At 44.3% G+C, this 288,358-nt stretch overlaps 2 protein-coding genes and 5 long non-coding RNA genes across 13 annotated transcripts; 4 read left to right on the top strand and 3 right to left on the bottom strand.

Annotated features, from left to right (window-relative positions):
• Positions 1-3,121: 3,121 nt before the first annotated feature.
• Positions 3,122-43,504, bottom strand: LOC123608032. Its single transcript, XR_006717049.1, has 2 exons — positions 43,348-43,504; positions 3,122-5,098 (listed from the first exon to the last, which is right to left on the bottom strand). It is a non-coding gene; the product is annotated as an uncharacterized LOC123608032 (long non-coding RNA).
• On the top strand, positions 33,658-36,134 carry LOC123608031. The gene is made up of 4 exons (XR_006717048.1): positions 33,658-33,723; positions 33,857-33,996; positions 35,203-35,375; positions 35,906-36,134. It is a non-coding gene; the product is annotated as an uncharacterized LOC123608031 (long non-coding RNA).
• On the top strand, positions 39,809-104,093 carry LOC123608030 (androgen dependent TFPI regulating protein). Its single transcript, XM_045497397.1, has 7 exons — positions 39,809-39,933; positions 40,589-40,842; positions 50,868-51,002; positions 52,412-52,513; positions 82,087-82,202; positions 94,940-95,091; positions 104,042-104,093. The coding sequence occupies exons 2-7, from the start codon at positions 40,690-40,692 to the stop codon at positions 104,074-104,076; spliced, it is 693 nt and encodes a 230-aa protein (XP_045353353.1). The 5' UTR covers positions 39,809-39,933; positions 40,589-40,689; the 3' UTR covers positions 104,077-104,093.
• A 19,853-nt stretch (positions 104,094-123,946) lies between these two features.
• LOC123608033 lies at positions 123,947-133,287 on the top strand. 7 transcript variants are annotated; one of them, XR_006717054.1, is made up of 6 exons: positions 123,947-124,035; positions 124,125-124,360; positions 125,001-125,147; positions 129,027-129,071; positions 129,161-129,289; positions 133,081-133,287. It is a non-coding gene; the product is annotated as an uncharacterized LOC123608033 (long non-coding RNA). The 7 variants fall into 7 exon arrangements; XR_006717055.1 differs by having other exon boundaries at positions 123,980-124,035; positions 124,109-124,360; XR_006717050.1 differs by lacking the exon at positions 123,947-124,035 and having other exon boundaries at positions 124,042-124,360.
• Positions 129,698-131,698, bottom strand: LOC123608034. Its single transcript, XR_006717057.1, has 2 exons — positions 131,618-131,698; positions 129,698-130,258 (listed from the first exon to the last, which is right to left on the bottom strand). It is a non-coding gene; the product is annotated as an uncharacterized LOC123608034 (long non-coding RNA).
• Positions 133,288-205,386: 72,099 nt separating the features above from the next.
• LOC123609692 lies at positions 205,387-206,736 on the top strand. Its single transcript, XR_006717905.1, has 3 exons — positions 205,387-205,508; positions 206,289-206,433; positions 206,624-206,736. It is a non-coding gene; the product is annotated as an uncharacterized LOC123609692 (long non-coding RNA).
• Positions 206,737-232,926: 26,190 nt separating this feature from the next.
• Positions 232,927-264,399, bottom strand: TMEM170B (transmembrane protein 170B). The gene is made up of 3 exons (XM_045497399.1): positions 263,761-264,399; positions 245,651-245,821; positions 232,927-234,926 (listed from the first exon to the last, which is right to left on the bottom strand). The coding sequence occupies exons 1-3, from the start codon at positions 264,077-264,079 to the stop codon at positions 234,796-234,798; spliced, it is 621 nt and encodes a 206-aa protein (XP_045353355.1). The 5' UTR covers positions 264,080-264,399; the 3' UTR covers positions 232,927-234,795.
• Between the last annotated feature and the right edge of the window lie 23,959 nt (positions 264,400-288,358).

The raw sequence follows: 288,358 nt of genomic DNA on the forward strand, positions 1-288,358 counted from the left end.
TTATCAAAGTTACTCCTTAGACTGCTGCTTAGTTTCTATCCCAGAACGTCCAGCAAAACCTTTTGCCCTCAATCTATGTTTCAAAGGCACCCTTCCACCCCTGAATGCACACTTGTGCTTTTATCAAGATGTGACCCAACAATCATGAACTCAGAGCACACTTTTCGCAAGATGGGTATTGATGAATCAAAAGCTGATGATTTTTTTCATAAAGGAAAATTCTGAAGGGGAACATCCGATGGATTTTTTCCAACCCTGTGACCTAAGAGTTTTGGAATATGATGTGTTTATTTTCAAAAGAAGTAAACCGAGTCACGAGATGAAGAGTGATTTTGTCTTTACATTTCCTTGTGAATGATGCGAAAGTCAGAAATCTGAGGTTCTGATCCTGCCTTGTGGCTGCGCTATTTCTGCAGGCTGAGCACATCAATACAGGAGACCCATGTATTGTGTGTGCCCAAGAGTAAATGACTCTACCTTTGAAACTGCATATTGATTCTTCACTAGTGTGTCTATAATAGACATACCATTTCATTTGAATGAAGCGATGTTCTTTCAGTATTGCAGAAGAAAATAAAATAATAGCCACAGGACAGATTTGCTTGCCTCCTGGTATATTAGTTACCGTTTTTAATTTACTAGTAACCATGTTAGTCCCTGCTTTTGTCATTCCCCCCAATAATATTTATGTGTTTAGGATTTAAAGTTGAGGACGGGTAGTTGGGAGAGGATCACAGATCAGGGGGAAAACTGAGTTTCTCTTTTTTTCCCCAGGGTGAAGGGAGCCAGGAATGCATAAGTACCTAACATCTTTTGTAATTGTTCTTTTTCTTCTGGGATTGAAGGTCAACTGCCCCTGTCCATGTTGCACTGATACCAGCATCTTCTACGGTTTCTAAAGACGAAACAAAAACCTTATAGAACCTCACTTACCTTCACTTAGAGCATTCAGTCATTCGGAGGTTTAATTATTCCAAGCAAAGGAGTTGAGCAATTCAGAGGAATTACAACAGTATTCTCAGGTCTCCAAAAGGCCATTTCTATTTTAGAGCCTCAAGGTTAAAGACTCACAGTCCCTGGAAGATCCCTAAGATGTGTCACCTACTGTTTTGTTCAATACAGAAATGGGAAAAACACAGCTTGGAGAAAGCAGTCAGACTTTTCTCGTGCAGTCCTCTGCAACAAGGGGGAAATGGCTGCTCTCAATTGTGGTGTGAGATGTAATACGATGTTTTTTAACAGACCTAGTATGAAACTACCACATGTATATATCAATTTTATTTCACACAATAAATTACTATTTTTTAAGTGTGGCCTTTGGTCAGGAACACTAGTGAATTCTGGTTCCCATCCTTATTTAGTTTGGCCTCACTTCCTGGAATCCTATGGACGGAATTAAACTTAGACTTCCCGTACAGATGAAAATCTGTAAAATCTTTGGTCTAGTTTACAAAGACCTCAGAAAGACAGATTATGCAAGTTTTGTTCCAGAAAATTCTTTTCCTGTTTTTTTTTCTTCTCTTCATGAATCTTACTCCCTTAAAAATCTTTGTTCTTCTGTTTAAATCTTTGTTCTTCTGTTTGTGCTCCCTTAAAAATGTTTGTTCTTCTGTTTAAAAAAAAATATATATATACCTGTGTACCATGATTAAGGATCTTTCTACCAACTGTCCAGGATAATCATTCTTGTCTTCTAATTCATTCAAAGCTCTTTTATCCCAGGGCACCTGGGTGGCTCAGTCAATTAAGTAGCCAACCCTTGATTTCAGCTCAGGTCATCATCTCATGGGTTCTGGAGTCTGAGCCCCGCATGGGCTCTGTGCTGACACTGTGGAGCCTGCTTCGGATCCTCTGTCTCCCTCTCTCTGCCTCTCCCCTGCTCTCATGTGTGCACTCTCTCTCCCTCTCTCTCAAAAATAAACACTAAAAAAATTTTAAAGAAAAAAGATCTTTTATCTCAGACTTAAATAACCTGAAAGGTTGTATTTTTTTTTTTTTTAATTTTTCATGTTATGAAGTATTTGGGTGTCTGTCTTGGGCAAGGCCAGCATGAGTGCTCTGGAGAAGGTCTGCAGCTGACCTAGATCTGGAGTGTCCCAGGGCAGTAGCACATGGCCCCAAACCATGCAGGATGCTCCTTCTGCGTGGATCTTTCAGTCTGGTGCACTTTTCTGTTTGCTTCATCATCACGTTGCTAGCAAAGTAGAGAAAGAATGGATGGGATGAGGGTTGCCTCTGCCTCGTTTTTGGTCCTTCTTTTATTTATTTCTCTTTTTTAGAAGCGAGAAAATTTTCCTAGAAATCCTTCCTAGCTTTCCCCTAACCAAGATTTGGTTATAAGATCACTGTTAAAACGATCGCTAATAAAAGGATGGGATTATTATCTTTGGCTTATTATTATCTTTGGCTTTATTATCATCTAACCATTTCGGATGGGGAAGATATTGGGAAGCCAACCAGAAAAGTGATGCAGGCACGTACCCAAGCCATATAGTACAAGATAGAGAGTGTTGAACCATAAAAGAAACATAACTAAAGTGTCTTGGGTGTGAAACCTGGAGAAACTTATTTCCAGCTGAGGATTTAGAATGAATCGACTTCTGCATTGAAGACCGGAGTCAGGCACAGAAAGATGAAAAGCAACACTTTCATTTGCCAGTCAAGAAATCGCAAGTGGGAAGGAAGGGGACGAGTATAGAGTTATGAGTTACATTTGGCCGAGATAGAGGTCTCTGAAGGTGTACCGATTAGCTTTTGCTTTGGTAAGACCCCCCACTTCTCAGAGGTTTGTTGCCCCAATTAGTTTTGTACCACTCCTAGATCTGCTGGTTGTCTGCAGCTCTGTTTGGTCCTAAACCACATGTCTTTTTAGTCCAGGGAACCAGGCTAAAGGAGCACTCTTTTTCTGGGATACACCCCTCGTGGCACAGAGCGAAACCCACACCGATGATGAAGTTTCTAGGGGCCCAGTGGTCTGGGGAATGTTGAAGTATTCCTTTGGGATGAAAGCATAGTCACATCATCTTGCCTGTCCTACCACTACGAAAGAGGCGCAGAGGATGGTGGGATTCATTAGATTCTGGAGGCAGCGAGAGTCAGTTAAGTATACACTCTTCTACTTAATCTACCAAGTAATCGTTAAGTCAGAGAGTTTTGCGAGGGGTTGAGAGGGCAACGGGTCCAGGCTACTATATAAGTACTTTACAGTGTATGTGCTTTGACCTAGCAGACCAAAGGAGCAGAGGCTCTGGGAGCAGTTGTAGTGACACCAAGTTGGCAGAGGGACATGAAATTGGAAAGACAGATTGGGACTCAATCACGGAGAACCTTAAGTGTCATACCGAGGAAAAAAGCAACGGGGAGTCATTTAAGGTTTTGGGTAGAGGAGTGGCATCGTCAGGGATTTACTCTGAAGCTCATTCAAGTTCTCTGTAGGTAGGAAGGTCACACAGGTGGACCCAACAGAGTCACGACACTCACCCCTTAACTGTGTTCCATTATTCCTAGCCCTGAAATATGTCCTTTCATTTAATCTTGCCGCCTAAATCCTTGTGATCCGTTACAGGTAGTCCTTCATACATTATCCTTGTGAGGGAGATTTTATCATCCCTATTTTTGACATAAGAAAACTGAGACTCAAAGAGGTTAAGGAATTTGCTCAACTCCCCCCAGCTAAGAAGGTGTAGGAGCTGGTACCTAGGTGGGTTTTCCCTCTCTCAGCATCCAAACACCCACTCTGTTAGACTGCCTCTCCCCACGAACAGAGATGAAAATCCAAGAGCCCCACAGCCAGAGGAGGCCCAGGTGGCATGCCAGTCTGAGGGGATGACGTCACCTCTTTGCATTTATTCATTCCTCCATTCAACACATCACGAGGGGCTAGAAGTCAGGCAATGCCGAGGAGAATTGAAGGGCACTATTTTAGCATGCCTTGAACTGCAGATCTTTAAATGTTGTGTTTAACTTGGGTCCCGGTGAATTCAACCCAATTATAATCACCGATATAGTTGTCATCCTCTCCATTAGTCTAAACTCCAACAAGGTAGAACTATGGGTGTTTTGTAGCCCCGGTGTCTAGCACATAGTAAGTGCTCAGTAAAGACTTGACGAGTAAATGCTGGAGTGACTGAGGGATGGCTGAATGAATAAGAACCACACGGAATTTACTTCGACGGTGGTAGGCTTTCTCTCAATGATGGGACTGGTCTTTCAAGCCTGGAGCATGCACTCTCCCTCACACGTCCTCCAGACTAAGAGCTAATAGTCTGAGAACTCTTGTCCAACCTCAGTCTGACTTCCTGCTAATCCCTCGCCACGAGGGAAAGTGTCTAAAACAAACACTCTGTACATCATGGTATTCTCCCAGTGACAAACCTCCAAAGATCCTCCATTTGGCTCCAACGTTCAGCATGGCATCGAAATTGCCACCCAGAGTCTGTCTTCAGCCTGTCCTTCCAGCTTTCTTTCCATCTCTTACCGTAAGCTCCTCCATCCAATGCCCTAGATCCTATGCTCCGTCCAGGCGAGACTGTTCGCAGTTCGGTAAATACTCTGGTTCCTCCTCCACTTCTCCACTGGGACTCCAACGAGCCCTTCAAGATACAGCAGCTCAAAAGTTGTCTCGACTGTCCCGTCTCCTTCAGGGTTACTCCCATTTGTCACTGAGATCAACGACACTTGCTTTAGAACACTGCTGTGGCTCCTCCCATAGCGCATCCTGGTTATGAATTTCGGCGTCTCGCTCTCCCCAGACTGAGAGAGGGCTCAGCAGTGAGTCTTGTATTTATCTTTGCATGGGTGGCTCCTAAAGACGGGGCCAGCAGGTCATAGGTGCTCAGGGAGTCATGGTGGATGAACGAGCCTACCAGTGAGTGGTGGACAGGCTTCCATTGGGCCATGACACTTTGATCCGGGCTCCTCTTCTGGCTGCAGATACTTCCATGTCCTGTGTGTGCCACTACAAGTGAAGGAGGAACTTTCCACCACATGTCAGCGCTACACAGGTCGTGTCTGTTCGGTCACAAAAGCGTCCTCTGCTGGAAGCAGTATTCTGGGGGTGGTGTGTCCGTGATCACGGAAGGTCCCGCGAGATCTTTCTCTGGAAGAGAGGAAGAAGTTTATGTATATATGTATGTATGTATGTATTTAATTTTGAGAGAGAGAGAGAGCGAGTGAGGGAGGGGCAGAGAGAGACACACACAGAATCCAAAGCAGGCTCCAGACTCTGAGCTGTCAGCAGAGAGCCGGAAGCGGGGCTCGAACCCACGAACCATGAGACCATGACCTGAGGTGAAGTCAGACGATTAACCAACTGAGCCACCCGGGCACCCACCCAGGCGCCCCAGAGACCTAGCGGTTTACACGTGAGGTGCTGACCTTTGGATCAGCCAGACCCACTTTCTTTTTTTAAAATTTTTTAAAATGTTTTTATTTATTTTTCAAGGAGAGAGAGACAGAGCAGGGGCAGGGGAGGAGCAGAGAGAGAGGGAGACACAGAATCTGAAGCAGGCTCCAGGCTTCGAGCGGTCAGCACAGAGCCCGAGGCGGGGCTCGAACTCACGAGTTGTGAGATCATGACCGGAGCCAAAGTCAGACGCTCAATCGACTGAGCCACCCAGGAGCCCCCGGCCAGACCCACTTTAAACCTGGCTTTGCTGCTCTAGTTTGCCTTGTAGTACAGGCTAATTTATGACAAGAGAAAACACACAGTTAGTTGATGGTTTTGTCAAACTGTTGGCTTGCGTGCTATTCATCAAGGCACGTTCTCAAAAGGGGGTAGATGTAAGGTTGCCTTTTTTTTTTTTTTTTTTTTTAAGTCCAGTAATGTTGAGGATAGGACCAGACATGCTCCCTTTCAGCTGAGAAATATCCCCCTCTCCTTTGTGGCCGAGTATGAGAATGACAGCCAACTTTCATCTTCCCTGACAAGATAACTCAGACATTTTCCTCAGGGAAAGGCGATTGATCATTTGGTTCTGCTCAAGGATAACATGGAGTGTATGAAAGCACTCACAGGGCTCCATTCTTTATAGCCGCCTCCTTTGAACACATACGAGGACACACAGAATGTTCTTCATTAGACAAGGAGCCCACTTGTGATTTTTATTTCTGAAGGCTCTTAAGTACTGGGAGGTATGACAGGAGGCCATTCCTGCTTTATAATGCAGACCAAAAGAGCTCTCTCCTGGCCCCCAAACATGCCCCTCACCTAACTACTCCGGTCGACGTTCATTTCTCTACTCTCTGAACTCTTAAAAGCTCTTTCTGCCTGAAGTCCATTGCGGAACGTTTATTATAGATTATATTGGGTCATGTGTTCTCCTCTTATGTTTCATATTGTTTCAGGGAGATGTAAAACTTCTGAAGGACAGAGGACCCACCATACGCTTCTTCAGTAACCCTCAGAGTACCTCCCCCAATGCTGAGTACGTAAATTGTGCTCAGCAAGTAATGCGATTGATAAACTCCCAAGCATAGAGTGTGACGCAGATAGGTGAGAGACGATGAATTGTATGATGTCACCTTCTCTTTGGGGAACTTCATAAGTAGCCATCGCTAACTCATAACCGAACATTATTTTTTTCTGGAACCTGGATAACAGTGCTCCACGACCGATGACGCATATAGTTCCCTGTCAACATGAAGTTGCTCCTGCCAACGTGGGGATGGTTTCTAGCAATAGAATTGAGGCAACATCACAGTATCGAACCCAATCAGGATATACCTGCCTGAAGAATTCTGTGGGACATTCTGTTGTCAGACCTTAAACATGATAACTGAGAACTGCAGAAGCCCATGGGAAGGCATCCCAAGAGTAAAGCGATTGGATGAATTATTTTAGGAAAAACAGTTGACATACTAGAATTTTTTTTATGCGGACGACAGAGAGGCTTACAAACTTACAAGCATTAAAACTTACAAAATCACGGGGGCGCCTGGGTGGCGCAGTCGGTTAAGCGTCCGACTTCAGCCAGGTCACGATCTCGCGGTCCGTGAGTTCGAGCCCCGCGTCGGGCTCTGGGCTGATGGCTCAGAGCCTGGAGCCTGTTTCCGATTCTGTGTCTCCCTCTCTTTCTGCCCCTCCCCCGTTCATGCTCTGTCTCTCTCCGTCCCAAAAATAAATAAACGTTGAAAAAAAAAAAAAAAAACTTACAAAATCACGAAGATGAAAATAGAGTGACCAGAGCATTAACTACCAAACCCTATAATTCTACCACCTAAAGACACTTGGCAAACAACAGGCTTGGAGAATCCCTCATTTAGTGATCATATATAACTAAAGATATAAAGAGATCTTAGAAGGATTGGAATCAATTCATGGTGAACAGAGCCACAACATATTATTAAGGAAATCAGGAACACTTGGGGTTCTATAAATGACCGTGCCTTCCTACAAAAAATGTACTTGATGGCCTTTTCAGACACGTAATACTGAAGAGATGAGCATATTGGCTTTCCCTGTATGTCTCAAATCGTTATTTCCAGTCTGAAATTATTTTTCGTTTCCCTGGATTCCCACAGAATTTTACCTGTACCAACAATGCAATCTGTATACTTTCTGCCTCCTTTTGCAACTGCGTGCAGATTATTTATCCTGCTAGATTCAGAGGTTCTTAATAATGGAAATAATGATAAGGATGATGATGAGGAGGATAAGAGCTAACATTTATTATACTCTTCCTGTGTGCCACCCTTTAGTGGGTAACGTTGATTCCGATTCATTGAGCCACACCGCATATTTATCTTTGTATGTCCATTAAGCCTAATAGCACTTGGAATAACATTATCCGTGAAATCAACAAATGGTAAGCAAGTTCAGCCGTTCATTTCCCCCTTGAGTAAACTGGGAACGTGGACACATTTGATCGAGATCTAAGTACATGGTTTTTCTCTCTGTTTATCACTTTTCAGAAGCCTCTTCTATTAGGCAAGAAGAGTCATGTCTTGTGATGACATATTTCCCTCCCAGTCCCTAGTGTGGTGGTAACTACCTAATACGTTCTCAGAAAATCCCCCTTGACTTACATATTCCACAGCACCAATTATGAAAAGCAATGATGATATGCATAGCAATGATAATAGCTTGGGGATATTGCCATAGGTCATATACAGGTAACAGTCTACCGTTTCAAATTTGCAACGAATCACCATTCAGTGTCCCATAAAAATCACGAGGTGTTGGATCTATACAAACATTGACAGGGCCTTGTGTGTTTATAACTAATTTGTCTACATTTTTGAAAGTGGGTGGGCTCTAAAATGCCTGGGCTTGAAACCTTTGAATACCATGAAGATAGTAAAAGAGAAACTACGAGTGTCATTTCCAAGCTCTAAAAGGTTTAAAAATAAGTTACAAACATCCTCGAGAAACTCCCACTCTTGGGGAAATTATTAACTTGTGAGTAATGCGAAGACATTCTCAACAGATTCCCAGTTACGTATCCCATCGTCTTCATTGTTTACTCTTGAATTACAGGGAGACTGTCTCATACTTCTTATGGACTCCCAAATGCACGGAATGGCCCAACAAAAATAATTCCTCTTCCTACTCCCCTCTCTGGCATTTTCCAAGGGCTACAGTCTCCTGGGGGAACTTACCCTGGGCCAGTGGAGGTTGAGAGGAGAAGGGCCAGGGGATGTGAAAGCGGATAGCTATGGCAGCCTCGAGCTCCCTCACTACGCTGAAAAGTTCTGCAGTGGGTAGAATTTACCCCCAAAGAGGAAGTTCGATGCTATAGAGTTTTCTCTTTTCTGATTAGGGGAGTCTTAGCTGCTGGCACTCAGACTTTGCCTGTTTCTTTTTGGTGGTGGGCAGGAAGTCAAAATGGCTGAATTCCCAAGCTTTCTGGATCTATGTGAAAGTTCTCAGCCTCTGCCCAAGCCTCTTTTTTTTTTTTTTTTTGCTGCCAAGTGGTGTGATAAAACTTGTGAGAACAGGTTTTCCATGCGAGGTAGCTGATGCATCTGTATCTACTTTTGGCAGTAAAACCAAGAAAGAAAGGACTTGGAGAAACCTTAAAGAACATCATAAGGGGCTTAATATGAATGCGCTTTGGGAGTTTAATGATTATTCCCAAGGGATGTGATTTTTGTCTGACCTTTATTCAAGCAGCTTCTCCCTGTCATAATACTCATGCTTAGCTATAACCCAGCGAAACTAGCTGGGACCTAGGCAAGTCACTTTTATTTGGATGAATTATAAGACTTTTCCTGTTCAACATGATCAGCATGTGGCCTAAGAGATTTTTTTCAACGAGGAAGCTGCACTGTAATAGGGCCTTTGACCTGTTATAAGTGTCAGAGGTCTCAAAGGCTTATCACTTGTGATCCTAGGATAGAATTGCTCTATCTGTCCAATAAATCCAGTGATTCGAATTTCTCAGTGAAAGCAACATTTTTTTTTGTTTTCCACCCTTTCTCTTTAATAAGAAATAGAATCAAAAGGAACGTATGTGGCCATGGCTTTTCATCAGAAACAAAGAGGGAACGCTGTTGCGTTCTCCCGGGGCTGAGGTGTCTCTCCACTGGCCTCCGATGGTGTCACCGCGATCAGTTTTAACTTTTGTTTACCTCTCCACTCAGACCCAAGGAAGCAGCCATGGGGACCGAGTTCTCAGCTCTTACCACAAAAACCCAGCAGCTGTTTCATACACGCTTGATGGAGATTCCAAGCCTCAAGGTCACCAATGTAGATTTATAAAATGCTTTCCTGGTTATCTCATTGAACTCTGAAGATGAAATGTTGGGGCAGATGTTATCACCTGTCATTTTAGAGATGAGGAATCAAGATTTTAGTGAGATTAAGTCGCTTGCGTAAAGTCGGGTAGAAGGTGGATTGAACCCATGTCTTTTGACTCACTGACAATGGATTAAATTCACTGCATCCTTGCTATATTCAAAGCGTGCTCCGTGGACAAACAGCCTCAGCATCAAGTCGGGTGGGAGTTTGCTAGAAATGGAGAATCTTAGGCACTCCCCAGACCTACCGAACCTGCATGTGACCCAGATCTCAAGTCAATTGTATGTGCATTGAAATATGGGAAGTACTATTCTACAACCTAACTATTGCCGGCCGAAGGGAAGTTCAGCTGAGGCCCCAAATGCAGAGCGACCTAAGGAGACGGATGTTTCCCCAGGAGGAAACTTATCGCAAGCTCACTCTGATTTTGCATTATTTATTTGTGGTTAATCCTAAAAGTTAAATCCCGCTAGCTTTGCCAAGTCCAGTGAAACAGAATCTTAGCCTTTATGGGGCAGATGGATCTTCGCTCAATACTCTCTTGGAGGGGGAAAGGCACTGTTTTCATGTGAATCTTTTTGAAGGTCCCCAAATGGAAACATGTTTATTGCTCTGGTTAATGTTAGGGTCCTAGGTAATATGGCTTTTTTAAAAATATTTTTTTTAATTTTTAATTTATTTATTTTGAAAGAGAGACAGAGAGAGTGAGCAGGGGAGGGGCAGAGAGAGAGGGAGAGAGACAATCCCAAGCAGGTCAAAGCCCGATGCGAGGCTCGAACTCATGAACCTCGAGACTATGGAGCCGAAACCAAGAGTTGGGCACTTAACTGACTGAGCCACACTCAGGTGCCCCATTATGGCTCTTCTGAAAGCCCATGTAGTTTGAATATTTTTGGAGATATTCACAGATAAGCAATATTGATATTTGCTTGAACAAAAGATAACTGGTAGTGGGAGGGGAGGAGAAGGAGTTGGGAAGGAGAGGCTTATAAAGGTCTCCACCAAGCTGCCTCTGACTTCATTCCCCTACCTGAAAAGCATCTTTTACCAAAGAAGGCTAAATAAGCCACTCAGGGTCTGTGTTTAAGACGTCCTTATCTAATCTCATGGTTCATGGGTTCAAGCCCTGCATCAGGCTCTGTGCTGACAGCTCAGAGCCTGGAGCCTGCTCTGGATTCTGTGTCTCCCTCTCTCTTTGCCCCTCCCCTGCTCATGCTCTGTCTCTCTTTCAAAAATGAATAAACATTAAAAAATGTTTTAAAGAGATGTCCTTATCTAAATAAAAATATTTCTGGATTCTTTTCACCTTCTATTCTTACGAATTGCCCATAAGAGTGGTCAGGAAACCAAACAGCACGATTTCAGATATTGTGAAAGTCCAGTTCTCCAAAAGGGATCCAATACCCTTGCCACTATCTGCTCTCCTGCACCAGAAATTTCATCAATCAGTGAATCAGGGTGTTTGCTCAAGGAGCTCTCATTCATATTCTAGAAATCTCAGAGTGGTTGATTAAGGAGCCATAGGTCCTGGGGCAACTGGGTGCCTCAGTCATTTAAGCATCTGACTTCAGCTCAGGTCCTGATCTAGCAGTTTTGGAGTTCAAGCCCCACATTGTGCTGTCTGCTGTCAGCACAGAGCCCACTTGGGATCTCTGAACCCCCCTTTCTCTACCCCTCCCCCACTCACTCTCTCTCTCTCTCTGTTTCTTAAAACTAAATAAACATTAAAGAAAGAAAGAGAGAAAGAAAGAAAGAGAAAGAAAGAGAAGAAAGGAAGAAAGAGAAAGAAAGAAAGAAAGAAAGAAAGAAAGAAAGAAAGAAGAAAGAAAGAAGAAAGAAAAAGAAAGGAAGAAAGAAAGAAAGAAAGGGAAAGAAAGAAAAAGAGCCACAGGTCCTACTGCACAAATGTGATGATTTTGGGAAAAGATTTCAGGCCCCAAGCTTAACGTGTTTATTTGGGGGCATTGGGACTCAGAAATCCAGACTCTGTGACAAAATGACTCCTCGTTTTTCTTTCCATCTTGAGTGTCCTGGGTCCAAGCGAAAGCTGCCTTAGTGGACAGATGTGATTCTTTCCTTTCTGTGCAGGCTGCCACATCTGGGATGCATGGCATGATTCAGGCTGCTTGTATAACTCTGTATTGTTAGAGGACAAATGTGTGACAATTTTTAGCATGATCTTTCTCAGGCTGTGGCTTTTTCATTTGATCAACTGTATACGAGCTTGAGCCCCTTGTATATTATTTCATCTTTTTCTGTTCTAGGACAAATATAGTAGCTCTAACCACAATGTGTCTAGACTCTAGTTAACCCTGGCCTCTAAGAATCCAAATCCAATGTGCCCTACCCTATAATTCAAAACTCACTTCACCCCTCAAATTCTCCATAAACCTCTAGGTATTCTGAATCTTCTATGTTAATCTAAATATTAACTCTCTTGTGCCTTTTGATTTCTAGTTCTGTTTCTGGGATCGGTGACCTCGGCATCTATACAGTGATGATAATTTTGCTCTGTCAAATCTCTACTCCAAACAGCACGTCTGTATTGGAAAATTGACCTTCAATTCAACATAAAAACCATTTATCGAAGTGAAGAGTTTATTATGTAATCAATGAGGAACATTTCGTTGTTTTTCAACGAGAAACCGATATGATTTAATCTGTATTTTGGAAAACTCGCTCGTGAAGCAATGTGAAAAGGAAAGGTTTCAACCTCAGAATGAATGACACTTCTCTCCCTACCCAAACTGTGAGATTTACTAGAAATTGCCATGTAAGTAGTAAATATAAAGCTTTAGATACATGCAATGTATAAGACTGGTTTCTTTTTTAAACATCAGTTCACACACACACACACACACACACACACACACAAGCTAGGCAAAAAAATGAGGTCTTACAGGACCTATTTTGGCTATCCATGGCTGAGTGGCAAATTACCCCAGTAATTTGTGGATTACAAAGGTAAGGTCTTTCCTTATTCTCGCAATTTGGGCAGTTCTCCTTTGCATGATGTTGCGGGGGTGCTGGGACAGCTGGAAGGTTCACAATGGCCTCAGCCCCATGGCGGGTAGTTGGTGCTGGTGGCTGTCTGGAACCCAGCTGGGAGCTTCAGTTCTTCTCCGTATGAGCCAGTCCACATGTCTGCTTGGGCTTCCTCCTAGAATGGTGGTTGGATTCCAAGAAGCAGCCTCCCAAAAAGTAAAGACAAAGTTAAGGCTTTGCCTTGGAGGTACACAGCATAATTCTGCAACATTATATTGGTCAAAAGAGGTCACTGGGCTGGCTCAGATGCAAGAGGGGTAGAGAGGAAATAGGCTGTACCTGTTTATGGCAGAATGGCCAGATCCTAGTGCAAAAGACCTATAGAATGAAAGACATTGTTGTAGATACCTTTGAAAATGGAGTGCACGTGTAATGAGCACCGGGTATGGTATGGAAGTGTTGAATCACTGTATTATACACCTGGAACTCATGTTACATTGTGCGTTAACTAAATCAAACTTAAAATTTTTTCAAAAAAGAAAAGAAAATGGAGTCCGCCACGAGGCCATTTAAAAGTCCTCCTGCATGGCATTTGAACTGTTCAAAGTGGCAGGAAAAATATTATGACACTTTAAGAAAATAAAGGGTAGGATGCCTGAGCTTTTGATAGACCTCCTGCTCTAGAGGTATATTCTTATTCACTGGGTTCAATACATTCCTAACCAGTGTACAGGGTAGAGAAGGACCAGAGTTCGTTTTCACCACTTGAACGAACATATTAGTTAGCACTAACTAATGGAGCATCCCAACTGTATTAACTGATTGCAGTACATTTTATGTGTTCCCTGTTGCTAGCACTATACTAGGCATGGGGAGCTGCACAGGGCGAAATAGCCAGTCCTTGCCCTCCAGCACTTGCCCCCACGTCTTGCATACTTAGATGCACGCTTGAAATGAGAACTAATTCCATCAGAACGGAGCAGCCAAAAGTCTACCTAGCCATACGCTTCCGAGAGTCCCGGGAAGTTTGGTTAAACTTATCAAGAGTTTAATGGAAACAAAACTAAGGAATCATTTCTTGACTTGCTACAACGCTTTAAGAAGAAATGGTTGGTGGAATCTGGCCTAGGGTAAGATGCAGACCACTCTTCTAGGGGAACAAGTCATAGTAGCAAGTCAAATTAAAGTCATATTAAAACTGGAGGCTCTCTGGGGAGTGCGGGAGGTTTGGAAGAAGGCAAAATCTGATGCATGTTATCCAGGCACGTGGCTCCCAGTTGCCTGACCCCTTGTGGTCGCAGCTTAGTGTAGGATCGGAAGCTTTGTTAGATGACCTTAGCCTGGACAGAAAGTCTCTTGCTGCAGTGAACTCTGGCAAGAGAGGAACTGGGCACTCCGTAAAATAATCTGGTTGTGTTATTGGAGTAAGAGACCATAACGTGATTTGTCTGTTGGCATGATACAAAGCTTATTCGTTTCGTATGATGAACACAAAGATGGGTCCCAACTTGCCCAGAATTTGTATGATGAATACAAAGTTGGGTCCTGACTTGCTCAGAAGTAGCAGATACGTAGTAGGCATTCAGCAACTGTTGAGTGGATAATTGCATGACTCGAACAGACAGATCAATTGAATTTCCAAGTCTCCCCATCTGCCCTCAGCTCCCACCACCATACACACATGCCTGCCATTTGAGTTGCCTTCAAGGACCCAAGAGACTCTAAGCCCCTCCAGATTCTGAGGCATTTCAGACCAAAAGTTTAGTACATATTTCCTAACTCAAAACCACACAGACTGCATTCATTCAGTCCTACTACTTGGGAACAGTTGCTTTCCATAGCAAGACACTCAGCAGTTGTAAGTAAGAAACAGGGCTCAAGTGGAAAATATTTGTATAGGGAACAAAAGCAAATGGTGTTGTGTTTGCCAACGACATCTTGGAAAACCAGTGGGTAGTGAGAGAGAGAAAACAAAGAAGCCTGATATTATAATATGCCTTTCTTTCAAGCACACACATACACAAAACCAAAATAAGGCAAGCCCCTGTAAGGGGGAATATTTCTGGCAGAAATAATTACTCTATACTTATTGCTGTTGGAGTTGTGGCCCAACAGGGGAATAAGAAGTGCAAGGCAATGGAGTAGAGCAGCAAGGGGGGACCAACGGGCATTGAGCAATTTATAAAGGGCTCAGTTTGTTCCACCTGGAGAAAGGAGTGTGTATTTTAAAATATCACATTTAATTAACACTTGAAGAGAGGAACCTAATGGCTCACACAGTGATTCTAGGCAGCTTTTGTATGAAACAGATGAAGGGGAAAAAACCCGATTAGGCACTGGCCTTAAGCACAGTTTCCTTGGATTTCCTTTTTCCTCTTTACCATATAATAACATGGCTGAAAATTAGTTCTGACGGCTAATCAGGGTGAGTGGCTCTTTCTTTTCCTGGAGTGGTTAACAAGGACTGTGCATTGTGCCAACACACCGTACTACTGAATGGATGTGGGAAGGAAAGACCTGATTAGTTCTTTCATTGTAGGCAGCTCTGTGCCTCCCTTCAGTTGAATCAGAGGGCTCCTGTGGTTACCAGGGTCTGCTATGTGTCTGAGGGCAGTCTGGGAATGTCGGAATTCACTTCTACTAATATGGTGGTTCTTCCTTTTCCCTACTGGTCCTTGTGTGCCCCCCATCTGCCTCCGATGTCTCCCACTCCTAATTACTTCTGTTTCTGATGGTGTATTGGAAATCTGTACTATAAAGATGGAGTGTGGTACTATATTTAAGCTATTGAATGATAAAGCAGGAATTAACTAAAGACAGAAGAACAAAATCAAATCCTGGTTGGCTCAGAATAGGACAAGTATTCACGTGTAAAGGTCAGATGTGAAGCAAGGTCATCCCAGGTGTGTAGGCAGGTGCTTCCCTCGCTAAGGGGGCGTCTTTTACTGGGTTGAAGGGAGTTTGCCTTACCAAGAGTTTTGTTTTTCCAGCTTGGGATGCTAAAAGGGCTGCAAAGAAATGGAACGGAGGTAAGGAGCCTTACGATACTCAGAGGAAAGCTGTGCAAAGGAGTGCAATGATTTGCCCCACCAATTAAAAATAATAACAGTAGCAAAGGTGGCCAAAGTGCTGGAATCTGGACCAAAAAGAAGCCCGTGGGATTCCATGACACCTGCCCTGGAGTTGATCTCATTTGAAATCCTGAAGGGTATCCTTAAACTATAGTTTCTGACATGTCCCCTTCCTAGGGAAGGAGCCAAGGGAATGGGTTCTGCGTTTAATGGGAAACATAACAAGCCAAGGACTGAACCGTGGCATCTTCGACTAAGCTCAGAGTAGCCACGTCCATAGCAGTGAGCTGGGGTGCTTGGTTATGCCCAAGTGTGGTCCGGGCTGGACTCCTGAAATTTCTCCCTTTTAGATCATCCTTTGAGGGAGGAGTGGGTACTCATATTTTCCAGCCCAGTTTTCTTTGGCCTTCTGGAAGGAAGGGCCCCTGAAATAAGAGTGAGCTTTTTAAAAATTTGTATTTATTTATTTTTATTTCTTCAGCACAAATGTCCTGGCATTTCAGGGCTCTGTTTTGCGGTGTCCACGCAAGACGTTCAAAGGAGAAAGAGGACCCAAGCCTTCAAAATTGCTTACAAAATGCACAGACTGTATTTTGCCTGGATAGACACTTGTCCTGTCCTTTTTCATAACAGAAAACTTACATTTGAATTATTTAAAAATGTACAGTTCAGTGGCATCTAGCGCATTCATAACGTGCAACCATCACCACCATCTAGTTCCGGAACTTTGCATCACCCTAAAAGGAACTTGTACCCATTATCAGTCACTTCCCATTCCCACCTCCCCCACCCCTGGAAACCACTACTCTGCTTTTTGTCTCTATGGATATTTCACGTCTTCTGGATATTTCACGTAAGTGGAATCGTACAATATGTGGCCTTTTGTGTCTGGCTCCTTTCACTTCATATAGTGTTTTCGAGGTTCATCCGCATTGTAGCACAGATCAGTATTTCATCCCTTTCACGGGTGAATAATGTTCCATTGTATGGATATACCCTATTCAGTTTATCCGTCCATCAGTTGATAGACATTTAGATTATTTCCACCTTTTGCATCCTGTGAATAGTGTCGCTATAAACATTTGTGTGCAAGTTTTTGTTTGAACATTTCTTTCCAATTCCTTTGAGTACCTGTCTAACAGTGGAAATGCTAGGCCATATGGCAATTCTATGTTTTACTTATTGAAGGACAGCTAACCTGTTTTCCATAGAGGCTGAGCCATTTTGCGTTCCCACCAGCAATGTATAAAGGTTCTAATTTCTTCACATTTTCACCCACACTTGTTATTTTCTGTATTATTATTACCATCTTAGTGGATATGGAGCGATATCTTACTGTCGTTTTGATTTGCATTTTCTTTTTTTTTAATTTTTTTTTCAACGTTTATTTATTTTTGGGACAAAAAGCCCAGAGCCCGACGCGGGGCTCGAACTCCCGGACCGTGAGATCGTGACCTGGCTGAAGTCGGACGCTTAACCGACTGCGCCACCCAGGAGCCCCAGATTTGCATTTTCTAATGACTAAGCAATGTTGAGTGTCTTTTCATGTGCTTATTGACTGTTTGTCTATCTTCTTTGGAGAAATCACTCTTCAGGTTCTTTGCCTATTTTTAAATTGGGTTGCTTTTTTTGAGTTGTAAGAGTTCCTTGAATATTCTGAGTATTAGGCTCATAATCAAATATGAAATTTACAGGGGTGCCTGGGTGGCTCAGTCAGTTGAACGTCCAACTCTTGGTTTTGGCTCAGGTCATGATCCCAGGGTCGTGGGATCGAGCCCTGTGTTGGGTTCCATGCTTGGCATGGAGCCTGCCTAAGACACTCTCTTTCCTTCTACCTCTCTCCCCTGCTTACATGTTCTCCCTCTAAAAGAACATAAAAATAAAAATGCAATTTACAGATATTTTCTCCTGTTCTATCGGTTGTTGGTTTACTGTCCTGTTTTCAAAGAGAGGTATCAGGCAAAGCATTTGGATGCTTTTGAGAAAGGAGTACCAAACAGGACAGTAGCAGCCTTAAGAGTTCTGACCTAAAGGAAGCCTCCTTGCTGTCATTTTTCTCTCCCTCTCCTAGCCTCTAGTGGGTAGCTCTCATCCCAAAGTCTCCCGGAAATAATTACATCCACAACAAGTGTGTAAAGGTTCCATGTGCCAGGGGTGGTGCTGGATTGCACGTTCTCCCGTCTTGAGGGCTAGTCTGTAACATAAGAGTTGTTAATCCCATTTTACAGATGGGGAAAGTATGGTGCAGATATGTTTGTGAATGACTGAAGGTCTCCATGCTCCCAAGCATCAGAGTCAGGATCCCAACCCAGATCTGCCAGACCTCTTTCTACTTACCCACCAGTTTATTAAATTTGGTTCTGGGAAGCTCTGGGGCCTCTGGGGCCTACTTGGCTGTAGGAAGGAGGATCAGGTTTGGGTCCTGGGACCAGCTCCCACTCCTAAGAAAACAACTCTGTTTTCATATTTTTAAAAAAAAATAATTCGGGGCTCTGGTGTGTGACTTTAAAAAAAAAAAAAAAAAAAAGAGGCTTCCGGTGCTTTAGAAAGATGTTTGAAAACCACTGTGGACTCATCTCGCTTCATGGAAGAAGATCCCAGAGCCCTTAGAACTTCTTGTAATACAGAAGTTCAAAGAAAAGTCAGTTCTAAACAGGGAGCTGCTGTTCCGTGGGCACAAGGTTTCAGTTACACTGAGTGGGTAGGTTCCAGAGGTCTGCTGTATCACACGGTGCCTACAGTTAACGATATGGTACGGTGCCCTTAAAATTTGTTAAGAGGGTAGATCCCACGATAAGCGTTTTTACCACAAAAAAAACAAAACAAAAAACACAACAAAAACCAAAAACAACACCAAAAAAGCCCCAGAGACACAAAAACAAACACTTTGGGAGGCATCAGATACCCCTGTTCCCTTGAGTCTGTGTGTTCAAACTCATCAGATGGTACACGTTAAATACGTGCAGTTTATTGTATACCGATTATACTTCGATGAAGCTACGTTTTAAAAAGAAAAGCCGTTCCTCGCTTCATTGGTAGAAACCTGTCCTACTGTGTCTGCGCACCGCCACCCCCACGCGCTCACACGCGCTCTCTCCGTCACCCTTTTCCTGCACTTTCTACTCCGGGTGGGCGATGCCAGCTCCGGAGTGGGTTGCCTCTGAACTCCCACTCACCAAAAAAAAAAAAAAAAAAAAAAAAAAAGTAGCTTTTGCCAGTGACCGCACCCACGCAACTTCCTGGCAACCAAGACTTTCACCATTCATCTGCCAGGTATGCGGCCGGCTCACCTCTCACAGCATTCTCTCAGCCTCACAGCCTCACAGACACCCCAAACCAGAGACACCTTTCTTGCTTTACTTTTCAATCAGCACAATGAGTTATACCGCCCATCAGCAAGGGAGCCTTTAGCTTTCCATCGTCTCCAGTCACGGTGACCAGATTCAGGAAGAGAGCCACTGTGCCAAAAAAAAAAAACACAGATCTGAGGCCAGCTCTTAAGAGAAATAGCTTGCAGGTGACTGTCCTCCTCGTCTGGCAACAGTTAAGTGTGTGGCCTGGTGAAGGGGTCGTTTAGGTTGCCCGTTCCCACTTAACGTGTCCGATGGTCTAGACAGAGCTGGGCTCAGCTCGGCAGTGCTCTGGGCCGGGAAATCCCCCGTGCCCGGAAGTTAGGTTTGGTCTCCAGTTCTGCATTTCCCTTCTCGGGAGGCACCGGGAGCCCTGGGGGAGTTTCCCCACGTTGGAATCGACATCTGAGGGTCTTTGCCGTGTGCAGATGAACACGTGAGGAGAAGGTGCCCTGGAGTGGCTGGCCAGGGACGTGGGTTTGTGGCTTCTTAGAACTGCGTGCTTCTGGGGTGTCTGAACATTTATTCTGTGTGCCAGTAGCTTGTTGCCAGATAATTTGCTCAATCACGGTTCTGGTGTGCAATCACGTGAAGAGGTTTAATGCTGTTTAACCGCTTTGGTCAGAGACGAGGAAAGGGTGATGGGAAACCTTCCTGCGCGCTGAAGAAATTGAGACCCAAAAGTGGAACACCTTCGAATCCTGCACTTGGCGTTTTCCCCGACTTAAACGTAACACAGGACATCTTGTTTCCTTTTGCCCTCAAACACGACTCAGCTGAGTATTTATTACCCAACTCCTATAGGGTGAATGGTGCTCCCTGGCTCCCTTAGGCACTGACCACGATCGTTTGGGCCCGAACAACCTGCAAGCAGAAACTGGAGAGCAGGCAGGTGTCAACAGGCTGTATTTTCCAAAATGGCCCAAGGCCTTCCTCACCTCCAAACCCTCCTCCGTTGACTTACACAATCTAGCAAAACTTTTCTGAACTTTAAACCATCGAAGTCACTCACAGGTTAGCCAATCAATACGGTGCTGTTGCTACCAAAAGGCCCCTGGTAAAGTACACGTAGTGTCGTAGACCCAGCTACAGAGTGGCCCCTTTTGGGGAACAGCCAGACCGCACGGATCCAACGAGACACAGATAAGAGCAAGCCCAGGTTTGTCCTACCACTTGCTGCTCGGGTGTGCACACCCACGCTGGGCTGTGCCCGACTCACCTAGCCACACTGCAGGTGAACATACGGTGAATCATCCCTGAAACACCGCATGTCCTGAAGTTGGGAAAGTGTCCCCTTTCCTCCGTCCTCGTTCCTTTCAAAGCCTAGGAGTTCGCCTCTCATTTGTTCTCTTCTTTACAATCGGGAAAAGTTTTCCCTGTGTCCCAAGAAAGAATAAACGAAGAGCCTGGCCTGCCTCCCTTCCCAGTGTCCCAGATATGTATACAGTGTGGTGTTTAGTTTTTGGTGGTAAAACTTCCAGCTGGGAGTGAGTGAGCAATAGAAGGAAAAGGCATTGCTCCTCTCCTCCAACCCCCCACCCCAACACACACACGCGCGCACACACACACACACACACACTGCCAGCTGATGGGGAAATCACTGACCACTGTGTTGTGCCATTCAGGCAAGAGCAACAGCTATCTTTAGACTCTCTATTTACCAGAGAGGAAATTAGTTGATAGGCCTTTGGGAAAACAGAAAGCCTCCCTGAAGGCATATAAGAGAGGGGGGGATGAGGTGTGGTGGAGAGGCATGGTATCCTTGGAGGGAAAACAGTACGACGAGGTGCAGATATAAACCCTCTGTACTGGGGCGCCTGGGTGGCGCAGTCGGTTAAGCGTCCGACTTCAGCCAGGTCACGATCTCGCGGTCCGGGAGTTCGAGCCCCGCGTCAGGCTCTGGGCTGATGGCTCAGAGCCTGGAGCCTGTTTCCGATTCTGTGTCTCCCTCTCTCTCTGCCCCTCCCCCGTTCATGCTCTGTCTCTCTCTGTCCCAAAAATAAATAAACGTTGAAAAAAAAAAATTAAAAAAAATAAATAAATAAATAAACCCTCTGTACTGTGGCGTGGCCTTGCCGTTTAGGGGATCCTTTGCCTAAGGTTTTCCTGTTGAACTGAACTAGCAAATCCGAGGGATCCCGGGTCAGAAAACCCAGGGATTTGATTTAGAATGGTTCCCAGAATACTTTTCTCTCGGGACCTACAAGATTTCAATGGGCAAGAAATAATAGATTTATGCTCGAGGATATGTCTTATATGAAATAAAAAGCAAAACAAAACAAAAACAAACAAACAAACAAAAGCCCCCCCAAAAAACCCAAGAGAGTCTCCTTCCTCTGAAACGACATAGGCTGTGGGCAGCATTTCAAAGTAATCACAGGGCACAATTGAACACATTGGGTTAGGTACACAAAATATGGTTAGTACAAACTTGCTTTCTTTTAAACTCTATAGCTTGCCAAATTAATTCCTATAAGCAATGAAGACAGACATTGAATTGTCTGACTAATTATTGATTTGTCAAGGTGATGCCTCAAAACAAAGAAAATGGTGAAGGTTTAAACATTGCAGTAGGACTTTATGAAGAACCTGCATTTGAAACAACGTTTTATTTCTGTTTCAACAGTACCTATCATTCTTCTTATCAAATGAATAGATTTAGGATCCTCCTTTCTGAACAGTGCCCTGTTTTCATGCTGGGATACAGGCGGTTCTGGATGTGTTTAGGATTTGAGGAGCAGGCACAACTATTTAGAGTCTATCTGCTGGAGCCTAAGAGGTTTCTAGGAAGCAAATTAGGCATCCTTCTTCACCCTGCCAATTATATACCTGCGGCAAATAGCAGAATGTATAGTTAGAGGTCATATGATGCTTGCGGTGTTTTTGAGGCCCCAGTAACAATTTTACCTTGGGACCGAGATTTATACCTGACCTCAGTCTCACTGTTAACCATGAACCAGGACATCCAATTTAAACAATTGCTTTTTCAGGGAGGGGAAATGGCACGGTTGTTAATGAGGCAAGAATTCAAAAATAACTCTTTGGAGGTATTAGATTAAAAAGGTGTGATTTCTAAAGGATAATCTAAGGATAATAGTTTATTGAAAACAAACATACTCCAGACAAGAGAGAGAAAAAGGAAAACCAATTCTAAGTGTTTAGCTCCGTATATAAAAACCTGGTGTTAACGTCTATACGCATCTACACCCCCACTCACAACCACGCTCCTATCTCCCCATCCTCTGACCCAAGGTCATGCTCCCGAGAATGGTCACCCTGTAATAAAGCTGGGAGGTGGTTTTACCCAATTCTGTGGTTGCAATGGTGACCATCTATTCCCACTCTACCTTATTAGACGGCACAGATCTATAAATCCCTGCCACGGCAGAAAGTTCTGCTGAATGGTGCTGAGCTAGAGGATATTTCCTGCAATTACCTAGAACTGACATCTTTTAAAACAGTGCCCTAGCCCTCACCAGTTGGTTGAGCAAACATGTGATGTGCCTGCCATCTCGGTGAACGCACAGAGTGTGCTGGTTCAGCAAAGCCACAGCGAGCACTTTTGTTCCCAGAGTCCACATTTCCTGACGCATCAGGCTTCTGGAGCTATGCCCTCACTCTTCCTAGATCCCACGAATTTATAACCATTGTTGGTATTGAGTGGAAATGGGGACACGGCATAAGAAACGTCCCCCTCCCCCCCCCCCCCCCCCCGGGCCAGGGGAAAGGCAAGTTAGAAAAAGAAACAGAAACAAACTGCCTGTCGATCTGATGATTCATTGCTGAAAGATCGAGTTGTGAGCAAAGGGATTTATTTGTTTTATAAAATAGTGAGAACCTGCTATGGTCTCTCCTCTGGAGTCCTTCACAGTCTAGTGGGGGGAGTTTAATGTGTGCACTGATTCTTTTTTTTTTTTTTTTTTTAAAGTTTATTTTGAGAGAGAGAGAGAGAGAGCACATGAGCAGGGGAGGGGCAGAGAGAGAGAGAGAGAGAAAGAGAGAGAGAGAAAATCCCTTACAGGTAACATACAATGCAATATTGGTTTCAGGAGTGGAAAGTCAGTGATTCATTATTTACATACAGCACCCAGTGCTCATCACAAGTGTACCCATCCCCTATCTAGCCCATCCCTCACCCAACAAACTCCGTCAACCCTCAGTTTGTTCTCTATTGTGAAGAGTCTCTTGTGGTTTGTGTCCCTCTCTCCTCTTTCTCCCCTCTCCCATCTGTGTTGTTTCTTAAATTACACATATGAGTGAAACCATATGATTGACTTTTTTTTCTTTTTCTGATTGGCTTCTTTCTCTCAGCGTAATACATTCTAGCTCCACTCACGGCGCTGCAAATGGCAAGATTTCGTTCTTTTTGATGGCTGAGTATGAAACTGTATTTTTATATCTTTGGGTAAATACCTGGTAGTGTGATTGCTGGATTTCATGGGAATTCTATTTTTAGGTTTTAGGGTTTGTTTTTGTTTTGTTTTGTTTTGCTTTCAGGAACCTCCATACTGTTCTCTAGAGCAGCTGCACCAATTTGCATTTCCACCAACAGTGCAAGAGGGTTCCCCTTTCTCCACATCCTCACCAACGCCTATTGTTTCTTGTGTTGTTAACTTTAGCCATTCTGACAGATGTGAGGTGGTATCTCATTGTGGCTTTGATTTGTATTTCCCTGATGATGAGTGATGCTGAGCATCTTTTCATGTATCTGTTGGCCATCTGGATGTCTTCTTTGGAAAAGTGTCTATTCATGTCTTTTGCCCATTTCTCAACTGGATTATTCATTTTTGGGGTGTTGAGTTCGATAAGTTCTCAAGGTAAGATAAGATTTTGGATAATAACCATTTATCAGATACGTCATTTGCAAATATCTTCTCCCGTTGATAAGTGACAAACTCTCTCTTCTAAGTGCTTTACACGAAGAAGTACAAAATACTTTGGGAATATAGATGCTAGAAGGATCCCCAGGTGAAAATAGAACACACTATTTTTCAAAATTTCTGAGAAATTTAGCATATAAACCAATCAAAACTTTTATAAGTTATTTGGAAAGATAGAATAGTAGGGCAACTTAGATAATGTTTTTTTTTTTTTTTTCAAATAACCTTTTTTATTTTGGAATGATTTTACATTTATGGAATAGTTGCAAAGAAAGTGCATGGAGTCCCCAGATGACAGTAAGTCTCTGATTCAGATAGTAATGACTTCGAGTCCCAGTTCTGCAATTTGTTATTGTATCCTTAGACACATTATTTAAACACCCATATACTTGGATATGGCTTCTTGAATTTTGAAATGGCACAAAAATACTTGCTTTAGAGGTCCGTAGGAAAGAAAAATGATAGAATATGCATGAAGTGTTTTGTACGTGCTTGGGTCATTGATGTGCTTCATAAGCATTAGCACTTATAATTTATGTGGATGATATATTTGTTTTAAGAAATTAATGCAAATCATACATTACAATAATTGTAAATGGCCAATGTTTACCAATGAAAATTTCAGCTCTTCAAAGTATAAGTTCCATTTCCTTCCTTATCTTTCTTCTTTCTTTAGGCAGCTGATGGAGCTCTTAGCTCTAACCTCCATCTAGGCTCATTCCACACCAGGCCAAATGGACCCACCATGTTCTTGTCTCACATTGTCAACAAGCTCTTCCCACCTAAAGAAATGGAGGGAAGATGGCATGGGTACACCCATTTCTTAGTTCAGACTGCTAGAACAAAAATACTGGGTGGCTCAACCAACAGTTCTGGAGATGAAAGTTCAAGATGTGACTGGTGAGAACTCACTTCCTGGTTTGCAGAAGGCTGTATTTTCACTGTCTCCTCACACGACACAGAGCGGAGAGAGCTCCAATCCCATCACGAGCTCTTATAAGAGCTCCAATCCCATCACGAGATGTCCACCCTCATGACCTCATTACCTTTCAAAGGCTCCTGTCTCCAAATACCATTACCTGGGGCGTTGGGGTTTCAATATGCGAATGTTGACAGTCCATAACGCTCATCCAGGATAGGAGGTCGGAACATTCTGTTTTGGTCTGTTCAATGGAAGCTCACCGAGGATGGTCACAGGGCACCCTTTCAGGAACTCTGAGGATGGATACAGGACACTATTTTCTTTGGGGCTGGTGAATGATCAGCTTCCCAATGTCTCTCTGCTGAGCTGAGAAAAGGGGTATAAGGGCAGAGAAACCAGGGAGCCAAGCATCATCTTCCCTTTTCTTCCATGTCTGTGAACTTGGAGGTGCTGAGGGCTGTTTCTCTACCTCACAAACACAGAGAACTCCCAGGATTCTCTGCAGGCCTCTCTGTAGTCCATTAGGGTCATGTACATTTCCCTTCACCATTGACTAACAGTCACTCCTACCATCTGATTTCCTAGACAGTATTTGGGCTATGCTTTCAAAATCAGCTTTTTCAAGCTTCAAAATTTGGTAAACAGTCAGGCATATTTGAATTGTTTCCATATTTCTCTGTGCTACCAGAAGACTTTTCTGATTGTCACTTAGCACCCCCTTAATTAAATCAAAGACAGCAGCTCAGGGCTGAGTGTTTGCTTTTCCTCCTACCTTTCCTTGCCCACATGAACTTGCATGTGTATCTGTGTGTGTGTGTGTGTGTGTGTGTGTGTCTGTCTGTCTGTCTCTCTCAAGATAGAGGTAGTGATAATTTGTAAACATCAGATGTTAGGTCAATTTCAGTTGCTCTTTTCAATTCCTAACAAACTTAGCAGGGACATTGGGAAATTACTGGTCATTAAAATCTGAATGGAAAACCCCAGGTCAAGGGTAACAACTTTTCTTCAGTTTAAAAGCTAATGTGGCCCTGAAGACAACTCTGAAATACATTTGAAAATTGTTCCCATCAATGTGTTTTGGAAAGAACTCAGGCTGCTTGGAATAGACAGCCTGTTAATACCATGCCATTCAGCAAAGATACATAGCAGAAGTTGCTACTGCAAACACACTTCCGGTGCTTAGGTGCTTGTGCTTCAGATGCGCATTCGGATCAGATGGTGGCTGTGAGGACAGACATTGTCCAAGGACTTTCTATAAGACCTCACGCTTATTGAATACGTACCATCTTCTAGGCTCTCTCCTTCGCATTTCACACCTACTGTTTCATGCGACCTGAGTGGAAACACTGTGTCTTGTGCACCATTCTTATCTCCACTGTACAGCCGCAGAAACAGAGACACAGAAAGTTCCACGAGTTTGCTCACAGACACACAGGTGGGAAGAAGTGAGACCAGGACTTGAAGTAAGGCACACTGATTTTGGAGCTCCTGGCCATTGCACGAAGGTAGTTTGCCTTGCTTTGCTTTGGAGGCCATACTTCTTTAGAAGGAAACATTTAGCTGCAGGCTGGCAGCCTCACCGAAATGACAGAAAGCAATCCGAGAGTCTTTGAAATCACCCGGCAGCTTTCAGACATTTCCTCTGTCGCCTTCTTTCTGATAACGTCCCCACAATGACGTCACCGCTGGCAGGAGGTAACAGACCAAGAGCAGTGCCAGGACTGAGGGCTGGATTTTTCTACTCGGCCCTTGATCCCAGGGCTTCTAGACCTAGCATGTTCTCTCTGAGCTCCTGGGCCAACCGATGCTCACACTAATGCCACTGAAGAGCAAAAAAAAAAAAAAAAAAAAATATATATATATATATATATATATATATATACACACACACAAAAACTCTTTTTACGTTACTTCTGTGGTGGGGGAGGATGTCATTAGGCCTTCAGTGAAGTAATCATTGTTTCCAAAAACAGGGGGAAAAAGTCAGCTTCTTGCACCTCAAGTAAGTTCATTGGCAAGGAGGCTTCATGGTCTGAGGACAGCCTTGAAGACAAGTGGCTGCACCTCATGTATTTTCCATTAGGACTTCTCCAGATGCTTTTTGCAAGATTTCCTCTGACTCTTGGAAGGTGGACAGAGAAGGGGAGCAGGTAGAATACTGTGCACAAAAGTTTTTTTTAAATTTTTTTAATGTTTATTTATTTATTTATTTATTTATTTATTTTTTCCAACGTTTATTTATTTTGGGGACAGAGAGAGACACAGCATGAACGGGGGAGGGGCAGAGAGAGAGGGAGACACAGAATCGGAAACAGGCTCCAGGCTCTGAGCCATCAGCCCAGAGCCCGACGCGGGGCTTGAACTCACGGACCGCGAGATCGTGACCTGGCTGAAGTCGGACGCTTAACCGACTGTGCCACCCAGGCGCCCCAATGTTTATTTATTTTTGAAGGAGAGAGTGTCAGAGCATGAGGGGGGGGGAGGAGCAGAGAGAGGGAGACACAGAATCCAAAGCAGGTTCTAGGCTCCTAGCCGTCAGCACAGAGCCCGATGCGGGGCTCGAACCCACAAACCGCGAGATCATGACCTGAGCCAAAGTCGGATGCTCAACCGACTGAGCCACCCAGGTGCCCTGTGCACAAAAGTTTTGACCTCTTTGAAGACAAGTATAGAAAGGGTCGGTACCAAAGTAAAGAGTCCGACAATAAATTTCATATATTGAAAAACAAAACAAAACAAAACGAAACGAAAGTCAAGAGTCCGAAGGAGACATTTCCTCCAAGCAGCTGGGAACCAGCTGTACGTCTGTCTCCAGGAGCTGACAGTCTAAAAAACATTCTTATCCTGAGCAGGCCACGTTTCAGAGAAATCTACCTTTGTCAAAGGTAACAGGAAGAGGCTGATTTTCTTCTGTACTGGTGTGTGCTTTATTTTTGACACCACTAAAGGCTGGATTCACTTTAAGTAGCCCCAAATGCCATGAACGTTCTGGTGGAGAATGGTGCACCATAGCGGCCATGGAGAAACCTCTAGCGGCCATAGAGAAACCTCCACTAACCAGATAATGTGAAGCGTTTCCAGCTAAATAATTAACATGTAATAATTTAGACTTGCTTGGCAGGGAGAAAACGCCAAGGAGGCCAACAGATTTGACCTTAAGTTTCAGCCATTTGGTTAACATGAATTCTCCAAGGTTTCCTGTAATTTTCACATACTCTGAGGGTGGCATTTCTATGCAGAGGGCAGCCGAGTAAATGATTAGCCAAAACAATTCTTTTTGACCAAATGAGTCAAGTCTGCAATAAACAATCTGGCATTTTTTTTTTTTTTTAAGTTAAGGGGATTTTTAAAAGCACAGCAACATTTTCCTCACTTTTATGAAACACTGCCCCATGTTTCCAGGCAGAAAAGCAAAAACTTTCAAAAGGTCATGTAATGTCATTTCAGCAATGCAGAAATAAGAAGAAAACCAACTAACAAGCAAAAAGGATATAACTGATAACGATCTTTGGCAACAGGTCTTAAAGGAGAAGATATAAATATGCACACGTATACATGTAGTGCTAAGAGGATTTCACCTTGAAACTTCATAGCTCTAATTCCATAATAAAGACCACTTGTTTGTCTCCGGCTAGATTAGCCTTTGAGCTGGGTTATACAGGAAATCAAATCCTGTTTCATTGCAGGAAGCATTGTCAATCTCCTCCCTGAGTATAAGTTTCAACAAATAGAGTAAGAGGCAAATAAAGCCTTTTCTTCATACCAGGCTGGAGCGCTGGGTGCACACAAACGCAGACTGGGATCCTGAAGTTCTCCCATGAGGCTCTGGGGAAGAATATATCCTCCCCTCCCCACGGGATCACGGCCTGTCCCACACCGGGGGACACTGAATACTTTTGGCTTCTGCCAAGCAGTGCTCCTCAGCTGGGGATGTTATTCTTTCCAGGGGACTTTTGGAAATGTCTGGAGATATTTTTGGCTGTCATACTAGGAGCGAGCTGCAGTGGCACCAGATCAACAAAGCACATCAAAGTAGCATTACGAAGTCTCAAGAAATTAAGTTATCGTTGGAACCAGAACCTACAAAAGTCAAGCCGGGCCCTGAGTGCTAAAATAAAAGATTTAAATAAGACTCAGAGTCCCTTAAGATAATAATCAAAATGTCTAAGATTAAATGAAAATCACTGGCCACACCAAGAACCAGGAAAAGTACGACTTGAATGAAAAAAAGGCAATAAACTGACACCAACGGAGAAACAGATATTGGAGTTATCTGACAAAGATTTTAAGGAGTTATCATCAAAATGCCTTAAAGAACAATTATGAATTCTCCTGAAACAAATGAAAAATAAAAACCATTGACAAAGAAATAGAAGTTATTAAAAAGGACCAAGTTGACATTGTGGAACTGAAAAATACAATAACAGAAATAAAAAAGCAAACAAACACCTCACTGGGTGGGCTCAATAATAGGGTAGAGATAACAGAGGATCAAATCAATGAACTTGAGGACCAATTAATAGAATTTACTCAATACAAAAAACAGAAAGTGGACTGGAAAAATATAAACAGAGCCTCAGGGAACTGTGGGGATAATAACAAAATTTTCCAAAATTCATATTGCCGAAGTCCCAGAAGGAGAGTAGAAAACGAGTTGGAATGAACGAGTATTTAAAAAGAATAATGGGGGGCGCCTGGGTGGCGCAGTCGGTTAAGCGTCCGACTTCAGCCAGGTCACGATCTCGCGGTCCGTGAGTTCGAGCCCCGCGTCGGGCTCTGGGCTGATGGCTCAGAGCCTGGAGCCTGTTTCCGATTCTGTGTCTCCCTCTCTCTCTGCCCCTCCCCCGTTCATGCTCTGTCTCTCTCTGTCCCAAAAATAAATAAACGTTGAAAAAAAAATTTAAAAAATAAAAAGAATAATGGCTGAAAATTTCTCAAATTTGGTGAAGGACATAAATCTCCAGATTTGAGAAATTGAACATTTCTCCAAATCTGATGGGCCCAAAGAAATCCAGGCCACAACATATCATAATTAAATGCCTAAAAACTAAAGACAAGGTCATCAAAGCAACCAGAGAGAAACAACACATCAACGATAAGGAACACAAATTCAAATAAAAACACATTTCTCGGGGCGCCTGGGTGGCTCAGTTGGTTAAGCGGCCGACTTCAGCTCAGGTCATGATCTCACAGTTTGTGAGTTCGAGCCCCGCGTCGGGCTCTGTACTCACAGCTCAGAGCCTGGAGCCTGCTTCGGATTCTGTGTCTCCCTCTCTCTCTGCCCCATCCCCACTCACGCTCTGTCTCTCTCTGTCTTAAAAATAATTAAAACATTAAAAAAAAAATTCTCATCTGAAACCATGAAGGCCAGAGGAAGTTGTACATTTTTCTTTTCTTTTTTTATATAGATTTCTTTTTCTCCTTTTTTAAAATGTTTTTGAAATGTTTATTTAATTTTGAGAAAGAGAGAGAGAGAGTGCATGCGCGCACAACTGCGAGAGGGGCAGGGAGAGAGGGAGCCACAGAATCTGAAGCAGGCTCCAGGCTCTGAGTTGTCAGTGCAGAGCCTGACGTGGGGCTCGAACCCATAAACCATGAGATCATGACCTAAGCCAAAGTCGGTTGCTTAACCGACTGAGCGACCCAGGTGTCCCACACATTTTGCAAGGGAGAAAACAAAAAGTTGTCGATGGTAAATTCTACATCTTACAAAAGTCTTCAGGAATGAAAGGGGAATAAAGGCATTCTCAGATGAAGGAAAACTCAGATGAAGGAAAACTAAAGAATTTTGTTGCTAGTGGTCTTGCCTTCAGAAAACGGTGAAAGGAAATATAATTGACCCTTGAAAACACCAGTTTGAACTGCCCAGGTTCACTTCTACGTAGAGTTTTTTTTTAAGAGTTGACAGCAGAAGCCACAAAATGTTAACTTACAGCTGGGCACCCGAGTCTCCACAGGACCAGATCAAAGGCGACTGGGGCAGAGGCCCTGTCTGCTGGCCCCTGAGACACAGGGAGGCCGACCAAGGCTGTCAGAAGCCCCTGGGGGCCCCTGGACCAGAGCTGCAGGCTTCCCTGTGCCAACAGGGTGGTTGGGTGAAGTGCTCGGGGCTGGCAGGAGGGAGGCTAGGCTGAGCAGGGGAATAGCACAGAGGGCAGGGACCACAGTAGGTAGGGAGCCTGAGCCCCTGATGTCTCTGCCCCGTGTTCTCCATACACTAGCTTGTGGAAGCTGCTCAGGGCAAGCTTGGAGCTTCAGGCCCCACCTGGGCTGGGCATGGACCCTTCCCCATGTGGTGCCCTGGCTCTGAGGCCTCCTTGGGCACTCACAAATGGCCACAGTTACGGGCTGATGGTATACTTGTAGGCAGAAGTGGCAACCGTACTATTCCTCTACACTGCTCTTGCCAGCTTTGGGCCCAACCAACAGCTGATACGGCTGAGCTGGGGCCAACGGGAGAGGAACATCACCATGCTGGGGCCAGGCCCACCCTCACTGCTGTCTTTCGGTGGCCCAGCCTATCTATATGTGGACTGTTTTCAATAAGTATATGAACGATACTATAAAAGTATTTTCTCGTCCTTATGATTTTCTTAGTGACATTTTTCCCTCTGGCCTGCTTTATTGTAAGAGCACAATATATAACATATACATAATGCTTGTCAATTGGCAGTTATTGGTAAGGCTTCCAGTCAACAGTAGGTTATTAGCAGTTACGTTTCTAAAGAGTTGACAGCTGTATGCAGACGGCTGGGGATTGGCATTCCTCACCTCAGCATTGTTCAAGGGCCAATGGTAATTCAAACCGAAAGATGATGATAAAGGAGGGAAATTGGAAGCATTGGAAAGGATGAAAGGACAATGTAAAAAGCAAAAGTATGATACATACAGTAGACTAACTCTTGTCACGATCTCTGCAAATCATATTGAATGAGTACAACAAAAATTACAATACGATCTGATGTTCAAGACTATGATATTTAAAAGTGGGAGAAGTATAGGAACTAAAATGGAAGCAAGGAGTCCACACGTTATTTGAAATGGCAAAATGTTAATAATAATAGACTCTAATAAGTCACATGTGTATATTGCCATACCCAGAGCAACCATTAAGAAAACTGTCCAAATAGATACACTCAAAACCGCTATAATTCAATCAAGATAGAATACTAAAAACATACACAATACACTGGAAGGAAAGGAGGAACAGAGGTGCAAGAAATAGAGGAAACAAGTCATAACAAGTAATTAGATGGTAGACAACTACCTTAAATGTAAATGGTCTAAATATGCCAATTAAAAAGCAGAGATTGGCACAGTGAGTTTAAAATTAAAAAAAAAAAAGAAAACCACCCACAACCCATCTATGTTATTTACAAGAAATTCACTTTAGGGGCGCCTGGCTGGCTCTGTTGAAGGGGTGTGTGGCTCTTAATCTCAGGGTCATGAACTGGATGGAGCCCTGTGATGAGTGTAGAGATTATTTAAATACATAAAAACTTAAAAAAATTCACTTTAATTTCAACAAAATTGGTAGATGGTCAGTAAAACGATCAAAAAATATAACTACATAAACATTAACTTAAAAAAGAAGGAATGGCAATATTAATATCAGATAAGGTAGACCTTCTATGAGCAAAGAAACTTATTAGAAACAAAGAAAGACATTGCATAATGATAATTCCTAATCACCAGGAAGACATAGCAATCCTAAGGATGTATGTCCCAAACAAGACTATTAGATACCTAACGGCAAAATCTGATAGAGCTGAAAAGAGTAATACACAAATCCATAATTATTGTTAGGGATGTCAACACCCCCTTTCAGCAAATCATATAATTATTAGATAGAAAATCAGCAAATCAAAGTGCAGTTTATGTATACGACTATATATGACTCATATGTATTTCTATACAGACTGCCAAAACAAGATAACCAGAGCTTAACTGCTGATCCTCTTCTGGTGAATTTCCCAGGAAAGCAGAAATTCACACGAGAAATTTCAAAAGATTGAAATTAGAATGTGCCCAAAAGATTGAAACTAGAATGTGCCGAATGGTCAGTATTGAATATGTTTCTTAAGTATGCCAATTCATTTAGAAGGAAAAAATCTGTCTGCAGTATCTGAGTTCTCTTATGAAAAAACTTAAGTCTGATTAACATGGTGTTTGCAAAATACATGAAATCTGACATGGAGTCTGAAAAAGGCATTTCTTTCTTTTTCTTTCTTCCTTCCTTCCTTCCTTCCTTCCTTCCTTCCTTCCTTCCTTCTTTCCTTCCTTCCTTCCTTCTTTCCTTCCTTCCTTCCTTCCTTTCTTTTCTTCCCTCCTTCCTTCCTTTCTTTCTTTCCTTTTCTTTTTTTAAGATTTTATTTATTTATTTATTTATTTATTTATTTATTTATTTATAAGAGGTGGGGTAGGGGCAGAAAGAGAGGGAGAGAGGGAATCCTAAGCAGGTTCCATGCCCAGCACAGAGCCCAATGTGGGACTCAGTCTCACAACTGGGAGATCATGACCTGAGCCACCCAGGCACCCCTGAAAAAGGCATTTATGAGTAGATACTTTTTCTTTAATAACTTCATCAGTTAACTTTCTTTAATAACTTCATCACATAATCAAGTGACGCACAAATTCAAGCAAGAAAAATTCACCTGAAAATTCTAGAACTTGGGTACAGAACAAAGCAATTCAAAAGCCAGTGAGAGCTCCCTGGCTTGATTGGGAGACATGTATTCTAGTCACTGCTCCCCTATTAATAGCTCTGTGATTTGGGGTAAGTGCCTTCACCTCTCTGAGCTTTAATTTTCTCATCTAAAAGATGAAAGAGGTTGAATTAACTGACCTCAAAAGGTTCTTTCCTGCCCTGAACTTTGAAAACAATGTGTCAATTTCATGCTTGTAAACAGGAAGCTGCTTTGGCCTCTGGATTGAAAATGCCTCTTCAAAACTGCCAACAGAGAACTTCTCTCCTTTGAGTGAGTTCGAGAAGATCACCACAGAACACTGAATTCCACTGTGAAAACAAACCTGGAGGCCAAAGCGTAAGGTGGGCCTGAAGGAGGTGTCCCAGTGCAACAGGCAGAGTAGAGTGGTGGGCCAGGAAAGTTCTACTAGACCAAAAAAAAAAAAAAAAAGAAAAAAAAAAAAAAAAGGATAAGACTCTTCTGCTTTTCAGAGGTGACGTTGGTAACTGGAAACTCACACATGTTCTCACCCGAGAGACTTCAGAAGGGGTCTCCAATGAATGTTCTAGTTTTTAAAAAGCAGAGTAGGGGCGCCTGGGTGGCGCAGTCGGTTAAGCGTCCGACTTCAGCCAGGTCACGATCTCGCGGTCCGTGAGTTCGAGCCCCGCATCAGGCTCGGGGCTGATGGCTCAGAGCCTGGAGCCTGTTTCCGATTCTGTGTCTCCCTCTCTCTCTGCCCCTCCCCCGTTCATGCTCTGTCTCTCTCTGTCCCAAAAATAAATAAACGTTGAAAAAAAAAATTTTTAAAAAGCAGAGTAGTTGCAGTGACCTCTAAGAAAACAAATGTGCCTGGATGGGGTATAAATAACCCAATGAGTGAAATGCTTCATTCTAACTCAGCTCTTAGCTGCATGTATAGCAAATGGACAAAGGCTCGTAGGGGAGCAAAATGCACTGAAAACAAGAGCCTGCTCCCCCTGCACCTTGGCTCCAACTGCACATCACCCACATTTGTTACTTTATTTCCAGAATCACTCTCTTTTTACTGGGGAGAGTCCTTTAGAAGTCAATGAAGTGACACTGAGTCAGAGGCAGCAGGGTTCTAGGAAAACACAACCAACTCTAGGTGATGAGGGTAGTAATAGTCAGGAGAACCACGGGTTCAAGACCCCCTAGGTAGATATTAAGAATATCACAATACTAGAATTGATCCTTGCAAACAAATATTCGTTAGCATCTGGAATTTGCTTACAACCACGAATAGATCTGAGGTCCCGGAGGTGTCCCAGACACCCCTGGAGGAGCTCACAGTTTGGTTGGCCCCATCAGGTAGGGTTCCGGCAGGAAACGGTCGCCTTCTCAGATGGGAATTTAAGGATGGGACTATTTACTGAAGAGTGGGCGAAGTTAAGGGAGGTTGCAAGGTGTGTGGCGGCATATCAGCTTTCAAGGGAATGAGCCATCTCAAAATGGCCGGGTGCAAGTTAAGAGGCAAGTGGAATGCAGACAAGGTCTACTGACCTTGCAGCTTAACACGACTGGGATTCGCTAGGATTTTGTTTGTTCAGCACTTGCAGTTGGAGGGGCCTCTCTCTTGTGCCGAAACGAAACCATACTTCTCAACCTTTTCACCATGACCTCGAGAATGCTGAGCTCTGCCAGCCTGATTTCCTTCTCACCGCTGTGCTACCTGTAACCAACCTGCCAACGCTGAAGAGCTCTGGTTGGCTCCATGGAATGAGTAAGCATATATCTGTGTGGGCTTGGGGCTTCCCTCCAGTGTCTTCAGAGGCCACCCTTGGCCAGTTACTCCTTTGGCTCAGTAAATGTCCTGGTTTTCGGAAGCAAGACAATCACCACCCTAGGTACCCCAAGTCCCATTTCACCTTCAAGGTAACTAACATCCCATTGAGGCTGATGGCCAGCCAGCCCAAGGTCACACAGTAGACTCAAGCCCAGCTTGGGCCCCTGCTTTTCGTACCTCATCGTTTTATGACTGGCCTAGGAATGGGTTATAATCTCTCCCAGGCAAAGCCGTTATCCATGCTGGCGGCCAGAGCTACTGTGTTCAGTGAAATCGCTTTAATCTTTATCTTCTCCTACATAGCTTCTGGAGTTTTCCCATGATTCACTCAACGCATTTATCTTGAACTCAATCTTCTGTATATTTAGAATGACGGAAAATATGCAGGATAATTTAGGTTCCATTAGTAGGCTATGTGTGCCTCTGTTATAGTACTTATCACATCATGCTATAATTTTTTTGTTTAGATATCTGTCTCTGCCACTTGACTGTGAGTTCCTCCAGAGCCCAGGATATACCTTACTCATCTTAGTGTTCCAGCTCGTCCGCAGAACTAAGCAGCTGAACACTTTAGTGTATTTAGTATATTTCTTAAGTTTTTACTGTGTGTCCAGCACTATGCTGAGCTCTAAGAATCCCCAAACACCACCTCTGAACCCAGGGAGAGAACAGTTGATTAAAGAGATTCATTTCTAATTGCTATGGAGTAAATCTTTTGTTTCTCCAAAATTTTTGTGTTGAAATCTTAACCTTCAAAGTGACGGTATTAGGAGGTGAGACGTTAGAGAGGTGATTAGACCCTTAGGGTGGAGCGCTCATGAATGGGATTATTGCCCTTACATAGGAGTCCCCAGATGGATCCCTCACCCCTCCTCACATGTGGAGTTGTAGGAAGATGACCGTCTATGAACCTGGCAGCTCTCATCAGACACTACATCTGCTGGCGCCTTGACCTTGCACTTCCCAGACTCCAGAACTGAAGGAAATACATTTTTGTTGTTTATAAGCTACTCAGTCTACGTTTTTTTTTTGTTTTTTTTTTTGTTATAGCATCCTGAATGGACTAAGACGCTAATAATCATCATGCAATTTGCAGAGATGCACAGGGTATTAAAGAAAACTAGAGGGGAATATTTAATATGGCCTATTTTTTTTTTTAAGTATGAAATTTATTGTCACATTGGTTTCCATACAACACCCAGTGCTCATCCCAACAGGTGCCCTCCTCAATGCCCATCACCCACCCACCCTTCCCTCCCACCCCCGATCAACCCTCAGTTTGTTCTTAGTTTTTAAGAGTTTCTTTGGCTCCTTCCCTCTCTAACCTTTCTTTCTTTCTTTCTTTCTTTCTTTCTTTCTTTCTTTCTTTTTCCTTCCCTTCCCCCATGGTCTTCTGGTAAGTTTCTCAGGCTCCACATAAGAGTGAAAACATATGGTATCTGTCTTTCTCTGTATGACTTATTTCATTTAGCGTCACACTCTCCAGTTCCATCCAGGTTGCTACAAAAGGCCATAATATGGCCTGTTTGAGGAGATGTTCAGGGAAGGATTCCTAGAGAAGGAAAGTGCTGAGCTGCATTTTTTAGAAAATGGTATCCAGTCAAAGGCACTGGCACACGACATAGCCAGGTGTGGCTGGAGGAACATCAAATGTAGAACCAAAATGAGGCTGGAGAGAATACCAAGTTGGGGATAAGACTAGAATCAGGAAAAGCAGGTAGAAGACGGTTGTCGTGGTCCTGGAAAGAGATTGGAAAGACTTGAACCGGGGCAGTTAGAGACAGAATGGAAAGAAGAGGACCGACTTGTGCTTGATTTAGAGATGAAGTTGTCAGGATCTGGGGAAAGAGGGAGACAGAGGAGACCAGGAAGACTCCCAGATGGACCATGGGGCCATCCCCCCAAGACAGAGGATAAAGACAGAAAGTCAGGTTTGGGGCAAGACGGTGAGTTCATTTAAGATATCTTGAGTTTGAGGTGCATCTGACTCATTCAGGAAATATGCAACATGTACTCAAAGATCTATTTGAAGCTTTGTGAGGATGGGGAGAGGGCTGGGAGTACATATATAAAATTTGTGGTCATAAACTGGAAAGTAGTGGCAAACACCGTGATTTGTGGTGGGCGGTGTCACCAGGGTGGGTATGTAAGGAGATGGACAGAGGGCTGGAGCAGGTCCCTGGGAAACACCAACACATAAGGAAGAGCAAAGATAGAGGAGCTCACACAAAAGACTGGGTAGAATAGTCAGAGCATGTTGGAGGGGGAGGGCAGCCCTGGTCATGTGTGGCTTCCTAGGGCCAGCTTCCCGGACCTCAGACCACTCCAGGTCTTGTGCTATTATCCTCCACAGAAGTTACCGGAATTATAAATTAACACCCAATTGTATTATTCTTTAATGTCCACACCCCCTACTAGAATAAAGATTCCATGAGGCCAGGGATTGGATCTCTCAATATTTCTCTCTCTCTCTCTTTCCCCAAGGAATCCACAGTCCTTGGCAATTCGCAGTTGCTCAGTAAGCATTTGTGACATCAAAGACTGGTGTTCCAAACTCCCAGAGGGTAGAGAGTTTCAAAGAATGTTCTTTTTAGTAGTCAAGTTATCTGTTCAATTCAAAGTATAAAATATGCTTATTGTATATTTTTAGTACTTCCTATGAAAAAAAATGCATGTTTCTGTCAGTTTTTTATTAAATTAGGAAACAATTCTCTGTTGCTTCGCTGGGATATGATGTGAGGTCTCAAGATACTTGGAAAATGGAGAAAGGCAGGCTAACAGCAGATTTAGTATGTATTAGTTTATAATATTGGGTAAACAGTAACACTCATTATTCCCCAGAGCTCTACCTGTCCTCAGAGCAGGAGACAGATGGCCAAAGTGCTTCATGAAAATGTATCTGGTTATTCAACCACAGGTACAAATTGTGATGTGAACATGGTCACAGGTAGAATTTCATTTGCACAACATTTTTATAAGAAATATGCTGAATTAAAAAATTATATATTTTCTATACACAAATCCTCATAGATCATCTTATCCATTCATTAAAAAGCTGACGATTGGATTCTAATGTCAAACACTGAGCAACTTACAAATTTAAATAATCGTATCAATATTTATGAAAGGCTTCATGGATGGGCATTGAGGTTAATGCAGGAACGGAAAAAAATCCTGGTGTTAAAAGGTACCCCCAGGTTGGGTGTACGCATCCCAGACATTTGCGTGTTTCTCTTCCTCTCTTTTCTCACTTTTTCCCCAAATCCTTACACATCTGCAGATTTTTGCTTGATATTTTTGTGTAAGGGGATAAAATCCCTAAATCCATAAGGGCAGGTACCGTGAAAACACCCCAGGAGACATAGCCCAATAGCTTATATGTACGCCAAGTTTCAAAACGGACCTGTCCTTTCCTGAGAGAACTTTCCCATGGGAGAGATAGAGGAATAAGAGGGGTTAGCGGGGAGTGGAGAAACGTTTGCAAAGGAAGTCATAGGCTCTGCAGAGCAAACATTGTCGCTTTGTGGTCAGGCTCGCTGGTTAGAGTGCAAACTGTAGCTCTGTCTCTTGCTACTTTTCGAGCATCCTTTGAGCAGCCTGGCTTCCATTTCCTCATCTGAGAATGGAGTTCCTAATAGTGAGGTTCATCGTGGTACATACTTCATAGTGGCGTTTAGAGTGTTAACCGAGCTAAGGTGTGAAGCCCTCAGAACAAGGCCTGTCACGGTAAATATTGGCAAAGCATTAGCTGCTTTTGTAATTTGCCGTTATTTTATTCATTTAATGTTTTGAGGATGAGAGAAAGCATGAGCAGGTGAGGAGCAGAGAGAGAAGGGGACAGGGGATCTGCAGCAGGCTCCGTGCTGACAGCAGTGAGCCGGGCGGGGGGCTCCAACTCACGAACTGCGAGATCACGATCTGAGCCGAGGGTGGACGCTCAACCGACCGAGGCACCCAGGCGCCCCTGTCATTTGCAATTTTAACCCAGGCCATGGATGGAGTTGTGTCTAGAGTTTTATGTCACCATTTTTAACAGATCACCCTCTCCCTTGGCAACACTTACGAGGAAGACCCTCCATTGCTGGCTCGGGTTTGCGCTCCCCACCCTGGGCCACCATCTACCACGCTTCCTGATGTCTGGGGCCTGATGACTCTTAGGAGGTGGCTCTGTTTTTCTTTTGCAGCCCACGTGCAGCCTATGGTTCTTTCTCCCAGTACTCGCAAGCCCTGATTAAATCATGCAACGGCATCAACTCCAGACTTACGTACTGGCACTGGGAGCCCTTCCCTTGGGGATTTGCTCAGAACCCTCTGAGTCAGTTGCCCGGGGAAACAAGCTGGTGACGTCACAAGGTAGGACACTTCTGGCGCTCTCTCAGGGTCCTCCTGTTGAACCTGAGCAGGGCCCGGTTCTGCTGCCCGGCCCGAGCACATGCTCGTCCGCTCTAAGGCAATGCAGAGACCCTCACTGTCTCCCAGCAATGTCTGAACTCGGGTATGTTGGGGTCATGACTCCATATCTCTTCCTCACACTATGCTTCTTCCCTCTCAGGGCTCAGAAATACCCATGCAAATAAATATCTGGGGGAGCCCTGGCTAACCTTTGATTCTCTTGGGCTTAGATATAAAACTTAAAAAAAAAAAAAAAAAACCCTGGGAGCCGTTCCCCGGAGAGCAAAGTTTGTCGCAGGTTTCATAGGGCCCTGAAGACCTCGGGAACAAGATTACAACATCCTTTCCCATTCTCCTTACCTCCCTCTCCCTCGGTGGCATAAACACGCCCGTAATGTCTCCCTTCTGGTACATCGACCTGATCCTCATCTAGCAAGAAGGATTGTCCCAGCTTTCTTGTTCTGTCCGAATGAAAAGGAAAGAAAAGAGAATGTGGCCAGGACAGTATTTATTAGTTTATTGGCGTTTCACAATAAGGTCATTTAACCCCCACCCCAGCCAAACAGTGCAAAGGGCAGTTCTGGCCTTCCTCCCTGCCTAAGTATTTATGCAAATCTGAGGATTACTTATTATCTAAAGGAAAGTATCTCAAAGCCACGAATAATCCTGTCTCCCAAGTTTATCAGGGAGGGAGCCTATGAGAGAAGCAAAATTCAGCCTTGTTGGAACTCTCAATCCCTGAGGGGTGTATTTTACAGCTCTCTGGCCTGCCCCGGGACTCCAACTGTGACCCACAGGAGGAGAAGGACGCCAAGGAGAGCTCCCTGAGACATTCACGGCTCCGTGGTCAGAGCTAGCCATGAGGAGAACTTGCACAGGCATTTACCACTTCCTTGTTTGGAGCTGGTATCTTTTTCTCAATTACTACATCTCGCAGCAAGGAGGGGACCAGCGGAAATCCAAAATCTTTCTAAATGGTGGACAGTGGAAATACTTGACCTTCCTAAATCTGGTAAGTCAGTATGACCATACCAGGAAGCGATCTGTTTGTCTAGAATATCAGTGTTTTTGCACCTATCACCTCTGAATTTTATCGGATGCCAGATCCCATTCTTTGCCTTCCTTCTTCGTTGTCTGGAAATTTTGGCTTTTTCCTTGACAATTTGCTCTGAGAGACCCCATTCAGAAGGTACCTGTAGCTACGTGTTGAACTAGTTGCCCGGCGCTCTTTCGAAAAGGATCCTGTCGTGGAGCTCTTCTCAGAGAGCGCAAATGGAAAGACTAAATGAATGGCTTCACCAGGGGACTGACTACAAACACAGGCAGGATTTTGAACTTTGCTTGGGGAAATCTGTGAAGGAAGGCAGAGTGGCGGATGTTGTGTGGGCAGCATAATTTCCAATGGGGGGAACGATGCCATTTCCCAGCGCAGACTAACAGATTTATCTAAGAAAAGCAAACACGTTTTGCCATGTTCAGATCCCACTTCAATTTTTTATAGGCTCAGGCTCCATGTTAAAGGATAAATCACCCAACCAAATGGCAAATACACATTTTCAACCATTTACAAACCAATCCAATGACTTGATTCCTTCTCGTCTCTCTAGCCCAGCTGACCACATTCTGATGAATGAAGTGAAAATGAATGGGAGAAAAATCGACTAAAAACAATGTGTTGGAAATATGTAAAAATATTTTCAGACTTAAAAGCTAAAAATAGCACATCCTTTGCGGATGCTAATGGATGTTTGAGATTTTTAACTAAAATGTAGGGTGTGGTGAAAACCTCCGATTTCAGAGAGCGGGCAAAAATATTCCAATCCTTTGGAATCACGATCCTAAGCAGAGGTTATGCGTGGTCAGAACGCGTTACGCTGTAAGGGGAGGAAATTCAGAAGGTTCGAAGCAAAGACGCCTGGATGTTCTGCTTCCCCCTCTCTGGCCATTTGCTGGCTTTTGATTTTGGCCTGGAAGACCCAAGCCCCCGTAGCTCCAGTGTCCCTGGAAATTATCAAGATGACTGCTTGTTTGAGTCATAGGATTTTATGAAATAGACACACAAATGGAAAACAACAAAGAAATGCTTTTGTGAAGCTAGAATAATTCAGTAAAAACCTCTGCTCTGTGCATCCATTGGCTCTATCTTAGAAATGGTCAACTAAAAGACAAGGATGTCTGTAGTCGGGGTGGATAGTGGAATCTAACCCAAGTTCCAGTATGGAACCTCACACAAAGCACGGCTGAGAACAGACTTATCACCTACTCCCACCAACCAGCTCCCTGACTTCTTCGTTTTCACTCAGTTCCGTGCCCTAGAGCTGTCATATTTCCAAGTATGGAAAAAAGCCACTTATCTTGTCAAAGACACTATCATTTCCTAGTATTAATCCCCTTTCCGCTTCCCTGACTAATCAGCCACCAAATCCTATCTTTTTCCTGTTAGGCTCCTTCCTTCTTCTCCAATCTTAATATCCCTCTTATTACAGGCTCTTATTAATTTGTACCTGGGTGACGAGATTATCTCTTCATTGCCCTCTCATTAGCAATTCATCTATCTACCGCTCAGATTCCAGATTAATCTTCCTAAAGCACTGTTTTTGGTTTGGTTTTGTTATAAACATCATGAGCCTGCTTGAGAAACGTGGTCTGCTACTGAAGAAACCACAGTGGCTCCCTCCTACCTTATGGAACCAATTGCAAATTCCTGACGTGTGAGCTCACCTGCCTACCCAGCCTTCAGGCCCCCCTCTCCCCGGAAAAGCTGGTCTCTTCTCCAGGAAAGCCTGTGTCTTTTCCAGCATTGGTCCCTATGCTTCTTGCCGTCACTGTTCTGCCTGTATTTACATCGTCCTTGAATGAGAGGCCTACCTGCCCCTCCACCATTTTGCTGTTTTCATAGATCCCTGCTATCCCATGTTTTCCTTAAAATCTCTGCTGACCAACTCCAGCCCACATGTGTTTTTTTATTTCTGAGTTTTTTTTTAAACTCTTTTTAATGTTTGTTTTATCTATTTTGAGAGTGTGTGTGTGTGTGTGTGTGTGAGCAGGGGAGGGGCAGAGATAGAGGGAGAGAGAGAGAATCCCAAGCAGGCTCCGTGCCATCGGTGCAGAGCCCGATGTGGCGCTTGAACTCACGAACCATGAGGTTATGACCTGAGCCTAACTGAAGAGTCAGAAGCTTAACTGACTGAGCCACCCAGGCTCCCCTTTCCCTGAGTTTTTATGACATCTCTCAGCCCCTGCTTATTTAGGTATAGTATGATTTTCTTGTTTCCACCCACATGTGAGTCTTAACATTCCAATAAAATCATAAATCCTCTAAACCAGGAGCTTTCTCTCCCGACATTCTGGTTCTACACTGGATTTGCTACAATGGCTGGCGTGGAGTAACCCCCGTATAAAACCTGAGCGACTTGGAATGTTGACCGCACTTGACCTTCAGTGTTTTCTGCCTCCCTGTGCAATATTATCTCTTCTGACATCTTCTGGCCTTTGAAATGAGCAGAGAGGGGCTCACCTGCAGCTGTTTCCTTTCCGGGCTCTGTTAGGTGTCACTGAAAGTGTGGCTTGATGCAGAGTTTCTCAGTTGGCGACGATGGGTTGACTGTGGTTGGCTGTGTGTCAGCGGATCGATTTAAAGAATAGATTTCACATATGTTACCCAAGGTGAGATACTGGGCCTGAACATTGCTCTGCTTTTGAGGCCTCATGGGCTGATGAAGGGTTGCGTCTCTTAAGGATTAATTGGTGTTAACTAAGGATTAATTAGTGACTAGCTAATGGCTGTGTTTATAAAGTCACAGAAGTCTCGTAACCTGCTCTAACGCTCTTCAGTTTATTTTATGTAAGCCTGTCGAAGTCAGTACCCCAGCCTGCTCTCCAGGAAAATTGCACCCCCTCCCTTGAAACAGCCTCAATTTTTACTTGGCTGAGTGTCAGTTATGCCTCCTTTCAAGAGCACAATCCACTTTGGTGTGGGTCAACATTCTGAGCGTCCCATTTCCTCTTGAAGCATCCCAGGGCGTTCAGAGGGAAGACACACAGGCTTGGTGGCGGGGGTGGGGGGCTGGGGTGGGATGGGTGTCACTGAGAGTTGGGCACAGTGACCTATTCCTGCCTGGTGCTTAAGGAGAGTAAAGGAAGGGGAGGGCAGTTGGGAGGTTTTGCCTAATGAGGGAGTCCACCCTCCCCAGGGAAGGGGCAGCCGATTCTCTGTGGGGAGGTAGAGGCTGTGTAACCTGGTGGTTATAAGCATGAGCTCTAGGGTCATGAGTCTCTGGGATGGTACCTCAGCCTCCCCACCTCCAGGCTCCGTGACACTGGGCTAGGTATTTCTTTGTGTTTTGGGTTCCCAAAGCTGCCAAATAGAAATAAATGTAGTGCATCATCACAGAGTGACCATGAGGGACGCGTGGCCTGGAGTGCCAGAAGCACTCAGAATGCTGTATGCTCTGGATGATGAAAAGAGAAAGTAGGAGGGTAGGGATGAGCTTCTAGTCATCCCGTCTTTGAATAGAGGTCATGCGGAGGGAAAGGCGGTTTAGTGGGACATCGGTCCCCTCACAGCACCGTGGTTGGTGGCTCCCAGCTCTGGGCAAGGGTCGCCCACCTGCCTCACTGCTCCGGTATCTCCCTCTGTGGGTGACACGCTCCAGCTTCCCAGCCAAAGGATGGCCACCGCGGAGCCCCCGCTAGAGCTGTGCAGGTGCAGCCCTCGGGATCTGGAGCCGTCCTGGGAGTAGACTTTGCAGGCTCAAGCAGGGAGCGTATGATGAATGGGGAAACCCTTGAAGCTGGAGTGGAGACAAGGCAGTGCTATGGACATCCTCATGGTCCCCATGTTGGCTCTGGCTTCCAGCGCCGGGGACCTCCACAAATTTTGTGTCCCCGCCTCTGTAGTCCACTCCATTTCCATCCAGGGACTGTCTTTGACCTCAAGGAATATAAGCTAGGAGGTGGGGGACGGAAGGGACTTTTAGCTTCGATTTAGCTTGTTGACTTTGAACGGCTTGCTGGGTTTTCCTCTTTTTAAAAGTAAGGTTCCTTCTGAAGCCCTGTTGGAGGTGGTGCCACATAACTGGGATCTCCAGGGGAGATTCTGGGTGGGGCCCTCCCCACTTCACCAACCAAGACACGACCTTTCCCTCCATTTGTCATAAAGTTGCCCAAGCCTCAGGCAGCTCCGACCTCATTCTCTTCAAGCTGTCACCATGACAAGAGCAACCTCATCACAGAGGTCCTCAGGGACGGTAAAGCAGGGCCAGCGGAAGAGAGATCCTTGAGGAGCCTCCATGGGTCCAAACTCCAAAGCAGCTCCTGAACACTGGGAAGACAGGGACCCATTTATGTTCCGGCCCTGACTTCGATACTCGGGGCCAACCTTGGATTTCCATCATCAGGTCAATATATCAATCCGTGGAGCTCTGATGTGCAACAGAGTCAGAAATACGCTGAACTGTCCTTTCCCCAAAATGCTTAAGGCCCCCGTTGTTAGCGCTCAGGCGGCTGAAAGGAGGAGAACCGATGGCAGGAACCTGTCACCACCAGCACCCAAAACAGAATAGCTGTAGCTTACTGAGCAGCCATGACATTTTGGTGGGTTCTTTACACACTGTATAGATAGAGGACAGGTGGCCTGGGTGTGAGTGCTGGCTCTGTCGTTCACGGGCTGTGTGATCTTGTGTGGGTTACCTAACTTCCCTGAGCTTCAGTGTCCTCATAGGTAGTGGATACTGTGGTGTGGCCCCCAGGATCCCCCCCATCTCCCTAGCATCGAGGTACCTGTTCCCCAGTTCCCAGGAAGAGTGTTGGCTGGTGATGACTCACAGCTAGGGTCCTGTCGTAGGATTGCCCTTTAGCCAAAGGGAGCTGCCTAGACAAGACTTAGGACCCTCCCTGGAGTTGCTGCATCCAGTGACTGGCTGATTTGTGGTGCGAAGGCCGGGCTCTGGGACCACACCGAAGAGTCAGCTCGGATCCAGAGTTCCTTTGGGGACCAGACGATTTCATGCCAATGCATTGCTTTTCCTCTTTTCCTGCCGCTCAGACCTGCTGTCCCCCCTCTTCCCTCCCGCTCACAGTTGTTCCGGGGGGTACCCCTCAATGAACACTCTGCAGGCAGATCTAAGCATCTGATCCTTTCCCAGGGAACCTGACCTACATAACATAAAAGAGTAAATGTACAGGAAAGATGCCTCCTCCTGCTTCTCCTCTCTTCTTCATCCTAATAAAGACACATTAGCACAGGGCCTGCCCTGGCCTGTACTGTATCTAATACAGGTTGTGGCACCTACACTCTGTGAATGTTGGTGGCGTGAATAAATGACCAGAGCATGGGCCTAGCTGGGAAGAGTTAAACCCTGGTCTCTTGGGCCCCCCATCCCACCTGTAGGGTCATCTCCCCACCCCCATCCTGCTGTTTCTCGAAGCCAGTTATCATCAGCACACAACACAGGCTGAGCGTTCTTAGAATTCTTCTTCCAATCCCCCGCCAGTGTTCTTGGTTTCTTCTCTCGTTTTCCTCTACTTGTTGCCAGCTTATATTCTCCATTTCTCCTATGTTTTCTATCTCATCCTCTTATCTCAGTGTTTTACTGAAGCTAACTGCACCCGAATGATGCTTGAAACAGTATATTGCATATTCTGCAGCTAGATTTTAGCAAAGGTTTCTTCTACCTGCCCCCAAACACCGCTACTCTCATCACTGCAATTATAGAAAATACTCACCACAGACAGTCCCCATTTGCTGTTTTATTCTGGAATAGTCTCCCACTGTAAACCTTGCCTCACTTGGAAGGCAAGACCTAAGAAAGGTCCAGCCTGTCCAAGTCAGGCACAGAGCTGGGCCGGGCGGTGGATGACGACTCATCCAATGAGAGTTGTAATGCCTTGCTCAGAAAAACTTGTGGAATCTCCCTCTCTGGAGTTATTTCTTAAATAGAAGAAATTCTCATTTCCTGAGACAGTTGAAGACAGTTCTGGCTTAAAGGCAAAGAAATGAACTTAATGACTTAGAAAGGCTAAGTTTCCATAATTTCAAGATTTTTGTGAATCTTGCGAAGACACATGAATATAAAAACGAAATTTCCTTTAGCTATGGTTTCTTAAATTGCCCTCGTTATAAAAAACGTAATTCAGCCTTCCCAGGTGGTAAATTTGTTAGCTAGCAACAAAAAAAAAAAGTGGAAGCCAGCTAACAAACTTAGACCAGCAACATTTCAGAATAAAAGGCACAAAGACCAAAGAGACTTAGAGCAGACCTGGTCGAAAAGATAAATCACAGGGCAGTAGCTCTCAGGCAAATGCTGGTCAAGAAGATACCATTAGCTGTGCCTTCCTGGTGGCCAAAATAGTTGAGAAATGTAAATGACAGTGGGGTGCCTGGGTGGCTCAGTCGGCTGAGTGTCGGACTTGGGCTCAGGTCATGATCTCGTGGTACGTGAGCTCGAGCCCCGCGTCGGGCTCTGTGCTGACAGCTCGGAGCCTGGAGCCGGCTTCCGATTCTGTCTCCCTCTCTCTCTGCCCCTCCCTCGCTTGCTCTCTGTGCCTCTCAAAAATAGACTTTAAAAAACATTTAAAAAAAAGAAAAGAAATGTAAATGACAGTAATTTTGTTGTAAGATTCTTAACAGGGCCCGTTGTTGCTACCTTGTTTTAATGCTCCCGTGTTGGTCTGCTCCGGCCACCATAACAAAGTATGACGGGCGGGTGGCTTAGACAACAGAAATTTATTTTCTCACAGTTCCAGAGGCTAAAAGTCCAAGATGACCGTATCAGCAGTGTTGGTTTTTCCTGAGGCCCCTTCCTCAGCATGCTGACGTGCTCCCCGTGTCTCACTCGGTCATGCCTCACTCTGGCTGTTGTCTGTGTCCTAGAACTCCCCTTGTAAAGACACCAGTCTTATTGGATCAGGACTCACCCTTACCGACCTCATTTTAGCTCACTTACTTCTGTAAAGCCACTTTCAGAGGCACTGGGGGTTATAACTTCAATGTGAATTGGGGGGGGGGGCATCATTCAGTCCCTAATAACTACCATTGTCGCCCTTGACTGTTCTTGCTGTGCTTGTTTGATAACCATTTCACTGTATTGTCCTTAGGGACTGAGCAGACCCTTGTCCCATTGGGCGGCTGATCGAGACCTGTTCTTGTGGCCCTCCAAGGAGCCTACCCATTGAATGAGCTTATGGCGACTCCCTCTCCCTGCCCTCCAGCTCAGCTGTGTGGCTCCTCTCCGCCCTAGTTCTGGCTTACGTATTTCTCTTGGCAACATCTTAGTGCCTCCCTCCCGAGCTCCTTTGTGAGGGCTCCACAAATATTCCTTGTTGATACAGATGATGGCATGCCAATGCAAGATGAAGATCGGCGGGGACAAGGCTGCTCTACGCACCCAGCTGGCATCTTCACAGCGTGGCGTATATACGGGAGCTGGGGGGTAGAGGTGGAGAAGCGATTGGCCAGTTTGCGGCACGGAGAAAAGTTTTATTGATGAAGGAGAAGCCAGGGAGCCTCTGAGTAATGTGTTCTTTTCCCCAGTCCAATTTCGACATTTTTGACTGGGAAAAGCAAGAGAGAGTTAGGACCAGCTTGACTCATGGGGACTCTAGAAAGCTCTTGCTAAGGAAAGCGGTCACATGGACCTCACATGCTGGGCGGAGGCGGCCTCTCCCCGAAGAGAGAAACCCTGGCAGACTCTCCGAGCCCAGGACGTGATTAATTGCTATGTTGATAGAAGAGTGTGGGCCTCCTCGCCAGGGCCCGGGCCCCATGCCTGTCCTTCCTTACTAAAGCAGCTGCCTGCTGCGGCCTAAACAGCTGGAAGTGAAACCAGGGGTGAGGTGAGGGCTGCTGGAGGGGTGGGAGTGGGGAAGGGTGGAGGAGGCGACTTCCTCTAACATCCATGTACTCCAGATTCTACAGCCTGAGGGCTGAGTGTCAAAAGTAGATGACGAGTATTGGGGTGGCCGCGGGTGTATGACATTTAACGCTTGCTTCCCACCCCTCCCTGGAACCACCCTTCTGGCTCGAAGCTTCCTCCTCCCTTCTGGGGCTCCTGTATGTTCTGTCTTGTACCATCAGATCATTCTTTGCTACTTTGCTGACCCTCTTGGCCCTGTGCCCTTTAGACGAAGGCATTGCCCCAGCATTTGCTTTCCATCTCTCTCTCCCTCTCTGTCTCTTTGTCCGTTGCATCCCGCCTCTCTTGGGAAGGCCAGATCCAAATGTCCAAATGGAAGTTCCTCTAGGCAAGTGGTTCTCAACCTTATCTGTCCTAATTAGAACCACTTGGGAGATTTTTTAAAAATCCTGACGCCTAGGCCACATCCCCAGAAAATTAGAATCTCTGAGGGAAAGGGTGACAATCAGGCATCTGTTTTTCAAAGTCATTTTTCATTCTTCCACCTGGAGATAGCTTTCTTTCTTCTGACCTCTCACGGTGCTTTACCTGAACTGTTCTTAGAAACCTCTGTTTTTTAAAGTCTGAGTCTTGTATGGAAACCAATCTGACAACAAATTTCATATTAAAACAAATTAAATTAAATTAAAAAAAAAAATAAAGTCTGACTCAAGAACCAGACTCTGGGTTTCAAATCCCCCTGTATCCACCATGAGACTTTAGGCAAGTGTGTTCATGCCTCTATGCCTCAGTTTCCTCATCTGTAAAATGGGTCGGGAGAGAGCATAATAATAGGACTTCCCTCATAAGGCTGTTACAAGAAATTAAAAGCCGGGCACATAACATCAGTGAAAGTCGTCTATTAGCTTTGAGGAGTCAGTAGGATTTGTAAGTGATAAATTTATGTCTAACCCAGTGAGTGTCTCCAGAACTTCCTGGAGAGTTTGCTTGACGAGTTCCTGGACCTCGCTCCCAGAGATTCTGACTGCGTAGTCTGGGGTGGGGCTGAGGTCTGCATTTCTCATGAGTTTTGGGGTAACACCAGTGCTGCTGGTCTGCGGACCCAGCTATGCATATTGCTCGCCTAATTCACCTCTGTATCCTCTCCCACCTGCTTCTTCACGCGAAAGACTGGTAGGAGGCCAACTCTGCTAGAACTCTCCTCGAGTTCAGACCTCAGAGGCGATCCCTCCTGAGTACAATGCCCTGGGGTCCAGAACTTGCCTGACTCATACTCTCAGAGAGGAGTCCAGATGGCCCCTTTTGTACCAGCCCAGAACTTTTAAGGAGTAGGATGGGGTCTAACGCAAGCACAACTCAAAACCAACCCCGACTCTGTAGTGTGACCCATGAGGTCTTAAATCAGGATCCGTGGGTTTGTGCGAAATGGTAAGAATGGGCAAAGTTTGCCCTTGATTTGGTTTTACTTCTCTGAAGAAGGCCTTCCTTCTCTTATGTCTGGCCTCAGGGACCTCGTGGTATTTAGTGACACAGCAGAGCCCCTGGGTTGCTCTATCCCTGTGGATTTAAGTCACTGCCTTAGCCAGATTTTCTTTGTAAGGCCGTCGCGCACCCCCTTGCAATCCGAGAAGGACATCAACTTCTCCCTCAGATAAGCAAGATGCCGTTTTGTGCTTCTCCCTCATAAGAGCACAGAGCTGCTTTGTGGTGCTCTTGACCCTGATTCTGACTTCTTTAATGCGATTGTAGCGCTAGACATTTAAACATTCTTTGGTTCCTTCTGGAAGAGGCCAGAATATGCCCACCATTGCGTCTGGCTCTTTGCCCTCGTGTTGTTTATTTGGTTTTGCCCACCTCTGTGCAGCTCAGGTATCTATCTCATTACATTCTCCTTTTAAGCTGACTATTTTGTTTCCATTGTAGCTCAAGTCCATTACACTAAATACTGTACACATTATTATCCCCTAAACGACTTTACTCAATCAGTTTTAGCAAGCAAGGTCAGGGCCCACTGAGCTGGAAGACCAGCCCTTGAATTGGCTCTCAACCAAAACAGCCAACAGCCCCCCCCCACCCACCTCCTCAAATCAACATTGCTCCCAGAGGGACGGAGCTTTACGTCGGTGAAGAATGTATTAATTAAAGCAAATGAAAATGCCCTCATTTGTTGTAATGAATTTAGGTCTTGCAGGCCATTTTCTACGGGGTCGCCTGCGTGGAAGATGTGCTGAAAAGAATTAAAGGGGAAAGAGACCTTAAGTTCGTGACCGCCTTCAGAGACCTGCTTTTTACCACGCTGGCTTTTCCAATATCCACGGTAAGTGACGAAGGTGTGTTAGTAATATAATACCCAGGTAGATTCGCAGGAACAACACCCCCCCGCCCCCCCCCCCCCCCGGGCAGCAAGGCTGTTCAGGGCCCCTTATTGCAAACCAGAGCAACTGAGTTTGCATGAATGTCTTGCCTGAGGACTGTACCATGTTGCCCAGTGGCACCCAGAAATAGGGCTCATTACGGACTGGAGTTAACACTGCCTTCTTATCTTGGTGAACGTTCGATACAAGATCCTTGTTGATGTCTAATGGGGAAGTTTGAAGGATCTTTCTTCATCAAACGACAGCTAAGATAACCTTGGCTCCATGGGAGTACCGGGAATGCAGGGTGCTGGGGAGACAGATGACTCATTTTCCCTTTTATACATCTTGTTTCACTTGCTACAATGAGCATATGTTACTTCTGCAAGTGGAAACCATAAAAAAAAAAAAAAGGGTATGAGAACTTCAGAGTTGGTACGTGGAAAAGACAATTGGGGAGAGAGCGAGACAGTCTGTCCAAAATATCTCGTGTGGGGTGCACAGTGAGAGCCTCATTCATTTTGTTGAATGAATGGACCCTGGAAAGAAGTACAACATATGCCAGTGACAGTGAGCGTATCTGCTGATACGGTCCACGTTTCGATGACGTGGCTCCTGTTTCCATTCATCTGGCAGAATGGGAATGAACTGGGATCAAGCCCGTCGGCCGCCCAGCAGAATCTGGGCTTAGAAATGGCTGCCTCTTTCCACCTATCCTTGTCCTGAATCCTCTAGCATTGAGCCTTCAAACTTAGATGGGCAAGGAAAGTGTAAGACTCAAACCACCCCGTGTGGCTGCTCTCAGTATTTCTGATGAAAGCTTAGACAAGAGAGGTCATTGGTTAAAATAAAATGACTCGGGGCACCTGGGTGGCTCGGTCAGTTGGGTGTCTGACTTTGGCTCTGGTCATGATCTCACAGATCGTGAGTTTGAACCCCGGGCCGGGCTCTGTGCTGACAGCTCGGAGCCTGGAGCCTGCTTCGGATTCTGCGTCTCCCTCTCTCTCGGCCCCTCCCCGCTCACGCTCTGTCTCTCTCGGTCTCTCAAATATAAATAAACATTAAAAAAAAATTAAAAAAATAAATGAAAATAAAATAAAATGACTTAAGAGTCGGTGAATCCTGTTTATCTATATCCACCCTGTCTGCTACGATGACAAATAATTAATCCCCAACTCTCTGGAATCCCCAGAGTGGACCTAGCAATTCAACAGTGAGGGATCTTGTCTTCATTTTACATTTCTATAACGTGTCTGGAGGATATCTTTAAAACTGGTGTCTATTCTTATTTCGCCATGTTTCCTTGGTTAACTTAGAAAGCTCCGACTGACAAAAAAATTTAATGATGCTATTTTTGTGTTCTATTTTCCAGTTTGTATTTTTGTCTTTCTGGATCCTCTTCCTCTACGATCGAGAGCTCGTTTACCCGAAGGCCCTAGATGATATCTTTCCAGAATGGTTGAATCATGCAATGGTGAGTGAGGGGGAAATTCAGTGACTTTGGAAAGGCAACAGCCTCTGTACTAAGAACTCCACAGTGCCTTATTTATGTTTCCAAACTTCTCAGCCCCCAGCATCCTGTTCACTTCTCACTCTCCATCCCATCACTATTTATTTCAAGAGCACAGTAAGGATACAAAATGAACAAACATGGCTGCTGTAATTGGACCCACCGCGAGCGGAGGGGATGTCGAGGCAACGCTTTTTGCCAAGTTACTTCTGAAGTCATTGAAAAGACACCCAGCCATAAAGACAGGCAACCTCTTGGCGGCTGCAGTCCTGAAAGAGAGGTGACTTCAGCAAATGGCATGTAATGAAAACCTGATCTAGGAAAGAAGTCAAGCAACCTTTAAAAAAAAATCCACCCCAGCATCCAAGGAGCAGCTCACACAGCTTAGCTTTTTAGCTAATACTTGATAGGGCTATGCATGGCAACTGGAATTGTCATTAACACATTTCTGTGGATATGTTCCCATTTCGTTTTTTATTCGCGTGTTTATTTTTGAGGGGCTGGATAGTAAACAGAACCTGTTCTGAGATATTCAGGTCACTGGTATCTGAACGCCAGTGACAGTGAGCTGGACAAGTGGTCCTGGCACACGGCTGTTTAGGTCTCGGATGAAAGGGGAGGTCTGAGTCATTGGCATTGCATGCATGCGCTAATCATTCAAAGTCCTAGCTCAGCTCTCCATATTTACGAAGGAGGCAACATCACACGAAAGCTCTCCAAGCTCACAAACTTTCTTCTGCTCCTAATCCTTACATTGTCTTAAAGCTCAGATGATTACCAATTTGGAAAAGCAACTCATTCCATTAACTCTGCCCCTCTGTGTGCCCTACCCCTGGAAAAATATAGTCTTTCACCTTTGCTATGTACTCAGTGAGATACTGATGATTAATTGACAAAGATACGCAAGTTCTGATCTAACTTAGAGTTCGGGACAAAAACTATACATTAAATGAGTCCCACCTCTCGGGGATCCCTCCACCACCTTCTTTTGGTGAGACCACTCCTCACCTTCCCAATTTCCCATTAACATTAATCTCAGATACCCATGTAGGGAATATTTCTGCTTTTTAATGGCACGATACACTGTGCTAAGCTTGTTCCTCAAATATGAGTTCAGTTAATTCACACGACCTTCTTTAGATGACAACTGTAATCCTGATTTTTTGCACACACACACACAAAAAAAAAGAAGCTCAGAGAGGTTAAGTGATTTGCGTGGGGCTACCAAGCTCAAAAATGGGACAGCTGGATTTAAACCCAAGGCTAATTCACTGTTGCTTTTTAGTACTGTAAGTGCAAAATTTGTGGCTCGATCGGGTTTCATAATTCACCAGGCAATCAAAAAGATGTCACTCAGCTTGATTAACATAGCAAAGTGAGAATTCTCACTTAAAAGAAAAAAAAAAGTCCAGAATCCCCATCTGTATGCTCATAAGCCAAAATATGACTTAAGAAAATGAAGTGACTGGGGACAAGTGACTGAGCTAGATGTTATTAAAATATAAAGGCAGAGTCTAGGAAATATCTCTTATTTGGAGCCAAACACATATGTCAAACACCTTTTTCCTGGCTTTGTGAGTTCATGTAGGAGTTTTCCTACAACCATGACAGGCTTCCCTACCTCTCGCAGGTTCCATTTTCCACATAGAAGTCAAGTTGGACTTCTTCCAAATAGTTGTAATGGTGATGCCTGGCATTTGTGACCTTGCTAAGCAGCCATATGGATTTTTGATAATTTTGGAAGCAGATAGTTGGATAATGTGCATCATATCCACAAACTAATTAACAAGGCAGATATTGTACAACAGAGGTCTTAAGATTTTTTGTGCTTTCACAATCTAGGGGTTTCTGTTGACCCTTCTATGTGGCCTCTGGTCAATTAAGTAACTTGAATCCCTTAGAGAGAAAGGACTAGAGTCAACAGAGGAGTGACACAGGTGACAAAGAGAGGAGAGGGGGAGGCAAGCTGTCTTGGGTCAGACACAGACTCTCCTGTGTTTCTGTTCGTTTAATTGGAGAAACTCCCAACAGAGCCTTGATGGAAAAATGTCGGCATCGCAGAACCAACAGTGGGTGTCCCTGATGTGGTCACCTTCAAAGTGTCATGCTTCCTTTTGTTCTGCTCCAAATCCAGTGTCTTCAAGACTGCATCTCATCCCTCTTTCCCAGATTGTGTCCCTTACTGTCTCTAGTTTCTGTCCTAATTATTAAATTCTCGTAGTCTATTGCCTTGAGGAATGCTCTCTACTAATTTGTTAAATACCAGTATGAATGAATATGAAAATGGCTATCACTGGGTCAACTTGTTGATTCTTTCTAAATTCTAACAGTGTCCTTCCGTGACAATCCAGAGGAGTGAATACCTGGAAACCACCACTGTGGCAGCCAGGGTGATAATGACCGGTTAGGCTAGACATTTGGTACCAGTCGTCTCCATATGGGGCCGGCCTTGTTCTGAAGGGAATCGCCCCCTTTTCTCTTCCACAAGATAAGGATTATTGTTGTCCATAGCCAGTCACAAGCTTTCCTTAAGGATTCTCTCATTTCACAACAGTCCTCATGTTTGTGATTCTAGCCTTAGCCCTGAAATATTTCCCCTGTTGCCATTTGTGATGTTGCCCTGGGCTTTATGAGTAGTATTTGTCATATTAAGAAATACCACTCTCTCCTTTGACACAGTGTGGTTATAAAAACTTCATGATTCATCAGGTCTTTGGAACCCTACCAGCGTGACCCTTCCAGCTCTTTGGAGGCGTATCATTGAAGAAGAGTCATTCAGAGTTGACTGTCATCTCTCATGGACATTTTCGTACGCTTGTTTTTTAGTCAAACCAAATAGTAACATGAGATATTTGCATTCACCATTGCCAGGCTGCCATTCGCTGGTGCCCTAGGAACTCAAGTAGATCAACCTGACTCACTGCTGAGTGGTTCTCCAGTCTTCATGAAAGAAAGGGAAGATCAGCAAAGTATTCCTCCAGGTTTCACCGGGGAAAACACTACCTCCCTGGGTCTTATCTAAATGACTACTAAAGATAGAACCAGAGCAGACAGATTTAAATAGCAGGAAGACAACTCAGTAACTGAGGAAACCATCAGATCCTAACCTGAAGAGAGCTAGGGAACTTATTTCTCTGGAAACCAACCTGCATTGTTCAGGTTGCCCCTAAGGAGAGTTGAAATAGATCAGAGAACCCCCCTCAGAGCCCCTCTACATTTGAAAAGAGTACCCAGTTATTGAGAACGCATGTGCAAACACTTTTATGAAATATCAAGGATGGCATCGATATGTGATGGTCATAGAAAGCTCTCAATCCATGGTCACAGAATTTTAGAATGGAAAAGCTTTCGTTCGTGTTAACAGAGGTTTCAAAATCATCTGCTCTTAAGAGACAGGCCTTACCTTGGCTCTTTAAATTGGATCAGGTGCCAGATATGGCTTCTTAGTTATTAAATGCCTTGCCATTTATTCATTTGAAAAAAGTAATTAAGTACCAACTATGTGTGTAGCATCACGATCAATGTTGGACAAGGGTTTTGATTTCAAGCACCCTTAAATCTGATTGAGGCTAGTATATACACACAGAGGTGAAATAATAAAATAACACTTAATACGAACGTAAGACATTGACATATGAGGCGTCATACAGAAGTCAGTCATGATTACCAAATGAATGACGTAGACAGGAGGGCTTCTGTGTCCCCTGTGTCCTGGCCTGGCTGTGACCGACACATGATTCATGTCTAGAAAACCAGTGGGCCCTCTCTGGGGATGTGCCAGGGAGTCAAAATGTCGTGACAGTGCAACTCTAAACCTTCCAGTTTCTTCCTCCCTCGTAGCATGCAAGACGCTGTCTCACACAAATTCAGACCCAATCTCAGATTTTTCTCTCCCACCCATAAACCTGGTGTGAAATAGTTGGGCTGCCAAGTAGGTGAGTTCTGATGAGTAAAGAAGGTCAGCTGTGGACCTATCAGTACCAAATAGCCACACTTTGTTGTCAAAAATTACCAACCCATCCTCCACACCTTCCTGATTCCTCATCCCAGCCCTGCCTCTGAGCAGAGGAGACCCACAGTCTAGATATCTATGGATAGCTCAGTGGTTTTCAGCCTTTAGGGAATAGACCTTTTTGTGAATTGGGAAGTCTCTGAGTCTATAAATTCCATTTATGGGACTCAGGTTAACCTTTCCTGGCATAACTGAGCATATGCCTGGAAAGAGGACCCCTAGATGATTTTGATGCTCAGTTCAACTCGAAAAGACAGAATCAAGAATTATGCATTAATTTTTTTCATTTAAATGTTTGAATGTTTGTTTATTTTTGAGAGAGAGACAGGGTATAAGCAGGGGAAGGGCCGAGAGAGGGAGGGAGACACAGAATCTGAAGCAGGCTCCAGGCTCTGAGCTGTCAGCACAGAGCCCGATGCGGGGCTCGAACTCACACACCACGAGATCATGACCTGAGCCAAAGTCTAATGCTTAACCAGCTGAGCCACCCAGGTTCCCCAAGGATTATTCATTTAAAAAAAAAAAGCCATTATGATATACTTAGATCTGTTTTCATCTTTATGGGGTGAAATGTGAGATATGTGTCCTAACTGCAAAAAGCTTAAACTATAGATATTACATATATATGTATACCATACACACATATATTCCCACTCAGCCTTTTAACTTACTAAATGCAGAGGCTGTGTTCTGTAGCATCTTTGGGAGGATATTTGTGACAGTAAAAAAATACAAAAACAACCCCCACCCCAGTATTATTAACCAGAACGTCCACATCTGAAAGGAAAGAAAGACCTGGTCAAGTTCCCATGGGATACTCCACCTCCCATCCACCTCTGCGTCCCCATGATGTAAGACATCAGCCAAAGTATGTCCTGCTGGTAGAGTGCCCCAGCCCATGTCACTCTTAGGGTGGTAAATGAGATCTGTTGGAGGATATTTGAATCACAGTCCAAAGTCACTGGAAGCCATGCAGCTCTCCTACAGTGAGATAGCTGGAAATAAACTCTCCTCAAAGATACCTTTGTAAACCGTACCTTGCTGGACACCATTTTTATCAAATGTTATCTCACTATAGGGAGCCTCCTTTATATTATATCTACATATTTTTATATAATATATAACCATATATATTTTTTTCCAGCTAACGTATATAATAATAAGCAAGACCTTTAACTTTAACATGAGGCAGTGCTAACAAGCATTTATAGAGTAGCTTGTATGTACCAGGCCCTCTTCTAGGCACTAAAGATGTAAAAACAAACCAAAGAAATCTGTCCTTGTGGAGAATATATATAATCTTAGTGGGGGAGAGAAGCAATAAATGAATAAATAGTGAATGATGTCAAGGAGCGAAAGTATTAAAATGAAAAGTAAAGCAGGGTGAGGGGACAGAGGAGTGTGTGTGTGTGTGTGTGTGTGTAAAACTAGTATGTTTATAGGGTGTAGGCCAATCAGAGTGGTCAGGGATGCCTCTGTGGTGAGCTGATATTTTCAGAGAAATTTGGATAAAGTGAGGAAGGCGGCCACAGGAAATTTTGGCAAAAGGGCTCAGGCAGACAGTAGAGCAACTACTTGGGGCTCGATCTCACAAACACGAGATCATGACCTGAGCTGAAATCGAGAGTCAGACGCTTAACTGACTGAGCCACCCAGATGCACCAAGAGAGATAAGGTTTTGAACCTAAGGCATGGGGAAAGGGTATGGATGGAGATCCTAGGGACAGTGCAAGGGTTGAGGAGGACATGTTCTGTTTGGACATGTCTGAGATGCCTGTTAGATGGCAAAATCGAGGTGCAGGACAGCAGGTTGCCATTTGAGCATTGGGGAGATTTTCGGACTGGTGCTATAAATTTGGTTGTCTACATCATGATGCTTCTTTTTAAAGTTAATTAAGATCACCTAAGGGGTAAGTGCAGCTCATGAAGATACTCCAGGACTAAGCCTTAGAACATTCCATTTCCTGTGCCTGGGAGGAAAAGCAGAGTTTTACAAAGGAGATCGTGAAGGGGCTGCCCATGAGTTAGGAGGAAACCCAATGCCTTTAGGTCTCCCAGAAGTCAAGGACACAAATGTTTCAACAAAGAGGAAGTATTGCATGTCAGAAGCTTCTGAGAGGTCAAGTATGATGATATTGTAAGATGACCTGAGTTAGAATCTTCCATTGGCTTTGGCAATACTAAACTCTCCAGTGACTTGCACAAGAGCAATTTGATGGAGTGATAAGGGGAGGTAGAGCCTTGGTAATGCTACATGCATTAGTTTCCTGTTGCTACTTAACAAAGTAATGGAAACTTGATGACTTAAGACAACATAAATCTGTCAGCTTAGAGTTCTGGAGGTCAGAAGATCAAAATGCGTCTTGCGGGGTGAGATCAGGACATCAGTGCAGCTGCATTCCTTCTGGAGACTCCACAGGAGAATCGGTTTCCTTGCCTTTTCCACCTATAATCTGCTTACATTCCTTGGTTCGTGGCCTCTTCCCCCTTCTTCAAATCTGTTGTAACATTACATTCTAAAATCTTCTCTGGTGATTTTCCATTCTAGACTAGGTTCACGTCAGAACGAAAATATGACTGCCCAAAAAGATCAGAAAGTGGTATTGGGACATGGTTCATCCTGGGACTTTAGGGAGGGTAGGGATACACTAGTTAAGTCCTTGAATGGATGGTGTGCCACTGAAGAGATCCTTTTCCAGAGCATTGTTCCAAAGCTCCTGAACCAAGAATGAAAATGTGGTCAATGGCCTCACCCTGATATTTCCTTGGATATTTTTTCCAGGTTTAATCACTACAGTGTTATTTATGGGTTGTCCTCTTGTTTAAAACCATTTCTAGCTATTACTTTATTCGCACTATTCCTTTCCTAATCTAAGGCGGGTTAGACTCTCCAACAGACATTCACCTGGGAAACAGGTTGAGTGAATGCTTAAGGCTCAGCAGTGAAATCAGAAGCTAAGCTGGGATTAGGGAGCAGAATTCACTGAGTCAGGACAATAAAGCCATCTTGCCCCTCAGGAAGTCTTAAGGTGAACAGCAGATTTTGATAATGAGCTGCCAAAGGAGTACCAATCCACTCACAGTTTTATATAACTACAACCAAGCGATCACAGCGCGTGCTTTTCTTTGATGTTCATTTACTTTTGAGAGAGACAGAGTGTGAGTGGGGGAGGGGCCAAGAGGGAGGGAGCCACAGAATCCAAAGCAGGTTCCAGGCTCTGAGCTGTCAGCACAGAGCCCCATGCAGGGCTTAAACTCACAAACTACGAGATCATGACCTGAGCTGAAGTCAGATGCTGAATCGACTGAGCCACCCAGGCGCCCCATGCTTTCTTCATCTCCTGAGAGCAGGGAGGGACCCGAGTGGTGAAAGTTTATCTTTATTTTTCTTTTTTTAAATCCCACTTTGGAGAACTTCCCAGGTGTGCTGAAGAGTGGCTCTCTTTTACGATTCCACGATCTAGTATTTCTTCGTATTTCTAAACAGAATACCCATTAGGAAATACATCCCAGTTTCAAAATGAAGGGCCAAGACTTTTATTTTATTTTTTTAATATCCAAACGATATACGTGTCTTCTAAGTAGTTACTAGGAATTTGAATAATTAAAATCATTTGGTGCCCTTGAGGCTGTGCTGCTGAGTCTGCCCTCCCATGTGATGTAATTAATCCCTACTTCCATGGCAACCGTGTGTAACACTACCAACAAGAAGAATGACTTTGTGTTGAAGAATAACCGGGATGGAGAAACTCATAACGGGAGGTCCTAAACCCCTCTGAAATACCAAGAGAAAGAAAGAAAAAAAACAAAACAAAAAAAAAGCTAAGTGGGTAGGAAAGAGCTACTGACATCCCGTGATCTCAGAACAGAAGTGAAAATGCCCAAGAGCAGCAGGGTGGGCGGGTGGGAGAGCCTTCTCCTCCGCCAGATTCCAATGAACGTCACCTGCCTGATTACAGAGGCAGCACAAAGTCCCCCCCATGCCTGTGGCTGCTTGGGAAACCCACTGGAAGCCACTCAGACAGTTGTGGAGCCCGGTCCTCTCCTGGAGCAGGGAGCCGCTGCGGGACTATCAACCAGCCCCCAGCCCCCAGCCCCCTTCCCTGGTCTCTGCATCCTCTCTGCCTGTAGAGCAGTCACCTGTGCCCCGCTGGAAATTTCGAGCTTGTCTGAGTCCACCACCTCGCTCTCACCTCCGGGTGCTCGCGTTACCGAGCAGGAGAACATTTCTGCAGGACGCTGTCTGCTCTCCTGGATGGTGTCTCCACTTACCCACACGCTGCACGCCCATGGCATGGATTCCTGGCTCAGAGACGCTTCTCTGTCTTGAGTGTTGAATTCTCCGCCCTGCCCTTCCTCTCCCTCTCACGATCTAACGGGCACATCCGTGTATACGGGCGCTTGCTTTGCCGGCTCGGTCCTGAATCTCGCCCACTCTGGCGCCCTAGCAGCGACCGTTCTTTCTTACGAGCTGCCCCGCCGTCTCACCTGCAGGTACTCATGAGATTCATCCATTTTCTCGAAGGTTTCACGGAAGTGAGCACATGGGGGCAAGAGAGAGCTCTTTCTCCAGGGAGGTCCTGCACGCTGAGCCGGGAGGCCTGGGGGGGTGGGGGGGGGGGCACTGGGCTCCGGGAGTAAAAGCTTTGCTCAAAGTGGGCATCCTGCTTTGATGCTCAGTGATTCTACACGCGCGCGGGCGTATACTTACAGCCCTTTGGTTTGTTTTAAACATTTTTTTTTTAACATTCATTTTTGGAGGGACAGAGTGAGACAGAGTATGAGCGACAGAGGGGCAGAAAGAGAGGGAGACACAGAATCCCAAGCAGGCTCCAGGCTGTGAGCCATCAGCACAGAGCCCCACGCGGGGCTCGAACTCACGAACTGTGAGATCATGACCTGAGCCGAAGTCGGACACTTAACCCACTGAGCCACCCAGGCGCCCCCCCTTGTTCGTTTTTATAGTAAAATCCTTGTCCTAGTCCCGTGCTTTTGAGGGAGGGATGATTAAGGAGCCTAAATAAGAGCAGAGCATTTTTTTTTTTTTAATTTATTTGTTAATCTTTATTTATTTTTGAGACAGAGACAGAGCACGAGCAGGGGAGGAGCAGAGAGAGAGGGAGACACAGACTCTGAAGCGGGTTCCAGGTTCTGAGCTGTCAGCATAGAGCCCGACGCGGGGCTCGGACCCACGAAAGCGAGTTCACGACCCGAGCCAAAGTCGGACGCTTAGGCGCCCCAAGAGCAGGACATTTTTGCGCCTTTGCTGGGCGTCCAGATCGTGTCTGCCGTGTGCTGTGTGTATGGGGCCGGATGACGTATGATACAGACGTAGCCCCCGTCTTCGTGGAGCGTATAGTCTAGAGAAGGGACAGATATTAAACAGTCTCCTAAAGTAATGGATAAGGACAAACTTTACGTATTCTGTGAGAAAGACCCACAGCTTGGAGGCTGCCATAAAGCAGCTTTGGGGGGACCATTTGCAGTCATGACCAGGAACGTCTACAATTACCAGAGCTGCTACATGGATCGTTTCGTACTCGATTTGCCTATGCCACGGTGTCCCAACACAGATCCTAGCGCTGGGAGGCTCTCCAAGTCCCTGAAAGGTCTCTGGTCCTGCAGTTATGAGCCACTGCTTACCTTCAAGGTCTCTTCCTCTGTGAGTACATCAGAATTAGAAATAAGGCGTTCTGGAGGGATAGCATTTAAAAAAAAAAAAATGCTTTCGGTCATTATTGTTATTGTCGTAATTTCTTTCTAAATAAAAAACAAGGAGCAGATGATGGACCTGATTCCAGGCCTTCCCCTCGGTGCTGTGGAAACAGCAGGGAGTAGTCTTAGACGGCCTTAAGGGGTAGCTAGTATTTACAAAAACAAACAAACAAACAAAACACACCCAAGCTGGAAATCCGCATTTTGAAAAATTGTGAAAACTACACAGTTAAAGGTACTAGCTCTTGGAGCACCTGGGTGGCTCAGTCAGTTGAGTGTCTGACTCGTGATTTCAGCTCAGGTCATGGTCCCAAGGTGGTGGGATTGAGCCCTGCATAGGGCTCCATGCTGAACGTGTAGCCTGCTTGGGATTCTCTCTCTCTCTCTCTCGGAAAAAAAAAAAAAAAAAGAAAGTTCTGGTTCTAACTATGATTCGTTGAATGTATTTTCCTTTTTTTTTTCTTTTAATCCTTTTTGAATGTTTATTTATCTTTGAGAGAGAGAGATAGCGCCCAAGCCGGGGATGGCCAGAGAGAGAGAGAGAGGGAGGCACAGAGTCCAAAGCAGGCTTCAGGCTCTGGGCTGTCAGCACAGAGCCCGATGCGGGATTCGAACCCACCAGCTGTGAGATCGTGACCTGAGCCGAAGTCGGACGCTTAACCGACTGAGCCATCCAGGCGCCTCTGAACGCACTTTCCTTTTAATCAGACTGTTTTTCTTACTTATCACAAATGCCTCTCTCACTTATCATGACGGAGAGTATCAGAAAACATAGCGGCTTCTTATTCCACTGATTTCCTACCCACGAAAGTCTGCCTTGATTAAACCTGGGAGTGAGGAGTGGACAGCTGGGCCGAGCCCTGTGACTCTGTAAAACACATACTTATATAAGGAGCTAAAGTTATCAACATTTGGGTAGAACTTAGACTTTTGAAAGCTTTCGTTCATGTTTCTGTGAAATTTGTCCACCTGTTCTCATTGTTAAAGTCTACCTTTCTGCCAATTGTCTAAGGCTTTTTTTAACTTATGGGCACCCTGCTTTTTGTATGATTGGAGAGAGAATGTCTTCTCTCACTTGTGGGGGTTTGCATATTTGTACCTGCCTTTCTTGTTGTGGATATACTTGTAGCCTTTAAGCGTTTACTGAAAACTAAAAATGCCCTGGATGCCATTACAAAGACCCTCCATTAACACAAAAATCTGCATCTCTCTGCTCAGAGAATCAGCCGTCAAATTATGAATGTTTAAAACCAGAATTAGGGGTGCCTGGGTGGCTCAGTGGGTTAAGCATCTGACTCAGGTCATGATCGAATAAGAACCCCCTATTGGATTCCAAGCAGTGGACCTGCCTGTGATTCTCTCTCCCCCTCTACCACTCTTTCATGCTTTCTCTCTCTCTCTCTCTCAAAAAAAAAAAAAAAAAAAAAAAAACCAACACAAAACAAAACAGGATGAAAGCCTGATGTTAGATAAGGGGCAAAAGGGTAGGGCCACTGCTTGAAAACGCTACTTTTTGCGATTGTCTTAGTTAGGACGTGTGACTCTCATAGACAATAATACAGCGATAGTTCTCTTTTTTACCCACTTCATGCTTGGCAATAAATATTCTTTTATTCATTTTTATTCAATATGCATTTGTAGCAATGATTGGCAGAGATACTAAAATACTTAACCTATCAAACAGTATTTAATAAAAGTCTTTTGTCTCCAATCAGCCCAGGGAGGTTAGTTTAAGGCTTATATGTGGGAACATTTTAATTAATATGCATACTTTTACTGACATATTTTAAAATACTTTGCTAACCTAATAATGTCAGAGTTAAAAGCACTGAAGTATCATGATGATCACAGAAACTGTAAGCCCGACACAAAAGGTGCTTAAGAAATATTTGTTGAATGATTTTTGACACCTGGAATATGAGTTGTATACCCAATGACAATGGGACTTAATGGTAGTTGGGTTTTTTTTTTGGGGGGGGGGGCGTTGACCCGTAGAGTACAGTAAGGTGCAGATAATCCAAGACGTTGTCAAGTGCAGGCCATCAGGAAATGGACCATCTGGTGAAGAATTTTCTATCTTCACATCTGTTAAGTTTCTTCTGGGGCTGAAAAGTTGAAAGGGGTAAATTATTAGGAAAAGGGGTGCTGGAGCTTGATCCTCAAAAATCAGGTTGGGGTGAAAGGATGCAAAATTTCTTCCCTCTGTGTCTAAGTTGCACAAATGATTGAACTCAGATGTTTCCTACAAGTTAACTTTTTATTTCCTGACACGAATGGCCTTTAAGTACCAGAAAATCCCAGTTTTGGCCCCATTTCTGCCATTGTCTTGCTGTGTGATCCTGGGAACGTTAGTAAACCTCTCTGGGTACTGGGTCCCTTAAGACAGGCGTGTTTACTATTCTTCCCAGGGATGTTATTAGGAGCAAAGAAAAGTATCTATGTGCAACGTGAGGCTATCAGTGATACATAATGACGCATACCAAATCGTTGTCAACTTAGAATCACCATGACTCCCTTCTCCAACCTTCTATGCGTAGCAAGGAGAAGCCTGGGACCACACACAGCTTCTAGAATCACTTTCTCCATATGGTTCCAGGCGAGAGTCAGCCAACGAGGGGCATCCTCATGAGATGTGCAAGAGAAGAAGCCATTATTCTCTAGTGGCAGTTGAGAACAGCTTTGTGGAAAAACAGACACAAGTTTAGCCACATCTGCTGCACAAGCATCTAGGAATCACACACTTTATACTACAGCAGCTAAATCAATGGTGGCAGCTCCCAGAGACTTATGAGGGTTGCCACGGCCTCTTGGTCAACTCCCTTAAATCCTCCCTTTGAGCAGAAGTTTCCCTGACTCTTACTGCCCTACCTTGTCCAACGGTTGCCTATCCCTCCAAGACCTTCCTCGTTGGAATCTCTCAACGGGCTTCTGTGTTCCTGCTGGGCTCCTGGAGGATACATGGCCATAAAATGCCTGCTTCCTTCTGAATCATGCCCACACCCTTCACATGAGAAAAGATCCATCCAAAGGAAACAAGGTCTCCAGTGACTTCTGTTTCTGGCTGCAGAGTGGGCATAAGTACCCTGAAACAAACATGACAAGACACCTAAGACATTTAATAAAGTTTTTTTTTTTAATTTTTTTTTTTAACATTTATTTATTTTTGAGACAGAGAGAGACAGAGCATGAATGGGGGGAGGGCCAGAGAGAGAGGGAGACACAGAATCCGAAGCAGGCTCCAGGCTCTGAGCTGTCAGCACAGAGCCCGATGCGGGGCTCGAACTCACGGACCGTGAAATCGTGACCTGAGCGAAGTCGGACGCTCAACCGACTGAGCCACCCAGGCGCCCCAGTATTTTTAAAAATATTTAAAAATGTTTGACTGACAAGAAAGTTATGGAAATTCCCCCAGATAACCAAAATAGGAGCTAACAAAGAGAGGGAGGTATAGGCAATATTTGAAGAGTGGATCACTGGTTATTTCCTAGAATTTTCGAAAAATTAACTCTCCGATTCCAGAAGAACCAAAAATTGTCACGCAGGACGAAGGGCAGACATGTAGCCACTTGTATGACCCCGTGGACACCTTAGACGTGAGGAAGATCCTAGAAACCGCCAGACTAACAAGATGGGTTTCCCAAATAGAAATCTGATAGCTGATTTCTCATTAGCAACAAAGACGCCAGGAGACAGTAAAGTAACCGCTTCAAGCATTGAAGAAAGAAACAAAAACAAAAACAAAAAAACCCCACCAACCTATTTACTCTATGCCAGTGTCTTCTGAAACAGGGGCAAGAGGAAGGCATTTTCAGACACGCAGAAACAGACTTTACCACCTGTAAAGGCTAACGGGGATACTTCAGGAAGCAGGAAAATGATGTCAGAAGGGAGGTCGGCGATCCCAAAAGCAAATGGCAAGCAATTTGTTCAACTTCCGGTGATTTAAAAAAAGAATGCATTAAAATGCTGGATGGAAATAGGATGCAAATTGGGAGAGGATGGTTGGAAGGAAGGCATTCTAAGGCTGCCTTGGATTGCAGGGGGGTGAGGGGGGTGGGGCGGAAGGGACGAGAGATAAGGACTTCTATTGGCCCCTACTGAGTTAAAGGAGCACGCTGTAATGTCTACAAGGGCGACATAAAAATGGAGCGTATGGCTTCTGCATCAGTAGAAGAAGAAAAACTGAAGAGGAAAAAAAAATACACTGATGAAAATTTGAATCCATAATCAGAGGCAGTTCCAGGGCATAGAGAAAAGAGCGAGCACAGGACTCCCGTGGGGTAGGTTCAAACCCATGAATGCAGGTGCGCTTTATGGGGGACAGGCCTTTGAGCACCATTGAGTTACCTCCCCACCCTCACCCCGCAAGCATTTCTACTGCTTTTAAAGGCACAAATCTCTAAATTATGCAACTAACCCCTAATCGAACGATGCCAGTTATTAATGTCGTCAGACACGGGGACAGGAGTGGCAATACGGGAAGATGAGAATACATTTGAGGGGGAAACGCAAAGTTTCTAAAGTACTCGGGTGAAAGGGACCGGCAGAAAAAGAGAGCGAGTGATGAAGCAATCCATTTGGTTCATCCGTTTATCAGGGACAAGAGCCCAGCTCCCTAAGGCTTATTCCACAGGCCGCCATTTAATAATATTAAATTGTGATTATAGATGCATTTGGTGGAGTGTCCTCCTTTCTAATCCTGGCAGGTGTCCCCGGAGGGGAGGTCCTTAGAGGTTTCTGGCATTAAGGAGAGGCTCTTGATCATAAAGTGATCCCTTCAGGTGACCAAATGGCCTGCCTTCCATGCCAGGCAGCATCACAATTAAGCAGAAGTAGTATGTGCTTCTTTATATTGTGGCTCGTGCTGTTTAGCTAGTGTATAAGTAAAGCTTTGGTGTTGACTTTTAATGTCCTCGGGATTTCTTGATTTACTTTCCGGTTCACATCAACGTGGGGGTTCTGCACAGCCTCCGGGACAGCCTGGGCCACCCCACCAGGGGAAGGGTGAAATGCAAGTCCTGTTTGCAATGTGGGCTGGGCCCCATGGAGAGATTTAACCAGAAACCAAACTCTTAGCTCCTCTCCAAGCCTCCACGAGCTGTGAATGCCCCAAGACGAAGACGTTGTCAACACGGGAGCTGCTTCTTCTCCCCCACACCCCCAGTTCCTTAATCCCTTCCATCCTTGTCAATCAGAGTGGTCCATCTTGTCCCTTTTGCTTAAGGCCCGGCCAGAAGCAAGATGGCAGCCTGCTGCTTGGTCCCTTTTCTGAGACCCATTCTCTGGCTTCCAATCAGCCTTTCAATCCGACCACTCTAAGAGAAGATGAGAGGAAGGACACCCTTCTCTTTACCACCCAAAGCAAAGACAGACCTCAAGTTAAAACTTCACTGTCCCGAGCCTATCCCTGATTCTCACCAGGGTTTGGGGGCGGGGGTGAGGGGTGAGGGCAGGGTAGGCTAATGAGGAGTTTCCTTCTGGGCAGACAAGCCACAATGGAAAAGAAGCAGGTGAGTCTCTCCAAACGGGACAGCGCCCAAGAGCTTACCAAGTAGCGTCTATGCTTGTTCTGCTCCTTCCTATTCTGGTCACCAACGATCTCCACGTTGCCAGACCGTGCAAGATCTACTTGTGGGTGTGTCGCAGAGGCCTGTGGGTCAGTGTGGCACTCACCGCCAAACCTGGCCCGGGCTCCTCTCTCTCAGAAAATGGAGCCGCCATCCTCCCAGTTGCTCAATGCAGAAGCCAGCGTTGACCTTGCCACCTCCCCGCCTTCCACCACACTCACCCCGAATCCATTCTACCTCCAAAATGCTCAGCAAATCTGTTCACCTTCTAGCTCTACCGCCAACACCCTGATCCAACACTGCACTTCTCATCCAAAATATCCATTACCTCCCAACTGGTCTTGCTTCCATTCTTAACCTTTTCCACACAACAGCAAAAGAGATTGAAACAGAATGTTCCCTTCTTGAGACTCTTCAGTGACTCTCTGTTGCACCGAGAATGACACCTAAATTCCTTTCTGTGGCCTACCAAGTCTGATGAACCTGGCCTCTGCTCGGAGCCCGAAATCCTCAGAACTCTTTCCTACACCAGGACCTTTGCACATGCTGTCCCCTTTGCCAGAAATGATCTCCTTCTACTCTTCCATGGCTCGCGCTTATCATTTGGGCCCCAGCTTAAAAATGACCTCTCCAAGATGGCCTTTCCTGTCTACCCTACTTAAACGTACGTCCCTGGCCCTAATGCATAGATTCCTGTTTGTGTACTTCATAACATATATCATGATTGGTATCTCTGTGGGTTTTTTTTACTTGCTTGTAGAAAATCTTGCTGATTCGACTATAAGATCTACAAAGGCAGGGCCCACATTGTTTACCATTTAATCCCAGCACCTCTCACAGCGCCTGGCATGAAGTAGGCACTTAATAAAGATTGTTTCGTGGAAGAATGAGTGAAATCTTCACCTCTTACTGTCTTAGCTTCTCTGTGCCCTTGACTGGCCCCAAAGTTCCCCCTTAGGGGCAGAGTGGGGTGTGCTCGGGCCAAGGGGGTGTTGGAGGCAGAGAGGAGGCCTTTAGCAGCCCCGCATTGAGAGTCTGTGGCTCACACTATATGCTTTGAAACTGTGAGGTGTTCTTGTGTTCAGAAAGGTGTAAGTGAGGAAAATTCTAGAGGGATTACTGATAGCTGGAAATATCTATGGGAGTTTTGGTTGTTATATCTGAAATATGACGTACTACTGATTGACTTTTGTTCAAAGAGATGCACAGAGACATAACAATTCCATACGTTTTATGAAAGGAAAGATACTGTTGTTTCCGATCAGGGCTGTGGCTTCAAGATGGACCATTCTCTGGCAGAAACACTTTCCGGCTCACGCTTTCTTCTGTTATCACCATTCTCGGATGTGAATTAGGTAACTGAGTATTCACGTAGCCCACGGGAGTTCAAAAAAGTTATTGAATCAGGGAAGAAAAATGGCAGAGGCTGAAACTAAGAACAGGAATAAAGACATGACCACATTGGAGGTAACCAGGTGAAAGAAAGGTGGTCAAAGGAAAAACAACGAGAATCCAAAGAGCCTCTTTCTATCTCTGTGAAAAATGTGTAAAAGGCCAATTCCCCAGCTTCTTTATTGCTGCCTTTCTTGGTTGATAATATATCCAACCAAGGGCTTCTATTGATGGGCAAAGAGGCTAGTAATGGGGTGCATTAGTATATGTAGGTGCCGAGTGAATCCATGAACGTAGAACTTCAATAGAAACAGAATAAATTCTTTGGTGGCCTGCCACAGAACCTAATGTTTGAACATCTCAATAGTAATCAAGAGTCTTCTTAAGTTGAGGGCAGAATTTAAAAAAAAAAAAAAAAAAAAAAAAAAGCTTTGGGCCACCTGGGTGGCTCCGTTGGTTAAGCATCCAATTCCTGATTTTGGCTCAGGTCATGATCTGACAGTTCATGAGATCAAGCCCCACATCCGACCTTGTGCTGGCAGAGTGCAAAGCCTGCTTGAGATTCTCTCTCCTCGCTCTCTGCCCCTCCCCCAGCTCACGCTTGTGCATGTGGCTTCTCTCTCTCTCTCTCTTTCTCAAAACAGATAAATAAACTTAAAAATTTTGTTTTGGAAAAGCCTCATAAAGGCAGACAAGAGTTCAGCATTTCACTTCCCTTCCTGGGAATAGATGTTACCAGTGAAAATTCAGATTTGCAGGCTAAACAAAAACAAAAAAACCTTTGTGGGCTTTTTTTTTTTTTTTCCTGAGTTTGGAAACCAAAAAGTGCATGATTATTTCAGAGGGTTATTCCAGAGAGCTCTCCTAGTAAGAGCTTGTGTGTTTTGGGTCTGCCTCTCCAAACACATCTAGGAACTCATAAAAGCCACATTTTAGTATTCAGTGGCACGAAGGAATTTTGTGACCTTTTGAGAAATTTTGTTTTGTTTTTCCTAAGAAAACCACGATAAGGAAGTGAGGCAAACTTCTTGGCAACGGGAAGACTGTCTCAGCGCCCCAGGTTTGCGTTTCCAGTGGCGCGGGGGGACTCTGGGCAAGCAAACTGTCACCAAGTTGTCCTGCATGTGAGTTCCCAGATCTTGCACTCAGAAAGGTGTTCTAATTTCCACCCACCCTTGGGATTTGTGGAACAGACATCCGTGGCAACCACGGACACATCCCCGTGCTATTTCCCCCGTGCCCAGGGGCTCCAAGGTCCAAGTCCAAGAACACCGTGAATAAAAGGTCGAAACCAAGGGGACAGGGAACCGAACAAAGAACATGGGAGTCAACCTGGAAGAAAGAACAAAACATTTGGGGAACGTAAGAAATAAGCTCCTGCGTTTCCTTCTTGTCTCTGAAACCAAGGGGGTTGGGACTCAAGCTTTAATACCTTCTCAGCGTTTGACACATTTGACCATATTTATCGAAGAATTCTCTCCCCTTTGTCTTACCTCCAGACTTTCTAACTGCTCTTTGTGGACTACCTCTGCAAGATGTTCTTCCAAATCAGGCATTCTCAACTGGGGTTGATTTTGCTCTCCAGGGGACACTTGGCAATATCTGGAGATGGTTTTCATGGGGACACCTGGGGGAGGGTGGGTGCTCCCGACATCTAGGAAGGAGGCGAGGGTGCTGCTAACCGTCCTACAACACACAGGCAACCCTCCTCAAAGACCTCTCAGTTCTACACCATGAGTAGTGCAAGTGTTCCATAGTGTTTATTCCTAGATTCTTTATTCTTTGCACTCATACACTCTTTGGGGGGTCATCTCATCTTCTGCTACTTAAAAAAGTTGTAGCTACACTCTAATGGCTCCCAAGTCTCTGTCTCTAGCTAGATGCCTCTTCTGAGCACAAAACTCGGATTTCAACCATTCTGTTGGACATCTTCAGTGTGATAACCTACAGACAGCCCTTTTGTTTTGCTTTTTAAAACATTCTTTATTTAAAAATGTTTTTTAATGTTTATTTACTTTTGAGAGAGACAGAGCACGAGCGGGGGAGGGGCAGAGAGCGAGGGAGACACAGAATCTGAAGGAGGCTCCAGGCTCTGTGCCGTCAGCACGGAGCGCAACGCGGGGTTCCAGCTCACAAACTGTGAGATCAAGACCTGAGTCCAACTTAGGCCACCCAGGGGCTTAGGCCACCCAGGTGCCCCCAGAATTTTTTTATTTTAAAGAGAGAGAGAGAACACGCGAGTGAGCGAGAGGGGCAGAGGGAGAGAGACTTTTCCAAGCAGGCTCTGTGCTCAGCACAAAGCCGGTTGTGAGGCTTGATCTCATGACCCTTGGGATCACGACCTGAGCCGAAATCAAGAGTCAGATGACCAACTGACTGAGCAATTAAAAAAAAAAAAAAAATTCTCGATGGAGTGCCTGGGTGGCTCATTTGGTGGAGCATCTGACTTCTGCTCAGGTCACGATCTCGCGGTTCGTGGGTTCGAGCCCCGCGTCGGGCTCTGTGCTGACAGCTCGGAGCCTGGAGCCTGCTTTGGATTCTGTGTCTCCCTCTCTCTCTGCCCTTGCCCCGTTCACACTCTGTCTCTCAAAAAATAAATACAGGTTAAAACAAATGTTTTTTTAATAATAAAAAAATAAAAGAATTCTCAGCAAGGAAAAAAAAATGTTTATCATTGAACAACTAGTGTGTGCTATATCATCTTTTAATAAAAGGGGATTAAAATGAGTTTTTGTTCTGAAAGAACAAAGCACCACTTAGTGACGCACTGTGAGGGGAGACACAGTTTGGGATGCTGCTGAGGAAGAGAAACCCTAGAGTCGCTTAGGTCAGACCGATTCGCCCCTAGCGAGCCTCGCAAAAGAGAAAGGGGGTCTTTGCGTTAAACAAGGACTTTCACCGTGAACTCCAGGCACTCCCGCCAGCGGTACCTCTTGTTGGCCAACACTTCCCGAAGAGTCTCCACTCCGTTATGCTTTAGAGCTCGCCAAGTCCCAGGTCGCACTGCAGGGCTCTAATAAATATGCACTGAAATTCATTAAAGTTTCTTTGAGTTTGAAGCCCCTGCCCCATATACTTTCCAGTTTCCCGGAGTGCTGAAACGGAACCGCTTCTCGTGAGATAGTTGATGGATATCGAATGAGGGTGTTTCCCAAGCAAACTTCTTCTTTTCTCCTGCCCCTGTGGCCCCCTCCCAGATGCCTTCCCTTCTGCGGGTCAGACCCCCGCCTCCCCTGCAGTGAACACACGTGTCCCTCTTCACCCCCGTGGAGGCTAACCCCAAACCAACCAACTACTCGCATTTGGGAACGCCACCAGAAAGCAGCAGCAAGCGCCCCTCTTCAAGAACAGCTGGCGTGTCGCTTCAGGAATACCCTGATGGGTCAGCAAAGGAGAGCCGGAGGCAGGAAGGCGAGAGAGTTTGGAAACCGGTCCCTCATGGGATCAGTCATGTGGGGAATTTGGAACTTTGCCCCGGAGCTTGTGCATGCAGGGTGCTTTCCTGAATCGCTGTTATCTCCCAGGGAAACCAGCTGCCCACACATCGTGTCCTTTACTGACATCACGATGTGCTATCTGAGGGGAAGCGACGGTGGCCCGAGACACCGTGGCTCTTAAAGCAAGAGCAGATTCTCATGCTTCTGCAACTTTCTCTTTCGTGAAAAGAACAGTCTCCTCTCTCCAACTTGGAGCAGCTTTCTAGAGAGCTGCCCATCTGTCTATGTCTTAAAAACAAGTCTCCATGTGTGCTATCTGGAGCCAGGCTCAGAAGCACGGAGGAAGGGTGGCTCACACTCCAATTCAGAGGAGGAGATGCAAAGAAGATACCGGACGAAAACTGGGGCGTTCCACCTGGCCCAATCCCAGAGCGGAGGGCCAAGGCCAGCAGACCCCAAGACGAACAAAGTACAGCGTCTGCTGGTTACATAGGTTTTGACTTCCTGCAGGGCTGCTGGCTCCTGGGTGCGGACGCCCCTTTGGCTGAGTCTCCAGCGTAGTCGTCGTGACGTTGACACCCTGAGCTTGTTCCCAGGCGTCCCATTTTCTCACAGGTTTCCCTGTGACCCACGACGTCCACTCTCAGGACCTGGGGTTCCATCTGTAGCCGTGGCAAAGGATAAAGGTGATCGCCCAAAGAGGGATTGATGTGGCCCTGCGACCGTGGGCACAGCCCGCTCTGCGGCCGCCCACGTCAGCTGCACCTGGCCTTCAGCTGCTGTCTTCTCCTTCCAGAACGCTGCATGGTCTTGCCAGGAGAGGTGGAGGACGGCCCCTCCCTCTTCTGCCCCGCTCCATCGTTCCACTGATCTGTGCACGAATGCCACAAACAGTCACGTGGCCGGAGAAGGGCCAGTAGTGGGTCGGGCGCTGGCGATGAAACGGGAATAGCCCTAAGCCTCGAGTCTTTTCTGTCCCTGGGAGGTTTGGCCAGTGTCACGTGAGCACAGTGATGTGACTCTGATGTGAAGGAGCACGGGAGGTCCAGCTGTGGCCGGGAAGGGAACGTACTGGAGGTTTCAGGATGCGGCAAAGGCTCCCCAGAGGCAGCGATATCTACGCCAAGCCCTGTAAGGTGAGAAGAAGGTGAAGGAGGCAATGGAGGGGAGGGACATGTGTGTGACGTGTCACTGTGGGCGGCAGAAGAGGGGCGAAGGCTGTACGTAGGGACAGCACGGCCTAGAGGTAAGGCAGGCGAGGCAGCCAGATCATCGGGAGCTCTGCAGGCTGCACGAAGGACTTAATTCTACTTTGCAACACACATGTTCAAATCGAGGAAATCGATCAGAAAGCACTTACGAAGCGGAGGAGGGAGGCGTCCTGAAAAAGTAGGTGAGATCTTTGCCCTCAAAGAGTTGATAATCTGATGACACCAGGGGAAGAAAATTGACCGTGGAAACACGAAAGTGACAGCGTAAGAAACAGAACGGGATGGAACTGAGCACCGCAGGGCGGAGGGCAGCCCCAACGAGCTGTGGGAAGGACAGGAGCGTGCACACCTCGTGCAAAGGCAGGATGTGACATGGGTGTGGCGTGGCCGGGGCGTGGGCCCCAGAAGTTGCAGAAAGGGCTGCGTGCTCAGCTCCGAGAGGCGGGCTGGCTTCCTCGGTGAGGCTTCTCCTTTGCAGTAAGGGGCTGTCGTTGTTACCACTGACTGAAATCCTCCGAGCGTTTAGATCTCTGTGTCACCAACTGGGGTAGAATACCTCCGCTCCAGCCTCTCAGCACAGAATAAAATACGGGCTGTTGTCCGACTCATAAGGGGAACAAAACCAACCAAAAACACCCCAGGGGGGGAAAGGGTATTTATGGGAGTCGATCTACTACTCTGATCATGAGAAGCCTAATTATACAATATTATCTCCTTATGGGCAGAGTCCCCGCCTAGAGATTCTGTTTTATTATTTTGTTTTCAGATCTTATCAGTTTATGGAACCTAGATCTCTGACCTGTTCTGCGTCGGGGACACCACCTACTAGTGGAAAATGTTAGTGGAACAATTTGCTTTCCCCTAAACACAGACAGACGAGAAAAGAGACTGTTCGTTCCATCTCTCTCTTTTTACTTCGGTTGTCTGGCAACCTATTGCTGAGTTTCAATCTCAGTAAGAGCAGCCCAGCAAAGCTCTGGTTGGTAGATCTGCATTTCAGTGTCTCCTGGGTCCTGATTTTCCTTCACGTCTCCTCATGGTAAGGCATGTGCTTCGGGTTGCAAGGCATCTCAAAGGTGTGTGGGGCTGGTCGGGAGAGAAGCATTCTAGAGCTCAGCAAATGGAGGGGGAAAAGAAAGGAAGTCTAGGGAAGGAAACAGAATGATGAGGAGATTGGTTTGAGTCAAAGGAGGGGGGAGCCTGTTGAGAAGCTGTGGAAAATCAGAGATGAGATGAGATCAGGAGTTTAAACAGTGGACCCGAGGCAGCTGGGAGCTGCAGAAGGCTTTTTGAGCAGAAGTAGCAACATGAAACTTGTTTTAGGAAGGTTAGTCTAATTGCAATGTTGAGTATGTACAAGAAAGGGTAAAGCTGGGGGCGGGGGTGATGCTGGGGAAGATAAAAGGATATAGACAGCCATGGGATGAATTGGAAAGGAAAAGTGAATCAAGTTTGGGTAGAAAACATGAAGAAGTGGGTCAGTGATTACAGCAGGTGTCTAGGGTGTTGTTATTGCCAGAGAGAATTAAACGAGAGGAAGGCATTTGGGTGCTTTGGAGAGGTACTGAGAGAGAGAACAGGAAAAGGCAAATATATCCCTAGATTGTAGAGTCCTAAGATCCCAGATCTTTCTTTTCGTCCTACTCTTAACTGGATAGAGTCTAAACAGGCACCTCTTCACCAGGCTGGATGCTGTCAAAGCCAAGTAGCTTCCTATCAGAAGATCTGCTGCTCTGAGCTGTTGGCCAAACTCCATATTAACCCAAGGGACAACAGTGTAGTAAGTGAGAAATCACTTAGAAACCCTCTTCAGAAGATTTACAAATGTATCACTTAACTCTCTGTTCAAGCCATGTATGAGTTCATAAATAACACCATGCTTTTTTTTTGCTCAGCCCAGTGGAGCATTTACTTCTCTTTCCAGGTCAGGAAAGACTATTCACATTGCTCCCAAGCTTTTGTTATGAAAATTTTCAAACCAAGTGCAGTTGAAAGAATTTTTGCAGTGATCCGCTGTAATACCTGCCAGTTGGATTCTACTATTTGTAGTTAACTGGATTTGCTTTACCCCAAATCTGTGCATCTGCCCATCCATCAACTCATCTTATTTTTGGTATATTTCAGAGTAAATTGCAAACATCACTACTCTTCCTTGGTAAATAAGACTACTGGTGTTTAACTTATGTGTCTGGAGTTTTGCCACGCTGGGCTGTGTCAGCCCACCCAGGAAGACCACGAAGATCAAAGGCAAACCCGTGGCTCTTTCTGTGGGTGGTTTATCTTCCCAATCCCCCTCCCCAGGCATTTGAACATTGGCTCTTTAATTATAGTGGTGCCTACCTTGTGCACTTGACTTTCTAGAAAGTGGGAAAGGGACTTTTTACAAATCCAATGGCAGTGTCTTCTATTCTCTGGTATTTGAGGCTGAAAAGACACCTACAGGCAGTGTAGGTGGAAAAGTTAAGAAAGAAAGAAAGAAAGAAAGAAAGAAAGAAAGAAAGACAAGTTTGGAAGGAAGAAAGAAAGAAAGAAAGAGAAAGAGGAAGGAAGGGAAGGGAAGGAAGGGAAGGAAGGAAGAAAGAAAGAAAAAGAAAGAAAGAAAGAAAGAAAGAAAGAAAGAAAGAAAGAAAGAAAGAAAGGAAGGAAAAGAAAGAGGAAGGAAGAAAGGAAAGGACAGGAAAGGAAAGGAAAGGAAAGGAAAGGAAAGGAAAGGAAAGGAAAGGAAAGATATAACCTATGTCTATGTTTCTGGATTTTCATGTATCTGATGGATTTAAAGCAAAATTGTAACTGTAACAACGTAGGGGCCAGAAAGAATACAGATGGTCTCTGCTTTTGGATACAAAATATTCCCAGGGAGACCTTCACCATTGTCCCAACCTGTGGGTGTCAGAGTCAGAAATTACAGTGGTGAGGAAGGAGGCAAAAGTTTTTCACTGGCAAATGAATGGTAGTTATTGAAATCAGAGATGGTCTTACAAGGATTTACAAAACAATTATTACTGTGTGTTTTTACCACATGGAGTTTGCGAGCTTAAGGAACATGACCCAGCAGTGTAATAACAAGCCTGAGTATAATAGCATTCTATTAAGGTTTGTTTTGCCTCCTTTTCCATGTCTGCTGTATTTACATTTAAGTTTTAATGGATGTTTTGGCCATGTGTTTGCCCCTGAGGAGATTTTGTAAAGGCTTTTGTGTTTTTTAATACAGAAGAAGTGTTATATTTAATGCATAGTAAGCAAAAAATACCCTGAATGTCCCCAGAAATGAGATCTTGCTGGTGCAATAAAACTTCATCTTTCTTTAAGTTTATTTATTTATTTTGATACAGAGCGTGTGGGGGAGGAGCAGAGAGAGAGGGAGAGAGACAAAATCTTAAGCAGGCACAGAGCCTGACATGGGGATCTGTCTCACGAACCTTGAGATCATGATCTGAGCTGAAATCGAGAGTTGGACACTTGGGGCGCCTGGGTGGCTCAGTCAGTTAGGCGTCTGACTTTGGCTCGGGTCATGATCTCAACGAGCTCCTGAGTTCGAGCCCCACGTTGGGCTTTGTGCTGACAGCTCAGAGCCTGGGGCCTGCTTCGGATTCTGTGTCTCCCTCTCTCTCTGCCCCTCCCCTGCTTGTGCTCTGTCTCTCTGTCTCTCAAAATTAAATAAGCTTTTTAAAAAAGTTAAAAAAAAATAAAAAGAATTGGACCCTTAACTGACTGAGCCACCCCGGCACCCCTAAAACTTCATTTAAAATTATCAATCCATTAGCACCATAAACAAACCAAAGACATTGTTTTAGAGACTTGGGGGAAAGGACCTCAGTTTAGAGTCAGTGTGAGGAACTGATTCTAAGATTTCAGCATTGCCTGAACGGAGGGAAGGAGGCGAACACTGAGAAGAACACAAAATGTGGAGGCTCCCTGAATCCTTTCACTGGAGAAAGTTAAGTGCTCTTGCCCCTCGAGGATCTTAGAGATAAGAGTGGGACCATCCTAGGCTTATGGATTTAGGGCTTGGAGCCTGCATGACTGTGATGGAAACCTGGGGGCTCCATGGGTTATCTCGGGGATTAAGGCTTGCTTCTTTCTCCAGAATCAGGCAAATGCATCTGATTGTACCCGTAGCCTCAAAAACAGGGAAGCTCTTGGGGCGCCAAGGTGGCTCAGTCGGTTGAGCGTTTGACTTCAGCTCAGGTCATGATCTCGCAGTCAGTGAGTTTGAGCCCCGCGTTGGGCTCTGTGCTGACGGCTCAGAGCCTGGAACCTGTGTCTCCCTCTCTCTCTTCCCCTCCCTCCACTCATGCTCTGTCTCTCTCTCTGTCAAAAATAAATAAACATTAAAAAAAATTTTTTTTTAAACCCAACAGGATAGCTCTTTATAACAGCTCCATAGCTCCCCGGGGGAAGCGAGTACAAGTAAATGCTCCTTATATTTCAGGTTGCCACTCGTGTAACCTTGTAAGAATGCTCTGTGGGCTGGTAAATTTAAGTTCTTATGGCCAAGGCTATTTTGCAACAAGGTATCTAAAATGCTTTACCAATAGGGGCGCCTGGGTGGCTCAGTCGCTTGAGGGTCTGACTCTTGATTACGTCTCAGGCCATGACCTCCTGGTTTTGTGAGTTGGAGCCCCGTGTAGGGCTCTGCGCTGACAGTGTGGAGCCTGCTTGGGGTTCTCTCTCTCTCCCTCTCTGCCCCTCCCCTGCTCATATTCTCTCTGTCTTTCTCTCTTTCTCTCATATAAACATTTGGGGCACCTGGGTGGCTCAGCCGGTTGGGCGTCCGACTTTGGCTCAGGTCATGATCTCACCGTCTGTGGGTTCGAGCCCTGCGTCCGGCTCTGTGCAGACCGCCCAGAGCCTGGAGCCTGCTTGGGATTCTGTGTCTCCCTCGCTCTCTGCCCCTCCCCCACGCATGCTCTGTCTCTCTCTCTCTCTCAAAATAAACATTCAAAAAATTTTTGAAAAGTAACCATTAACATTTTTTTAAAATAAAAATTGAAAGATAAAATGCTTTAATATCCTACTTCTTAAATCCCTGTCTCAGGCTTAGCATTACGTCTGCAAGAGATTCAGACCAAAGTGGGCGTTCCACTGAGGACAGGAGAAAAAGGCATAATTTGGTAGAGAAGGATGGGGAAGGAGCAACACTGTCCTTTTAACCAATGCATTTGGAACGAGATATTCAAGGAAAAGCTCTACCAAAATGATGGCTAGTTGACAAGGGAAGATCATTTCACTGCATCCTCTCCGTGAGCACGCACTATTGTTTCAGCCCATGATGTTTTTGTTTACTCTGGAAGGAAATATTTTACCCCCTCTGAGATAATTAATTTTTGTCAGTTTCACTGTTTATAAGGGAAACTGAGAAACTGTTAATTGAAATACAGAATGAGTCACTGTTTTCAGTAATTTTTGGCAGTGTTCTAATTTGTGTCAATCCCAGCCTAATTATTAGATTTTTTGGAAGCAGAAAGCATATTTGATTTTTCTCTTCCTGAGTTGTTTTTTCTTCCTCAGAGGAAAAAAAAAAGAATCATGCGCAGCCTGATAAAGGTTATACAATGTATACGAACGTGAGGTGAAACACCAGGACGTTTGAAACACCAGGAGGTTTATTGTATCACGCTTGTCTCCTCTCGGTAGTTCCATGTTTAGAAAGCTCTCAGACGACCTTCTTCCTCCTATCCCTCAGCTCCGGCCAAAAAATGCGATTCTTTTAAAGACCTTTTAGCTGGTATTAAGCCACAGTATATGGCCCGTCACTAATGACATCACCGAGGTAAACTTCCCAGAAGTCATCAGGGAGAAGTCATTTGGAAATCCAATTGAATGTCACTTGCAAAGGGCAGGCTTCTAGAAGAGGTGACCAGTCATGCATTCCTGAGTTATTTGTTGCAAGAGCATTAATCACTACGAACTCATTTGCTCCTAATGCGAACGCACTACATTATTCCCCGGGAATTCTGTTCCAAATGATCGTTAATGTAGAGAATGGAAGCTGCTGACGACAGACAGGGTTAATAAAATCTGTCAGATCAATGGCCAGTATAATGGGACTGTTAATGCTTCCTAATAGAAGCCGGATCTTCCTGGCTGCGGCAGAGGGAGGGCGGGTGGAGAGGCAGGTGGCCGTGCTGGGCAGACAAGCCCCATCTCTTGCCTCCCGAGGTGGCCTCTGGGTGAAAAGATCATTGACGGCAGTCACGGGGCGTTGCCAGGGCTCGGAGGTGGCCACGGCTGGGAGCGTAGGCAACCACCGTGGGCTGGGGAGGGAGCCACAGGGTGGCCACAGGGACCGCTGTGCTACCCTCTTCCAGCTGCTTGCACGCCTGCATCTGAACACCTGGCGCTGTGGGCAGCCCAGAACCTCCCTTCAGCCACACTGGGCCACCAAGGGGATGAAGGACAGCGGTCACAGTGATAATGGTGGCAATCCCAGCACTGGAAGTGCTCAGGGTCGGAGGACGAAGCCCTTTACACGCTCTACCCTTAATCCTCAGGGTGGTGTTCCCTGTGACATGTGGACTGGCTATCCTCCATCGTATAGCCGAGGAAGCTGAAGTTCAGGCTCAAGTCACGAGCCCACGGTCAGATCTGAAAGTTGGTGCCTGTAATCACGATGCTCTTTATTGGAGAGACACAGAAACTATAGCCGAAAATCAGACCAGAGAAAGATGCGGGGTATGCCAATTGGCCTGCGTGTCTTTCCACTTGTACATGCAACCCGTCAGTAAGTTCAGGACCATCCTGGGGCAAAGTCTATCAAAGCTGTAGCATGGGGACGCCGGGCGGGGGGGCTGGGGGGGCTCAGTCAGTTGAGCGTCCGACTCTTGATTTCAGCTCAGGTCATGATGGGTTGTGGGATGGAACCCTGAATGGGGCTGAGTGTGGAGCCTGCTGGAGATTCTCTCTCTCCTTCTGCCCGTCTTCCCCACTTGTGCTCTCTCTGTCCTCTCTCTCTCTATGATATTTAAAAAAAAAAAATTGTATATATAAAAGCTATAGCTTGTCTGCAACACTGTTCCTCTAAGCTTTGCCACTAACATGAGGGAACCCGGGGCCTGGAAGAGGCCTAATTACTTTGTACCAACCAACTGCAGCCTTGTCAGGGCCCCAGGAGGCCCTCTCTGCCCAGCAATGCCTTCTATTAAGATTTGTTCCTTCTCCTTCCACCCCTACCGCATAAAAACGTGCCACGTTTCTTGTCATCTGCGGGTCTGGATCTCCTGACCGTACCCTCCCTAGTTCAGGTAGAGTGAGAAGTAACTGTGGTCTTCTGGAGGTGCCTCTGAGCACGACACAGACATGACTGAGAGCAAAGGCCACCCAGAGCCGGCACCCAGGGCCCCAGCCACACAGCTGGGCCTGGGAGCATGGTGATATGGGCTCTGTGACATCTCTCAGCCCCGGCGACCATTGCCTTGGGGATCAGGAATGGGGATGAGTTGGGGTTTACGAGCGGAGCCTGAGGACACGAGAGGCTACCAAGAGCCGAGGCAATCGGGGACTGGGATGAGAGGGGAGTGATAGCTGTACGTGTGAAAATATATATACATAAAATACTCACACTACTAGATGTTCCCAGTAAGCAGTATTCTCCACCACCCCACCCCCAGATCTTACGAGTACACATCGTAAGTGCCAGGCTACGTGGAGCGGGATACAAATGCAGTGGAATTGGGTGAGAGAAATTAGCAAGAGGAAAATTCAGAGACAGCATCGTGGAAGATTGTCTTGGCTGTGAAGAACATGAATGATTAGAATATAGGGAGAGAAGGCATTCCACACGGAGAGTTGGGGCATGAACAGAAGTGTGAGGGTGGGAACTAGCATGCTGAGTGCAAAGGGGAAAGAAGGAAACAGCTTTGTTCTAGTGAAGGAGTGTGTGTGGGTGGGTGTGTAAGTGTGTGTGTGGGGGGTGGGGGGGTGGGAAGAGAAGAGCAGAGAGCAATAAGCAGGAGCAGAGAAGGTGCTAGAACATTACAAAGAGCCTTGGTGGCCAGACAATGGAGTTTGGACCAGCATGGCAGGCAGTAGGGAGCCATTGGAGGCTCTTGGGCATCTAAGGAGCATGATGCGAGCCAAGGTTGGGGAAGTTTCAGCTGGTAGTTGCATAAGAAGGTAGATTGGAAAAGAAGGAGAGAACTGGGGGCATGGCAGGCCACCGGGGCTGTCTGACGTGACGATTTATATCATTTCTCTCCTCCAGCACACATCCATACTGCCCTTCTCGCTGGTTGAAGTCATCCTCAGGCCACATTGCTACCCACTGAAGAAGAAAGGACTCACCTTGTTGGCTGTGGCCAGCCTCGCTTACATCAGCAGGTACGCATTGCAGAGAGGAAATCTCCTTAGACTTTTCTTTTAAGACTCTGGATACCCCAGAAGAAGCACTCTGTTCTATAGGAGTGCCTCCATCTTGGGTCAACAGGGATTTAACCATCATTACATCGTTAGGCAGGAAAGATTCTTACTGTTTGATGTGGATGCTCACGGGAACGTCACTTGTGCCAGAGTGCACAGGTGTGAGTGCACAGGGAGCAGTTGCACACTCCTCTCTCTGTCTCGTGAAGAAGTCATCATTGCACAGCTACGCATGTTACTCCCCCCAAGAAAATGTTGATCGTTGGTTCCGTTTGCAATTAAAAAGGCATTTGATGGCTCGGGCGTGCTCCTTTGGCCCGTTTCTGTTGCCTGTATTTTTAGGGGCTTATTTGCATCAACATCCGGCACCAGAGCTCCTACAGGGCGCTGGGGCAATTTCCCAGCGCCTTGCAGACCAGCCACGCCGGAGGCACGAGAGAGCTGGCCTAGACTTCATTATTCAACTACCTGCTGCCACCAATACTCAGGAACGCTGCCCAATGGGCTGTAATCAAGGGAAAAGGCTTGGCCTTCCACCCAATGACTAGAACCGCCCCCCTTCCCATGCTGTCGCCTTCTCATCTGCTACCGTATCTTGCTGTACAGACAGGGGCATGCCAAGCATAATCCCTGCAGATCAGAAGCTAGTCTTACTGTTCCTTCTCCAGTCTAGACTCATCTAAGCCGTTCGTGTCTGACAGTCTGGGTAATCCCCCAATCCCTCTTTATATATGGAGGTTCAATTAAGTATAGGGCTCTGCTGGAGGCAGAAGCCAGAATGAGAGCACATTCCATAGGACGCTGCTTGTTTCATTGGCTTCGCCGTCCTTTGCTTCAGAGCCCATAACCTTTGTGCCCAGAACTCAGATGATGGCTCCTCCCGTGCCTTTTGTTTCCTTCTGGAATGTGTGTCCCTCCTCCCCTGCTGCACCTCTCCTTCTCTGAGTGCCCCACATCTTTCTTGCTTTTTTTCTTTTGAAGAAAGAAAGTACTCGCTCAATAAATCTACCTTAGAACTCTACACTGGTCTGGTCTCCAGTCTGGGGCCTTTGCTTTTTTTTTTTTTTTTTTTTTTTTGAGAGAGAGAGAGAGAGAGAGCATGAGCAGGGGAGGAGTAGAGAAAGAGAGAAGGAATCCCAAGCAGGCTCCACATCTCTCCCAGATCCTGACACGGGGCTCAATTGTATGGCTGTCCCATCACGACCTGAGCTGAAATCAAGTCACAGGCTTAACCGACTGAGCCACCCAGGCACTCCTGGGGTCTTTGCACTTTAACAAAGGACACTTTTAGGGAGCAGGTGATGGTTGGACACCTACTGGCAGTTGATTCTGGAGCACAGTGTCGAGAAGGATTCTGAGATCCGACAAAAAGAGTTTTGTCATCCTTAGCAATATCTGTCCACAGTGTAAGAATGACAGGTGGGAAGCTACGTGCCAGGTACTTACCATATCTGGCTTAACCCTTAGGACTAAATCCCTAAAGATAGAACATCTGGATGCTGAGGTTGGGAAAGAGTATGTATATATCAAGATATTTTCTCGTATTATTATGTGTGGAGCCGAAGCAGGGTGGCACCCGGCCGATTATCCACACGAATTTCCATACTTTTGCCTTTGTGGGCGGACTTTCATCGGATTGAGTTCTCCTTGCTGAGTGTAACTTTTGGAGTTTATATATGCGATAGCATCTTCTGTCTGTTAACTTCTTCCACCTGACGACTTGGAAGGCGGTCACCCATTGTCACACCTGACTTTTGCCCTCTTATCTTCAGAGACCAAGAGGGTAGAAAAGCACCTAACGCCACTGGTATCTTGGGGAGTAATTGTGGCGGCCGCAAAGATGAGAAGCAGCAGTCAAGAGAGCTTAGCTTGTCGGTGGAGAAAAGAGTTGCAATGAGATGGGGGTCCGGTGCGAGAGTATCATGTGTCCATTCGATTATTCATCAGTGCCAGGCACTGTGTTAACCAACTGAAGACACAGTGGTGTGCAAGGCACCATGCTGCCTTCAGCGTCTGTCTGAGAGACAGGAAATTGCCCACAGGGACAACAGGGTGAGGGGACTATAATAGGAAGAAGCACAGGGTGCTGTGGGTGCCCAGGAAGGATGTTGAGAGCTGGCTTCGGCAGGGAATTGATGTCTCAGCTGAGACCCAAAGAATGAGAAGGAGTAAGTCAAGACAGACGTGGGAAAGATCTTCACGCAGAGGGAACAGCATCTGCAAAGGGCTGGAGTTGCTGAGGGTAGGGCTGAATTGGAAGACAGGAAAAGCCGCCGGCTCATGAATTCACATCATCATCGAATCTGGACCGTAGGAGGTAAGGGCTTGTCTGTGGGAAAGTTTTAAGCGGAGCAGTAAATGATTGATTGGAAAGATGACTCTGGAGGAAATTAAAGAAGAACAAGACGGGGAGACCAATTAGTGGCACTTGTGGTAGCTCGAAAGAATGGATGTTAGCCAACCGATGACAATATCGGTCAATCTGCAAACGGAATCAGAGAGGGCGAGTGATGGAAGTGACTGGGAGGTCATCTAGCACCGAAGGCCTGAAGCCTCACAGATTAAATGACATGCCCCAGGTCCTGTGGCTGGGGAAAGTTGAAGCTGGGACTTACACTCAGGGCTCCCGTTTCCAAATCCAGTTTGCTTTCCACCGTCTCCGCACGGCCAGGGGTTTGCTCAGCTCCCCGTGTGAGCAAAACATACTCTGCAAAGTGAGCTTGGGGGTGAGCATGAGCCAAAGCTTAACCTCATTTCCACAGTCGAAAAACTTCGGTGATGTCGTTGTTCCCAGCTCTGTGCTCGGACTGGATGTTACAGTGATACAATGGAACGAGGGGAGGGAGGGAGGTGACGGAGACCTGTCACCAGTAGGAACGTGACTGGGTGGGCCCGGGTGAGCGGAAGAGGTTTGCGATTTGGACCCCCTCATCACCGATGAAGCACCAAGGCGGCATTTGGCCCCGTTAGGCTCCACTTTGGCTGGGACAAAGAGAGGACACTTCCGCTGCTGCATTGACTACAGCTCCCCTACCTCTGCCCGCTCCCGGTGGTGGGAGCTCAGACTCGGCTGTCGGCCGCCTCCGCCCTTACGCAATGCCCTGGGGCCTGTGGGGCCCTCGCAGTGACAGATGGCCATCAACCAAGTTCCACAAAGTGTGGCTATCCACAGAGACGTTTTAGGGAAGTGGCTGGGGGCCAGCTGTTAGGCAGGCTGGTTTGGATGGTCCGATAGGGAAACGGCGTGGCAAGAATGAGGTAAAGAGTATGGGCCAGGGCCAGGGTGAGCGTGAGAAACAAACATGAGTCAGAAAAACGGCAGTAACGCTGAGCCGGGGAAGCATCGCACTGCCGAAACCGTGTCACGACGACCTAAAAATAGCCACTGGGACCGTGGGGACTGCCTCACACGTGGCCCTTGATTTTTGTCATTTTTCAGATTGCAGAATTGGAGGGCTGGCCCGTAAGTGGGAAAAGAAAGCTTTGCAAAGGAGCGATGACTGCAAACGTTTCATTTCCTTTGGCAAGCCTTATTCACCTAGAAATACGGTAGCTTGCTCCTCGCTCCCTTCTCTCTCACCCCTAAACTCCTCACCCAGCTCTCTCTGAGGTCATGGCGAGGAGCGGGAAAACAGACCTGTTCCTACCGCTGGCTCTGATCCGCTCTTTTAGTGAACAAATATTCCCCCTAACACGAGGCTGGTCCTGCTGGGAAGAGCCAAGTTATATAAGGCCCAGCCCCAGTCTCCGGGGGGTTTGTGCTTCATAAGTGGGGATGAGCCGCGCATCGTCAGAGCACAAGATGGGAGGTGAGGAAATACAGCAAATACAAGGAGCCACGGGGAAACACAGAGGAGGAAGCAGCTTTGCACGGGAAGCAAAACAGAATAAAATAACACCCAAACAAAAGGTGGGCGGAATATTCTTATCATTGAGTTTGATCCCAATGTCCTAGTCTTGATCCATGGTTACGTCATAGCTCCCGTGTCTGCCCGTGTCTGGGTGCTCCGGGCACTATTTTCCTGGCGGCAGGTGGCCCGGGTCTCCAAGATCCTCCTCCCTGAGCGTTCCAATAAGCCCATGAGTGTTCACACCTGCCCATGGTGGTCACCTCTGCCGACTGGTCATGCATACCTAGCCTCCTGGGCCCCCCATCTCCACCGGGCTCTGCATCCAAGTGAGGTTGCACTCCACCCCCCCATCTGCTGAGACCCACCCTGTCATCGCCCACAGGTCCCCTGTGTCCATAGGATAACACTACCGGCCGCTACGACAGCCCCAGCTGACCTGCAGTGGGTCGCCACCTTGCTCTCGGTAGACCAGAAATCTGCAGGTGCCGCAGGTGTCTCTGCTATCGCGTGAGGTCTTGCCAGGGATGAGCATCACACAGATATGCAGCTATGACCCAGCAACGGGGGAGGTGTCTGTAAAGTCGTCCTCCATAGCAGCTCCTGTGAGGCAAGAGAGATCATTTCTGTCTTCTATACTCGGCTCACTCAGGTGAGCTTCCCCATCAAAGGTGCCTGGGCCCTCAGGGACAACAGTCCTCTAAATCTGGGCATCCATTTCCATGCACACACATTTACACATACAGATACCTCAGCGCCGGAATACATTAAAAGCTGCCAGAGCGATGCACTAAGCTGAGTTCCAAGATCAGTGTCTACGTCCACTAAGGCATCAGGGTAAATCGCTGCCCGGAACCACTGTTCACTTTTTCCCGGGTTTAAATACAACGCTTGTCTGGGATTGTCTAGACGCACCGGAGTTTCACACCCTTGAATCTTGAGATCAGACTCCCAGTCCCATTTTTCCCAGTACCACAGAGGTACTCCTTTGCCCCCATGTAAATTAATATATGAAATAAATATAAAGATGCCAACACAAGGCCCCTAGTTGTCCACATTGGGAGCCCAGGCCAGCTGGGGAGCAATCTGGAGACAGGTAAAAGTGGAGGGCTGGGAGAGGGAAGGGTCGTCCACACTTGTCCCTCCTGTGCAAACCTTGGCTCTTGCTCGAACCAAATGCCTGTTTCAAAAATTAGAAGTAATACGATGCTGAAGAGTGATACTCCTGTACAAGCGGGAATGAGGGCACCCGAGACACATTGTGGAAGTAACAGAATAGGTTTGTGGCTTCATTGACATGCCATGGGCCAACGAGAAGCAAAAGTCAAGGACGGTTCTATGAGTTTTTGGCTGGTAGACCAGGGAAGATGGTGGTCGCACTAATACGTGTAGAAACGTTAGGCAAACAAAATGGCTTGGGGGTGTAAGTGAAAGACTCCATTTAAAACCCCCTATCTGTGTCCTATTCCAAAAGATTCTGGTTTAATTAGTTTAGGGTGCGTCCTGAGCATTGGGATTTTTAAAGCTCCCCATGGCAGTTCTCATCTTCAGCCAAGGCTGAGAACCACTTGCCTAGAGGAACTTCCATTTGGACATCCTTCCCAGGAGAGGTGGGACAGTGGAGATCCAGGGAGTAAACCCTCCTGGTAGAATGAGCTTCCTGGAAAAAGAGTGAGAGACTGAGAGTGGGGAGAGAGAGAAAGAGAGAGAGAGAGATGGAAAGTAAATGCTGGGGGGCAATGCCCTCCTCTAAGGGGCAGGAAGGACAATGGTAGATCCAATGAATGATCCAATGGTAGAAAATGGAGAAGGTACAAGAGTCCAACAGTCCCTGAAGGGAGGATGAGGCACCGGCCCAGAAGGGGGCAATATAGCAAGGGTGGGCAACAGTTTTCACTGTCTTGAACAGGTGGCCACCCCAAACAACTCTCATTATTGCTGATATTTTTCAACATCTAGGTAAATAATTTAGCCCTCTAGCTTCACCGTTTCTTTCTACTCCATTTAAATTTTCCTTTTCTTTTCTTTTCCTTTTCTTTTCTTTTCTTTTCCTTTTCTTTTCTCTTTTCCTTTCTTTTCTTTTCCTTTCCTTTCCTTTTCTTTTGTCTTTTCCTTTCCTTTCCTTTTTTTTCTTTTCCTTTCCTTTCCTTTCCTTTCCTTTCCTTTCCTTTCCTTTCCTTTTCCTTTCTTTTCCTTTCTTTTCCTTTTCTTTTCTTTTCTCTTTTCTTTTCTTTTCTTTTCTCTTTCCTCTCCTCTCCTCTCCTCTCCTCTCCTCTCCTCTCCTCATTCTCTTCTCTTCTCTTTCTTACATTCTTTATCTAACATGGATTTTTTTAAGACAGTGGTAGAAGAGACGTCTGGATGGCTCAGTCGGTTAAACATCTGACTCTTGATTTCCGCTCAGGTCATGATCTCATGGTTTCTGAGTTCAAACCCCACATCGGATTCTGCGCTGACAATGCAGAGCCTGCTTGGGATTCTCTTTCTTCCTCTCTCTTTGCTCTTCTCCTGCTCTCGCGCTCTCCCTCTCTCAGAATGAATAAATGAACTTAAAAAAAAAAGACAGTGGTAGAAATTCACAAGTTACTCTTAAAAAGCCAGAGCTGGCAGGTATCTTCGACCTTCCATTGTTTGTGTTTGGGAGTCTGGGAAGGCAGGTGAACAGAAGGGTGACACGGGGCTGCATTGCAAAGGCAGCAATAGGCTCTGTCCCCACCTTAAAGAATCACCAGGTCCCAGTTGTTCTCAAGGACATTTTCATGGTAGGAAGTCTTCTGCTAATTTGTTGAATTTGTTGACAAAATGTGAATTCAGGTTGTGCTTGCCTTCTGGTCTCAGGTGCAACAGTGACCATCTTGCATGCTTTTGTAGGAAGTCAGCATGAAAATATGGGGCCAGAGGGCCCTTTAATTCTATTATTCTACTGTTACAGCATGAGTGTTCATGCTTTACGAAGTATATGCATACAAGAGCCTAGATGGCTCAGCTGGTAAAGCATCCCGCTTCAGCTCAGGTCATGATCTCATAGTTTGTGAGTTCGAGCCCCACATCAGGCTGTGCACTGGCAGTGTGGAACCTGCTTAGGATTTTCTCTCTCTCCCTCTCTCTCTCTGCCCCTCCCCCACTTGTGCTCGCTCTCCCTCAAAAAAAAAAAAATAAATTAAAAAAAAGCAAGTATATGTGTAAAGCCCACAGAACCCCTTTTTATCTACTAGTCCCTAACCCACAGACTTCCACTGTTTGTGTACTGATAAGACACAGAAAATATGAATTTTATGAGAACCATCGGATGCTATAATATCTAGGATAAGAAAACTATAAAAGATTAATTTTTGGCTGCCAGTCTGTGCCTGCCCAGCCTGACTCATATAGATTCACTCAGCAGACAGCTCTAGAAGGACATAGAGTATTGCTCTCTGAACTGAGGGTCAGAATTATTGGCCTCTTCAAAGTATTAATAAAGTGAGCAATCGATTAACTAAAGCCTGGAAGGCCAAGGGTACATCTCCCTGGTTTTATTTTTTTTTAATTTTTTTAACATTTATTCATTTTTGAAAAGCAGAGAGAGACAGAGCACAAATGGGGGAGGGGCAGAGAGAGAGGGAGACACAGAATCAGAAGCAGGCTCCAGGCTCCAAGCTGTCAGCACAGAGCCCGACGCGGGGCTCGAACTCACGGACCGCGAGATCATGACCTGAGCCGAAGTCGGCCGCTTAACCGACTGAGCCACCCAGGCGCCGCTCCCTGGTTTTAGAGGCTGTGATGTTCTTGATGGGTCACGCAGCTGAGAGCTGTCTGCAGAAGCTGCAGTGAACAGCAGTTAGAGAACCATAGGTGCTGGGGTACCTGGGTGGTTCAGTCGGTTGAGCATCCAACTTCGGCTCAGGTCATGATCTCACAGTCTGTGATTCCGAGCCCGCGTCGGGCTCTGTGCTGACAGCTCAGAGCCTAGAGCCTACTTTGGATTCTGTGTCTCCTTCTTTCTCTGCCCCTCCCCTGCTCATGCTCTCTCTCTGTCTCAAAAATAAACATTAATATATATATGTTATATATATATGTTATATATGTGTGTGTGTGTGTGTGTGTGTGTGTGTATATATATATATATATATATATATATATATATATATAAAGAGGGAACTATAGGTCCTAGTAGAAACACCCCAAAGAGTCATTTGCTTAAAAATATAAAGAACTTGCCATGTTCCCAGCACTTGGGAAACAGACGTACATGATAGATATAATCCTCGTCCCATTCCAGGTTGAGAAAGACAATCAAATAAACAACAAGGGTAAGTTCGTGGTAAAAGGAAGTATCTGGCATAAGAACCTAACCGAATGGGTGTTATGGGATCTTTGGGAAATCTTTTATAGAGAAATTGACTTACAAGCTGAAACTTGAAGTGTGAGTATGGTTCAGCCAGGCACAGAGCGAGGAGAAGTGTGTCCTAGGAAGCGAAAAGGTCACAGGTGTTCCAGGCAGAGACAACAGCATGAGTGAAAGCCCAGAGCTGCAGTGCTTGGTTTATTTAAGAAACAGAAAAGGGTCTAATATGGATGGATTCTAGATCTGAAGGTGGACAGGTGGGCAGGACAAGGCCAGGTAGGCTGGGTAAAGGAGCTTGGGTATTTTCCTAAAGCATTGATGGGGTCCACTGGAGGCAGGGGAGTGCCCTGAACAGATTTCTCTTTTGGAAAGATTAACGGATCGCTAGTAGCTTGTGGTAAGGAGAGTGGATTGAAGGGTCCAAGAAAGCCCAGCAAGTGGACAATTACAGAAACCCATCTGGATGAAGGAGCCGGGACCAAGATTAGGAAATGAGTGCAATAGATAAACAATTAGATGTGGTTTCGTGGCATCTTACATGAGGGCTGGGAAAGAGCTGACATTGACTAAGAAGACATTGATGAATTCCATTTTGGCCTCCATCTTCCTTCCTTCCTTCCTTCCTTCCTTCCTTCCTTCCTTCCTTCCCCCTCCTTCCCCTCCTCCTCTCTCTCTGTCTCTCTTTCTCTGACTGCCCTTCGTTAAATAACTGCACTTCTACCTGCTGTTGTGTTTGTATTTTCATTACTTTTCCGCTGACAGTCAATACACTTCTAACTTTCTTTGCGCTTTCCCTGTGAAACTACAGACTTCATTAACTTACCTCAGGAACTTTCCTTTATGGAACCTTCTGCTGAAGGAAACAAAAATGAAGTAAATAAAGAGAAACTTTGCAGGCCTCCAGGGGAATGTCCTTATTCACAGACTATCTTACATAAATGTGCATGGAAACTAGGAAGCCCTAATTTCTGGTGTATAAAGTAAACAAAGTGAACTAATTAAAACAATCTGTTTGGAGTGCGTTCCGATCTCCCTGTTGACCCCAAATTCCAGCCCTAGCTCCTTGGGGGTTTACTTTCTGTCCTTTATACCTTCTCTGGTCTGTCATGAGAAGCAGCCATGTAAGACAGAAGTGCCGTAGATATCCTTCTAATGCACATGCCCGTGGGACGCGCATCTCACAGAATCCCAGTATTGATAATAATGACAACGTAGGGGAACGAAACCCACAACGTCTCGTAAGCATGAGGACTGTTTTCTTTTCATTTTTTAAAAATTTTGTTATTCATTTATTTTGAGAATGGGAGAGGGGACGAGAGAGAGAGAGGAGAGAGAACCCCAAGCAGTCTCCATCCTGTCAGCACAGAGCCCAATGAGCGGCTTGCACTCACGAACCATGAGATCATGATCTGAATCGAAATCAAGAGTTGGATGTTTAACTGACTGAGTCACCCAGGCACCCGGGCATGAGGACTATTTTATGTCGATTGGTTTTAAGAAGCAGAAGGTTGAGGAAGAAACTTTGACCTTCACCCAACTGCCTAAAAGAATTTAAATGGAAGGTCCGCTCTGGGAAGGGAGCTGTCCCCATAGATAAGCGCAGTGTAATATGAACTAGGTGAGGGAGACAGGGAGGACCCTAGCAAAGTCTGTGTATGCCCTCCTTGTGTATGGCCCAGCAAACATTCAGTTAACAAACCTCTACTCTCTCTCATCTTCCTGTGAGTTGTCTTCCTTCCCTTTGAAGACCCAGAACACCCTCCCCTATCCCTTGGTTTCAAATGACATGTAAGTTTCCATTGTTTGACTGCATATGGGCCCCATATTCTTGTGGAGCCCCCATACATACAAAATTAAACTTGGTATTCTCCTGTTTGTCACGTGTCAATGTAATTCTTAGACCAGCCAAAAGGACCGTGAAAGGTGGAGGAAACGTTTTCCTCCCAAACAATAATCATTATTGTTTGTTTTGTATCTAGTAAAGTTTTAATTACGTAAAAGAAGCATCTAGATGAGTTTGGGACAGCAGAGTGGTACGAGCATGGCCAGGACTAGGCACCCAGGGCCAGCCCTAGATTGATTTGTACTACCCTAAGACAGATGCTTCCTTGAATTGTTTTTATTCTGGTAAAATACACATAACAAAAATGTACCATGTTCATTATTTTTAAACCCAGTGGCATCAAATAGTTACAATGTTGTGCAGCCATCACCAACATCCGTCTCTAGGACTTTTTTCTTCCCAAACTGAAAATCTGTACACATGAAACAGTAATCCCCCATTCCCTCCTTCCCACAAGCCCTGACAGCCACCGTTTTGCTTTCTGTCCCTAGGGATTTGATCGTATAGTAGGTATTCTCTGGGACTGGTTTATATCCTCAAGGTTCGTTCATGATGTACCATGTGTCAGAATTTCCTTCCTTTTTTTAAGGGTTAATAATATTCCACTGTGCATCTATGCCACGTTTTACTTATCTCTTCATTCATAGATGGACACTTGGATGCTTCCATGTTTTAGCTCTTGAAAATAATACTGCTGGGGCGCCTGGGTGGCTCAGTCGGTTGGGCGTCCGACTTCAGCTCAGGTCATGATCTCGTGGTCCGTGAGTTCAAGCCCCGCGTCGGGCTCTGGGCTGACGGCTCGGAGCCTGGAGCCTGTTTCCGATTCTGTGTCTCCCTCTCTCTCTGCCCCTCCCCCGTTCATGCTCTGTCTCTCTGTCTCAAAAATAAATAAACGTTAAAAAAAAGAAAAAATAATACTGCTATGAACACAGGTATACAAATGTGTCTTTGAGTCCTTGCTTTCGATTTTTTGGGGGTAGGTACCAGGAAGTGGCATTGCCAGATCATATGATAATCCTATATTTACCTGTTTGAGTAACTGCCACACTGTTTTCCACAGCAGTCTTTTTGGCTGATGACGTGCTGAGTACCGTTTGTTGGCCATTTGTGTCTCTTCTTTGGAAAAAGGTCCATTTATTCTTTTGCCCATTTTTAATGGGGTTGTTTGGGGTGTTTTGTTGCTGTTGTTGAGTTGTAGGAGTACTTTGTATCTCATGGATATTAATCCTCTAACAGATACGTGATTTGAAAATATAGTTTCCCATTCCATAGGCTTCCTTTTCGCCATATTGATTGTGTTCAGGATGTACAGAGATGGCCCCTTGAATTTCATACCATAGGTGCCTCCCTTGCCTCACTCCAGTCCTGACGCCGATTTTAGTCCTTGTCTCTTCCGTAAGCATTTGAAAAATCTAAAGCATTTTAAACAACCCAGAGTACACTTGGGTTTCTGAAAGTTTAATTAAGCTCAGAATTTTATTCTTCCCTCTGCACTGATAACCTAGGGCATCAAAATTTGCCTGTTGTTTCTGAAGCATGACCCGGTCTATCCTAATTGTTACTGGAGACAGGGAGCCTCAAAGAAAGGTTGCTAAGACTCCTCTGTGCCATCCCTAAGAAGAGGAAAGCTTTAAAACTCTTATTAAATGATCACCGTGGACCAGCCACTATTTTATTTTACGTGGGTTAACTCCCTTAATCTTGATGACAGCTTTATAATATGGACGCTGTTTGCACCCCTCATGTTTCACATGAGGGCAGGAGGCAGAGGGGGTTCAATAAACAGCCAAAGGTAAGAGAGGTGATAGGTGGCAGAACTAGACTTTGAATCACAGAAGGCTGGTTTCAGACTCTGTCCGCTTCACCAATTATAAACTCTGCTAGATACATCATCTTCCCCATGTTTAATTTTAAAAGTTATTTCAGATTTTGGCATCGTGCGACGCAGTTGGTTTCCAGCATGCTGCCTTTGCAGGCTTCTCTTAGATATCGTGGCTCCTCTCCTAGCATTTCTTTTCCTTCTCTTGGCTTACAGAAGTGACTTCTATTTTATCCTCACGTGAGCAAGATCCGAACCTCCTGTAAATCCGTCCTTTCCTACTGAACACTGTATCCATGGTTAGATTCATGAGCTGAAAGTCAGGGCCAACAATGAAACCTCTCCTACCTCTAAAAGGCTTATTGCAATAGGGCAATGATGTTCCATCTCTGTCCCTCCTACCCTAAGAGACTCAGGGCTACACCTGACTCTTAGGTACAGAAACGCAAACCCCACTTGTCTGGCTGAGAGCCAGAAAATGATGCCATCTCAGCAAGTTCAATGTCTCGGCAGGCCCTACCTCTCAGGGAAAAGAATAATTCGCGTCCTCACATACTCTCTTCAGCTGACGATGTGTTTGATGTTCTCCCGTATTCTTTCACCAACATTGAATTTTAATGGATTAGGTAGAAGAGCCCAGCACACCTTATGAAATAGGATGTCTCTTTGAATCAAGCCTATTTATCCAGAAAAGAGTCACTTCTGTAGGTTTGTGGAACACCTCAGCTGTTGACAAATGATCCCCATGGCTTCTTTTCATCTGCCTGGGCTCCAGAACCCCATTGATCTTGAGGATAAAGCGGCTTTACCACCACGCCACCCCCCATCGTCCTAATTATTGTGATTTGTCATTATCTGCAGGGTCCTATGGATCTACTCTGAGACCGGTACGTGGGTGTATCCTTTGTTTGCCAGACTCAGCCCGGTGGGGCTGACAGCCTTCTTCTCCCTCAGCTACATCTTTACCGCCAGCATTTATCTACTTGGAGAGAAGCTCAACCACTGGAAATGGGGTCAGTTTATTTCTCTTTTACCTACAGAGACACATCTTCCTTACACTCTCTCCACTCCTCCTGAAAACAGAGGGAGAATCTAGTCCAAAGCAGAAGGAAGCGGTCCTTGATGGCTCTGTCCAGAGGACTCAGGTCCTACCAAAGCAGGCAAAGGGAAAGCCTGGAAGAAGTTTGCATTTTCTTAAAGGACCCCATCACATTCTTTCCCTGCCCCCCCCCCCCCGCCACACACACACAGCACCTCCTTTAACTTTAAGGCTAAAAATAATCTTATTTAGAGAGTTCAGGACCCAGAGCAAGAGCAAGGTGTCACTATCCCCGCATGAAAAAATGAACTCAGAGTCTTCCTCCCTTAAGTGAGGGACTGAGCGATCCAAGCTGTTAAATGTCAAGGTTTTCTTCTTGAAGGGTGTGGGTCCAGATGACCTCTTAGTTCTGACCCTCAGTAGCGCTTTCCCAGATGGCCTCCCATCCCTCTCCCATTCGGCTGCTTCTCAACCCTTAGCACAACATTTAGCAGATGAAATCACCCCCTGTACTTGAGATGGGAATTGTCATTTAGACAGGGTCTTAGGCCAAGTGAATAGGTCAGCAAGCTAAGCTTCCCAGTTCATGTGGTTGGAACCATATTGCTTCTTCGTTAAAAAAAAAAAAAAAAAAAAAAAAAAAAAACCAACTCAGCTGACTTTAAAATAGATTTTCTTTGATTCCTTGCTCCCCCCACTGCCCCGACCCCCAGAATATTATTTTGTTGGAGAAGTAACTATCAAAAAGTCAGGCTGCAAAATAATCATGATTTTTTTCCCTACCCAAAGGGAAATACAGGAACTCTCCCCTGATTTTGTATATAAGGAAGACAAGAGTCACATACAGGCCCCCACATCACTCGCCCACATGCCATTCTGTTCTATCAAAATAGAAATGGCAGAAGTGGCTTCTTCCGCCCAATCTATGAACTGGTGTGAAAACATAAGCCCGTGTATGCAAAAAAGAAAAAAAAAATAAAAGAAAAACAACATGACAGTTTCAGAAGCTTCAGTACAAGAGTGTATATTTCTGAGAGGAGAATGAGACCCTAGAGAAATAAGCAGGCAACTTGGCTTTTTCACTTGTTTTCTCCTTTTGGAGAATTTAACTGGTTGGGGAAATCTTAAAGGCAATATCCTTGAAAGCAAACACTTAAAAACCAGTTCATTCATGTTGTGTTTATTTATTCCCAAAATCAGCATTCCAAATCGCAGGAAATTATCCGGGGGGGCGGGGAATTTGCTGACATTTCAGATGTGTTGACATCTAATTCTAACTGGTTTGGCAACTTGAAGTTCTTGGTAAGGATTTTTGATGTCTTCCCTAAATATATATATATATATATATATATATATATATATATATATATATGAAGAAAGAAAAAAAGAACCTAATCCATTTGAAATGTGACAGAAACAAGACGTGCAGAGAAAAATATGATTACTCAGGGCTTAGAGAATGTTAACTTTTTAAAACAACTGTATTGAATTCAATAATGATGAATTTTTAAGTTCTTATTCTACAGTGGCTTTTAAACAGCCACTGAATTAAAAATTTTTTCACCAAATTTAGTAGTATTGAGATCACTATGTTCAACACCAAGCTCTTTTTTTTTTTTTTTTTTACGTTCATTTATTTTGAGAGAGACAGAGATAGTATGAGCGGGGGAGGGGCAGAGAGAGAGAGAGAAAGAGAGCGAGAATCCTAAGCAGGCTGTGCACTGTCAGCAAGGAGACTGACACAGGGCTTGAACCTACAAAACCGTGAGATCCTGACCTGAGCCCAAACCAAGAGTCATGCCTAACTGACTGAGCCACCCAGGTGCCCCACAACACAAAGTGCTTTTAAATAAGCTTCGTTGGTTAAGAACGACATCTAATTTTTCACTACAGTTAGGTCCCAATGAGTAACTAGGCTAGGGTCAACACGTGGACCCTCACATGCACACATGGGAATGTTCATGTGAGTGATAGAGATTACTGTGGGTGGCCACGCATCCCTCTCCTCTCTCTAGATTTTTAAGAAATCTAGAGTCTCCTTAAAGAATAGACTGGGTCAAAAGTCCTATATAGCATCAGAATAAGATCATGAATGGGTTAAATTCTAAACAGATCATAATTACAAATGGTCTAATAAGAATTAAAAGAGAAATTACAGGGGCACCTGGGTGGCTCAGTGGGTTAAGCTTCCGACTCTTGGCTTCCGCTCGGAGCATGATCTCACAGTTTGTGAGTTCGAGCCCCGCGTCAGGCTCTGCGCTGACAGCACGGAGCCTACTTGGGATTTCTCTCTCCCTGTTTCTCTGCCCCTCCCTGGCTTGCTTGCGCTCTCTCTCTCTCTTTTAAAAAAATAAAATAAATAAACATTTTTAAAAATTTAAAAGAGAGGGAGAAATTAGATCACTTAACATTCCAATGGCAGTGAACACTTTTAAATTGCCTAAAAGTAAACAGAACTATCTATGTGAACACACTTTCTCACATCTTAGTCTCCTTAAAACACTTTAAGCCTTCCCCAATTTACAGATGAAAATCCAAGTTCTTGGGATGACACGTGAGGGTCTCTGTGAACCAATCCCTGCCTTGGCTTCTCCTCTGCTTTTTCTAAATGTGTGCCCCAGCACCCCCAAATTGCTTGTTTTCTTTACACATTGATGCTGTTCCTCACCATCCTGGGCTTCAGTCTCTCACATTCCCCAGTCTTTGCCTGTCTCGCACCCACTGAATCATATCAACTCACCCCTTCCAGGAAGCCTTCTCTGGTGTGCACAGAGATTTGTTTTTACCCTAGACCCTGAGTTCTATAAGGGTTAGGGTATGTCTTCTCCATCTTTGAATGTCCCCTTTCCATTAGCTTATCCCATGGATGAATCAATGCAGACAAAAGATACCTGAGGGTTCTTCTGTCTAGGCATTTAATGGGATTTTTGTGCACAAAGATTCTGGATATAGTGGTCAAGGAGTGACTCTGATGGTTGGAGATTAAAGCACTGGACGGAGAGTTTAAGGAGTAGAGACAGTGACGCTATGGAATCCTGGCTGGGGAGCTGTTGAAAAGAGATGCACGTTATGGCAGGCGGTGCAAAGCGGGGGGTAGAGCCCTGGGCTAGAAATCAGGAAACTAGGCTACGTCCCCCACCAAGCCACAAACGGGCCACGTAAGTAAGCTGTGTCAGTACCCTTCAACGACTCAGTGACGGGACCTCACGCCAGTTTGCCTCGGACAGTCCTGGTCAATGCCTGCCACGCCAGTGTGCGTGTAGCTTAGCCTTGTCGAGGCTTGGACGATCAACCGTGTGGTTCTTCTACCTCTGGGTTCCTCTCCGAACCTTCTGTTCTGGATCCAGGGAGAGACGAAGGCAGCCACCTCCTCGGTCCAAATCCGGGGCTCCCTCGATTTTGTCACCTGTTCACACCTGAGCTTCCTTGGATGAGAGCAAAACTCTAAGGAGTGCTTCGGTGATGCAGGGGGAGGTGGTGGTTAGGGGAAAAGCTCTGTGCCAGACTGCCGGGGTTCCTACCTTGGTCCTACTCCTGGTAGGCCTGTGACACCTGGCAAGGCCTTCACAGTAGGGTTCCCGTTTTCCTTGTGCGTCACAGAGACAATCCTAGTAGCCTCCTCCTAACATCCCGGAAAACCGTAAACGATGGGAGAAGTGTCAAGTGACTAGAGCAGGGCCTGGCACACAGAACCCATGACCATTGCCATTAACGTCATTCTCCCTCCTCAGAACCCAGTCACCTTTTCTATGCGGACGTTCCCATCCTCTCCCTCAGTTTTACGCATCAATGACCAGTTTCCCCAGCCGAAGGCCCTTCAAAAGCAACAATCACACAGCTGCGGGCAAATCGACAGAGGTGAAACAATTCTTCCAAAGCTAGAGTGATGGAGGAGGTCAGGCTAACCGAGGCCGGAATTAATCAGAATCCCCGGTTCTGAAATCCTGAGACGCAGCGCGGTCCGCGTAGGAGTTATCAGCCAAGCACCAAGCGGTCAAGAAAATACCAGTGAGGACCCATCGACCATGCGAGGAACTCTCTAGCAACGGTCCTTAGTCTCCTTGCCACGTTGTAAAATCACTGTTGCTAAATCACGAGGGGCGTTTGAGAAACACTGATCCTCGGGTCCACCCCAGACCAATGATGTCGCTGTCTCTGGTCGTGGGTCCTCGGCATCGATAGTTTTCAAAGCTTTCCAGTTACTGTGGTTTGCAGGCAACATCCGGAGCCACCGTCTCAGAGCAGCACTTACCAGAGTTGCATGAGCCTCCAGGTCTTGCTAACACGAGGCTCCTGTTAAAATGCAGTAGATTCAGGGGCGCCTGGGTGGCGCAGTCGGTTAAGCGTCCGACTTCAGCCAGGTCACGATCTCGCGGTCCGTGAGTTCGAGCCCCGCGTCGGGCTCTGGGCTGATGGCTCAGAGCCTGGAGCCTGTTTCCGATTCTGTGTCTCCCTCTCTCTCTGCCCCTCCCCCATTCATGTTCTGTCTCTCTCTGTCCCAAAAATAAATAAACGTTGAAAAAAAATAAAATGCAGTAGATTCAGCAGATTTGAGGTATGGCAGGGCATTCTGGCCTTCCGATGCCTACACCCAAAGAAAGATACTGATGCTGCTGGCCTGTTGCAGTGACGGCCACAGTGGCTGAACGCCTACCCTCTTCCTACTTCCTCTCGTGTCACGTTGGTGGGTGACAGTGGAGAGGAGTGAGAAGGGCCGTAGGAAAAGGGGATGCCGGTGATCACATGTAAACCTGGATAGTACGTGATGTCCCCCAGGAGCACGAAGACTCACGGGACCGGCCCTGTGTGCGGGGAGACAAATGCTATCGGGCCCTCAGGAAGGTCTTGCTGGTCTCCAAGGGGATGCTGTGGCCCGAAGAGCTCTCAGGCGGGTGCCAGAGGGCCACCCTGCCTGACCTGTCGCCATCTCACCCCCCTTCTTGTGCTAGCTGTCATGTGTTACAGGACAGAGGACTGGACCAGCACTGGGTCACTTTGGGGGGACCAGACGTCCACCAGGAAAGATTCGATTTCTACTTTTTGGGCCGAGTTAGATGGAACATACATTTCAAACGATAGTAGAATCAGGCAAGGTGAAACAGCCTCTGGCAGACTGGTGGAAGCTTGGGCCGCCATGTCTGAGCACCTAGGGAGGCCCCAGACATATTCTTTCCACCCTGATTTGGAGAAAGGGACTGTCAAGGGATTCCGGTTCAGGCTTCCTTGTCTGCCATTTAAGTACTGAATTTTCTTTCTTTTCTTGTTTTCTCCTTGATAAGACACAAGAATGCTGACGTCCAGACACAGGTCTCTTCCTCAGGAAGAGAAACACAACCCACAAGACAGGTCAGGCACAGGAAGGAGCGAAGTGCCTCCAGGACACCATGGCAAAGCCTCTTACATGTAGCTGTGGCCAGAGAGGTAATCAGCTTATCTCTGGCCCCTGACCCCTCTTCTTACATTCCTGAGAGACTTGTGCCCGGAATCAGACTATCCTTTGTCAGGGCCTGAGACCACAAACCCTCTTCTTCCTAAGGAGAGTTTATAAACTGAAAATTCTAGTCTAACCAAGTGACTTTGTCTATGGCTAGGACGGAATAACGTTAAGGCCTTCCTTTAATACTATTTTCTGTAGACAGGATCTTTTTTTTAGTGTTTATTTACTTATTTGGAGGGAAAGAGTGAATGAGACTAGGGGCGGGAGTGGGGAGAGAGAGAGAGAGAGAGAGACTCCACACTCAGCACAGAGCCCGACTCAGGGTGATACCATGACCCTGGGGTAGTGACCTGAGCTGAAATCAAGAGCCCAGCACTTCACCGACTGAGCTGCCCAGGGGCCCCTGTAGACCAGATATTTTAAAAGGGAGATTTCATTGTTGAAGCTGCTTAGAGGCCATCTAGTCTACCTCTTTAGTTTTATACATGAAGATACTTGCTTTGCGATTTTTTTCTATCTTGCATATTGCCCCTGATCATTTCCTCACAAAAGAATCTTATCAGATGACTCCATATACATTTCTTTTTATTTTTTTTATTTTTTTAAATGTTTGTTCATTTTCGAGAGAGTGAGACAGAGCACAAGCGGGGGAGGAGAAGAGAAACAGGGAGACACAGACTCCGAAGCAGGCTCCAGGCTCTGAGCCGTCAGCCCAGAGCCCAGCGTGGGGCTCGAACTTGCGAGCATTAAGATCATGACCTGAGCCAAAGGCAGAGGCTTAACTGACTGAGCCACTCAGGCGCCCCAGTCCGTATGTATTTCTAAAGCATGGTCTCACAGGAGCAGCGTTCGGTCAACAACAAAATTGCGTCTCCTTTTTGCCTTTCTCGCCCTAATTTCATCTCCCTCAGCTCAAACAGAGTCCAAACTGGATTATTGCTTCTCCTCCTTTCACTGCCTCTTTCCTCACGAGGGTTTCTCCAGCCAGAACCTCGAATCCATCGCCTTCCTGCTACGTCTGCACTGAAACTTTTACTCATTCATGCGCAAACCTCATTCTTCTGACACCTCCTCTCTCCCCAGCCATCTGCCTTCTCACCCTTTTCCAAGCCAACCCGCATAAACTAGGCAAATATTCTTCAAGTTTTCAGTTCAAAGTCTAGCAGCAGTAGCTTTTGTGATTGTAGATACCTAGGTGTAAATCTTTGTGAATATAATGTTTTTACTTACTCTGTTTTCTGACTATTGGAATAATAAGGAATATAATTACATATGGTATCCATAGTGATGTTGGTTAAAAGAATGGTTTTTTTTTTTTTTTTTTTTTTTTTTTTTTTTTTTTTTGCCATGACGGCAGAAAACATTTGGATCTTGCACAAGACAAACGTTAAATGCTTGGCCTAAAATGTCTCTACTCCTTGGTACTATCTAACAGAAGATTAAGAAAGGACTAACGTGAGGCAGGGGTGGACGTACCTCCCTAACTCCCTGCCAACTCCTAGTTGGCATCCCACGGGAAGAACCGTCCTGCCACGAAGAAAAGAGCGGTAACAAACATGGTTTCCCGGTCAGCATTTGGAGTCCTTGTTGTGAACTTTGCGTAAGGTAATGCTATCCGTTACTAAGTCAACGGTTCCTTCATCTCCAGCCACGTGCTGTGGAATCGTGGTCAGAGACCGATTCTGAGCATTCAAAGAAGCCCAGAGACCTCTCAGTTCCGTGAGAATCCAGGACTAAGGACCCACCCCCAACCTGCCAGAAACAAAAAGAAAAATATGGTTTCTGTGATGTTCACACCACGGAGGTCGCTACAGAAGAAATGATTGTTGGAAGTCCACACAGAGACATACTCGATGCCTTCTCTAATGTGTTTGTGGGTAGGTGGAAATGTCTCAGGGCTCCGTCTAGCTGTTTAGTGTTAGACGTGGGAGATTCTGATCCAGGAGAAAGAGCCACCTGCGCTCCTCCCACAAAGGAACTTCCTGCCACCACTTCCGCTCCTGGGCTCTTTCGAAGTCTTCAGTTTCTGTCGTGTTTCTTAAATGGAGAAGGACTCTCCAATCATTGGCAACTGGGGTTGCAGAAGTATGGTTATGGTTACAGTTACACTTGCGGGGCTGGGGGGGGTTGGTAAACAGCATGGATAAAGGGAGTTTTAGGAGCCTTCAAAGGGACTGCGGGCAGGCGGGGGGACCAAGGTGAGAAGCTTATGTTGCCCACGATCTTGAACAGGAAGGAATTAATGTGTCATTTAGCTGAAAAAGGATTCATTACAGACAAAATGGGTATGCTTCCGAAAAGAGGAGGTCCTTTGTTTGTAGTCAGAGACCTGGGGAGGAGCGAATCTACATGGAAAATGAAAAATAAGTGAGATCATAAATGAAAATGACACGAAGCCTGTAAAGCTGGATACGTTAGGAAGGCTTCTCTGGAGTGACTGAGGGTATCTGGATTGATGAGTAGAAGAATAAGAGAGAGGACTGTCCTTAAGTGTTGAGAGACATGAATGCAGGATGGCCCCAAAGGCTGTGTGACTAGGAGTCTGCTGTCCTAGAAAATCAGCGCGATAAGGGGGATTTCAGGTCATCAGTCACTACAGCCCCTGAGAAGGGGAATTCTAGCAAAATAAAATTATTAGAAGATATTTAAGGATATAATTGATGGAGGGGGCAGAATCTGAAGGGTAAAGCATGAAACTAGGGGCATGAGGTCGCTGTGGCACAAAGCCAGAACTAACAGGGCTCTGGAATGGGCAAGGAGAGGCTGACTTGAGAAAAGTTTTCAAAGTAGGATTGTTAACATTTGGCAACAGGTGGAAAGGATAATGCATTCGTGAGGTGTTAGACATTTCAGAGCTTGTGTGAAGATGTATGATCAATAAAGACGGAGGTACCAACCTGGCTGAATGGAAGTGATTCTAGAACTCTAATGCTATAATTTCAGTGGAAGAATGCCCCTCTCAAGAGCTTACTAGAATCTAATATGCCAGTACTTTTCCGTTCCGATAAGGTGATTGGATGAGAGGTTGCGGAATGAACCCTAAATAGGTGAATAGCCAGTCACCTAGAGTCTCCTAGAGGAGAAATAGAATTTCTCCTCTAATTTGATGTCTCTTCACCTCCGTTTGCAACAATCTCCGAGTTAGTCGATGGGTGGTGTGCCGCCTGTAAAGACTTGACCAAAAGCGACATCAGTAGGTGCACGTTAGACGTGCAGAAGCCTTGAAGGCAAATGGAACCATTGGTCAACAGGCTAGCTGTGAGCCAAGCACCAAATGGGGACAACAGAGTCACTTCTTGCCCTCTCTGGAGAGGTGGTAGGTTTTCAGAATTTCGTAAAGTGCATCTACTTGCCTTGGGATAATTGCCCTTGATCTTCCACTGGCCCAAGGCACAGTGAATGTCTATTCATGCAAGAATACCCATTAGGGAAACCCTGAAGTCTGATCTCTCTCTCTCTCTCTCTCTCTCTGTTCTTCATTGTGCAGGTGACATGATCCAGCCAAGGAAGAAGAGGAAGTGATCACAGGCCATTTTTTAAGAACAAAAGAGGAAGAAAACATGAGATACTTCTCTTTTCTATTCTTTTCTTTGTTTTTCTTTTCTTTCTGGTTGGCGGGGAGGTGATGGAGTCAGATAGGAAGGCAGAAAGGACAGAGGATGATATTAAATTTAATAGGAGGGTTTCTGAAGGTAGCTTAATTTGGGGACTCTTCATTTTTTGAAAGGTTTTACTGGACATGTAAAGTTTTTACCGGACAGTTGTTCAAAAACAACTGCTGTCTCAGAATTCGTTCCCTTCTTCTGGCCTCTGCGGTCAAAATCTGGCCAAAGGCCAAGGAAATTTGCATAAACTTGGCGTTAGAGAATGCTTAGGAGAGAGAAAGCAACTTAGGGTCGTCAAAACTCTTCACTTTAGAGAGGAGGGTGCTGAGGACCTAGATAAAAAGTAACCTGCATGAGGGCCAAAGACAATAGCATTTGTCCCCCCGATCTTCTAATTCTCAGTCCGGTGCCATTGTTAATAAGCCCAACTTTCCTAAAAGTATTTTCGTAAACTAGTCATTTTCACCGATTGCTCATCTATTTTGTTTTCCACAGTCTAGACATAAATGTAGGGAGACGGGTGCTGCCGAAGTTGTCTGTCCGCCTCACAGGATAGCAAACTGATTGGTGCAATGAGACAGTTAAGTTGTAAAAAAAAAATATGGGGACATCTGTCCATCTTGGGAGCGAGCATCTGGGGCAGGTCCAAAGACGGGACATAGCAATGTCATCAACATGTCTCCCATTCAAATGTGGATTACTTCATCAAATAAATGTACCTCTTACTTGGGGAGCAAGTGACGGGAAGTGGCATGGCCCTGAGGAGCCCCGAGAACGCGTCGGTACAAAACACCTCGCTGAGTGAGCTCTTATGGTTTAACAAAGCTGACTGCCGGGTGACTAACAATGCACATCCGTGAACCCTACTTTGATCTTCCAAGGGGGTTTTTGTGGGTCTTTCTTTACAGGGTCTTTATTTACTGGGCCTTCATTTTGTAAAGAACATGGGTAACAAGGGTTTACATGTGGGTCAACATGTTGGAGTCTGGCAGCGTGTCACCAGGTCCCGGTGGGTTGGGTGTGGGCCCCAGAGTAGACTGTGCTTGGGCTTCCTAACCTAACGCCGTACAGGAGAAATTTGGCAACAATCGGTAAAATTTGGTAAAAACTGTTCCTGGAATCACAGTAAGCCTTGATTGCCACTTGACCGGCCACCGTGCCGTGTCTATCCCAACACCAGAAAACCTCAGAAAGACCAAGAAGTCTTGAAGTGTCAGAGAAGGCCACCAACTGACACAGCAGGGTGGGCGGCCCACAGGAAGCCTAGGGCAGGCACCGAGAAACCTGCTGTCTTCCTAATCCTTGATCCACTAATATATAGATATGAGCCTCCAGTCTTTTTGGGCTGAGCTGAGAACACCGACCGCCTCCTTTCCTATACCTGCTGCTGCCTGGCTGCTCCAAGCACCTGGTCTCCGCAGGAGCCCCGAGGCAGTTGTCAAGGCGGAAATTCCCCAAATGGGAAACCCGCAGGGGATCACCCACATTTTCCACACCCCGAAAGTGACTCGGGCTGCATACTTCTCAGAGCGATTGTGAGCTGCTGGCCGGAAAGAGCCCGCAGAACTCTCTCTGCGGTTTTGCTGTCCCTGGAACCAAATGAAACCTTGATTTCTGCATGACTGACCAAAGTGCAGCAGCCATTCCAACACCAGAAATCCCTCAGAACCACCTCCCGGCTGGGCATGCACATCAGCCCTTAGGTGGTTCCAGGGTGTCGTGGTAAAGGGAAAATCGGCAGAATACCTGTGATGGGCACTGAATAAACATTACGAGGTCCGCAGGGTTTTGCTGCCTGCGTAAGGCTACGCCAGGCCCTGAGTGGTTAGAAAACAACACCCACCAGTGAGAGAATCGGCGATAATATTTGTACAGGGGCATGTAATTTACAAGCTGCACTCACCCCCATGGTCTCATTCTACCCGCACAAAAATATAAGTCGAAAACATATTAGGTTCTCATTTTCCAGATGAACAAACGGAGTTTCTGATATTGGTGTGCTCCGTGAATGTTTAAAAATTAACTTTCGGGGGTGCGGGGGGGGGGGGGGGGTGGAGCCTGGGTGGCTAAGTCGGTTGAGCGAAGGACTCTTGATTTTGGCCCAGATCGTGATCTCACGGTTCGTGTGATCGAGCCCCGTGTAGGGCTTCTGAGCTGACGGTGGGGAGCCTGCTTGGAATTCTCTTTCTCTCTCTCTCTCTCTCTCTCTGCCCCTCCCCTACTTGAGCACGCACACGCACATGCACACGTGACCGTGTCCTCTCTCCTTCGAAATAAATAAGCTTTAAAAGAAAAAAAAAAAAAAAAAAGTCAACTCTCCAGGGAAAAGAAAGTGTAAGGCCCTGATTTATAGTGTTTTGCCCACTCCACGGCGTAAACACTCCACCACAGCCTTTTCCAAGCCACCAACCGGCCACCGAAGGCAGAGCTGGGACGAGACACGCGTAACCACATGGGCCTCGCAAGGCTGGAGGAGCTGGCCTGGAGGGCTCCGCTGGCCTCGGAGGAAGGAAGCGACTGGGCCAGGGCCACAGGGGCGGTTGCTTCCCGAACCCGCCTTCCCACCTCTTGGTTACACGGCAAAGCAGTAACTGGCCATCTGAAAGCTTTCACTTAAAAAAAAAAAAAAAAGCAAAAATGTATTAGTACGTCAGCAGGGCCGGACCGAAGAAGGTGATGGTCAGGGGCCCCCAACTGGGTGGAAACTGTCATCCCCGGCGGCAGAAGGAAGAGCAACTCTGGTGCCTCATGACCGGGCCGTACGTTCTGGAGTGGTTACCTTACGCACGACCCCCGTTTTCAGTTCGAGGCGAAGACTTCTCCTGTTTGCCTAAACGATCCATTAACCCCATCCTCCCCTCAAATGGGTCATCCATTTCTCAAGCTATTTTCAGCTCCCCGCACCTACTCGCTTGCAGTGCTTGTCATAACAGGAAGTCAGTTTCATATACTGTAATCCCCGAACACGTGGCGCCTGCACGTGGGGAGCCCAGGGGGCTGAGGGAGGAGCGGGGAGGCGGGGCTTCCAGAAGGCCTCCAGGCTGAGCGCTGAACCCACCCGTCCCAAGCCTGGGCCTCTCCCTCCGGGGCCCGGGTGGCAGAAACCAGAATCCGTACCCAGACATTGTTTTCCCTTCTCATGCCGTTGGTGGCTCTTTTCCTTTCTTTCTTTCTTTCTTTCTTTCTTTCTTTCTTTCTGTCTGTCTTTCTTTCTTTCCTTCTTCTTTTTTTTTTTTTTTAATAAAGCATTTGAGTAGGCAGCAAAGCCAGTCAGAACTGTTTATTTATAGCTGTGGATTCTCAATGCTGTATAAATTAGAAATCATTGCTGAATGAGGCCTGCGCCCACTCACACACGCAGGACTGCTATCTGTGAGTCCTTTCACACAGTTTGCCTGTACACAGTCTAAAATGGGAGAAAATGACATGCTCCGAGTCAAATGACGAAGTCACAGCTCAACTGCAAAGCAGAAAACCGGCAATTATTTTTCCTCAGCACAATATGGGGAGTACGACAGGTGCAATTATCCAATATTATTTAACAGCACCGGTTTGTGGTGTAGGGAGAAAATAAAGGTTTCCGTGTCTCAGAGGAAAAAAAAGAGAGAGAGAGAGAGAGAGAGAGAAAGAACCTGCCTCCTGGGCTCCGGTTTCTGCGGATTAAGCTGTGTTATGTAAATTGAAACTGGCCATGATTCCAAATAGGGAATATAACAGCACCTGGCTCCTTGAGCCTTCCAAACCCCCCCCCCCCACCCCGGAAACTGGCAACCTGCGTCATCAGGGCCTTCTGAGCAAAAGCCCCTCACCTTGGAGACCCTCATCCTCCTCCTCTTGAGGCAGCAGCTCCAGATAAGACTGTGGGCAAGGCCAGGTTTGCGGAGCTCCTGTCCCTGAGACGGGAAACCCTCTCCTGCCCTGCCCCTCCGTCCCTCGGCTGAATTAAGAGGAGGTGAAAGACCAAGTGTCCCACAAGGAATCATCAGGGCCCCCTGTTTGGGCCTCCAGCGTGATTTTATTCCTATTTCCAAGCCTTTCCTTCAACTGGTCTCCCTACCTGGAAAGACCTCTCTCCACCCAGCTATCATCGTATAAGCCAGTTGTCCTTTGTGGCTTCCGGCTTTGGTGGGAGCCAGTGCCCAGTCTCCTTAAAAGCTCCCTCGAGCTCCCCAAGACGCAAAGCTCATTCCCTTCTCTGCACCCCAGAGTGGGACGTACCAGTCCCACCCAGTACGACATCTCTCTTCTCCATCCAGCCTCTTGGCTTCTGTCCCCATGGCGGTGGGGATGTTGGAAAGAAGGTGAGCTTCGGAACCCGGCAGACTCCACCCCACACCATGTATTTGCAATCTGGAGGAAATAGTTTACATTTCTGAGGCCTGGTTCTTTCAAGTCACACGATATTACCTACCGTGAGTGAATAAGACTATTTAAGTGGTGGCGGCATCCAAGATTCTCCATCCCACTTGACTCCAAGCTCATGGAGAACTTGAGCCATGTAGGGTTGTCTGCATCCCTCACGAGGCCTCGCTCTGTGCCCTGTGAAAGTACTGGAACTATGTACAGAGGATTGACTTGAGGGTTGGTTACAGCCTCATAATCATATGGGCATCGTCACCAGGGGTCTCCCCCTTCTGCCAGAAGCTGAGACTGTTAACATGAGAGCTGCTGTTTCACTTAAGATACTCTCTCCATGTTCGATCCAAGAATCCGACGGGGCGCCTGGGTGGCGCAGTCGGTTAAGCGTCTGACTTCAGCCAGGTCACGATCTTGCGGTCCGTGAGTTCGAGCCCCGCGTCAGGCTCTGGGCTGATGGCTCGGAGCCTGGAGCCTGTTTCCGATTCTGTGTCTCCCTCTCTCTCTGCCCCTCCCCCGTTCATGCTCTGTCTCTCTCTGTCCCAAAAATAAATAAACGTTGGAAAAAAAAAAAAAAAAAAAAAAGAATCCTGTTAACAGTGATGGTCAGGTGATAGTTTCATGGGACCCGGAAGTAGAAAGCACATTACAGGATGAAGCATATTCTGTAATCAAAATATCAAGCATAATTTTTATTTGATAAAGGGGAAAACCAGACAAGGAATGGCTTGGGGAATAAAGATTGCACACAGATGGAGTTCCAGATCGAATGACTGGATAGCCCTGATTGCCCCAAGGAGCACCTACATGGCACTAATCCAAATCAGGGAGACTTATCCCTAAGAAAGGGGACCACTGAAGACAAATCGTGTTTACCTCAGCATTTATCTTCCTTCCCTTCTCACCCCTTTCTCACAGATGATCGCTCCTATCATTGAGTCTTGGTCTAGTCTGACTCTTCATCTTAACTGACGCTTCTTCAGCCACTCCCAGGGTATGACTCTTCGGGACCGTGGAAAAGGTCTCCGGTCTTTCTGCCACTCCAAATATCTCACTAATATACAAAGCAACCCTTCACCTGGGTAAAGTATTCCACTGGACGTGGAGAGACACCTTTAACACATAACTGAGAGAGGGGACCCATGGACTTGCTCTCATTCATGTTCAATGATCAGTGAGAGATATTTGGCCATCTGAAAGAAAGTGTTCACATGGGAAAAGGTATGCTTAGCAGAACGGAAATGAGGATTTGGGAGAAAAGGAATAGGTTCAGAAAGGGTCAGCTGCAGACTCCAAGAACAAACTTGCCTAGTTCACAATGGTTTACCATGTGAGTTGCCGATGCCTGGGGGTGGGTTCCTGGCTCTCCGTCCCACTCTGCAGGAGCTAATCTTGGGTTAGTGTGCCCCAAGATAGAGCTAGACAATGATCTTGGCCACTGACGGGTCAACAAAACTCTGCAAGCCTTTGGAGGAGTGGAAAGAGGAGGCACAGCTGTGACACGCCATTCTCGACGTTTCTAGTCTTGATTGTCTGGCTGGCACTACCGGAATTTAAATTTGCTTTATAGCTAGAGAGAGAAGTTAGTGCTGGATTGTCACCATTCTTAAAAAGAGAGGAGGCAGAGCAAAGGAAAAAAAAAAAAAAAATTGGACTCCATTGGCCCTTGAAGAGCTTCAGCCTGATTGAACTTCCCCGAGATTCCTTCTTACCCAAACATCTTCGCAACCAGTCCCAGACCTCCTGAAGTGTTCAAGATAGACTGGCACCTATTAAAGGTACACTGAGTGGCGTTGAGGGCAAGGGGCATGACTTATTCATCACTGTACCCACCCATACAGAGAGTACGGTGCATCACACGCTATGATGCACTCAGATTTAAATAACATGTTCAGTTCAGTCAAGGTGGTGTGGGAATTTAAACCCAGATCCATCCAACTCAAGGCCCCCACAGTTTCCACTTCACCAAAGGCTTTTAGTCTTTCCCGACTGATACCTCAGAAATACACTTTACATCACGACTCTGTAGAAACACATACACGCACTTTTAATAGGTGTGACAGACCATTCTCTATCCTATTATTTTCTGTTCTATTACCTGAAATATTGCCTGAAATTGTGACCATTAAAATTGATTTCTTTTTTTAAATGTTTATTTATTTTTTAATTAAAATAATTTTTATCATTTATTCTTGAGAGAGAGAGAGAGAGAGAGAGGTGGGAAGGGGCAGAGAGAGAGAGAGAGAGAGATACGCAGAATCGGACGCAGGCTTCAGGCTCTGAGCTGTCAGCAGAGAGCCCGACACGGGGCTTGAACCCAGCCACCGTGAGATCATGACCTGAGTTGAAGAGTTGGATGCTCAATCAGCTGAGCTATGCAGGTGTCCCCTCCTTAAACTGACTTCTTGATCCAGCAATAAGGTTGCAACGAACGACATAGCACTCCACCGTTCAGTAGGATTCATTCATTCATTGAGCAAGTGCCTACTGTGCCTGGGTCATATGCACGCATGGTCTGAGGACAGGGACGAGGTGCTCACTGCTCGGGCCACTTGCATTGGGGTTAGGGGTTTGCAGCCTTTCTGCCTGTAGCGTCTGTGGGAATATAGAAGTGAGCCTTGCTTCTCCCGCTCGCTGTGTTAACAGCTGCTCTGCTAGACTCAGCCCCTCTGAGATGCAGACAGGAAGAAGAGAAAAAACATTTCCACTACAAGAGCTTACAAAACCTTCCGCTGAGGCTTAAGTCTGACCTGAGCTGATACATTTGGTGACACTGTGGGGATTTGTTTTCACTCAACACTTAATTTTATTAAGATTCAAATTATGAAGTTAGATGAAGTTGAGTTAAGAAAACAAATACCGTATGACTTTTACCTTGGCAGGAATCCGATATGTGATGATGAAAACTCCCAATCTAGTTGTGTTTTGTTCCATTGGAAAATTTTCCTTAAGTATATTCTAAAATGCACTCACATTGCCATTTTATATGCACGCATTCTCTCATCTTTGCCAATTTGTAAAGTCATGTGGTTAAGTAAAATTCTTTTTTTTTTTTTTATAAAATAGATGGCATTGGCATTGCCTGTATTTTCCTCTGCTAGACTCTAGTCTGGCCATTTCGACCTTTGGGTGCCCTCACCTATCACCAAACAGAGACGAAGAGGCCAAGAGATATGTCTGCAGCCAATTCAGTCATGGTCTCCCTGCTCAACAGTGGTGATTTCTGGCTAAACCTCCCACCATGGGGAAGAAAAGGCCTGTTGCAAATGTCCTTCCACCTCACAGATGAACTCTGTTGGGCCCACCTGGGAGCCATGTTGAGCCCTGGGATAACTTACAACGACGATAAAGAAAGATTGCTGCACATCCTGAGGGGTTTAATGAAAATGTCACATGCACGTAAATCTTGGTCCTGTGGTTCCTTATTGGGAAAGAGATTGGAAGTACAACTCTGGGATGAGGGTGGAGGGTCTCCAAAGATGAGAGCCAGCAAGGCTCTAAGCCATTCATGAGTGAGTGTGCTTCTGTCTGTGTTACAAGGAGGTTGTGGTCATGTGCCTGAAATCTAAGGGCAGCCAGCCCCTTTTCCCTGGCTGGTGGGTGGAGATGCCCAGTGTGGGCAGCTCTTGCATTTGACAGGTTGCCTTACTACCTCTCACCTTGCCCCCTTCTCCACTCGACATTTGTCATGTCACTTCATCTCTCATAGGGTCACCCTTGAAAGACCCTCCAAGGACCAGTGAACATCAGGCTAGAGTGTTTATCCAGTATATCTGGATAGCCTCAGTTAACATTTACCATCGCTAAATTTAAGTATATTTATAATATAATTTAAATATATTTATAATTATATTTACAATATATATTCGTTTATAGTTGCAACAATCTAGGAGTAGTACAGCCATTATTATCTTTATTAGTTTCCCAGGGCTAGCACAATAAAGGACCACAAACTAGGTAGCTTAAAAACAATAGTTTATCCTCTTCCAGTGCTGAAGGCTAGAAGTCTGAAATCAAGGTGGCAGCAGCACATGCTTCCTCCGAAGGCTCTAGAGAAGAAGCCTTTCTTCCGATGGCCCCTGATAATCTTTGGTGTGCGGCTGCACTGCTCCAATCTCTGCCTCCGTCTTCACATGACATTCTACCTTGCATGTCTCTGTGTCTCTTACTATGGCAGGATTCTGAAATCGGTGTCCAAATCTACCTCTCCTTTCTCTTTTAAAGACACCAGTCATTGTCTTTAGGGCTCCCCGAAGCCCAGAAGGATCTCATTCAGACCACCCCACTGCAGAGATGTCCCCCATCGCCTAGTGCACCCTCCCTGGCTACAGGGGCAGTACCTGGGGGAGAAAGATACAGGGCCCCAGAGTTAAATCCATCTGCACCATGGAGATGCCAGGCTCTCCCCCCACAATGGTGAAGCAGGAGAAGTAATGGCTTTCCAGATGAGGCTCTTCAGTTGGAGGAAGAAAAAAGAGGAAGTTTTGTTCCTAGTACACGATGTCAGCCAGGAAATCTGTCCCCTCTACAAGGGCAGGAACTCAGAGTTACACAAGTCCATTTGTTTCCAGGCCTCTGTGATCTCTTTGTGTCCTCTTTGTTTTGTATACCTCTTGATTTATGAGACTAGGGGAGATGATCGCTTCTCATTTAACTTATTTTGAAGATGATCAATGACCAATCGCATCTACAGAGATGCTATTTCTAAATAAGTTTACATGCTGAGGTTCAAGCTGGACATAAAGGCCATTCAACCCAGAACATTATCCCTATTTTGCAAATGAGGGAATTGAGGGTCAGAGGTCTTTGGATATCAAATTCCAGCTTTTTAAAAAAAATTTAACTTTATTTATTTATTTGAGAGAGAGAGAGAGAGAGAACACACACACACATATGCACACACACACACATACACACACACAAGTGGGGAGGAGCAGAGAGAGGAGAGAGCGCGCTGAGCCTGATTCGGGACTTGAACTCACAAACCGTGAGATCATGACCTGAGCCGAGATCAAGAGTCAGATGCTTATCAACTGAGTGACCCAGGCGCCTCTCAAATTCCAGATTTTAATTCTTCTCACTCATCTGTCTCAATTACAACCTGCTACAGATGGTCATTTGCTGTTCATTGCCTCTAGACCTCCTCACAGCCCCGAAAGGTAGACATTATTGTCCCAAATGTTAAGGATAAAGAAACTGAGGCTCAGTGAGGTTGGTGCATTTTCCCAAGGAGGAATTACCCAAGAAGAATGGAATCCAAGCCCAGTCTGGTAGCTTTGGATGCTTGGCCCCTTTCCTTTATGTCGTGTGATCTCCACCAAATCTTGCTTCTGTTTCCTTCATAATGTCTAGATGGTTAACCTTTCTTTCTGTGTCCTCAAGGTCAAAATGTTAAACAGGTTCAGTTTAAGGCTTCTGGAGCAATATGGGAAGGGTGTAGGCCCAAGAAAACCTCATTATTGTGGAAGAGCCTCTTTCCTGGGCCTCACAGCTTGAATGGCCATGAAAATGGGTTAAATGGACATTGAATAGAAATACAAAGGGCTGATGGAGGAGTAGAGCAGAACTATTCAGCCTTGGGATCCCTGGGAACTGTAAACATACTTATGCCCAGATCCCTCCTCCAGAGATTTGAATCCATCTGGGCTATAGATTAGGCATTGGGAATTTAAATTTTTTTTAATGTTTTATTATTTTTTTTTTTTTAAGACAGAGAGAGACAGAGCATGAGTGGAGATGGGGCAGAGAGAGAGGGAGACACAGAATCTGAAGCAGGCTCCAGGCTCTGAGCTGTCAGCACAGAGCCTGACGCGGGGCTCGAACTCACAAACTATGAGATCATGACCTGAGCCGAAGTCAGACGCTCAACCGACTGAGCCACCCGGGCGCACCCTAGGCATTGGGAATTTTAAAAGCACCTCTAGGTCACTCCAGTGTGCAGCCAAAGTTGGAAGCACTGATGTATGGGAATTCTCCTTGGATTTTCCTTGGACATGGTGGCAGCTGAAGTCTGATTGAACATAATAAGTTTCAGGTTGTTTTAAACATCACCCGGAAGAACCTTCTTTCCAAGCTGCCTTCTAGAGTCCAGCCATCCTAATGCTCAGCAAATCTGGTGGCGTGACTGCCTGGTTCCTTTGGATGTAACTTTGAGGCAGAGTGTGGGGCCAGGATCTGAGAACGGTTCAAAGGCCTCTGCAGGCTTTGTGGTTGGGCATCCTCATGCTTACCTCAGACCTCAACACACTTCCCTAGAAGCAAAAGAGCCCAGACTGTGAGGACACGGTGGGAGCCCCTTGTGGGAATTCTGCCGGGGGTCAGGCTTTGGACGGGAACTGCAGCATGGCCTCTCCCTTGGGTCTCTAGCCTGCTGGCCGACGCTGCAGACTTTGGACTTGCCAGCCTCTACGACTGCATGAGCCCATCACTTAAAATGCCCCCCCTCACTTATGTATGTACATATATATATATATATATGTACACACACATATGCACACAGACACTAAACCTTATTGGTTCTGTTTCTTTGGAGAACCCTGACTAATCCACTCTACTTTTCCTCTTCCCTGCCCTGGCTTTCTTTCCCTGGGTCTGCCTTCCAGCCCTGCTTCACGCCTACCCCCACTCATTCGCCCCTCTCCAGATCATTTGCCTGCAGTGCCTGTGACTCATAGGCCTATAATAAGCCCTCAGCTTCCGTTTGCCAAACTCTCTCTCTCTCTCTCTCTCTCTCTCTCTCTCTCTTCCCTTCATTCAAGAATCGCCCAAAATCCTACATCATCCAATCAAAGACACAACAGTCTGCCCTCCCTCGGATAAGCCCATTCAGTGGAACAGATTTCAGCAAGAAAACCCTAGTGTTGGAGCGTTGCTTGGAAAATGAACTTGCAAGACTGTTCCACACGTGACTCTGAGGGGGCTTGGGGTTTCAAAATGCTCTGCCTCAGATGGGCATGGGCTGGACCGCACAGGGAAGATGTCTGCCTGCCTGGTACATCTTCACATGTGCTAATGACCCTACAGGGCTGTGGTCTTGGGTGTGGCTTTCTGATTGAGGTGCTAAAGGCCACTGTCCTCCACAGTTAACAGATTTTACAACCAACCTCACGTTACCATCTTGGTCCTATAGCATTGCTTTCCAGGGGAACTGGGTGAGAAGGTGTGAAGGAATCAGAGCAAACCCATAAGCATATGTCCTCTTGACTTTGGGCCACTGTGCTTTCCTCCTGGAAGCAAGTCTAATTATTATACAAGTTCAGTGCAGATGGTCAATACATAAAGTTCCCATCGGGGAGAACAGTTACTGATCTGGTGGCCCATTAACCCTACCTGTGTTTCCTGGCAGGCTGTCCCAGGGTCAAAGGTCATCAGTAACTGGAATGGGAAGAGGAGCCATGGCCAAACCAGTTACTACAAAAGACCTGCTGGGGTCTCGTCGCTGTCTCCTATGTCCACTATGGTTGATGGACAGTTGGGGGGTGGGGGGGACACTGGGGAGAGACCTTGTGCTGTTGCTGTAACCACCATTAGACCACACTCCCAGGAGATACTGTGGGAGACACTGCCTGAAGTCCCCACCAAAGATCCCTGAATGCCTTGAGGAGAGGGTGGTAGGCAGAGATAAAGAAAGCCCAAGGCATGAGTTCATATTTTAGGGGGGAAATGTAATGTCAGAAAGAGCACAAACACGATAGGCAGGCAAAATTCAGTTAGTCCCATTACCGCAACATTTACCATTTTGGGTGACTCATTCACCCTTCACAGCTGGGCTTCCTCATCTATAAATTGAAGGCACAATACCTACCTTGTGCTAGAGTGACTGTAATGTATGGATGGAATGTCGTAATGGACCTAGAATACAGCCCAGTGTCTGGAAACCAATAAACATCCATGTCCTTCTCTGCTCTCTTGACTCAAAGCCTCTATTAATCCAATGAAGGATATTTATAGGTTATCATTTGTGATCCTGCAGATTCAGTGTTAAGTCACAGAGGACAAAGCGGCTAATGAGGGCACCGGGGGGCAGAAGATTTTAAAGGAACGGACACTAACTAATTGTCTGAATGCCTTCACAAGATCAACAAGAAGGTCCCCAAAATTCCCTGACTTCAAGTACAAATAAGAGACCATTACATAGCACCCAGCAGAGTAAAAGCGGGAGAAAGCAATACACGATTGTAAATGCATAGACTCTAGTAATCCTAGTTTTTGGAACCCTGCAAGTCTTCATAAAGCCCTAAAATTTCAACAAACATTGCTACTTTAGAGTGGTTTGCATCAGGGCATAAAGTGCGTTGCAGCTTCCTCCTTCTTGCCATCCCATATATGGGAAAACCTTCCAAGCAGTCCTCGTGTTACAGGGTCCTAGAGATAAGTTCAGTTTTAAATTCACACAAGACAATCCTTGACATTTGGAAATGTAGCCTTTAAAGCACATGTGCTGAGTTTCAATTCTCTCATCTTGTAATAAGATGACGTGGCAGGACGTCCTTACAACGGTAGTATAAATTTAATGGGGTCGGGGAGGAAATCTAGTCTCTGTGGGTCTTTGACTACATTTGTCTGTCTCATGAATAATTCTAGGCCTACAATTAAATGGCATGATGAGAGCCCTCTGGTGGCTAAATGGGCTCTTCCCCTTATTTTAGAGATAGGAAAACTAATTATCTTGTGTTTTGAAAGTTCTGTGTCTTGTTCCAATTAAGCAACTTTCTGCATGAACTTCATCTTTTCTCCACCTGTGCCCCTTCACCCTCGGGTAAAGAGATGATAAGATTTTTTATTTTCAATCTCTTTGATGCTCACCCTCGGCACATATCTGGGCAATTATTTAATCTACCTTCTGAAGAGAGAAAACACATTTTTACAAATTTCATCTTCAGACATTCATCTAACAAATATCTACTGTGTATCTATCACAAGTCAAACACCATATGAGATTCTGTAAGAGATACAAGGACATTTAAAGTATAATCTCCAATTGCAAGAAGCTTATGGTACAATATAGAAAAGAATAGCCTTGAATTTTTTAAAATGTGGGTTTTGTTTTACTAAAACTTGGTAATTTTATCAGCTACAGAAATTTCTTCTAAGAGGTATGCTCTTGGGTTCTCTGTCTTCTATCTGCCCAGGTCCCGTACCAGGAACCTGAGCACCATTCTGAACTTTCCCTTCTCCCACTCACCGATACAGTTATCCGCCGTGCCTTGCCAATTCTGTTTCTCTTTGTTTCTATTGATGTCAGCTTAGCTTAAGGCACTATCATTTCAGTTTATCACAACATACTTTAAAAAATATATGTGGGGCTCCTGAGTGGCTCAGTCGGTTGAGTGTCTTGATTTTAACTCGAGTCATGATTCCAGGGTCGTGGGCTCGAGCCCTGTCCTGGGCTCCGTGTGGAGTGTGGAGCCTGCTTGGGATTCTCTCTCTCTCTGCCTCTGCCCCTCTCCCCAAATCATGCACTCTCTTTCTCTCTTGAAAAATTATAAAAATATATATATATATTTAAAAATTACTTTGAGTGGTTAATACACACATTATAAAATTCAAAATATACAATAATGAATGCATTAAAAGCAAGTCTCTTTCATACCCTTATTCCTTGGCTACACAGTCCCCCTCTGCAAAGGCAACTACAATTCCAGTCTCTTGCATATGCTTCCAGAGATATTGCCTTCATGTGCAATCATAAATAGATGTTTTTTTCACAAGTGACAACATGCTTTTCTGCACCTTGCTTTCACATCTTTCAGTACATGATGGAGAAAATTCTAAATCAGTATAAAGAGGTCTGCTGCATTCCTTTTTAAGAAATGCATAGAATTCCATTATATGTATATTGCCATACTTTGTGTAATCAGTTCCCTTTAGATGGAAATTCAGATGGTTTCCAATCTTTTGCTATTGTAAGTCAATGCTGCAATAAAGATCTTCAAACAGACATCATTTTGCATATGTGCCAGAATATACTTGGGATAAATTTCTAGAAATGGAATTTTTGGATCAAAGGAAATGTGTATTTTTACTCTTGATAGTTATTGCCAAATTACTCTTCTTCGAGGTTTCACCAGTGTCTACCTTTGCTGACAAAATATGAGACCCTGTTTCCCCAAATCTTCAAAAGTACAGTGGGTTATACAGTTTTATGGGTAGACACGGCATCTCTCTATAGTTTTAATTTATATGATTCTTATTTTGAATGAGGTTGAACCCCTTGTCATGTTTAAGATGTATCTTAATATGTATTATTTGTATGTGTTTTTAACGCACAGACTTTTGTACCTTTTATTTTTCTCTTTGGGGTTTTTTATTTTGTATTGAACTTCAGGAGCCTATAGTGGGCAGCCTCTAAGACATTCCAGATGACCTTCACTCCCTGACATCCACATTCAGTCATAGGTACCTCCCACACTGTACCAGGTGGTCTCAGTGACCAACAGTGTAGGGCAGAAGGAATGGTGTGTCATTTTCAATATTAGTCTGTAAAACACATTTGGCTTCTCTTTTGGTGACTCTTTCTCATGAGTCACTTGTTCTGGAGTAAAACCAGTTGCAACGTCAGCCAGCTGCTGATGGAGAAGTCTACGTGGTGAGGAACTGACACCTTCAGCAAGTGACTAGGGAGGATGTGAGGTTTCCTGCCAAGATTCACATGAAAGACCTTAGAAGGGGGCCCTCTAGCCCCAGCTGAGCCTTCAGATGAGACCGCAGCCCCAGCTGACCGCAGTCTTGACTGCAATCTTACGACAGACTCTGAGCCACAATCATCCTGCTAAGCTACTCCCATATTCTTGTACCTCAGAAACTGAGAGGTACGAAACGTTTGTTGTCCTAAGCTGCTAAATTTGGGGGTAATTTGTTATGCATCAGTCAACCATAATATAGAGCTCTAAATATGTTAAGAAAATCACTCCTTTCTCTTGAGTTTGAGCTTCTTTGAGTTTCAAATACTTCTTCCTATTTGTTGAATGTCTGTTTTCCTTCATCCTTATGATTTCTTTCCTTTTTATGTCCTTTATTTCTTCCTACGCAGAATTTAAAATTTTTACATAGTGAAATTTACCAATTTAGGTATTTTTATACCTAGAAATTATGAAAAAGGACCTATTAGAGATATTCAAAATTTTATTTTCCTCTATTTCCAATAATGAAGGGCTAGGCCATTTGAACCAACATGCTAAAATCAATGGAAAATATAATTTTCTAATCTCTTTAAAAACATGAAAAAAATAACAATAGGAAATTATCAGACCAAGTCTAAGAGGCTCCAAGAACCCATAAAGGCAAGAAAAGCAACAAAAGCCCTTTGCCCTGAAGACATATTTGGGGGACTTACATACCTGTTTTGAAGACTTTACAGAGAAAGAAGTCAAAGCTCAGTGTCTACCAGGTTGAAAAGTTAATATTAGACACCTCTCTTGTGTTAACCTAGAATCCCAAAGGAAGAATCCTCAGGATAAAGATAAATCAGAAGTAAAACAAGCCACTCCTCCCCCCCCCACTGCCCCCATAAAAAAAACCCTCCCAAGATAGAGATGGCATAATGTTGGATAGGGCAAAGGAGTGGGGAAACACACACACACACACACACACACACACACACACAATCTGTCCCTGGGTAGTTCTACCCAGAGGCTAGCCCCCTGAGAAATTATAACCTAAATTAAAAACCCAAGAGTAGTGCAGAAAACTTTAAGCCATGACTTAATTTGAATTGATTACAGAGAGATAGTGTCCCCACATGTCTGGCAGAAGCCAATGCAAAACTGAAAAAGAGCTCTTTCACCCAAGCCACGGTAACCACCAAAAATCGTGTCTCATAGATAGTGAGCAGTGCAAAGTCATGATAGCCTAGCCACAAGAAAATAAGTTATAAACAGTGGGAGAAAAAAAAAACCCAGCAGAAAAAAGAAACCTCACTATCTAAGCAGATCCTGAAAGACTTAAGTTTCCCGAACAATCAGAAGCAAATTATAAAATAGCTATGCTTAAAGAAATGAGAATTAAAACTACCTACAGTAAACAGGAACTTGGGGTGGGGGCAGGGAGAGTGACCTAACAGATTTGAAAAGTAACCAAACGGAACATCAGAAATGAAAAATACAAAAATGGAAATTAAAAACTCAAAGGAGGAGTCTGAGAGCAGAATCAACTAAGCTGCAAAGAACAAAAAGATCAAAGAAATGATCCCAACTGTAGAACAGAGAGACACAAATGGGAAACATAAGTGGGTAGTTAAGGGAAATGGAAGCTTGAAGGAGGTTTACCATGGCAGAACCTGAAGAAAATTACATAAAAAAGCCCAACTACCAGAATGAATTAGTGAATTTACCAATAGATGATACAAGGTCAATATACAAAAAGTAATTGACTTGCTATATATTAATGGTAAATATTTGGGAAATAAGATTTTTAAAAACACCATTGATAAAAGTGTAAACACATAAAAGACTTAAGAGTCTTTTTGTTATTAGGGTAGAATTTATATACAGTGAAACGCACACATCTTACCTGTTTGATTTGGTGACTTCGGACAAACGCATACACCTCTGAATCCTATCCCACACCCACCTCCATCAAGATAGAAAACATTTCCATCACTCCAGAAAGCTTACTTATGCCCCTTCCCACTCAAAACCTGTTCCACCTCCGACCCCTGGCAACCACTTTGATTCCTTTCACCATAGATTAACATTATCTATTATAGAATTTCGTATCAATTGCATAGGATGTACTCTTTTGTGTCTAGCTTCTTACCCTCAGCATGGACATGATGTTCTTGAGGTTCCCATGTCTTTGCATCCACATTTCAATCTTTTTGTTGCTTTTAATGTGTATGGGTTTATCACAATCTGGTTTTCCATAATCCTACTGATAGACATTTCAGTCAATTACAGTTTGAGCCATTGTAAATAAAGTTGCCATGAACAATCCTGTGCAAGTACTTTTGTGGCTACATATTGAACCATTTTCTCTTTTCTCCTAGGAAAATAATTAACAGTGGAACTGCGGAGTCAACATGCACTCACCCCACTGTACTAGGATTACCCACAAAAATGGCTGCCCCATTGGATTGTAAGCTCTTGAAAGACGAGGCATTAACCATGTATTTCTTGAGTTCATATACTGAGGAGAAAGCACAAGAGACACAAAATACGTAAGTAGACAATATATCTTCAATCCAGCTTGTCTTGGTTATGCCATGGTACACTTCAGGGATATGAACACCTAATTAAAAAGTCCTTTTGGGGTACCTGGGTGGCTCAGTCAGTTGATCATCTGACTCTTGATTTCAGCTTGGGTCATGATCTCACAGTTTGTGAGCTGAAGCACATCAGGATTGGGGTCTGTGCTGACAGCGCAGAGCCTGGTTGGGATTCTCTCTCCTTCCCTCTCTCTCTCTCTGCCCCTCCCCCCCATCCTGTGTGTGTGTGTCTCTCTCTCTCAAAATAAATACAAAATAAAAAAAATCTTCAAAAATTTCTTGTAACAATTTTGTGAAATAAATCCCATGAAAAAGGCGCAAGGACTTTTGAATCTCTATGATAACTATTTATTTTTATTTTTTTTTAAGATTTTTTTTTCTTTTCTGAGAGAGAGAGAGTGAGAACAAATGGGGGAAGTGACAGGGAAGGAGAGGGAATCCCAAGACTTGGGGCTCAATCTCACGATCATGACCCGAAATCATGACCTGAGCCGAAGTCAAGAGTTGGCCACCTAACCGACTGAGCCACCCAGGAGCCCCTCTAATGATGACTATTTTTAAATAGTTAATATTTATTAAGCCCTAACAATACAAAACAATTTACAATGATCATCACATTCATGCCTTATACTCTGGAAAGTTAGTGCCAGGAGACTAAGGTTTATAGAAGTTAAGTCATTTGCTTAATGTCACACAGCTAAAAATTGGAGGGCCTGCAATGAATCTGAAAGAGGGATTTTGATTCATTATTTCAATAAGTATTACGTTTCAGTACTTATTTTTAAAAAGCTGTTTTGGTCCAAATTTTCCGACACCAGAAATAAAAATGATCATAACAAAATCTGCATCACCTGTGTACTATAGGGATCCAAGGATCTCACTTATTGAATAATAATTTATTCTGTAAGCAGAAAAGCACGATACACAGGTAGCATCTCCCCCTCATTGCCATTACCATCACCATCATCATCATTTTTTAAAAAAAGTTTTAAATGTTTATTATTGAGAAACAGAGAGAGACAGAGCGTGAGCATGGGAGGGTAGAGAGAAGGGGAGGCACAGAACCCGCAACTCAGCAGGCTGAGCTGTCAGCACAGAGCCCGGTGCAGGGCTCGGACTCGCGAACTGCGAGATCATGACCTGAGCTGAAGTCACACACTTGACCGACTGAGCCACCCAGGCGCCCCACCATCATCATTATTTGACGACCTATTAACCGTGTGTCCTTAGCTATGTGACTGTTAACTTCTAAAAAGGAGATGCTAATCCTACCATCATGTTGTGACAATCGGAAGATACAATGTATCTTATATCACCTTCCACCTGTTCCTACCACGGTGCTTTTCCTTCCTGGCCAACTGGTCAACCCCTGGTAGGGTGGAGGGCTCCCAATCAGAATTCTCCTGCTCTCAGCCTTACCGAAGCTTTGCACAGAGCCACTATTCAGAATGTCCATTACAAAAGTATCTGGGGCCAGTTTCCAGCAACTTGTCCAAGCATTTGCAAACCCCAGCCTCCCCTGTTCTCTCATGGAAGCTTGCAGGTTTCGAGTTTAAATGCCGCACCTCTGACTTTTCAGTAATACGAATAAAGGGAACGGTGTGTATAAACTGGCGGTCGATTTTTCTAAACACAAAGTACCGCGCTTACAGCCATATTCATTTCTACATCAACCAGGAAATAAGATTCATACTTTGTTTTGCTATTTTGAGTTATCTTTTGAGCCTTGGAACACTGACATTATATTATCGTCAATGGAAAGCATCATTTGCAGAGGAAATTTGAAAGCTACAAGTCCTCGCTACATCACAGGCCACGTTCATAACTACAGAGCGAAGGGACAGGGGTGCAACTCTTCTGACCTCATAGCCACCAAGAGGGGTTGGTGGCCAGTTGATTCTGCTGCAGCAGTTGGCACACGACCCCATTCCCCGCCAAGCCTGGGACTGTCAAAGAAAGGGATCACGTAGACGCCATGGGGCTCAAAAGCTGCCAAGACCCTGGCCACCCTCCGCTTGCTCCTATGCCAAGGGATGGGCAGTGAATGCCTAGTCAACATGAAGAACCTCAGACAGATGTGACTCTGCCCAGGGCCAGGCCGGGGCAGCCACCAGCCTGATCCCTCTACGTGCCCCCCCCCCCCCCCGCCCCAGCCCAGTCTGGCCTGATGCCCCCAAGGTCGGTGCACCTGCTTCCGGTCCTCGCTCTGCTCCTCCCCCAGCAGCGCCTTCTACCACGCATGCGCTCCGCCCCTCCCTCTGTCATGGTGCCACTGGCTTTCTGTCACGCTCCCCATTTCTGTCCCAAGGGTTACAGGTAAACTGCCACCGAGGTTGATAAATTTGTTCACTCTTTTTTACAGTTTCCTCTACTGAGGTCACGTTGGCAGCTGTTTCCCTATTTAGGAACTTAAATGCAGTCCTCCGGTGGGTATCCTGGGAAGCTATTCTGTGCAGCACCACGCCGCCACCGGTGACTCCTCTTCCTCCCTCCACCTGCTCTGTGCTCTACAGACAACAGTTAGTCCCTGACTGCTTCCGGCCCCAGGTAGGCCTGCCTTTCAGTTCACCGGAGCTCTCCTGCCGGGAGTCAACGGACAAACACCTCATTCCCTCCTCGCTGGGAACTGGATGCAAATATGGTCAGTGGGGAAAGTCATGGTCGGAGTCCTCTTTCTTCAAACGCAGAGGCCTTTCCGCACAAAAGGTCCCCGGGGCCCCCGCTGGCCATATGTAAATTGATCCACGGGCCCAGGGTTTAGCTGGTCAGAACAAAATAGACCTGCTCTCAGGTGCTCTCACACTGGTTACAGCCCCAACACCCAACACGTGACCCAAGAGCATAGCCTCCAGGACTGCGCGTGGTGGCAGCCCGCCCCCACCCCTCTTGCCCAGTCGCCCCAGAGGCCCCTGAGACGACTCTGAAGAAGGCAGTGGTTTTGTGTTTGTGTGTTTGGGATTTGTTTGTTTGGGAGGGCAGAGAGAAGGAAAGACAGAATCCCTCGGCAGGCCCCACGCCATCGACGCAGAGCCCGATGCAGGCCTTGAACTCACCGACGATGAGATCATGACCTACGCAGCGATCAAGAGTCAGCCTCCTAACCGACTGGGCCACCCAGGTGTCCCTGTGTGTTGGTTTTCTTCTTCTTTTTTTTTAAACTGTGCTTTGTAATCCTCTGTTCTCAAAGATGATGCTTCTCTTTTCATTTGTTTCCCATTCTGTCCGTGGTGGAAATGCAGGGAGTCTGAGAAGATAACACACAGGCTTCTGGTTCATTACAGGGCAGGTGTGAACCCTAGATGTGAATTTGAGCCCGTTGGAAGGTACGTTTCTAAGGCGCAAGCCCATTCTGAAGGATCGCCCAGGACACGTCTTCCCTGGAGACCCCCACGGTAGCAGACACTTGCCTCCTGAAGGGTTGAAGACAGGTAGAGATTGTTCCGTTTGACCTCTGAGTTTGACTGGAGGCAAGTCCTTTAAACCTACACAGGCCACTCAAGCCCCCATGGTCCTTCTCTGTGTCTCTGAGAGCCTAAATGTCCCTCAGTGTTTTTTGATAACGGCCTCTTCGTTTTCACACAGACTGACCTATTAGTTCCATTTGTTTATTAGAATCAAGGTACCCTTATTTATTGGAATATCAATGGGCAGAATGACACCAAGAATTATAACAGCCCAGAGAGGGCCCGAGGTCATACACAGGAGCCTGAGGAAAAGTGAAGGCAGAGAAGCAGTCAAAATAATATGTTACATCTATGGTACCTGTCACAGTTTACGAGGCACTTTTACATGTATGATCTATAATAATCTAAGTTCTTGGTGGCAAATCACAGAAGCACTTTCTGGCTAATGGCAACAGAAATAAACGCATCGGAAAGGCAATGTATCGGTTCACAGGATTTACACGAACACCAAACACGGAGAACAGTCAGGAACGAAGGGGACCTGGTTCCATGTGGCACGACCACATGGTCACATCCTGTCTGAAAGCTGAGCGAGGCACTGCTCCCCCTGCCTCTGACCTCAGAGATTGACCTCTAATAGTCTCTGAGTCTTTGTGTCCCTCCCCCCAGATTCAAAGTTCCAGGTAGGCACATCTGCTTGATCTCGCCTGTGCCCCAGCGGTCGGAATGGGGGTGGGGGGTGTCAGGCAAGAAGAGATAATGTCCATTTCCCTCACCCCTCACCTCTTGGTGTTTGATACTGAGTAGCTGTATTAGTTTCTACTGCTGCATAATAGCTAGCACAGACTTAGTTTAAAATGACAGTCACCTATTACCTTACAGCTTCTGTGGACCAGAGTTCCACCACATTCTTAGCTGGGCTTTCTGCTCATGGTCTCACCAGGTTGTAATGGAGGCGTTGGCTGGACTGTATTCCCACTGGGAGGCTCAACTGGACACAAGCCCGTTTCCAAGCTCCCTCAGATGATGGTGGAATTTTTTTATTTGCAGCCGTATGGCTGAAATCCCTGATTTCTTGGTAGCTATCCACTGGGACCATTTTCAGCTCCCTGAAGCCACACTCAAGTCCCTGCCAAGTTCACAGGCCCACCCTCCATAGAGAGCTCACAGCAAGACTGTTGACTTCAGAGTCAGCAGGAGCACCTCTCTGGCTTTATATCTCCTTTTAGGAAAGCTATAGTTCCTCTTTCAAGGTTCACTTGATTAGGCCAGGCCCACCCTTTTTGATGAACTCCTAGTCAACTGATGAGTAATCCTTTCATAGCGGTGAAACCCTATCATGGTCACAGGTCCTGCCCACACTCAAGGGGAGGAGATTATACAGGGTATATAAACCAGGGGATGGGAATCTTGGGGCCCATCTTTGAATTCAGCTTATCACACTGGAAAATGTCAAGCACTTCCCTACTTTTAATCTCCTTGGAGCAGGAGATCAGGTATAAACTTTACAGCTTTACAGAGGTTAAAAAAAAAAAAAGACTCTGAGAAGCCAGAGTGATTTGGTTCTAGCCACAGAGTTAAGAAGTAGTTGAATTGGAAGTTGTCAGCAGAGCTTTCCAAAGGTAAATGGAAATAAGCAGCAACAAATATAAACATTCATGAAAAAAAGTTATGTGATCATACGTGGTGCTACAGGCTCTGATGGAAAGAAGAAAGAAAGAGCAAAGATGGGAAATTATGACTAATGAACCCACGGCCTGCTGTAGGAGGCCATTCTGGAGCTACTGGAAACAATGCCAGTAAAGAACATGAGCTGTCCATTTGATGTCAGAGAGAATAACAGGCATCTGGGACGTGATTGCTATATTTAAAAGAGGGAAGTCGCAGCAACTTTCAAAGGTGAATGGACGAGTTGGCACAGGTCTCCCAAAAAGACCAAACAGGAGCTAGAGAGATCGCCACTGAGACGCTGAAGTTTTCTCTAGCTCGACCCTTCCTGTTCTTCCCTTCATAGCTCAGAGACCAGCCTGTCTCCTAAGGAATCGTTCTATGACAGGCTTATCAAAGAGACCTTGAGCTTATGTCCAGCCAACTATATTATTTCCTTTATCATCAGCCTGAAATTTTCCCTGAAGACTTTTTTTAATTTTTTTTTTTTTATTTTTATGAGTTTTACGTAGTTAAGTAATAATCTGTACACCCAACCTGGGGCTTGAACTCACAACCGTGAGATCAAGAGTTGTATGCTCTACCAACTGAGCCAGCCAGGCACCCCTCCCCCAAAAGCTTTAGATATTTCGATTTTAAAAGGTAGGATATCGAGGGGGCACCTGGGTGGCTCATTCGGTAGAGCGTCCAACTCTTGATCTCGGCTCAGGGCATGATCTCACGGTTCGTGAGATTGAGCCCCAAGTCAAGGCTCTGTGCTGTCAGCATGAAGCCTGCTTGGGATTCTTTATCTCCCTTTGCCTCTGCCCCCTCCTCGCTCATTCCCACTCTCTTGAAATAAATAAATAAAATCTTAAAAAAAAAAAAAAGCTAGGATATAGAATGATAAAAGGGTTAAGGTTCTCAATGATATAGCTTGATATTCTGCAAATAACAAAATTTTGTCTTTCAAGAATATACAGGGGCGCCTGGGTGGCACAGTCGGTTAAGCGTCCGACTTCAGCCAGGTCACGATCTCGCGGTCCGTGGGTTCGAGCCCCGCGTCGGGCTCTGGGCTGATGGCTCAGAGCCTGGAGCCTGTTTCCGATTCTGTGTCTCCCTCTCTCTCTGCCCCTCCCCCGTTCATGCTCTGTCTCTCTCTGTCCCAAAAATAAATAAACGTTGAAAAAAAAAAAAAAAAAGAATATACAAGTAAAAGCTGGATAGGTCTTTGAACCCATGTCTGTGCATGAAAAACATACGTGTAAAGCAGTGAGAGCAGAGTTTTAAAAAATATATTCAAATGTGTCCGAACACACAATAATATATTTAACTTCTATTCACACACATGCCACATGAAATGAGTAACGGTAAGTTACAGGAAAACCTTTGTACCGATCCTGGCCATGCCACTGTCCAGCAGTGTGACCCTGGAGATATAACTTAGCCTATCTAGGCCTCAATTTTTCTCATCTACAGGGATAAAAAGTTAGAAATTTTGATTTCTTCCAACTTTAAAATTTAGTAGTTCTTCAATAAGCTGGTTAACGTGCAACAGTCCATATTGGGAAAGAACATCCTACTTTTCCATCTTAGGTGAGAGGGCTACCTCTTGATAATCACGGGAGACCATGAACTTGATTGCACTTTGGATTACATTCAACTAAGCCTATCGTCCAGCCCTTTTGGTTATTCTGGGATACTTGCTGTCTGTAGAACTACTTTCCATAGCGATATATATCTAGCTATTTAGAATTACGCACATGTGCCCGCGCGCACGTGCGCGCGCGCACACACACACACACACACACACACACACACCAAAAATACGAAGACAGCAGCAGGGTCAGCGGGTTAACAGGGAAGAGTAGCTGAGTTAGCCGAGGTCTAGAGGACAAGAGAATGGAAGAATTCCCAGGCCCTCAGAGCTTTTGCAAATTGACATCATCCATATGTATCACCATTAATTATAATAATCATCTCCTACAACAAGTGCTCTGCTTGACCCTACGCCCACGTTTTATTTATTTATTTTTTAAGCATTTCTTCCTCCTTCATCTACTCTCTGAGCTGATTAATTAACTGCAGTGAAAGATAAGAGAGGTCTCTGCCACATGGTCTTTTTGGCCTATCCCTGCTTCCTACTATCTTACAACACTTCTAACGCTTCTTAAAAAACAACAGTTACATTTTAGCGCGACCAACAGGAGAGCTGGTTCTGTTCTCTTAACCCCTCACTTTCCATTTTTATTGTAGCGGAGCAAGGCACCGGGATCAGAATCCAAATCCTGTCTGGGACAGGTAGGCTCTCTGGGACACATGCCCACTCTTTTTCCAGTCTATGCAAGGGGAGTGCATATTCTTGCTATGACCTTCTTAAAAGCCAACAGTATTCTCTTCTGGAGAGATATGGAATCTCATCTTTTTAGAAAAAGGAAAAAAAAAATGGCTGTCCACTTTGTTGCTTCACTTATCCCACCAACCAACACAGTTGGACATCCTCTGAAGTTATCGTTGAGGTAACTTAACACGTAGTATCTCAAGTTTGTCATCCACAGTCCAAATTTCAATGATTCCTCCCTTGTCCACTACCTTAACTTACTCTCTTTACACTTAGAAATTACCTGCAAATTACCTTACTCAATGCGCATGGTGCTTTCATTACTCAACCTTTCTGAGGTCAAGTTTTTTGTTTGGTTTACTTAGAGAGACATAGAAAGTGGGGAGAGGCAGGGAGAGACAGAGACAGAGAGAGGGAGAGAGAATCTTGAGTAGGCTCCCTGCCCAGTGCAGAGTCCAATTTGGGGCTCAGTCTCACAACACTGAGATCATGACCTGAGCTGAAATCAAGAGTCTGACACTTAATCAGCTGAACCACTCAGGCACCCCTGAGGTCAAGTTTTTATTAAGCACTCTGTTCTACGTGAAATTCTCCCCGCCTTTGGCTTCTGTGCCTTCTCTCCTTTTTTTTTTTTTCCCTCTTACCATTCTAATCATCCCTTGTCGGTCTTCTCTGGGGCTTTCCTTTCTACCTGCCCCTGAAATGTAGCTTTGATGCAAGCTTCGTAGCTTTGATGCAGGCTGGCTGGGTCTGAGGACTCAGAGGGGAGTCCTTGGCTTCAGGCAGGATAGAAATCATGTGTAAGCCAAGGAGAAGTGAGAGCAGAGTTGACTGAAGATGTGGAGTGTACACACAGAGTGTCTGGGAGACTCAGAAGGGAAAAGAGAGTGAGTCCCATCTTTACTCGGGGTCTGGGGTTTCTCTTGAGGGTTGTGGTACCGTGCACGTGTCTTCTCAGGCATCCAGGAACAAATACGAATGTGTAGGTGTCCTCCATAAGTCACTTACGCCCTGGAACCTGGGGGTCTTGATGAGCCTGTGGTCTCTGTGCTGAAGGACTCCAAAGAAATCATCAACACCACGACCTTCGCAAGGAGGACACACACGATCTGTTCTATAAGGCCTGTGTAAGGCGGGCGTGTAGGTCCTAGCAAGAATAGAAGCAGAAAAAGGAGTGAAAAAAGCAGTTTTTCCTGGGATCTCTTTAGTTTCCCTGCCTCAGCCTCATCCCATAACCCTTTGCTCCTTTTATTCATCCCACTTTTCCAGGCAGTTTCATCTAAATTCGTGATTTCACTTCCCATCCCTTCAATGACTACTCCTTAATCTATTTCTCCCCTAAAGACCTCCCTTCTGGAGCCCAGAGTTATGGATTCAGATACCTACTAAGAATCACCATTCACATGTTGACCAGATATCGTACGCTCAACTGGGCTATCTCCGTGTACTTGGGCTGCCATAACAAAACACCATAGAATGAGTGGCTTAAACAACAGAAACTTCTTTTCTCACAGTTCTGGGAGCTGGGAAGTCCAAGATCAAGAGACCAGACAGTTCAGTTCCTAGCGGGGGCCTTCCTCCTGGCTGACAGACGGCAACTTCTCTCTGCGCACGCACTTGACCTTTACTCAGTGCGTGCTCACGAAGAGAGAATTCTTTGTCTTCTTTTTCTTTGAAGAGCACTGACCTCATCATGAGGGTGCCACGCTCATGGCCTTATCAACCCTAGCCGCCTCGCAAAGACCACATCTCTAAATACCATCATCACTTTGGGGGTTAGGGATCCAACATATGAATTGGGGGGTGGGGGGAGCCACAAACATTCAGGTCATAATATGGGCCAAACCGAATGCCTCATCTTCCTTCCCAGACCTGCCCCACATGTGCTATGGGTCATGTCAATGGGAGACACTACCACTCACCCAGCTGCCTGCCTGGCAACCGGGAGGGCTCTCCTTCTAGGTTCTCTGCACCTGTTTCTTCATCTGTAAAACAACAATAGTATCTCCTTCACAAAGAGATCAAATGAGCTGATACGTGTAAAATGCTAATGAAATTCAAGGCACTAAGTTATCAGTAATATTGACTTAGATTCTCTCTAAAATAATGTTTTTAACCAACTCCACAAAAATGCTTCAGATCCTACCGTGTATAATACCCTTGGACTAACCACCTTCCCCCGACCTCTTCCTCTGCTACCTTGGCTTCCGGTAGCTCACTTCACACACGGAATACTGGGATTGCCACCTACCGACCTTTTCTTCATTGTTTCAGCTCGCTGTCCGATCCTTTCCTCACATAGCTACAAGAGTCATCCTTTCACATTGGAGCTCCTATCAGCACATATCTCTGGCCAAGTCTTCAAGGGCGCCACATGCTTTGGGGCAAAGCTCAAATTCCTCAGCGTCATCTAAAGTGCCCTTCGTGAGATGGCCCCTGCTTACTGTCTGGCCCCTGTTGGGAGAGGCAGCCCGCATGGGGGCCGAGTGTCTCTGCACACCCTTACCAAGCAGGCCAGACTGCAAGAATTGCCCTCTCCTGACACTGAGCAGTTTCTGCAGCCAGTCACATAGGGACCCAAGGAGATCCAGGTGATGACAGCATGGTCACTGTGTTTCTGCTTGCTCCCTTGGAGCGGGGGACTTGAGAGCTGCTTGCTTCAAAAGGGCTGTGCCTTTGGGTCTGGGTTCCTCAGCTTCAGAGCAAACCTACTGAATGTGTAGCATGCATCCGGGTCCATCACATGACTTCTGTGTCATCTGGGGGAAAAAGGAGACCAGTGCAAATATGCTGAAGATAAAGCTGCTTGCTACCCCGTTAATAATATAGTACTTTGTCTCTGACCCGGGAGTCTTGTGTCATCTGCCACAATCCACAAAACCATGCCAAGCTAACTTTTTAGCTTGCAAGTAGAGAAAATTCCATACCTTTCATGGTTTTTGACAGCCCCATCTCCTCCTATCTCTTGTTCCATCTCTCATCCTATGCTCTGGTTATACTGACCTGTTTCCTGTCCCTGTGCCTTGAAAGATGCTGATCCCACTTCCCCAAATCTTATCTACTTTCTTTTCTTTTTTTTTTTTTTAAGTTTATTTATTTATTTTGAGAGAGAGAAAGAGAGAGAGTGCATGTGTTTGTGCGAATAAGGAAGGGGCGGGGGGTAGGGAGAGAGAGAATCCCAAGCAGGCTTCGCGCTATCCACGCAGAGCCCAACGCGGGGCTCGAACTCACAAACCATGAGATCCAGCCAAAGTCAAGAGCCAGACACTTAACCGACTGAGCCACCCAGGCATCTTTCCTTTATTTTTGACCAGCCTTCCAGACTTCCAGTGGGATTTTGGTGCCATTCATCTCTTCTTTCGCGGCACCCCGAGCACATCTCATTAATTAGAATCCTTGCCACATTGCACCATGACTTCTTTCGCTCGTGCAGCTTCTCCGCTGGAAAGGAAGCTTCTTGAAGGTAGGGGTCATGTTTTGTCTTTGCGTGCCTCGTGTCTAGAGACTTTATCCTGCAATACTTGGCACGTAAATGTTCAATACATGTGCCATGTTGGAATGCATGACTAGATCCTAATGGGTTTGACCCATCCCGAAGGATGAACCCGGAATGAAATTGTCCTCTGTTTCTCTCTTTGCCTTTCACACTTCTTTTTCTCCTTACCTTCCCATTTCTTTTTTTTTTTTTTTTTTTTCTATTCTAAGCTACACTCTACTCTGTGTGCTTAGCTAGACACAAATAGACTTACGTGAGGCAAAAGTATGCCTGCAGAGCAGCAAGGTGGATTCCATGCACCATATGGGAAAATTAATCTCGCCTTATGTAATTGGTGCCTAAAGACAGAGACTCAAACTTCCTTCCTCTCCCAAATTTCCTGAGAGATTGCAAAAGAAATGGGTTCAGTGGCGGGGAGGGCGTGGCATTTATATCTTAAAATATTTTTAATTTTCTCTCTCTCTCTAACGCAGCCCTCCTGGCGACAGAGAACGGACTGTGGAGAAAGATAGTTGCCTAGGAGCCTGGCCAGCTTTAGATAAATTTTCTATCGCCGCAGTGGAAAACTTGGCTTTAAATGAGCCCTCTTTTCCACCTACAGAATCCCTAGGCAGTAAAGACCATGAGCCCAGAAGGTACATCCCAACATGTGTTAAATAAATGCATGCGCTAATAAATAATGTTCAATAGCGTGCATGAGTAACCCCCCGGAGGTACCTTAAAAATCAACATTTTCATAGGGAAACTGATAGTATTCTCTTTCCTGGGGAAGGTATATGTCTTGCCCTGCTTCCTGAATCACTGTCCTGGCTCTGGCTATGTCTTAGGAGTGAACTCAATGATAAAGTGGCTGAGGCTCCGTCCTCGTGGACTTTATTAGGGAGCCAGCTATGAAGTTGTTCTCTCGGCCTCCAACTCATCCTTGAGAACTCAGCTTTGTGATTCTGGCACCGATGCTGAAAACTCCGTGGTTTTTTTTTTTTTTTTTTTTTTTTTTCCACCAGTTTCCTCCACCTTTGCCTCTTCCAATAGGGAAGGGGATAGGGCATAACAGGCCGAGAAGGTCCCTTACATCTTCTTGTCTGTTTGCTACGGTCGTTAGCGTCACCCCAGCCTTACTCCTTCATAGTCTTAAGGAAACTCTCACGAATGGCAACCAGCCCATCTCCCGGCAGCCGCACTTTGCTGGACTTTGTTTCTGGTCGCTTCCCCCTGCCCCTGCCCCTCACCTGTGCCTGCTAACAGCCCTGGTGGCAGCCTGTCTGCCCTCCTGGTCACATTTTCCTCCTTGCCTCCCCGCTCTTCCCTCTCTTCCACGGCACCCTGCGAGATCACAGGGCCATCCCTTTATAGGACAGTGGCTAAAATAGCAACCGAGGTGAGACCGAACACTAGCAGCCAAGAAGAATATTTGCGCTTGCGGGCTTAAAAATAACCAATCTGGAATGACAGAATAGGAAAAATCCAGGTAAGACAACATTTGCTCTCGCACGAAGTCACAAATGGCTTTACGGGTGGGGGTGCGCTTTTCCCGCTTGGTACCACCAGGGCTCACAGGCAAAAGTGATCTCCTGCCTTTCCTAATCTTTCCTCCCTCCAAAACGCAGCGAAGAATTGAAATTTCCCATTTAGCGTCCAGCATTACTTGTCCCCCCCCCCCAATTTTAAACAGGAATAAACTGTGGTGCCAGCAGTTTTAAGTGATGCTGTGTAATTTTCAGCTCAAATGAGAACTTAAAGCTTCACTAATTTCTTGAAGAGATTCTGCAGCATCTGATGGTGGTTGGGGGCGGGGAGAAGGGAGGAAAAGAAGGAAAAGGAAAGGAAACAGCAGGACAGCCGCCGTGGTCAGCCCCACCTCTGTGGCCAGAGCTGCTTATCACCACCTTGCTCTGTGTTCCCCTCACCCATGCTGCCCTTCTGTATTCTAGAAGTAGAGGCAAAATGGGACGAACCACCGTCAGAACGCTGATCAGTTTGGCTTGCGTGCTGCCCCCCCCCCCAACTTGTCTCCAAAAATCTATCCCACGTCTCTTACCAGTTCTTTGGGTGGTGAATGATACGAATAAGGACATCGACAACGTTCTAAGCAAACTGGCATGCTGGTGGAAATGCTCGCTGAAACCTGCCATAGGCAAGTCAGAGTCCCAAAAAGATCTCAACAAGCAGATCAGCCGTATGAATTAGGACATTTATGTCTCAACTAATGTATAAGACAAGGGAAGGTTGGCACATGTGCCAGAGATCATTCATATGACATGATTATTGGTAGAACCACACATGATTGCATGTTAGGGCCCCTCCTGCATGTTCTATTAGCGTCCTCGGCTGGATCTTATTACGGGGCTCATTACACAGTATTGCAATTGACTACCTTCCCTCCTGCGTTGCAAGCACCCTGAGGGCAGGGACTGTGTCTTTTTCTTTCTCCTTTTTGTAATCCACGGGTCTCACATAATATATAATCCATTGTGAGGACTTTATGTCAACCAAAATGAAATGGCCTATAGCTTTTGACTATAAAACTCAATACCATTTGTATTATACTGAACTTACGTCTTAAACACTGCAGTATTGCTTGCACTGTATTAAGATGAGGTTATAGGAGGCAAGTCTAGTGATTAAGGATGAGTGCTCCTCTCCTGACTGGCTGGACAACCTTGATCAATTTCCTCAAGGCTTGGCATGCCTCACTTTCTCTATCTGTAAAATGGGGATATAATAAGCCGTCCTTCATAGGGCTATTGTGAGAATTAAATGAGGTAATACACACAAGGTATTTCAACAGGCCTGGATGATGAGGATAATGACAGTGACTCTAAAGTTAAAGATATGATACAGGGACAGATTAGGAGACAGTATTTGCAACACTAAGCCAGACAAAGGATCAGCATATAGAATATATAAAGAACTTAGGGGCACCTGAGTGGCTCAGTGGGTCAAATGCCTGACTCTTTCTTGATTTTGGCGCAGGCGATGGTCTCATGGTTTGTGAGATCGAGCCTTGTTTGGGGCTCTGTGCTGACAGCATGGAGCCTGCTTAGGATTCTCTCTCTCTCTCTCTCTCTCTCTCTCTCTCTCTCCCTCTCTGCCTCTTCCCCACTCTCTCTCACTCTCTCTCAAAATAAATAAATAAACATTAAAATAAATATGTATATATATATATATATATATATATATATATATATATAGCTTCAAAATTTAATTCTAAAAATCAAACAAAAAAGGAAGAAAGAAATAAGGATCATTTACCACCATAGAAACTCAGCTGACAAACTGACAAGCTGACAAACTATAAGCCAAAACTCATCAATAATTTGGAAAAGGTAAAGCAAAATCCATGAACTCATTGTCCTTCTTTGGAAATCTTGTAAAGCAAAATCCACCCGCCAAGTGGCTGAAACTTTCAAAGTCTGATGGTATTGTATCAAATGGAGGCAAGTGTCCAGAGTGATGGGAACACTCGTGCACGGGTGATGGAAGTGTAAATGGGCACAAACACCGTGGAGGGCATGTTGGCCGTGTTTCTTAACATTGAACATGTGCACACCCAGGAACCCGGTATTCCTTACACCAGGGCTATTCAAAGGGTTCGTCAGGTTGCAGGATTTTACTGGACTGACCTAAGAGTCTACCTGTGTTCACAAAAGCCCTTCCTACATCCATCCCAAATCCTACTTCAGTTCATGGCTCCTGAGTTCAAAAACCTGTGAGTAACAAAAGAGAAGCCTCCTTTAAGGACCACTCAGAGGACCATAAAGCTTTTGGTCTTCTAGTGTTTGTAGGCACATTTCTATTAGGAGTAAAGCCTTGCTCTGAGATGAGATACAGTAAAACCTTGGTTTGTAGGCACAGTTCGTCCGGAAACATGCTTGTCATCCAAAGCACCTGAATATCAGAGCCAATTTCGAGAACCATTGGCTCCGTTATGATCATGTGATGTTCAGCGTCACGTACTAGTCGTATTGCAAGACATCGCTTGTTTGTCAAGTTAAAATTTAGCAGTTCCTCTAGGCCATCCTCAATATTTATGCCTAAAGCGCATCATTAGCTGGAAAGAAAAACAACATTAAAAAGCCAGAAAAGCATAGGTTAGTGACTCTGTGTGTGTGTTTTTTTTTAAATGCATCTGACATGGAGACACCAAACTGCCCAGAGTAAATTGGATAAAAAGCCACAAATAAAATGTGTTCATCGTTTCTTTCTTTTGGTGTGTGCTCTTCAATAAAGCAGCTAAAATGCACAGTATAAAAGCATATCGTTAAATGTCTATTCTAGCTGAAATTAATTCCCAGCTCATTTTATTTATAAAACGCTTCATGTTGGGGTGCCTGGATGGCTCAGTCAGTTAAGCATCTGACTCCTGATTTTGGCTCAGGTCACGCACAGTCCCATGGTTGGTGAGATAGAGACCCATGCCAGGCTCTGTGTTGACAGTGGGGAGCCTGCTTAGAATTCTCTCTCTCCCTCTCTTGTGCCCATGCAAGCTGGGGAAGGGCAGAGAGCAAGGGAAAGAGAATCTTAAGCAAACTCCATGCGCAGCACAGAGCCTAACATGGGGCTCAATCTCACAACTGTAAGATCGTGACCTGAGCCAAAATCAAGAGTCAGATGCTTAACAGACTAAGACCCTCCCCCCGCCCCCGCCCAGATGCCCCCTTTTCCTTTAAATATGAGGACAAGTTTTATCCTGAGATCTAAAAATCAATGATGTTATTTCTGACGTCTATACTGGGTTCTAATTTAATTACTCCCCATAGCACAATACCAACAATCCAAAAATGCACACAAACACACTTACCAAAGCAATGCCATGTTTTTCATCATATACCTCTTTTCAAAAATAATTTACAGTGTTAGCCAAATGGTATCTAAATATCATTTACAAAATATTGTAAGTTAAATGACAAGACACGTCAGTTCATTTTCTTGTTTGGATAACTTATTATAAGGGAATGAATTAATAATCTCTACACCATTGAAATCATCCCTTTACAATATGCATCTTGAAATTTCTTTCTCATTAGTTTTAGTAGTGTTTAATATGTATGTACTATTAAATTCAAATTCGATTCAAGGAATGGCTAATGAGATTTTTGAATCCTGTATTAACATTTACTGGAATCAAAAACGAAGTTAAACTGTTGCTGTCAGAAGATGTTTTATTTTGTGGATAAGCTTGACAGAGGGTGTTGGTTTTATCAGTGTAAGAAGGATATTTTTTATAAGTTAAATGAGATAAATCTGCAGCTTCAAGGTTTTGATGATAACAGATTTTATTTTTTTTTAATTTTTTTATTAACGTTTATTTATTATTTTTGAGACAGAGAGAGACAGAGCATGAACGGGGGAGGGACAGAGAGAGAGGGAGACACAGAATCCGAAACGGGCTCCAGGCTCCGAGCGGTCAGCACAGAGCCCGACGCGGGGCTCGAACCCACGGACCGTGAGATCATGACCTGAGCCGAAGTCGGACGCTCAACCGACTGAGCCACCCAGGCGCCCCAAGACCTGATTTTTGAATTTGCTTTTTTGGAGAACTCTAAGAGAGCAATCTGTTCTAAACAAGGTGCTTACAGTGAAGGAACAACGTGTAACCAAGAGCTGTTTGATAAATCTAGGTGTCTCTTCTGGAATTTGGAAGTGTAACTAACTCTCATTTGCTTGTCAGGTGGTTTTTCAACTTTCACCAATTTGAAGAATTTAGTAGAATTTTTTTTTTTTTTTTAAATAGGCATCATGCCCAGCACAGAGCCCGAATGCGGGGCTTGAACTCACGACCCTGAGATCAAGACCTGAGCTGAGATCAAGAGTCAGACACCTCACCCACTGAGCCACCCAGGCACCCTGAATTTAATAGATGTTTAACAAGAAGAGTACTAAAAATAATTTTTGGTAGTAAATTACTAGGTAGTAGTTGGCATGTAATTTGAAGAAAATTCAAATAATTGGATAAAATTGCTTTAACAAACACCTTTCATTCCCACTTATTTATTACTATGAATGAGTCTTCTCAGCAGTTACTTCTATAAAAATGGGGTGGAGGACAGAAATAAAAGTCACTGCAGATATCGTATTGTTCTAGTATAAAGCCATTCATCAATGGATACATGAACTAATTGGAGGGAGAAGCACTATTTATATCATTTGTGGAGAAGCATTTTCAAAGATAGTTTATTTCTTCTGCTCAATAAAGTATAAGAGGATAATTATTTTCTAATATAGTTTTGTTTTCTTGCTCAACTGGTAACACTACCAATTAGAAAGTTTAAACACTTACAGCCTTATGATCCCAGGAAATAAAACGTTTAAAAATTTTAATTTCCACTTATAATCTTGTCAAAAAGAAGTATAATAGGGTGATCAAAACTGGGACTTCCCAGCGTGAAAATATATAACACGAAGATAAAAACTCTGTGGGGGAATTGGAACGGAATGTGGAAATAGGAACGATATCAAATTTCCATAGGAAATTATGCATGCATTTTTTAATAGATGATGATTATTGAATCAAATTGTTATGGTATTTAGATTTTTTTGGATACACTTGAAAGAGTCACTATTTATTTTTAAATGTTAATATTTACAAAATGCTAGCAATTCTGCCCTTCAGAACCGTTGTAAGCCTGTAATTTCTTAAAGGTCAATGTTAAACTGTGTGAGGGGTACGTAGTTTCTCCAAATTCGTTGAAGGGTTGTACAAAAAATAAGTTTGAAGACTTACAGGTTGAATTGCCCCCCAGTTCATACACGGAAGTGCTAAGCCTAGCAGTTCAGAACGTGACCTTATTGGGAGACAGGACCTTTATAAAGATCATCGAGTTAAAATGAGGCCATTAGGGTGAGCCCTCCTCCAACAGGACTGGTGTCCTAATAAAAAGGAAACCTTGGACACAGAGACAGAGGCGATACAGTGTGAAGAGACGTAGGGAGAAGGTGGTTATCTTCTTGCCGAGGAGAGAGGCCTGGAATAGATTCTCACAATGCTTGCAGGGAATCCTTCTTGCAGACACTGATCTCAGACTTCCAACCTCCAGAATTGTGAGAAATACATTTCTGTTGTTGAAGCCACCCAGGCTGTGGTACTATTTTTTACAGCATCTCTAGCAAAGGAACACAAAGGCTGTTCTCCCGGAGAAATACACTTACAGACAAGGAGGAGTGTAAAGGGATATTCATTGCGTCCTTCTCTGCCTTAAAGGAATAGATCATTAAAATATGACACCCTGGCATTTCCCATTTAGTGCTGGGGAACGGGTCCTGGAAATGGGAATACAATTCCAGGTTTTTCTGGTACAATTCCTTTGGAGATACGCTCCTGGTATCCAAAACTGGAAAATGGTCTTCCTTTTTCTTCAAATGCCCTGAAATCACACATGCCTTGGGCCATAGTTTTCTTCAGCTTCTTTCCATGCTATTGGCTGGTAATCTTTGGAGTTGCGGTGGTATTTTGGACACACTTCATGACGTCAAAGGACTTTCCACGAGTTCCTAAATTGCAGGCTAATTTTTACCCTCCAGTATTCTCTTCAATGTGCTCCTGCCACGGCAGCTCAACAACTTGGATTTTAAAATCCAGTATGATTCTCTTCCTTTGTCTCTTTGCAACAAGGCTGTTCTATCTCTTCTTGTATTGTGGGGCAACACCGGCAGAATCTAAAATAAATGATAAGGAGCCCCTGGGTGGCTCGGTTGGCTAAGCGTCCAACTCTCGGTTTCAGCTCAGGTCACGATCTCATGGTTTGTGAGTTCAAGCCCCACGTTGGGCTCTGTACTGACAGTGTGGAGCCTGCTTGGGATCCTCTCTCTTCCTTCTCTCTCTCTGCCCCTCCTCTGCTCACGCTCTCTCTATCTCTCTCTCAAAAATAAACTTTAAAATTTTTAAAAATAAATAAGTAAATAAATGACAAGTTTTTTTAAAAAAAGATGAATTGATAGCGATGGGTGGCAGAATGGATAGCAGGTGTGTGGCCAAGCAAGTGTAGTAAAAGATCAGTTGTAGAATCTATCTTGGGGATTTATGTAAATATTATAAAAAACCTAAAACTTCAAGTTTGGTGTGTGTTTTCTTTTTTTTTTTTTTTTTTTTTTTTTTTTTTCCAACGTTTATTTATTTTTGGGACAGAGAGAGACAGAGCATGAACGGGGGAGGGGCAGAGAGAGAGGGAGACACAGAATCGGAAACAGGCTCCAGGCTCTGAGCCATCAGCCCAGAGCCCGACGCGGGGCTCGAACTCACGGACCGCGAGATCGTGACCTGGCTGAAGTCGGACGCTTAACCGACTGCGCCACCCAGGCGCCCCAGGTGTGTGTTTTCAAGTTCTCATGATAAAATATTAGAAAAACAATGACAAAATAAGTGGCAGACAGACCTGCTACATCACAGAGTGAACAATACACAATACACAGAGCATCTAACTCAGGTGACCAAGGTCCACACCAACTGTGATAAGTCATGTCGGTAGCATGTGTCTTGATATGACGTGGTGAGAAAGGCACTTCACCTCTGTGGCTTTCCTTTCACAAACAGATAACCCAGGTCTGATCACAACAAAAAAATGGACAAATCCCAGCTAAAGGACTGTCCACAAAATCTCTGAGCAGTAAATTGTAAAACGGTCAAAGTCATCCAAAACAAGGAAAGGCAGAGAAACTGTCACAGCTAAGAGGAGCCTAAGGAAACCCGATGACTTTTTTTTTTTTTAATTTTTTTTTCAACGTTTATTTATTTTTGGGACACAGAGAGACAGAGCGTGAACGGGGGAGGGGCAGAGAGAGAGAGGGAGACACAGAATCGGAAACAGGCTCCAGGCTCTGAGCCATCAGCCCAGAGCCCGACGCGGGGCTCGAACTCACGGACCGCGAGATCGTGACCTGGCTGAAGTCGGACGCTTAACCGACTGTGCCACCCAGGCGCCCCAAGAAACCCGATGACTTAAATGTAACGCAGTTCCCTGGATGGGATCCTGGAACAGAAGGAGACATTAGGTGAAAATCACCAAAATATGGATGAAGTAGGGACCTTAGTTAATGATAACCTGGTTATTCACTTCAATACTATCAGTATCAATACTGGTTATTCACTTTAGCAAACTCACCACACGAATGTAAGATGTTAACAATAAGAGAAAGTGGGTGTGGAACGTCCGGGAACTCTCCGTTCTGTCTTCACAACTGTTCTGTAATTCTAAAACTTTTCTAAAATACAGAAGTTTACCTAAAAACCCATGGCAAACAATTACCTGGAGGAATTAATGTTACTTTGTTAGTATACCAGGGGTGCTGTGAAATATATAACCTTCTAAATGCACTTATAAGGTCTTTCCCTGGGTGTCCTATAGACTAAATGCTTCCATTTCCAGTGTTGACTGTGGTAGAGCAAAGGCCAAGTCATAGGAGTCATGTGTGGAATTACAGCATCTAGTCAGTTCAGTTGGTGTTAACAAACTGTGCGTGTGTGTGTGTGTGTGTGTGTGTGTGCGCGCGCGCGCGGCTGGGGATATGCAAATGCAAGATGGTGCCGTAAGATGATGTAGAACAGTTAGATGGGTGTGATAGCGTTTTCCCAGATTTGACTTGGTAATATGTGTTATACGGATATACACGCAGTAATACAAAAATATTTTATGACAGCTGTAAAGGTATTCTTATTCAACTTATTTATTATTTATAATAGGCACTGTGTCAGATTTCAACGTGTATAAACTTATTAACTGTAATGCTTCTGCTACGGCCCCCATCGTCACTAGATTTTAAAGTTACAGAAATAGCCAGAGAAAGAATTTCCTTCAAGGAGTCAGCTTTATCGGGCTGTTCTCTCTGGGCCCTCTGCTGGTTGCTTCACAACCTAGAAGCTAAGGCCTTTCTCTGTCTTCTGGCATCTCCTACTGTTTGTTCATGGGGCCTTCTCCTCGGCTATTTAGTTCTTGTGTATTCCTTTAAGACTTTAGTTGGACCAAAAAAAAAAAAAAATGTTCAGTTCCAAAGTTTCATGGGTTTGAAAAATAACAGCTTGCCTTTATACTGAAAATGGCAACTTCCACATATATGATCTCATGGGATTCTCAACAGAAATCTTATAAAAATTCCTTTCTTAGCTAAGGGCATGGAGGGTAAGCTTAAAAGTGGCCCAGACTTCTGATGTTGGCGATTCTTGGCCATCCAGCGTCGGGTGACCCTTGCAGCATTCGGGGAACCCTCCCATCTTATAAGGCAAGCATGCATGTTCCCAGCCTCCGTTTCAGCCATGATACAGGCATGTGGCCCAAGACCCGCCCATGACCCAGCTCTGGCCGACAAAGAGTAGAATAGAATAGAATCGACATACACTAGAATAAAATTAGATTGACATACAATTGAATAAAACAGACACGACACAACAGACCGCACATATTTAAAGTATATAATTTGATAATTTTTGACATACATCTGACCTGCAAAATCATCACCAAAATCACACGAGCGAGAATATTCATCACTGCCAAGAGTCTTTTTATGCTCCTTTGTAAGTCTTCTTTTCCACTCATTGCCACCCCCTCCCCCCCATCCCTGCCTATTCCAAGAGGCCACTGATCTGTTTTCTGTCATTACAGAAAATGATTTTCCGGAAATTTTGCATAAATAGAATCATACAGAGTACACACTTTTTGTCTGGCTTCTTTCACCCAACATAACTATTTGGACATTCAGCTTGTTGCAAGTATCAATCATTTAACAATCCTTTTGATCGCTAAGTAGCATTCCATCGTAAAGATATACCACAATTTATTCATTTGCTGATGGACATTTGGGTTGTTTCCAGGTTTGGCTTGTTACAAATAACGCTTCCATGAAGATTCATATCTAAGTCTTTGCATGGACATGTGCCTTCATTTCTTCTGAGTAAATGCCTGGGGTGAAATGTCTGGATAATATGATAAGGTAATGTTTAATTTAAGAAACTGCTAAGAATTTTCCAAAGTGATTGCACCATTTTACATGCCCGCCAGCAAGGAGAGTTCCAGGCCCTTCACATCCTCTGCAACATTTGGTATGATAAGTCTTCTTAAATTGTAGCCTTTCTAATAGGTATGAAGAGATCTCATCATGGTTTAATTTGTGCTTCCCTAACAATGATGTCGAGGTATCTTCTCATCTGCCTTTTTTTTTTTTTGCCACCCATATATATTCTTTGCTGAAGTATCTGGTCAAGTCTTTTCCCCGCTTTTAATTGGGTTGTTTGGGTTTATTTTATTATTGAGTTTTGAGAGAGCTCTTTACATATTCAGGTTACAAATATTTTCACATGTTCTGCTGTCCTGGGATTTGCCATTTTGTTCTCTTAAAAGTGTCTTTTAGGGGCGCCTGGGTGGCTCAGTCGGTTAAGTATGCGACTTCGGCTCAGGTCATGATCTCACAGTTCGTGGGTTCGAGTCCTGCCTTGGGCTCTCTGCTGTCGGTGAGGAGCTTGCTTCTGATCCTCTATTTCCCTCTCTCTCTGCCCCTCCCCTGCTCTCTCTCTCTCTCTCTCTGTCTCTCTCTCTCTCTCTCTCAAAAAAAGAAACATTAAACATTTTTTTAAAAAGAGTGTGTTATAAAAGGCAGAAGTTTTAAATTGTGATGAAGTCCACTGCACCATTTTTGTTTTCTGTGTTAAATTGCTTGTAGTACCACATCCAAGAAATCTTTGCTTACCTCAGACTCTCAACTTGAATTCTCTTCCATTTCCTTTAAACATTTTGTAAGCTTAGGGTTCACATTTAGCTCTATGATCCATTTGGGTTCATTTTTCCCTGTGGTGTTCCCACAGTCTCGCCGTTCCCTCCACCACAAAGTCAGCGTCTGTTCTGTTGCCCTTTTTCCCTGCCATCTAGCTGCCGTGGTCTCTTTTCCCAACTCTTGCTCTCTTCTGCCAAATGGCTCTGTTCACACTGTTCCCGCCACCTAGAACACTTTTCCCTTATCCCTTCTGGCCAAATACCTTATCTATTTTAATTCAGCATAAGATCTCCTGTGCTTGGCTTAGAGCTGAGTACACAGAAGACACTCTCTCTTTTTTAAAAAGGAGGGAATAAATGAGTGGGGTTGAGTTCCTAGACTAAGGTGACATGATAGTAGGCTGGGGACTGGAATTTGGTTCTTGATTCCTGTCCCAGTTATAGTTTTTACGTGGCATTTGAATTGAAAGCTTGAAAGAACTTCTACTCCACTGTCACCTTCCCACACTCATTTTGGAGACGTCAACAGTCGTACCCAGCCTGCAAATCTTTTGGGGGCTGAGCCCCTTCGTGCCCCACGATTGGTTGCTGTTAAACCATGAAGTTATTTATGGGTGACTTTAGTCTTTAAGAATTTCTGTTGATCCAATAATTGGTCTAAGCATTAGTTTCTGATGATTTAGCTGTGTTCCCTGTGAATTAATGATGACTAATGATAGGGATTTAAGAACTGATACCCTCAGGTACTTAGCTGTTTTAAATCGCACATTAAACAATATAACACTTAAAGTTCACGTTCCTTTAAAAAAAATATTTCATGAAAACCCAGGAGGTGAACCATAAGCGCTATATTAGTTGCATTAAGGATTAATTTTATAGCTCCAGAGGTACAGCCAGAAGCAGATTCTTTTTTCTGTAAGTGAATTTGCCTTTCGCTAAGAACACAGGCGCATCATGCATGGGTAGCATATGAATTCCGGCTCCCAAACTCCAAAACCCGGTGCTTGAAAGAGAGAAGCATACAAACCTGATTTCAACTGTGAGGAAACATCAGAGAGACCCACACTGAGAGACAGGCTCAAAAGTATCAAGGTTATGAAAGACAAAAAAGACAACGGAGACCTGTCCCAGATTAGAGTCATTACAACTAAATGCAATTGTGAAATGCTGGCTTGGGTCCTAGGTTATAGAAAGAACATTGATGTGACAACTGGCAAAATTGGGAGTAAGGTCTGTTGATTAATTAGTGGTATTGTCTGTACTATTTTTACTTTCCCGGTCTCGACAGTTGTACAATGGTTTCATTTGGGGAAGATAGAAGAATACGTGAAAACTTTTGGGACTATTTTTACCACTTGGATAGAAGACTAAAATTAATTCATAATAATATATTGTTTCAAATATCCCTAACATAAACAAATAAGCAAACAAAAAGCCAAAACAGATACATCAAAAGATGTATACATAGATGTTTCTATGCAGAGAATATCATAAAGATTTTAAGTTGGCGGGGCTCCAGGGCATCTGGGTGGCTCAGTGGGTCAAGCGTCCAACTCTTGATTTTGGCTCAGGTCATGATCTCATGGGTTTGTGAGCTCAAGCCCCACGTAGGACTCTCTGTTGTCAGCACAGACCCCGCTTCAGAGTCTCTGTCTCCCTTTCTCTCTGTGCCTCCTACACTCATTCTCTCTCTCTCTCTCTCTCAAAATAAATAAACTTAAAAAAAAAAAAAAGAAAGTGTTATATGGGCAGGGTTCCAAACACACACACACATACACACACACACAGGCATGCAAATTGATCCTACTGACCCTATGGTCCCTCAAGAAAACGGAGTTCTTCTTGATATAATAGAAAAACAGAACCACCACCTCTGGTCTCAGCGGATGCAACAGCAGGAATACGGAACAGGTGCCTGACCTACTGCCTTGGGCTGCCCTGCTGACGGGGCCTACGGGCTGCTGGGTGTCGGCCTAAGTCTTTGCAAAAGCGGCAACGAATCGGGGCCTCCCTGCCCAAATACAAGTGAGCCACGAGTCCTTTTGAAATAGACACCTGAAAACCAGTCAGCTGTTTCTATTCCAAGTATAACATGGTGCCGCAGTACAGGCTATTGTACTGTAATCGAGGGGCTTGATCAGATTTCCCTGTAAGGCTTGTCAGCTTCAAACTGAGAAGCTGGTGAACAGAGAAACGTACAATCTTTTTTCCAAGCCGTATCGACAAAAAGAGATCATCCCAAAGACCCCTCCTCTTGAAAGCATTATGGTTCATGTTGTAAGCGAAGAAGCCTGGGCTCAAAGAAGTGTGCTGATCTGCTGAAGAATGCAGGGATGAGAGGGATTCCAGTGGCTTCCATCCAAGTCCTGCCCACCATAGGGAGGAGCGACTCCTCTCAGCCTCTGAGCTAGGTCAATGCCAGCGTCCCTTCTAACTTTAATTTAACCGATTTAGCCTTCTGAGCAGTAACTTAAGGAAAGAACGTCTATTCACGTGGAAAAACACAGACCAAACCCAAGTGCCATAATTACCATTACAACGCAAAGCCCGGCATTGCTGAGCGAGAGGCACTTCTCTCTCTCCGGTTCCGAAAAATGACTTGTGATGTGTCTACTTCTGTGCTCTGGAAGCTGTGGCCTCTGAGCTTCTCAGGTGCCGTATCATACACTTCTACTCGGGTGTATTTTCAGTCCTCTTCCATTGGCGTCTCTCTGAAACAGGCTAACAACAGGCAAGTGAAGACCTCCTTCCACGGCTCTCTCTATATCCCTTCACAGCCAAACACCAGGAAAAATGATACAGGCTTGTCTTCCTTTCCACTGCCTCCTTAATCGACTCCAGCATGCTCTGGGAGGGAAAGAGACGCTCAATAAGGCCACCTCTATATCACCAACCCAAGGGACATCTTCGGTTCTAATCTAACCAGACTACCCACACCGTCCGGTACCGTGAGTCGTGCTCTCCCTGGGAGACATTCTGTCCTCAGCTTCCCTGACATTTCCAACTTTTCTCCCCTTTCTCTGGCAATGCCTCCTCCATATCCTTTGTCTGCTTGTACTTCTCTCCCCGGCCTATTAAATGTTGGAATTTCTTAAGCACAGATCCTAGGACTTCATTATTCCGCTTGCTGTAGTTTCCCTAAGTAATCTCATCCAATGTGGCTTTAAGTACCCTATGTTCTGGATTCCCACATACTCACCTCTGCGTTTCTGAGAGTCAACAGCTCTACCTGGCTGCCTCGAAAGCACTCCAAATCCAGCATGTCTAAAGCGGACTCGATCTCCACACCCAAGTCCCTGCACTCCTCCTGTTCCTCCCATTTCCTAGCTCACTGACTACACCATCACCATCACTACACCACCGGGTCTTTCCAAAAACCCGGGCGTTATTGCTGACAATGCCCTCTCCTTCACCCCGTATCCAACACCAAAGGAATACTTGCCATCTTACTCCCTAAAAGACCTTTTGCATCCGTTCACTTGTCTCCATGTCTCCCACTACTAGCCTCGTCAGAGCGATGACTAGAGGAAAGTTCCCAGTTGATCTCTTGTCGCTTCCCCTGCACCGGAACCATTCTACCATCTCTTCCCTTAGTCTCTTCATGCCACAACCAAAGGGGCTTTTTTTCTTAACTTTAATTTTGGAGTATTCATAAATTCACAGGAAGTTACAGAGATAGGACAGAGAAGACCCACTGACATGTTCTGCACCCAGGTTCCTTGATGGTAACATTTGGTATAGTTATAGTACAATGTCAAAGCCAGGAATTTGACATTGGTGCCATGTGTGGGTTTAGTCCTGTGGCATTTTATCACGTGTGTAGATTGATGTTACCACCGCTACAGCAATCGAGGCACGGAACCCTTATCTTCTCACCACAGAGACCTCCCTCATGCCACCTCTTGGGAGTCAGACCTACCTCTCCCCACTGTCTGCCTCCATCATCTGGAACCCATTCACCCTCCAATCTGTTTTCCATCTCTAACTAATTTTGTCTTTTTTGAAAATGCTGTCTCCTTAAAAATCATAGAGTAGGTGATTCTCTGAGATTGGCTTGTGTCACTCAACACGATGCCCTTGAGATCTAAGTTACTGCGTACCAATGGTTTGTTCCTTTTTCTTGTTCAGCAGTATTCATGTTATGGATGAGTGAACTTCCATGAATTCATTTCGGCTGTTTCTAATTTTGGCTCTCATAAGTAAAACCACAGTGAATGGTTGTATACAGGCGTGAATGTGAACATAAGCCTCATTTCTCTGAAAAGCCCAGGGGCGGAACTGTGTATTTGGTTTTATTTTTTTTTTTTTTAATTTTTTTTTTTCAATGTTTATTTATTTTTGGGACAGAGAGAGACAGAGCATGAACGGGGGAGGGGCAGAGAGAGAGGGAGACACAGAATCGGAAACAGGCTCCAGGCTCTGAGCCATCAGCCCAGAGCCTGACGCGGGGCTCGAACTCACAGACCGCGAGATCGTGACCTGGCTGAAGTCGGACGCTTAACCGACTGCGCCACCCAGGCGCCCCATGGTTTTATAAGAAACTACCAAATCATTTTCCAGGCTGGCTGTATCATTTTACCAGCAACGTCTGAGAGATCCACTTTCTCTGCATCTCTAACAGCACTTGGGATCGTCACTTTTTTTTAAGCTGTTCTAAGGGTGTGTGGTGTTCTCTCGCCTTGGTCTTCATTTACATTTAGCTAATGGTTAGTGGGGCTGAACGTTTTTACTATGCTTGTTGCCATTTGTATATATTCTTTGGTCCAATGTCTCTTCATATCTTTTGCCCATTTTCTGATTGGCTTGATTGTTGTTGTTGTTGTTGTTGTTTCTGAAGCTGCCCGTTGAGAATTCTTTACATATTGTAGCTAAGAATCCCTTGTCGGATATGTGGTTTGCAAATATTTTCTCCCAGTCTGTAGCTTGTCGTTTCATCCTCCTAACAGAGGCTTTTGCAGAGCAGAAGTTTTCTTTTTTTTTTTTTTTTTTAATTTTTTTTTTCCAACGTTTATTTATTTTTGGGACAGAGAGAGACAGAGCATGAACGGGGGAGGGGCAGAGAGAGAGGGAGACACAGAATCGGAAGCAGGCTCCAGGCTCTGAGCCATCAGCCCAGAGCCTGACGCGGGGCTCGAACTCACGGACCGCGAGATCGTGACCTGGCCGAAGTCGGACGCTCAACCGACTGCGCCACCCAGGCGCCCCTAGAGCAGAAGTTTTCAATGTTGATGAAATCCAATTTATTCGTATTTTTTTCTTTTGTGCATCATGCCTTTGGTGTTTCAGAACTCTCCACCAAGCCCTGAGTCTCGAAGATTTTCCTCTATGTCATCTTCTGAAATTTCTATGGCTTTATGTCTGACCGTCACATTTATACTCCATTTTAAGTTAATCGTCATATAAGGTGTGAAGTTTAGGTCAAGGTTCAGCTTTTGGCCTGTGGACGACTAATTGCTCTGGCACCATTTGTTACAAAAACAAAACAACAACAACAAAAACACCAAAAAAAACCCCATCCTTCTTCCACTGAATTGGTTTCGCAGCCTTATCAAACAACAGTTGGTGTACTTACGTGAAGATATTTCTTGGTTTCTCTAATTTGTTCCACTGATCTATGCGTCTGTTCCTCTACTAACGTGAACAGTCTTGATAATCGTAGCTACATGGTATCTTGACATTAGGTAGAGTAGTTCCTCCCACTTTACCCTTCCTTTGTAGAATTGTTTTAGCTATTCTCGTTCCTTTGCCTTCCCATACACTTTTCGGAATAATCTTGTCTATATCTTCAGAAAATCTTGCTGGGATTTTAATGAGAATTATATTAAATTTGTATATCAATCTGGGAAGAACTGGCCTCGTTACTATGTTGCATCTTCCTCTTCATGAAAATGGAATATCTATCTATCGATCTATCTATCTATTTGACAGAGAGAGAGACAGAGAGCATGTGCCTGCAAGGGAGAGTGGCAGAGAGAGAGAGAGAAAGAGAGAGAGAGACAGAGAGAGAGAGAGAGAGAGAGAGAGAGAACCTCAAGCAGGCTCCACACCCACTGACACGGGGCTCTATCCCATGACCCTGGGATCATGACCTGAGCCAAAGTAGAGTCAGATGCTCAATCAACCAAGCCACCCAGGTGCCCCTCTCCACTTATTTAGATCTTTGACTTCATTCATCATTGTCTAGTAGTTTTAGGCACATAAATCTTGTACGTGTTTTGTTAGACTTACACCTAAGTATTTCATTGCTTTAGTGATTGTAAATAGTATTGTATATCTCATTTCAGTTTCCACAAGCTAATTGCTAGTATATATAAATACTATATAGATTGATTTTTGTATGCTGATCTTGTAGTAGCAGAGAACGCACTTAATAGCTGTACGAGTTGTTTTGTAGATTCCTCGCGATTTCTACGTGGACAGTACGTAATATGCAAATAGGGACAGTTTTATTACTTCCTTTTCATTCTATATGCATTTTCTTTTCTTTTCTTCCATATTGCGCTGGCTAAAATTTCCAGTTCTATGCTGAATAGCCGTTATAAGAGTGGCTATCCTTACCTTACCCTCAACCTTAGGGAGAAAGCATCAGTTCTTCACCACTAAGTCGGATGTTAACAATAGGTGTTTTATGAACGTTCTGTTCTAGTTTGAGGAGGTTCCCTTTTATTCCTATTTTTCTGATAGGTTTTTTTTTTATCACGAATGGGTGTGTTGGATTTTTTCAGCTGCTTTTCCTGAATTGCTTGATTTAACCATGTCATTTCTCTCCTTTAACCTGTTAACATGGTGGATTCCCACTGACTGATTTTCACGTATTGAACCAGGTTTGCATTCCTAGAATAAACCCCAGTTAGTCATGGTGTGTAATCATTTTTAATTTCATTTACTGCTATTGTTATATAAAACTAATGTTTATTCAGGTACATTGTCCCAGAATGATCTTCCAAAACGTAAATTCGACTGTGTAATTCCTCTGTTTACATCCTTCACTTGCTTTCAACTACCTGTAGGAAATAGATATAGATTGAAGCCTTATTCTGGCCCAGCTCATGGCCCAGTCTGGCCCCTGCCTTCCTCGTTACTTCATCCTGTGCTGCTGTGTCACTTTCTGTGCTCTGGGCTCCCTTCTTGGCCTTCACGCTGTTCTCTCTGCCTCCGACACTTCCCCTACTTTTTACCAAATTAACTCCTACATACCCCTCAGATCTTGGGCATCTGGGTCCAGACTTTTATTTAACTCTCATGTGATTACATCAGTTTCTTCTGCACATAGCTCCGAGTTACATGATTATATGTGCTATTATTTAATGTCTTCCTGTCCCATGAGATGCAAAATTTTACATGAACAGAGGCCATGGCCATCTGAGTTTCCATAGTAACTCCCTTACCGGGCAAAAAGAAGGCATCTAATACTTATTGAATAAAGGCACCAAAGAAAGTTTAAGTGGAGGGTAAGCAAAGGTACCTGGGTGAGAAAGATAAGTGGGCGCAGGGTGGTTGCCCAGTTGGGAAGGTATAGGGTCCTGGGAGACAACACTCAAAGGGCAAGGCTTTGACTTCCAGATGGAAGAAGGAATACCATGGTTTGTAGACAAAGGGGAGCCATGGCTTCTGGATAGAAGAAAGCCCCTGAACTTGCTATCAGATATTATAAACATAGGTATGCTTTCATATTTCATCTCTTTTCCCCAATGTTTATCTCTGCAAGGTGATCTTTGAGTAACAAATACACCTATTTCTCATTTATTTGTATATATGTATAAATTGATTTGTTCTTCAGAATCTTCCGGAAACAAAAAGGCAGCTAACAAAACAACTGGATGATCTCAGAAAGTTAAGATCAGAGATTGTTTTCCAAACTTTTACTAATAACTTTGAGAAGCCAACTCTAAGATCTTTTTAAAATCTGTCATGTTCTTTCATTTAGCTCTATTTGACTCCGATGAAAACTCTTTTCCTCGCCTTCAATGTTTTCCTGAGACTGTGCTCATCCTTTGTTCCATTTCATCTTATCTTCTTTGTCTTTCCTGCCCCCTAATCATGAGTCTTCCACAGGGTTCTGGCCCCAGCCTTTCCTCTCCTCACTTTCTCCTCCCCACTGAGCATCTGTTCACCAAGCATCTCTGTGGGGATCACTCTCTCACCGGGTGCTCTTAATGATAATGACTTTCAGGACCCCTGGCTGGAGGTCATGCTATGCTGCTGCTTCCAAGGCTCCAAAATCTCCTTTTACTCCATAGTCAGCTCTATTGCAATATAAGATGAGATAAAGAATTCCCTGGGTGATGTAATATGTGGATGGTAAGATTACATTTCTATTAATTCCTCCTAAAATCTTTGTCTCCCTAAAAGAATGGAGACGAGCCCCAAACATATTCAGTACAACTCAACTCTACCTCTGGGAATGAGCTATTTTCTTCTATCCCAAGACTGGGCTTCCCGAGAAAATGATCCACATTTCCCTAAGAAGATAAAACTTGATTCAAGCCTAGAAATATTTAACTATAAGCTTATCATAAGCATTAAAAAGATATTGATCACCTATCTAATCCTGACATCCATTTCTCCAGTTACCCAATACTCCACTGATTCAAGGGAATGTGTATATTATAATAATAACAGTTTTGTGACCTCAAAGTAACATTTCTCATTACCTCCTTGTTGCAAGATTAGCTAAAATGGTTGTGTGTGTGTGTGTGTGTGTGTGTGTGTGCACACACGCATGTGCATATGTGTGTATGACTCAGAAACTTTTAAAAAGGCTCCAACTGCTTTGGGTTGTTCTTCGAAATCTGTTGTTTTTTTTCTTTCTAAAACACACATGTGCCTTGTGCACATCTCAGCAACGAACAAAACTTATGTTTTTAGCCCTGACTTCCCTCCAGAGCTCATCCCCCTAATTTTTTCCTGCTCACCAGACCATTTCACATAAAAACTAACTGTGAATTCCTTGAAAGCAGGGGCAATATTGGATATACTTTTATATACTCTATGCCTAGTACAGTGCCCAGTTCAGAGCAGACGCCCAGGAGTATTAAAGAAATGAATGGACATTATGCAAGATTATGAGATTATGGGATACTGTTTGTGGAAAGCACTTAAGGGTCAAGTATATTGGTATGGGTTACTATTAATTGAAAGGGTGCTATTAATTAAAAACTAACAATAGCAATCAACATTTGCACTATACTTGAAGATATGTTAGCATTAAAGTCATGTATTAGTACTTTCTTTTTTGAGAGAGAGAGAGAGAGAGAGAGCGCATGTGCACATGCATGCATGAGTTGGAGAGGGGCAGAGGGAGACAAAGAGATTTGTATGCAGGTTCCATGCTCAGTGCAGAGCCCAACGCAGGGCTCTGTCCCACAACCCTAGGATCATTACCTGAGCCGAAATCAAGAGTCATATGCTTAACTGACTGCGCCACTCAGATGGCCCCATGTATTAATACTTCAAACTTACTTTAGCAACATCTTCCTCAGTATGGCTACAACCTTAAGTCCTACTCCTCCAAACTAATGAAATCAGCCCAGTCAATGTCCCTGGAACATATTATCTTTATTTCTATCATGTATCTGTAACTTTTGATAAAATTGGATTCCTATTTATTCTTATTTAAATGTTCTTCAAGGTTCATCTGAGCCCCCACCTCCTATAGCAAGGATTCCCTCAGCCTTCAAGCCCACACGTCTCCGTCCTCTGAATTCTTTAAAAAAAATTTTTTTTTTACGTTTATTTATTTTTGAGAGACAGAGTGAGACAGAGCATGAGCAGAGGAGGGGCAGAGAGAGAAAGAGACACAGAATCTGAAGCAGGCTCCAGGCTCTGAACAAGCGTTCAGCACAGAGCCTGATGTGGGGCTCGAACTCATGAACCGTGAGATCATGACCTGAGCCGAAGTCGAACGCTCAACCAGCCAAGCCACCCAGGCACCCCCAGGGTCATCCTAGTTTTAAAGCTGGCATTTGCAGCTTTGTTTATTCTCATTTTTCGAAGTCTATGTCAAAAGGATGGCACTGAGGTAGTTGAAAATCAAAGGCAAAGTGTGATATAAAATTCCCCAATTATATTATCAGCTGAATTCATATCTACATAATGTTTCTGTGTTTTTTATTTTTGTATGTATAAGGTCATTGATCAGAAGAGAACTGGAATGGGGATATATGGGAGGATTTAGAGACTTCCAATTTTCCCAACCCTCAACCCACTCTTAGCATTCCCTTTTGAGTCTCCTCTTTCCTTGTCTGATTAAGCATCTCCATGTTTGGCCTGAGGACTCTGACCTTCTCCCAGATGGAGAAGAGCAGATTCTCTTAATGCTCTATGCACCCCCCCCCCCACCAAACCATTTTACATGCCAATCCTCGATATCCCCAGACATGTAACTAAAATCAGAGCCCAGAATTTCCTAAGGGGAGGGGAAGATTTACAAAGCCAAACCCAGTCGATTTACCCACCAAAAGCCTTACAAGACTTTACTCAATTATATTGACAAAGATCTGCCGATGTGTGAGAAAAGGGATCCTGAGGGCTATTGAGTCAGGCGGGAGGAATAAACATCATTTTGATCAGGATAACTGTGGGTACAATCACCCATGATTCCGGATCTACTAATGCTACGCTGAGCAGCTGAGAGCCGTTCTCACAGAGTGCTTGTCAGCTGAAGAAGCCTTGGCTCAATTGGAAGTTCAGTCTCGGGAAAGTTGAGAGGCCGGAAATGGTGAGTTCAATAGAGAAGAAAATAATTCAAAGATGTCAAGAGATAGGAATGCAGTTGTAGAAGTAGCCCCATAGATGATCTCATCATCAGGGCCTGAGATAGCCACTGGCGAGGGAAACACCAACATCTTTGAAAAGCAACATAGTGGCTCTTCTCTGTGGGCTGGGTGTACTGCAGGAAGATGCTGCCATTGAAAAGGCAACTTGCCTTGATTGCGATGACCATGGGAACGTCCCAAGGTGGCAAAGGGTATGTAATTACACTAGAACAGACAAATACAAATAGGTACACACTCACCTTGGTAGACATTAGGACTCATCGGAAAGACTGACCTGCTGAGGTCTTAGGGCATGGTAGGTTGATCATCGAGTCCCTGGCCCAGCTTGATGTATATAACTGAGAAAATTCCAGATTTGGCGAATCAAGGCTACCACCATATCAGAAGGTTGGGGTCATTTCTAAATCTCAATCAGTTCACAGGTCCACACTTCCTCAAATGAAGGCTTAATAACCCACTTTCTAGCATTGCAGGTGATAGTACTGAATTTCACTCCTAGCCTTCCTCAGAGGCACTTGTGTCCATTCTCATGGGTCCCTGTACTGCGGAAAAGAAAATCCCCAAACATTTCAGAAGTATTTGGACATTGGCTTCAAGCCAACCATATTACAAAAGCAGGAGACCACTACAGATCAGGTGAGTAACAGAATTTTGGAGTGTGTGTGTTAGACTTTTTTTTTTCTTTTGGTGGTGGTGGTGGGGAATATAATAAATATGGAGAAGATGGGGCACCTGGATGGCTCAGTTAAGTGTCCGACGTCAGCTCAGGTCAGGATCTCACGGTTTGCGAGTTCGAGCCCCACATCGGGCTCTGGGCTGACAGCTCAGAGCCTGGAGCCTGCTTCAGATTCTGTGTCTCCCTCTCTCTCTCTCTACCCCTCCCTGCTTGTGCTCTGTCTGTCTGTCTCTCTCTCTCTCTCTCTCAAAAATAAATACTTCAAAAAAATTTTAATTTCAAAAAACATGGAGAAGAATGTAAAACCCATGACGAGTTTTCGCTCATGTAATAGCATCTATTCTCCCCTTCAACACTGAGTCCCTTCCCCCTTGCATCTTGGAGTCTCACATGCTCCGGTCTCCCTCACACCCTAAGGTCTTTGAACTTGCTTGTCCCTGATCTGACCTTCCATCTCACCTCTTCCTACCCCCTCACCTAATGAATTCTTCCTCACCCTTCACATGCCAGCTCCAGCTGGGACACTTCCATAGGGAAACTTGCCTGTGTCCATCTCTGCTCGAATCTAGGAATTTGGTCAACTTCCTTGGTTCAGCAGCATCATGGGACAGTGTTCCTTTCCTCCAAAGCAGTATCCTCAGTTTGTTGGTGTAAGGTCATGAGGGCGACTTGATTAGTATTGGACAATATTAACCTGATTAGTATCCACTGGACGGTGAGCACCTTAAGAGCCGGAACCACATGATTTTCTTCATCACTGGATCCCTGTCTCCCAAGTACAATGCCTGGGATGGCAGACCTTCAAAAATATCTGTCAAATGAATGAATGAATAAATGAATGTACCTACATTGTTTATTTCAAAAAAAAAAAAACCTTATAAGAATTCAAATTTGGCATACATCAGCCACTATCTTTCAGGATCGTTAGTATCGGCAGCCCTTTTTTCTGGTAATGGTGAGCAGAAACATATTATCCTTCTCACTACCCATGTCTGAAGGTATAGGTGTGCCCCCCTCCAGAACAGAGCCTGCATCAATAAAGTCACAGTAGGATACTCTTCCCTAAAGTTTAACCAGACTATACAGGCTGGCTTGGGATCTGAAAAAAATAACAAGATTCTATGGCGAGGATAACAAGGGAAAATGGAACCATCCGCCATCTCTTTCTGTCCTTTGTTTCAGCATCCCGGAGAAGGGGTTAAGGGAAGGGTTTGCGGCTGAGAGACTGGATTTTAATTGGTCTACAAAACTCTAATAAAGCTTTGTTTCGCGTCTTTAATTTCACCATACTTCCCTTTTAACAAACTTCAAGGAAATAACTCACCCTGAACTGCAACAGTAGATTGCCAAAGAGCCACCAAATAAGAAAGGCACATGTTTCCTGTATTTGGGTGAATGAACCAGCAATGCTCACTTAAAAGGTTTTTTTACTAGCAGAGGATGCAAAAGAGGTTTTCCTCCAGTGTTACTTTTCTAATGAAAACATTTGGTGCCACCTGCTGGCAAAATTCACACGGACTTCTTGGCATTCACAGAGCATAAAGGTCTCCCGAACAAGCTAGATCTGAAAAACCCTACAACGAATTGGGCAAATTTCTAAGAAGATAGAGAATTTAAGTTTCCTATTTTCTTACTGGAGAAAAAAATCCCATCTGAGATACTCCACCACTTGGGCGATTTATGTTCCCGCAGAAGTATTTAACTGAAAATATTCTTTACAGGAATATACTTTTGGGGCGCCTGGGTAGCTCAGTTGGGTGAGCGTCCGACTTCAGCTCAGGTCATGATCTCGCAGCTCATGAGTTCGAGCCCCGCGTCAGGCTCTGGGCTGACAGCTCAGAGCCTGGAGCCTGCTTCGGATTCTGGGTCTCCCTATCTCTCTGCCCCTAACCCACTCACATTCTGTCTCTGTCTCTCTCAAAAATAAATAAACATTTTAAAAAATTGTTTTAAATAAAGGAATATACTTTTGGGGCGCCTGAATGGCTCAGTCTGTTAAGCATCTGGCTTCGGTTCAGGTCATGATCCCGTGGTTCATGGGTCAAGCCCCACGCTGGGCTCTGTACTGACAGCTCAGAGCCTGGATCCTGCTTCAGATTCTGTGTCTCCCTCTCTCTCTGCCCCTTCCCTGCTCACACTCTGGCTCTCTCTGTCTCTCAAAAATGAATAAAGGTTAAAAGAAATTTTTTTAAAGGAATATACTTTCTACATAGCTCATTTTTTTTTTTAATTTTTTTTTTCAACGTTTATTTATTTTTGGGACAGAGAGAGACACAGCATGAACGGGGGAGGAGCAGAGAGAGAGGGAGACACAGAATCAGAAACAGGCTCCAGGCTCTGAGCCATCAGCCCAGAGCCCGACGCGGGCCTCGAACTCACGGACCGCGAGATCGTGACCTGGCTGAAGTCGGACGCTTAACCGACTGCGCCACCCAGGCGCCCCTACATAGCTCATTTTTGAGCTAACAGGACAGTTAAGAGGAGACGGAATTGCCCAGAAATCCTAAGGCCTCTTCCATCTCTTAACACACTAGGATTCTGAGAAGGTTCGAGAATGTTTCTCATGATAACATTTGGCCCAAGCAAACTCATCCAGTTGGCTAGCTTTCCCTTTGCAAAAAGCCTCACATTCCACTTCCTTGGGTAAAACACAAATAAACCCAGTTAGTCCCTCTGATGTTTTACAAACCAAAATTACACTTCTTAACCTACCATTCATTCCTGAGTATGAGAAAGACTAGAGGAGGGATATTTAGTGTCTTAACAAGCTCATGTGAGGATAGCTGACATAATTAACTAGCTGAGTTATTACTTTAACTGGCTGACATAATTAACACAAATTATGTTTCAGAGAAATCCACCCCCTTATAAATCAACTGTGTTTACAAATCCCCACATGCTCAAGCCATGTGTAGGGGCAGCAAGGAGAAAAAAGTAATTTTCCTGGAAATGTGTGGGTTGATTAGCCGAGACAAGCCCTGTCCGCCTCGCCCTCCCGAGGCACATTCATGGTAAATGTGTTTCTTAGTAGGCTGACCTCATTGGTGCCGAGCGCCGGAAATTTGGTCCTAAGGATCAGCCGGTACAGAAAGGCATCCGCAGACTTAGCCAAGTGGTTAGCGTTTCTCAGAGGCCCAAGAGATTAGGTGACTCTTCCGTGGGCCTTTACAGTTAGGGCAGAGCCAGAGACAAGACGCGAGGTCCCCCGATTCTCTGCCTTCTGCTTCTCCTTCGTCCTCACGCTTGCTCTAACTGATGCCTTCCTATGGAATGCAGAACACGAAGGTGACCGGGAGGAGGAAAAACCCCCTGTGAGTGCAAATAATCTACATCGTTCAGCTGGGTGTCTTTCTCTTTAAAGAAATGAAAAAAAGCCCTTGAAATCAAACAAAGGGGGAGGGGAGAAAATGACAACTCGGCTAAGCAGAAGGCATGCAGCAAAGTGAATCCTGATGCCCGTGTTAAGTGCCTACTAGGTGACTGAGTATTTTACACACATTATCGTCAAGTCTAGTAAGCACTCTTCAAGAGGGCGCGGTCATGTCCGTTTCACAGGTGAGCCGGTGGTAAGTGACCCACCGTCGCGCGGTAATGAAGGGCAGAAGCTGCCCGTGACACCAGGACTCCCGTCTCCAAACCTACGGTCTGTTCACTTGACCAGGCCGCCTTCTCTGCGCGCCTAGAACTGAGCCCCTTCTTGCGGGCAACTTGGACGGGACAAGGGGCAGAAGCACTGAGAGCCCACCGAAGCACATCCTCCATCACGAGCTAAGGAAGTGCCACTTCTAATAAGCCCCCTTAATGCACCGAGTGGCCCCCGGCAGCACAACCTCCGGTAGCTGTTGAACTCAGCATTTGCCTTTAAAATGAGAATTATTGACTCAGGGCGAAGACTTCAGTTTCAAGCATGAGTCATCCCGCCCAGCAGACCTGGTTTGTTTTTAGCCAAATGTGGGGTGTGTGTTCACCAACAAAGCATGTCACAGAGGATGTACACACAGACACACACACACACACACACACACACGTCCGCCTATTACAGCTCCCTCAGACATCCCTTGCCTGCCAGAATAGGGTCTGTTTGTGACCGCCCCCCAGCCCCCTACAGCGCTAGGGAATGTGATCTTTGCAGAGGTCACAGGCAGGAAATGACCTTGAGGAAAGTCACTTGATGTCATTCCTTGAATGTTCTGCTGTCAGCTCCTAAAACTGTCAGGAATGAGGTAGTGAGTGTCTCCTTCAGCTGCACAAACAGAGGCCACCAAAGGATTCCAGGAAAGAAAAAAGTGGGCGATCATAGTAATTCGCATGTGAACCAAACCCGGCAGCTGCCATTTTCTAGAAGCAGGACGTTGAATGATACGTGTGGCATCTCAGTTTTTCTATCTGCTGGGTGGGCCTCAGAGCATGACACAGGTAGTCCCTGGTAAAAATGCTGCTTCTCGTTCTTTCTGTCTGCAGCCTCCAAACTCATGATGTGATCACTGGCGTCCATCCGAACCCAGAACTGTGGCCCCCACGAAGGGTTGACCAGCCCAGCTCCCCTGCTGTCGAGACCACACTGATGCTAAAACAGGACAAATCCACAAGCCGGACATTTAATATAAAACTGCTTGCATCGGATTCTCGAAGGGTCCGTTTCCCCCCAAACGTTGAAGAGTCACTGTTATAAAGTCTCCCCCTCCCAGCTTCTGGAAGCTGTCTCTTCTTCTTGGTAACTGTCAGCGAAGGGGTCAGGCCTCGTGGCTTCTCCTCAAATACTGCAGCCCGTCCACACTGTCTCCCTGTCTTCAAGCTTCCCCTCTGTCATTCTCCGCACCACTGCTGGAGTGGGCACTCTGACCTGCCCGTCAAAAGCAGTGCATATGGTTGGTTGTCTCCTGATATCATTGCCCTGTCTCCTTTCAGACAGAGCCTGGGTTTTATTCAGGGATCCACAGCTCTCTCCTTTGCCTGTGCCTCAAGGAAAGCCGTCCAGACCCCCTTTTCCTTGGATGGGCCTCACTGGCCTAACCAGCGACTGGTTTAGTTACGACCCACATCTCAATTCTGGGCAATGATATGTGGGAGATGGTTTTGGGCTATTTCTCGGAAAGTTCTTCATCACTCTTATCTGTAGGCCACGAAACAGACATAACTCTGTCATGATGCTATCACACTGCTTTATTCCTTGACATCTTTTGGTCCCTACTGAGACCGCAAGTTCATAGAATAGACCTTCCCTTATGCTACTTTTCATCCCATTCCTAATACAATACCTGGCATATGGCAGGTTCTCGAATAGCATTTGTTGAATGAATGGACGGATGGATGAACGTACGAATAACATTATAAGCCATCCTAAGTGGTGAATTTTCCTAATGTACTTTCTAATAGACAAAAAAACAAAGACCTGGGGCACCCGTGTGGCTCAGTCAGTTAAGTGCCCTACTCTCGATTTCGGCTCAGGTCGTGATCTCACTGCTGTGAATTCGAGCCCCCGCATCTCAAAGCCGACAGTGCAGAGCCTGCTTGAGATTCTCCCTCTCCCTTTCTCTCTGCCCCTCCCCTGCTCACATTCTCTCTCTTTCTCTTTCTCTCTCTCAAAATAAATAAACTTAAAAAAAAAAAAAAAAGACAAAGACCTTAATTCACAGCATCCACTTAGAGATAACATTTGGCTACAAACTGTCATCGGTCATTGCTGTCTTTTCCAGAACATGTTTCGGGGCCAGATTTGAACCTTCTTTCCCAATTAGGAAATGGCTTCTCAATGATATACACAAGGGGACTCCTGTACAGGATGTTATGATCACAACAAATCGAGGTTTTAGGACACCGAAGGCAGTGAGACTTTCAACACCCTGTCCCTCTCAGTAGAGACAATACCATGCACTGGCCCGCACCAGCACAATCAACATGAGAGGTAAATCAGAAAGGATCCTGGCATCATTTGAACGTGGATGAAGTGGATATAAGGTATAAGGTCTACTCCCCTCATCACCAAACGCATGAAAGTAACAATCCTGCCGGTTCCTATACAGTCCAGAGGACAAATTAGCAAAGCTGTATACAGACCGCTATGGAATCATTTGCAATTAAGAGCGGTAATTTAGCTCCTGTTCCTGTAATTACAACTTCTCCTGTGTGGACAGACAGATCCCTCATTGTGTCTGGAACAATCGCAGCATTCCAAACACAAAGCACGCCAAAGCAGCATACCCCAGGGCCGGCTCTGTCCACAATCTATCGCTCACAGCTCTGTGCTGCAGCCGGCTGGAGGACCCAGTTTCCTGCCATTGTTAGCACGCTGAGCTTAGAATTCCATCCAAATGGATTTGACCCTTTACTAAACAGCAGTGCATATTTCCCTGATTAGTATATTCCTGTGTTTAGATGGGAAGTGGCAAGGTTGGGGGAGGTAAAGGGAGAAAGACAAGGAAAATAACAAGAAGAAAAAAAAAACAACTTTATTCTATTCAGGCTGTAATGGTTACAACCTGGAGCCCTGGCTGCATCCACAAGTGTAATAAAACTGCTCTCCCAGACATAAATACACAGACTTCTATCAGAAATCCTGTGCTCCGTGCGTGTAGTAAAGTAACTGGACCGGGAGTGAGCCCAGACACCTGGCTTCATCAATGAACAGGCATTGTGGGGCGCCTGGGTGGCTCAGTCGGTTAAGCGTCCGACTTGATCTCACGGTTTGAGGGTTCGAGTCCCACGACAGGCTCTGTGCTGACCGTTCAGAGCTCGGAGCTTGCTTCGGATTCTGTGTCTCCCTCTCTCTCTCTCTGCCCCTCCCCTGCTCATGCTCTGTTTCTCTCTGTCTCAAAAATAAGTAAAACATTAAAAAAAATTTTTAAATAAACAGGCTCTGTTTGCTGTTGCTACGGGGGCTCTGTTGATTCACAACAGGAGGACACAAAGAATGGCAACCTCTTGTGATTGTCTTTATCTGCATAGTCTCCGTTTCTTAACATCTTCTTTCTTCTCATGGTGACTTTAACTAGGGGCCTTTTGGTATTGGGCAACTGGGGTGATTCCTAGATATGCAAGACTACAGGGCTCCTCTCCACACAATGCCTTCTAGCATCAGACCTTACTTTTTTTTTTTTTTTTGCTGTTTTCTCACCACTTCTATCCATTTGTATTGCCCTTTATATCGAGCTAAAACTACCTCTCATAGATCAATTCACCATGTGTCTTATAGCAAATATCTTATGACCACATGTATATTAAGGTCTATCTATAAATGACCCAAAGGCAGAGAAAAAATAATTCACCATCTAAAACCCCGTGAGGCTATCAACATTTAAAACTTAAGTGCTTCAAAAGGCGCCATTGAGAAAGTTAAACGGTGACACACAGAGAGGGAAACCATAAAAAAGTTTTGCAAATCAGATATCTCATAAAGGTCTTGTATCTAGAAAACATAAGGAACTGTGACAACTCAAGGTAAATAGCCCAAATAAAAGTGGACAAGAATCTGAACAGACATTTCTCTGGAGAAGACGTACAAATGACCACCAGCACATAAAAAGATGCTCAACATCGCTAGCCATCGGATGAATGCAAATCAAAACCACAAGGAGATTGCACCGCACACCTACTCAAATGGCTCTTTAAGAAAAAGAAAGACCGATAATAACGAGTGCTGGGGAGAATGTGAAGAACCTGGACCACTCAGATGCTGCTAATGGGAATTCAAAATGGTGCAGATGCTTTGGGAAACAGTGCGGCACCTCCTTAAGTAGTTAACCATAGAGTTATCATGTCACTTGGCAATTCTACTGTGAGGTACGTACCCAAGAGACATGAAAACATTTGTCCCCACAAATACTTGTACATGAATGGGTCTAGCAGCATTATTCCCAAGAGCTAAAAAAGTAGAAACAAGCCAACGTCCAACAACTAATGAAACCACAAATGAAATGCTATATAACCATTGCAATGGAAAAGTACTCAGCGATAAAAAGACATGAAACACGAACACATGCCACAATGTGGGTGAACCCGGAGAACATAGTGAATGAGAGAAGCCAGTCGCAAAAGACTACACGTTTTAGGATTGCATCGTATGTGATATGCACAGTTGGCAAGTGATAGAGGCAGAGAAAAGATCGGCGGTTGCCAAAGCTGAGGGGACAAAGTAACGGAATAGAAATTTCTCCAAAGACAATGCAGAGATGGCCAAGGGGAGTATTTGGGGCTGACAATTAAGGGATGTAGGGTTTCTCTTTAGGGTAATGGAAATGTTCTAAAACTGATGGTGGTGACAGATACACAGCTCTGTGAATACAGTAAATGTCATCGATCTGTATACTTTACATGAGCCAATTGGATGTGATGTGAATTGTATCTCAACAAAACTTTAAACACAACCGTGAGGTTAGTTAAATACTCATAATGTGTTACCAAATTTCATTAAGAGCATGGGGCTTAAACCCGGAATCCTTGAAGTCTTGTCCTTACGTTGACCCCACTCTAAACTAAGTAAACCAGGGCGATTCTCTTCAGTCTCGACTTCCGTGCCCTCACCTGTAAATGAGGAGGGTGGACAGATGTTCTCTGAAGACCTTCCTGCCCCCCTTTTTCAAAAAACACTGACCTCCCACACAATTGTGCTGATAAAGTGCCCTGACTGTTCTTTGAACTCTCTAAAGTTATCATATTCTTTTCTTTGGTTTTTAAAATTCCACCGCCGACTCCACTGGGTAGTTAAAATAATAAGTTAATTGTGTTTGATTTCAATGAGAGCAGTGTTTTAAATTAGTGTGATTTGTTTACATGCTGATAACAGCCGTTTTCTTCGAGCTTGGGGTGGGGTGGGGGGGTACCACTGAGCTGATACAAGTGGAACCTGCTGACTTAGAACTAGGCCGGGACGGGGGGAGACAGGCCGTCGAGGACCTGGGAAGCCCCTTCCTACCCGTTCTAAGTGAGACCCACAGTCCTTCCTGCACCAATCCTCATTTTCCAGTGTCCTTCTGGGTGATTCTGAGCATGTCAGGTCACTAGCCCAGCACCACACAGACCTGCAGATTAATCCTGGCCTGTGGGTCCATCACCTCATGGCCTAACATTTTTGGGACACGAGTTTTGTTGTTATAGTTTTGACTTTTTTGACCTAATGGTGATGGGCACAGGGTCTCTCTCTGCCAAACTGCCGCATAAATCACCGGCCAGATAAATCGCTTGCCTGATCCAATGTAATTCACCCAAACCTGGCCACAGAGGGTCCAGAACAGGGTCCCTTGTCTCCCAACCCCTCACGTTTGCAGGTGACCTGACTGCACTGAGGTAGGGACTGTTCTCCCTCTTCCCCAGGCCTCTAAATTCCATTATGATAATGGCCTTGAGCATAAAACACATGGAAAGGGGTCCTAGTCATTTCTGTTTTTTTAATGTTTTATTTGTTTATTTTTTTGAGAGAGAGAGAGAGAGAGCACGAGCGGATATGAGGTGGGCTCTGTACTCACAGGCTGACAGCAGTGAGCCTGATGCGGGGCTCGAACTCATGAACCCTGAGATCATGATGTGAGCCCAAGTCGGATGCTCAACCGACGGAACTAACCAGGCATCCCACAGTTGCTAGCTATTTAATGCCTGTGACAGTCGGCATCCTCAACCAGTCGTTGAGATCAGAACCGAGGCTGTTTCTCCACTACCCCCCTCAGTACCTACGATAGTCACAATAGGCATTAAATGAGCATTTGTTAACTGTCTCCCTTAAAGTTGGTCCTCAGGGAACACTTACAAAGATGTGGCCCGCGGCAGATGTAGTAAGCAAGCCAAACGTGGAAAATGGCAGTAGAAAATTTTGTGAAGTGTTACGGTCACACCCTACTTAGAATCCAGTTCGAACTTTTCTCAGGATACATTTAAGCACTTCTGGAATTTTTATGATCTGTATTCTGAAGACCGCCCTGAAGCTTCCTCCATATACTTGCCTTTTTACACCTTCTTTCTCATCTCACTAAATGATCTCCAACGGTAGCCTTTTGTCCTCACACTATTTTTGGAATAATAGAAACGTTTGGAATCCGTGTAGATAAAGTCTATATGCATACCCAATTAGCAACCTTCTGAAAAACAGGTTTGTTGCAAATTACTTCAATCAATTTGATCTTGGGCAATGTTGGGAGTTGGGTTTGGTAGGTTGCAGTCGTTTTCAAGAACATTTGAGTGGGCAATAATTAGCTTTCCTCTGCAACCCTGCCAACAAGTCATAATGGAAGCCAGTCTCACGCTAAACTCTCATACACACACGTCCATTTAATAAACATTTGTTAACAAAGCGGGCTCAGTACAGTTCATCAACTGGTTGTCTAAACTTAATCAAGTCTCAGCAATCTGTTCCTTTAGCGGTTCCAAATACACCCTGTAAAATGTTTGCTCACAACAGGCACAGCAATATTCCTGAGCAAGACTCAAAACATTATAATCAACATGATCACATCTGTTAAGCAATGACTGGACATAGGACCAAGTGGGGCTCGAGCTAAGCAAATATCCCCAAGGAGAATGGGTCCATGGTTGAGTGAATTCTTAGGTCCTGTTTAGTTAGAGAGAAGGAACGCCTCCAAGCTCTAATCTACACATCTTGAATCTTTTTAACTGTGCCAGTGAGAACTAATTAACACGAATTAATAGAAACCCATCGTTGATACATGATGTAAGATTAAACGAAGCAATGGTAGTTGAACAAGGAGGCTTTGTAAAAGATGTGTCTGGCCTTTCTGATATAACCTTGGCTGGCCCCATCCCAAATCGCCATTCTTCATTAGCACCTGGCATTGACCTAAGCTAGGGTAACTCACGTGGAGTACCACACGACTTATACCCCAGTATTTTTAAGTAACTTACAGGCATCACAACAAGCCTGGAAATGAATATTTTATAAGTTGAACCTCTTTGAAAAAAATACTTTGCAGCGTTTTGTAAAGAATTTCTCCTATCCCCATATTTATCTTTTAAATGATTTTTTAAAATCTGGTTTTCTTAAAAGCAGGCTCACATGGGGCAGAATGTTGTTAATGTGAGCATTTAGAGGGTCTTATGAATAAGCAATGAAATGGAAAGGTGGATGTCCACCTAGTGACACTGCCTGCTCCCTGAGGAAGGTTCTGGAGGGAAGAAAACATTCTTTCTCTAATCTCTGAAGTCTTCCAGATGACTAAGAATCAAATTGACAAGAGACAGACTAACCGGGAGTTAAAAAAAAAAAAAAAAAATCTATAATGTGCACCCTGAGGCTCAATCATGAAATTGACACCTAAAGAAATGACCAAGGCAGCCATTTTTTATACATTTTAGACAAAGAGACAGGGAATTTGTGAGGAATTGACAGGATAAAGAAAACAGGTGTTTCAGAGCTTTAATCAGTAGGGAATTCTAGCAGAATTCAGGCTGAGGTAGTAGATTAGAAAAAAAAATAACAAGGTTTGTTTCTACAGCTTTCTTGGTGATAAGGCGGTCTTCTTAGCGCAGGGAGGGTATTTTCCATATGGGAGATTTGTTTCCTGCTTTCAAGGGGACAAAAGAGGGTTGGTGTGTTCTTGCAGGGGCTGTTTCTTAAGTGATTTTTATTTAAAATAATCGGTATGCCAAAGGGACACACTTGGGGGAGGCCGTACGTGACCTCTTGTAGGTCCTTTAAGCAAGGTTGGGAGCAGAGGGGCTCGGAGGCACCCTGATTGCCAGCCTAGACTCCTCTCTTCACTTGGGGGCCCTGATCTCTCCCCAGAAGGGTTGTGGGGGCCCCGATCTCTCCCCAGAAGGGTTGTGGGGGCCCCGATCTCTCCCCAGAAGGGTTGTGGATTTTTTTTCTGTACCACTCCAGCAACACACTGAATAAATAAATACCCTGAAGGTCAGGAGCATCGGGAGAACAAAAATCCATATCCGCACATGCCAAACGTCGACTGTGAACACCACGTCAGGGAGTTTATGGACCTCCCCACCGCCACCAGCACCGGTTTCATCCTTAATCCCCTGGGAATCCACTGAGGTGGTCAAGACATCAGCTCCGACCTTAGTGACGTCAGGAAACCCAGCGATCTTCCCTGAGCTACAGGGGAATCGGCTCTCACGGCTCATCCGACTGTATCCCCGGACTGCGAGGAGGAAGCGGATGCGGAAGCACATGGGAAAGGCCGAATCACTGCGTGAATGCGTGGGGATTCTATTAATGAGATGACAACGTGCAGCGAACACAAGCCTCTGTCATCCCTGCGTCTGCCAGGACGCACTGAGTCAGCTCATAATCTCCCTGGTTTTCATCACAACCAGACAAGCAGGACTGCCCTCTGCAGGTGGGAACCTTAACTTGGGTGTCTTCTCCCCTCTTGAAATGCTGTCCCTTGCTTTAAAAAAAAAAAAAAAAAAAGTTTATTTATTTTTGAGAGAGAGTGTGTGTGAGGGGGGAACGGGCAGAGAGAGAGGGGCAGAGAGAATCCTAAGCAGGTTCTGCCCTGTGCGCACAGAGCCAGATGTGGGGCTCGAACTCACAAACCTCCGAGCTCTTGACCTGACCTGAAATCAAGAGTCTGAGGCTCAACTGACTGAGCCACCCAGGTGCCCCGCTGGCCCTTTGCTTTTAACCTGTTTTCCTTCCCCACCCATCCTCACTCAGAGCGGGCCCGGGGCCCTGAGTCCCTGCACGGCTCAGGTAAATCACACTGGAGGCCCAGTGACTTAACGCAGTGTTTCTCTATCAGTATTTCACATTTTGTAAACAAGCTGTACCATTAGCGCTGATACTTAAGAATGCATCTCTAATAATGGACTTCCAATAATTATTACAACAGCCTGGAAAAGTTATGTTTTAAGGAAGGTCCTCAGGCCAGTCATGTAGTTTCTCACATATTCCTCATCAGCTGGAAGACAGTTTGCTAATGGCTTGACCTTTTTACAAGGAGAGGATCCTTGGCCCATATCTAGGCAGGAGGATCTGAAAATGGCAGTTAAGGGGCGCCTGGGTGGCTCGGTCGGTTGAGCATCCGACTTCAGCTCAGGTCTGATCTCGCAGGTCTTGGGTTGGAGCCCGGCGTCGGGCTCTGGGCTGACAGCCCCGAGCCTGGCCTGCTTTGGATTCTGTGTCTCCTTCTCTCTCTGCCCCTTCCCCAGCTCGCACTCTGTCTCTCTCTCTCAGAAATAAACATAAAAAAAAAAAAAAAAAAAAAACTTTGAAAGTGGTAGTTAAGAATTCAGGCTCCCCACCTCCCTGAGCTCATGGTTACGCACTCTGTCAAGGTGTAGAGGTCCTCAAGGGATCACTGTGGGGTTGGAAGACCCTCCTGTTACCCCATCTGTCACCTGAAAAGCGTTTGAAAGCTCGAAGCCTAGAGCCCGATTTATCTCCCCCCATCTGGCCTGCTCCCGCTCACCCCCCAAAAACCCACACCAGGAGCAGATCTAGGGCCAGAGTCCTCTGTTACGGTTCTTCCTTCAGACGGACAGCCTGGTCCTGGGTGTTCTTGCTCCCATGCTGCATTTTCCCAGTATGTGACCCCTCCCTGCCCAGGATCCCACTCGCCTAATCAAGTCCTGGCTTGATCTGTATGAGCGCCTCCGGGCCCAGCTCACGCCCCCTGATAATGCTGAGCCCACCCCAGTCCTGCAGCGGAGGAGTGGGGCTCTCTGTGTCCTAGCCTTGCACAATCCTCTCCGCCTACGGCCGTCTCTGCCAATTCGTCACCACAGACCTAGATTCCAAAGGAGAAACTTAGAAGTGTATGTGCTTTCCTAGAAGCCAACAGTGATGGTGCAAAGACTTCTAATGCCACCAGGGCTTACAAAACAAAAACGAGTCTACGTTAAGTTTATCTTCCGTGTAATCCATTCAAGAGTCCCGGAACCCCGTATTTTCTATCCACCTTCGATTTCCATTTTCTGTTTCTTCTCTGTCCAAATTCGAATGGCTCAGCTGAAGTTGAGACCATATTTGCTACTCATGTTTGTTTGAACACTTAGGCTCTGTGAAAATATTTGCCTCCCAAATTCCCAATGATAGACAGATGTCCTAGCTCATTGCTGTTGTTTTTAAAGTATCTTGGCAGGGAGAGAACTGGTTTCGTCTTTCAAAGAATCCTTTTTTTACTAAAACGTCCTGGTATTACCACAAAAAGCACTTAGAGCATGAACTCACCAAGTGGAGCGACCAGGAAGCCCCTTAAAAAGAAAAGGCAACTCTTCATTTTTCTCTCCAGACCTGCTCATTAGCTCAGTGACCTTGGGTCTCATCTCTCCGGGTCTTGGTTTCCTTTGTAACTGAGGGATTTGTTTGATTTCTAAGGTTTCTTCCAGCCATGACCTTGCACGGTTCTATCAAAACGGGTCACAGTGAAAGAAAGCATAATTTTGCTCTGAGCACGGGATTTTCAGGAGAATATTATGAATCTGCAAATAGAGTTGAAGATGTCATCAATCTCCCTCTGCTAACAAAATGCATTTCCATTTGCCCCTGCTCTAGTCTTTCATGGAGTAATTGGAAATAGCCTTGAGCGGTAAAGATTTGATGGGCCTCGGGGACAGCCGGGTTCATTCTCCCGCCCACGGATTCCAAAGTTGAAAAATGTCAGAGACAGCTCCTCTCGCCAAACCAGATCCCCAGTAGCCATGTCAGCTGGGTCCATCTCCGCACCCAGCGCGATAAATATGAACACGTGTTTTCATAGATGGAAAAAAAAAAAAGGCAGGAAGGACCCCTGGCTCAGCGTTTCGTTCCTTGTCTGTTTCACAGGCAAAGTAAGGTTCTTCTGGAATTGAAAGAAGTAGAGAAAATCCTGGATCTGTTGCAGCTGCCTTTGATATGCATCCACTCAATCATTTGGTCACTGAGTCAGGACTCCACTGGCCCCTTAAGTTCTGGAATTGAGGGCGTAGGGGAATTGGGAGTAGGGGAGACAGAGTTGCCAATCACCTGATGATTTCTCCTGAACCGGGCTCTTCGTGGATTAATCAAGCTACAGCCATCACTTTGCTCCTACGGCCCCTGATTTCCCAACACAGCTCTAAAATGTCTCTGTATAAAATAGGACAACTCACTGACAATGTCCCGGATCATTTTGCCCGGATCGTGGGTCAAATAAAGGCCAAAGGGTGAGCGATAAAATAGTGAGCTGCAGAAACTTGGCCTGCTGTCTGGAGGTTATTTGGCCTTTTCTCCCCTTATCTCCTGGATGCTGTGTCTCTATCACTTTACTGTTCCTTTGGGTTCTTATCCAAACCCACAGGCTGTGCTTCTATGAACACATACAACATGGAGATCTAAGATGTCAGTTTCATGCACCACTCGAAAGAAATGGCTGACCCTAGCCCCGTCCTCAGACAGAGTTACAGGCATGTAGGAACATTTTTGGCTCAAAATTCAGTCCTCCACCTCCGTTCTTCCACATGTCCCTTTTCTAATGAAAAGCAATCTGGAAAACACACACACACACACACACACACACACACACACTCAACTAGCTCCGTTTTTGTTTGCTTTTTTTTTTTTTTTTTACTGTTTTCTGTGAACCAAAGTATAGCTTTTTATTTATTCCCATTAAGCTCATGTAGAAGGAAAGTGTCAGAAGAGCCTCTATCACAGTCAAGGTTTCATAGTTTCACTAAAAAAAAAAAAGGCGCCATTAGAATTTAGAATGCTTCCCCAACGATGAGTTTAAAAGGGTTAGGAAAAGCTCCCTGCCCATGATTCAGCTTATAAAGGTCTAGAGAAACATTTCATATGGGAAAAATGAGGCCAAGCAAAGAGGAAAATGAAACCAGGGATCTGGAAGCAGCCAACTGACAAGAGCATCTCAAAACAATAGCATTCCCAGGCAGCAAAAGGCACACACACACACACACACATACACCCCTATGTTCCATCCATACACACATGTACACATGGGCACACAGACACACACACGGCTTTGAACCCAGTGTGTGGTGCAACCGTGTTCATGTTTCATGGGCTCCTTCTGTGCTGTTTGTAATCTCTAAATTCTACTGCAGGAGGCAAGTTCTGGAAAGGTCAAACATGATTCTCTAGTTGATTGTTTGTTTTTAATGCAGGAATTCCTGACTGTATCTCTTTTGGCTTCCATACCACGGTGACCATTTATCTATCCGACAAATATATTCTTTGGTGAATATCTAGCATGGTCTAGGCTTTGTGTATGCAGCTTTATGGAACACTGTCTTTGACTTATGGCACTCCTGCTCTTGGATGAGATGGGCGTAGAAATAGGTAATTAGAATAAAAATGTGTGGTATGAAGGAGTACATGCACCATATGTGGAAACACAGATAAAGGAATGGCTAACCCTGCTTGGAGAAAGATTTATGCTGAGTCTAGAAGGATAAGGAGGGGTTCACGGAGGAAGCAGGAAGGGCATAAGGAGCCACGGGTAGATCATGGACAACAATAGAGGAGAGAAAGAGACTGGGGTGTTCAGGAGACAGCAGATATCACGTGGTTGGCATTTAGGAAGGGAGTCAGATTCTGAAAGACACTGACCACCATGCTGAGAAATTTTAGCTTTATTGCATAGGGAGTGTTGCAGCACAAAGGTGTTCTCTTTCCCCCCCTCCTTATCTTTCTCCATCTCTCTCTCTCTCTCTCCCCTCCCCCGTCTCTCCCCCACAAGCATCACTAGTAACTTATGGATTTGTTGAGATTTTTGTTGCTGCAGGATAAGTTTTGTCAACAGCAGGATGAAGGAAAAGTAGGTAGAAGAGACAGAGAAGTGGGTTAGGAGGTTTGGCTATACTCCTCCTCATAAAAGCTGATGAAGGAAGAGGGCAGTGGGGAGGGAGCATAGAAAGGATCTCAGAGGCAGCCCAGCAATGACTCAGACCATCCTTGTGTCCCTGGTCTCCTAGATTATCCCTCTTTGGGGTCATCTGTCCCCTTCGAGGCCCTGTAACCCCAGAGCCCTCCCTCACGTGTCTGGGAACAGATGTCAAGCCCCATTTCAGGGCGCTCTTCATTTTCACTCACGTACCTGTGTGGGGGCTCAGCATCACAGCCTCATAGGACCAGAAGGCATGCCGGACTTAGAGTGTCCTCAGAAACAACCTTCCATCTGGTTTATTAGTCGGATAAAGCTGGCAGTTTGATTCATCTTTGAAATCAGTTTTAAAAATAAAGAATCTGGGGGCGCCTGGGTGGCTCAGTCGGTTACGCGTCCGACTTCGGCTCAGTTAATGATCTCACGGGTTGTGGGTTCGAGTCCCACATCAAGCTCTGCGCTGATGGTGTGCAGCCTGCTTGGGATTCTCTCTCTCTCTCTCTCTCTCTCTCTGTGCCTGTCCCCCTCTCACACTTTCTCTCTCTCTCTCTCTCTCTCTCTCTCTCTCTCAAAAATAAGTAAATAAGCTTGGAAAAAAACAAAAATAAAACTAAGAAACTCCATTTCCCGGGTTATCAACAGCAGCTTAGTTCGGGGGGCAAAAGGCGTCTACTATTTTTTCGCAGCTTGTGGTCACACATCAGAATCTCCCTCACCTTGAATAGGAATTGTCAGTTCACAGTTTCCAACACGGCGACCCGGTCGTGAGCAGATGAGAAAATACCCAGACAGACCGTCCCCCCGTTAGATATGGGATGGCAGTGGGTATGAAGAAGCCCTCTGTGAGGATGAGCACGAGGGAGGGTTGAGGTTCGTTATACCTCTGAAAGCAGCAGCCAAGAAGCTCAGCCAGATTCACAAAGGAGGGGGGATGGTGCAAAACACCCGCTCTCGCCTTCATCCGTGGAGGGGCCACCACCTTCCGAAGCAACCTGCAAACAGGGGAGCACCGTCAAAGAAGACAGCAATTGGCACGGCTGACTTTCCGTATGTGCTTTTTCTTTCAAGCCCCCAGATGTGGCACACTGCTTTTTGAATGGATAAGAGGTTTGGACTATGCAAGTGATTTTCAAAATGGACTTTACAGAGGCCTATAGGGGCTTCCCAGAGATGTGCAGGACGGGCAGTAGAGGAATTATGTGCCGTAGCAGATCTGGTCTGCTGTATCTGTGTTCCCGTTCATCTCTACAGCTCTTTTTATTTCAGGAGAAGGTTCTACAAGTACGTCTAGGGAGATGGGGCTGCATTTACCAGAAAGCTCTGGCTAGCTGAATGCCTTCAATGTTAAGACATGAACCAGCGTTTCCAGAAAATTCTGGGTGCTCTCCCATTCCTAAGGTATCATTTGGATGCTATGCAACAGTAAGACCTCAGTGAACTGATTGCCTGTGCTCAAAGTGCTCTAACAAGTCACGGTTAATGTGTTTTTAATTCATTGATGACCAATAAAGACCAGTTCTCTTCCCTGATATTTGGGGAAAAGGGAATTCTAGAAGCGGCCCCGTTTAGGAGGAATGAGGCTGCCATCGTGGGGTTCGCCCAGCTTGCTTTATAAATATTATTCTACCCAGACCTTTAGTTCTTCAGACAGTCGGCGATACCGTTGTGGCTTATAATGACAAACTCTTGGCCGCCCTCTGACCCTCATCTTCCCCCCTCCCCCACCAAACCTCTCCAGGGAAGCTGGACTTCGAAACCAGAATGACTTCCTCAGCCACAAGGCAATGAGGCCTGGAGTTTTCTCCTCTTAGGGTATCTTTCTAACTTGCCATTTCCATCATTAGCTTTAATGACTCTCCTCCTCCTCTCTTTCTTTCCAAACAACAAGCTATTTTCATTCTCTGTGGGGGTGGCAGGCCTCCAAGCTTTTGGCAACTCTCCCTTTGCCCAAGGACCCAGGGAAGAATTTTAGACGGTCGGCTGAGAGCATCTAGGACAGTTACACGCAGAACGATACTTAGATGAGGAGGAGGTGTTGGAGGGGCACTCAAAACACATTGATTTCAAGACCCATTTCGCAGATGACAAAGCTGCAACCTAACAGCTGAAGCAACTTGCCCAAGATTGCCATTGTGGGGACTAGGGGGACATCAAACTATAAAAGCTGGGAGGGCAGAGTTGAAACTGAGGCTGTCCATGGTTGGCTTAGGTGGTGACCTGAACTTCTTATACTTTCCCAAGTGAAATGTAGCAGCAACAGCATCCATAAATTTCTGGAAACGCTGGTTCATGTCTTAATATTGAAGGCATTTAGCTAGCCAGACCTCTCTGATAAATGCAGCTCATCTCCCTACTGCGCTGTTCCTCAGCTCTCTCTGCTGGGCCTGCTCAGAGCTCTCCGGGGCCCCCAGTCCAGTGCAAAAGGAGACAGCGAAACTTCATGGATAGATAAAGTGTTCACCGGCATAGCAGATGGACCCATACTCTTTTCCTAGGGCCTCCTCTCTCCCACAACTACCAATCCTGTCGTGAGTAAAACACACATCTGTGCCCATCCTTCGAATCGGTCCTGAGCCCACTTCTATTTTGTCCCCTGTGCAAAGCGGCATCCAACAAACCTCCCTCAACTAGCTGGGTCAATCCCTCTCTAACTCAGGCTGAGACCCAAGAAAAATGTGCACATAGACACACAGGGACAAATACACACACACACACACACACACACACACACACATCACAGAGAAACCTAGAAGACAGCGGAAGGGATTGCTTTACAAAGAGTGTTTATTTGCTTCTTTCTCTTTCTCTCTCCCAACTTTTTCTCAAGTTCATTTGAATTACTAATTCAATTTGAATATATAAAACCAAAACTAAATACATTATTTTTAAAACGTCTCTGAAAATACGCATAGTCTCTCCTTCATGTATGCTTCATTCACTCAATGAACAAACGTTGGTTTTCATCTTGTTACCGGACACTGAACTTAATGCCAAGGACAAGAAGAGGTTTGAAAGGGGTGCCTGGGTGGCTCAGTCAGTTAAGCGCCCGACTCTCGATTTCAGCTCAGGTCGTGATCTCACGGTTCATGGGATCGAAACCCGCTTTGGGCTCTGCGTTGTTGAGATTCTCTCTCTCCCTCTATCGGCCCCTCCCCTGCTCTCTTTCTCTCTCTCTCTCAAAAATACATAAATAAATAAATAAATAAATAAATAAGAGGGCTGATAGACTGTTTCTGTTCTTAGCCTATCACTTATCAAGGAAAGAATACACTGAAGACATCAGTTAAATACATTAAGTGTAAACGAATCCCGATATTACAATACGATTACAAACGATTTCTTAGCCCTGGTTAATGATCAGTCTGTTATTGATGGAAACATTGTCCCACGGCGTAAGTTTCTAGTTCAACCGGAGAGAACCTCAGGGAACACAGGCAATGAGGTTCCACCTGTACAAGGTGTGACTAATAAGAGGCTTTCATTTAGTTGAGTCACAAACACACCACAATTCCTGTCTCCAAATAAATGGTGTCCTTCAATGGAATCATATGGAAGGCAATCATTCTAGCCATAGTGTCTCTGTTTAGGTTATTTTTGGAACTGTTCTGTTCAAAACTTTCATGATAATCAGTTTACTGCCACATGGGGAAATCAGTCATTTTTTTTTTCACTAGTCCACCTTACAATTATATTAAAAAGAAAGGGGGGAAATGAGGCATTGGGAGTGTCACTGGAAGAATCGGGACACACAAGACGCCAAGAATGATGGAAACAACAAGCCCAGACTGCCAGTTCTCTGAGCGCAGTGATGGTGCCCAGCATCCCCTAGTGCCTCCCACAGTGCCTGGCATAGAGTCGGCAATTAATAGACACAGGTTGAAAGGAAAAACGATTGAGGGAAGAAAGAAATGAGGCAGTGTGGTGGTCAGCTCAGTAACCCAGCACACCGTGCTCACAAGTTGTCCAGACAGGCCATTACTTCTCCCCCACGGAGGGGAGCTGTGGTCACCAAGAGTCCAGGGAAAAAGAGGGTTTCCATACCCTTTTCTTCTCTTCTCATCTTCATTTTTAATAAAAGCACAGGGCTAGGGGGTTTTTTTTTAATGTTTTTTTCTTCATTTATTTTTTAGAGAGAGAACGCGGGTTGGGTGGGGCAGAGAGAGAGAGAGGGACAGAGGATCCAAAGTGGGTTCTGCACTGATAGCAGAGAACCTGGTGTGGGGCTTGAACCCACAGACTGTGAGATCATGACTTGAGCTGAAGTCGGACACTGAACCAACTGAGCCACCCGGGCGCCCCACAGGGTTAGGTTTTAACTAAAAATATTCTTGGGGTGCCCGGGTTGGTTGTCTGACTCTTGACTTTGGCTCAGGTCATGATCTCTCAGTTCACAGGATCAAGCCCCCTGTCAGGCTCGGCACTGACAGTGTGGAGCCTGCTTGGGATTCTCTCTCTCTCCATCCCTGCCCCTCCCCTGCTTGTGCTTTCTCTGTCGCTCTCAAGATAAGTAAAGAAACATAAATAAAATAAAAAAAATAATAATAAATAAAAATATTCTCACCCTCAGCGTTTACGATCACGTATTTGACACAACAGCAAAGGGATGCCAGAATCATCATAACAGCCAAAGGAAGACAAGGTTCAAAGCCACAGCCCTCATTGTCACACACTCAGGCCAAAGCCCTCGAGTCCGGACAGGCTCTCGTGGTGGCCGGATGCCTTGCTGGCCCTGCCTTTCATGCCCCCTTGCTCAGGGTTAGGGCTCTAAGGGGGTGTCAACCAGTGACAGGCGGGTCACCATGTGGCCGCCCTGCCTGCCGGGCAGAGCAGTCACCTGTCTGTGGAGGGGCTCAGTTTGGCTCCTGCCTGAACCTCAAGAGCCTGACGTTTCTTAAATTTAGCCAAGGCCTGCAGAAGCCCCTCTGGGCCCTGTGTCTGCCAGGGGTCTCTGGAGTTTGCTGCTCTCCAGACCGGGGCTGCCGGCCAGGGTGGGCAGGGAATGAAGGTTCTGTCCAGCTTCTTCTCTACAACAAAAGCGATTTCAGAAGATGGTCCTCCCTGGGGTGGGGTCAGGAGTGTTGAGAATGGATAAGAGGGCGAGATTTGTCCAGACAATCAGGATCTGCTTCTATATTTCGGTTTTCCTGGAACATGAAAAAGAATGCTTTCTCCCATTCAAACTGCACACACCTTAAAACAATGGCCTGTAAGTGTGTCATTTGTTAGCCAGCTGACGTTTTGTGCCCCTGGAAATCCCTGAAACGGCCCCATCAAAAACCTTCTTCCCCCAATTCAGAAATTCCCGGCGGCTCCTTCCCTATGCCCTCCCCTGGGCATATTGCAATTTGTATTAGTATTTAAACTAAATAAAATTATTAATTATATTATCGGTTTTGTTCTATCAGAGCTTACAATAGGCCAAGGGCTTCGAGTCAATGATCTCACTGAATCCTCCTAAAAATGGGATTTATCCCAGTTTTACAGAAATGAAGAGAGGATATATATGCAGCACCCAAAATAAAGCAATAAGCCCACGTTATTGATTTTACAAGCCGCTTTTCAGAGTTTCCTGGGACTCCTTTTCCATCCCAGTCAGGCGGTGTGAGCAGAGGATAAGACCTACCCGGCACAGGCGTGGAGAATACGGCCATGATCCAAGAAACTCGAAGACCCCAAGTTAACCAGACACTTCCTCAGCTTTTCCAGAGCTTGGCTGCAAGGCCACTAAGCGTGGACTGTAAGGGAGGTGAGCGGCCACACACAAACCTCCTCTGCTTACACTCTAGTCCCTTCTGACCTCCAGCTTGTCAGCAGTTTCCCGGCGCTGGCTGATCCGAGCTGATTCCAAGGTATCCTGTGAACTAAGACCCAGAGAAAGCGATTTACAGAGTGATTCACTAGCACCTAGCACAACATGCCTCGTGCACAATAGATGCTCAACAAATACTTGCTGAATGGCCGATCTTTGCCAGAGGCTCTCACTGGGCAGGTGAGAGCAGCCCCCACCGCCCCTCCGTGTTCCTGAGTGTTTCTCAAAGAGACCCACGGTGTTGTGCGTGTTAAATGGGGACCAAGCTGTGAGCTCCAGCTGGGTCCACGGGAAAAGCCAAACCTTCGCCCGGCTTTTTTCCTGCCCCAACCCCGATCTCAGGCAGGTAGGACTGAAGGCCGCTCTACCAGAATTGGGTGTTTTGGGGTGTGAGCCTGGGCCCCCCCAAAGCTTAGAAGACATTGACCCTGGGCATTCACGGAATAGGCATTTATCTTTGCTGCTGCCTTCCCTCCCCTGAGTCCTTAATCTTCCTGGTGTCCTTTAAATGTCTCATGAAGGCATTGACTGAAAAGTAAGGTAGGATATTTACATTTTAAAAGCAGGACCCAAATCTGGAAAAGTCTCCTACCCAAAGGAAGACCGATCTGATGGGGATATAACAGCTGAGGGCAGGAACCCTTGTCGTCAGGGCAGGAAAAACCCTGATTTTCCTTAAAATCACGAGTAATTCCTCAGAGCAGCTGTCCAAAAGGCTGGTGACTCCCCACAGTCTAGGAAGGACTGTGTACAGGAGGTGCCTTTTATAACAGCCTCACCAGAAAGGCAATAGATGTACCGCCATCCTTGGTTATAAACCACCTGTTTGAGACGCAGGGGGGAGAGAGAGCGAAAGACAGCGTGCTTAGCAAATACTTTCCTGGCCTGCTGTTTACCAGTTGTTTTGTCGAACGCTAGTCCGGGGCACAGAGAAGATACGAGATACATGCCCTCGCAGAGCTCCTGGCCTCGCACGGGACACGAAACTTAGAAGCAGATATTGTCAACATAACGTCCGGGTCTTCTGATACCCATAGCATCAAGGGACACACGCACAGGATAAGCCACCCCCAGCCTGGGGTTTCAAAGAAGTGTCCCCAGAGAGACTTCATTCACATTAAAAGATACGCATTTGGCCCGGTTTCCGATAATTTGGTGGTGCCGACCTCCTCCACCTGGCTTCCCTCCATCGACACTCCTCCCAAAGCTGCTGTCGAGGTGCATCCCTCCGGCCAGAAAGCACCCCAGTTTGGCCGCAGAGGACTCACTGCCAACGCAGCTTGGCCCAGCCAGCTTCAGGCCTATGAAGGAGAGAAACGCCACGTGTCAGGGACCAAAGGCGTAAGGAGGAGAAAAGACAAATGTGTGCTGCCTCCCCAGAAACGTTTGCCAACGACGTTATCCAGAGGCAAGGGCAGATCCAGGTTTTGTGGGCCCTGGAGAGTAGACAATCCGATGAACATTCTTTAAAAAAGAAGAATTTGGAGAGATTCCTTCTACGAATTGTCAAAGGCGTGCGACTTATGAACATCTTGCTAGGGTCCTCTGCAGAAAGGGGGCCCGTGTCAAGGAGGGGGGTCCTAAAGCCTGAGTTTCACGGACTTCCTGGCAAATCCACCTTTGTTCACAGGCAAAGAAAGGGTCTCTCTCGGAAGGAAAGAATCGGGATCCACAACCGCCTCCCAGAACTTTTCATCCTGAACCGCAAAGGCAGAGTGGCAGCTTATGACTGAGAGAGACAGAAACCTGCGCCCAAACAGGGCTTCCTCCACCTGTTCCTGTGGGGCTCCAGAAAGATCTGATGTTATTTTTAGAGCACAGGCTTTTCTTTGGCATTTCAGCTGGGCCTCTGACCTTTGCGTGGCAAAGGAAATTGCCATACTGGGTGGAAACAAAATAGTATTCTTACTGCCTCTTGTCATTGTTATTCTAATGAACCAAGGGCGGAAGATCCGAATTTCTAAACAGCATGGCAAAAACATTTGCCATCCTTGCTTTTCTGTTTTGTTTATTTAATTTCGTTTGGCGACTACAAAGGTCCAAAGTGCAAACCTTTCACACGAACGGCAGCGACACAGTTATCGCCTTTGTTTCGCTCCAACACACCGTGTTGCTGAAGATTAGGAAGAAGGGTCCAATAACCAGATGGATATTGACGATTCTAGCGCTGTCGCCATGACTGATTCTGTGACTATGACTAATTAACACTCAAGTAGTAACGAGCTCTCCCCAAGACTTCACTGGTGAAATGAGAAAGGAGCGAATTCAGCAAGTACTAACCCAAGCAGGGTTCAGAGAACAAAGACATCTGGAAAGGCTCGCCATGTTGAGTTTTTCACTCCTAATCCCAACCCGTGATACTCTAGGCCAGGAAGCATGTCTTTCGATATTCAGCCCAAAGCTTGGACTAGGGCTAAGGCAGGTGGCTGACTATTCAGCAAAACCCATCCCTCCCTCCCCCACCTTGCCTCCTTAGGGAAACAATCTGCCCTGTGGACACAGTTCTGGCTGGTGATACTACTGGGCAGGAGGCCTCTTCTAAACCCAAAGGGCATACCCTTTCTAACACGGGGGTGGGGTCTTCATTTTATGGTCCCCCTTTACCTTCTTTTCTTCTCCCTTCCCATTCTCCCCACTGGTCAGCTTGAAGATCAGATGCTACCCTGGAAAACAAGGGAGGGCAAGTTTGAGGAAGGACCTTAAGTGCTAAGCATGCCACAGAATGTCCCAGACTCGGGGGCACGTGGCATGGGTAGGTGACCCATCAACGCTGGACTCGTCTCTTTGGACTATTATTTGAGGAGACGAACAAATCCTTATTTCCTGAAGCCACCACTGGCAGATATTTTTGGTACTTTTTACCAAATACATTCCTACCTGATGCAAGAGGAACAAAGAACCCACTCCCCTCTGATTCCATCATAAATGTGTTAGCAAATAACGGAACAAAATATAACAGTCCTGTGTTCTCTGAGCTTCCATTTTCTCCTGGATGGAACAGGTAACTCTCCTTGAATCCCCTCGTCTTTAAGTTGCTCTGAGGATAAAATAATACATGTGAGAACACTTTGAAAACTGTGATTTGTATCTTTATTCACTGTGGCAGGTGTGCTGGGAGAGGCATGCCCTCCGAGAGCTTACCCATTGTGGGGTATGAGGGTCAGCCAACAGGATACTTATTTTTGTAAGTCTTCCTAGAGCTGTGCCAGAGAGAGTCACGGTCAGCTAACAAGACCTGTAGAAACTAGGCTCCCCCCTCCCCTCCCTTAACCATGCCAGAAGGAACACAGAGCGATGGATAACCAGGAGTTCTCAGACCCAACCCTGCATTAAGTTTCCAGGGATTTCTGCTACAATTTACCACAAACTGGGTAGCTTAAACAGCGGTTTATTTCTCTCACAGTTCTGGAGGCCAGATGTTCAAAATCAGAATGTCGGACAGGCTTGGTTGCTTTTGGAGACTCCAAGGGAGAATCTGTTCCATGCCTCTCTCCCCGCTTCTGGTGACTTCCAGTAATCCTTGGTGTTCCTTGTTTGTAAATGCATCGTTCCAATCTCTGCCTCTATCACCACATGCTGTTCCCTGTCTGTGACTCTTCGTCTTCTCCTTTTCTGTCTCTTATAATGACTCTCCTCACTGGATTTAGGGACCACCCTAAATGAGCATGATCTCAATATGGGTTCCTTACCTCGACTGCATTACCTTACATGAAGACTTACTCCCAATAAGGTTGCAGCGGGCATATCTTCGAGGGGCCACAATAGAAAACCCAATAGGGTCACTGAAATGCCGTTAGGCCCAGGCCCTGGGTGACTGGTCCATATTCCTGCAGAAAGGGGAGTTTTAGATGCGCCCTTGGGGCCCAGGGGTCTGTGGTTACGGAGGGGTCCTCAGTCCTTCTCCAAAGGCTGAACTGCAGGAGGAAACTTTGGCTCCCACAGCAGCAGACGGGGCAGTGATGGAAGCAGAAACAGCAGCATCCGTTGCAGGAAAGGAAGCCAGCACTTCCCCTGCGACGCCCCTTCATCTCCCTACTGGCCACCTGTCTGACTTGCCCCAAGTTCCAGAATGATCCTAACAGGATGTTTCAAGCACGCTCAGTCCTCCTCCTCACATCCTTCCCCTCTTCCCCCCTATCTGCCCACCCACTCTCCACCTGGCAGGGCTGAGAATCAAAGCCCCCCCTATTTTGGTCTAACCTGGGAATCCCCTGAGCCCCTGAGATCACCTTAGTCAGTATACCGCCCCCCCCCAGCGAATGTCCCCCCAGCTCCATACAACTTCCTCATCTGGAGTTCACCACAGACCTCAGGTCACTGAGCTCTCTTTACCTCTGTGTCTGTGTCCCATCCTGTCATCTGACAGAGCTCTCCAAAATCTTCTGCTGGGACCCCATCTTGCTCTTGCCGGGCCCCACTAATTCCATGTTTTCCCACCATCTTCTCTTGCTGAGCGGCAATGGACACACCTTGGAGAAAGCTGAGGAAACTGAGGTACGAGAGAGGAAGAAGGTTACTGGAGCATCAACGTTGGCCCACCAAGCATCAGGACTCATACAACCACAGAGCTCACCTGCCTTGAGGAGAAAAGAAGTCCATAATAGAAGTAGGACGTCCATGGCAAGGGTCAAATCAGGGGACAAGAATGAAAGCCGTGGAGGAAGTGGTGGGAAGGGGGAGACCACCTCAGGCACGGGGGAGGTCAAGTTGGATTTAATGAGGAAAATGTTCTTTGAGTATTCTTGACCGTCCTTTCGTCTCATGCTTCTACAGTGTCTTACCTAATCATATGGCTGATGACTCCCCAGTCTGTATCTCTAGCCCAGAACTTCTCAGTTGTTCCCCTGCAATCCATCTCTACCTGGATATCCCACAGGCCCTCAATGTCAACATGCCCAGGTTTGAGTCCCTTGTCTTCCTCCTTGGCACATGCTCACCTTCCCAAAGAAAAGATCTAGGAATCACCTTTAACAACTCCCTCTCTTTAACCCTCTTATTCAGTGAAAAAAAAAAAAAAAAAAAAAGCCCAGAATAAATAGGTTGGAAGGAAGGAAGGAAGGAAGGAAGGAAGGAAGGAAGGAAAGGAGAAAGAGTTAGGTGTTGAGCCCACTCAGTTCTGTATAGGTACTGACCTCATCCAATTAATAGCCAATGCAGGGTGGAAATGCCTGGTCCGTCTCCTGAACTCAGGACATCTTTGAAAAGCCATTCCTGCTTTACAGCCTCTCCCACCCTCGGGATCATCTGAGACTCTGTGGTGACTTCTCCTCCCGTTGATCCTGAGAATGCTCCCCAGTCAAACCCCTGCAGCCAAATCCCCATCTCAGAGTCTGCTTCCAGGGAAGCCAACGTGCGTGCCAAGAGTTTTCCTAATTACAAAATGTACACAAAGGAAATGGACTTAAGTTAGACTAAAGTGCTCACATTAAGGTACTCTCAACTGTACAAGGAAATAACTTTTTTCCCTCCTTTTAAATAATCAAGTTATAAAGTAGTTTCATAAAAAGAGCATTAACACCAAGCCAGTCTTCCGCAGCATCCCATGCTGGCTTTGCAACAACGGCTTGAAATGACTTCTTAGCCTAACCCTGGACTCTGTCAACTTTTTACCACTTGGCTTCAATGTTAACAACCTATTGTCTGATTTTTATGGGCTTTAAACACTGTTGCCAGCCCTCCTGGAAAAGATCTGTTTTTGTCAGCAATTCAGGCATGGGTATTGGAACTTGAAAACAAATAAAAAGATCTAGTAAGCTCATGGGACGCATCTTTCTAGAGGAAAATGATTCCCATGTATACACATTCTCCCACAAGCATGTGTGAGCCCATGCTTCCCCAATCATAGATGTATTCACAACCAGATGTATTCTGTTTAGGGCTAGAGTAATCTTGTCTAATTTCGATCAAATGATCTTGTGCTGCTATTTGTTGAGTCATGGAGCCATGAATTTGAATTCCATGCTGCCCAGATGGGCTGGGAACTCCCAGTAGTTGTAGGAAAGAATTGCAAAGATATTTAGAAATTTTACAAAGACCTGTGAGCTTAAAGAAAAGTCAGAAAGTTTTATAGGGAGTTTGGTAAAAAGGACGTGAGCACAGGAAATATGATCAGAGGAGAGCTGAGTTGTGTTTGGGGAAATTCCATGAGCCCTAAGGAGTCACCGAGTTTCAGTTTGGGTAGCTGCAACACTGGGAAGACAGTTGACAAGAAGACTCTCTGAACAAAGTCCGGAAGAATCCTTAGAGCAGAATTTTGCTGTCATGCTAAATAGAACTGGAAATAGCCTATACAAGTTGGGTCTTTGAGTTAAACTTGAGATTTTTTTCTCATGTTATATTGAATAGCAGGGAATCATGGATGCAGAGGACAAAATGGGCAAGTGGTTTGTCAATGATGGATGGGGGAAGGGGAACGCTTCAGGGACCTGGAAGCAGGTAAAAAAACACACACACACACACACACACACAAAACAAAAACCTGAAGACCCTTCAAGGAAGTGGGAAGAATTCCTCCAACTATTTCCTGAGCTGGAGACAGGTCCAGAAGTTTAGGTGTCCTGGCCTACTTGAGGTCAGTCACATGACCACCTCTCACCAATCACTCCTTCTGTGTGAACAAAAGCCCCATGGCAACCAGAAATTTCAAGAGACAAGAGGCAGAGATACCTATGCAGAGCGATAGGCCTGTCCATGCTGCAGATAGGTTTTCTTTTTGGTCAGAAGATGTTTATAGCTAGCTCAGACATGTCAGTGTCCCCATGCTCATGAGTTGGCCTTCCCTGGGATTGGGGGTGGTCTAGTGCTGTTCGTACACAGAATTTCACAGAATAGTCCTTGGCAAGGCAGGCACATAGGGAACAGATCACATATTGAAGTCCCAGCCCCCAGAATATGACTATATTTGGAGATGGGGGCTTTAAAGGAGCATTTCAGGTAAAATGAGGTCATATGGGTGAGCCTTACTCCAATAGGATCGGTGGCCTTATAAGAGGAGGAGATTAGGACACAGACACACACAGAGGGAAGATCATGTGAGGACATAGGGAGAAGACGGCCTTTTGCAAGCCAAGGAGAGAAGTCTCAGGAGAAACTAACCCTGCTGGCACTTTGACCTTGGACTTCCAGCCTTCACAACTGTGAAGAAATAAATTTCTGTTTGTAAGCCACCCGATCTGTGGTACTTTGTTATGGCTATTCGAGAAGATCAATACACAATCTATCGTGAGCATAGTCTTAAAGGACCCCTGAGTGTGGTCATAGTGGAGGGACTGGGCCTCTCCCATTTACTCTGTCCCTGGAGGGCTAAACCTGGTGTCTGGCCTACAAGATGCTCAATTGGCTTAATTCCCTAGTGAATGACTTGGGAAAATCCTTTTTGGGATTGAAACCTTCCAGGTGGTCTCACTCAGCTACTAGAGAGTCTTACTTGGGTGGCTGCCAAGAATCTTGCTCCGTCCCAATAGGCCATTAATGTACAACAATAGTAACCTGTCATGGACAATAAGACTCTGGGCTGGGGTCAGGGTGGGGGCGTCACAAACACTTTTTATTTTGTTCCCTTCAGCCCTCGGCACCATTGCATTGGGTGGGGCCATGCTTTGTTAGTATTTATTTTCATGGAGGTAACTGTGACATTGATCCATGGGCTGGTACCACAAAACCCATGTTTAGCAATACTGGTGCCATGCAAATGTTTCCCTTATGTATTCATTGCTCCAGGACTGATCCCATTTTATTCCTCCTCACTTCCGTCAATGGGATCCCCATTCTCCCATGTCTCAGACTCAAGCCCTTGGACTCACAGTTGATTCTTTCTCATACTTGAATCCCTAAGTCCAGTCAATAATGACCATCCCTTCCATTCTGCCTTTCATTCTCTCTCTCTCTCTAGGCCCAGTGTTATCACAATCTAGCCCATGCCTCACGACACGGGGAATCCTCGGTGGTCTTTCTGCCCCCGACCTTGACTCTACTGCATGATATATTCTGCTGCCAGACTCACCCTTGTCAAGCCTCAACAACTCTGTCTAGGGGCCTGGGAGAGATAGTAAAGAAGGTTACTCTTAGCCACTTTATGCCTCGGAGCAATGACGAAGAAGTTTGTAGGAGAAAGAGTGGGAGGCCAGTAAAATGGCTGGAAATATGTGCTACCCTAATCTACAACCATTGCCGTGAGGCCCTCTGGAATCTGAAACCGCATTTCCAGCTGCTACTACATCAACTACACACAACCAGATTCACCTTAGGTTGTTGGACACAAGAACTCGGCTTTTGCAACATACCAGAGTTCATATGTAAACTATTAATTACACCATCTTTCCCGTTTGTTTATTTTTGCAAGAATTGTTATAAGATGGGGCAGGGTTGGGGTGGGGGGGGGGTGACATGTGGAGGCCAGGGGGACATGGGGAGAGAAGACTGCTCCCGGGAACACAGAGTAATCGCCAAGAACTATAATTCTAACCTTCGCCCTACATGGTTCAGTGGCTTGTGGGCTGGAAGAAGGAAAGTGACATCTGTGATTTAGTCCATATGAAATGCTTGACCTCCCCAGCTTCATGCTTCAACAGGCTCAGTGTGGGGCTGAGGCCAGCAAGCAGAGCAGGAAGTGCGGAGCAGGGGAATGTTGACAGAAGAAACATTCGTATGTTCTCTGGATGCTAATTACAAAAAGCCTACCCTCCTACAGACTGTTTTGTGATAGATTTTCTGCTTATGTAAATTTTTAAAACAAATGAATCCATTTGGTATGGTTAGCCATGGAAGGATGATTTCCTGAACCACCCTGGCAGAATGCAAACACTTCCTCTCTCTTGGATTTTTCCTGAGACCATGTCCACCCATGCGTCATAGGAGTTTCCGTAACTGAGAGCCCCATAAGGGCCGGCGGTGGACCCCAGCCCTGTGCCTAGGACCTCCATGCAACACACGAAGGTTACTTGGAGCTCATAAAGGTCTTGTGAAAAATAGAAATTGATATTCTTGTTTGTTGTTACAAGTCTAGGCAGAGGCTGTCTCAACGTGTCCACCAAAACCCACGCACCCTGGGTTTATTCCCTCTCTTTGCCTCCCCTGGTCCTACCACAGTGGAGCCTTAAAGACCCCATCCCTGCAGATACCCACTGCCTTTGAATCCCAAGGGTTGAAACTCTGAGGAAGAAAACAGAAAGATAGCCTCCAAGAGGAACCAGCGTGGCTCATGCTTCGAGAAGGATACAGAGCTCCTCTTGCTCAGGATTAATTCCATTTTCTCGTCTGGCAAATGGAAACATATTCTGGCCGATGGCTAGCATCAGGTCTATGAATTTAATATACTGCTCTCTTAAGCACTATTAACCTATCAGTGCTAACACACATGAATATTTCTTTATCCAATTAATTGATTACTTACCCTAATCGGCTGTGATCGACACACACCATGTGTATGTTGGTGACAGTGTTATGCTGACAAACTGTCTCTTCCGAAAAAAAAGAAGAGAAAGTCCTGATCTGTAGTGTTTGCAGATTTTCACCATGTACACAGCACTGCCAAGGCCAGTTTCAAGGAATGATCCTGATACTACTAAAGCCCGGAACAGGGACCTGAAAAGACATACATATGCTTGACTCTCCAGAGCCAGATAACACTGGCTCCAGTTCACCCACCACCAGTTGGGTCTAAGCTAACAAAGGTCGAGATTGGCCGAAGTAAAAGTTTAAATTTCTTTATGACACTTTTGTGTTTTATTCTTTCCTCGGGACACACAAAAGTCTGCGACAGGTGGGTATAGGCTGACAATAAAGTCACACATATTTTGAAACCGAACTTCCATATGCTGGAGAATAAGAGGTGAACATACTAAAACCAGGTTGGGGGCCAGTCATTTGGCTCTTCACTTGCAGGTCAGAGAATAATAGAAGGAGCCAGATCATGAAGTTGTCTTATCACTTGAAGCGAGTTGCCCTCTACGCTGATGTAGGAGGTGTATTTCCAACTCTTACTGAGCTATGTTCCAGGAACCCAGCTGAACCCACTGGCCATGATAGGCATTCAAGAAATGTTCATCAAATATGAATGTATTCTAAAACAGGCTCTTGAATTCTAACCAGTGGGACACTCTATGGTTTCTGTTCTGATCAAAGTCAAGCAGACCCAGTAGGCTGTTGGCCAACTGAGTCGGGAAAGCAAAGTAATGAGTAATACATCGACAGGCAAAATAAGCCCTGTTTTCTCTCAGGATGGCTGGACTCATTCTGCTGATGCTCTAGGGTTAGGCCAAGTTTACCAACAGCAGGGTTTCTTGGAAGTCTATAAATACACTTTCATTAGGGAAGGTAACTCCAGTCATTAAAAACCGCATTCAGAAAAACATCGTCTCTCCTGACAAGTAGTGGTCGCTGGGCACCTGCCTAGGATGAAAACTGTACAAATAGCCCATAATACTGGTACAACTCAGTTCTCTCACCTTAAAACACAAACACCAAGGCCTGCTTTCCTAGCCATTTATGCAGAGTAAATGAAATAATGTTTGCCGAGCACCTAGCTAGCACTGTGCCTGGATCATAGTAAACGTTCAGTAAATAGTAGATGGGATCATGAGAATTAAATTCTCTTAAGCCTCCACATTCTTTTTTGTTTCATATATATACCTTTTCATTTTCCCAAATTGACTCCATTCCAGTAAAAACACATCTCTAAAGTCTATCAAAAGTGTGGTTCTACCTCCCCATCCGAGGCGTCTGGGAATCGTGATGTAGTGTGATTCCCAGCAGCTCAAGCCATGGGTGATAAGTAAGTATCCACCTTCGCTGGTGGAAGATGTTGAAGGGTCACAATTGCAGTCGTTCTGCTTTTCAGGCTGTAGTAGATGGAATAATGAATGACCCCTTGAAGACGCCCCACCCTAATCCCCAGAACCGAAGCCTAGTTTGTCTTATATGGCTAAAGGGACTTTGCAGATATGACTCAGTTAAGGATCTTTAGTTTGGTAGATTATCTTCAATTATCTGATGAGGCCCAATGTAATCACCATGGTCTTCCTGAGAGGGAGACCGGACGGTCTGTATCTTGAGAGATGTGATAATGAAGCAGAGGTCAGAGGGTGCAACTGTGAGCCCAGGAATGCTGGAAGCCTCTAGAAGTGGAAAGAGGCCGGGAGTGGTTCTCCTCTAGCACCTCCAGGAGGAGCCATCCCTGTGATACTTTGACTTCAGCCTGGTGAGACAGATTTTAGGCTTTGGACCTTGAGAATCAGGAGATAACACATGGTTGTAAGCCACTAAATCGGTGGCAATTCATGACAGCAGCATCAGAATTCTGTACACAGACAAACAATGAAGCGTGGGTCCCACAAAGCGGGGGAGGGGAGGCAATTCTCACTCTCCAGACCCCACAGGCGAGAGGAAAGGGTACAGTCTCCTTGGCTTACGACTATGTCACTTCATCAGATGAGATCTCTTCAATGCAGGCAAGTACAGGTCACCGAGGGGACCCCAGACCTTGCAGGACCACAATTAAAATCAGGGAATATCAAAAGAAGAAGGCAAGCAGGCAGGTGTTTAGTGTGTAAAAAAAGTTGTGAGCCATCGGCATTGTTGAACTCAGGTGCTGTGTGTATGTATAGGGGTGTGTGTGTGTGTGTGTGTGTGTGTATTTTACTTTTAGAAAGTTTCAGAGTGATGACATTTAAATTTTTTTTTAATGCGTATTTATTTCTGAGACAGAGAGAGACAGAGCATGAGTGGGGGAGGGGCCGAGAGAGGGAGACACAGAATCCGAAGCGGGCTCCAGACTCCGAGCTGTCAGCACAGAGCCTGACGCGTGGCTTGAACCCACGAACCATGAGATCGTGACCTGAGCCGAGGGTGGACGCTCAACCGACTGAGCCACCCAGGCGCCCCAGGGTGATGACATTTAAGGGCATCAAGGAAGCCAAGTAAAGGAGTTCTCACATAAATATTAGAGAGGAACTGGAAAATGATGACTGCAACTGCATTATGACCTCATCTTCCAAGAAGGAATGAAATGTCCAGCTTCGAGCATGCTGAGGCTGCTGCACAGCAACCTCAGAAACAACCCCGTCCCCTCAGCACCTCCTCCTACAGCAATTCCCGCGGCCTCTGGGTCTCAGCCGGCCCCGCCCACTGTGTGCGAGCCCCATTTCGGAACTCCAGAAGGACCTGGGTCATTTGAACGTGCCCCTACGTGTGCCCTCGAGTTGGCAGAGAAACCTGAAGAAAGCAGAGAGGAAAGCAGAGGTTGCTGGCCATCTGGACTCCCATTTGGTTTACGGCGTCTGATTGTGCAGAAGGTTCCTTGCTGTCTTGCCCTCGGCAAAACACTTTTCAGAGCTGCTACCAGAAAGAGTTTTAGCACACTCTGTCTGGTATTAATTGTGCTATTTCAGAAAGCATATGGAAAAACGATCGTGGATGACTTTTTTATGTATGTGTGTGCATATACATAGGAGATCTCTATCTCTACCTCTCTATCTCTATCTCCATCATCGCTCTCTCTCTCTCTAGCTCTCTCTCTCTCTCTATCTATATCTAAGCGAAGTTCTGATTGTACCCATCAAGCTTCCTGAATTAAGTCTTCTTACAACCAAACTAAGCAGATGGTTCATCTGTCTCATGGGTGTACAGGATGGTACGCCTCTATTGAAGGTATTCCAGCACGGGGCTTGGAAAACTGAAACGTGCAAATGAATCACCCCAGGGTTCCTGTGAAGATGCAGAGTCTGATTCGTTACGTCCAGGGTGGGGCTGAATGCTGAATTTTTAGCCAGTGTCCCATGGATGCCGATGCATGATGTCTGTGGCCCCAAGTGGGGACCAGACCATTGTCAGGCAAGGTACCAAGTCATAGGCTCTAACTTAGGAAGCAGAACCTAGAGGCCCCCCAAGTTGGTGCACCTCAAACCAGCAAGTCAGAAGCTTCCCAAAGCTAAGCCCAAGGTCTGCCCAAGAGCAGAGAGTGGACTTCAAAACTAGATGGGATAACTGGTGGGCAAGGACCCCTGGCCCCTGAGGCTGAAGGCAGTTCCTTGGGGCTCGCTGATCTCAACCCCGGGACACCTCGGAGGTGCTACCCCAGGCACAAGCTGTCCACGTTCACACATCAGCTCTCCACGTCTTCACCATAAATGGAGAGGCTTCCCCCCCGGGAGTCCCTAGGGACCTACCCCGCCGTGTGGTCACTGCTCTTATCGCTGACATTACAGTAAGTGCTGTGATGCCAACGAACTGGAATGTTTTTTCCAAACACCAGGATGTCCCATTCTTTGTGAATACCCTTCAGCAAGAACTTCTGGTATTTTGAAACTGACACACTTATTTTAAAAATTAAATACTGGGTGATCAGCCAGAATCGGAGGGAATTTCCCACCCTGAGTTGTGCATGCCAAAACTAACCAAACCACTTGGTTGTGTTTTCCTTTTTTACTGAGGGCATGCAAACAATACAAGCAGCGTAGTTTATGCTGGAGATACGGTCTCACCCCGCGCCAAGACAAAAGATCAAAACAGGCTTTGTTCTAGGACTCTCTGTTCTGTGGCCAGAGAGCGGTTGAAGGATTTCTACTTGCAAGTACTTGGAGGGCAAATCGGGTGCCTTCAGGCCCCCAGCAGACTTGTCACTGTAATCATGACATTAATGAGGACTTGGCTGCCTCATCATGTCTGCGCCATGCTGTAAGAGGCATTGCCCATGGTGGGGGATTCCCTTCTTGCTGAGATGACAGGGGACAAATCTCCGCCTCCATATGCCTCTGGGCTTCTTACCAGTCCCTCGGGGCCATTCAGCGATTCTGATGCACAGCATCAGATTTTTTAACAAATCTCAGAAATCATGAAGCGCGGTGTCTTCTATTTGCGGAGGAGAAACATAGGACCAGGAAGAATCAAGTCCCCAAGGTCATCCAGCCAGTCTGTGGCAGAGCCAGGGCCAGGATTCTATCTTCCGACCCCCAAACCCATGCTGGGTCCACTACTGCCACACGATGGCTGACACCATTGTGACCAAAGGGCCCCCATCTCACACACGAAACGTAGCATTCCAAAACCCCGCTTCAAAGTCAAAGCCACCCGCAGTGCAGGGACACCATCCTGAGAGTCACTTCCTGAGAATATGAATATCTAAACGGCATCTGAATGTCTGATTATCAGATCAACAGCCAAAACACCTCACTGGGTTTAACAACTGACTTACTGTCTGACATCGAGTGTGTACATGAACGATCCAGTATTTCCTGGGTCGTATTTTCCTAATACATAAAACAGTGTTAACGGTAGGTCCGCCCTTGCTTCCCAAGGTTATCAGGAAGGTCACAAGTTGGGGTGGAGGGGTGGCAGGGTTATTCTAACAGTCACCGCCTACGTGGGTTTGATGCCCACACACCTGGGTTGATTCTTGCTAATCAATATTCACATCTTTACCAAAAAGAGGCAAAGACTTCCCGCTCGTAACTCTGCGGAGGATTAAAATGAGACAGACGGAACATGAAATGCAGGACATAGTGCCTGGCGCACAGCAAGCATTCAAGGTCCAGACCCGCCTTCCTCCCTCATCATTTCCCTTGTGTGTCTGGTTTCCCCCTAGCTGGACTTCAACGTCCCACGGTTCGGTTCCGTAAAGTGAAAGGTTGACGTACCAGGGCCACGGGATAAATACTTCTGGTTCATTTCCAAAGCAGAAGAGATGGTGATGTTGGTCCTCAAGGAGCTGTTCTTGGCTGCGGGAAAACAAGAGGAAGAGTTAAGCTGCGGAGCACTTGCCATGCGCCGAGCGCTGTGCACGTGTAGTCACAGGTAACCCTGGTGGCATCTCGCTAACGCACACGCTATCGTGAGGCTCACTGTGCCCTTTCCAAAACCCTAGCAAGGGACTAGGTGTGTGTCGTAGTTGTGTCACGAAATTTTTTTCCGACTGTGTGTCTTCGTTTGCTAGGGCTGCCGGCACAAAGTACCACAGACCGGGGAGGTGTGAACAACGGAAATTTCTTCCCTCACAGTTCAGGGGGCGTGGGGCCCACCATCAAGGTGGCAGGCAGTAAGCTTGAGACCCCTCTCCTCGGCTTGCAGAGGGGGCCGCCTTGCTGTGTTGTCACATTCACTGTGTCCAGTCTGGGTTGTCTGTGTCCTAATCTCTTCTTCTTTAAGGGCGCCGTTCCTATTGGATGGGGGCCCATTGTAATGGCCTCGTTTTAACTTAATTCCCTCTTTAAAGTCTGTAACTCCAAATAATCACATTCTGAGGTATGTATCAATTTTGGGTGGGCACAGTGCAGCCCATAACAGCGTGATTGGCATCACACATGGGTGTCTCCTCCTAAACAATTCTGAAATCCGCGGGCGTAGAAATGACCGACGAAGGTGGGGGGGGGGGCAGGGGAAGGGCAGGAGTCATAGTTTTGTGCCTAGATAGATGCACAGATTTCTTTTCCAACCCTTTTCTGGGACCTCTTCTGCCCCTTGAATGATTTTACTATTTCGCCATTCCCTGTACCATCCGCCGCCTTCAATGAGCACTTTGTGCTGTGTGTCCCTACACAGAATCACCATGTACTCGGTCCATAGGTTACCCTCTGCTCAGGGACACTTGGGTCAGAGATGAACGATGGCTGAATCCAGTCCTGAATCCACTTGCCAAGGCAAGGGGCACGGGACTGCATCTTCCAGAGAATGGGATGTCTTTTTCTTGATGCAAAAAAAAAAGCACATTTTTCTACTTGGTCTTCCCAGGCGAGTACTTTCTTGAATTTGCCCAAAGTCTCCATCTGGGCCCACGTGGCCCTGCCCCTGCCCCCGCCTCACCCACCTCCTCCCCAGCCCTCTGAGATCTGGCTTTTTTCTGGAGCTGCCCGCTCTCAGTCCCCCTTTCAGCCACCCAGTCTGGTGGCTTGCCCTCAGGCTCTGTTCCACATCATGGGATATGGCACACACCATCCAGGCTTCGACACACTTGACCTTCTGATTCCACAGCATCTCCCTCCTGGCTCCTCTCTTACCTCTGAGATGTGTTCACTGACCTCTCCGCCCTTCTCTCCTGACTTCTTCTTGGAGATCCCAGGCACACTCCCTTCTGAGACACCTCAATGCTATAGGAAACTTACAGACAGATGTGTATCTATGGCCTTTCTTCTCTTCTGAATCAGACCTATTTGGGGAATAAACAGCCTACTTAAAGTAAGTAGCCATCCACTCTTCAAACCCAACAGATCCATTCAACACCTTATCTTCCCAGACAGAAAGGCACCTATGCTCTGGCTCCATTCATCACATTCCCGTTTCTTTCCAGCGTAAAACCTCTCTCATCCATAAAATGTTCCCTGAACCGTCCCCCCACCCCTGCTTCTGAAACAATGGCCTGCATCACTTCTTTAACATCCATCATTTGTGGCTCCAGACTGGAATTTATTCCGTCTGTGGGTATGGAGTGAGACAGATAAAAACAGAAAGGAAATAAGTGGGATGCAAGGGAGAGAGATGGGAGGGGAATATTCCATCTCTGTAAATACATCCTTGAGGGCAGTATCCTCTGCCTTGCATCTTTGGGTGTTCAATCGCACCTAAAGCAGTTACTCACAGAGAGAAATTTGCATATGTTTACTCTCAGGAAGGTAAAGCTGGGTTGAGAACGGCAGTGGGGGTAAAGTCTATGCAAATTTTGACTACAGGGGCTGGAGTTTAATTTCCTGTCTCTATTTCCCAATACCTCCAAAGTCCAACTACTTCTCCTGCTACTCCCAAATATACCAATGCAAAATTTTAAGTCGACTCTATACTGTATATTGCTAACATCTGCTTCACCACCACCTCCTTCTATTATTTATAATCTCCATAAGGGAAAAGATTACCAGCATCTCCCAGAAGAAAACACACAGGAACTTTAATCCTCTGTCCCTGGCTACAAAGAAGGGCCATTCTCCTTTGGGGTCTCTCTTCCTCAGCCGCGCTCCCCTCCAAGTTCCACGACCTTCTCTCCTATCTTTCTTCTTTCAGACCTGTAGCACAGATAAACCGTGTTTCTTGTTCACATCACAGTGCTGAGAACTAAGGGCTTTCCAAGGCATTTCTGTTCCACATGGAGACTGAAAACTGGAGGGGAGCTATTGGAAGGAGCTGATGTCATGGGTGAAGTGAACAGACATCGGTCCTGACGTCCTTCGTTCCCTTGCATAGACCCAGCTTTGTATCTGGTGTTTTTTGCCTTCTGCCTGCAGGAGTTCCTTGACCATGTCTTATGGCGCGGGTCTACCAGTGATGAACTCTTTCAACTTTATATGTCCGACACAGTGTCTGTATTACCTTTGTTTTTGAAGGTTATTTTTGCTGGTAGAGAATTCCAGGTCAACAGTTACTTGTTTCTTTGCTAGTTTGTTCCTTCAGTACTTTAACGTGAGGCTCCATTGTCTTCTAACTTGCACTGTTTCCAAAGGGAAGTCTTCTAAGATTCTCACCTTTCTTCTTCTGTATATAATGTGTATGTTTTTCCTTTGGTTAATCCTAAGCTTTTTCCCTTTACCAAGATTTTTTTAATCTAATCTAAATTTTCAAAATTTTCATGGATTGTGCTCGCTTCAGCAGCACATATACTAAAATTTTTCGTGGACTTCATCCCTACCGCGAGTAGAATTTGATGATGATGTGCCTTAGAGTCTTTTTTTTTTTTTTTTTCCATTTTTTTCTGCTTGATTTCTGTTGAGTTTCTTGGCCCTGTGAGTTGACAGTTTTCTACAATTTGTATGAAATTTTCAGTCACTTTTTATCCCCTCTTTCAACTTCAATTCCACATGCACGAAGCCACTAGTGGTTGTCCCAGGGCCCACTGATTTTCCATTGATGTTTGTTCATCTTTTTTTTTTCCTCTGTGTGTTCTGTATGTTTCCTTTTTTTAAAGTTTATTTATTTATTTGTAGAGAGAGAGAGTGAGTGTGTGAGCTGGGAGGGGCAGAGAGAGAGAGGAGAGACAGAATCTCAAGCATGCTTTATTCTCTCAGCACAGAGCCTGATGCGGGGGTTTGATCTCACGAACCGTGAGATCATAACCTGAGCGGAAATCAACAGTCAGATGCTTAACCAACTGAGCCACCCAGGTGCCCCTCCTCTCGCGTGTTCCATTTTGAAGTTATCTACTGCTGAGTCCCTAGGTTCACTAATATTTTCCTTCACTGTGTCTACTCTGCTATTAAAGCCATCGAGTGTAATCGTATCTCAGACATGGAATGTTCATACCTAACTAGGTGACTCACATTTTTAAAAATACTTTTTAATGTTTATTCTTGAGGGAGAGAGAGACAGAGTGCGAGTCGGGGAGGAACAGAGAGAGAGGGAGACACAGACTCCGAAGCAGGCTCTAGGCTCCGAGCTGTCAGCACAGAACCCGACGCGGGGCAGAAACTCACGAACCGCAAGATCATGACCTGAGCCGAAGTCAGGTGCTTAACCGATTGAGCCGCCCAGGGGCCCCTCGTCTTTTTTATTTTAAACTAAATGTTGCATTTTTCCTTCCATACGTTCATAACTTCTTCTATCTTCTTAAATTTAAGGAATGCATTTTGAATGGGAGTTTTAATATCTCCTCCACCTCTTACTTGGTGTGCCACCCTTGCAAGGCCTGCCACTCTTTACCCAGGCAATTTTTCAGGACCGTTTTTGAAGCTGGTCACTTGAGAAATGAGGCAACACTTCTTCCTGACCAAGGGACAAGGTATCTTACTGTTTGTATTGGATCCCCTAAGTTCTGTGTCGCTTAACATACAAACCCCCCAAGTGGCATCCATCTGGGCCATGTTGCGTTTCCTTGGCGAGAGGTGGCCTATGTTGTTTGTGACACCATGGATGATAGCGTCCTTTTTCTCTGAGCTGAGAGTCTCGTAGCTTCTGCCGGCATCCAGGAGACACTAACAAACTAATTTGTCAGCTTGTATATATGGTAAAAATCAAACCCCAGGCCCAGCAGAATGCAACGGTGAAAAGTGAATAAAGAAGTAAGACATGGGGGCACCTGGGTGACTCAGTTGGTCAAGTGTCCGACTTCAGCTCAGGTCATGATCTTGTTATTCATGAGTTTGAGTCCTACCTCGGGCGCTGTGCTGACAGCTCAGAGCCTGGAGCCTGCTTCGGATTCTGGGTCTCCCTCTTTCTCTGCTCCTCCCCACTCGCCCTTTGTCTCTCTCTCTCTCCGTGTCTCAAAATAAATAAATATTTTTAAAAAAGTAAAAAGTGGTCTGGTCTTTTAAAAATGTCAAATGAAGCTCAGGCAAGTGAATGCACATGTACTCTCATGCTTTGTTCACTTAATATGAACTTTTAAAACCAAAATGATTCAGAAAAAATGGACTCCTCCTCTCAATGGCATTGGTTCAACCGCTATCTTTTTACCAACATTACATCTCACAAGTGCTCATGTGCATTCACCGAAAGCAAAGCATGAGGATTTGCTGTGTACCTGGCAATCCACGCGTATTTCCTGTTGACTCTCTGTATAAGCGATTTCCTGCCCCCAGCTAAGTTCCTCAATTGCCACTGCATTCCACAAATCCCCCCATTAGTGCCCCAGGCCAGGAAGGCAGCTGTATGGTTGACGTGGGACACACTGAGCCAGAGAAGCTGGAGAGGGAAAAAACAACAACAAAAAAAATGGAAACAGACACTGATGCCTGAAAAGGCAGAAAACAAAGACAGAAAATGAAGCAGATGAAGACGAGAAGACACAAGATGGAGAAAATGAAAAAAAAAAAAATCAGTGGGACAGAGCAAGAAAGTGAAGTCAGGGAGGATACTGAATCAGAAGAAAGGTGAGCAAAGAGCACCAGGAACTCACTAGAATGCGATCTCGGGAAGAAGACCGCAGAACCCGGCGTTTCTGAGCCACAACCACACAGCTGCTCCTGCCTCTGCTGCAACCAAACCAAACACCTGGCTGCCGCGGAGGACAGGAAGGTCAAGTCCCCGGTCACTCTCCTGCTTGAGACACAAATGAAGAAAGTGGGGGTCCAGCTTCGACATTTTGAGGAGCAGGAAACGCATGGACAGAGAAAGAGGCTTTGGAAGGACAGAGGAGCAGGTATTTACTGCGTGCCACAACTTGCACATGGCATGGCAGGCATACTCCGAGTCATGAGCTCAGCAGCCAAGGGACAGAACCCTCAACAGGGGCACCGGCACTCAGCAGGACCTGGCCCGGCACCACTTGGAAGAGCAGGGCACCCTGGCATGATGTCCCATCAGCAGCTCCCTCCCTACCTTCTGATGCATCACCAGATGCCACCACTCATCCTCCCCGGCCAGGTCAGGTACCAGGTCCCGTGATGCCTGGACAGCCCACGCCAAGCCCCTCAACTCCCATCACTGCAGGCATCTCGGCCCCTTGTGGGAGTGGCCCTACGCCTCCCGCATTCCCCCAGCTCCAAGATACATCTCAGAAGCCCAGGTACCCCACATAGCATCAGATAGTGTGTGTCCTGACCTACTTTGGGCCTGTAGTTCAGAAGCTGGTGGGGGACCCACCAGGACCGTCCCCCCTGTCCGCAGCTGCCTCCAGTGATGCTCTGTGGCCCCGGGAGAGTTGGTTAATCAGCAAGAAATCATTGCTCCCCTATTCCGTGTCCAGCGAGGCTGAGCACCGTGAGAGTAAGAAAAGAGGACACAGAACTTGCCCAGGAATGAGCTTCTCATGTAAGTGAAGAAATAAAATTAAGAGAAATCCATTAAAATACAATGAAGGTTTCAAAATACCGCAAAATCAAACATAATTAAGTTCTGTGGGGGGGGGGGGGTCAAAAGTAAATCAGCTTGGACCTGGGCGTACGTTGGGCCGGTATCAGTCATTTATGCCCCAGTGGGATTTTTCGGGGGGCTGGGCAGTATATCTCAGACCCCTGGGTAACTGGGGCATTAGGAAACCACAAGCCAGGCCAAAGTCATCAAAGACTAAATTCCTCATAAGGTCCGACGCTGGCCTTTGGTGAGTGGCACAAAGGTAAGATTCTCTTTCCAGACCTCCTGATGGACTGCAGGCTCTCCTTAGCAAATCTGTGCTAGCTACACATGAACTCGCAACCTCCATTAGGATCCACTGTATTTCTCTACTGTCCTGAAAGTTTCATCTCATTCTTCACAGAAACACATATAATGCCATCATCTAGGACCCCTCTCTATAAGGACTCTTATGATTGTGTTTTTCTGAAGCCTCATCCAGGCAGAGCAAAGATTCATCATTGTTTTCTTTTTGTCTTTTTTTCTCCACCGGTCTCACTAGTCATTTTAACAGGTATCTCTGATCTGTATAAGATCTTTTATTGCTTGACGAATGGCGTAGATGCTGTTGGTACCCTTCCCATACCTGCAGTACTCTGTGATGGTAGCCATGAGCAGAACAAGCCAGAAATTATATATAATTAATGGTCCCAAGAATAGCCTTCCTCTACGGACAGATGGAAAGTTGAAAGACAAATACCCCAGCTCCCTTGGTCTTCATCTGGGGTAACTGTGGGATACCACTGTCTCCAGGGGTTCCCAGAAGGATCGAATTCCAGTTCCCCACAAAGGTAGTTTGATAGCATGCAGTTAATTGCCTCCATTCTCTCTCTCTCTCTCTCTCTCTTTCCCTCTGTCCACCCTCCTACACTTCCCTATTGGTGTTTTCAGGGATCGTCTTCCAAATACATCACTTCCACTTAAATCTTTATCTCAGGGTGTCCTTCTGGGGGAATCTAAACAAAGACAATCCCTAAAATGAAATCCTAACCGTGTTGTGAACACTATGATCAGGGTTGAATCTAACAACCACCTTAGGTGTTTCTACAAACTTTTATATTTATCATCAGCTACCTACTTGGTGGGGCCCAGGGCAAAATGAAAAAAAAATAATGTTTATTTATTTTAAGAGAAAGAGAGAGAGAGAGAGCATGCACATTGGGGGAGGGGGAGAAAAAGAAAGAGAGAGAGAGAGAGAGAGAGAGAGAGAGAGAGAGAATCCCAAGCAGGCTCCAAGCTGTCAGTGCAGAGCCCAACATGGGGCTTGATCTCATGAACCATGGCTTCACGGACTGAGCTACTCAGATGCCCCAAAATGAAAACTGTTTAAAAGCAAGAGGGGGAGGGGCGCCTGGGTGGCGCAGTCGGTTAAGCGTCCGACTTCAGCCAGGTCACGATCTCGCGGTCCGGGAGTTCGAGCCCCGCGTCGGGCTCTGGGCTGATGGCTCAGAGCCTGGAGCCTGTTTCCGATTCTGTGTCTCCCTCTCTCTCTGCCCCTCCCCCGTTCATGCTCTGTCTCTCTCTGTCCCAAAAATAAATAAACGTTGAAAAAAAAAAAAAATTTTAAAAAAAAGCAAGAGGGGGAAATGTTGTTTAAGGTACTATAATATAGAGCTTTTTTCTTTTCTTCTGCAATCTCTCAATTTGCCATGGTGTTTTTATTACTTGTTTATGTCACCATAATAAAGAAAAATGAAAACTTTTCATTTGTAGCCTGAATTTCACCATTCTTCTTTATGTGTGCGATGCCAGTTTTAAATGCCAATGTAAGAGTGTGTAACTCATATGCAGGATCACCAGAATTCCATAATTCATAATTTGTAGTTCATTTTGTTCTTCCCCAAACAGTGGAAATGCTACAAAAAACTAACTCAACTGTCTCTATTTCTTTTCATGACATACACACATTTTCCCATCAGTCCAGACCTCTGGCTTCCTGGTGAGTAAGAAAGAACTGAAAAGAAAAACAAGTATCATTTGCTCTGTCTTTCCAATTCCTTCTCTGCCTTCATCGTCAGCCCAAGTGTTGGCTAATACGGGGAAGAAACAACAGTAACAAAGGACATGACATGGTTCTCTGCTCATTTGTGTTTCTTAGAAAACCACTGCCTTCTTCCTGCATTGAATAAGTTCTGTGTCCACTTGGAACAGTCGGTGCCCCTCCTCCTTTCCTGCTCCCAACTTAGTCATAGGCATGCTTACCTCCTATTTGTTTCAAGTCTTCCCTGGGCTCTGGCACATCATGAATCCTGTGAAATTCCATGATCATGGGGGAATCTCTAATGGCACAAATAAATAGGCAGTAAGAACAAGAACCAATGGGCATCCATATTGCATGCAACTACTCAGCCCACATGAATCTCTTGCCATCCGACTGGACTTCATTTACAAAATGCAAGTTCAAAGACAACATTATTAAGAATTTCAAGATGGTGGGGCATCTGGGTGGCCCAGTCGGTTGGACGTCCAACTCTTGACTTCAGCTCAGGTCATGATCCCAGGGTCCTGGGATTGAGCCCTATGTTAGAGTCTATGCTGAGCGTAGAGCCTGCTTATGATTCTCTCTCTCTCTCTCTCTCTCTCTCTCTCCCTTCTCTTTCCTTGTGCCCCTTGCCCCAACTTGCATGCTATCTCTCTTTCTCTCTCAAATAAAAAAGAAATGACAAAATTAAAGAATGAAAAAAAAAAAATTCAAGACGGTGACAGCAGAGTGTCAAAACAGAAGGTGTGGGTCCCGTCTGAAAGCAGAACCTGGACCCCGGCACCGGTCACCTGCCCATGACACCAGCACTCATCACCAGCCCGGAGAGTGGATGAGGCACACTGAACACCTGAAGTGGGCATCATAGTTCTGCATCACAACCAACGGATGACCCAACAGTTGACCAAGGGCAAGGCACAACGTTTTGGTCATCAGAGTCTTAATAGTTTTTGTCGTGTTCTAGCAGGTCTCATTTAGGACCTAGGATGAATTTAAAGAACCCGTCTCTCTCTTTGGGGCTCCCCTCACCCTCACTGGTCCCAGTTGGAAAAATGAGCCCGGCAGCTTTAGAACATATTGGGCAAAAGCAAAATGCTACCTAGATGATAAGATAAGTTCCGTGGTTATCTTTCTCTGAAATGCTTACACTTTGCCGGCTTTCCACTGAGTAGTTTTCAAGCCTGAGCATACCCACGAGACACATTCGTATGCCCTTGGCTTTGTTTAAGCGCCCACATCCGCATGGCGGGGTCACTAAGGCAGCTGTGCCTGTGGACACGAAGCTTGTTGTGTTCTCTGACTTCCAGCTGTGTTCCCTGCACCTGTCTTTACCTTCTGTTCTGGACGTTGCTGGAATGTCTGCTAGTTTTCCGTATCAACCCTGTGGAGGAACAGAAACATTTTGCCTTTTCTGAACGAGACTTCGCGCATGTGTGTGTGTGTGTGTGTGTGTGTGTGTGTGTGTGTGTAACTTCCTAGAAACCAGAACTGTTTTCTCCTGCCAGGCGCCACAGTGGGCCTTCCTGCGCGGGAGGTCATTTCAATAAGGACTCGGAGCTTAGTAAGTGGAGAAAAGAAGGTCGTTCTCAGACAGGATGTTGGGAAGACGCCCCGAGTAAGCCTTGCTGGGCAAGAGACGCCAACAGGACCAAGAATGTGGGCCAGTCCCCCAGGAAGTTATTCATGAGCCTGCGCTGGATGATAAACAGGCAACCAAAGCCTTTCTAAACAACAAAAGTCACAATGCTTCAAATTCCAGAAAATCCTTGAACAATGACTGGACATTCCTTATCTCCGATCTGCTTATTTGTGCACTAAATACTTTCAAAGAAACCAGAAAGTGGGGTTCTGACTTAGGGTGCAGAGCTGAATGAAGCGTACAAGGAGACGTGTGGCCAATCGCCCTGCTCCCCTGTTCCATCCTCCTTTACCGGGAGCATGAGTCTCCTGTTGCTGGGCCAGCCTCTCCCCTTCCTCCCCTCCCCCCCACCCACTCCCTGTTGCCTGGAGTTACCTTTGCCCCCAAAAGCCACCTTGGGCTGAAGGCCAGCATGAAGTTGCTTCAAGCTTGATCAGCAGAACAGGGTCAAAGGCAGCAAGTTGCCTCTGCTGTTCATGTTACCAAGAGATGTGAGCTGATCGTGTTAGCAAGTTCTTCCGGAAGAAACAAAAAGACAATTTGAGCAACTAGAAATTTCATATATATGGGAACATATATCTACCTGATTTGAAAGAGGTATCAAAGCGCCTTGATGGTACATTTAAAAAAAATTTTTTTTAATTAAATTTATTTATTTTTGAGAGGCAGAGAGAGACAGAGGACGAGCAGGGGAGGAACAGAGAGAGAGGGAGACACAGAATCCGAAGCAGGTTCCAGGCTCCGAGCCGTCAGCACAGAGCCCGACGCGGGGCTCGAACTCACGAACTATGAGATCATGACCGCGGCCGAAGTTGGACGCTTAGCCAACAGAGCCACCCAGGAGCCCCGATGGTACATTTTTAAATTAAATGACAGCACATGTTATTATGTATATGTATATGCATATACATATATGTGTGTATATAATCATAAAATGATATTCTGAATATCGTTTTCTAAATAAATATAAATATCTGCAGAATATAAAATTTGATTCTGCAGACAGTGATATGTGTACCACTGCCCGATACTTGTTTATTGGCCAGACCCCAATTCTTCATGACAGGGAACATCAATGCTCATTTGTCATTTGTTTTACAAGTTGAGTTCAAGTTGCACTTGAAAATGTTACTACATTTTTCTTTTCCTGAGCCCAAATGTCCATCAACAGGTGAATAGATAAAGGAGATGTAGTATATATATATATACAATGGACTATTATTCGGCTCTCAAACAGAATGAAATCTTGCCATTTCCAACAACGGGGATGGAACTAGAGTGTATTAGGCTAAGTGAAATCAAGCAGCCAGAGAGAGACAAATATCATGCCATTTCACTCATATGTGGAATTTAAGATACAAAACAGATGACCGTAAGGGAAGGGAAGCAAAAATAAGATAAAAACAGAGAGGGAGACAAACCATAAGAGACTCTTAAATACAGAGAACAAACTGAGGGTGGCTGGAGGAGTGTTGGGTGGGGAGATGGGCTAAATGGGTGGGTGATGGGCGTTAAGGAGGACGCTTCTTGGGATGAGCACTGGGGTGTTACATGTATGTGATGAATCACTAAATTCTACTCCTGAAATCATTATCACACTATATATTAACTACCTTGGATTTAAATTTTAAAAATAATAAAATAATAAAAATTTAAAAAATTTTTTCCTTTCCCCACTCCCTCTGCACACCAGATTCCCCTTTACCTACTCTAGTTTTGCTTCTGTTGTCTTTCTGTAACTTCTAATGTGCCACCCAATGTCTTTATGGTTTATTGTTAGCCATCTGTCTCCCACACTCCCCTCCCTCCCTTATAACATGAGCTTTCGCAGCAACAAGTTTTGTTGTTTTTCCATGCATTTCAAGCACACAGGCCAGTGACCGGCACATACTAGACATTCAAAATTAATTTATGAGTGAAGGAATACATGAATGAATGAACTGAATGAATGACTGAGTGAGTGAGTGAATGAATGAACTGAATGAATGTGTGAGTGAATGAATGAATGAACTGAGTGAATGAATGAATGAACTGAGTGAATGAATGAATGAACTGAATGAATGAATGAATGAATGAACTGAATGAATGAACTGAATGAATGAGTGAGGGAATGAATGAGTGAATGAATGAAGTGGATGAATGAATGAATGAGTGAGTGAATGAATGACTGAGTGAGTGAGTGAATGAATGGAGTGAATGAATGAGTGAATGAATGAATGAATGAATGAGAGTGAATGACGGCATCCGTCTCACTTTCAAAATCCAATAGCTTCAGATACTTACCCAGCACCGGTGAAGACAACTGGTCAGTGTGGAAATACATGGAAGGTGGGGTTGGTACCGGATGGGGTGGGGGGGGTACTTTCTGGAGGATGGACGGCTCAGCCACCCAGGCACTAATTAAGGTTTGACAAAAGAGGTGTCTGTAGAGCAAACAGGCAGATTTTACGAGGGCAGGGGGAAGAGCTTAGATGACAGGTGTTTAAAACTGAAGCCATTTTCCCTGGGATGGGCACCCATCCTGGCATTCAGCCCCGGCACACTGATGAGGAGGTACAGGGCTTGAATCTCTAGCTGCAGGCTTCTGTTCGGAAACCGTAGGGCAAGCCCAGAGACCCCCTAGGAGACATAATGGCCTCATTATTATGTTAACCAGAAGGCTGAGGTTTCTTAAAAGGGCACCTCCCTTTCCTGGGTTTGTTTCACCCAATTCCCTGCACTCAGCTGAGCGCCCGTCAGGCACTGTCTCTGGAGGGCAGGCGACCCACTGGATCTTAAACCAGCTTGTGGCCTCTGGACAAAATGTCCTCGAATTAAAGGAAGGTAAAGGGAAGGGGGAGGGGAGGACGCTGAACGTCGGTGCAGAGTTGGTTGACTCAAAGGTTAACCACCCACTGACACAGAGGAGAAATAACCTTTCTGGAGCCCAGTTTTCACTAGCTGCTTGAGCTGCAAAGGAATAGAGAGATTGCACGGAGTCAGAGCTGAAGACAGCCTTGATTCGGTTCACTGGATTCCAGCAAGCTTGCCAAAAACAAACAAACAAACAAACAAACAAACTGAAGGGGCTGGGGGAGAGCAGCAGCTTTTATAGAGTCTTAAATGTAAATCCAACCTGCCACGTATTGTGTTAGAAACATGCACGCCTTGGCAGTTCTGTTACCATCTCTGTTTGAATGGTCAGCATGGCCCATTTCAAAGACCTGCCCCAGTCCTCACTTGCCCCAGCCCCACTGCATTTTTCTGAATAAACCCTGTGCCCCGGGTCCAGCGCGCCCTGCTCAGAGCGAAACTTGAAGAACTCGAAGGCAATGACTTCTCTCCTCTCCATCTTCCGGCTATCTAGCTGGCCATGGATTCTCCAGTTTGGCTTTCACTTGAGCTGACCCGGGGCTTGTTTTCCTGGGACTTTCGGATTTTTTTTTTTTTTTGCAGGTGGTTCCCCAGGAAGGCCTCCAGTGTTTCCCCAGTCGTGATAGCTTTCTATTCTATTTTCAGCCTCTGCACCGATAACCCTTTTGTTCTCTCTGGAGCCCCCATGCTGACAGGGCGTCCCTTCCTCCTTTATAATCTGTCTGTCTTTCTGTATATTTATCTCTGCAGGAATGTAATTCCAAAGAAAGAAAAGTCAGTTCCAGGTTTATTCCCTGCAGCTCAGCTGGCTGTTTATGTCTCTACAAAGCATTCACCCCAGAAAGGAATGTGTACAGCTGGAGGCATCGCAGAAAACAACACACCCCAATGTCAGGTAACTGAGTCAGGTACACCGGGAACTCAAAACAGATCTATTTTTTACCTTTGTATGAGGACAAATGGAACCGTGAGTGCCCAAACTCCAGTGGGAGAAAGCGACTGCGGGGGGGAGAGGGGGTGTTGGGAGAAACAAAACAAGTGGTGTTAGGATCTGTTTTTTTTCTTTTTTTTTTTTCCTTTCCCAGGGCTCCTGCACCCCGCCCTCAGGGCAGCCAGGCCAAGAACAGGAGTTGATTCTTGACGGGAAAGCTCCAAATGAGACCCGACCTTGAAGGTTCTGCCCTGGAGCGCTGGAGGCTGGGGCAAGGCAGGGGAGGGGGGGGGGGAGGGGAGGGTGGGGGATGGGGGGGTGTGTGTCCGAGTCCTATCTGTGGCTTTGGATGAGTCCTTTGTAGTTATGTTACCTATTCCCAATTCCTAAAATAAAGGTGATTAAGAGATTATTCAAAAAGGAAGCTTCTGGAAGCTGATAAAAATTGACTGCTGTAAGCTTAGAGGCAGAGTGGATCTTTATGCTACTTTATTCTTCCACAGAACCTTTTAAATAGGCACGGTAAGATTTTAAAAGGCAAGGTCTAGGGAGTGTAATAGGCGAAAACGCTCAGACACCCTCCTGCTCTGAGCCGTTTTCTAACCCTGACACCTATCAAATGAAGCAACGCAGCTCGGATTCTGAGCCACCCGTTTTCTCCCTTCCCATTTCCCCTTTCCCGCTCTTTCTCGCTGTCCTGGCTGGCCTAAGTCGTCCTGGTCACCTTGCTTTTCTCAGGGCTTACATTCCTCGCTGCAGACGGAAGCTCTCTGGAGGCTACTGTCGAGGGTCAGCCTCGGCCTCTCTGTGGCGACACCGTCCGCTAGGTGTGCCCGCAGCCCTCACCTGGACCCACGCTGCTGGGGCAGCCCCCACGGACACGGCCCTGACCTGAGCCAGTGTTGTGGCCGGACTGGCTCTCGTGGTCCCTGTTACGATTACAAGACGCACCTCAGCAACGGCCGTCGAGGAACTTTGAAAAGAAAAAAGTTTATGACACACACGTCCTAGAGGGTACAGAGCATGCCCAAGACCACGGAGTGAGATCATGGCGGGGTAGGGGGTGGGGGTGAAGGAGGGAGGGAGAGAGAGAGAGAGTGCAAGCCCAGAACTGGGGTTTTGCTTTATTGGGGTCAAAAGTGGGGTGCCTAGGGTTTCTCGGGTTCACCCTTTATTGGCGAGTTTAAAATAAGAGCAGAAATCAAAGGGAAAAGCGGGGTCACTCAGTCCGTTATCTTTGGCACTCGGGGCTTTCTAAACGGGGAATTCATGGGCGGGGTGGCCTGGTTCTTTATCTCGTTGTGTGGTGGGCAGTGCGTTTATCCGAGATGACCGTCTTTGAAATGGAGGCCTCAGCAACCAAACGCTTAGTGTCAGGACTCACACTAGAGCTACCCTGTGAGAAAGTGCTGAGCTCACCTCAACCCCAGTCCCCCACGACTGGGTGACTGTCCCGATGTGCCATCAACTATCTAGCGCAGACAGCTTCCGCATACTTACGCGGAGAGTCTGCCCAACCTCAGACGGTGTCCTACACGTTCCATGGCACTGTCCTACCACGATACAGTACAAGTCATTTGGCCACTGCCTCCGTTCATGAGGACAAATTCCTGATTATTCTGTTCCTTTTCTTTGTCACTTCATGCTCTGCACTCCTGATTAGTTGGTATGAGCTCTGACCCAGCCCTCCAGGGTAAGCCCTGGAGTGTCCTTTACCTTTACGTCTCTTAGACAACTCCCTGCCTGGTTCGGGTAGCCAGAGTTTAAGACCTCAAGGTCCAGCCATGGACAAGCCACATGGCACTGTGGGTGAGCCATCACGCATGGCAACCTCCAGCCTTTGGATTCCAGCCAGATGCCTGTGCATCAACCTGAGTGAAGGCTTGAGAATGGGTCTTGATGAGAATGATCTCAGAAGAGAAACCGGATTCCCCATCGCCATTTTCTGTCTTGACATAACAGCTTCTTACCTCCCCCCACCCCTGGGGGTGCAGAAAGTCTGTCCCGGAAGTGACTTCAGTGGCAGAGAGACCCCAAGAAGCAACCCTACATGTCATTTCTAAGCCACGGTCCAGATCCAGGGTTCCAGTCAGCACTGGAAACACACATCACTAGCGGTCTGGCTATTGCCGCTGGAACTCACACGGACAAACCTGGAGAAGTTCAATACTGCACGAGTGTTCAAACGAGTGCAGTGATGAAATCACCGGTGACTTCCACAGCCATGGCCCCGAAGCAGGTGAATTGGGTAACGTTTACATTATGTCCATTACATGCACAGTTTGGCCCTCGCTAAAGGCAGCAAAAAACCCAACAGTTCCAGTGATGAGGATAGATATATACAAATAACTGTAACAAAGAACAGCATGTTTATGAATAATCATACATTATTACAGACCCAAATAAAGTGTTGTGGGAGCACAAAGAAGAAGACAGGACTTCCATTGGCAGCAGGAAGTAGGAAGAGATGGGAGAGAAGGACTTCATTTCACCTGGGACCCACAGGGCAGGGTCTTAAAGGGATTCTTACTGAGTGAGCCAAATGAGAAGTCCTTCAGGGTAGCTGCTTCCCCTGGCTCATGGCTGCTGCCCCAGAGCCTGTTCTCTCTGAATTTATCGTGAGCTTGAGATATCCAGGAGAAAAGACTCCCAGGCAAAGACTGATATTCTAAATATCAAGTGACCAGTAAGGCACAGGCAATAACCAGTGGGAATGGACATACTGAGCAGGTGCGTGCCTGCCAACATCATTCCCACATGCAGGGGTGCAGCTGGTGGGGAAGACAGAAGCAAGATGTCAAAGAAGTTTGGGACTAGAGAAGGGTTTGGAGAAGAGCAGCCAAAGGAATATTATAGCAACTCCAATGCCTGGCAGGGTTTTTGTTTTGTTTTGTTTTTCTGGTGTGTGTGTGTGTGTGTGTGTGTGTGTGTGTGTGTTTTGATTTTGGTTTTGGTTTTTTTTTAAGGGAATCTTTGAATATGTTTTTTTTTAAAGTTTATTTATTTTGGGAGAGACAGACCATACAAGTAAGAGACCGCCAGAGAGAGAAAGAGAGAGAGAGAGAGAGAGAGAGAGAGAGAGAGAGAACTCCAAGCAGGCTCCACATTGACAGCACAGAGCCTGATCCAGGGCTGGAACCCACGAACCGTGAGATCATGACCTGAGCCGAAACCAAAAGTCAGATGCTTAACCGACTGAGCCACCCAGGTGCCCCTCTTTGAATTTGTTCTAATGGGTATGTCTTGTTTTTAACATTAAGTAATAAAGATACGAAAATAATCTACTAATATTAAGAGAATATTTCAAAATATCCAAAAGGGTTTCAAAAGGAGACTGTGGAACTACTTCATACCCATTAGGATGGCTACTATTTAAAAAAAGAGAAAGAGGGGTGCCTGGGTGGCTCAGTCTGTTAAGTGTCCAACTTCGGCTCAGGTCACGTTCTTACAATTGGTGAGTTCGAGCTACGCATCGGGCTCTGTGCTGACAGCTCGGAGCCTGGAGCCTGCTTCGGATTGTGTCCCTGCCCCTCCCCTGCTCGTGCTCAATCTCTCTCTCTCTCTCTTAAAAATAAACATTAAGAATTTTTTTATAAAAAGAAAGAAAATAACAAATGTTGACCAGGATGTGGAGACATTGGAATCCCAGTGTACCTTTGTTAGGAATGTAAAATGATACAGTTACTTGAAGAGCAATATGGCAGCTCCTCAAAAAAATTCAAAATAGAATTACCCTATGAGTCAGCAGCTCCACTTCCGGGTATATACCAAAAAGAATTGAGAGCAGGGACGAGAACAGATGTTTGCACACCCGTGTTCATGGCGGCACTATTCACAATAGCCAAAAGGTGGAAACAACCCAAGGGTCTATCAGTGAATGCATGGGTAAACAAAACGCGGTCTATACAAACGATGGAATATCATTCGGTTTTATACAGGAGGGAAATTCTGACACCTGTCACAACATAGATGAACTCTGTCAACATTCATATTTGTAATATACGTATTCTTAAAAAGTTCATTGAAAAGGAGGGTATTGCAGACAGGGGGACTGTTTGTGCAAATCCTGGAGGGGAAAAGCAGAGTGCACGCCTAGTCCCGTCGCAACACCCACGCGGCCTTGCCCGGGCCCCACACTGGACATGAACGGTGAGAAAGCTGAAATATTCCATTGAGTCAGATGGCGAAAGCGCATGACGTCAGAGTCAGGTAAGTTATTTTATGGTGATCTGACAGTTTTTGAGGAAGCGGGTGAAATGACTAACAACGAATTTCGGGGAAGTATCTGTCAACAGAAGTATGTGGGGTCATTGAGTGAGGAAGAGACTGGAGGCCTCGGCGCAGAAGAAAGGGCTAGAAGAACAGGGGACTCTTTCAGGGGAACGGCAGTTGGGGAAGGACAGGACAGATTTTGCAGAGGGGGAGCCCACGCGAAGGGTGGGCCAACGAGAGCAGTCAGCTACGACGTTATGGAAGCTTGGGAGAAAGATACTGATGGGACTTTTCCTGAGATCAGCACGGAAGGGGCGGGAACCCCTGCTGCCTGAAGTGTCTGTCACAAGGGGACATCTCATCAGGCGGCGATGTGAGCAGACAAGAACGGAGCAGAGGTGAAGAGCCGGCAGAAATGCCTGAGGCTCCATCACATGGGTCCTGCAGACTCTGCCCCGAACACTGTCCCCACCCTTCGGTTCTCCAGCTTGTCCAGAGCTTCCCCTCGAGGCTGCTTCCTTAGGGAAGGCCTTACCTTATCTTCCCCAGCCCCGTGGTGATTTAGATGGCCCTCCCAGGAGCTCTGTACCGAGATGCCCTGTACCTCTCACTGCCCTTGCCACGTGTCACCGTAATTGCTCCTTCGATGTCCCGGTACGGTGACTGGCCCACAGAAGATGCTTAATAAACAGCTGTTGACCAGACGAGAAGAAGGGAAGAAGTAAGGCTTTAACGTGACCATCTAGAGGTCATGGACAGATGGCGGGGAGGGGACAAAAGAGTATACAGAAAGAAAACAGAATGTATGCCAGGACAGATGCTGTACATTGAGAAGGAGGAAGAGAGAAGAGAACACAGCAGAGAAAACAGAATGATCTCGAGAGCTACGGAAAAAAATCACAGCGGAGAAACAGCACTGTAATGGGGAAAGAGAAAGTTTCAGGAAGGGGATACGACAGCGTAGCAGGGATGAGATGAGGATAAGGACAGTGACCCAGGGTGTTTTGGGCTCGGCATCCTGGAGGCCTGTGGAGGCGGGAGAGGGATGTGAGCTCAGCAAGAGCGGGCTGTGGTGCAAATGCCACCTCTAAGCCCTTTGTCGTCGGCAGGGAGAAGGAGGCTTGCAGCCTCTCAAAGGAGGAAGGGGCATAGGTTTTTCCCCTTCGAGAAGACTGCACACATGTGAGACTATTCGTAGTCATGTGTAGGGAGAGCATCACAAGACAAAACAGGAAAAGGCACAGATAATAGAATCAAGTCAGTGGGGTTTGCAGGAGGACTCAACGTCAAGGTCAGAGACTAGGGCTTTGGCCTTCAAAAGGCAGAGGAAAAGGTCGTTCCTTAAAAGAGGGGAGAGGAAGGAGGAAAGGACAAAGAAAGCAGGCAGGTGAGGGGGGCTGAGGGGGCCCCCTTGGATGGGCCAAGGTCAAGGCTGAGTGAGAGGGTCAGATAGGAGGGCCATTAGAGGTGAGGCTGGGTCTTGGCAGGTTTGGGGAAAAAAAGGGCTTGGAAATCCCTACCTACTTCAAGAGGAAAGAATGTTAATATACGCGGAATATCTAGACCCCTCAGAGCCCTTGAAATCCCAGCACGCAAACCCTGGAGGGTCACTCCTTTCCAGCCGCCCTGGTGAGTTCAACGAGACTTTCCGAGAAGAGGAAAAGACTTTGTATCCATTCCAAGAATTGTTCCAAGCAGCAAAGTTGGACTCAGAAAACCCCCGGTACAACCAGATCACTGTCTCAGGACGGCCTGTCCACACTCCCACCTCTGCTTTGTGACCTGTCTGGCTTTCGGCCCTGCGGCCCTCTATGCCGCTGCGGGTCTCTTGAGAGTCCCGACCGACCCCGGTGTGGCTGGAGCCAACCTAACGGCAAGGGAGAAAGGAATTCCTACGTGATGGGTACAATTGGGGGTGTGCCGGAAACGTGCGCGTGCCATTTCCCTGGAAGAGGTGTGCCTTCCACACCAAAAGGAGAAGACAGGCCCCAGGAAAAGAAGGAGGCCGTTCATGCGGTCACCTGCGTGGATTGGTCACCTGTGGAGCTCCTGTCCCAGGAAATGACAGCAGGGGCAGGCTGCCTGGAAAAGCCATTCTGGAAAGCGAGGAAGAAGAAGGAAGTGGACAGGGTGCTTCAGTAAATGCGTCTAGACAGCAAGACCCCTGGGTCCTGGGGACAGGGAAGACATGGAGAAACCTGCAGAAAGAGGAGGTAGAGAGGAGCAAAAACCAAACAAGAGCAGAGCCAAGCCCCATATGCGTCATAATTTCACTTGGCGTTGGCTTTGTTCCAGGGCCAGTGGCGGATTTTGAGAAAGAACCTGTTAGCAGAGAATGTGGCCGAACCCAGAGTGGGATTAGCTCAGAGTTTATTCTGTCAGAGCAATCCACCCAGGTACAAGAGAGTAAAGCCAGGGCGTGTTGGCATGAACCCAGAAAGCATGAAAGGCAAATGAGAGCCGGACGGGGCGTCCCCAGCAGCTGGCTTATCTCCTACTCCTCTCCCCTCGAGCGGCCGGTCAGTCTGGTTTCTACCGAGCTCCCCTCTCTGTCCTGAGAATTCCCTCGTACTGTTCTCTCCTTTAACCATCCCCAGCCACCCTGTGAGGCGGGTACTACCATCCTTCCCAGCCTGCAGATGAGGAAACGGAAGCCCCGAGAAGTTAGGTAACTTACCCAAGGCCACTCATAGAGTAGGCAGAGCCTGGACTCAAGTTCAGGCCATTGTGACTCTCAACGACTGTGTTCTCAAGACCGCCTCCCAGGTGCTGCCCTTTCCTGAACACAGTAAAGAAAAATGAGTAGAGGAAGGGAGGGAGGGAGGGAGGGAGGGAGCTGGAAGGGAACATTTGAGAACGGAGCCATGCTTCTGAGACACGTCCCAGCAGGGCCAGGGAGGCAGTAACACCAGATGCAACAACAGAGCCCCAGTATCACCCGGTTCAGAAAGATGGGGTGCCGCGCCCCCAGGCCCCACAAACGTGTACCATGAACTTGGTTATTTTTACCTCCGGCTTATTCCCGCTCTGGCCTCCCTTCCAACTATTAGTACCAGAACATTCTTCGGGCAATTTTTCCTTATAAAGGAGATACTACTCTTACAAAAAAGGTCAACTAGCTAAAAATATTTTGCTTGATTTTCCATGTGCTTTTCTGCATGATTTCTTTGCTTCAAGTCCTGCCTCGGAGAAACCACTAAAACATTTTCCACACGCAGGGAGTCATTTTCCAGTGCCAAATGTCTCTTGTCCTTCTTCCTTCCCTGCTTCAACCCCTTCGGTCTTCTCCGTAACTTCCAGAAGAACCAAAAGAAAGATTTTATTTTTAAAGGAAGAGAGAAACATTCCTTTGACCTTTAAAACCACAGGGCCAAAGTTCCTTTTTAGTAAATCCCTTTATAGCAGCAAGGGCAGGGCGCTGTTGCAAGCAGGGCCGTGGAAATGAGCATTTCCCTTGGGGCAGGGTCTCCAGACGCCCGTGCACCTGACCCCCCGAGGGTAGACATAGCAGCTGAGCGCCCCATTGAGTGATTTGAGGGGGATCCCCAAATAGTACCTGGAGTCCCTACCAGCGGAATTACTTGCTTGAGCCAAGACATGGAAGAACCCCGTTCAAAGTTCTCCTCCTCGAATATTCTTGCCTCTGTGTCTCTACTTGGCAAAATTCTGCCCCTTCTTTAGTACACAGCTCAGTTTACCTGCTCAGGGTAAATGCTCCTGTCTTCTGGATTCCCACAGCAGCTGATTCCAACCACCGTTACAGCTCTTAACTTGCCATTTACTTGTTTGCACGCCTGTCTTCCCATGGAACACTCCCTCTCCCTGTTAGATCCATAAGCACTTCCATCCAAGCTGGGAGCTGTCTCAGCATTTCCATAAAAATAAGACCTGGGACCCAAGGTGTGCTGTTAAGGAGAACATTATTCGGATGCTTGTTAAAATGGTATGAAAGCTTTTCTTTTTCCCCAAGACTATTGCAGAAGGGAGAGCGAGACTGGGCTCCACTCTGAATAAGGCAAGGACACATGAGGATTTATACCCAAGAAGCGAGGGCGGAGGGGAGGGGTGGGTCGATATTACTCAGAGGACGTGTCAAGATGAGGGCACTCTTGCCAGATGACCTCGCAGCATTCGTTGCTAAGTCTGGGCTGGGAAGGCCAAATCCAGGAAGGGGGCCAATTTGGAGGCCTAGTCGCAAAGAGGGCTCAGAGGAGCCTAACTGAAGTTTGGTCAAGGTCAGCCTTGGCAGTAAAGGGTGTACAGAGTAAAAGAAGCTGATTGCAGAGAGTAACGCACTCTTGTCATTCAACTCAATTCACGTTATTCTTTCTGTAAACCACTACTGGCCATTTGACAGAAGTTCTCTTGGACCAAACTCCAGTCCAGGTTCTCCTGAACTCTCTTCTCAACTAGGCTTTGACGTTTGGGCTTCTGTGTTTGTCTCTGCACTGTCCAAGGTCAGCAAGAATCCTGCGAAATCCGTGAAGCCAGACACCCCCCATCCTCATATATTTTCTCCTAAACTACTTGAGGGTAGATTGTACGCATTACGTCCCTTTACCCCTGAGGACACCAGTGTTTGCCCGAGAACAAGGCTACCCTCTTAGGTAACCACAGCGGTTGTCAAATTCAAGAAACTTCCATTGATAGGATACGGTTATCTAAATCTACGGCTCGTAACCTATGTCTCTAATGGATCCCCAAGGGCTTAGTGCAGCTTTAAGCTGTTTAATGTTTGTAACAAAACAGAGAAAAATGTTCTGTGCACCTACCGCGGAGACCATTCCTGAGGAACTTTCCACCAGTTTACACTATAAACAAATGATTTGCTCCGTAAACTATTTATTGATCCAGCTCTGTGTAGTTTGCTTCTTGCCTAGCGTTTGAAGGCCCCTAAATACCTATTTATAAATCCACAAAGATACCCTGACAATCCCGCTGGTATCGAGTTCCTTTGAAAGATCTGATATTTCATTATAAATGCAATTAATCAGCAGGGACGTTGAGGAGACAAAGTACAGCCTATAAAATTTTAGCGGGATTTGGGCTTCTGGGGGCACACAAGAATGAAAATGTCGACTTGAAATGTTCTTTATGAAAGTTACCCGGGGCCCCATAAGACCAGAAAATGCACAGTCAACAGGCATATCAGGGGCCCCCAGTGAGATCACTGAACTAAGCAAGACCCAACCCAAGCTCCAAGGCTCTTCCTTCTTAAAGGCAAAGAGATTTCTCCACTGGGAGGGTGTATCTGGTGATTTCCTAATAAGGTGATACAGATATTGTATCAACAGTACCTATTTGCCTGCAGACACACACAGTCTTCTATCACTTTCTTCCATATCATTGCAAGAGACACCTTATAAGGCTAATGCTTTCTCCCTCTCCCACCATGTGCGACCTTCTTCTTTTTTTTTTTTTTTTTTAATTTTTTTTTTTTTTTTCAACGTTTATTTATTTTTGGGACAGAGAGAGACAGAGCATGAACGGGGGAGGGGCAGAGACAGAGGGAGACACAGAATCAGAAACAGGCTCCAGGCTCTGAGCCATCAGCCCAGAGCCCGACGCGGGGCTCGAACTCACGGACCGCGAGATCGTGACCTGGCTGAAGTCGGACACTTAACCGACTGCGCCACCCAGGCGCCCCACCATGTGCGACCTTCTAAAGGCTATCTCCTCTCTTTTCCTGCTTTCCTCTGAGACTTTGCCCCAACAATCCCTCTCCCTCCCTCCTTTTGTCTCTCTCTCCCTCCCTTCTCTCTCTCTCTCTCCTTCTCTCTCCTCCTCTCCTCTCCTCCCTCTCTCTCTTTCCTTCTGTCTCTCTCCCTCCTTCCCTCCCCCTCTCCTTCTCTTTCCCTCCTTCTCTGCCTCTCCTTTCTCTCAATCTCTCTCCCTCTCTCCTCTCTCTCCTTCTCTCTCCCTCTCTCTCCTCCATTTCTCTCTCTGCCTCCCTTCCTCTCTCTCTCCCTTTCTTTCTTTCTTTCTCTCTCCCTCTCTCCCTCCCTCCCTCCCTCATTCTCTCTCCCTCCATCCCCGTCTCTGTCTCTCTTATCTTTCCCTCCTTCTCCGTTGGCTTTTCCCCTATAACTCAGAGCCTACTCAAGTGCCTCAAGACCAAGTCCGGGCACAACTCCCCTCACCCCATAGGCTACAGTGTTGGGTGCCGTGCTGGGAGGGTGTCAGACACACAGGAGCGGGAACAAGGGACCAAAGAACTTGATAAAGGGACCAAAGGGACTTGATAAAGAAGCTACACATGAGGAGAGAGTAAGATGAGGCCTTTAGTTCCAGAAACTGAGAGTCTGGGGTGAGGGGTTAAAACCAATTTTAGAAAAATCCCGATAGGGGGAGAGACAGGATAAGGACAGAAGGAACGTAAAATGCTGGCTGCTAAGAACTACTTACGAAGTGTCTTTTGTTTAAAATAGACCCTCACAGACGAGAGCCTACTTTTACTTATTCGCAACACCTTGGGCCCCAAGTCGTGTCCGGGTGAGAGCTATTACAGATAATTCCCATCCGGCAGTCCCTCCCCCGGCTAACGAACTTCAGAAAAAAGGAAGGGAAAAGCCACGAGGGAATTTCAGTTTTCCAGTTCTCGGCAAAAACTGACAGGTCGGGGTCAATTGGTTTCACCTCGCTCTGACTGTCTCCTTTGCAGGGAGGTAATTGGGCAGATTGGGTTTTAAGAAGTCATTCCCCAGAGCCAGCCCAGGTGGCCGCTTTTCTCTTAAGGACAGCTCAGGCTGCCTCTCCTGCTAATGTAGAAAGGAGAGAGTGGAGGGGCTCCTGGGCAACCGCACTAACACAGCAACTCAAGAGGAAAAAATACCCCCGCAGCAGGATTATCTCTGCCGTGGGCCCTTAGGGCTGTGCCGGCTCAGGGGGTCCCGCGGGCCAGCACGCCCATCGATGTCTCTGGAAAACGGGGCTGTGCAAACTGCGGACGCTGGCCAGGGGCACAGCTTTCCCAGCTACATCTGTAGCCATGGTTTATTCCCAGAGCACAGTCCCTTTTCGAGGCCTGAACTCGTCCCCCGGACAAGAACTAGTCCCCGACGAGGTAGCTTGAAATCGTTTCACACGTGCGGAAACTGAGGTTCTGAGATAGGAAGTCGTTTTCCTAAGATCATACGCTAAGTGGCAAAGATACGAAGTCGTTTTCCCAAGATCATACGCTAAGTGGCAAAGATATGAAGTCGTTTTCCCAAGATCATACGCTAAGTGGCAAAACCAGGAGGGATGCGGTGGAGGGTTCGGACCCAAAGCCCTCGCTCTTGCCGTCCAGTAGCTAGAAGCAGACACAGGAAGGATGGGAAGGCGCCAGAACCCCACCCCTCTCCTCCCCTCTCATTGCAGATGGGCTTTTACAGCCGTTCTCAGAACGTTTCCGTGGCTCCCTCTGCCTAGAGGATACAATTCAAGTTCACGGGCCCAGTTCAGGGCTCTTCCGTGTGGTGTCCATTAGCCTCCCAGCCCTACCTTCTGCTGCCTCCTGCTCCCCCCGCACCTGTCTGCAACTGTCTTGCACATCCCGATCGCCACCTGGGTTTCCACTCTTCTTCCCCCTGCACTATCCGTGTACATCCTTGTCCTCCTCACGAAGCCGCCCCTGACCTTCCCAGCCCCTGGCAACGCTGTGACATTTAGCCTGCCCCCCTCACTTGACATTTGCCAGATGCAACCTTGAATTTTACATGAAGGTCCCATTGGATAGGAGTAGGTCACGGAGAGTAAATGCCAGCCAGGGGACTGGGGACAGGGAAGCCCCAGAAGGACACACAGGTTAGGAAGTGCCTGACATACATCTGGCAAACATGACATCACAAGGCCCAGAAGGTACCCACAGCCAGAGACCGGGAGGAGGACCAGGAATCGGAAGGTCAGCATATACCGGAAGCCAGCAAGGAACGGCACTGGGTGGTGGGGATCAAAAACTTAGGTTAAAACTCAGATATTAAAACTCTACTTCGTATTTAGTGTGATTGAGGCAGACATCTTTGGGATGAGCACAGCAGGTAGAAAAACATTTTTTTATTTAAGTTCTAGTTTTATTTTTGAGAGTGGATGCGTGAGTGAGCGAGGGGCAGAGACAGAGGGAGAATCCCATGAAGGGCAGAGAATCCCATGCAGGCTCCACACTGTCAGCATGGAGCTCCGACCCGGGGCTGGAACCCACACCCCTCGAGATCATGACCTGAGCCCAAGTCGGATGCTTAACCTACAGAGCCACCCAGGCGCCCCCCACCAGGTAGAAATTTAAAAATGTTTGGAAGTGCTTTCCAGAAGACCACAGAATCAGCTAGTGAGATTTCTTCTTATTGCCCTAGACACTTTTCAGAACATTCACGGCAACGAGGCAAAGCCAAATAGGGTTCTTAGAGCTTTGCAAAGTCCTTACTTAATATGCTTGTGTGAGTTGTGACTCTCCAAGTCAGGAATACAGAGGCAAGTTTTATCACTTACTTGTCCAGGGAATTCTTTTTCTCAAGAGCCTCTCCCAATTAGCGATGTTTGGAACACACTGAATAAATGCTATTTACATTTACGTGAAACCCATGTTTCCTTGTGGCTCAAAAAACTGCAAGGCTGGGAAATTTTAGAGAGATTGGGCCTTATTTCACCAAAGCTTTACTGTATGAAAAGCCCAAGTTATAAGAGATGACCAGAAGGGGGGAGGGGAAGGGGGGGGAAGTTACAGAGAGGGAGGGGGGCAAACCACAAGAGACTCTTAAATATACTGAAGACAAACTGAGGGTTGATGGAGGGCGGGGGGGGGAGAGGGGAAAATGGGTGATGGGTATTGAGGAGGGCACCTGTTGGGATGAGCACTGGGTGTTGTATGGAAACCAATTTGACAATAAATTACATATAAAATAAATAAATAAATAAATAAATAAATAAATAAATAAATAAATAAATATTTTTTAAAAGCCCAAGTTATTGGTAGCTTTGGACAAAAGAAGTCCAGGCTGAATTATCCACAGCCAAGATAACTACAGAACTCTTTTTGAGGTGCACATCCAAAAACTGGAACCTTCCCAAATGATTTGATGTATTTCTGAAGTGGACATCGGATATTTTCTAACAATAAAGACACTAAATGGATAGTTTAAAAAAAATTCTTAGTTATTTCTAGCTTGATCGTTCTCATTTCAGCATATGGAAAAAGCCCTGATCCTATGACAGAACCCGTTTCTTTCTCTTTTTTCTTTTTTTTTTCCAACGTTTATTTATTTTGGGGGCAGAGAGAGACAGAGCATGAACGGGGGAGGGGCAGAGAGAGAGGGAGACACAGAATCGGAAACAGGCTCCAGGCTCTGAGCCATCAGCCCAGAGCCTGACGCGGGGCTCGAACTCCCGGACCGCGAGACCATGACCTGGCTGAAGTCGGACGCTTAACCGACTGTGCCACCCAGGCGCCCCTCTTTCTCTTTTTTCTAAGTTTATTTTATTTATTTTGAGAGGGGGGGGGCGGAGAGAATGCGTGCCCATGAGAGCAGGGGAGCGGGCAGAAAGAGAAGGAGAGAGAGAATCCTAAGCAGGCTCCACACTCAGTGCAGAGCCTGACATGGGGTTCCTTGAACTCATGAACCGTGAGATCGTGACCTGAGCTGAAATCAAGAGTTAGACGCTTAACCGGGGCGCCTGGGTGGCGCAGTCAGTTAAGCGTCCGACTTCAGCCAGGTCACCATCTCGCGGTCTGTGAGTTCGAGCCCCGCGTCAGGCTCTGGGCTGATGGCTCAGAGCCTGGAGCCTGTTTCCGATTCTGTGTCTCCCTCTCTCTCTGCCCCTCCCCCGTTCATGCTCTGTCTCTCTCTGTACCAAAAATAAATAAACGTTGAAAAAAAAAAAAAAAAGAGACACATAACCAACTGAGCCATCCAGACGCCCCCATGACAAAACCTATTTCAAGGGCCTATTTTGTAAACTTTTGGGGACTATTCTTTTGCCAAAAAAATCTTATCTTCTTGATCCATCTCAATTCTGTATTCTGCATGTAAAGAAATCCTTGCACACTGGACCACTTCTGCCCCCCTTCCAGAGACGGCGGCGAGTGAAGACAGTTGATGTGCATTTGAGAAAGAAACGCTTTAAGAGATAAAATATTTGTAAAGTGGTGCAAATTTCAATGTCAGGCAAAAATTCCTTGGGACTTATTCACTGATTTATGATCTCTGCCTCTTGTTTCCTCCCATGTGAAGGAGCTGACAGAATGTTGAGCCTATCTTTATTTATGGGCACTGTTGTAATCTAAATTTTGTTTTGAGCTTTTCATAATTTTCCCAACGCTGTTTCAAATGCCACAAACGGATTCCTGATGTCACGGGTGGATATGTTTTCACTTAATCCTGATTCGTGCTGTCGACTCTTCCTGTCAGAGCCAACGAGCCCACTGCTGACATCCTGCAGGCCCTGATCTACGGATGTCCCTGGAGCACGGATGTCCCTACTTCCCATTCCTATGATACCCAAACTACACCTTTGTCTTTGTGTCCCTTTTGAATGCAAAATGTCTAGGAAGACTCAATGTTTTGCTTTGACGTGGCAACTTTTCCAGTCCAGGTAATTTGTGGCGTGCATTGAACCCGTTAAGGTGAATCAAGAATCTTTGACAATCACGCCACTTTACTTATGAAAGTCATGGCCTGCTTGGTTGAGCTAACTCTTGGGAAAACCTTAGTTAAAGATGGCGACACTTCTACTGACATAAGCATTCTATCAACACTGGTGCGTGAGTCTTAGGACTAAACACGTTCATCACAAGGGAGATATTTCTGATGGAAGAGAACAGGTTAACTCCCCAATAAGGTCTCGAGTGAACACATATGGGCCTTCTGCATCCTTTCTTAAAATGTCTTAAGCCAAAGCATTGTGGAAGAAGAATGAGCTAGTCGTGGGTTATCCAAGAAGTAATCAGTTTTCAAGGGGATCTCTTTGGGCCTCTGAGGATTACCTGAGTCCAGGCAATGAGGATGCTGTGGCCATTCCCAGTCTGCTCTTATCAGCATTTGTCCAAAGAGCTGCCCATAAAATACCTGTGTTTATTCAGGTAAATGGCTTTGACTTAAAAAAAAAAAAAAAGAAGAAGAAGAAGACATTTAAAAAAATTAAAGCATTTTATCTTTTCCTCAAATAAGAGCAAATTATGAGGATAAAGTGAGATCATAGGTGTGAAAAATGGTTTCAGAGTAAAAGTTGAATATCAACATTATTATTAAGCTTACCCTAGGGGCACCTGGGTGGCTCAGTCGGTTGAGCATCTGACTTCAGCTCAGGTCATGATCTTGAGGTTCATGAGTTCGGGTCCCACGCTGGGCTCTGTGCTGACAGCTCAGAGTCTGGAGCCTGCTTCGGATTCTGTGTCTCCCTCTCCCTGACCCTCTCCCACTTATGCTCTCTCTCTCTCTCAAAAGTTAGTAAATAAACATCAAAAAAAATTTTTTTAAAGATTATCTTATTAATAATAAGGGTTTACGTATTTCCTCCAAATACTTGTAAAAAAATGTTATACTTCAGGTTTGAAAATTTCTTTTTTTACAAATGTTTTTTATTTTTATTTATTTATTTATTTTTTATTTTTTTTAATTAATTAATTTATTTTTTTAATGTTTATTTATTTTTGAGACAGAGAGAGACAGAGCATGAACTGGGGAGGGTCAGAGAGAGAGGGAGACACAGAATCTGAAGCAGGCTCCAGACTCTGAGCTGTCAGCACAGAACCCGACGAGGGGCTCGAACCCACGGACCGTGAGATCATGACCTGAGCCAAAGTCGGACACTCAACCGACTGAGCCACCCAGGCGCCCTGACAAATGTTTTTTATTTTGAGAGAGCATGTACATGGGCGGGCAGAGGAGGGGCAGAGAGAGAAGATCCCAAGCAGGCTCCTCACTGTCAGCATGAAGAGCCCGATGCAGAGCTTGATTCCATGAACTGCGAGATCATGAGCTGAGCCAAAATCAAGAGCCGGACGCCTAACTGCCTGAACCACCCAGGCGCCTCTAGATTTGAAAATTTCATCCCTTCTCATTCATCTTGCAAAAAGCCTCCCAAGTTAAACAAGCTCCAAATAAGAAATCTAAAGATGAACTAAAGCTTGGAACTACAACAGATATGATACGGCAAATGTCAAATTCGTGATTCCAAAGTCATCTGGGTCCGTGAAAGTCCGTGAATGATGGATCTATACTTATGCTGTCCCCTTGAAAGTTTCAACCTGCATTTAAGAGAAGACAACAGAAGCTGATCTGTTTCCAGAAGAAACTGGCATAGAGAGATGGGGCCTCATGTGCCCAAGGGGTCAGAACCGGGGAGAAGTCCCAGATCTGATCCCTTCCCAGTCAGTCAACATGCACAGAGCTTTCCAAAGTCCCAAGTCTCTCAAAAATGTCCCTCCCTCAGCCCTCCATCTCCCACCATCTCTGTCCCTCCTCCTGTTTGCGGCATCAAAGATAATACAAGTGTCTTGTATCCCAAGTTGGGCTCACCCACCAACGCCAATTCCTGCGGAAAAAGAAGCAAAGGGAAGGGGAGAGGTGTCTCTTTATGAAAATCTGGTTGGTACCTTCTCTGGTCGCTGAAGTTCGGTCTCGATTTCTCAAGGACTCTGAGTGCAGGGGCATGTTTCTCTGCATGGCTTCTGCAGACCACCCTGTGTAAGGAGGCTTTTTTTTTTTTTTTTTTTTAATATAATTTATTGTCAAATGGGCTAACATAACAGCGTGTAAAGCGTGCTCTTGGTTTGAGGGGTAGATTCCCGTGGTTCACCGCTTCCCTACAACGCCCAGTGCTCCTCCCGACAAGGGCCCATCTCAGGGCCCGTCGCCCATGTTCCCCTCTCCCCTACCTCCCCTCCATCAACCCTCAGTTCCTTTTCTGTATTTAAGAGTCTCTTATGGTTTGCCTCCCTCCCTCTGCGCTCTTAAGGTCCGAAACTCTAGAGCTGAAAAGACCGACACTTCCCTGAGTTTGAACTACAGGCTGTCTTTGTAGAACAATAAACAAAGCCACGAACCGCCCCCCTGCTCACAACAGGATCTGAGGGCTCTGGGCACAGCTGACAGGAGAGTCACAGCCATCGTCGGTGGGGAGGGGGGGATTTAATTTATATTGGCTGCTTTGGCTTCCTCATCTTGTACGTATTTGGTTTGCGGAATGCAAGGAATTTGCTTGCTGGGCAAGTTTAGCCATTCTTTCTTTCTTTCTTTCTTTTTTTTTTTTTTTTCTTCCTAACCAGGCTCTTTGCTACTGAGGTATGTTTCTAAAAAATTCCCTCAGCAGATTGCTGCCAAAGCAGCACACGGTTCCGTGGGACAGTTTCAACGTGAAGGAAGCCCTCTCTGGAAATGCACTGTGTGTTGTACGCAAACAGAATCCGGCTCCGACTTTGAAACACATAGCTAGCCGGGCTTACTACCAAAACACAGCACAAAGTCTAGAAGGACATCCCCTTCCTTGTGCACTCAGTGCACAAGAGGGAGAAGCCAATGGGACAGAGTGCTGAGCACCCATCATGTGCAACATGAGAGAACTAAAGGTCACAGAAGTGAAAACCCTTGGCCAAGTTCAAATACTAAATGGCAGAGCAGGAATTTTAAACCGAGTCTCATGATACAAGGCCCATAGCGTGACGCTGGTGTATTTGCTTTTTTTTTTTCCAACAAGTTGACCAACCCTGTAACTCTTACTACAATATTGGCTATTAGATTGAAAAAAAAAAAAAAAAAATTTGTGTTAAGAGTCAGAATAACAAATTTGAGAAAAATACATAAATCAAGGTCCAGACTGATGACTTACCAAAATCGTACAATTAATGTGCTTTTCTGATTTGCAAATAACCCCTGAACGCGATCTTAAACGTTCTCTGGCAAGTTAAATTGGTTGGCGATAACCTGTAGCTCTTGATTGTTCTCATATTAATTTCCTCACGCGTATTTTTTTCAGAAACAATGAACATCAGATGTATCCTACGGAAAGGAATCCAAAAGCGCCCGTGGACTTTGCAGGTAATGGCGAAGACAAAAGCAGGGGAAAACAAGATAGAACCACTGCGCCACCTAGTGATGAAACTCTCGCTGCGCAAGAAAACCAACTGACGGGATTCCATTTTGCAAATCCGTCCCCAGGATTCTCTGAGCCTGAAGGCTCTTCACAAAACTGGCCTAAAGAAAGATGTCTGATAACAACGAATAATGGAGAAATTAATGGCAGATCAACAAGCACAGTGGAATGGGGAAGATTCTTCTGTTAAGATTCCCTTAGAAGCTGGAGGTGAACCCAAATTCTACTCCTCAAAGATCTGTCAACAGGTCCCGCTAACCTTTCTCCCTGTACCTTAAAACCAATTAACAAGGGTTTAACTTTAAAATATGGGTGGCATTAAGTACCTGTTCAGTAAGTCTGGGCTAGTCTTCCTCCACAAGTGTGACCCCGACCCATTCTCTGTCATGGAGCTCAGTGTCATAACTGAGCATCCTTCCCCCAGGTTAGCTTTCCTTCTGCTTTTGTTCTGCACCCATGGCAATAAATCTGAAACGGACATTTTCTCTTCCATGCTCGGTAAATAGCAAAATTCCCAAAGACAGTTTACCCATTTCTAAAAATACTTCAAGAGCCAAAGATAATAGAATCAAAATGAAAATGTCTTGTATTTTTAGAGACAGAGAGAGAGAGAGAACACGAGTGGGGGAGAGGGAAGGGGGAGGAGAGAGAGAAAGAGAGAGAGAGAGAGAGAGAGAGAGAGAGAGAGAGAGAATCCCAAGCAGGCTCCATGCTCCACACAGAGTCCAACACGGGGCTCGATCCCAGGAACCCTGAGCCGAAATCAAGAGTTGGCTGCTCAACGGACTGAGTCACCCAAGGGCCCTGAAAATGTCTTTTTAATCTCAAGATTTATACTTTGCTCAAGAACTTTTTTAAGATGGAAGGGAATAATAATTTTACAATTCTTATGGTTGAATGAAAAAGTTATCTAGAAAAAATAAAGTACATTTCAATTCAGTAATTACATGAATATGTCAGTGTACGTGAAAAAGAAAGTTCACCTCCACTTTGCTTGCACAGTTTTTAAATTTTTTTTCAACGCTTATTTATTTTTGAGAGAGAGAGAGACAGAGCACGAGCGGGGAAGGGGCAGAGGGAGAGGGAGACACAGGATCCGAAGCAGGCTCCAGGCTCTGTCAGCACAGAGCCGGACTCGAACCCATGAACCATGAGATCATGACCTGAGCCAAGGTCGGATGCTTAACTGACTGAGCCACCCAGGCGCCCCTGCTGGCACAGTTTTTCAAGTTAGTTAGCTGTTACTTCCGTGGGGCTTGTAACAATTACAGCGACTGGCTCTGTTGGTCCCGATCTTTTCTCAGGCAGGAGAACAGATGAGCCTAATTGGGTACCTAGCCCTCACCCCTAGAAATCCCTAACAAAAATTCAAAATATTCATTAAATTTGATGATACAAATCCTGAGTCGATAATTTCTCAAATCCCCAGAATGCCATCTGGTCTTGGTCAAGAATGAGATTTTATCTTACTACAGGTAGGAGCTCCCAGAATGTTCTGTAGAAACCAATATAGCACAGTGCAGAAACAATAGGTAATAGAGTAAGAAAACCCCGGCATAGCATTTTTAGCTGTGCGACCTTGAGAAGTTTCTCAAATGCTTAGTCTGTGAAGGACTGCCATAGCAAACCTTAGTAATCCACTTAAAGAATCCCCGGAAAGTGTTAAAGAATGAATGTGAAGTATCTGAACTGATAATAAGCACTCAGTAAGTGGTAGCCATTTATTAACAAAAGCAATAGTGTGCCTTTCAAGACAATCGTTCTTAGAAGAAGATGTTTATGTGGCCTCCAACTGGTCCTAGGCAAAACTATAAAGTCAGCCGAGTTTGTCTTTAGGACCTCTCGCTTACTTTTCGGTGCCCCTCCAAAACCCGCACGCAGAACCGGTCCAGAAGAACTGACAGGAGGGTACGAGAAAACATTCGTGACTACAGGGAGTGAGTTGAAAAGCTCTGTCATCAACAGTCAAACGCCCCATAAAGCTTTTAAAGACAGGTTTATTTATATATAAGTGCATGAAATTGAATACAGAAATTTTATTAAAATACTGTATATTACAAATTTTTAATCCAGTAAATTTCATGTAATGACAACACTGAAGTTCTGGAGTTGCTTTTAACAGCTGTTTCATGTGTGTGTCGGGAAAGGGTTCGCCCTGTCTATTACAAAGAGGAGAGACACATGGGCCTCGGAAACGGTCCTGTGATTAGACAGTGGATGATACCAATTGTGCATCTTTTCCTGAAAGCAATGGGCTGGAACCTCGGTCTTGTCTTTGCAGACCAACTTTCGATAGTCACAGATAACTCACATGTTAAGTTTATTGCTGCCCTTTGAAGAAAATGAGTGGTGAAAAAGAATTTAAAACCAAGACCGACATCTCTAAGGCTAACCTGATGCTTACCACAATTGAGATAATTCAAGTTCGCTGCAAAATTTGTGTTGTCCAGGAAATTACGCTATGTACACAATGAGATTTATACATGAATTGGGAAATAAAAAAATTGCTTATATAAAATTAAAAATCAATAGTATACAATATTTACAGCTTGTTAGGTATTATACATAAACATGGTCTTGAAAATAATCCTTCAAAATTAAACGTATTATGTAAACATGCACAATACAAACACATACTCATACAGTGTAGTTTACAGTCTTAACAGAAGGGGGAGACCGTGTTCACATAATGTAGGGTACTTCATCACGTATGCCTTTGTTTTTGTGCGTTACCCCGTTCAACATGTATCCTTCCCGTCTTTGAACTTCACAGTACAGTAAGTATTTCTATAGTAAAAATAAATCCCTGATGGTAAACGTATGCCTAAAGGTTACATAAAGTGTCTGCCCTTGAACTACAGTATAAAACTGACACAGCTCACACCAGAATTTCGAGTTTCCAACAAAACTAAATTTTAAAATCCCACGTTAACTTGTCTGGACTACATTTTTCTCCAGCTCAAGCTTTCTTGTAGAAAAGAAAAAGATACAGACCAATAACACATCACGAAAGCGTAATGAGAAGAACTGTCATCTGTCAGAGTCAACGGCAAAATGGCTGATCTTTACAAACCACGAGGAGTAATTTCGATTACGCCGTCCCTAACCGCTAAGCCTCCAGTGACAATGTGCCAATCCTGAATCCTGCCACATTCACTTTGCAAACGTGTCTTAACTGCAAGGCACTAACGCATCATTTAGCTTTTAAAAACTGGACTGTTTTGCTAAATGATTCATCGGTGGTCTGAGACTTAACACAATTTGAAAGTGAGTTTTTAATACCTCTCGGGTAAACTATATTTTTGCTATTTAAATCAAGACAGTTTTGTTGGTGAACGTGAAGTTGATCCCCTTGTCCTAGAATGACTAGAATCAGGGGTTAATACTCCATGGTAGAATCCTACAAATTTTACCAAGTTATAGGACTAAAATGAAAAATACTGTGCAGTTTTGTTTGTTCATCTAAATATACAGAGCTCGCGCACGTGTGTGTGTATGTGTGTGTGTGTGTGTGTGTGTTGAGAGCCAAAACTGTAAAAAAAATCTCTCCATCGTAGATGCATCTGAGATCACAAATACCAAGAAAGTGTAGACCATCAATTCATCCAGTATTGAAAGTAAATCACTTTTAATTACTTTTCCAACAAGTGCCTCTATTTTGCTCTCCGTGGAGAAAACTTTTAAATGTTCCTTCCCCCAAGATACTTAGTGATGATGTGCAAATATTTTCATTTAAAAAAAGAGTAACTTAGCAGCAGCAATACTACCAAGTTCATATTCATTCGTACAGGGCTCTAAAACAAGAGATGATCTTTAGCAATTATCAGTATGTATTTAGGAGAAAACGTGTTACCGTTACGGTAAGTGTGAATTATACTTCCTCTTTCTATATGTATGTGTGACACAGCTTTCTAGTTTCAGCTGCACACCTAAAGACGTTCCCCAAGAGGGGACAGTTATGTTACCACTGAAGGAACATCTACATAGGTGCAGAGTGTAATCTAAAACAACATGTAAGAGGTTCATGCTCTCTTGGCTTGCCTGTAGCATTTATTTTTTGGTAAGGTTACAGCTGCATACCTACCCATAAGGTGTTAAGAACATTTTCTTCTAAACCAGCTCTTTTGAGTCTATGGACACACCGTACGTATGTTTAAACTATAACCTATGACATCTGTATGGAACGGAGAGGGAGGTTTTTAAGAAACTCAAAATTAGTTCTCAAAATCCAGAAAGCGTTATTATGTAAGTTCAACATACGTGCAATGGCCGCAAAGAATGTAAAAGTGAGGCCTCTAAACGCGGGAGAGGAGACAGTTACAGCTCAGAGCTCAGTTCACTCAAAGAATGTGGACGTTCCTGTCCATTAATAAAATATTAACTGGTACATCCCCACATTTACTGAAAATCCTTTGTATATTAATCACTACTTCCCCAAACAAATTCACAGATACGTTTTTAGATAACTATTTCAGCAGCCTCCTCAAAAACACTGTATTGCCTACACCGAACAGAGACCCTTTCATGAGAAAGGAAAACCTACCACACACACACACACACACACACACACACACACACACACACACACACAAATGTACTAGGATTTCAAATGCTCTGTGGCCAGTTAAGCCTCACAAATAAAGAAACAGCATGTTTCAACGTGCAGGAGACTGACTCACACAGTGTAGTTTACGACCCTAACACAAGGGGGAGCTGTGTTCACATCACGTAGGGGCCCTCATCGCGCGCACCCAGGCTTTCCGGCGTTACCTCCCAGCTTTTCTTCCCATCTTTAAACACCCCGCTGCTACAAAATGCTGCCACGTGCTGGAAAAACTTTCTCATCTTTAATCAAATAATGTCCTTTTGCACCTGAAGAGTCTCCCTGCAAGACGTTATAAGAAGGACTGGGAGTTCGGGGACATTATGAGCCACCTGGTCTGATGGATGAACAGCCAACTGTCGGCACCGAGAGTCTCGCCTCTGGTTCTTAAAAGGAACAACTGATGCAGCTGCCCAGCAAGTTTATTGCCAGCTTCCCCGTAATTTGGGCCTACCAGAATTTCTTCCTAACTTTCCGTGTTCTTCACATCTCACAAGCAGGTAAGGACTCTCGGAAGAGACTCTGATTAAGACTTTTCTGAGAGGGAAGCATTTTAGTAGCAAGAGTGAAGTCGTTTGAGAATATTTCAGACAATATTCTTAGCATCTTGTGACTTCCTGAATTATAAAGTGGACATAAATGAAAAACAGCAGTATTCCCTTGAAGTTGGAAACAAACAGGCTGGGCATGAGCACCTTTGGTCCGTGGGAGGAAGGACTTGGCCGGCACTGAAGCCCAGTTCTCTCTCCGACACAGGAAGCCCAAAGGCCAGGGCGGCAGCTTGGAAAGATGGGACTCCTAAAGGACACCCTTTCCCATCCCTACCAGGATAGTAAGCTGCAGGTGGGAGAGATTCAGTGAATGTTGCCTGAATGATCCAAGGGAAGTGAGCAGGATAAGGCAAAGGAGTCAACGCTGGTTACCCTCACCCTTTTCCTCTTTTAACTAGTGGTGAACACGACTGGCAATTTAGCCCTGCTGGTCCTGGCCATTCCCACCACCACCAACTCCCAGAAGTGGTCTTAGAGGAGTATCTGCTGATTTTCAAAATCAAGAGGGGGAGAGGGGGGCGCCCGGGGGACTCAGTTAAGCATCCAACTCTTGGTTTCGGCTCAGGTCATGAACTCGCGGTTTGTGAGTTCGGGCCCCGCATTGGGCCCTGTGCTGACAGTGTGGAGCCTGCTTGGAATTCTCTCTGTCTGCCCCTCCCCTGTTCACTCTCTCTGTCTCTCTCTCTCTCTCTCAAAATAAATAAACTTTAAAAACTTTTAAAGAGAGAGAGATGGAGAGGAGGTAAAGGAAGATTATTAAGAGACATTTTTTAGTTTCCTTCTTAAAATATACGCACGGAAAAGGTGGAAATTGAAGAAAATAGATGAATTTTATAAAACAACGTATTCAGTTGGTATTAAAAAATGTAATTAAAGGGGCGCCTGGGTGGCGCAGTCGGTTAAGCGTCCGACTTCAGCCAGGTCACGATCTCGCGGTCCGTGAGTTCGAGCCCCGCGTCAGGCTCTGGGCTGATGGCTCAGAGCCTGGAGCCTGTTTCTGATTCTGTGTCTCCCTCTCTCTCTGCCCCTCCCCCATTCATGCTCTGTCTCTCTCTGTCCCAAAAATAAATAAACGTTGAAAAAAAAAATTATCTAAAAAAAAAAAAAAATATGTAATTAAAAAATTCTAACGACTATCTATTGGTCATTTACTACCAGCCATGTACTGTTTTGCGTTCACGAACAAAACATCAACAAGTGCTGTGCCCTGGATTCAAATCGATGTTGCTGGCTTAGAGGCTAGTATTCTCTCCACTCTGCCCCAGTAATAAGATCTCGGTTGCAGATATTTCCTGTGGTGGATAAGCTGGGAAAAACAGAATTTGAGGGGAGGGAACAGGACTTAAGCTCTCGAACAGAAACTCGGGAAGCCAAGTGTCCCAACCTTTTTAGGATTTGTAATCATCTTGCCGGCTCTTGGAGGACTCAAGGGCAGGATCCACCTCGGTCATCCCTGTACTTACTACAGGAAATACTCAGCACAGCACTTTGAAGACAGCAGATCCACCAAAAACATTCACAAAATTGAGTCAGTTGGTGAGTGTCGGCTTCACATGGCGGCCCCGCTCATGTCTTCATTAGATGTTCTCTAACAAAGACCTTTTCGACAACACTGATTTTAACTTACCCTCTTCCTTATATCACAAATGCATGCTATACAGGGCAGCTCATCTCCTTAGCTCTCACTTCAAGTACAAACAAAACCCTTACTTTGGGCCGTGGAAACCTACGTTGCAAATACTAAGAAAGTATACTGGGTAATAAACCATAACACTGGCTAGTATCCACTGAGATCCAGAGTAAGAAAGACTAAGCCGCAAACACCGAACGGGGCCGCCTCCTGTTCCTCCTCCTAGCAACCAGTAGGAGTCACCCCTCAGTGCAGATTCCTCGCACCTCTTGCATTTAAAAGGGTGACTTATTACTTGTAGCTTAGATGGCTCCACCCCCCCCGACTAAATTCTGCTCTATGGACAGTTCTCATCAGTCTGTTAAATAAGAATTTGTTTGGGCACTGGGCCAGAGGTCTCTTCTTTGGGGAACTGATTTCACTGTCAGTGGTATTTTAATAAACATTTTTTTAAAATAAGGAGTGTAAACGCTGAAGGATTTCCCCTTCCTTCCCGCATATGTCACAGAGAAACTTTACTGCTAGATCACATACAAATTTTAAGAAGGTGTCACCCAAATACATCAATAAGGGCTTCTGTCATATCATAAAAAAGGGTCTCCAGCATGACTAAACCAAGAAAAATTTCCCCAAATTCAAAAATCTCACACATCCTTACCTATTTAAAAGATCACTCAATGAACAAACACACAAAATTCTCCACTAGAACATGAAAAGCGTTCACTGAACAAAAGCTTCCCTTCATATATAGCAGCTTTAGATATATGTATGTAATGATATATACGTGTGTGTAGATACATATCATCAAGCGTCTATTGTCTCTGTAGGAAAACCACCGATTAAAAAAAATCTCGCCATAGAAATAGCTATTAAGACAACTTCATCAATTCACTCTATTCAGCTGCATTTCAAAACATCAAGAGAGGGACAGTTGCACAAAATCCCAATGAGAAGAACTAAAAACAGCAAAGAAACCAAAAACTCCCCTAATGTTTCAAAGTACACACACACACACACACACACACACACACACACACACTTCATCACGTAAAGCAACCTGATGGGGCAGCTGCAGACTAGTTATTCTCCATCCAATTATACTTCCATTCCAGAGTAAAAACAGGAGTTAAAATCTCTTTGGTCCACACCTTGATGGATTTAATGTGGCTAATTTTGGATTCCAAACCATGAGCTCCCTATTCCCTTACCATAACTTTCCTAAATCATGAAATAACCATATGTTGAAATAAATACCCATTTTGTAGATAGATCTGAAACAATGTAAACACATTATCAGTAATTCCTCTCAAAGAATATGAACACTTGAAATTATTGACAGAATAGGCAAAGTAAAGAACACAATTCAAGTCTGAAAGAAACGGAGAAATCAAACCGACTTGGGAAATGTATGCCTACATTTAATTTAGGAAAACATCAGGAATAGAAAGAACATATGAACATAATTCTAGGCTTGTACGTAATAAAAAGAATCAATTTTAAGATTTACTCCAAAGATCTCTAGGGATGCATAGTTGCTTATTGGTTTTTTTTAAAACAGATTTCCAAGCCACAGCATTAGTAAACCCCCCAAATTGGCCTCCGTACTGGTAAAAGTATCCCCTACCCCAACTCCTTATTGGTAAATCGTGCATACATATTCTGCTTTTTGGTGGACAGAAGTAGTGTGGGCAATGAAGTTCTTACATTTGAACAGGACCTAATAGAAAATGACTTTTTACCAAATCATTTATAAAACAGTGAGGCTAGAGTATGCAGATTATTTTCTGGATTGCCCTTAAGATATTTTCTGCAGTGGCTTTTTGAGTTAGTACATTTGTAAGAATACCTGGTATTTTAAAAAATCTCAGTAGGAGACAAATTCAACCAGGCTCTGTGTTTTCCCTTATTCCTGTACTCTTAAAAACGATTACATCTTGCCAGAATCTCTTAAAGTGTTGTATGCTCAGGGCTTTTTCATTCTAGTAAATTTAAATAATAGCATAAAACAAGAACTGAACAACAGAATCACTCTACTACACGCTCAGGACTGTACTGATATGCTGAGATTAACTGCCAAATTTTAAAATTATGTACTATATACCCCAATTTTTACTTAGCGAAATCATGTTACCACATGCCCAAAGTAAGATAGTTACTCTTCGTATATAACTTACTTGTTACTTATCTACAAATGAGGCTTTTTGTTTTCACAGCCTAATTTAGGCCACTCTTTAAATATAGTTAATACTCCAGAATGAAAGATTAAAGATTGTGTATGTTTTGTCAAAAATCAAGATATGTGCAACAAGTAATATAATCCCACCAAGATACTAGTTATAAAGATGTTTTCTCCATGACTCACATGGCAAAAACTTTCTTTAGAAGGGTCAAAGAATGCAACATGCATTTCAGACTTCTTTTCTTACAAAGGTTATAAGAAAATTTTCAAATTATATTTTCATGACACACAAACTACAATCAACGTGTGTGACCCATAAAGTTTCTGAATTCATATCAACAGAATAGTTTCGTAGGAGGGAAACTATTAAAAGAGTGTTATTTAAGTGACTGGAAAGGATGCACCCTACAGGTCTACTTTGAGTCCTTAAAAGAGTTTAGCTAGTTTTCCATTAAGTATTATTTTCCACATAAATTAAAGTAAATAACAATAATGCCTAAACATATTAAAGCCCTAAATCCCAGAAACGCTCAACGTGAAAAATCCAGTAATTTCCCTATCATATTAAATGATCCGGTATTCAGCACTCATACGGGATTTAGCGTTACACGACAAAAATCTCACTAGTTACCTGAATTCATGTCGGATGTGGTTCACAGCACTCGTCTACATCTACACTTGCAAATTGTCACATGATCAATGTTAAAAAACAAAAAAAGAAGAAGAGGAGTTTGGCACATAGATCAATTCCTCCAAACGTCCCTGTAACTTAACACAACACTGTTAACAACGGTGATTCAACACCAGTGTTAACCTGATTGGCAGCTAAACAAGGTGCTTCCTCTCGTAGCTTCCGGTTAGTGTAATGCGCCTGGCCCGGGACGGAGGCACGTAAGGTGCAGTGCGGTAGTGCAATCACTTGAACACCAGAGGGCGATCTTTGCACACAGCTCAAGGCCTTCCTTCGCTTGTGACCCGGCTCCTTCCACGTTCGGGTACCATTTCACTCCCGCTCGTTAACAACGCCATTTTCTGAGAAGCTGTACATCTGTTTCCTTCGGTGACGTGAGACATTCCCACCGAAACCTCAGAGTGTGGCGAGGATCCTTGAAAAGGAGATGATTAATGTCAATACAGTCTGTCCCACGCCCCACACCAGCGCTTCCAGGGGGGCCATGTTCTTCCCTGCTACTCTGTAGATGCCGGCGACGGCTGCACCTGGACGAGAGAGGGGCAGAGAAACAAGATCACACACGCATGCCCTCCGTGACCCCCTGCTCCGAGGCGACGTCGGTGTTTGCATTTCAGCAATCGATCATTCTCATTTTGTGAACCGTCCGCGGAAGTTTCCCTGGGACTGGCAAAAGTCACGCTTTACCACGTCACGTAACTGGAAGACAAGCCTCTTATTTTCCTATTCAACTGTAAAATACGTATTTATAGTACACGCTGTCACTAGGCACCGAACAGGTTCATAGAAAAGGAATAATTTGCTATTGGAATCTCTCACCTGGGCGTGGAACTGGCCAGACATCACCACTACTTTTATCAACATACAATGCAATGTATTAATAATTATTAGTGAAAAGAGAAAATTACAGAAGTTAATCAAAATTCTAAATTAACTAAGAAATTTTTTAAAAAATTAATTCTTAGGTGTCATATAAGATAATCAGAATAGCAGACTGCTACATTTCAGAATCTACATATAAAGTAGTTTATTGTCGTTCTTAATAAAGCATACACCTGTAAAGTTATTTAGAGACTAGTATCTTGACATCTAATAAAAATGGAAGATGAACTCAACACCTGTTCTGGGAGAAATGTTCAGATGATGCACACTTCTGAGAATGAGAGATCCCAGAGATTCTCCAGAATTCCTGAGAGAACTCCCAGGAGTCGCAGAGCCCATATGATTGAATACTTCACCTTATTAATATAGTATATATAATGAAACATTTAAGTTACAGTATGCCTTCTTACAGATTGAGATGGCCTTAAAACTTTCCTCTAGAAAAAAACTGTCTCTCTATCCTAGAATGACCAAACAAAAAGCAAGACCAGAAGTACAGGATTCAGAGACACTGAAATGACAATTATTTGAGATAGAAATCTGTTCATAAAAATTAGCTAAGACTTATCTCTGTACTTCTCTTAAAATCTCCCAAATAAAAGGAACCATATTTCTCTAAAGCGATACACAAGGGAAAAACAAATTATTAATCTAAGCCAAGGACTTTATATGCACATTTTTAAATGTTTGTTTGCTTATTTTGAGAGGGAGAGAGAGAGAGAGAGAGAGACTAAGCTGGGGAGGGGCAGAGAGAGAGGGAGAGAGAAATCCCACGCAGGCTCTGCACTGTCAGCATAAAGCCCGACGCGGGCCTGGAACTCACGAACTGTGAGATCATGGCCTGAGCTGAAACCAAGAGTCGGATACTTAACTAACTGAGCCACCCAGGCGCCCCTAGACACATTTTTTAAGAAGGAAATTAAAATGTATATCATGTTTCCTACATACTATGTTTCTTGATAGTACCTTTACAAATATTACCTGGTTTAAATATCCACACCACTCCAGAGTATTATTACCTAAAGACAGAAAACAGAGGTTCACAGAGGCTCAATTACTAGCCCGTGGAAATACAGTAAGTACAAGAGCTGGAATTTCAATCTAGGTGAGTCTGGCTGTAAATCCCCAAAGCAGTCTATCATTTCACATTGACACTATTTGAAAGAGAGAACAAGGAATTCAGAAAATTATAAAGTGAATAATTATCTCAACATTAAATAAAACTTCTAATGGCACCTGCATTTGCTTAATCAAGTAATAAACTTCACTAGTGTAATTGGTGATATCCTCAAATTTTAGAATTGGATAACAGTCTTTAAAAATTGTAAAGATCTGGGGCGCCTGGGTGGCTCAGTCGGTTAAGCGTCCGACTTCGGCTCAGGTCATGATCTCACGGTTCGTGCGTTCAAGCCCTGTGTGGGGCTCTGTGCTGCCAGCTCAGAGCCTGGGGCCTGCTTCGGATTCTGCGTCTCCCTCTCTCTCGGCCCCTCCCCCGCTCATGCTCTGCATCTCAATAATAAACAAACGTTAAAAAATTGTCAAGATCTTGTGCTTTCTCTGTTATCAGAAATTATATTAAACCTGAGAAATACTCTGCTTTTATGAGGATTTACCCCAGATTTCCAAGACTATCGTCAATTTTAAAAACACCATTTGGCCTCCGTCCTTCCAGCATGAAGTTTTCAAAAATGATCCAAAGGAGAGGAAACACTGAGCACTCAACTAGCTCCAGCGGCCTAGGGAATGGGAAGCAAATCTGTCAAGTCAAACTTCTTCACACGTTTACATGACACGAAGAGCGTGGGTTCTGGAGCCAGACCTGTGGATTAAAGTCTGCGATCCACCACCTTCCAAACGGGCTACCCACGGCAATCACTTCCCCTCTTGTGTGCCCTGTTTCCTCAGCTGTAAAATGGGCGTGGGTGAAGACGAACAGGTGATGCTTGGTAAGTCTTGGGAGAGTGACTGGTCCTAGGATGCGCTCTCAACTTTGGCTGGTAGTTGCCACAGTAGTGGATGAGACAGGTGTTTCCCATGGGTCATTCGGCATTCGGCAAATGGTGCCAGAACACGTGGCTGCCACTGGAAGCCATAAATCTAGGTCCCTACTTCAAACCGCTCCCCAGAATAAATTTCAGATGGGTTAAAGAACAAAATGTTAAAAACAAAACTACGAATGTAAATTTTAAAGTATAAGAGAATATGGGGCGCCTGGGTGGCTCGGGTCAGTTGGGCGTCCGACTTCGGCTCAGGTCATGATCTCACAGTTGGTGGATTCGAGCCCCGTGTCGGGCTCTGTGCTGACCGTGCAGAGCCTGGAGCTGCTTTGGATTCTGTGTCTCCCTCTCTCTCCCCCTCCCCCGCTCATGTTCTCCCTCTCTCTCTTTCTCTCTCTCTCTCTCAAAAAATAAATTAAAATGCTAAAAAAAATTTAAATATAAGAGAATATATTTATGATCTTAGGAAAAGAGGACTGCTGAAAGACTACACAAAAATAAGCAGAACCCATCAAGGGACAGACTAGAACACTTGATTAATATACTTGATTAATGTCCAGAATACAGACACACATATACGCACACAAACACACATAGAATAACCGAGGCAGTACTTTTTGTAAAAGCAAACAGAACAAAACAAAACAAACAAAAAACCAAACAAAAACACAAACAAAAAACCCTAAAACTCCACAAAGTCAAAAGCAAGAACCCAAGTCCATCAGCCTGGAGTGGTTAAACTATACCAAGTCCACACCATGAAACCCATACAATTTCAAAGGAAAAATATAAACTTTATGAACCAACTCAGAAAGGACCTAAGACATGTCATTTATGCAACAAAGACAATGGAACACACGACTATATATTCTCCACTAGTACATACACCCGCATGTAAGTGCACCTATATGTAAACATGTCTATAGGAAAATACAAACAAATGTGATAAGTAAATAGAAATCTGGGGAGATACATACCAAACTGAAAGTAGGGATTACAACTGAGCAGAGCACTGATTTGGGGGTGTCGTCAAAAGAGTGTTATGCAGAGAATAAAACAAATGAGAATACAAATTTTCATTTTCTTTCCTGTGGATAATCAGCTAGGGACCAGTTTGGAAGTTACCACCTCGCTCCAAAAGAAGCAGATGTGCAGAAGTCCTGTATGATTTCACACCCAGAAGCACTGGTCAGAAAAGACTGCGTCAGTGGAATTCTCGATCTAAAAGATCTGCAGGCAAACAATTTCGTGTGCCTCTTAAATGTACTTGGGAACACTGCTATTGAATAGTGAGCAGATAGGAAACAGTATTTATAAAACTACACGTAGGTTATAAAATAACAAATTCCCAAGTACTGTTATCCAGCTGAAGAAAAGAACGTCTCTATTTCCTTTGAAGTTCCCGTGGACTCTGCTCAGTCACGTCCCATTCCCTCCCTGTTATTTGTTTTTTGTTTTTGTTTTTTATCATTCCTTTGCTTTTCTTTGGCTTTACCACCTTCCTGTGTCCTAAAAATATATATTACATAGTTTTCTGAATAAACTAATTTTTTGTAAATGGATACTGTATGTACACCTTACAGGTCTGAAAGGTATCGTGCGTGTGGTGTAGGTATAATTCATGCATTTTCGCTACTGCATAGAATTCTACACATGAATATAACACAATTGATCCATTCCACTGCCAACGACCTTTGTTTCCAATACTGAGCAATGACAAACACTGCTTCTGTGAACATCCTTGCGTGCAACCCTTGGCACACAGAAGCAGTCAAAAATTTCTCTTCATCACATGGGTGAAAGTAGGACTGCTCCGTCTCATGTTACGGGCATTTTCAACTTGGCTAAGGCGATGCTAAACTGTCTCCCAAAGAAGTTGCACCAATTTATATTCTAGTTACTCCATATCTTCAGAAGCAGTTGGTATCTTTTTTTTTTTTTTAATCTCTGTCAGTCTGATGGGTAAAAGGTATCTCTGTGATTAATTTGCATTTCCCTGATAATAATTAATGTGACTGAGCTTTTCTTCACATATCAATGGCCAGTAGGGTTTTCTACTTTTACAAAATGTTTGTCACATCTTTTTTTTTTTCTAATTTTTTAAATTACGTTTCTTTCTTTTTGAGAGGCAGAGAGAGACAGACAGAGTGTGAGTGGGGGAGGGGTAGAGAGAGAGAGGGAGACACAGAATCAGAAGCAGGCTCCAGGCTCTGAGCTGTCAGCACAAAGCCTGATGGGGGGGCTCAAACTGACGAACCGTGAGATCATGACCTGAGCGGAAGTCAGACGCTCAACTGACTGAGCCACCTAATCGCCCCATAAAACATTTGTCAAATCTTTTGTCCTTTTTTCTACCGAGTTGTCTTTTCTTATTTGATTCGTAGGGTTTCTAGAATATAGTTTGGATATTAATCTTTGTATATTTATATATGCTAACAAAGGTCCTCCCCCCAATTTGAGCTTTAGTTTTTACTCTCTTTAAGGTCTATTTGGCTGAACACTAGCCAGTTGAAAGAATAAAATATTATGGTCTTTATTTTCTTGGGGAAATACAAGGCTAAGTTATGCAAGAATGAAGAAGACACAAGCAAAACAGGATGTTTGAAGTAAATGATACATGTTCAGAACTGCCCCTCCCAACAATGGCAGACAGAATCAATTAGAAATAAGGAAAGACCCCATGAGAACCAAGGGACTAGCGAAGGCTGGCAGAGTGAGGATGAAGTGGGGAAAGCAATGCTGCGATGGTGTGGAGGCCAGTGAAAGATATGAACCTACAAGGACAGGAGAGACTAGACGAAGAGCCACCAGTGGACAGAAGATGTCAATATCCAACAACACAAAGGGCCCACGGCGCCACACCAGTGAAAGTGATTCGGGTCGCCCTCCATAGTTCCTGAGAGAGAGAGTGGACGTGAAGGCCAAGGCAGGTTTGGTTTTAACAGCGTGGGTTCCGTCAGCTTGTGCGGTCGGATGAGGGGCTGGCAAGCGGTGGTCCGTAGGTCCAGCCTGCACCCCGCATCACATGGACGCGGCATGGGAGCTAGGAATGGTTTTCACATTTTTTAATGGTTTTGAAAAAGTCAAAAGAAGAATATTGCACGATGCATGAAAATTACACAAAATTTAAATTTCAGTTTCCATAAATCGTGTTTTCCTGGCATACAGCCATAGTCATTTGTGATCCCAAATTATCTCTGCATTCCTAGGATAACACTCACGAGGTAAATGAGCCCATACCCTCCTATTCTTGTGCACTCTTTATGCTGCTTACCCAGATTACTTTGGCCTCGGCAAATAAGCTGTGCACAGCTTTTTCTCTTTCCGTTTCTGCAATAATTTGGATAAAACAGGAACTAAACCGTTCCTTCAAAATTTGGTAGAACTCCTCTGTGAGCCCCGTTTGAGCCTGGAGTTCCTTTGGGAGGAGAAAGTCTTCAACATGTCAATTGTTTAAATATACTGATTGTTCCATTCATATTTTCTTTCTTCTTATGCCAATTTTGACAGTTTATATTTAGGAATATATCTCTGTTCAAAAAACTTTTATATTTCTTTATTCTACATTATTGAGTATGTAGTTATTTATTCTATTTTGTCTATATTTTACTTTTCTGCCTTCAACTTTTTAAAATTAGTTTGCCAGCAATCTATTCATCTTAGTATCTTTCCAAAGAGCCAGTTTTTTGCTTTGTTAATCTTTCAGTTAATTCAGAAAACTGAAGGGTGTTGGAATGCCTGGGTGGCTCAGTCAGTTAAGCGTCTGACTTTGGCTCAGGTCATGATCTCACAGTTTGTGAGTTCAAGCCCCCCGTCAGACTCTGTGCTGACAGCTTAGAGCCTGAAGCCTGCTTCTGATTCTGTGTCTCCCTCTCTCTCTGCCTCTCCATGTTCACGCTCTCTCTCTCTCTCTCTCTCTCTCTCTCTCTCTTTGTCTCTAAAGTAAGTGAATATTTTAAAAAATTAAAAAAAAAAAAAAAGAAAACGGAACGGTGTTTCTCTACACCAATAAAACTAAGCAATGTCCTCGAAAGATACCAAGCACAACCACCATAATATAGGAAGAGTCTGAGAATTAAGTTCACCAAAAGTATTCAACCCTCTTGTTGAGAAAAACATTTTTAAACTCTAACAAAAGACTAGAGGATGACCTAAATAAATGGAAATCTATTAGATGTTCTTGGGTGGAACAGTTTAATATGCCAGTTCTTCCCAAAGCAACCTCTCCATTCAATTAAATCCCAATAAAAACCATAATTATACTTTTTGAGCAACTGAGTAGACATATTCTAACATTTATATGAAAGAATAAAAGCCCATAAATAGCTATGCTGACTTTGAGAAGGAAAAGAAATGAGCGGAATCTAGCCTTACCAGATACAAAATGCCACAAAACCGTAGCAATAAAGAAAATGTGACCTTGCTGTAAGAACGCATAAAAAGACTAACAAATCAGAACAGGGTTCAGAGACATACCCTTGTACCTTGAACATAATACGCAAACAAGGTGAATCAGTGTGGAAATGATGCATTTTTTTCCAGTGGGTGGTGTGGTAGAAACTGACTTACTATGTGGGAGGAAATACCTGGAATGCTGTCTAATACCAAACCCAAAATGAGACTCACCAGGACCCAAGTCAGGAATTGATGAAATTATGTCTGAATGCCAGGCACCTGTTTTTGTAAATAAAGTTTTACTGGAAAAAGCCATGCCTATTCATTTACACACGTCTATACGTGCTCTCACACTACAATGGCAGGGCTGAAGAGCTGTCACAGAGACCATCTGGCTTGCAAAGTTTAAAATATTTCTTATCCAGGGGCGCCTGGGTGGCTCAGTCAGTTAAGCGTCTGACTGTTGATGTCAGCTCAGGTCATGATCTCACAGTTCATGAGTTCAAGCCCCGCATCGGCTGACAGGTAGAGCCTTCTTGGGATTCCCTCTCTCTCTCTCTCTCTCTCTCTCTCTCTCTCTCTGCCGCACCCTCCCCCCCCCCACTCGCAGGTGCTCCAAATAAATAAACAAGCAAACATTAAAAAAATATTTCCTGTCTAGCCCTTTAAGAAAATGTTTACTGACTCTTGTTTTAGATGAAGTAAAGATCTTTATATCAGAGGTAAAATTATAAAATTAACGTTAGAAAATATATCAGCATATATTTTGACCTTGGTGTGGGGGAGAACTTCTTAAATTAAATCATAGACCATAAGGCAAAACGCTCTTTGAGCTGATCACATGGAAATTAAGGATTTCTAGAGGAAGGTAACTGATAAAGGACTGAGAAGTTCCTTGTGAAATCCAAAACCAACAAGGGACCCGTATCTCAAATGTGTAAGAAACCCCTGTAGTTTAATGAGAAGAAAAGAAGAACCCCCAAGAAAAGTAAACACATAACTTAAGGAAGCAATCTGGAGGAAAAGAATTCTAAATATATAAGCATGGGAAGAGAAGTTCAAACTCATTAGTGATCAGAACAAAGACGTGTCACTTTATACCTTCAGATTTGCTAAAATTAGCTCTACACTGCCAGCTGATGGCATTATATGGAAACCCAGTTTCTCCCAACTCTCATTAATACCAACTAAGATGAGGGGCGCCTGGGTGGCTCAGTTGGTTGAGTGTCCGACTTCGGCTCAGGTCATGATGTCACCATTCGTGCGTTCAAGCCCCACATCAGGCTCTGTGCTGACTCTGAGCCTGGAGCCTGTTTCGGATTCTGTGTCTCCCTCTCTCTCTGCCCTTCCCCTGCTCACACTCTGTGTGTGTCTCTCGCTCTCAAAAAGAAATAAACATTAAAAAAAAATACCAACTAAAATGAAAGATCACTGTATTCAGAATAAAATCTAAGAAGTAGCAAAATTTAATAGATGTATCTATATTCAGCCAATTTTCCCATTCAGAATAGATATTAATCAATCGTCTGTAGACCTGAATATACAGCTATGAGTGCACAGACACAAACATTGAGAACATAAATATAGTTAAAATATTCACACTTCGGCTAGTTTTCTTAATTCAAGTATCTCCAGGTCAAGAGATTAGCCAGAAGAAATTTAAATGTTTTATTGCTAACCTGGAATCTTTACTTGAAATTATGCCAGACTATTTATGTTTTTAAGGGTGTAAAATATAAGACTGCCGTCTCTAAAATCATTGGCTTATTTTATTCTTGGATGAACTGCAAGTAGGTAATACATACACAGATGCATCATTAGAGATAAATGAAAATAGAAGGACATTTCTCCTGCTCTCTAACCTTTTACAATAATTTATGCCAGTAAACTCACGTATATCCACACACTACTTACAACCTCTGAACAAGCTATCCCTTCTTCCCTCCTCTGGTGGTGGGTCCACAATTGTAACAGTGGTGCACATCAAAAACACTGGCAGTCCCTTTCAAGCCTCTCTGTATGACACCACAGTGAATAAAACCAACTCGGATTTCTTCCCTTTGCCGTTGTCCATAGGTCATCTCCAACCACAGCTAGTTTAGATCCCAGGCTCAAGTTCAGATCGCAGTTAATGCCTCTCAATCCCTCTTCCTTCCCCTTGTTTCTCCCTTCTTCTCTCCCCCGTTTCCTCCTCTCTTCCCTTTGCACTTCCTCCCCTGCTCCATCTATCCCCCCAACCAGTATTTTCTGAGTATCTATTATGATCCAGGTACCCTTTCATTGTTGTTGGGAATCCACTAGGGACGAAGGCGCTTTCAGAGTGCTCTCTCGGTCCTTTACACGTATCATCTATTAAAACAATTTTTTCCACTGGACTGCTTTGTCCCTTGCCAACCCCATTCAAGACTCTCGTTTTCCATGCCCTGCAGGAAAAAAGGCCCAAATTTTCTGGCTCACCTTCCAAGATCCTCTAGGATTTGGCTCTACTGGGTCTTTCCAGCTGAATCTCTACTCCTTTACTATGCATATCCTGTCCTTCAGCTAAACTGGAGTGCTTGTTTTAAAGCCTCTTTGTGGCAGGGGTGCCCGAGTGGCTCAGTTGGTTAAGTGTCCAACTCTTGATTTCAGCTCAGGTCATGATCTCACAGTTTGTGGGTTCGAGCCCCACATCAGGCTCTGTGCTCACGGTGCACAGCCTGCTTCGGATCCTCTGTCTCCTTCTTTCTGGCCCTCTCCCGCACATGCTCTCCCTCTCTCTCAAAAATAAATAAGCATTAAAAAATGTTTTAATAATCATAAGGCCTCTCTGTGGCAAAATGGACGACATGCCATATGATACAGTTATAGGCTGCGGGCAGCAACGACGAAAACCTAATACAGAATAACACAGAAAAACCAGACGGTAAATGAAGGATGAAAAAACAACTATTTCGTGACTGTCATATCCATGCCACGGGACAGAGGCAGAGACATGGAAACAGGGCTCTCCTCCCAGGGTGCGAGGTATGCCGGTCACTCTGGGAAAAGGTGATGGTGGGATACAAAAGGAGGCCTTCGAACTACAGAAGGAAAGGACTCACTCTTCTCTCCGGGGCTAAGAACCAACCAGAGAGTTCGACATCCTTCTTGTGGCAGCAGCGAGCCGCCCCAGAGGGACGGATGGAGGCCGGAAACTAAGGGCAACGGGAGCCCCCACTATTCACTGGTTGTGACAGAAACCAACGGCAGCAGAGCCGAGCAGCCACTGTCTGCAGGGCCCTGTCCTGGCAGCGGCTGCAGTGTCCTCCAGTCCCAACAGGATGCAGCTGAGTCCTGGCTCAACCGGTGCAGGAGCTAGAACTCGCTGAACCAAAGGCAGAGGCTGGGGCCTCCGTCCAGTGTTAAGAAATGGCCGGAGGGGAGGCACCTGAGGGCTTGTAGGAAATGCACACGGGGCGGTGCACTAGCAAAGCTGTACACGGCCAGGGGACCTTCTCAAGGGGCCAATTTCTACTAGGTCAGGGGACATTCGTGTCATAATAACTTGTGCTTCAGAAGAAAGTGCGGTTTTATTTTGTAGTCACAGGCAGAAAACGTGAAGGACCTACGGGCTATATTTTCACTTTTTTTTTTATGACAATTACCAAAGTCAAATTTGTGTGCCTACCTCTCTCCCTTACTAGACAGGGAGTTCCTTTAAAGCAAAAACTACATCCACTAGACGAGAAATTTTCCCGTGAGTTTCTTCGCCCCTTGCCAACGTTTACAAGTTTTTCTATTTCCCACCAAACCTTGCGTAACGAGTCTTCACCCAGAAGCACAAAAACTATCTGTTCGATGAATAAATGAACTGATCTTTCCTTCCAAAAGTGTGATCAGGGCTGAAAATATTCCACACGGAAGGTTACACTACCGTCACATGCATCATAAGGACAGAGTTACTAGAACCGTTAGGTGCACATACAATTAGGTCCTTGAACAAAACAAAATCAACTTACTAGTGATCATCGCTCCAGTTACAGAAGCCAGAAATCCGATGCTGACTGCAATGACAGAGATTACTCTCCCCTGCCTATGTCTCTGCAGCATTACAAACATCAACACTCCTGCAGCACCGTGGACAAACAGAGAGGAGAAGAGAGCCCAGAGAAAGATCCAGTACCACATCTCTGAAAGGAAAAGCAGAGTGTTAATAATTCAGTTGAAAACACCCGGGAAAATTCGGTTTAACAAACGGTGAGCCCCCACGGTCTGGAGGAGGGTAAAAGCGCCCAGTACAGTACCTCATACATAGTATCACTAAATACTAATACTAACCACTGCTTGGCAGTTATCATCGTCACTAATGCTTGCTGGGGAAATAGTTCCAGGACTTCAGAAGGTTAAAGCTACATTCTAATTTCCTCTAAATGTCTCCATCATTGAGCTATAATCCATCAATGTGTCTGACGAACCCCTGATATATTTGCAGAGCTCTTGGAACAAAGTTAACGAATTGCTGTTTGACATGTCATTTTCTATGTTCTACACTAAATAACAGTGTTAAGACATTTCTGAAATCTACTCCTTAATTCAAATCGTTCCGGAAATCAGTCAGTGATTCTCTTTTATGATTTTAAGAATTTCAGGCAATTCCCCTCTTGGCTTTCAACTTTATATACTAAAGCATCACTCAGATTTTTTTTTTTAATTCTTTGCCTCAGATCATTTTAACGGTCCTTACCCAGACCTTTCCAAGCACCACCGTCCTTTCTTCAATGTGTCCTCGGTTGCTGTCCATTTTAGGTTACAGTTGATAAGCACAACTTTCATTCTGTCTCTCTGCTCATTCCCTTTCTTTCTGGCTACCTACTGCCTCCCAGTCAATCCACACATCTCCTGATGGCTTTGCCAGGTCCTTGCATTGACTCCGTCTCCCTAACCAAGTCTGTCGTGAGGTACATCATGGCAGGCAACTGGTCCCAGCTGGGCCAATCATTCCCTTCCCCCAGGAATTCTGGATTGGGACCACAGGAGCATCTCAGTCATTGGGTGGCCGAAGGTTTTGTGAACAGCCATTTCATCAGCACATGAGGAAAGCCGCGATACAGGATGAAAGGAAAATGGATCCCTCAATGAGATAGCCAAGTCCCTTATTCCAGTGATTTCTAAGGCCTGCCACATCACTACCCTTAGATTCAATGTAGCACCTCTGTTTCCTTGTAATCAAATTCCCTTTTTATTTAAACTGGTTCAGGTAAGGTTTCTGTTACTCATACCGGAAAGAGCGGACATTAAAATGCTTGGATGACACCTTGAGAATCATCCTTGGTGCGCAAACATTCTATAATGCAAAATATCTGCTATTTGTGCTAGTGTTCACTAGCAAATGTGAAGGAAAGGCCAACAAAACAGTCATGAAATAAAGAGAACAGAAATGGAAGAATTAAAACTTGTTCATCCCAACATCATTCAAGTACAGGTATACAGTGCTGATGGGAAAGGAAAATGGTGCAGCTGCTATGGAAAAAGGACGATGGTTCCTCAAAAATTTTAAAAAAGGACTACCATATGATCCAGTAATTCCACTTCTGGGTATGTATCCAAAAGAATCCAAAGCAGGATCACACCCGTGTTCATAGCAGCGTTATTCACAACAGCCAGGAAGTGGAAGCAGCTCGAATGTCCACCAGTGAATGAATGAATGAACGAACAGTGGGCTGCATGTGCACATGGAATATCATTCAGCCTTAAAAAGGAAAGTACTCCTTTCCTGGGGAGTTGCTGTTTAATGGGTACAGAGTTGCAGTTTTATGAGATGAAAAAGATATGAAGATCTGTTATACGTCGATGTGAATGTACGTAACACTACTCACGGGTACACTTAAAATAGCTAAGATGATCGGGGTGCCTGGGTGGCTCAGTGGGTTGAGCGTCCGGATTCGGCTCAGGTCATGATCTCGCGGTGCATGAGTTTGAGCCCCGCGTCGGGCTCTGTGCTGACAGCTCAGAGCCTGGAGCCTGCTTTGGATTCTGTGTCTCCTCCTCTCTCTCTGCCCCTCTCCTGCTCATGCTCTGTCTCTCTCTCAAGAATAAATAAATTTAAAAAAATGTTTTTTAAAAATAGCTAAGATGATTAAATTTTATGTTTTCACCACACTAAAAAACTAAATAAGTTTTTTTAAGTGGCTATAAATTTAAAAGATGATTCTTTTAAGTCATGCCCACAAATGACTAGAAACAAGCAAAAAGCTCGTTAAGGAAGGAAGGTGTGGATGTAAGAAACTAATACTAGGGACCTTTGTGGCAATGGAACTATTCTGAATTTTGACTGCAGTGGTGGATACATACACAAGGGATAAAGCTGTACAAAAATATGTAATACACACACACATAAGTAAGTACACATATACACATAATCCTGGTGAAATGTGAATGAGGTTCATGGATCAATGTCAGTATCATGGTTTTGAAATTACACCGTGGTTTGCCAAGATGTTCCCATTGTGTAAACTGGATAAAAGGTACACATGTTTTCTCCGTATTATTTTTTACAAATGCATGTGAATCTATAACTTTCTCAAAGTACAAAGTTTAATTTTTTTTAAAAAAGGATACACAGAAAACAGATTTTAAAAATAAAATCATTTCCACCCTGCCAAATTCTTAAGAATCAACACTCAGAATGGACTCAGATAATGTGAAATCATTTGGAGAAAAAGACAGCAGGTGTATTTTCCAGTGTGTGGTGAACTGCCAGGCCTGCTTCTCAACGGCCTAAGAGACAGATGCTGGTCATTAAGGAAAAGTGGACAAAGCCTGCCTTTTAAGGTTTTTCTCTGCCAGCTTTCAGGGAAAGCATGCTTCCAGACTGTCACTCCCAAACAAACGGCTTCAGCTGATAATAAATGCTTTAAGGACAAAAAGGCTTCACCTGCTCAGAAGGCATTTCTATTTTAAAATATATAATTTTCCGAGGTGAACCTAATAAAGTGGGAAGAGAAAGGAATAATAATATGGAGCGGGGCATTTTCATCAAGGGAGCTCAGAGATAAGGAAAGGTTCTACAGCAGCAGGCACATACTCTTAAACAGAAGTCAATAATCAGCCTCAGATCCCAACCCCCGTTCAGACAGCTTACCAGATCTATGTTTTTCTTGAAATACAAACAGAACGAAAAATTTCTTGACTATATTTAACAGTATGAGTGAGGGATTATTTGACATTATAAGTAATGGTGTCTGCCTAGTGACTATACAGTTCTCGGCCTCAACCATAAATTGACCTAATCATTGGGGAATGTAAATTTAATGTTCTATAAAGCCCCAAGATATCAAAGACATTATACAGCTAAAATAGAACCTCAAATGGTCCTCTCATGACCAGTCCAGGGTTATCGCTTGGGCAGACTGAGCACAAACTATATAAACTCAAACTTATTTTCACATTTCTCACTCTTTTTTAAAAACCTTATTATTCATCGTGGAAAACACTGAACTCTGCTGAGAATATCTACAACTAACCTAGGTTTCAGGTTACTACTATTATCAATTCCCCGCTAGATGCACACCACCCGGTCAGCGGACAGGACCTAAGACCTTGATCTACTCTGCATAAGGCAAGTCTGTCTAAGGCCCCTGCTCACTATTGGCAAACTCAGGAAACCTATTGGGCTAGATCAGGCAAAGAGAACTGCAGTATCCTAAGAGCAGAGCAAGAACATACATCCGCGAGGCCTAGAGGAAGGACAGGTACTAAGAGGACAGGTGTGGAATATCGCCACCTTTTCTTAAACTGCCCGGGTCACACAGCTAACGTAGACACCCACGGGCCCACTGGTCCATCTGCCGCATCCAACCTTCTAGAAAGTGAGCAACAGTGGAAAGAGGATGCCAGAGGGAGCCTTGGCTGGTGCTAAGCAAGATGCACAACAAAATTTTAAAAATACAATGCACAAAACAGAAAACTCTGAAGCATGCCATTGTACAAATCACCTTAATTCACTGGAAGGAAATATTCCTTCTTCCTGGGCACACCTCCTGAAGTCCTCTCGTTATTTTTTCCCAGTCAAGGCTACCATAAGCTTCAGCCTAGATGAATTTTGCCTGGATTGTTGCACTGTGTTTGTTGCCGGAGAACGGTGATGTGTCCCGGCCTCCAAACGAGACTAGAAATAGCCCTGCTCCCAATCTCTGTCTCTCATCAGCCCCCGTTGCCAAGTTGCTCAAAATTATCTTCTGTGCTTTTGTTTTGAATCCTTGGACAAAATTATTTATGAGAAATGGTTTTCTCTAGATGTTTAAAATATACTAGCTGAGTAAAAACAAGTCAAAGAATGGTACCTATTGTATGATCTTATTTGCTGAAGAATGTTTGTATATGCACAGAAAAATACACAAACAGAAAACAGTGGCTATCTTTTAGAGATAAGAGATGGGTTATATTATTGTATACATTATTTTTAGCACCTGCCTGAATATATATACATATATATATGTGTGTGTATATATATATATATATATATATATATATATATATATATATATGTGTGTGTGTGTGTATATATATATATATATATAAATTTTGCTGCAAACATACTATCTTTAAAAAAATAGTTTTGATTCTAAAATTCATCAACGAAGATGCCCCACTAGGCCAAAGGTTCTCAACCCAGGCTGCTCGCAAAACTTAACCTATAGAAAAGGAAAGCAGCCTCTAGAGGTAGGACGTAAACAGCAACACTGCCGTCAGCTCTATCAATCACAACACGAGACAGAGACAAATCACTACTCTAGGCTAAAGTTACTTAAGAGATATTTATTAAAACATCCAAAAGTCCTAGAAACAACAAAACCATCTCATTAGACAAATACTAAACACATTTTTTAATCCTCCAGAGGATATTTGACCGTTCTAATAAAATCGTTAACCAACAGATACTGAGCCCTGTGTACTCAACATAGTCTATGCCCCAAGCTGAAAATACCGTACCAGTAAGCCCATAGTTTGAAACTGTTCATGGTTTCTACCTTCTTTATAGAAATGGTGCACATTATGGGGCGCCTGGGTGGCTTGGTCGGTTAAGCGTCCGACTTCAGCTCAGGTCACGATCTCACGGCCCGTGAGTTCGAGCCCTGCGTCAGGCTCTGTGCTGACCGCTCAGAGCCTGCAGCCTATTTCAGATTCTGTGTCTCCCTGTCTCTCTGCCCCTCCCCTGTTCATGCTCTGTCTCTCTCTGTCTCAAAAATAAATAAACGTTGAAAAAAAAATTAAAAAAAAAAAAGAAATGGTGCACATTATATGTTTAAACAGTCTGTGTTCACATTAGGTTATCTCAAGCTTTGTTCCCATTCCAACCTAAGGTGTGGAATCCACAGCCTTTAGTTTCTAACATCAGTGACTTCTCAGTTTGGGGATATGTCCCATATAGGTGGCTTATTAGACTCTCTGGGGGATGATGCATTTAAAAGTTGAAAAAGTCCCCTCAATCAGACGTCAGCAAAGTATGGTCCATGAGCCATAGCTGGCCCACCACCTGTTTCTGTATAGCCTGTGCGCTAAGAATAGTTTTTACATTTCGAAGTGGTTGAAAAAAAATCAAAAGAACAGTATATCACAACCCATCAAAATTAATCCGAATTTGAATTTCAGCGTCCATGAAGTTTTACCGAAACACAGTCATACTCATCCATACTGTCTATGGCTACTTTCATACTATAAAAGCAAGCTGAGTAGCTATGACAGAGATAATGTGTCTGCAAAGCTGCAAATATTTACTGCAGTACTTTAATTAATTTTGTACAGTACTTTCATATATTAGCAAGAGCTGACACTTTGAATCTTTAGTTAATGGTACTTCAATGGGATATATTCTAATACCTCGGGCTCTTCGGAGCACAATAGGTAGTCGATCTTATGGGAAACAGAGGCCTGAACAAGAAGAACAATGGCAAGAAAGGCCCCAGGAGAATTCACTGCCATGTCTGAATTTAAAAAAATAAATTTAATTTAACCAAATGATAAACATACTGGAGATAGAATGAGGGTAAATAAGAAAAACAATCTACTGTCAAGAAATAAAGCAATCAACAGAACCAGACTCAGCAATGATCCAGATTTTACAACAATCAGAAAGCGATGTTGAAATGACTGTAATTTACACGTTAAAGGCTCTCATGGAGAAGGTTGCAAACTCATATAAATACATGGGGAATTTTAGCAGAAAAATGGAAATTCCAAGAAAAAGGCAAATGGAAATGCTGGAAATTAAAAAAAAATCATCATCATCAACAACAACAAAAACCATGATATCTGAGATGAAAAATTCCTTTACTGGTCTCATCAACAGACTTGACACAGTTAAGCAAAGAATCGGTGAACTTAACAATGGACAAATAGGAATTATTCAAATTGTGATGAGAGAAAAAAGAATAGGACCAGAGGAGGAGGAGGAGGGAAAAGAGGAACCATCCATCTAAGAGCTATGGAATGATTTCAAATGGTTTAACATAATGTGTAATTGGAGTCCCAGAAGGAGAAGAAAAAGAGAATGGAGAAGAAAAATATTTGAAGGGATAGTGGCTGAAAATTTTCTAAAAATAATGAAAGATACCAAACTGCAAATCTAAGACTCTCAGAGAATCTCAAGCAAAGATAAAGACTTCCCAAAATAACCAAAACAAAATAAAATAAAAATAAGCGCCCCCCACACCTAGATACATCACAGTGAAATGAATAAAAACCAAAGATAAAGGGAAAATATTGAAAGTAGTGAGAGGGAAAAAACACATGACATACAGAGGAAAATAGATAAAAAGTACAGCAAACGTCCCGTCAGAAACTATCAAACAAAAACAATAAAGCGACATTTTTTAAAGACCGAAAGAGGAAAAAATATAAACCTGTAAAGCCAGATACCTATATTCAGGAGAAACAGCTTTCAGAAATGAAGACTTTTTTTCAGAAAGAAAAAAAGCTGGGAGAATGAACCACCTGAGCACCTCCATGACCTATTAGAAGAAGCTCTTCAGACAGAAGGAATATGATACTAGATGGAAGCTTAACTCTACACAAAGAAATGAACAAAAAAGGCTAAAATGAATATAAACATAGAATATATTTTCCTTATTTTTAATCATTCTCTTTTTTTAATTTGGCAGTGATGTTTTTATTTTACTATTTTTTTCAAATAGAATTTATTGTCAAGTTAGCTAAACATACAGTGTATACAGGGTACTCTTGGCTTCAGGAGTAGATTCCCGGGATTCACTGCTGACATACAACACCCAGTACTCATCCCAACAAGTGCCCTCCTCAATGCCCATCACCCCCGCCCCATCTCCCCCACCTCCCCCATCAACCCTCCCTTTGTTCTCTGTATTTAAGAGTCTCTTATGGTTTGCCTCCCTCTCGTTTGAAACTATTTTTTCCCCTTCCCTTCCCCATGGTCTAATGTTTCTCAAATTTCACATATGAGTGAAAACACATATCTGTTTCTCTTATTTCACTTCTCATTAATACCCTCCAGTTCCATCCATGTTGTTGCAAATGGCAACTGCATTTCATTCTTTCTCATTGCCAAGTAGTATTCCATTGTGTATAAACCACATCTTCTTTATCCATTCATCAGTTGATGGTCATTTGGGCTCTTTCCGTAACTTGGCTGTTGTTGATAGTGCTGCTATAAACATTGGGGTACATGTGCCCCTTTGAAATAGCACACCTGTATCCTTTGGATAAATTCCTAGTAGTGCTATTGTTGGGTCTTTGGGTAATTCTATTTTTAATTTTTGAGGAACTTCCACACTGTTTTCCAGAGCAGCCACACCAGTTTGCATTCCCACCAACAGTGCAAGAGGGTTCCTGTTTCTAGACACCCTCGCCAACATCTGTTGTTTCCTGAGTTGTTGATTTTAGCCACTCTGACCTGGATGACATGGTATCTCAATGAGGTTTTGATTTGTGTTTCCCTGATGATGAGCGATGTTGAGTATCTTTTCATGTGTCTGGTTGGCCATCTATTTTTAATCACTCTTAACATATTAACCAGACTTAAAAATAAGCTGCTGCATTTGTCCACTCGAAACCTCATTTAACACAGAAGTTACATCTACTGTAAATATTTAATAGCTGTCTGCTTCTACTTCTTAAAGAAAGCAAAAACACTAGTTTTTAAATTTAATTGTGACACCTTCAAGAGCTGCTTTAATATATCGCCCTTCTCAAAGCTTATGGCAACACTTGTGTTATTACCCACTTCTATGAAATTACCCTTTTTCCAGCTAATTATATAATTTCAAACTGTAAATTATAGTACTTATCATTGAATACTAAAAAAAATTTCTTAGAAAAGCAAGTTCTTAATTTAAAACAATCAGAATATCATTGCTTTAAAGAAATCAGGTTAAAGCTATTTAAAATAGTTAAAAAAACTGCTCTATATTCAAGTCATAGCACTGTCTTCCTAAAAGATGTCATTCAATTTGTTCTTCCTCATAATTGATTAGCTACTCAGTTACAAAAGTATAAGAATTAAGTGTCAAAATCTGAATCTATTATGAAATTATAACACAGCATTTTACAATGGTTTTAATTGTCATCACTTGTGGGTCCTCAAGTATCTTAAATTATACATGCCACACCAAAAAAGAGGAAAAAAAAAAGTCAGTAACAACATGTTTGTTTGAATCAGTTACTGATCTAAAACGTCTTCTCAGCAATTGTCAAAATGTTTTACAATCTCATGATACAGTATTTCCAAGGGATATTGACACTGAACACTGAAAAATGAACTTTTTACATCAACGAGCGTATAATGAAATTCTCAATATAAACAAATTCCTAAAGTTAAATCTAAATAAAGGACCAAATGAGTGACAGCTCAGAAATAAAAGCACAACCAGGAAAATTCAGCAAGTAAGTAATGGACGTGCATGGTCAGGACTGTCACACTGTGGCTATATCACTGACAGTGATCCTGAGGAAGCAGTCATACTGCACAAGGATAAACAAAACAAAATAAAACAAAGACATAATTTCAGAACTAGAAGGGATCTTCCGATACTGAATCCAGAGTTTCCTAAACCAAGTTTTAAGAAGGCCTAATTTGGGATGCCTGGGTGGCTCAGTCGGTGAAGCATCCAACTTCGGCTCAGGTCATGATCTTGCAGTTTGTGGGTTTGAGCCCCGCGTCGGGCTCTGTGCTGACAGCTCAGAGCCTGGAGCCCTGCTTCGGATTCTGTGTCTCCCTCTCTCTCTGCCCCTCCCCTGTTCACACTTGGGGCCTCTCTTTCTCTCTCTCAAAAATAAACATTAAAAAAAATTTTTTTTTAATGGCCTAATTCTATCACTTACGTAAAACACCCAGTGCTCATCCCAACAAGTGCCCTCCGTAAATTCTACTCCTGAAACCATTAGTACATAATATGTTAACTAGCGTGAATTTCAATAAAATTTAAATTAGTTAGGTAATTAATTAAATAAAATACTCCAGACTCTCCCCTCCCCTATGAAAGAGAAAAAGTGAATCAAGATTAGCCACATTTTAATAACTGCTGAAAGGGGATGATGAGTATGTAGGTCTTAGGATTCCCATAATAAAAAATTCTTTATAAAGTAGTTGGAAAAAAAAGATAAAATTATCACTAAAATGAGACAGTAAATGTCTAAGAATGAACCTAAAAACAACAACAACAAAAAAAGGCCTAATTCTAAGAGTTCTTAAATGATGTTCCAAGAACAAAGAATTTCTAGGTCCTAAACCTCACCCTATTAAAGGCCTGAAGAAGCTCTGAAGAAATTTAAAAATCTTTTAATTTTAAAGATTAAAGAAACAAGTTTATATGCAAATGGTAAGAGTTTCTTTTAACTCATAGTTACTAAACTTTTCTCTCAGAACTTTCTAATTTTTAAATCAGCCTTCCCTTAACATCAACATGAAAACTGCCAACATCAGACTGTATTATCAATGAAGAAACCAAGGCCTGGGAAATAATGTGGCTTGTCTAAAGTACAAAAACCAATCTGTAGCACTTAAGGATAAAACCAAGTTTCTTGACCCATAAATTTCGAGATTCTATTGCTTCTTTAGACTCTATTTGCATACAAAAATCTAACAGAACCCCACTTATTCTGTAGGGGAAATTCCAATAACATTATCTAAGTGTTTACACAATTATTGTTAATGTTTAATTCTCTCATGTACTTCAGATGTAACATACATAAACCACCTCGAATTTTCAAAATCCTATCATTTAATAGGAATCATTCTCTGTCGCTAGTAGTACATATAAAGAAAACATCACTAAAACAGTAAAATATTAATAATATTAATAATTAATAATATTAAAAGATAGTCACTTTTTAAAAACTGGGTTTGAGCAACCTCTTGGAAATAAATGAGTCATTTATATTGAAAACTTAATAAGTCTTTAGTTATAATAAATACTCCATATTAATTTGCTTTATATATCACAACACAGCTACAAACTGATCACAACAAAACTTAATTTTTAAAAATCGGATGTCCCCAATCCTTGAACTCTCAATAACAAAATTACCAGAAGGGCTAGCTATAAATGTAGTTTCAGATTTAAAAATATAGGCTTGCTCCCCAAATCCCAATTCCATAAATATGGACCGGGACCCTGGATCTGTACCTTTAACCAGACCCAGGTGATTGTGATAGGCAGCAAGGTTCAGAGCTATGTTGTATCAAAGTAATCGACAGTAGGAAATGGGAGAAGGGAGGAATTTTATCATGAAAATCCAGTGTCACAACCCTGACAAAAACATCTTAGCTAGACACTTTTATGCAAGAGTAGTTAGCATACAGGTATCCCCTGCTTTTCAAAAGCTTCCATTATACCACTTCACTTTTACAAAAGACCTCCTAGATCATATCCCAAGATTTATAAGAACGCATTCAACTGGACCCACGTAAAAGTTTGGTTCTTCCTACTTGTACCAAGTTTGGTGAAAATCTCCTTTTCTTTTCAAGCTTAACCTATTTAGCTAAGGTTACTGGAATTTGAGAGTCTAATGAGATCTTTTTCAAATGGTTCCACCGCCACTGTTTATTCTATGACCAACTTTTATTGCTGGAATACTTAGTCACTAAAAACACAACCAGCCTATGGTACCTGATCTAATCGTATACATTTAATAAAGCAGTAAGTTACAAGGCCACTTCAATTATAAGAAAAGAGATGCATGCAAAATGCTTTGCACAGTATCGGGCCTGCAGTGAATATTCAATGAACACAACAATTTAAGACTTCCAGAATTTATTAGAATTTTTCATCTGATACTATGGTAAATTCAACACGCTGTATTGGGGTGGGGGGGTTCTCTTCTTACATCTGACTTTTAACTGAAGTGTTGTTGACACACAATGTTACATTAATTTCAGGTGCACAACACAGTGACTGGACAAGTCTATACGTTATGCTGTGCTCCCCCCAACTGTAGCCACCATCTGTCCCCATACGATGCTACTAGAATACCATTGGCTATACTCCCTCTTCTATACCTTTTGGCTGGTGACTTACTCATGCCACAACCCGAGGCCTGTATTTCTCGCTCCCCTTTACCCATTTGTCCATCCCTCCATCCTCCTCCCCTCTGGCAACCATCAGATTGTTCTCTACATTTACAGGCCTGTTTCTTTTTGTTCATTTATTGGTTTGTTTTGGTTTTAGATTCCACATGTAAGTGAAATCATACGGCACTTGTCTTTCTCAGTCTGACTTATCTCACTCAGCGTAATACCCTCGAGGTACATCCATGTTACCACAAATGACAAGATCTCACCCTATTTTTATGGCTAAGGAATATTCCACTGTATACATACACACCTTCTACATCCATTCATCAGTCAGTCCATCAGTCGGCCAATGGACACATGGGTTGCTTCCACATCTTGCCTATTGTAAATAAATGTTGTAAATGATGCTACAGTAACAATAGGGGTGCGTGTATCTTTTTGAATTAGCATTTTCATTTTCTTCAGATAAATACCCAGTAGTAGAATTACTAGATCATCCAGCATTTCTATTCTTAATTTTTTGAGGAAACTCCAGTTTTCCACAGTGGTTGCACTCATTTACTTCCTACCAACAATGCATGAAGGTTCCTTTTTATTCGCGTCCTCACCAACACTTGTTATTTCTTGTCTTTTTGATTCTACCATTCTGACAGATGTAAGGTGATGTCATTGTAGTTCTGATTTGCATTTCCCTGATGATGAGTGATGTTGAGCATCTTTCCAGGAGTCTGTTGGCCATCTGGATGTCTTCTTTGGAAAAAATGTCTATTTAGGCCTTCTGCCCATTTTTTAATTGGATTATTCATTCTTCTGATTTATTATGTTCCTTATATATTATGGGTATGAATCCTTTAACAGGTAGATCGTATGCAAATGTCTTCTTCCATTCAATAGGTTGCTGTTTCGTTTTGTCGATGGTTTCATTTGCTGTACAGATGCTTTTTATTTTGGTGTAGTCCCAACAGCTTGATTTTGCTTTTGTTTCCCTTGCCCAAGGAGACACAGTTAACATGTTGCTACAGCCCATGTCAAAAAGATTACTGCCTCTGTTTTCTCCAGGAGTTTTATAGTTTACATCTAACTATTCTTAATCCCAATTTCCTTTCCTGGCTCCAGTGACTCCTCCCCATCCCCGACCCATCCTTCCTCCTCTGTTTAGGCTTCCTTTCTACAAGAAAAAATAGCTCTAGTCATTTTGACTCCTCCTCGTGAATTATCTTACTTTTCCAGTCCTTCCTTTCAATTACTAAACAAAGCACAGATAAGTTTATATTCTGGTAGTTAGCTACGAAAGAGTCACAATTACAGCTTACCCAGTCCTAAGGCTTGTCCTGAAATTGCTTTAGGTTTAAGAAATGTCACCTGGATGTCAGACTTGGTATTGCCAGAGGATACGGATGCATGAGTCAAAGATAATGAGATGGAAATTAAGAAAGAACCTGAAGATGACAATTCCGGTTTTTGAAAAATTACAGTAGCTTCTTTCTCAGTAAGATACACAGGTAAAATTTCCAAAGAGCAAAATCCTATAAAGTACGAATCATACCACCACTAATTTACTGGCTCTGTACCACAAAAGAGTAAGGAATTTTTCACCTATATTTCAGGAAAAACCTCCTGTAGTAGAGCATTTAGGAAGAACTTAACCCAATGAGAAGCTGGGGCACAGGGCACCCCGGAAGATGCATACCTACTTGGGAACATACTGAGGGTGCTGGCTATACATGTGAGTGTGAACCATTCCAACTACGTACAGTAGATACAAACTACCCCCCCCTTTATTTTTTTGCTGACAGTCAGTATTAACACTACAGTAGCTTAGCAACTATAAAATCTAAAAGGGAACTTACTGTAAGTGTATGTTTAACAGAAAAATGAGCACATATATATTTTATACACAAAGACATCTGACCTTCTTTCCAGTTTGAATCCCCAGCTTCTCAATGTTTGTACCAACAGAAAGAGAGGAGCACCCGCTCTACATCTGCAGCTGGCAGTGAGAAAGGAGATGAGCCGGAGGCCAGCCTGTGCCTTTTTTCTCAGGGACCAGTTATCCCTCTCCCAATACCAGCCTGGCTCTGTGTTTACCCACGGGCTTAGGGATCCTGCCTTGTGGTAAGCAAAAAATTCTCCTCTAAACTCTTAGCAACCAAATTTGGGTCAGAACACAAAGTTGGAAGCCAAAGTAGATGAAGAAAATAAAAGTAAAGCAAAGGAATGCATTTCATTGTAGATTATTTTTTTAAGTCAAATTACCCATAAAACGGAAAGAGTACATTCATAGACTATAATTTTAGATCGGGGGTGGGGGGGTTAGAACATATGGAGAGAATGAAAAACTATTTCATAGGGGAAGGCATTTATCTCTACTTTGGTAAGCTGAAGAAGCATCTAACCTACACACAGTTAACAATTTTGGAATCTTGTGAATTACACGGTTTGGGAAGTGGTGAATACAGAAGAGAACTTTAGCAATGGCGATTAACTGAAGGGATGGGGTCTCCAGATACGAATCTGTTCTACAGGCAATCCCTATACTAGGTCTTCAGGAAGGAGAAAAAATAAATAGACCAAATTTGGTAGGATTTCTAAAACCGGATATATAATAAATATGGATCACTAACTTTTACACCAGCAATCGTAACTTCAAGTTTGGCGAAAGCATTATTATTCAATCATATCTTCCATATTCCAGTATCTTTTATTTGCTGGCCAAAACTTAGTTGCATTCACACACTCTTGGGCTCACTGGGGTGAATACTGCCAGGCTATTCTTAAGTATATTAAGATTTATCATCAGACGCGCCAGAGTTAAGAATCTATGTGGAATCAAGTGAGAGGGACAGAACTAAAAGTCAGTGAACATCATGCCAAGGCCTGTCTCTGTCACTAACTGACCCAGCCATGTCACTTCCATGATGATGTGTCACTATTTCTAAAATGAAGTAGTCAAACTACATAACTTCTAGCTCTAAAGTTAGTTCTAATTTCTGGTTCTTATTATCACTTTTTTTCATTATCACTTTTTAAAAATTTTATTTCTATCAAAGTAATACATACACAAGACTATTTTCTAAAGGTCGCTAAGAAAAATAAAAGTCAATACAAAAAGGCGTCCCTGCTGGGGCGCCTGGGTGGCTCAGTCAGTTGGGCGTCCAACTTCAGCTCAGGTCATGATCTCACAGTTTGTGAGTTTGAGCCACACGTTGGGCTCTGTGCTGACAGCTCGGAGCCTGCAGCCTGCTTTGGATTCTGTGTCTCTCTTTCTCTGTCCCTCCCCCATTCACACTCTCTCTCTCAAAAAAGAAAAAAAAAAAAACATAAAAAAAAAACCAAACTTCCCTGCTTCACGTCTGGGATAAAATGCAAACATAAGAATAAATAACACCTGTTGGTTTGTGTAAAGAAAAAAAATAGAAATGAGAATATATTCTCCTTTTGTTTTTTGTTTTTAATTAACCAGAATTCCTACTAACCAGATTTCTATAAGTCTTTCACACAGTCACTTCTTAAATCCAAATCAGTCTGGTTCTACACTACGCTTTTTTCTGTATTAGCCATCTCAGCTCCAACTTTATATGCCTTCTGAGTTAATGTGTTACCATAATCTGAAAAAAGGTAATAATTTTTCACATATTAGCTATCAGAGCTAACCAAATTATTCTTGGCTTCAATGTCTGAACCCATAAAATAAGGATAAACAATCATCTTTCTCCAGATTACTAAAAAGATTAAATAAAATATAAGAACACATGGTAACTAGCCCAAAAAAGTGCATTTAATAGGCATATGTGTGGTTTAAACGTATGGCCATCTATCCATAAAAGTTGCTTAAACGACTCATTTCCTGATTAACAGCACATTCACTCCAACAGACGTGTCTGGAAAATAATGCAACTAGAATGTTTAAAGCATGCAACTGTTAAGTATTATTTTAGAACTGCAATTCAAAAACCATGCATTGAGTATTTATATGTACTAGGTAGAATGCTAAAATTCCAGAATTCAGTTGATTATGACAATGACCCACCCTCCAAAAGCTCACAGTCTAGTAGACACAAAAATTATAATATAACTGAACAATATAATAATAAAGACATATACATGGAGCAGAAGTAGCAGGGGGAAGCAAGTAACTCATTCTGCCTGAAGAAGGTAAAGAGGAAAAGTAAAAGTCACGTGAAAAAGCGGAAACAGTAATTCTGTGGACAAAGCCTGGGGTTGAAATCCTAGTTCAGCCACTTATTAGCAACAGGATTTGGGGCAATTTAATTTCCCTCTCTGGGCCTCTCTGTAATTCTACTTTGGAAAGTTATTAAGATTAGAAATCATATATATGTTAAGTGACATATATATATGATATATAGCAGGCACTCACTAAGTGGTGGCTGTCTTGTTCTAGGAGGTGTATTTGTTTTTAGTAGACCAAATTCTAAATGGCACTGTAGGGAGCATCTCTTGACTAATGACCAAGCTACATAAGGGATCACTAAGGTCACCAGCATGAAAAGGCCATAAGGAACCACATCACAATATTATCACTTTTAGAATCCACTTTTTTCGATGTGAAGTGATTCCTAATATGTGGTATGCCGACCTGCTGGCAAAGAAGACTTCTAATCTATTATCTCCCTCCATTTTTATCCTCACAAACTGAATTTTGCACATTCAGACTCATTATTTAGGAAATAAAAGAGGTCCCCCCGTGTTCCTCAGTCCAACCTGAGGAACTAGTTTTGGATGTTCAGCATATCTTGCATGAAACGGCAAAGTCTTATGAGAAAATGATTATTGAGATTATATTAGGGGGATATGAGAGCTAATCCTGGGTTGAAACTGCTATTATCAGCCTAATGGGGGACTTGAAGAACTGGAAGCCACTATAATGACTGGAATCTTATTAAACACTTTAAAAATATTGTCAAATCTGGCCAAGTGGGAAGTTACATTCACACTACTCTATGACTCCCCAAACTAATTTTCTCTAAATAAATGATGAGCTAAGCCAGGCCTTAACATATACAAATACAAACTCTTAAGTTCTTTTCACTTCACTCCTACAAACACTATCAATACAATATTTGAGAAATGAATGGTGGATAAATACAAGCAGAGCCAGAAGTAAGAGAACATAAGGTATCTCTAAACTCAATTGAATCATGAAATGGTCTTCATGTCGATGTATTTTTTTTTTTTTTTTTTTTTTTTTTTTTGGAAATAAAAACGTATTTCTGACCCTCAACCATCATTTAAGGTCAGTTTGCTCCAAAGTAAATAACCACAGATTCAAAGTGAGGACACCATGAATCAATCCAGAACCGATGTTAATTTTATAGTTGCCACATTCAAGAAAATCAGTGTCAAGAAAATCAGTGCTCAAGAAAATCTGTGATAAAATTCCATCAATTTTCTTTTCTACAAATATCTGAGAAATATACATATACAAGACAATATACATAATTCACACATGTGTATCTTGTCAGGACAGGTTATATTTGTAAAATACTCTCCACACTCTTAACCACTTTGATGTAATGGATTTTAAAATACTAATGCTCTACCAAAATTAGCCTTATATGTTTTCAAGAATTAAATCCTGAGTATGTTTCTAAGTTTTTTCTCTGAGAAGCAGAGAACTGAGGAGTCGCCAAATTGCAACCGAATTTCCTTCTTGTAAACACTCATCTTTAAAGGGTATTTTTAAAACTCAGAACTCAGAGTGTAAGAATCTCCACCTTAACAAACCTGGAAGTTTCTTCACAAAGCAAACCTACAGATGCAATAAAAATATATGGGCATTACTGCTCACTTTTGCAACTACAATTTAGGTTATTATAATGTAGTGAACTCCACTTCCCTCCTGATAGCCTTGACGAATGAAGGGAAATACAAAAAATGATAATAAGTAAATAAATAAATAATCAAATGTCACAGAAGCGGCAGCTTGAGGCCAGAGGGAGAGAGACAGACAGACAAAAGGAAGTAGGAACTAGGAGGGAGGAGATAATACGGTCAAAGATGAAATGCTTAGAATGCACTAGACCTTGGCCCAGTCTCTGGCCCACTATACCCTACTTCATTAGTCATCTACAGCGACAAAAATTTAACAGGTGAGGCAAACTGATCTGATCGTTGTGAACACAGAATTTAAGCCCTGTATCCGGTCTGAGATGTGTCAGAAAGAAACAGATCTAAGCATCAAGAAGCGGAGTGTGCGTGCGGGTGTCTATGTGCGTGCGCGCGTGGATGGGGGGCTGGTAAATCCACGCGAACTGTGCCCGAGACTCGGCACTAACGCTATTCGGCGCGTACTACACTAGGCAGCGCCGTCGGGAGCCCTCCCCGAGCCGGGCAGGAGGCGGGGGTCGGGGATTCTCCGCCCGCGATCCAGACCCTCGCAGCGCCCCGGGGACCGGCGCGAAGTGCACCCAGTTAACACCTTCCTCTCTGGGACCAGGGGCCGCGAGCCGGAGAGCGGGGCGCGCACGGGGGTGGGGCGGCTGAAGCGCGGCCCCTCTTCGGGAGGGAGAAAGGAGGCAGGGGGCGGCACCGCATCCCCGTCCCCACCCCGGGCGCATCAATTACCCGTGAGGTTCCTCAGCACCGTCCCGTGGGCCCAGAGGCTCAGGACCTGCTGCACCGACAGGTTGATCATGGAGTGATCGCCCCCTTCCGCCTTCATCTTCCCCGGGGGGCGCCCGCCGCCCTCTCCTCGGGCGCCGGGTGGCGGCGGCGGCTGCGAGGCTCCGGGGGCGGCGGCGGGTGCGCGGCTCCTCCAGGCCGCCGCCGCCGCCGGGGAAGGCTGCGGGGCGCCGGGCCGGGCGCTGCTGCTGCCGCCGACGGGCCTCCGGGGGGGGCAGCTCAGCGCGTCTCCCAGGCAGCCCCCTCCCCGCCGGGGAGACATTGAGGACGGCGGACGGGGGAGGGGAGGGGGCCGGGCGCTCTCCCCGCGCGGCCCCCGAGCGAAGACTCGGGGCGGAAGAGGCCGCTGTCGCTCCCTCTCAGGGGCAGCCCCGCGCCGCGGGGGCCGGGCACGCGAGGAGGCCGAGGTCACGCAGGGAGGCCCGGGGTGATGGGCAGACAGCAGGTGCAGCCCCCGACGGGGCCCAGCTCATCACCGCCGGAGGACGAAGAGACCCGAGACCCGGAGGAGTCTGCGGCGGCGGCCGCGGCGGCACCTGCCGCCAGCCTGCCCACCCTCCGGCCGCCGACACTCGAGGAACCGCCCCCTCCACCCGCGGCCGCCGGCGGGCCGCTCGTGCGCGCGCGCACGGGTCCCCACCTCCCCCGCCGTCCCCGGAGCCGCTGCGCATGCTCACTCTCCCCCTTCTCGCGACCCGCCGCCCTCCGACTGCCGGCCGGCCCCCAAAGCCCTCCTCCTCCTCCTTCCCCGCGCGCGCGCGAGCTCGCGCGGCTGACGGCGCCCGGCGTCGGCCCGCAGTGGGGCGGAGGGAAGCGCGGCCTACGTCACTAGCGCCACCGCCCGGCCCCACTGCTGATTGGGTGCTCCGAGGGAACCGCCTCCACTCCCTCCCCGCCCCCAGGCCCCGGGGGCGCGCCTGGTGAGAGCTGGAGTCGTAGCCCGGGGAAAGCGAGGCACCGAGATGCTGCGAGATGCTGGAGCCCCAGCTTGAGGGGCAGCCGGACCCACCTTGCGGTGGTGTGAGGGGTGCTCAAACCCATGTGATGGATTCGGTGGCATTTCAGATCTTCGACCTCGAATAAAATGCTTTTGATAAAGATGTTTGCGTACAAGTTATTATTTTTTTTAAAGGGTGTAAATATCTCAACATTTTAGATTCATTTATTTGCGGTTTTTTTTTTTTTAAGTAAGTCAGGTGGTCTGGATAGGTCACTACCTGCGGAATGCATTTTTAAGCCACTAAAACAGAAATAGACCCGTTTTATCTTCATCCAGTCCTTCCCTCAGCAAGAACTTGGGCCTCCCGTCGCTCTAGCATCTGAAATCACCTATTGATACGAGGCTTGGCAGGTGTCCTACTCCTCCACGCCATCCCCTGGTCTAGTTTTTTTTTTTTTTTTTTTTTCTCCCATTGCGGTATTCTTTTTATCTAAATTGTGAAAGTCTCCCGTTATTTTTTTCCCCCTACCACTGAAACTAGACTCTCTTCCCAGGGTTTGCTGCCTTTCTCTGTATCCAATATTAGCCGGAGGAGCTAAATTACAACCACAGCGAACTAAACTCCTCCTTGATGTTTGAAACCTTTTAACTTGCAAAATAAAAGCTCAGTTTTGGCGATAGCATAAATATGCACAAGGCAGCTCTCTGCACCCCTCCTTTTTCAACCCCTCCGTTGTACACATGTATGCACTACCTGCCTGATAACCACAAGAAAGGGAAATTTTTGCATCATGATTTGGAATTGAGCCAAAATTCATAATGTGGAGTTTATCTTCCTCTACAATTTAGAAGTATTAGATGTTAATCAATTTAATATCATAGAATATGACACTTAAAAGAGGCTTTAACATTTTTCTAATTCATTTCACTTTACAGGTAGAGAACTCATCTTGCAGAATTAAGTGATTTGACGTAGGTGACGCCACTTCAGAGCCTAGTTTCTGAAATTCCTAGTCTATGAATTCTTTCTTGCTATGACATTACCTTTCTCAACTCACTAATTAACTCCATAATTTAAGGTGCTGAATGGGGACGTGCAGGTTACCTGGTGGCAACATTAAAAGATTTGGCATTATTTGATTAGTGATATTAGAGAATGTGATCACGTTCCATGAAGGGTTTATAGCAACAGCTCATTAAATTCTCACATCAGGAACTTTTAGTCAGTTAACACGGAATCAATTGGGGTTCTTATGGTTACACACTATTATATACACACAGTAGCATTCATTAAATACATATATTTAAAATATTCAGAACTTGGGGCAGTGCCTAGCACATGATGTTCAATAAATATTTGCTGAATGAATAATTGAACGAACTTCATAGAAAAGTCAGCATTTTTTTTGTTCCATATATTTTTTTAAAACGAAATCTAAGTGACTTCAGGAATTGAGAAAGTAAGACGTAGCAATGAAGCCTCAAGTTGTGCTTTCATAGCTTGACAATTTTCCCACTGCTTTTCAGCTCAATTTAATAAGCATTTATTTGGCACCTACTATCCATAATGTTCTATGCTAAGCAGAATCTATAGGATTCTAAGGAGACTAAGGTCATTACTCTAGGCTAATGCATTGCATTTTACTTGTCTTTGCCTTGATAAAGGTAATGATACCTACTGTATTGGAAGCCTATGTTCTTGAGAGAATTGAACATTTTCCCAATAGCCAGAGTTATGAAACTCAAAACTGAGTTAATGCAAGTAGAGGTTGTATAATTTCTTTCCTTGCAGATTTTTGATATTGAATAAATATAACAATCAAGGAATGGCTGAGTCACATTCCTGCCAGAAGTCAGAGAACACACGAAACGAACCCTAGAGGTGTCTCTCAATCTTGTGCACTTGAATGTGAAATAAACAGTTCTTGGTTTATTTTTTACGTTCAGATAAGGGAACATCCATAAGTCTTAGGCATCCTATTAATTGTCCAAAGAGGGCTCAGAAGAAAGCTCTCAAAATCAATTGGAATATAAAATGATATTGATCCTTGGAGAAAAACATTATTGAGGGTTATTTCCCTTCACTTTATTATCGTCCTTTCTTGCTATCCAGGAATATAGCACAGAGTCACATTATGTAGGCAACCTAATTTCATGTTCTTACACATTTCACTGGGTTCTAAACCCTGAGTGATGGGGTAGGTTCAATAGATTGACTACCTGGAAAATATGGCTTGAACACTGGCTCCAACACCTACTAGCTTTAAAATGGGAATAATGATAATATCTCTCTCTTGAAATTTTTGGTGTCCTTTAGGTAACAATAACACAGACCTCCTTCCTTATGCTAGGCCCTGTGTCAAATTAAAACTGTAGATTCAATTGTCACAAGGATGAGTTGAAATTTCTCAATACTATTAGACTATTTTATTTTCACAATCCATATACAAGGCTGTGCAAATCTTTGTACACACACACACACACGCACAGAAATGAGAGCACTGTTGGTTATTTTTTGAAGAAAAGAAAATTCAATTGGAAGAAATGACAGAAACAAAAGGAAGAAGGAGTCATATTGTTATTCTAAAATAACTACTCCACTGAAATTTACATGTTGCAATGTTTCTCAGCATACCTATTAAAGTCGAGACATTTTCCATCACAGTAAATCAGAGAAACAAAGTACAAGACTATTTCCTTCTCAAAAAGCTCTAATTCTAAAAACAATGCCGCAAAATGACATTGTGGAAATTCACGTTCTAAATTTAGTTAGTCTACCTACTAAAATTGTATCATTCCAATTTGCCCACCTTGGGAATTTAAAAAGCTGAAATTTCTGGGACCAGGAAATACAAAGGTGTGTCCTGTTTTATTTCCCCAGTAAGATACGACACACTTAGGATGCCAAGCTACTTTATGGGGCTGCCCAGAAAAGGAAAAGCTGATCCATATTGGCAATGGATATGACCTCCATCCACAGTCATGAAGGGTGAGGGGCATGTTTGAGATGGCAGGACAGACAGATAACTGCCCATGCCTCCAATTCTATTTTCCACCTTATTTTTGTGCCCTCCCTCTACCACCTTATTTATTATCCCAAGTCTTAGAAAAAGAATACATAATGATATTTGGACTCCGAGAATTCGTACTTTGAAGGTTAATATGAGCATGAGAAGAAAAATACTGCTAAAATCACACACACACACACACACACACACACACACACACTTCTGCATTTACAACACATGAGATGCAGTTTTCACCCTAAAAATCAGTGTCTACAAATTACCCTTCATATACCCTGGTCATATTATAGATGAAAGGCCAAATATTTTTTTAAAAAAACATAAAATAATGTGTTAACTAAACAGCATCTGTAGATTTGTGATGCATAATCTACACTACATTTCAGTTCTTAAATTATTTCACTATTGAGCTAAACATCAGAAAGCATTGTATACCAAGATCAAAATGGTGAAAATGGTATTTCGCTGTATTTTAATTAACATTTTTCTGATTTTTCAGTAAGATTACACATTTTTTTTATGTGTATAGGAACTTTTGGATTACCTTTTCTAGGGACTTTCACCCGTTTTCCTTTCACATAATTTATCTTTTGAAAACTATATGTAAGGGCTTTTATACATTTAACAAATTAATCTTTGTGATATGCATTTCATTTATTGTTTCCAAAAAGTTTGTTAATTTCTTTTAATTTTAATAATTTTTTTTTTGTCATACAGAAATTTCTGATATTTACATTGTCAGGCTTTCATTTTATAGTATCTTCACTCATGCTTTACAAAGTCTTCCTCTTGGGGCGCCTGGGTGGCTTAGTCAGTTAAGTGTCCAACTTCTGCTCAGGTCATGATCTCAGGGTTCATGAGTTTGAGCCCTGCCTTGGGCTCTGTGGTGAAAGCTATAGCCTGGTTTGGCTTCCGGATCTCCCTCCCTATTTCTCTCTTTCTCTCTCTCTCTCTCTCTTTCTCACTCTCTCAAAAATAAACAAACATTAAAAGAGAAAATCTTTCTCAGATTTTATTTTTAAACCTTCTTATATGTTTTCTAAATAGTTTATGGGTGTTTTTGTTTACAACTTTGGTCCACTTGGAATTTTTTTAATGTAAGGAGTTTGGTAAAAATCCAATTTTTTTTTTCCAGATGGGTACCGTTGTCCCCAAATCCATCATTTTCCCACCTAAATACCTAAAATATGTAACTACCTAAAATTCCAGCTATATCGTGTATCAAATTCTTTATATACTTGGATTTATTTTCGGGTTTTCATTGTTTTATCTATTCGTCTGTTCATGTGTCAGTACTACCCTGCTTTTATTTTCTTTAACAGTAGAATTTCCTTCAAAACCTGAAATAGTTCCCTCTTGTCTATTACTCATTTTCAATTTTTTTCTGATTAATCTTGAATGTGTATTATCCCAGGGAAACTTTATTTATTTATTTATTTATTTATTTATTTATTTATTTATCTTTTTAATATATGAAATTTATTGTCAAATTGGTTTCCATACAACACCCCCAGGGAAACTTTAAAATCAGCTTCCTAAAAAGTAAAATAAAATAAAATAAAATAAAATAAGCTTCCTAATTCTAAAAATGTTACTGGTTGTATTTTTAGTGGAATCATGTTTAATTTACAAATGAGTGTAGTGTAAATTGAGAAATCTTGATCTCTTATTTTAAGAATTTTGATTTTGAAAAGTTGTTGAAAATGTCTGTTCAGCATCTATAGATATGACCATGTGATTCTTCCTTTGGTTGTACACGGTGAATGATATTAATGTATTTCCTAATATATTCTCTTTGTGTTCTTGGAATAAATGCCACTTGGTCATGGCCACGGTGTGGAAGTTCCTCAAAAAATTAAAAATAGATCTACCCTATGACCCAGCAATAGCACTGCTAGGAATTTACCCAAGGGATAGAGGAGTGCTGATGCATAGGGGCACTTGTACCCCAATGTTTATAGCAGCACTTTCAACAATAGCCAAATTATGGAAAGTGCCTATTTATTTATTTTGAGAGAGACAGAGAGAGCGCAAGCTGGGGTGGGGCAGAAAGTGAAGGAGTACAGATCTGAAGCAGGCTTCTTGCAGACAGTAGAGAGCCAATGCGGGACTCGAACTCACAAACTGTGAGATAATGACCTGAGCTGAAACCAAGAGTCAGATGCTTAACTGACTGAGCCACCCAGGCACCCCTTCCCATTCCTTTAATATGCTACTCAATTCTGCATCTTAATCTTTTATTAGAATTGCACCATTGATATAAGTGAGATTGATCTGCAGTTCTGTTTAGAGACATGTTTGATTTAGGGGTTTTTTTTTGTTTGTTTGTTTTCTAATTAACTTTGTATTGGCTTTATACAAAATACTTACAAACTGTCCTTATGTGGGCTTCTCTTTTTCTTAAATGTTTGGAGCAATTCAACCATAAAACTCTATCCATGCTTTGGGGAAGCAGTTCTTTTGTCAACTTTTTACTTAATATTATTTTTCCTAGGGCAATCAATATACTTAGATATTTTTTCTCTTCTTGATCTTTTTTCCTATATATTTTTTTTTATTTTGGTCTATTTTTAGCTCTCTGACACCATTTTGAAAAATAATTTTCAGAGTTAACCAATGCCTCCTGTAATTCTTTTAATTTCTCCAACACATTGCTCATTTTGTGACTTTACGCTTTCCTTCACTTTGTCTCAATTATATTTGCTGTTCATTTTATATTATTTCCAGTTAACTGGGTCTTAGAGATATTTGTCAGTTCTTCATGTATCTATATATTCATTCACATTTTTTTGAATTTTATCATTATCGGTTTCTGCTGCTTTCCTTCTCATTGTTTTGTTGTTTTCTATAAATTTTATGTTAGCTGTTTGATTCATTTACTTTTATTCTTACTTGTTTCTTAGGAAGCACAAGTATTTTAAGTTTATTCACTGAGTGCTACTTCAGTTCTATCCAGTAGCTTTCGAGACATAATGTTCCATTAACATTTTCTATTGTTACCTTTCAGAAATTCTGCCACTTTCGTTTTGATGTCTACTTTAAAATTACTTCAAAGAGAGACTCCCTTCTCATTTTTGACTTTTAGGGGAGGAGGTTTTATATTTATTAGCAGTTCATAATGCTTTTACCGTGTGGTTGAAGAATGTTATCTATACTATTTTCTACTTTGGGGAATTTATTCACGTTTTCTTTATGGCCCAGTGTATGGTTAACTTTGGTAAGTGAGTATGTACACAAAAAGGTGTATTCCATTTTTAGGGAATAGTGTGGTATATACATGAGTGAGATCTACCATATTTTTTGTGTTACTAACAGTCTTCGCCATCTTACTTTTATGTGCTAAATCTACGTAGGCTGTACCTTACATTTTCACTAGCCCATGCTGCGTAACAAACAAACTCAAATTTTCATTGGCTTAACAATACATCTCGTTTCTTGTCTGTGGTGCGTGAGAACTGCAGATCAGTTGCTGTTCCCTGGTACCTGCTTGCTCTGGCTCAGTCCAGCTCCGGGCCTTTTCATTTCAGATGCAGAACTGGAGGAGAAGCCACCCTTTGGGTTCAGGCTGTGCTCATGGTCTAGGGCAGGAACTAGGGTCACAACCAGGGCTCTTGCCTTGTATACAAATCTTAAGAGGACTCCAAAAACTCAGGGATCAAGATAAATGCCATTCTCACTCAATGTTTTTAAAATCGATATTAAGACAAAAATCCATGTTGAACAACATGTCAAAATGTTTACACGAAACAGAATCTCACCCTGAACTTTCATGATCCTACCTCACCCACCTCACCCTGATCCCAGTGCTGGAGGGAACAAGTTTGTCAATTCCAGGCTAAGCAGGTGCACTTAAAGTTTATGAACAGATATGGTCCATGCATATACTCCCATTCCTTTGGCCAAAGCACGTTGCATGATCAAGACCAAAGTGAATAGGAGAAAGAAATATATTCTACCTACAAGTAAAGAGGGGAAGGATGGGCGTGTAGAAGCAACAAATAATTGAAACAGATGAGACAGTCCAATACAGGCTGAGTGAGGTCAGTCTCCTACCGATACTCTAATTCTACATATTTCTCCTATTTTTATGGTTTGACCTTTATGAATTTCGATTCTATATTTTTCAAGTCTATTAGAGTCTGATTATGATTTTTTCTTTTGTGAAAATTAATAAAGAGAAACATCATTAAAATGGAGTCGGGAGGTTGGATCAGGGGAGCCCTGGGGCCCTACTACTTGTCATCAGATGGACCTTGCACATGGACACTGCTTTATTATCCCAGCAGGAGGAAGAAAGGTTTTCCTCCTAACCTGGCAACAGCCCAGCCAATGAGGATGCACTACACTTAAAACTCCCAGTTTACTCCAATGGAATTTTTGTTTATATCAGCCTCCCCTCTACTCTATAAAGAGCATTCCTCTCCTTTATTCAGCCCACTTGCCTTTGGTTTTTGCCTAAGTTTGCTTAACAGCTAATACCCAAACAAAGCCGTTTTTGCTGGTAAAATAACTGGAAGTTTTATTTTTAAGGTTAACACCTTATAATTAAAAATGTCTTAATTTGTAGTATAGACATTTTTAAATTTAATTTAATCTTATCTAATATTAAGGTTCTGGCTCTAACAGAAATGTTTTTTGCTTGTATTTGCCAAGTGTAATTAAAAAAAAATTTTTTTTAATGTTTATTTATTTTTCAGAGAGAGAGACAGTGCGAGCATGGGAAGGGCAGAGAGAGAGGGAGACACAGAATCTGAAGCAGGCTCCAGGCTCTGAGCTGTCAGCACAGAGCTTGACGCAGGGCTTGAACCCACAAACCACAAGATCATGACGTGAGCCCAAGTCGCACACTTAACCGACTGAGCCATCCAGGCACCATTGCCAAGCATAATTTTGTCCTTTCTTTTTCAACTTTCTGAATAACTTTCTGAACAGCTTTCAGGGATTCTGTTGTTCAGTTTGACTTTATGATTGATATGCCATGAGACTTTTTAAAAATATTTTAACAGTATTGGTAATATTTTATTTATTTTTAAAATACAATTTATTGTCGAGTTAGCTAATATACAGTATAACCAGTGTGCTCTTGTCTTCAGGAGTAGATTCTCATGATTCATCACTTACATACAACACCCAGGGCTCATCCCAACAAGTGCTCTCCTCAATACCCATCGTCCATTTTGCCCTCCCCTGCACCCACATATCAACCCTCAGTTTGTTCTCTGTGTCCAAGAGTCTTTTATGGCTTACCTCCCTCTCTGTTTGAAACTATTTTTCCCCTTCCCTTCCCCCAAGGTCTTCTGTTAAGTTTCTCAAATTCCACACATGAGTGAAAACATATGACACTTGTCTTTCTCTGCCTGACTGATTTCACTTAGCATAATACAGTCCAGTTCCATCCATGTTGTTGCAAATGGCAAGTTTTTATTCTTTTCATTGCCAAGTAGTATTCCATTGTGTGTGTGTGTGTGTGTGTGTGTGTGTGTGTGTGTGTGTGTGTATACCACATCTTCTTTATCCATTCATTAGTTGATGGATATTTGGGCTCTTTCCATAGTTTGTCTATTGTCGATACCGCTGCTATAAACACTGGGGTACATGTGCCGCTATGAATCAACACTCCTGTATCTTTTGAATAAATTCCTAGTAGTGCTATTGCTGGGTTGTAGGATAGTTCTATTTTTAATTTTTTGAAGAACCTCCACACTGTTTTCCAGAGTGGCTGCACCAGTTTCCCACCAGCAGGACAAGAGGGTTCCCATTTCTCCATATCCTCCCCACCATCTGTTGTTTCCTGAGTTATTAATTTTAGCCACTCTGATCAGTGTGAGGTGGTATCTCAATGTGGCTTTGATTTGTATTTCCCTGATGATGAGCGATGTCGAGCATCTTTTCATGTGTCTGTTGGCCATCTGGATGTCTTCTTTGGAAAAGTGTCTATTCATGTCTTCTGCCCATTTCTTCACTGGGTTATTTGTTTTTTGGGTGTTGAGTTTGGTAAGCTCTTTATAGATTTTGGATACTAATCCTTTATCTGATTTTGGATACTAATCCTTTATCTAATATCCTTTATCTGATATGTCATTTGCAAATATCTTTTCCCATTCCATCGGTTGCCTTTGAGTTTTGTTGATTGTTTCCTTTGCAGTGCAGAAGCTTTTTATCTTGATGAGGTCCCCCAAGTTCGTTTTTGCTTCAATTTCCCTTGCATGAGGCTATTTTAATAGAGAAATCGAAACCATTTCTATTTGTTGTTATAAAAGGTATGTGGTATTAGTTGTATCACAGTTATGTTATGATTTCTATTTTTGTTGCTTTTTAAAACAATGTATTTAGTTAGTATAGTTTGTATTTCTTTTGCTTTGTCTGTGCATTCCTTATAATTTAAAAGGGTAAATTCTGTTTTTATTTTTTATGATAATCTCTATCACCATCACTGATATATATGCACATCATCTTCTGTTTGGAATGTATCTATTGACCCACTCCACACAATCCTAAAACTACTTACCTCCATTTCCTTACATCTGTTTTCCTTCCTCTTCCCCATTAGATTATAGCAGATTGTATGTTTTTTCCACTGTTTACTTCTACTGCTAAACTACCCGGGTCTAATCCTACTTTGACTGTTTTTCCAGATGTGAACATTTAATGTTAGGCAAATTACTTAACCTCTCTAATCTCCAATTTCCTCATACAATGGGAAATACATGTATAATTATTTATACTCTTCATTTATATATTACATATTTTATTTTAATATTTCCTTGGGCTAATGTGTCAGATAAGTACTCAGAATGGAGTCTGAGAGCTATAAATACTCAATTAATGCTAGCTTTTTACTGTTAGTGTATTTAAATATTAATAGATTTTTATAAAACCATATGGAAATGCCAACTTTCTGAACAATATTTCTTCTAAAGAATATTCAAAAAGGCCTTGTAAAGAATTCTTTTTTTAATTAATTAATTTGTTTTTGAGAAAGAGCACAAACAGGGCAGGTGTCAGAGAGAGAGAAGGAGACACAGAATCCAAAGCAGGCTCCAGGCTCAGAGCTGTCAGCACGGAGCCTGACATGGGGCTCGAACCCACAAACCATAAGACCATGACCTGAGCCAAAGTCAGACGCTTAACCGACTGAGCCATCCGGGTGCCTCAAGGATTCTCTTGATGGGCAAGCATCTACTTCTATTTCTTCTCAACCCTTTTTTTAATGTAATACATTCCCATGGCTGAAAACTCTCATCATGTGATATGTATTCAGTGAAAAGTCTTCTTGAACCCTATTCCCAAGTACCACTTTGTACCCCTCAGGCAACCACTGGTATTAGCTCTTCTGTAGATTCTTTCTAAATCTTAGCCACGTTAAATATCATTTCAACCCAGTTACGAAAGGTGAGGAAATCTGAGTACTTAAGCATTCCCTTCCCCCTCTTTCCCTCCCAACTCTATACGTTTTCATAATATTCTTTCATCATTGACATTGAGAATGTTTATGGAGGTGCCCGAGTGACTCAGTCGGTTGAACGTTTGACTCTTAATTTCAGCTCAGGTCGTGATCCCAGAGTCGTGGGATCGAGCCCCTCATGTCAGGCTCCACGCTGAGGGTGGAGACTGCTTAAAATTTTCTCTGTCTCTCTCTCTGCCACTCTTCCCAGAGCATGCACTCCATTTCTCTAAAATAAAATAAAATAAAATAAAATAAAATAAAATAAAATAAAAAAATAAAAAGAATGTTTATGGAAGGGGTGCCTGGGTGGCCCAGTCAGTTGAGTGTCCACCTCTTGACTTTGGCTCATGATCCTGGGGCTCAGGATTTGAAGTGCCATCAGACAGACCATTAGTGTCCTATATTTGGCTCCTCTCGTGTTCCCTGGCCCAGGCTTGGGACAGCACAGAACTTGGACGGGGACATAGGCATCAACGGAGAGAACATCAAGGAAAGTCCTCTGGCTGTGGTTTGAAGAGCAGGAGAAAGAGCCCCACCCCCCCCAGCTTCTTCACCTGATCGGATGAGGCCCATGCACATCAGTGTAGGCAACCTGCTTTACTCAGTCTACCTTAATCTCATCTGGAAACACCCTCACAGAAATGCCCAGAATAACATTTGACCAAATATCTGGGCACCTCATGGCCCAGTCAAGTTGACACATAAAATGAACCTTCACAAAGGTAACCCAAGAAATTCAGGAGATCTGAAGACACCTGGGTTATACAACATATTCAGCAGAAGGGACATCCCTCAGATTACTGAAAGCAGCTCTGAAATGAAAAGAGGAAGCGTTACAAACAGCTTAAAAGCTACTATTTAACACTCTCTGCCTTCCATGGGCTGGACTATGACCCTCACAGCACTCTTTGAAAGTTCTGCTGTTATTCTACTTTTCGAATGAGTGAAGTGTAGCTCTGAGCAGCCAGTAACCTGCCAAGGTCACCTAGCCTAATGCCATTTGACTTCAGCTCCCCGAAACTTAACTGCTACTCCCCAAAACGACTTATTTTAGTAAGATTTCCGGGACTTGAAATTCACAGAAACCATAGAAGCAGACCTGTTTGTTGTATGACGTTTGTGGCATAGACATCTGCTATTCGCTGAATTCTCTTCTTCTCATCCTCTGAAGGCGAGATGCGTTCTTCAGACTTCCTCAGCGTTAGGGACAGCCATGAAATGTGCCCAGCTGTGATGTGTGCCCCTTCCTGGCCTGGCGTATAATAACCTCCCAGAACTGTCCCTTTACACTCTTTCATTTTTCTGACCCATTGGGCTGGTGATACCCAAGCAGCTTGGAAAGCCACAGGTTGAAGACATCAAAGCGGCCATCAGCTCGGGTTCTTGAAAGAGTGCACAGAACAGGGCACAGAGCACCCCTGTTGATCTGGAACCTACTTTGAACTTTCTCAGTGCTGAGCTATAGTGTTGTGGGAGTTTTGTTTTATCAGTTTAGCTAACCTAATTAATACTCCAATACTGTTCCTGTTAGGAGTGCATTCGTTTGTACTTGATGTTTCCAGTGACTTTATTTCCTGGCATCTACTGGTGAACTCAGTTTAATAATCAAATCTAGGTGATCCAAATTTTCTATCAGGCCAAAACAATCTGAGTTTATCACAGAATGCTGCTAACTCATCCAGGCCAGCATCCTCTACCCATTCCAACTGCCTAATTTTTTGTATCACCTACAGAATGAAGGTTACCCTGCTACGTCACGCCCTGTTAAAGTTCCATCTGATGAAGTTACCATAGTAGATTGAATTCGACTGGTAATATCTTGCTGCATTAAAGAAAAGCAAGAACTCTGAACATAAATTTTTCAGTGGCCATTTTTTTATGCCATCTTAGATAATATAACTGTTTAACTTCATATAGTAAATATCTGGGGTAATTGGGAATATAATGAGAATATCGGGCCCATTGTAAAAGCACAAGTTTGAACCCAAGTTAATAATTTTCATAATTTTCTTTCATTATTTTAATCATAATCCTTTTTCAAAGAAGCCATTTTTCCTACCCTTGAAGACCTCAGCATAGGTTTAAGGGAGAATAATACATTAGAAACAATAAAAAACCGGTAAAAAAAACAACCTGTGACTGAGTATACACTAACATTATATATAAAATATACATATATAATATGTGCATATTAAATACACATATAAAGGGGCGCCTGGGTGATTCAGTCAGTTAAGTATTTGAGTTCGGATCCGGTCATGATCTCACGGTTCGTGAGTTCGAGCCTCACCTTGAGCTCTGTGCTGACAGCTCAGAGCCCGGAGCCTGCTTCAGATTCTGTGTCTCCCTCTCTCTCTGCCCCTCCCCCACTCATGCTCTGTCTCTGTCTCTCAAAAATAAACAAACATTCCAAAAAATTTAGGGGCGCCTGGATGGCTGAGTCGGTTAAGTGTCTGACATCAGCTCAGGGCACAGTCTCAAGGTTCGTGAGTTTGAGCCCTGCATCGGGCTCTGTGCTGACATCTCGGAGCCTAGAGCCTGCTTCAGATTCTGTGTCTCCCTCTCTCTCTGCTCCTCCCCTTCTCATGCTCTGTCTCTCTCTCTCTCTCTTGAAAATAAATAAACATTAAAAAAATAAAAGAAATAAATAAAAACAAAAATAAAATTTAAACACACATATCTAACCTGTATTATCATACATTTATATATGATATACAATCAAATTCTTATTTATGTATAAAGGTATGTATATGTATATGATTATATACGTATTGTATATAATATGCACAGTAATATGTATAATAATATACATATATGTATTACACATAATGTGAGTAATATCTATTATATATTTTATATATTACGTAATATATAAAATATAAAAATGTAAGTGTACATGTATATACACATACATATTGCATAAATGCTGAGGGAATTATAAGAGTGGGATAGGATAAATCAGTGCTCTCCTTACAGCCCAGGTCACGTGACTCAATTCCAAGTATGAGAAAAGGTTGTATCAACTAGGGCATTCAGTTCCGTCTCTTAATTTATTGTTACCAATGACCAAAGGAAAGGAAGACCGTGTCTTAAAAATCAAATGAACAGAGTTTGATTGAGCAAGGCACTGTGTTTGGGCAACAGTTGAATTGGTGGCATCTCTCAGAATTAGGCCAAGGGTTGTGTGTAAGCAATAAATTGCACAATAAAATGCAACTTCCTCTGAGCAACCAGGGAGCATTTCTTGCTTCTCAAGGTCTGGCTTCCAAGGGAACCTCCTCTTTTATTTCAACCTCCTTGTATTCATCCTGGATTTCCAAGCTTAAATAAAGTGCAGTTTAGTATTTTACTGTGAAACATGATGCACAAAATGCAGAAAGATGAATAAGCATTTTCATTTACTCCAGAAAGAAGATCAGCAGCGAAAATTTTATGGTCCATGTGTACTAACAGGCCTATTTAAAAAGATCTCATTTCAAACAAAGTGACATTTTTTTGTAATGATAATTTTGGGGTTTTTTTGTTTTGTTTTGCTTTGATTTTTTGGGTTTTTTGTTTTTGTTTTTGTTTTTTTTGGTCTGGAAACTCTGGGGAAGTTACTTAAAGTGGGGGCAAATGAAAGACCCTTTTTCCTTTTGCTTGTCCTTCATTTCTAAAAGTCTGAACACTGGTGCACCTGGGTGGCTCAGTCGGTTAAGCGTCCGACTTCAGCTCAGGTCATGATCTCACAGTCTGTGGGTTCGAGCCCCGCATCGGGCTCTGTGCTGACAGCTCAGAGCCTGGAGCCTGCTTGGGATTCTGTGTCTCCCTCTCCCTCTGCCCCTTCCTCTCACTCTTTGTCTCAAAAATGAATAAAACATTAAAAAAAATTTTTAATAAAAGTCTGAACATGATGTGAATAGATTATGAAGCATTTTGAAATCGTTATTTATTCCTTTTTATTTTTTGTAAGACTTTGAAAAATAGGGCCATTTCCTTCTCATACATACTGAGGGCTAACGGATGAGAAGTAAGGAATAAATGCATGTATTTAAATTGGTCATTTACTTTGAAATTGCTGAGTTGGCCTCAGTTGGAAATACATCCCTGAAAATTTTGTCATTGCTTCAGTAAAAGTAGCCAGTCAGGGATAACTGCTTAAGAATCTGGGAAAAGACTGACATATACTTTTAAAAAGTTATGTGAAAAAGCTTTCTTGGTTTGAAGTCAAGCATTTATGCCCATAAGGTTGCTTTTCTATTTGGAATCAGAATGTTTTTCTTCATATTTGGGTATTTAAGGCTAACTTTAATAAACAGCACTCTTTTTAAAAATGCCGCATCAATGGTGCTAATGTTTGCCATTTGAGGCTGGATTTGTCATTTGGAAATAATCAGAAGTTACTTGGTATAATGTCAGTTGAGTGACCAGCCTGGGAAAATCTTATGATGTCAAAAGTGAGGTGTAACGTAAGTGGTGAAACTTTTGTCTGCATAGTTCATAACCTGGTTTGAAAGAAAATTAAAAAAGTATTTTAAGTAATGACAATGTCATTAGAATAAGAATCTAGCTTTCCAGAGTATCTTCTCTGAAGGGTAATATAAATGATAGTAAACCTTTGAAGTATGTGGTCTGGAAGACGTTAATGAGAGAAATTGAAAAAGACACAGATAAATGGGAAGATACGGCATGCTCATGGATTGAAGAGTATTTTTCAAATACCCATGTGACCCAAAGTCATCTACAGATTCAATGCAATCCCTATAAAAAATTCTCATGGCATTTCCCCTCAAAATAGAACACCCCCCCCCAACTTGTATGAAACCACAAAAGACTCTGAAGAGCCAAAGCAATCTTGAAAAAGAACAAAGCTGGAGGCCTTGCTCTCCCTGATTTCAAACCATATGACAAAGCTATAATAATCAAGACGGTACGGCATAAAGACAAACACATAGACCAACCGGACAGGATAGAGAGCCCAGAAACAAATCCACACATATGTGGTCAATTAATATATGACAAAAGAACCAAAAACATACCATGGGGAAAGGACGGTCTCTTTAATAAATGATGTTGGGAAAACTAGACAGCCGCACGCAAAAGAATAAAACTAAACCACTATATTTGCAGTGACACAGCCCCAGTCCATGACCTCACTGCTTCATAGAAGGATTACTACAGCAATGCCCTAGTTAGCCTGCCAGGCTCCAGTCTCCACTTCCCATGCATCTGTCATGGCCTTTGTGCAGCTAATCTCCCCACCCCCGATTTTCATCCTGTTATTTCTCTGCTCAGCAATTCCCTATGCTCCTTATATTTAAAATCCTCTGACTTCTCTTTAGCCAGCGTGTTCACCCACTCTTGTTTCCTATGGCTTCCAACATGCACTTATGCTCTAGTAAAATTAACTGCTTCTCCGCAAAACTGAGTGTATCCTTATCTCCATACTTGGGCGTATATTGTCCACTTGGCAATTTATCCTTTCAAATCCTGTCTCCTCCTTCAGGCCCCACCTCCAATCGCACTTTTCTAGAAAGTTCTCTCTGACCATTGAAGTTTTAGGTCATGGTAGTTAAGCCCCAAGAAAGGAATGACAGAAGAATTGTCAGAAATACAAAATGTGTACTCTCTCTCTCTCTGTGACTTCTGTACTGAGCTTCTATGTTTACTTTTTCCCATCTCTCTCCTCAGAACTTCTAAAAATCAGCATATATCTCCCTCTGCACTGTTTTATTATTGTTGCTTTATATCTCTTCCCATCTACTTTACCAGACAGAGGGCAAAGTCCATATCTCACAGAGAGGGGTGGTTTCTTGTAACATTTACACCACCTAGCACTATGTGGATTATTTATTGGTAAGTAATTTTTGTTTGATTACCTTCATTTAATTAAGTTTCACAATAGTTTGAGAGTGAAGAGAAACCAAGTTTCTAAAATCAAATATGCTCTGCAAACTCGCTTCCTTAGCTAAAAATGTTTCGCCCAGGGCAGACGGAGTCTGCAACACGAATTTTAAAGATAATTTTCCAAGCCCTGTGAGGAAAACCTATCAGGACACTTTAGGGTTGTGTTAATTCTCTACTGTCTTTGGTTTTCTAGACATGCCCTTAGAACTACACTAACCAATAAAAATGATGCTGGTCAGGTGAGCCCAGACTGGAAGGGGATGGGTAGCTTGGAATACAGCCTTCTTGTGAGACACCTGGGGTGATCCTGAGTCTACTGCTATCTGGAACCAACAAAAATAAAAAACAATTATATTGGTAACACTGGAAAAAATTTTATTTAGCAAGGTGAGTGAATGTCATCTTTGCGTTTGCCTGAGTCACTAAAAATATGTCAACTTGTGCTTCAGCCAAGGCAAAATTTCTGAAGAGAAAACTTACTGCCATTCGGAAGCCAAAAAAAGTCAGGTGCTTCGTCCCCAAAGTATTAAAATTATTAAAATTAAAATTATTGACTACCTCAGAAATACTTACTGGTAATACTTACCAGGCAAACAAAACTTGATTTCCTTTCTGGGAACAGCACAAAGAGATTCAAATTAAAAACTAATCCGAAGGAGTCACTGAATATCAAATCCTGTGCATTTCCTGACAATGTACTCTCTCACTTCTGGAAAATACACACCAAAGTTTGACACTGAAGCTGCAAAAGAGCAGAGGTGATCTGAGCGACTCTATACTCAGCATCTTAGTGAATGAGCAGGGAGGAGGCATATAAGTAGTGAGTAGCAAGGAACATATTAGTAAGTCAGGGCCATATAAGTAGTGAGTGGGGGCCATATAAATAGTGAGTAAGGAAACGTGGGGGCATATAAGTCGTGGCTAGCAGGGGGCACTATAAAGCTAACATGAACCTTTGAGGAAATAGATCAGAAAAGGGCCCTCTTCCATGGGCCAAGTCAAAGACTGTCATAATCATGAACAGGGTTGGTGGACGAAACCTCCCATAATCCATATTTAGTTTTGTATCATTGGGGCCTCTTTAGCAGAAACTCAGTGTGACAAAAACAATTGGGGAGTTGGGTATTGCAATGATTTGGGGGTTTCAAAGAACCCCAAGTCAGGAACACCACTGGCATTCTGGAAGGAAGTGAAACCAGCAACTGACAGCTGACAGAATCCAGGAAGTGCTCTTGGTCCATAACTGTTTCTTCTTTGTGCATTTCCTCCTGCTTCTTTCTCTCTAAAGACCGCCTCTCTCCGGTCTCCAGTCCGCAAAGTGGGTTATAATTGTGAGCCACATAAAGAGGCAAACTTTACTCTGGGCTCAATTTTGAAATTCCTGGGTGAGAGTATAATTGGCCCATTTTATTCATGTTGCCAGCAATGTATAGTCAACTGTGGTCTTAGAACAGGTTATCTACTGTAAATCTGGCTGCCTAGAGACTGCTTCTGTGTTTTTTCTTGTGACAGGATATTAAATTTAATTTTGAAATGCTCAGTTTGTGACCTTCCCTAAATTTCATCAGGGACAAGAGAACTAAGCAGACAAAATCAATTTAAAGTTTAAATTTAAAACAAAATTTGTCCCATGATCACTTCTCTGAGCCATGCTTTGTTCAACAGCAAAGTTACATTGTGTGTAGGGGATTGTGAAATGGGCAGTTTCCGTAAAAGAAGAGTCATTATGGATCCAACATATACTCCAGAAATAGATGTCTATTGGAAGAGTAATTGGGGTATAGCTTGCAGTTAAAAAAAATTTTTTTTTACATTTATTTATTGTTGAGAGACAGAGCATGAACAGAGGAGGGGCAGAGAGAGAGGAAGACACATAATCTGAAGCAGGCTCCAGGCTCTGAGCTGTCAGCACAGAGCCTGACGCGGGGCTCGGACCCATGGACCGTGAGATCATGACCTGAACCAAAGTCGGATGCTTAACTGACTGAACCACCCAGGCACCCCGAGCTTGCAGTTAAAATTTATGTCTTCAGAAAATGCAATTATAAATGTCACGAAAATATGTTGAAATGAAAGTTATTATTGTCACATTATGTGCAAACAAAAATAATACACTCTTAAGGAGTCCTGAATAAAAGAAAATCACATGCAAAACAATATTAGGTTGCAATGCATTATACAAATTTTATGACATTATATATAGAAGATTAGAAAGACGACCTCAAAATGTCTGGATTGTGTGATCATGGGTCATTTTTTTTTTTTTTTTACCTTATACTTTAACATTGGAACTTTCGTTAATGAAAAAACTATTGCTGTTGTAACTTACAAAGGTTATTTTTATAAAAAGATAAAGAATAGTCCTGCAGTGGGAATATTACTATGATGGTGGAAATAGTGCTTTGATTAGCTGATGTCACATTACTAATGTGTAAGTAGGAAAGGATAATACATCAGATTAGTGTATTGGACAAGAGCAACACTAAAAGAAAATTCAGGTTCTCTTTGGCCAAACATTTGTCACTTGAATATCCAATTATTCCAGTACCTTTCATTGAAAAGATTTTCCTTGCCCTCTTGTACTGCTTTGGTGACTTCACTGAAAATTGATTGATTATATGAGTGTGAGTCTGTTTTTCAGTTCTGTATTCTATTCCATTGGTATTTGTTAGTCTTTATGCCAGCATCACACTGTCTTGATTAATGTAGCTTTAGTAAATTTTAAATTCAGGTAGTATAAATCCTCCAACCCTTTTCTTATTTTTCCAATTTACCTGAGTCTTCTAGTCCTTAAACATGGTATATATCTCCACTTGTTTGGATTAGCAATGTTTTGTAATTTTTAGTGGAGAGGTCTTACATGTTTTTAATTTATTTCTAAGTATTTTATGTTTTTCTTATTGTTATCACAAATGGAATTTTAAATTTTTACTAGCAGCAAATCAATGTTATGTAAAAAATTACTTTAGAATATTGTTCACATATCCTGCAATATTTAAAAATTTCTTTATCGGTTCTATAGTTGCTTATACATTCTCTAGAATTTTCTACCCAAACACATATTTGCTCTTTATTTCATTTTCTTGCCCTAGTCCACTGGCTGAAACCTCCATTACAACATTAAGAGGGGAAATCTTTGCCCTGTGTCCAGTCTTATAGGGAAAACACATAGTACCTCATCATTGAGCATTATATTAACTGTATGATTTACATAAATATTTACATAACTATTCTCTATCAAGTGAGGGAGGTAGCCTGCTATTTCCACTTAGACTCTTTTTTTTTATATAAGAAATGAACTTTGTAATATGTCAAGTGATTTTTATGCACCTATTGAGAAGGTTCTACGGTGTTGTTCCTTTATTTTGTCAATATGATGAATAATATTGATTGACTTTTAAATGTGATACCAACTTTTAATTCCTGGGATAAACTACTTTGTTGGGTGTATCATTCTTTTAATATATTGCTAGATTTCACTTGCCAATATTTTGTTAAAGAGTTTGATAAAGAGTTTGTTTTTGTTAAGGTTATAAGGGATTTTTTTGTAATTTTCTTTTTTATTTGGTAATTTTCTTAAAAAACAAAATTTGCATTTTATTTAGATTAAAATACATTGTTCAAAATTTGTTTTTCTCACCAAATATAACACAATAATTACTATACTATTTTTATGAAAACAACAAATTTCTATTTTCCCCGGGTAATTTTTATAAACCAAGACAAGGTAGGGGATATGGTTATGGAAAGCAAACAAATATATGGTCAGTTATCTTAGCCTCTGACCATGATACAAAAGCGTTCAATGTACACCTGTTAGAAAAATTTTTATGACTCCTTAAGGTATAAATTGAACAAATGAATGTAAATAAGGATCAGATGTGAAACAACAGTGAATTGCTTTCTATTCAAACTTCATTTTTCTCTTTATACTCATTTAATGGAGACAAAATCTACCCAGAGATTTATTTCTAAATCTCTATTTGGTGATTTGGAGCTCACAATTCTACTTGTGGGTAATGCCCTTAACTTCCCATTAGAGATTTATAACAACATACTAAAACACCTATTAGTCAACGGTCGGTCCTGAGCTTTATCATAATATTCTATAAAATATATTCCTTCTCCCCTTACCTTGCCAATATTTACTTCTTTACAGAACTAGAAACTAATGCCTGATGATTAGTACATGGCAAAATAATGTTATGTTCAAAATGACTCCACTAAAATATCCCCAGAGTACCACCAACTGAAATCACACAGAAATGAAACATTCTTTCAGTGTTGTCTTCTGAAAAGAAAGGTCTTCAAAGAATGAGAGTTCAGACAGTGGCCACCTAACAGGAAGTTTATTGATGTTTGCTGAATTCAGGGGAAGGCCCAGTAGCAAATAGCTAGTGACCTACGTACCCATACCAGATATTTCTTCCAAATATAAAATATAAGGATAAAACTCTTTTCAAAACCTCTCTTGTATTTCTGGTGATTTTTTAAGTACTTGGAAGCTCTGACTTAAATGTATAACTTGATATATGTGTCTACCATTAAGTCAAGATCATATTTCATTTCAAGATTTTTGTTTTTAAAGACTTATTTTTTAAATTTTTCCTTGAGAGAGAGAGAGAGAGAGAGAATGCAAGTGGGAGAGGGGGCAGAGAGAGACAGAGAGAAAGAGAGAGTGAGAGAATCTTAAGCAGGTGCCATGCTCAGTGTGTAGCCTGATGTGGGACTCGATCCCATGACCCTGGGATCATGACCTGAGCCCAAATCAAGAGTCAGATGCTCAATGGACTGAGCCACCCAGGCACCCCTATTTCAGGATTTTTGTTACGCAAAATTATTTGACCTCTGGTATGTTGAAGTATTTTTTAGATATGCTTAAGATGTTTCCATCTAAGTTCAGAGCTCTCCTTCTCAAACCTCATCGAGGAAGAATATACAGGCTCTTCTGCAATACATAGACATTAAGAATGATCTGGAAGGGGCGCCTGGGTGGCGCAGTCGGTTAAGCATCCGACTTCAGCCAGGTCACGATCTCGCGGTCCGTGAGTTCGAGCCCCGCGTCGGGCTCTGGGCTGATGGCTCAGAGCCTGGAGCCTGTTTCCGATTCTGTGTCTCCCTCTCTCTCTGCCCCTCCCCCGTTCATGCTCTGTCTCTCTCTGTCCCCAAAATAAATAAACGTTGAAAAAAAAATTAAAAAAAAAAAAGAATGATCTGGAAGTGAGACAGGTAGGGACCTCGTTCTATGGGAGGTGGAAGCTCTATGCCTTCTCCTCTATGTTTTGGCTTCATCCTCTAACCAAGAAATTTGGCAGAGTGTATCAGGATTAGATAAGTTACTTCCATGCATGTAGGCATGGTGTTGAGTGCAAGCTATTCCATGAGGCTACCAAAAGGTAAGCATTTAAGATCTGTGAGGTACTATTCGAAGAAGATATCCTTAAGGTCCTGAATAATATCCTTCAGTGTTAGAACACCAAGTATTTCTTTACAGCAATTTGCAATAACTTCCTGAGATTCTTGAGTATCTTGCTAAGCCCCGAGGAAGGAAATGTCACTTAAATATCAAGTGGTGATGAATCTGTGGCCTTCTCAAACCAAAATTTATAATAAACCTGACTATTTTCCATTCCGTCACAAAATGCAACTCTTGAAGTCAATCTGCTGGCTGCAAAGAAGACTTTGGAGGTGTGGCCATGGAGATGTTTTTCTAAAGGCACTTTCCAAAAATGGGACATTTTAATGAACAACAATGATGGTAATTAAAACAAAATCTGTTAATGTGTTACAAAGAACAGAAGTTCAACCAGCTATGAAGTTATTCCATCTAACATTTACATCATTATTTATACCATCTAAACATAAAAAAAGTATTTGCAGGAGTTGCACAAAAACTTCAAAAGCGTCATACCTGCCTATACATTGAGAACGGCAAATTTCCTTTAGTTCATTTGCCTTTTCTCCTTTTGTTATTCTGAAAGAGGACAGAAATTCCATTGAGTTCTAAAGCAGTTGTGATCGATAAAAAAAAAAAAAAAAAAAGAATATCTTTAATCACCTGCAAAGCAACAGATACTCCTACAACAGACATTACCTTTGAAAACTGTTTAAGGTACCCTCTGTCTCTAAATAAATACATAAATAAATAAACATTTTTTAAAAACCAAAAACCACTTTTATACGTGTTTAATTTCTCTATCACTTACATGTTTCCTGTCTCATTGAGCTCTTCTCTTTATTATTTCCTTCTATTTACTTTGTATGTATTTTGCCCTTCTTTCTCTAGATCTTACCATAAAACCTTAGGTCATTGATTTATACCTTTATCCTTTCCTTACCTAGGCTTTAAAGCTATAGATTTCCCTCTAAACACTGATCTACCTATATCCCACAAATTTTGATATGCTATGTTTTCATTATTATTCAGCTTAAAATATTTATTTATCTATTTATTTTTAATGTTTATTTTTGAGAGAGAGAGAAAGAACTTGAGTAGGGGAAGGGCCAAGAGAGAGGGAGACACAGAATCTGAAGCAGGCTCCAGGCTCTGAGCTGTCAGCACAGAGCCCGATGCAGGGCTCAAACTCACGAACCTTGAGATCATAACCTCAGCCAAAGTTGGACACTTAACTAACTGAGCCACCCAGGCACCCCTGAAATATTTTCTAATGTATCTTGTAATTTTTCCCCTTTATTCCATAGATTATTGACAAGTATGTTGTTTAATTTCCAAATAGTTGGGTTTTATTTCTCCTACATATCTCATCGTTATTTGTTTCTAATTTAATTTCGTTGTGGTCAGAAAACATAGTCCACATTTTTTCAATCCTTTTCAATGTATTAAGACTTATTTCACGGTCCAACATATGATTTATCTTGGTTAACATGCCATGTGCACTTGAAAATAATGTTATTCTCTCAGTTATTAGGCGTCGTGTTCTGTAAACGTCAATTAAGTAAAGGAGGCTGATAGTGTAATTTAGACCTTTTGTCTATTTGTTCTATTGGTTACTAAGAGAAAACTCCAACTAGCAGTGTGGATTTGACTCTTTCTCCCTTTAATTATGTTATTTTTTTATCTAACGTATTTTGAACCTCTTATGTTAGGCATAAACATGTATGATTATCATGTGTTTTTGTAACTATATGATTTTATTGTTCTAATATTTTTCTCCTTCTCTCTGGTAACACTCTTTGCCTTGGCATCTATTATATTTCATGTTAATACAGTTGCTCCAACCG

The sequence above is a fragment of the Leopardus geoffroyi genome, chromosome B2 (assembly GCF_018350155.1).
Source record: "Leopardus geoffroyi isolate Oge1 chromosome B2, O.geoffroyi_Oge1_pat1.0, whole genome shotgun sequence".
Lineage (NCBI taxonomy): Eukaryota > Metazoa > Chordata > Mammalia > Carnivora > Felidae > Leopardus > Leopardus geoffroyi.

Bases quoted from the DNA above. Each gene is read 5' to 3' on its own strand.
- LOC123608030 (XM_045497397.1), top strand. From the start codon at position 40,690: ATGAGGAGAACTTGCACAGGCATTTACCACTTCCTTGTTTGGAGCTGG. The intron at 51,003-52,411 runs GTAAGTGACGAA...TCTATTTTCCAG, and splicing joins TGGCTTTTCCAATATCCACG to TTTGTATTTTTGTCTTTCTG. The intron at 82,203-94,939 runs GTACGCATTGCA...CATTATCTGCAG, and splicing joins AGCCTCGCTTACATCAGCAG to GGTCCTATGGATCTACTCTG.
- TMEM170B (XM_045497399.1), bottom strand. From the start codon at position 264,079: ATGTCTCCCCGGCGGGGAGGGGGCTGCCTGGGAGACGCGCTGAGCTGC. The intron at 245,822-263,760 runs GTAATTGATGCG...TTTTCCTTTCAG, and splicing joins GGTGCTGAGGAACCTCACGG to AGATGTGGTACTGGATCTTT. The intron at 234,927-245,650 runs GTAAGTTGATTT...TCTCTCGTCCAG, and splicing joins AACTGGAGCGATGATCACTA to GTGCAGCCGTCGCCGGCATC.